This window comes from Myotis daubentonii, chromosome 3 (assembly GCF_963259705.1).
Source record: "Myotis daubentonii chromosome 3, mMyoDau2.1, whole genome shotgun sequence".
Lineage (NCBI taxonomy): Eukaryota > Metazoa > Chordata > Mammalia > Chiroptera > Vespertilionidae > Myotis > Myotis daubentonii.
In genome coordinates this window covers 4,310,183-4,598,540 of record NC_081842.1, presented here as the reverse complement: position 1 = coordinate 4,598,540, position 288,358 = coordinate 4,310,183, and the positions used below count along the sequence as shown (strand labels likewise).

At 47.9% G+C, this 288,358-nt stretch overlaps 1 protein-coding gene across 1 annotated transcript; it reads left to right on the top strand.

Annotated features, from left to right (window-relative positions):
* The first annotated feature begins 121,403 nt into the window (after positions 1–121,403).
* KCNJ6 (potassium inwardly rectifying channel subfamily J member 6) lies at positions 121,404–285,205 on the top strand. Its single transcript, XM_059686468.1, has 4 exons — positions 121,404–121,916; positions 179,722–179,773; positions 251,755–252,675; positions 284,614–285,205. Exons 2-4 carry the CDS (start codon positions 179,749–179,751, stop codon positions 284,937–284,939), a joined length of 1,272 nt encoding a protein of 423 aa, XP_059542451.1. The 5' UTR covers positions 121,404–121,916; positions 179,722–179,748; the 3' UTR covers positions 284,940–285,205.
* The last annotated feature ends 3,153 nt before the right edge of the window (positions 285,206–288,358 follow it).

Sequence of the window (288,358 nt, the reverse complement as noted above, 5' to 3'; positions counted from 1 at the left end):
GAGGCAGGACCTCCAAGAGCTAGTAAATAATAGCATATTTCCACGTTCACGGTTCCCCACTGCCACCGAGGGTGTAATTGCTTCCATATGAAAGCTTCTTGAGATCAGCCCAGGATGCTGAACACTGTCTAGCTGCTCTGATCCTGATGAGCCCAGAGCTCAGGGCTGGGACTATGGGACAAGGGGTATCATGTTATCCCTGAAGCCAGACACAAAAGTTAGGCATGTGATTTTCCTGAGCCACACACTCTCCTCTACGCGGACTATGGTTTGACCCCTCATTTAAGCCCGTGATAAGGAGAAGGAGACACACTGCATTTGCGCTCATCTGAAAGCTGCATTTTAGTTGCTTCTTTTATCTTCTCTCCTGGCTTCTTCCTGAATGATTCTTCCTGTCCCCCCGCCTCGTGCCACACTTCAGACATGGCCAAAGCAGGTGTCAAACTTTGTGCGTGGTGTGTTATTGACAATCAACTCAGGTGCTCAGAAATACATGATTTTGCTCAGGGTTGTTTCATTGATTATTAATGCAAGACACGTGTAGCCATGAACTGGACAGAAATAACCTCAGGGCACAGGTTCTGTCCGTGCAGAGATGATGTCACCAGGCTATCTGTGATAACTGAGAGGCTCAGAAAGGTTACCCAAAGTCAATGTTTTTTCCTAAAATCCTCATCACCACATTACTCATATGTCAATATCTACTAAATGGAACGTTTCTGGGTGCAAAACACTGCTGGGCACTTTCCAAGCATTGATTTCTTTTTCTTACTCATCCCTGTTGTCGGTATGATTGTGCCCAGTTTACAGATGTGGCAACTGAGGTGCAAAGAGGTTAAGTAACTAGCTCATAACTTACCTCACTGGTAAGCACTGGTACCAGAACCTGGACCTCAGGTCACCTAGACGAGGGGTTAGCAAATGTTTTCTGTGAAGGGCCAGAGAGTAAATATTTTGGGCTTTGCAGGCCATACATTTTCTGTTGCAACTGCTCAACTCTGCCGTGGCAGCATGAAAGCAGCCACACAAAGATATGCAAGTGAATGAGCCTGGATGGGTGCCAACAACACTTTTGTGGTCACTCATGGGTCAAGTGAAACCAGCAGCTGGCAGATTTAACCCATGGGCTGTGGATTGCCAATCTCTACTCGAGATCATCACAGGTTCTGGCTGAGAGAATTCCAGAATGAATCTAAGAATCGGAGTGAAGCATGTTATCCTACTAGCCTGTCATAAAACTCTTGTCACCAAGTCAACACTGGAAGGAAAGCCCTCATCTCACCCAGCAGTGGACTTAAGCATCAGTGAACCAGCAGCTCGGATGTTGGGATGTGTACCTGAAGAAAATGATTTGCCTTTGGCCCTAACGTTCTTTTTAAGGATTTTTGTGCTGCGAGTGCGGAGCAGAGAAGTGAGAAAAATGATAGCACCATTCAGAATGGAAGTGTGGAATGATGCCCTGAGAAGAGGAAATGTTCTTTCTGTGTGTTTTCTTCCTTCCTCTTTTCTAGCAAGACTGATACTGGGTGGTCACCTTGCCTTTTATTTTTTTATATAAGTATATTTTATTGATTTTACAGAGAGGAAGGGAGAGGGATAGAGAGTTAGAAACATCGATGAGAGAGAAACATTGATCAGCTGCCTCCTGTACACCCCCTACTGGGGATCAAGCCCACAACCAAGGTACATGCCCTTGACCAGAATTGAACCTGGGACCCTTCAGTCCGCCAGTTGATGCTCTATCCACTGAGCCAAACAGGTTAGGGCTCACCTTGCTTTTTCTATAAGAGTACAGCAACTTTAAGATGCTGAAATAGATTAAGGAGTGTAGGTGCCTGGGACTGAAAGGGGGCAGCTCCACTTTCTGGGGAAAGGGGTCTAATAGGACGGTTGGAATGTAGAGCTTGGGCTCCCCAGCAGCAGTAGGGATTACACCCTTAGAAAGAGGGGGAGAGGGGACATTATCCCAGTGAGCTGAGCACTAAAGGCTGAGAAACTCAGAGTCAAATAATGGCATCCAATTAGCTGCGCTGAGCTCTGAGTGAGTCCCATTGTCCGCCCTGGAAGGAACGCAATGACCTGGGCTGGGACTGAGGTCAGCGGCTGTCCAGCAGCCCTTCAGGTGGGTGGGACCAGAGCTCCGTCTGAGCCATGTGGCTGTGAACACCAACCTCAGCTCAGCTCTGTGTGTAAAGTTTGACGACACGTGGCCTATTGGGACCACATCAACCCTCTAGGTTCCCAGACCATTTGAGGAGGAGAAAACTTCAAGGGGGAGTTATTGGACTTTCAGACAAGATGGCCCTTGAAGGCTGAATCCATTTTTTGGTTGGGAAAGAATGTGAAAGAGATGTGCTGTGTTCCTGCCCAAGGTTTTCGAATACTCCACTGGGTTGTATGAAGACCAGGTAAAATCCTGGGTATGGAGACTTCCTCACGTGGCCCGACACAGTCCAGGGTCTAAACCTGTTTACCCCCTTGGTCCCCACTCTGACATGCCCCTGCCCATAAGGAAGACAGAGGCTCACCAGGATGATGCAGACTCACTCCCTGAGAGCCTCTGGGTTTACAAAAGCTGGCCACTGCTCTTCAGTCCTTCTGCAGCTATAGACCTGACCTGGCCAATTACCAAGTCCACCCACCCCATCCACCTCTTCTCTTTCCACTTCTCAATGTCACACTCAGTGCCCCCTCTCAGAACACGGACTCCTTCTCTCTGGGCCCGGACCTCTTAGGGTCTTAAGTCCATTTCCTCCCTGGACTCACAGATTCCCAGCAGGGATAAGAGGGCATTGGAAGTGCAGGTCAAACTAGTTACCCAAGAGCTGGTGGACTGGGGTGGGGCACCAGTGGACTGAGACCTCTTATGTGGGGCCACAGAACCCAAGCCTGTGAAGTCTCATGGACACTAATTCTGCTATTGATGTTAGGAAATAACAAAGTGAAAAGAGAAAAAAAGTGAATTTGAAATTTTTAAAAATTTCTTATCATCTCTGCCTAATCACCAAGGAGCATTATCATGATTACTTGCAATCATCACGTGTCACATTTGCTTTCTGTTTCCAGTGTCATTTATTCACACGTCTACATCTTTGAGACGTATGGTTGCAGCTCAGATGGATGGGTTCTTGGCAACGGTTTCCCCCTCTCTCTCTGCCTCCTGGCCCACCCTAATGCTTCGCAGGGTGAACCTGCATAGTGTAACTGTGAGCAACAGACTAGCTTTTCAATAGCAGTCATCTCCTGATCTGTGGGCCTCACTATATCTGAATAATAATAATAAATCCTACGTGTAACAGTGGGGAATTGTAACCCAACCCACCATTCTTTTGACATTGTTTCTGTAAGTACTGACTCTAACATGTAACTTGTAGGTAAACAGCATGTTTGTATAAGAATCCTAGGAACTGACTTCAGAAGAAAGACTGGCTTTCAGTCATTCTAGTTCCAGATTTGCTGACCTCCCACCATAGAACCAGGATGATATAGACCAGGATACATACAGCAGACTATCACCTGATCAGTTTCAAGGTCCTTATCAGAATAGACTGTACTGGCCTGCACATAGAGAACTTTTTAACCCCTTCCCCTTGATTTCTTTTTTCTGCTTTCCCTCTCCTCCTTATCAAAACCTCTGCCTGCACTGAGGTGGGAAGATGGGCTTTGGTGACCAGCACTTGAATAAACCTCTTTCCTTGTTCACCAGCACCTGTCTCACAAGTTTGGCTTTCATGGTGGCAGGCAGCCAAACCTTGGTTTCAGTTACATGCCTTTTGAAACAGTCACATCCTCATAAATTCTGCAGATTCTCATGCTCCTATAAAAGCTTACACAAACCTTCATGTGTTAAAGGTTTTCTACCAATGTGTATAAAAAAATGGCATGGGGGGGATACTGGCTTTAGAATCAGAACCTGGGGTTTAGATGTGACTTCAGCTTCTTCTGCTATAGACCTAGGTGGGGACTGAACCTCTCCATTCTGTTTCCCTCATCTGCCAAACAGATGCTCAGCTAGGACCCACATGAAAGGACTGAAAAAATACATCAAAGTTCGTGTCATACAATGAACTCTGAAAACCATTACTAAAGAAGAGCATTATTATTCCTCATTATCTATTTTCCTGGATTTTTTAACCAAATCTTACCTGAATGAAAATTGCCATTTTCCCTTTTCCTCAACTATTCTTTTAGACATTCAACTTAAATGTGCTCATTAGGAAAGGCACGGACATTCTCTTTAATCATTAAATCTGCAAAACCTTTGGGTCAGAACTTGACTCAGATAAGCAGTGTTTCCAAACTTGAAAGCTAGGGCACCCAAGAACACACCTCTGCAGAATCCAGTTAGAGAAACACTGCATTAAAAAGTAGACACTATCAGTACAGGTGATTGCTACATGCCGACAGGATCATAAACCCTAACACAAATGGAGTCCCTGAATATCATGGTAATGCATCGGGCTGTCACCCAAATAATCTACCATATGAATATAAACAGATAAAGGTAGATAGCACCTAATCTAAATAAAACACAAAAGAGAAACCTTCTCATAGAGAGATCCCCATGGATCCCCAAGGACTGTGGTTATAAAGTAATTTGGATCATCTTATAAATTCCAAGAAATCCGAGGTGAAGCCTGTTTACACAGAACAACATTTCTTTTGGATACACAACTTTTATTAAAGTCAGCTTTCAGGCCTGGAAAGTTTATCCAGTCCCCGACTTGTAAACCTCAGGTCTCTGGCAAGACAAATTCTTAATTGATGGTGAGAAAGGCATTGCTGTCCCCTCGCTGGGACCACCAGTATTAGCTTCATGGGCATGTGACCTATGCTGTACCTCAGGGCCCTGTGCTCAGCACGGTCACACACTTGGTTCAATTTCTGCTGTTGCCGTCTTAAAAGCCCCACTACTTCTTGGACAAAGTGCCTGCATTTACGTTTTTCAATGGGCCCCTCAAATTCTGTAGCCATTCCTAGAGACACCCATTTTCTGGCCCCTGGACCAAGGATACAACCCAGGCCCACAGCAGCCCTGATGAAGGCTGCCTGAGACCTGGGCAATGCCAACCGTCTTGTCATCCGACAGGAGGCTGGCCGTTCAGGGAACCAGCCTTTGGTGGAAATATCGTGAGCACATTTAAATCATTAAAAATGTAGCTCATATCAGCTTAGAAAAAACAAAGCATCCTAATTCAATTGACAATACCAGAACAAAAAGAAAATAAAAGGCCTGCATTTTCTTTCAAACCCTCCCAGCTGGCACTTCTCTTGTTTATCTTGGCATCTGATTCTTTATTTGGTAGCAAATTCATCTGGGTAGTGATCCCTATCCTCTGAGAGGTTTAAAGAGTTGATTTTATTATAGGAGGCTAATTCTTTGATGCCCACAGCCTGCTGAAAAATGCCAGAGCTGGCAGGCAGTAATGCTGCCTGGTCTATACAAGGTCAATGGCCCAGAGAGCTAATGTCTTGTATCTAAACAGACAAAAATGAGTCCAACCCCAGTCCTTTTCTCTTTGCCTTTGGCATTGCAAGCGGTGAACTGGATCACCCTGGCAATGGTCAATCAGGCTGCGAACAGATGCAGCGATGATGTTTGTTCTCAGCACCTTCCCCTCCCCCTTTACGGTCCCTGCTTTATGTTGTGAGCTGTCTCTGACCCCCAGGTCTCCATTTCCTCAGATAATCCCGTTGGCTCTTTGATGCTCCCTTCCTAGTCGGACACCTGACTGCCTTTCCAGTTTCCTGCTTGTCAAGTCCTGAATCCAGCACCCTCAGAGCTCCGACCTCAGCCACTTGTCTCTGGAAAACATTAGGCAAATAGTATGGCTGATGACATTGCCATGGCAACCGAGGAATGTTTGCATATTGTAAAAAAGGAGGACTCCTGTCTATGGCACTGGAATCCACAGGGAATGGCCCACATGTGGACATTTGAGGTATACGTCAACAGTGACACAGACATCATGTGGGAGGAAGATGGCCTGGGAGAAAGGCTGTGGCGATTTACTTGAAAAAAATGGAAAATACTGTTTAAATGTTGCTTTGTAAACTTATGTTGTCAGAAAAGAAGATGGAAGATGGTTTGTGTAGCAGCTGAGGCCATCTCTACACACGTCCTCAAAAGCTTTTGTTAGGAATTGAGGTGAACTTGTTGTCACCAGGAGTGGGGTCTGGGTTCCCATAGACTGATCTGACCTCAGCATACCTGCTCCACTGGTTTCTTATTGAAAATTAAAGTTAAAAAATTAAAATTCTTTATTAAGATGGGCAATCAGAAACACCAAAGAATAAAGGTCATTATTTAAAGGAAGTCAACATCAAAAAACAGTTGAGACAGTCAAGAAAAGTTGTGAAAGTCTTTGAAATGGGCAATAAGATGACAGAGTGTGCTGTCCAGGGCACCCATCGGGGCTGCCTCTGTCTTTCATTGTTTTTGAGCTACTTTATAACTCCATAAATTAGAGAAAACTGACTGTTCTGCAATTGGCTCTTGTCCATTGAAACTCAAATGAATTGTATCCTGGGGAGACGCAGTTGACTATTGCACTGGGAATACTAACCAGTTTTGCTTTATTTGGTTTATTCGGATCTTCTATTTCCTCTTAAGTCAATTTTGTTAAATTATAATTGCCAGAAAATTATCTAATCTAAGATTCAAATTTATTGGACTGTGTTTCCTTGTGATGTTAAAATATTTACTATATCCTGTAATTATATACCCCTTTTCACTCTTATTGTTGCTATTTTATGTCCTCTCTATTTTTTCTGGGATAATTTCACTAAGGATTTATCCATCTTATTTATATTTTTAAACAACTAATTTTCAGTTTTCTTGATCATTTCTGTTATTTTTATTTGCTATTTTACACTAACCTGAAGTTGTCTTTGACAACTTGTCCATGACAACTATATACAGTATATAAAAGCCAAGTGACCAGAATAACAGAACGACCGGAATGACCAGTCACTATGACAGGCACTGCAGCAGCCAACTGGCCAAAATGGGGCCCCAATTGCCCTCCCCCACCTCTGATGGCCCCTCCCCCTGGCCGGCACTACCCCCAATCGGTCCCCTTACCCTGATCGAGGGTGGGACTGGCCAGCCAACCTCTCACCTCTCCTCCCCCCTGCTGTCTTAGCCTTGATCAGCCCCCATCAAGGCAGGCCAGGCAGACCCCACCCGTGCACAAATTCGTGCACCAGGCCTCTAGTAGCATATAGGAGAATAGCTCTGTGCTCCTTAGAATGTTTTCTACTTGAAAATTTTTATCATGTAAACAGGATACAAGATCAACTAGTATTTATAAAAGAATTATTTCCATTTTGTTTTCAATATTAGAGTACAGTTCGGTGAAAATTACACATTGAGCAAGTCATGGTTTCAATAGGACATGGACTACATCAGAAATGTCACAAACAACAAGATAAATAGTGCAAGCAGGTGGCTACTGTATGAAACCATGAACATTGTAAAATATCTATCATCTCTCTGTCATCTATGTATCTCCCACTGGGTCTGTTTCTCTGGAGAAGCCTGATGGTCCAGCTCCATGTCTATATATATAAAAGGCTAAGTGACCAGCTGACTGGCTGATAGTTATGATGCACATTGGCCACCAGGGGGCAGATGCTCAATGCAGGAGCTGCTGAGCGACAGCAACTTTGCAGAGTGCCCTCTTGCACTCTGGGACCCCTCAGGGGATGTTGGACTGCGGGTTTCAGCCCGATCCCCGCAGGCCAGGCTGAGGGACCCCACCGGGCCTCTAGTTTCAATATAAACAAGATTGATGGGCATGAGACACAGGTGCCAGCCTGTATGTCTGCTGTGGCTGGATTTTGTGACAATTTCTATGCACACTGTTAGGACCATATGGGGAGTTTGGATGGGCTGACAGGGCTCTGAAACTGGGCAGAGCAGGTAACGTGATTGGGAACAAGCTACGTGCCCAGCCCCTCGGGGGTGCTGTCTGGCCTCCAGTGACCAGAAGGTTTGGCAAATTGACCAATTCCCCCACCTGCCCGAGTTCTCTGCGTGATTCTGTTTATGGAAAAAGAAGAGGCACATCCCCCTTCAGCTCTTTGCACTCCGCTCTTCCCGCTGTAATTAAAGCTTCAGGGCCTTAAACACAGGGAGATTCTCTTAAGGAAAGACAAGAGATGTACAGCATCTCCGTCTTAATTAAAAAGGAGGACCTCATTACCAAAGTGAATACACTATGGGCTGATATCATTAACGATTCAAAAGAGCAAACAGGGTAATTTCTAGTTAGGAAATCAGTGCCAGCGCACCCCCTGTGTAATCCATCACATTTTAATTTCCTTCTTATTTATGTAACTGTGGACAAGCTGCCAATGCTGGGGATGGAGAACTGCATCCTTCTGCTCCAAAGTGGGGGGAGGGTGTTAAGGGGGGCTTTAGCTGTCACATAAGCAATTGAAGCCCCGGAAGGAACTGGGCCCTGGCAGGTAGAGTTTCCACTTCCCGCTCACTCATCCTGCCAGCGCTAAGGGGGCTCGTCCACCTCACGCTGCTGGGAGCGGAGCTCACCTCCAAGCCTGGACCGTGTGCCTTCGCTGCGCCAGGATGAAGGATTGTTTTTCCCGAGGTGAGCACTGCCCCAGAGGCCCACGGAATCAGATGCCACCTGCCTTCTTCCTCATTTTAATCAGCCCCGGAGCCCCAGTTCCCCACCCACCCGGCGGGAGAGAGGCGTAGTGAAGCCACAGGGAGAGCCTCCCACCACTTCCGATGGCGCAGCAGTCGAACGGTGGCAAAGGACGAGCATGACATTTGGGTGCATTTTCTACGGTGTGGTTTTAGAGACCTACGGCTTCACCCAGGAGCAGGGGTGCAGAGGGGAGCGGGTGGGAGGTTTGCTAAGATCCCTCAGTTTCTCAGTCAGAAGTTCAAGGGAATTATCCTGGGAAATCACATGAAGTAGGACAGGTACACTTAGTGCTCATTCAGAGCAGCGTTCTCCAGAACCCTGTGCACCACAGCGCTCATGTGAAAACATCGCCAGAGCCTTCCGGGCACGTGTGGGAAGGCAGATCTTTCCGGCTGGGGTCTGGCATCTCTCAACCTGCATCCCAGACAGAACGTCAGGCGGACACCTGAGTCACGCAGAGATGCTGCCAGCCTCACACCTGGGCTTCCTTTCCTCCCAACACCAAGGTCATGACTTCGGCCCAGCTGCCTGGGGAAGCTGGTGCAGGGGAAGCTTGCTGAGGCCCCAGACGACAGGCATGGGGCCAGAGGAGTCTCACGTCCCATCTTCCTGGCATGTCTCTAAGCCACAGGAGCAGTGTCCTAGTCCAATAGGACTGGAGGAACCTGAAACTTTCCAGGTCAAACTCCTCATGTCAAAAGGAAGGGACCTGAGACTGGGGGCATTCAGGGACTCGTCCAATGTCCCAGAGTTAACAAATCCAGAGCAGATTACTGTGTTGAGAACCAAGACATCTGAGCTTACTGAGCATCTTCTTTTAAAATATATATATGTTTATTGATTTCAGAGAGGAAGGGAGAGGGAGAGGGAGAGAGAGATAGAAACATCAATGACGAGAGAGAATAATTGATCGGCTGCCTCCTGCATGCCCCGCACTGAGGATCAATCCCACAACCCAGGCATGTGCCCTGACCAGAATTGAACTGTGACCTCCTGGTTCATAGTTTGACACCCTACCATTGAGCCACACCAGTCCTTCACTGTGCAAAGCGCTGTTCTGAGACCTGCTAGACATAGAAAGAAATGTATTATGGCCTTTGCCCAAGCAACTTGCAATCATCCTGAAAAAATAACTCTGAAGAAAAGATGCAAAGAGACCCAAACAAAAATTGAAGAGATAACTCAGGAAGCACTCGGTTGTGCCAAATATAATTAGACAAGTGTCACTCCATTTAATTCAGTGGAGCCAGTTCATATCTACTTTAGCTGAGTTGCTTGGGGAAAAAAATTATAATATAAAATTAGACTTAAACTGGACTTTGAAGGATGAGCAGGTATGTACCAGGTACAGAGGGAAAGAGAGGAATCCAGACAAGTACAGAGCAAGGGAGGACCAGGACAAAGAAAGAGCCTACTGCCTGATATAGAGGTACAGGCCTGGTAAGGAAGACTGCCTGCCACAGAGAAGAATGTCTCGGGTTCAAATTCTATGGCTGGACTTGGCCAGCTCAGAGCCCTAGAAGATCAGGTAGTGGCCCTCAGCAGAGAAGATTCAATGCCACCCTGAGAGCAGCAGCGACCTCTCTATGCTTCAAGCCCCCACTCCATGTCCGGGGCAAGTTGTGTGACCACCCCAAGATTTCTGCAAGTATCCAAGGGTTTAAATAATCATCATCACTTTCCAGTCTCAGCATCCCCCTCTCCAAATTCTTGTCTCCCCTCCCATGATTGAGTTCTTTGTGCTCATCTTTTGACTCCTCCCTGAAGCAATGTGCAGGAAGCCACCGTAATCAATGATAGGGGAAGATGGGGTGTATGGAGGCAGGAGACATATTTGCAAGTTATTGCACTGATGGGTGTCTTAGTTTCCTAGGGTTGCCTGAACACATCACCACAAACCAGGTTACCTCAATGACTAGAGGAGTCTCATATTCTCTCATAGTTTTAGAAGCTGTAAGTCCCAAGTGAAGATGTCTGCACAGTTGATTCCTTCTGGAAGCTATGAGGGTAATCTGTTATGTATCTCTCCCTTAGTTTATGGTGCTTGCCAGGAATCATGGGCATTTCTTGGCTTGTAGACACATCATTCCAATCTCTATCTCCATTGTCACATGGCCTTCTCCCTATATGTCTCTGGGTTCAAATTTCTCTGTTCTTATAAAGATACCAGTCACTGGATAAGGGCCCACCCTAATTCAATATGACTTCATTTTAACTTCATTACATCTACAAAGACTATTTCCAAATAAGTTCCCATTCGCAAGTACAGTGGACTAGGACTTGAACACAATTCAACTCACATCTCTGGGGGTGGCCTGATGACAATCTGAAGTGAGGGCTGACAGTGAAAACGCGAAGACGGGAGGAGGAGATGAAAAGGTGTTCTGAGGACAGAACTAATTGCTCCTCTTGATGTGGCTTTGAATTGATGGAAAGGAGAAAATGATGTAGATATTGAGCATTGTGTTTTTAAATAAGAAAATACCTGCATATTACTTGGCAAGGACTCCATCATTTTTACAGCAGCCAGTGTAATGTATGTAAGCTCCATGAGTAGAGGTTCCATATTGTTTTGTATCCATCCTCATGAGGCATTTGATCAAATGTGAGCAGAAGAGAGTGGGAGGGAGGGAGGAAAGGAAGGACCAAGTGAGGTTACAGAGGGGACAGAGGAAGACTGGAAGAAAGATGGGAATTGAGAAGGGAAGCCAATTGTGGAAAAAAGTAAGTTTCAATGTCAATAATGCTTAACACAGATTCTTGATGTCCAGGAATCAACTGGTAATATGGTACCAGGTCTCGGGCAGATGTCGCATATTCACTTGACATTGTGGATTGCAAATAAGTCAAATGGACAACAATAGAGCTCAGAAGCGGAGATAGAAAGGTTTGGGAATGAGTTTGGGAGTCATTGCCTCACACACTAGCCCTCACCTCCCTGGAGAAGGTGAGACTATGGACCCCTGGGAGACTACTTGCTGAACAGGTGCCCTGACTCATGTTTATAGAGAGCATGACAGATCAGTGAAACAAACTTGAGCTATGGGCACATTCAGCCCCCTGAAGACCCTACCTGTCACGTGGAGGCTGTGAAGAGACCTGCTTCATGAACCTGCCTCCCTGAACCTGAGGAACATAAGTAATCAAGTCGCTGTGAGTTATTTAGTTTTTATTGCCTCAGATGAAATTGGACTGCAAATATGCTTAGAGATTTCCAACTTTAATTATGACTCATTACATTCAGGCTCATAAAAGAGCAAAACAATGCCCGAGGCCAAATGAGAGGAGGTGGTAGTGGAGCTCAGAGAAGTCAATTTACTCACCACTTTCACACTCACAGTCCAAGAGCCACGTCTTCCAGTTGAGACGTGTGTCAGGGGGTGTTGGGGTCTTAACCAAGCCTGCTGTGGGAGGATATGTGGGCTTCCCTTCTACTTCCTAAGGCATTCCAGGACAGAGCTCAGCTTGCTCATTTTTTTTCCCTAAAAAAATACAAACTAAAGCAATGGGACCAAGTCTACATAGCGCTCTCCCTAGAGGGCGCCAGAGGGCAGGCCAACAACCCCACCCTCAGGGGCAGCCACCCCAACCTGAGCGGGCAGGAAGGTGACATGAATTACCCATTTAACCCTAAGTCTGGAGGTCTGGAATCACCACTCTCCCTGGCATGGGAGCCGCAACTTTTCAGAAACAAGCAAGGTATCAGGGGGGTCAGGCCTGTTGATTAATATTCAGCAAATGAAAAATAAGCACCGTTTGAACGCTTACATGCAAAACTCTAGGGATAATTGTGGGGAATTGAAAATAGATAACATCTTCTCTCAAGAAGCTCAAAGTCTGGTAAGAAAGCAATATGAACACACATAACAAATGGTAAGGACCACAGATGAGCACAAATTAAGGGCTACAGAGAGCCCATCTGCTAGTGCCTGCCCCTCTTGTCTCTTCTGAGAAGAAGACTCACTGTTTGAGACGTAACAATGAGGTCAGGAGGGAGCCGCTTCCTAGCTAACACAAGGGGTGCTGCGTCCATTTACGGCTAAGGGTTCAGGATCTGAAGAACGGGCTGCACACAAGTGAAAACACTAGACAAGAAATGTGAATTTAGAGGCATGGGGGCCAGGCGGAAACCTCTCGCTAGTGGAGAAGCTCCCTGAAACCCTGGACCTGTCAGCTTTTTTTCTTTTTTAAATATATTTTATTGATTTTACAGAGAGGAAGGGAAAGGGATAGAGAGTCAGAAACATCGATGAGAGAAAAACATCGATCAGCTGCCTCTTGCACACTCACCACTGGGGATGTGCCCACAACCAAGGTACATGCCCTTGACCAGAATCGAACCTGGGACCCTTGAGTCCGCAGGTCAACGCTCAAGGCTCTACCGGCTAAGCCAAACCGATTAGGGCTGGACCTGTCAGCTTTTATTCACTTGAATACACAATTGCCCTTTAGGAATTCATAGATGCATATCAAAGGTAAAGTTTGGTAAACAGTAAAAGGATTATCAGGTTAGGGAATTGCCTTCAGTCATTGAGATAACAGCAGAGCAATATTATGCTGATTTTTAGCCCTGCTGAATATCAAAATCCATTGGCCTTCCAATGGGTCTTTTTGCATTTATGCTATCTACTGTTGGTTTTAGCCTCTGGCAGAGGGGGAAATGTCATCCTTAAAGAAACCACTAGGACTCGGGGTTTCTGAAGGGTTTGTAATTGTTAAAGGTTTTCTTCATTGCTGGGCCCATTTGCCTGGTACACAGTAGGCCTGGTACACAGTGGCCCTCACCCAATATTGGTTGAGATGAATTAAATTCTTCTTTAAAGTGTGAAATGGGAAAGGAGTTTGTCATCTGGAAGTAGAAGAAGCAGTTGTAAAATCCACTTCTCACCCCCTCAAAGTTGAAGATATTGAGCAGAGCTCATTGAATTTGACATTTTACAATTACCTCTGTTCCAGGAAGAATGAGTGATGTGACACTTTTCCTAATTTGATAAAGGCCACCCTGTATAAGAAGGCTCCACATTAAAAAGTAAAACAAACAAACAAAACCAGGCAAGGGTGTGGAGAAATTGGAACCCTGTGCACTGCTGGTAGGAAGGAAAAATGGTGCAGCTGCTATGCAAAACAGGATGGTGGTTCTTCAGAATTTAAACATATAATTATCGTATGAGCTAGGATTCTAATGGAGGATATACACCCCCAAGAACTGAAAGCAGGGTTCTGAAGGGGTATCTATGCACCCATGTTCATGGCAGCATTAGTCACAACAGCCAGCGGGTGGAAATGACCCAACAGGGGTAGGTGGATAAACCATAAGCAACATAATGTTGCTCATCCTCACAAAGGCAGCGCATTCTAGCACACGCTGCAACATAGAGGAACCTTGAAGACATTATACTCAGTGAAATCGGCTGATCAAAAAAGGATAAAGACTGAATGAGTTCACCTATAAGAGGCACCCAGAATATCACATTCACGGAAACAGAAGGTGGAATGGTGGCCGCCAGGGACCAGGGAGGAGAATGGGAGTTGGTGTTGAATGGGGACGGAGCTTCAGTTTAGAAAATGGAGAGGCTCTGGGGCTGGAAGGCAATGGCGGCTGCACAGCAGCCTGAATGTGCTCAGTGACCCTGAGCTGTGCACTTAAAGATGCTTAAAACAGGAAATGTCATGTTTTATACATTTTACCACAATTTGGACAGATTTAAATTTACCTGAGTTCCAGGTACTCAGAAGAGTGATGTTCCAACAAACATTAAAGATAAAAGTGAAATAAGCATTAATTTGGCACCTACCACTGCGTACTCTCACTCAGAGAATTGGGAGAGAAAAGCAAAATTAATGTCAATATTAGAAGTATAAATAAATCTAGATTTTGAGATCAAACCAAGGCAGGTAAAAGTAGCTAGCCTTGGGACGCTCTGAAACAGAAGCCCGGATGCAGAGATGCCAGCAGCTCGGACGGTGAACCGTGAGTCAGCGCATCGCCCTGATCCAGGCTCCAGCTCCAGGAACCGGAAACAGGGTTACACAGGTAGGTGATCAGAAAGTGTGTGTAACTGTGTTTATTTCCCTGGGGCCGGGTGGGGGGAACACATGTGAGAGGGCGTATTTAAAGTCTCCCAATTGTTTATGTAAAGTGTTTTAAGAAAACGGAAACTCATTCCAGTTTTGCCCTCTTTGAGCATTGGGGTGCCTAAGCTTTATTAAGAGCTGTGGCGTGACAGGGAGAAACTCTTATCCATTGTGGGTGGGAATGCAAAATGGCGCAGTGACTTTGAAAGTCAGCTTGATGGCTTTTTAAAAAACTAAACACACTCTTACCATATGGCCCAATAATCACACTCCCTGGTGTTTATCCAAGTGAGTTACAGATGTGCATTCGGTCCAAAAGCTGCACGTGAATGCTTACAGCAGCTTTCATTATCATTGCCGAAACTTGAACGCAATCTAGCTGCCCTTCAGTGGGTGATTGTATAAATAAACTATGGTATATCCAGGTAGTGCAGCATTAATCAGCAATAAAAGGAAATGAGCTATCAGGCCACGAAAAGACGTGGAGGAACCTTAAACATCTTACTAATTAAAAGAAGCCAATCTGCAAACGTTACATGCTGTATGATTCCTACTACAGGGGTGGAAAACTAAGTTCCCTCTACCCTTCTAGTTTTTTAGCTGAGACTCCTATAATAAAGACAGAGAAAAACAAACAGAAATTTATTCATTAACCTGTGTACATAGGCCATGCCCAGAGAAAATTGAGTAGCTATCTGAGGTGGCGTAGAATCCAGATCAAATACCATCTTAGTAGGGGATGTGAGCCTCTTAGTAGGGATGTGAGCCTCTCAGTGGTGAGTGGGTGATTTTCAGGAAAGATGAAGGGCCCCAGTCATGACAGCCTGGGACCAAGTTTGCCCAGCTGTGGTGTGGATCTTTATTAGTCTCCTCTCCATGATTAGAGTCCGTCTTCCCTGGTTGATGGAGAGGGATTTGTGACAATTGAGTGCCTTTAGGAGGATCTGGCTTCAGGGTAAGCCTCTCCCTGCATTTGCTGTTTTTCTAGTGCCTTCAGCTCAGAATAATCAATGTACCAAAGCAGCATATTTTGGGGTAGCACGTCCTAAACTCTTGGTCAGATCTTGGGGTGACATGCTCTGCTGGCCTTCACTGCCATATGGCAGTCCGGAAAATTCAAAACGATGGAAACCACAAAAAAACAGGGGCTTGGGGAGAGGGAGAGCTGAGTGGGTGGAGCACAGGGGACTCTGAGGGCCCTGTATTATTGTTCTGTGTCACACCGTAACAGTGGGTACCTGTCCTGACACATTTGTCAAAGTCCATATAAGGTGCGGCACAAAGAGAGAACTCACATGTAAACTCTAGACTTCAGTTAATGATAATGTATAATATATACATTTAGTTAATAATAATGTCTAATAAAAATAATAATTGGTTCATCTGCTGTAACAAATGTATCAAGTGGATACAACATATTAATAATAGAGGAAGCTGTGGTAGGGGGTGGGAGTATAAGGAATCTTTCCGTATTTTTCATTCAGTTTTTGTATACCTAAAAATGCTCTTAACGTCTATTCTTTTTAAATGTATCCTAGCTTTTAATGCATTTTCAGCATATGCAGAGGTAGTTGCATACTTTTACTCTGAACTGTAGATATGATACATTAAATTCATACATTTCCTAGTGCGGAATGATTTTGTATTCTGGTATAATTCTATCTGTTCATGGTATGTTCCCATTTTTATTTAGCACTGAGATTGATTTCTTAGAATTTCATTTCAAATTTTTGCACCTATATTCCTACGTGAGAGTCTCATGTGCTATTTTTTTAGTTGCGTGGTTTGGGTGCTATCTTTCTCAAGCATTGGTAGCAAGTTAGTCTCACTTTATAAAAATAAATTGAGATTTAAAAATAACTATATATTATCATATGTGCTATATTACATATGACATCGAATGTTTTATGTGAAACCACTTGAACTTGAACATATGGGGAGTAAATTTTCAAATCTCTGAACAATCTTTTCAGTAACAGTGATTGGCTTATTTAGGTTTTTGCTTCTTTTTAAGTAAAGTTTTATCATATATACTTGGCCAGAGAATTGTCCTTTTCATAAAAATATCAAATATATTTATAGGATGTGTATTTTTAAAGTTACCTTTATTTTTGTAGTTTCCTCTGAATTTGTAATCCTTTTTTTTAACTCCCACATTTATGTAATTTTGTTAGAATCTAATTTATTTAACTAAAATGGGAAAAACTAAAAGTGAATGCATGTCTTTTGCTAGGTTTTTTTTATTTAACTAAGTAGCTTTAAGATTTATTAAATAAGCAAACAAAAATTTCCTAGGCACAGACAACAGTATGGTGATTACCAGAGGGCAAGGGGGTGGGAGCAGGTAGGGGGATAAATGGTGATGGAAGGAGGCTTGATGTGGGGTGGTGAATACCTACAATCTACAGATGATGATTAGAGAGCTGTACACCTGAAACATATATAATTTTATTAACCAATATCACCCCAATAAATCCAATAAAAATTTTAAAAATAAAAAAGATAATTTAAATCTTTTTAAAAAGATGTTTAATGTTTTTCAACTTTTTCCCCCTTTCTTGAAGTAGAAGAGAAATATCTCTTCCTCTACTAGTACCTGGCTTAGGTTCTCCCGCTGGGGCCTGGCCATGAGACTGGCCAAGACGGACCAGCGAGAGAAGAGAGACAGACGGTTACTAACACGGGCTTCGTGCACCTGCTCAGGGGAGCCTCCATCACTAAAGGGCTGGGGTTTAATACCAACAACAGGTAAGGGGTGTGGGAGCTTCTGGGCAGGGGAGGCAATCTGTGGGAAGGTGACCAGGGAAAGTGTGGTGAACAAGGGCTGTGTGTAAGGTTCCTTAGGCAGGTGTAGGTCTGTGCCTTCGCTATGGCACAGGGGCGGGCACACTTCGATGACAGCCTGTACCCATGCTCAGAGCTTTGCCCGTGCCTGCCAGTTCTCAATGACCTTTGCTCAAAGCGGTCCTTATCCCAAAGAGGTGTGGTTTGGGGTGCCGTATTCTGCTCCATAACACTGACACTTTTTTAAATGAGCTATAACTGGCATGTAGCATGGTATTAATTGTAGGTGTACAACATAATGATTAGATATGTTTATGTATGTGAGAAATGATCACCAATGTAAGTCTAGTTACTATCCATCACCTCGTAGTTACAATTTTTTTCCTGTTTGTACCTTTTGGCCCCCTCCCCCCATTTCCCCACCTGCCACCTGAGATCATAATAAACATTCTTTGAGCTTCATGAGCCACACACAAAAGTACCTTTTGAGTATTACCCTATTAATCCTCAAAATTAGCCCATGAGTTAGGTTTAGGATAACCCACACTATAGATGAGGAAATAAACTTTAAGGAGTTGGCATTTTATGTCTTTGTTTTCCTGTTTGCCTGCTTTTTTTTCTTCTTGTTTTCTCTTCTTTTGCAACTTGACTATTTTTATTTTTTACTTCAAATAACTAGAAAAAATATATTTTTAAAATTACCTCATAAGTTTCTTTACATCTTAAAACATGCACTGAACCAATATTCATCTAATCCAGCCGTGGGCAAACTATGGCCCGCGGGCCGTATCCGGCCCGTTTGAAATGAATAAAACTAAAAAAAAAAAAGACCGTACCCTTTTATGTAATGATGTTTACTTTGAATTTATATTAGTTCACACAAACACTCCATCCATGCTTTTGTTCCGGCCCTCCGGTCCAGTTTAAGAACCCATTGTGGCCCTCGAGTCAAAAAGTTTGCCCACCCCTGAAATCGCTCTTGCCAAGACAAGACCGCTGCTCTCGATGCTTCTTTATGTAAAATTAGATCATTAGCCACTTTTTGTTCCCTTGCTCTTCTCCTTCTTCTAATTTATAAGTTGGGATTTTAAAGGGATGTGTGTCTGTGTGAGAGGAAGAGGAACTTTCACTCTCAGACATGTTTAAAAGCATATGCACCATGTTTTTAACAATGTTTTCAATAATTATTACAATTTTTAAAAATACAACCATGTTCTCCAATTTATCTGCCATAATTTCCACATTCTCAAGTTTTTTGTATGGAGTTTTTTTACTTTGCTTTGATGCAATACATGTTCAGTTTTGTGTTGTTGTGTTTTTGTGGGGTGTGTGTGTGTGTGTGTGTGTGTGTGTGTGTGTGTGTGTGTGTTTCAGGAATGGCACAGAAACGAATTCCTTTCTACAGCCTTGGCTATTTGCTTTGCTCTTGCAGATGAAGGAACCCTTGTGTAGCCGGGTTCCTGGGTTCCAACCTTTCCCCTTTAAGCCTCTGTAAATGTTCTTGTCTATATCTGCTGGTCACTGTCACGGACAAGTCTGGGACAAAGATTCCTTTGTTTAATTTGTAGGCAAATCACCTTTCCTGCCTGACTGCTTGGAGGGTGAGCTTTTTGCCTTGAGAGGTAGTGATTTCACAAAGTAGATGTTGATCTCTGTTTTTCTTCACTTGGAAATCGGTAAAGCATTTTGATACACAGATTTAGATTCTTCAGGTGAAATGCTTGTTCTTTAATTTTAGCTTTGCTCGTGGCTTCTGTTCTATTTGCTACAATAAAACACACACATGGGCAGCCTTGGATTTCTCAGTCTTTCATTGGGTCTGGGTTTTGAGTTTTTCCCTCCCTCCAAGATTGTTCCACTCGAGTATATGGTTTCGGTGTTACATAGAAACCATTGATAGTTGGGGTTTCTTTCCATATGAAGTGTAGATCCAATTTTATCTTCTTACAATGAATGTATCTGTTCCAACACAAGATTTACGGGAAAGTTCATAATATCCCCATTCATTTGAGATGCATCCTGTATCATATACAAGCATTCCATTGAGTTGGATGGATCTATTTCTGGACTCCCTATTGTGTTCCATTGGTCTGTCTTATGGGACATCTGTTCGTTGCTTTCACTGCAGAAGCTTGATGGCCTATTACATATACCTCACTGGGTTAAGACCCCCTTCCACCTCCTTCTCAGAGTTTCTCTGCTAATCCATACTTTTTAGAGTCCATATGAGTCCAATGTCTGGTCAAGGGAATGAAAGCAAATTTTTTAGTATTTTGATTATGACTGTGCTCACTTTGTTCACTGATTGAGGCAGAATGGGCCGGTGTTTAATGTTGAGTGGTCTATCCCTGACCAAGGAGTACCTTCTTACTGTCCAAGTCTGTTATGTGTCTTTCAGGAGTATTCATGGTCTTCCTCATTTCCCGCGCCCCCCCCCCCATTTCTTATCATATTTAGTTCTAAGTATTTTCCTTTCCCCTGGTACATGGGGGTCTGCTTTTCCATTGACTTCTAATTTGTGGGTGTGGTCAGACCCTCTGATGTATAATATTATGTTTTTCCTGTAATGCCTGCCTTTGGGTCCCTGTCCTCCTTCACCCCCAGGCCTCCACATTGCCTTCCTCTTTCCTGGAAGACTTACCCCTCAGGTCCTGTGAAATTCCGGGCCTCGTCTTGTCAATCCCTCAGCAGCCAGAGCCCCAATCCTGAGGTCTCAGACTGTTCCCAGTTCTGAGAACAGAGGGTCTCAGAACAGAGGGTCCTACTTGGAAGAGAACCCTCTTCTCCTGGGGTGATGTCACATTCTACCACTGTGATGGGGTTCAGGTCATATTACCCCTAAATATGGCATCTTGGCATATTGAATATTTTAAGCTGAAGGAGTTGGAGAAAATGACCAAAACAAGAAGGTCACTCTGACCTCCTCCCCACACCCTTCTCCCCTGAAACAAGTCACAAAACCCTCCTCTGTATACCTGAAAGATACCCAGACAAAAGGAGCATCTTTCTCTTCAAAGGCAAAGGGATGCCAAGAAGAATCTTCACAAATAGGATTGCTCTTTCTCTCCTTTCACCACTTATCTACGCTTCCTAACCTTTCATAATTCTCCACAACTCTTCACCAAGTCGAGCATAAAAATACAGCTCTTACTGTCTCTTCAGGTCTTCACTTCCTAATGAAATCTTCCCTGTCACTTTAAACTTATTTTAAATAAACTTGTGTGCCTTTCCCCTGTTAATCTGTCTTTGTCAGTTTAATTTTCAGACCCAGCCAGGGACCCTAAAAGGGTATAGAAAAACTTTTTTCTCCCCCACAACTGCTCTGTGCCACTCAGTTCTTCCATTCAACCCTGCCCCTCTCTCTGAACTCCTTAAATGACTGCGGCCAGGCATTTTCATTCATCGATTTTGTGATTCATGAAAATGAAAGGAAATATTGTCAAATTTCATGCAAGATTTCCTGTCAACAAAAACTATATCCAATAAGTACAAAGTTTATATGTGACCTCTGGTGAGCAAAGGTCAGCTCGTCCTTGGTGATTCCGAGGATTAACTCACAGCCTGACAATCCAAATAAAAATACCACTTTCTTTTTAAAAATATGTTTTTATTGATTTGAGAGAGAGAGAGAGAGAGAGAGAGAGAGAGAGAGAGAGAGATAGTTACTCAGTCCTATGGCTCAAAACCCAGTTCTTGCAATCTGTCTGCATCTTATTTCAAATGGGAACTGGGCTATAAAGTACATGCCAACTTCTCTCAAATCAGCTACACAAGTGACAGCAGATTTTTTAATTTATAAAATATGTTGACTTTTCAGTTCCAAAATAAGTTAGACAAATCTTATTTGATGTTTTGTTCCTATTGCTCTCTGCACACAGGACTTCCCTCGTGGTTAGCTTTATCACAGCAATGTTGAGACATAATCATGCTGCCATGTTGCAGTTAATTCAACATCATTTAAGCTGCACTGAAAAGTTGGCTGTTACTTCTGACTGCATCGCTTTAAGATGCTGCTGGATTACACTCCATATTCCACCTCTGAGTCATTTATCCATCCATCAACATCGTCGCAAGGGGCATCTACCCAGCCATGAACTAGAAAGACAGCGTCAGCGTGTATTGATAGCACGTCTTAGTGTCTGAGGCATGTTAAGTTTATAAGCTAACTGATAGGCAAAAGGATTAGTGAACTGTAGCATCAAGGGGCATTTTGAATATCACAGATATTTCCTATGGTGGTGGGCAGAATTATAAACATTTACGTGGCATTAAACTGTTGCCAAGTCTCATCTTCAAATGATAACTCAACATTTGTGGAACATTTTAGTGTTTTCAAACTCTCTCTTCCTGTTATTTCCTTTGATTCTCAAGATAATATGTTGATGTAGATACTGAGGAAAGATGGAAGAGGGGGCCCTCAAATGGAGTTGGGAAGTGGTAGTCTGGACTCCAGCTTAAGGGACAAGGAGCTCTCAGTGGTCTGGACCTTCGTCCTCCCCTCTGTCGCTCACTGGGTTCCACGTGCTTCACCCAGATACTCTGTAGACAGACCCTCCTTTAAGACACCGTGTTTGGGTGGCATTCTATAGTCCATTTGCCTGTTTTACAAAGTCTTGGGTTGTGCTCATCATTCATCTCTGGTGGGTCAGGGACCCATTTGAGAACCTGATGAAAGCTATTGATCCATTCCCTAGGAATTGTACATACACATCCTTCATTTTACACACAATTGCAGAAAGCGGGTCATTGGGAAACATCTCAGCCACTTCATTTCACTTCAGTTTCTTATTTTGGGCCATTCTTTCCTCCCACACTTGCCCACTACAGCCACCTCAGGGATAGAAATAAAATAGAAAATGAACTTAAGTCAAGAGTGAATTATTCTCAGTCCTTTCATGAAGTTCTAGTTTCAATACTCTGCACTTCCACGCTTAGGACCTACTTAAACACGTGGGGAAAGGCTAGAAAGAGGAACAATATCCCAAAACACTACTGAAGGAACAAAAGACCTGGTTTGTTGCTTTAAAATGTCCAAACAAGCCTGGTTGACCTACCTGTGTACCCGATGATTACCTTCCGCATCCCTCTGCCTGTGCAGATGTGCCCAGCGTATAAAATGCAATCCCACGAGCATTACAGGCTGCTATAACACAGGAGTAAATACAGTGGACATTAAAGGCTAAAGCATCATTCATTTCCATGGCATTTTCTAGAAGGTCAGCCTCCGTAGCCTTCTAGAAATTATATGCCAACTTAACTACAAATATCATTTCACATCTTGGTCAGTTGTTGAATCTGCAGGAGTGAAAGAGCTGACCCATGGTCGGCAAACTGCAGCTCGCGAGCCACATGCGGCTCTTTGGCCCCTTGAGTGTGGCTCTTCCTAAGTCTTAGGAGTACCCTAATTAAGTTAATAACAATGTACCTACCTATATAGTTTAAGTTTAAAAAATGTGGCTCTCAAAAGAAATTTCAATCATTGTACTGTTGATATTTGGCTCTGTTGACTAATGAGTTTGCCGACCACTGAGCTAACCTGTCCCTCAGGTAAGTCTGGTTTCCTCTTCTAAAGGCTGGAAGTTCAGTTTGCCTTTCCCAAGTGGGAGTATGGGAAAGATACTAATCATGTCACCCGCCAGGAGGTTGGCCTGGCTTACAAAGAGCAGCTCGGCCTAGAAAGAGACCATGAATGCTTGCTCAGAGCACTCCACACTGGATTCACTGGATTGCCACCCACCGCCAGTCCGGCCACCCCTTCTCATACAAGGTCAGATTTTAAAACCTTAAGTTTTCAAGGGAACATGTTTATTAAGACAGTGGATTATTAGATCAATGCTTTCACCCTGACCCCTTCCAGCTCGAATTACCATGTTAACATTAATTTGGAATTTGTTGACAAGCAAGTATGTGGGGAGAGAATAATAGCAGGCAAAAAAAAAAAGAAGAGGAAGAAGAACAAGAGATATAATACCGGTTAACCATCTGAAATTAATGAATTCTAATTTTATAATCTCACCTGTTGGGAGTAATTTAAAGCTCTCAGTGCTCATGAACAGGGATTTAATTTAGTCTCTCTTCCCCCAAAAATCAAAATATGAGCAGGCATCTCTTGCCTTCTTTTGAATACATTTGGAGGCAAAAAAAACATGATGTGACTCAAATAAATATGGGTTTGGAAGCTCCTACACACACACACACACACACACACACACACACACACACACACACACACTTACATTTAGCTGTTCCATGCTGGTTATGCAGAATGACAAGAATAAACGATTGATCCTCTAGGCACTGAATTTAGGTCCCTGCTTTGAAAACTGCCTTAATTTTTCACGTCACATTTAGCAGGTGATCATCTATCACCCAGTCAGATAACACTGGGTGCAGTTTATAATTAGCCAGAAAAGAGATTCTTTTTGCCAAGCCCCGAAATTAAGTTGGTGCTTCAACACTGTACAGACTGTAAGCAGCCAGAATTGGCCTTTCGTTGGCGGTTCACAGTGTGCGTTTTCTGTTGCCTTGACAACTGTCTGGCTGGGGCTTCCTTACTGCGGGAATGAGGCCGCTGTTGCCTGACACAACCCCTTAGAAATGAAAATCAGCGCTAAGCAGGATGATGCCAACCATGGCAAGTTTGGATACATAAATATCAGAATTCTGCCTAAGTTACATATGCAAGGAGAAAGGGAGGGAGGGAGAGAGAGAAGACAGAGACGGGGAAAGGGTTGCAATTTTGACCAATTCTAATTTTAAAAATGGGATAAGGTCAGCACTCAGCACTGCTATGAAACAGGACTGACTGTATGAGGTGTAATAGTTTTGTTAAAATATCATCAGTACACATAACCCTGACATTTCATGAAGAAAACACCAGCGGGGCATACGAGGAAATGAAATCTCTTCTTCTGAGAAAGAAGAACAAGATCGGAGGGATCACAACCAACACCAGGTATCAAACTATACTACAAAGCCACTGTAATCAAAACAGCCTGGTACTGGCACAAGAACAGGCATCTAGATCAATGTAACAGAACAGAGAGCCCAGAAATCGACCCATGCTATTATAGGCGATTAATATTTGACAAAGGAGGCAAGAGCATACAATGGAGTAAAGACAGTCTCTTCAATAAATGGTATTGGGAAAATTGGACATGTACATGCAAAAAAGAAAGAAAGAAAGAAAGAAAGAAAGAAAGAAAGAAAGAAAGAAAGAAAGAAAGAAAGAAAGAAAGAAACTAGACCACCAACTTAAACCATACATAAGAATAAACTCAAAATGGATAAATGACTTAAATGCAAGTCACGAAACCATAAAAATCCTAGAAGAAAACATAGGCAGTAAAATCTCAGACATTTCATGTAGCAGAAATCTAAAAAAACATGTACAGGATCTGTATACTAAAAACTACAAAACTCTGATGAAAAATATCAAAGAAGATCTAAATAAATGAAAAAAATACACTATATTCAAGAAATAGAAGACAATCTTGTTAAGAAGTCAGTTCTCCTTAATCTGATCTATAAATTTAATGAAACTCCAATCAAAATTCAAGAAAGCTGTTTTACTAGCTATGAAAGCTGATTATCAAATGCATATAGAAAAACAAAGGAACCAAAATAGTTAAAACAACTTGGGAAAAAAAGAACAAAGTTGGAGGACTCATACCACCAATTTCAAGACTTACTATAAATCTACAATAACCTAAGACTGTGATGTTAACAAAAGGCCAGACACATAGATCAATTGGACAGAATTGAGAGTCTAAAAATAGTCCAAAAAAATCGAACAGCCAATTGATTTTGAACAAACATGAAAAAGTGTTCAATGTACGAAGGATAAGTTTTTCTGGCAAATGGTGCTGGAGGAAGCTGTGCAAATAAACCAAGAAAAGTGTGTTGAAGTAACCTTATACTTTATCCCAAAACACATCTCAAAGTGGAACACACACTCAGTGAATTATCCTATCTAATAAAAGAGAAACATGGTAATTAGCGTACGACTGCTACCCTTCCCATTGGCTAATCAGGGCAATATGCAAATTAACTGCCAGCCAAGATGGCGGCCAGCAGCCAGGCAGCTTGAAACTAACATGAGGCTTGCTTGCTTCAGTGATGGAGGAAACCAACGTTCCCCGCCTGCCTTGCCGGCCTCTGAGCCTGCAGTTTGAAACATTGTAACAAATATAGAAGCTAAACAAAACCCCAGAAACCTGCTTTCAGCGAGCTGGGATCTCAGCGCTGGAGTTATACATTGTTTCGATTATAGAACCCAAACAAACCAGATACCTGCTTTCAGCAGCAGAAGCCTCAGAGCTGGAGCCAGAGCTAAAGCTGGGCCAGAATTTAAAAAAAAAAGAAAAAAAGGAGCAGTTGGGAGCTTCAGCCCTCAGCCCCTCACCCAGACTGGCCAGGCACCCCAGTGGGGACCCCCACCCTGAAGGGTGTGTAACCAGCTGCAAACAGCCATCATCCCCTCACCCAGGCTGGCCAGGCACCCCAGTGGGGACCCCCACCCTGATCCAGGACACCCTTCAGGGCAAACCAGGCAGCCACACCCATGCACCAGGCCTCTATCCTATATAAGTAAAAGGGTAATATGCCTCCCAGCACTGGGATCAGCGTGACAGGGGATAGCTCCCCAACCCCCTGATCGCCCTGCGGCTCTGTGTGTGATAGGGTAGAGCCATAACCTCCCCATGGACCCTGCCCTGAGTGTGAGAGTGGTGGCGCCCCAACCCCCTGATCGGCCCTGCTCTGTGGGTGATAGAGGGCGGCACCCCAACCCAACCCCCCACAGGCCCTGCTCTGTGTGTGACGCGGTAGAGCCATAACCTCCTCATTGGCCCTGCCCCGAGTGTGACAGGGGGCGGTGCCCCAACTCCCCTATCGGCCCTACTCTGTGAGTGACAGGGGGGAGCTCCTCAACCCCCTGATGGGCTCTGCTCTGTGCGTGACAGGGGGGAGCTCCCCAACCCCCTGATGGGCCCTGCTCTGTGCGTGACAGGGTAAGGAGCCCCAACTCCCCTGATGGGCCCTGCTCTGTGCGTGCCAGGGGGCAGAGCCCCAACCCCCGGATTGCCCCTGCCTTGAGTGTGACAGGGGGCGGTGCCCCAACCCCCCAATCGGCCCTACCCTGAGGGTGACTCTGGGTAGCATCGCAACCTCCCAATCCGCCCTGCTCTGTGCATGACAGGGGGCAGTGCCCCAACTCCCCAATCGGCCCTGCTCTGAGCCCGACCAGGGGCTGCACCTAGGGATTGGGCCTGCCCTCTGCCACCTGGGAGCAGACCTAAGCCAGCAGGGCATTATCTCCTGAGGGGTCCCAGACTGCGATAGGGCACAGGCCAGGCTGAGGGACCCCCCCTTCCCCCTGAGTGCACAAATTTTTGTGCACCAGGCCTCTAGTAAAACTATAAAACTTCTAGAAGAAAACACAGGATCTCCAGAAAGTGTTCCCCTAACATTTCAGCACCCACCTGGCACCACACACAGTTATTACAATATTATTGACTCTATTCCCTAAGCTGTTCTTTGCATCCCCATGACGATTATGTAACTACCAGTCTGTACTTCCTAATCCCCTCTCTTTCCCACCCAGGAGTATATGAATGTCTAGCCACTATGCTGTACACCTAAAATTAATGCAAACTAATATTGACTGTAAACTATAATTAAAAAACAAAATTTGAATTTGAAAATACTAAAATATAAAAAAGAAAGAGAGAAAACATGGGAGCAAATCTGCATGATCTATGTAGTAGCTTTTAATTATAACATCAACCCACATTACATAAAGGGGATAAATGAGAAATTGGACTTTATCAAAATTAAAAACTTTTGCTCTGAAAAGGACATACTTAACGAAATTGAAAAGACAAACCACACATTGAGAGAAAATATTTGGAAATCGCATTTCTGATAAAGGACTTGCATTCAGAATACATAAAGATCTCTCAAAACACAAAAATAAGAAAATAAGCAACACAGTTTTTTTTTAGTGTGCAAATGATCTTAACAGATATGTCTCCAATAATAGCATATAACATATTAAAAATTATGACCATCAATCATCAGGAAAATGTATGTAGTAACACAATAGAACACCACACCTCATCTATTGGAATGGCTAAACCCAAAAAAATGTGACAATACCTCATGCCAGCAAGAGTGCAGAGCAACCGGAGCTGTCACCCACTGGGAGCTGGTGCAGAGCGGCTACAGCGTTTGGACAGGTTCGAGCCTGGGACCAATGAGAGGGCACAATCTTCTCGTGGAAAAGCCACGTGCAAGTCCCAGCACAATTATAACCAAAGGCTATAGCTGTAAGCTTGACCTTATGGTCTGAACCTGTGGTCCCACGTGACTGAGTGACATGGGCTGCGGGAGCTGCAGCAAGTAAACAAAGCTTGATCAGGTGCATGTGATTGAGTAGATTCAAAACCCTCGAGAACATTGAAACCACGCCCTTACTTTGCCTCGTGGAATCTGGTTATAAAATAAAGACTCGGCATGCAGGCTGTGGCGCTGTCTCTCCATCAGAGAGGGCAGCGTCCCACCTAGGCCCAGCTTTATTCTTCTGTCTGTCTTTTCTAAATCCTTCCCGGCCCCCTCTCAGGCTCATTGAACCTGGCTGTGCCGGCTGGGCACAGGAGCTGGCTGGTGAGGACGCGAAATGGTAAAGTGTTTTGGTAAGAAGTTGAGCGTTTTCTTCCAGTCAAACACATACCACCTACATGACTCAGCAATCCCACTCCTATTTATTTACCCAAGAAAAGAAAAACTTACGTTCACATAAAGATCTGGTTGTAAATTTTTATAGGAACCTTATTTCTCATTTCCAAAAGCTGGAAATAACACATGGGAACGCTAAACAAGAACGGATAAACCATGATACACCCACCCAATGGAATAAACAGGAACAGCTGGACTTACACAACAACATGCATGAACCTTGAGTGCACTTGGCTGTGTGAGGAAGTCTAGTCCCAAAGGCTGCACATTATAAAACTATGTATATGACATTCTGGAAAAGACCAAGCTATAGAGATGGAAGGCAGATCAGTGGTTGCCAGGGACTGGGGGGGAGGTTTGACTGTGAAAGGAATCCCGAGGGCATGGGGGGTGGGGAGCAGAAACGTTCCCTAAGGAACGGTGGCAGTCAATGAAAGACTAGCTGTTTGTCAAAAATCCATAAAACTGTACATTGTGAAGCATGAACTTGCTGGCTGTAAATACATGAAAACTTCAGCTCATCAATTCTAGCATCCACTGGAGGACCTTGACTGCAAACTCTTTTACTCTGGCTTCCAATGGTGATTTTCGATTTTCTATCAATGAGCATGTTGGGTGGAGGGCGGGCTGAAGAGGGAACACAGATCGTGAGAACTAACTCCCAGAGCTTAACTGCTGACCGTGGGAGAAGGGAGCTGACCGGGGTACCTTTGGGACCTGTCTGGACTGGGTCGTCCTGAAGGGCTAGAGACAGAAAGAACTGGACATGACACTATACTTTATTTGCCAATTTGTTTTTCTCCGGGGTGTGAGTTAGCAATTTCAGCCATGGCATGTGTGTAGGAGAACTGAACAAGTAAGAAAGGGGCTGTAGACTCCTACCACCAATTTTAAGACTTACTATAAATCTACCATAACTAAGACAGCATAATAGTAACAAAAGGCCAGATGGAACCGAGTGGTGTTGGATTGGATCAAGATGGCCGTATCCTATATAATAAAAGCCTAATATGCAAATTGCCCCCTCCAGTGGTCGTTAGACCCTGTTCAACCACTCGCTATGACGTGTGCTGACCACCAGGGGGTGGCATGGAACATGGCAGATGTTGGTGACTGTGGCACTGGCAGCAGAGGCACTGCCAGCCCTGATGGACCCCAACAAGAGCAGGACCACAAGGGATGGTGGAGTAGGTGAGTGGGTGGCACCAGGTCAATATGGGTGTGAGCGGGGGCCTGATTGCCCCGCCAATCACCCCACAGACAGCAATCAGCTGTGGGAGTGGGGGGCAGGGCTGCTGCCTGGCTCCCAGGCACTGAGGGAGCCCAGTGGGGGGCTGGACCCCGATCGATCACCCTGCAGGCAGAATGGTGGAACAGGTGAGGGGGTGGCACCAGGCTAAGGCAGGGTGCCAGGCGGTGCTGCGGGGATGGGAGTCTAGGAGTGCGAGCTGGGGCCTGATCTCTACAGGCCACCCTGAGGGACCCCACCCGTGCATGAATTTGTGCACCGGGCCTCTAGTGTTTTTATAAAATGTATGTTCCAATAAGTATATGCCGATGTAAACACAGATGTGTGCATGCAGGCTAGGGCCTGGGAGCGAGGATGTCCCAGGAACAGCGAGCATGCCCAGCACACAGATCTTGGTTCCTAAATTCTACTGTGCAATAAAAAAAAAAACACCAGAGTTTATGGAGAAGTGGTTGATAACCTGGCTGCAGCAAAGAGTAGACCAGATGAATAGGGAGACCAGAAAAATAAGGATGCTCTCCAACGAAGGCTGGGCAAGGGGAGCAGGTGCAGGAGTCACCCCGAAGCAGCCCCCGGAGGCCTACGCTGCAGCTGAGGAAGTTGTGCGCTCTCTACAGTTGCTGTGGGAGAAGCATTGCCTTTGCTCTGGCCACTCAGATAAGACTGCCCATCCTGCTGCAGGTGATGGGGACAGAGACTCATCGGGACGAGCCCGCGCCTGTGGAGTGGCTCTGCCAGCAGGAGAAGACCATGCCTCTCCTGGGTCTCAATAGGCTCAGCTCCACATGAGGGAAACACATAAGGTTGTGCAAAGGCTGTTTTGCTCTCCGTTACTGCAGAGGCCACCTCCCCACGGGGATGATGGCGGAGCCTGAGAGTTGAGGAAAGCATGTTAACCCGCGTAAGGTTTAAGTGGAAACACTGAGCTATAAGGGCTAATGGAGCTCCAGTGGGAGACTCATCCCACCTGGAGCAGGCGAAGGGGGCGTCAGGGAAGCAAGGCTGGCGGAGGAGGGAGCATGTGAGGTTGGTTGTGAGCAATGAATAAAATGGCCACAGGTAAAAAGGAGGGGAAGAGCATTCCAGGAGGAGAAAACAGCCATCCGAAGGATTCTCCGTGCCTGACGCACCGGCCGAGGAGTGGTGAGAAACGCAGCTCGCGGGATGCTTGCAGTTGTCCTGAGGGTAGTTAGCTCGCCTCTCCAAAGCCATAGTCCTGGTTTCCTCATATTTAAGGTGCTGCTAAGATTCTCAGGAGATTGTTTAAAACACCCTATTTCTCTGGTACTAATCATGGGGATCCCGCACACCTGTCCTCTGCTCCTTTCCATTCTGGAATCTGCTGCAGGTTGTGTCTCCTCCCACAGCAACTGCCACTGGGTCCCCTACAGCCAGCCTGCAGAGGAGAGAAATAGGAAAGTCAGTCATTGTCACCCATCATCTCTATAAACTATGAGAAGTATTCCTGGCCGCAGGAGCCCTCTCTCCCAACTGTGGGAATTAAATGATCTCAGGGTGATTCCATTTGCACCAGATGCGAATCTTGTAGTGTCCCAAGCTATTAAATGAGAAACAGCGGTCTCTGACTAATTATCCCACTGTTATCAGCCTCACAGTCTCCATAGATAAGAGGTAAATGCCGCTGGGTTCTGAATAAACGTAGGAAGCTCAGATGTGTTGCTGCATCAGCATTTGGCTGGCTTTCTCAGTTTTAGCGGCTGGACCAAAATGATACCTCACCCAGACGTGCTTGTCCTCCCAATGACATTGCTGCACTGAAGATGGAAACCAGGCTGTGCTCCCATCCAGGGGGCGAGGGAGAGGTCTGGAATGCAACGCCTGGGTAGCCAGCAAGCCCCCATTTCATCGGAACAGAATGAGAAAGTCCAGCAACACCACTGAGTTATTCCCATTTTTTGAGATAAGAAAAGCCAATAGACCCAAGCAGAATATATTATTTTTTATCTTTTCCCCCTTAAAGTTCAGTTCTCTTCAAGCGTAAGTGAGTCATAGATACTCAAGACTTGTCAGCATTGAGCCCTTGGGAACATGTCCACAGAATGGGGGTGTTCTGAGTGTCGTGATGTTGAATTCCTAAGGACTTCTGACTGGCCACCTCTCTCCCTGGCTCCGCACTGAGGGCCCAGACTTTCCTGTTCCTTTCTGCTTTATTTCCTGGGACTGTGTCTTGATCATCGTTTGGCTTCTTGGTTTCAACTTGTTCCTCATCCTTACTTGCCCTGAGATGAACACGTGTCACTGAAATTAACAGACACGTGTTGTGAGTTTGAGTCAAAATGAATATGTGCCATTGAGGTCAACCCGTTTAACATCTTAAATAAACTGGGCCATGAGAAAAAATGGCATTTTCATCTGAAAGCATGGTAAGTTTGAGTATTTGGTTTGAAAGCCAGCATATTTGGAAATGGTAAAGAACAAAACCATGATAGCCGGCTCATGGGGAAGAGTCAGTGGAAAATGATTTAACCTTAGGAGGCTGAGTGTCGAACAGGGTTCCTGCCTGGTCTGCTTGGTCGTCTTGATCATGACATCCCACTGCTACTCCTTAATCTGGGACTCTCCAACAGCAGTGGCTGCCTGCACCCCCTCCTCAGCTCCCCTATGTTCCATCCTCAGTTCAGTTAGCCCTACAGATGAAGCCAGGAAAGCCTCGAGAAAACACAAGTCCACCCAAGCCAATCTTCTTCCCATAAAACCATCAGCGGTTGTTCGTTACCAGTGAACCAGGGGCAGATTATTTTATTCAATATAACACCCTCTGAGGGAGCCCCTAGCCTTTCCCTCGGCTTTATCTTCCACTTTTCCCACGTACACCTTCCCTCAGCAAAACGAACATAGCACTTTCTACCTGTCAGGGCTTTACTTTGTTAGAGTATAACCTTCAATAAGAGACTCCTGGGGAAATATAAAATGAACATGTGTTAAAGATTTTATTGAACTCATTAGCTAATGAGGCAACTGGTAAGATGTTATGACCATTTCAGAGAACACCTGGGGAGCTAAGACATTAATGGGCAACTAAGTAAAGTAATGTTAGCCGAAACCGGTTTGGCTCAGTGGATAGAGCATCAGCCTGCGGACTGAAGGGTCCCGGGTTCGATTCTGGTCAAGGGCATGTACCTGGGTTGCAGGCACATCCCCAGTAGGAGATGTGCAGGAGGCAGCTGATCGATGTTTCTCTCTCATCGATGTTTCTAGCTCTCTATCTCTCTCCCTTCCTCTCTGTAAAAAATCAATAAAATATATTTTTTTAAAAAAAGTAAAGTAATGTTAGAAAGAGATTGTTGAGTTGGATATAAAACTTGTAAATGCTGAATAGGCCATAAAACTTTAGAGTCATCTGTTCCACCAGACATGAATGATTTGTATCTCTATCAGGCCAGAGCACTTAACAAGTCACTTTATGTTATTACTCTGAGCAGTAATAAACAATGAGATGAAATAAGTACACTCTCCTAGTCAATCCTTGACTGGCCTCTGCCCCTGTATGATATTAAAAGACGTGCCACCCACCTTTTTGGCTATGTTTCAAAATGTTGGATAATTTTTCCTGAAACATTGACATATTTCAAACTGTTGGTCCCTCTGCACAACAATTATGAAAACTGACTCTGTTGGCCTCTCCTATGCATCCCAGGGATGAAGAATTGGGAGGATGGGTGGCCTTCATGGTAAAGAGCTGAGGAAAGTTGCATCGGTGAGAAGCTGGGTTGCAGTTGAGATGGGGAGGTTGATGAATGATAACAGGAGAGTGAGCAGTTCAGTTTTGTTAACAGAGGTCCCCAGGGTCACAGTGAAAGGAATTCCTAGATTTAGTCTCTGGAGGAGGAGGGCTTCCAACACCAAAAGTGAGAATGGGAAGAGAGTCCAGGTGCGGAAGAATCACTAGGCCAGTGGTCGGCAAACTCATTAGGAAACAGAGCCAAATATCAACAGTACAACGATTGAAATTTCTTTTGAGAGCCACATTTTTTAAACTTAAACTATATAGGTAGGTACATTGTTATTAACTTAATTAGGGTACTCCTAAGGCTTAGGAAGAGCCACATTCAAGGGGCCAAAGAGCCGCATGTGGCTCGCGAGCCGCAGTTTGCCGACCACTGCACTAGAACATTAGAATGGGATGAGGAGTAAGCAGGAGTCTAGAAATTAGGCCGGGGCAACGTGCTAAGTTAGAAATGAACATGAGGATGACATCGGGGCAGGGAGGGAAAGGAACCTATAAGGATTGAAGGTGACAGCCAAAAGAATGCCTGTGAGATGTTGCCCAAAACACATTATCCATCCAGTTCTTCTTACTTATTAAATGGAACTTAGAATTCATTCTCATGGAATGTTTTGCTCTGGGTCCTGAGATGTGTGAATGTCCCAGCCTCAGGCTGTTTTCTACACTCACTCAAGGGCTTTTGTTGTGTTTTGTTCATACTTTTCCCTTTCAGAAGTCTCCTTTTCATCCCCTAAAGTTTAGGTGGACATGCCCCTCACTCAGCTATGCCACGGCCCACCAGTGTGACAGTGGGAAGATTATTATCTCTAAGCCTCATTCCCCTTGTCTGTCAAATGGGAATAATAACAGCATAGGGTTGTCATGATGTTAGATGTGGCAATGTATGTAAAATCCCAACAGAGTGAATAGCACATAACAATAATAAATTCACAGCTGTGTATTTACTCAACAAATGGTGATTTGGCATTTGCTGGGTGCTTCAGAAATGGCAAAGACAAAGCCAGATATAATCCTTGTTTCTGTGAAGTGAACTTTCTGATGGGGAAGGCATCAGAAGTACTATGTCATAAAAACAAGGTATCCCCCAGTCCTCTTGTCTTCTATTGTTTTCCAAATATATGACACCCACCCTCATCTTACATATTGGGGGACATACAGAGTTCTCGCAAATACTCCTAAAGATCCCTGAGGTGTCTTAGGTTCTTTTGGTCACCTCTTTCCCAATCCCTACTCCCATGGTTCCTGACCCCCTCTGAGACCGGCCCGCCTCCCCACACCACTGGATTCCAGGCAAGGACACAGCTCCTACTCCTACTTCTACTCATTCTGACTAAGTGTTGGGGAAGAGAGAAATGGACTGAAGCAAAGTATAGAACAAAAGCCAAGTTCAAAGAGAATAGCACAGATGGCAGATGAAAGACGGCCACCACATTTTGGCATCCTTCCCGTGGAGAAGTGGGGTCGCTGCCCCCTCCCATTGAACCTGAGGGATCATGTGGCTGCTTTGGCTAATGGAATATGGGGGAAGTGGTGATGTGCAGGATTCTAACCCAGAGCTGGCAGCTTCCACTTCCTGTCTCTTGGGGCACTTGCACTTGGAGCCTGAGCTGCCCTGTGAGACGCCCAAGTGCCCTGTAGGAAAGACCATGTAGAGAAGCCACAAAACCCACACAAGGGTTTTGGTGAGGGAGACAGGCTGACCTGACCCAGCATCAGGTGAGTGGTCCCTCCAGACCAGACCAGCTGCCAGCAGAACTCCACCAAATCATCCTAGTCATTCCTCATGGAACAGAGGAATCACTGCAGACTGTGAACATCATGCAATGGTTATTATTTTAGGCTACAAACTTGGATGTTTTGTTACCCAACAAGATGTAATCAGAGCAGCAGACAGCACTGACACCTACTTCCTTGTGGCCAGTCCTCACCTCTGTGTCTAGAACCAACCCTCAATCCTCTTCCTCTCTGAGCCCCAAAAGCTTTTTTTTAACCAGAGAAAACAGGTAAAATCAGAAAATTGGATCTCCTGTTCCAGAGGAGTTAGGTGCCAGGTGCCTACCACCAGCGAGTCTTCTAAACTGAAGTGTCAACCTTGGTCTTTGAAATAATAACCTTTCTGTCATTACCCCACATCAAATTCTCTAGGAGGGACCCTCTCACCTCCAGCAAGACCTAACCCCAAGGGTGTCTCAGATGGGTATTTCTCCAAGCCACCCACAGCAGCATACAATCTACATGAAAACAACGTGTTTGCTATACAAACACAGGCTCAAGGCAGCTTTCCTAATGTGCCTCGACCCAGTCATCTGGTTTAGGCAGGCAGATTTTAGCTGCCATCTTCATCAATAAACCAATATTCGGTCCTACACAGCCTAGAGACATAACCCCCAGAGGAGGCCCAGAGCTTTCTACTTCCAGAGCCTGTGGGGGCACCGGTCAGGGCCCTGCCTCAGCTTGTGCCTTCTATTAAATTTTAGGGGGTACAATAAGAGAAGGATGGAGGGGGAGGGAATGTGTGACATGCGATGAGATTGACTACAGCTGGATCAAGCCAGGTCAAACAGAGGGGCTGAGACATGAATCATAAAACACTATGGACATGAATCATAAGGAAGGCACCATGGACATGAGTCAGATGTGGCCTCAGGCCCAGGCCTGCCCTGGTCCACCATGTGAAATCCACTTTGTAGTTCATCCTTGTCATGAAAAAGGACTTTATTAAGTACTTACCAGAGGGTTGAAAAGCTTATGACCTCAAGCCAACTCCTGCCTAAGAGGTCCCACCCAAGGGCCTACCTAATCTTTGAAAAGTCTGCGTGTCTTTATTTCTGTGTTAGGTCTGGCTTAGTATTTAGTATCACAATTTAATAAAAAAGAGGAGGAAAATCATCAGGGCAACCCACACAGGCAAGGTAGTCAAATAAATACACTTTATTTTGAGCTAAACCAATTGCAAATAAAATTTTTAAAAAAATACCATATTTTAAAATTTAAAGTAAAATAAAAATGGTTTCAGGTGTCTTGTTTGGCTTCCCATGGCTTCATGCAAATGCTTCCCCTGTAAGCATTCCTAGTACAGGTAAGAGAAGAGAGGGCACTCACCATAACTTCCTTCCTTCTTTTTCGAGCAAAAGCAAAGCCATGGCCACTTTTGTTTATAACCTTTAAATATGAGACAGGTTAGTTTAGCTTCTAGAAGTCAACTGAGAACATGTCACACATGCACAATGAAGAGACGGGGGAGGTCGGCCTCAATAATGAAGTCCTGGGGGAGTTCTTCCTGGACGTCGCAGCTCCTTCCATCATCAGGTCAGTGTGCAGGTGCTAACCCACTCCCGGGAGTGAAGAATTGGCCCACGGTCACTACCATCTGGGTTTTATTTAGCCATAAATTGCATGCATATATTATTCTATTCATGTTTTCTATATACCGCAATATACAAGAATTTTAAGAGAATGAGGTAAAAAGTACTACCATAAAAATTCTAGTTATAAAATAAAAAAGTCATGGGGATGTCATGTATGCCACAGGGACACAGTCAATATTACCATAATGACTTTGTACAGTGACAGATGGTTACTAGACTTACGCTGGTGATCACTTCATGTATAAATGTCGAATCCCTATGTTGTACTCCTCAAATAATGTAATATTGTATATCAACTGTACTTTAATAAAAATCTTCTAGTATTTTCTTTCTCCTTGCAAACCGCTGAAGACTAGGCAGGGTACTGATCATTTCAGACAGTACAGTTAACTTGGCCCAAGGAAAAGAAATACCTTTAGCCCAGCTGACGTGGCTCAGTGGTTACGCATCAACCTATGAACCAGGAGGTCACTGTTCGATTCCCGGTCAGGGCACATGCCCAAGTTGTGGGCTGGATCCTCAGTGGGGGCTTGTAGGAAGTAACTAATCAATGATTCTTTCTCATCATTGGAGTTTCTATCTCTCTCCCTTTCTTTTCCTCTCTGAAATTAATAAAAATATATTTTGTAAAAAAGAAATACATCTAGAATCTGAGCCATCACATCAGCTCAATAATGACTGTCTCCGCTTTCAAGGTCACCTGGGGAAATAAGTTGTTTGACTCAAAACAACTGGCACCACACCCCCAAGAGCCTTGTTCCGTGATAAGGCTCGCTTGCCAACCTCACAGGTGCCTGATAATAAAAAGATGAGAAGATTCACAAGGCCCCAGGGAGTGAGTGAGGCAAGCGAGTGAGTAGTTAGTTACTGTTCTCAGCAAAACTGTTCATGTTCTTTCCCAGAGGCATCATTTTGTTCCACCTCCAAGACTTCCTCCTTACCGACGCCATAAACATATTTAGTACAGTCATAAAAATGCCATTTGCATCAAAATGACCCAGTGTCAACTCTCTCCTGACATCTGAATGTTTGGATTATGACTCCCAAGTTGTGATGAAGACAGTACTAATGTAGAAAGGTTGGGCTGGTGGGCTGCCAGGAACTTATTCTTCCTCAGAATCCCACCAATAAATCTACAGACCTACCAGCGTCTCCATCCGTCCTCTCTGCTTTCCTACCTCAGGGAACAGCACTGGTACATTCCTTTGCTTGTGAGCTGGGTCCCATCTCTTATTCCCTTCTCAGATATTCTACTCCTCGCTTAGTCTCTCTCTCTCTCTCCTAGATCAACTTCTCTCCCTACTAGATTATTCATATCAGTACACCAACCACATCCATTTTTAAAGGCACCACTTGACCCTTATCCACCTCCGGACAAGACCTCTCCATTCTTTGTTCTTGTGTCCTGGGAATAAAATTGCAAGACTCATTAACTAAACTTAATCACCTCACCCAGCCACTCCTCGCCTCTTCATCTTGATCCTATTCATTCTCCATTCTCACCACTCTCCTAATGTGATCTTCCCCAAACCCAGGGTCTCCCTCACATTGCCAAGTTCAGTGGCACTCTCCTGTCATCCTCCCACCAGACCCTTAGCAGCATTGGGCAGAATTGGCCACTTCCTCCTTCACTATACACACCCTTCTCGTGACTTACTATGCTGTGCTCTCCTGGTTTTCTCCCTGCCACTCTGGGGCTCCTTCTCTGTTACCTGTGATGTCTCCTGCTCCACCCAACCTCCGACTATTGCAGCATCTTACCAGTGGGCTTAGTCGGCTTCTCCATCGACACTCCCTTTTCAGGTCTGCCCAGCTAGACCCATGTTTGTAAATATCACCTGTCTTCTTTCTCGTCCAAAAGTTTGTCATTAGTTCAAACTTCTCTGTACCCAGACTTACATAACCATTACCTGCTCGGTACCACTAACTTAAATATCTTCACTAACTTAAATATCTTGCAGGCATTTCAAACATTTTTTTCTGATTCTTACTTTTTGTTGGATTTATTGGGGTGATGCTAGTTAATAAAATTAACCAATTATTACATAACTTTATTATGTAGGTTTCAGGTGTAGACTTCTATAATACATCATCTGTATATTGTATTGTGTGTTCACCATCCAAAGTCAAGTCTGCATGGAGGCAGAAGCCTGACTTGAGACTCCCTGAGCTAACAGACAGGTGTCAGCAGGGCCATGCTCCACGCTCCTTTTTGGAGCCTCTGGGGACAGGCCCTTTCCTTGCTCATTCTGGTTGTGCAGCAGTGTCTTCCTCGCAGTGACTGCACTGCACCCCTGTTCCTGGCTGGCAGTCAGATGACAGCCTTAGCCTTTCTAGAGGCACCCACACTCCTTGGCTCACAGACACCTTCCTTCACCTTCAAAGTCAACGGTGGTGGGTCAGGTCCCTCTCAGGCTTTGCATCTCTTTTTCTCCTTCCATTGCACCTCCCTGGGTCAGCTGGGGAAGATCCCCTGCTTTTAAGAATCCACTAGGTTGGCCTCACTTGGAATTTAGGGCGATCTCCCCATCTCACGATCTGTACCCTTAATCATATCTGCAAAGTGCCCTTTGCCGTGTAAGGTAACATATCCACAGGTTCTGGGAATTGGGCTTGAGATCTTCTGGGGCAAGTATTCTGCTTAGCACATCTCATCTGTTCTATACCCAACACACATCTCCTCAGTGCCCAGTTCTCTGTCTACTCCCACCACCCTCCACCTTGCCCTCATCCCCTACCACTGAGCTGATCAATGGCCTCCTCGCTGGTCTTCTGCTTCCACTCTTAATCTTCCCCATGCAGTTTTCATAAAATAGACAAAATAATACTCTAAAAACTTCGATCACACAATCTTTTCTTATCGCCAGCTTAACTCGCCAGTTTTCCTTTTGTTGTTGAGACCAAAATGCAAGTGCAAACAGGTCCTTTGTGAGCTGGCATCTGCCCCCCTGACTAGCGTAGCTCCCACCCCCTGCTCACTAGACTGTTGTCCTTTCTGTCCCTGGAGAGGCTTTACCTTCTCCAGCCCCTCAAGTACTTGGCTGGATCTCATCCTTTAGGCAGCAGAACAATGTTGTCCCTCTGATCTGCCTTCCTGGACCCCTTATCTACATCAGACCTCCCATGTCACCCCTCCGATGGCAATCACATCACTCTAATTTTTACAAAGCAATGACCACAATGTTTATTTATTTTATCTTTTAAATGTATATTTAACTTCTTCATTATCTCTCTCCAGAAGCTGAGAAAATTGTAGGGCAACATCTATAACATCACATCTATAACGTTCCCAGTCTCCCCGGTGGGCAGCACAGGGCCTCACCAGGCAGACACGTGATCATTATTTGTTGACTGACAGAACAAACCAATGAATGATGACCACTCACCAAGACCTAAGCGTAAAACACAGCTGCATAGTCAGTAGGAGAGGAAAATCCTTACTAAGGGGCTAACGCATACCATCATTTTAGTAAAAATCAGCAAGAGAAAATAAGTCTGCTAATAACCATAAGTAACCCCAGATTTTGGAAAGTAGAAAACCAAACCAAGTGACATGGGGGAAAACATTGCTTCTGCCTTAAGAACTAAATTTTCACCTGAATTTTCACTTTGAGGAAAGCAGAGGTGAGGTCAGGAACAAATTACACGACTTTGAGCTGGTATTATAATCAACTACTGAAGATCTGTGAGGACGATTACCAAAGAGCTATGCGGGTCCTGCTCACCAGCCCTACATTAATGGTGAGTGCGACAAGCTCTTGCTTCCCTGTATATATATATGGAATCTTTTTCTATTATTGACTTCTACCATTTTGTACTGTTCTTCTAGAGACAATTTGTTCATTGTTTCAGAAAAAAATAATGTTTTACCCAAACAGTGAAGGTCTGCATGGCTTGGTTATTTGGCTCCCATCAACACACATCTTTTCTGAGATAACTTTATGGCTGTGTCAGTGTTTACCTAAAATCTATTTCTGTGGTCCGTGCTCCCATCCTGATGAAGGATGCAGCCTGGGCTCCCTTGCTACTGGTCCAGAGCAATGGCTCTCAACTGGAACAATTTTACCACCCAGGGCACATTTGATGTTGCCTGGAGAAGTTGCTGGTTGTCACATCTTAGGGAAAAGGGAGTGGGACTGGCATCTGGCAGTTAAAGCCAGGGATGCTGTTAAGCCTCCCTAAGCCTCCCACAATTGAAAATGAGGGTCCTCATAAATTTCTTTGGGCCGATGTGTGCAGGCAGGATAACCAAAGGGAAAACATTGGGGTTCCTGTGACACAGTGAACAGGACATCCCTTCACAACAAAGAAGAATCTGGTCTCAAATGTCAGTGGTGCTGAGGTTGATAAATCCTGTGCTCAGTCATATCCTGGTGGCATCAAATAGAGTTGAGAGGGGATAGGATGTACTCATGCAGCAAAAGCACATGTGGCCACTCAGAGATGGAACCCCAACATTTACTCCTTTTTATAACAACTGACCTAAAGATTAGCATCCTCTGCCTAAATAACTCATAATAAATTACTCAAGTCTCCTTATTCCAAAGCAACAGATAGAGCAATTGAATCCCTCTGCGGCATCTGACACTTCTGATGGCTTTTCTGTCTTGAAGCTCCTCTCCTCTTGGTCTCCATGACAACACTTCCTCCTAGTGACAACCTAGACCACTTCCTCCCATCTCCTTTGTGAGCTTCTTCCTGCCCACCCACAGAGGGTGGCATCTCTTCCTTCCACTTTCTCTCCCTAGACAATCATATTCACTTTATATTTTTAACTCTACCTATGTGTTGGCAACTTCCAGAAGGTACATGTCTAGGCCAGACCCCCTGCTGGGCTTCTGACTTTAATGTCCAGTTGGTTCCTGCTTATTTACATGAAAGTCCCTTGACCATCTCAAATTCAAGGCCTCTAACATTGAGTTTTTATCTTGCTTTCCACCCACAGTCTTGCTCTTTCTCTTCTATATTAATGAATGCATTGGAGACAACTTTATGACTGTGTCTCTACCCAAGACCAGACCCTGGTGGTCAATCTTGCCTCTTCATTTTCTTGCACAATATTTGCAAACTTCAATTCTAATCATGGATTAAGTCAGGTCAGATTTTCTCCTTAACGTGTCTCCTACCTCTCCCCTCTCTCGTCCTCACTGCCATTGCCTTCAGTCAAGTTATCGCCATTTTTAAATCACTGGAGCTATCACTTTAGGATTCCAATTTTTTCTTTTCTCATAAGTTCTCCTCTCACCCATCAAAGTGACCTTTCAAAACCAAAAATCTAGTCATTGCAATCCACCACTTGAAGATTTTAATGGTTGCAGTGCACCAAATCCCTAGCCATGGTCTGCAGGGCCTACCAAGGACTGACCCAACCTGCTCCAGTCTTGATCTTGATTCTCTTTGTATCTCTCCTCAGACTGAGCTTCTTATATTTCTCAACCTTCCCTACCTGTTTCTCACCTCATCACCTTTCTGGTCTCTACCTGGGATTATCATAGCTGCACGCACACGCACACACACACACACACACACACACACACACACACACACACACACTTCCTCTAAAACCCTTCCTGGACACTTTCCCATCTTCCTTCCATTTGCAGAACTGGGCTTCACTGCTCTGGTAGATAACTTTGTTATGTTGCCAATGATTTATTGTTCTTAGTTGGGTACCTTTATGCCTCCTTTTATTTTTAATTTTAATAAAAATTTATGTGCATCAAACAGAGGATACAACGGACTGAGATAAATACTTCTCTTGTGTCATCTTTTAGGCTGTATCTTTTGTGTGGCAAAGGGGCATGTTGTACACTGTATACCTTGCAAACAGCACAGTAGCAGACAGAGCTGGGACAATAATTATCTGTTGAGTTGATTAATTGAATAAACATCGAATTTGCTCTAAAAACATTTACAATTCTTGGCTCAGTTAATCTTTGGGACTGAACCATCAATCACTGTGGCTTGAAATACAAGTAGCCATCATCCTCTTTTGTGTCATGTGAAAGCTTAATTTTCACTAGGGCTTGTAGAAATTAAAAACATAAGGAGTGCATTAATATCCCTTGTCCACAAAAATAAAAGGCCATGATAGACATTTATGTAAATCAATTTTCATCTTAAACCACCTCACTTTTTCCAATTACAGTCTCAGGGAAAGTCAATACCACCAGTCTTTCAGAATTTCCTAACCATAAAGTAATTTGTAGCTTCCTATTCATTTATGCAAGTCATTATTAGTTTTATAATTTATAGCAAAGCTGAAAGCACCCACTGCCTATTAATGCTAGCCTATGCATAAGCTTATGTTCATGTCTTTCATTTCTCCATCCTACCATTCCCCAGACACCTCTCCTCCAAATACAATGAGCAATTTAACTCAAAGAAAGAATGACTCTGATGATTTATTTAAATATTCCTTTATGAATAAAATTTTAGTTAACAGTATCTTTGGGTTCCTCCATCAAAATATAACCAATGACTCAAATGTGTCAAAAATCATCAAATTAACTTTCTCTCAGAAGTCTCTAAAGCAAAGATAATAAGTATAAAAACATAACTATCCTGTCTTATAAAGGGAGAACTGATAGTGTGTAGGCCTTGCCCATGAAATGGCACAGCAGGTAGATATATTAATGAGGACTCTTGGGTTATAAGCAGCAGACCCTAATTCTGTTTCACTTAAACGGGGTAAGGGAGGGTTTATTGGAAGAACATCAAGAGCTCATGGTATCCGTGAGGGAGATTGGGGACTTGGATTTGGAAATAGGCAGGAGTATGGGCAGCTCCAAGAGACAAGAATGTGGATCAGTAGGCATGTCCTGCAGCAGGAGGGGTCGGGCCAGTGTGCTTCTGTCTCAAGTGAATAGACTCCAACTTTTTTGGCTTTTCACTACTCAGATTTGCTTCCGAGGATAATTCGTCTAAGTAGCTTGGGTTGGGTTATACCTGCCCTTATCTAGGGGAGAGCAAGACACTATGTCAGTCTAACTTAATCAGCCTACGTTTCCATAACACAGTACTAGAGTTTGGGTGGCTTAACAGAAATTAACCTTCTCACATTTCTGGAGGCGAGGAGCCTGAGATCAGGGTGCCAGACTTGTCTGGTTGTGGCAAGAACTCTCCTTCTGGTTTGCACATGGCTGCCTTATAAGGCATAGCTGTGTCCTCAGATGGAAGAGAGAGAGAACTCACTTGTATTTATTACATATAAGGGCACTAGTCCCATCATGAAGACCTCACCCTCATTATCTTAATTATCTCCCAAAGGCCCCATCTCCCAATAATATCATGTTTGGGTTTAGGGCTTCAATACATGAGGTTTTGGGGGGAGAGAGGGCAGGAGGAACACAGGCATTCAGTGTATATCACAATCCCTCTAGATTATAACACATAAGAAAGAAGTAATTGTTCACCAAAAGCATCATCTGCCTGGATGGCCAGACAACGAACAATTAAATTAGTGAGTGAACTGACGGGGTGTGTGAGGTCATGATATAATTGTGGGTTATCATAAGACATTGGCAGATGTGATTGAATTAAATGTTCAAGCAGCTCAGTTTGTGAGGCTTTGTTACTGCAGCCTGAGAAAACATGTCTTAGAATTCGATTTGCAGAACTGGAATCCAGCCACACAAGGAATCACACCATCCTCTAAACATGCCCCAAGGTTGAAACCTGGACCCACCAGTTTCTCCCTCAAAAAACCAATGTCTTTCCAATAACCCTATTTCCATGTACAATCAAGTTGGTGTGATTCCTTGAAGGGTAAGCACATAAACAGCTGCTACAAACCCTGATTTGGTCTGAACAAAGTTCAATTTTATGTCTTACCTGTTCTGGAACAACACCAGAAAACATCATTCATCCAACACCTCAAAGATTCCTTACTACCACCAACTATTTTAATATCTGCAAACTTTCTTTCAGACTGAGAGCTTTGTTCACTTGATACCAAACAGTTTAGAGCGTGGGAATGTATCTGTGTGCCAATTTAACTTACAGATTTTTGGAAAGAACAACCAATTTTGTTCTGTTTTTATCTTTGAAGCGTGCTTTAAAAATCACATTGTAGCGACTCTTCATTCTGCAAAGTTTTTCCAATACCTTTTAAGCTAAAAACCAATCAAAGTTCAACCTGAACTGACCCAACTATTCCCCCAAGACAGGAGTCTGTTTCCTCTCAGCCTCTCTTGTTTGATGGATTCATAGAGCCTGTCAGGAGGGTATGAGAGATGAAAAGAGGTGGGAGAAATCAAATCAAGAGGATTTGCAACTTAAAGCCAATTTCCCCTCAAAGAAACCCTTTCAGCCTGACAAGGGGTGTCCTTTTTAAGTACTGCTACCTCATAGAGAACTACCTTTGCATTTCAGATAATGGCACTAAAGCAAGCCTCAGATGTATATTAATTTTCAACCCTTAGTGTGAAGCCAGTAGTAACCACCCTCTGGCTCTCTTTTTCCCATTCTGCAGTAAAATAGACACATTTAGATGAAAATGCGTCCTTTATTCAGAGACGTTACCATAAGACAGTCCTAAGGGTAAGCACACAAACAGTAGCTATCTGATAAGTGAAATCGCTGCCTAGCGATGTTACTACAGGAGCCCAGCCTCAGACTGAGACCAGGGACACATTCTCCTCGCTTCATTTGTCCTGGGTGTATTTATCATCTTTCTGGTGACAGGTCAAAGGGCAAGTCATCTGCGCAGGAACAGGATAATTACGTCCCTGCGTCGGTTCAGGGGTGTGGTATTTGTCCTGGCCTTTGTATATTGGTGGAATGTTGAAGAAACAAAAAGACTGAAGATTGGTTAAAATCTTCAAAGACTGAAATTGTGTGTTTTTTTAAAACATGGAGCAACACTGCACACGATTGATGTAGAGTTGAACTGTTCTCTGAGAGTCCTCTAACATCTCAGCAACGCAAAGGGATGCAAATGGCCGTGAAATCCAGCCACACAAGGAATCTCACACTATCCTCTAAACATGCCCCCCAAGGTTGAAACCTGGACCCACCAGTTTCTCCCTCAAAAAACCAATGTCTTTCCAATAACCCTATTTCCATGTACAATCAAGTTGGTGTGATTCCTTGAAGTGATTCATTAATGTCACAAGTCACTAGGTACCGAGCTGTGCAACGGGGAACTCACAGCCAGGGGAGGAAGTAGAAACCATTCCGACAGAATGTGCTACCATCACAGCAGCAGAGCACGGAAGGGTCTGTGGATCCCCAGACGAGAGAGGCTCCAACCAGCCAGAGAGGTGGACATGGCCTCCTCCAGTAGATCTGATCACTTTCCGAAGAGAAATGGCACTGTACTTCCTTAGAACAACCCGGAGAAGTACATGCACCTCACCTCTCCTGACAAGGAAGCTCCATTAGTGCCCTGTTATCACTTCCTCACAGAGAAAGAGTGAGTTTTATTTTCTCAAAGCCAATAAAAGGCAAAAAAAAAAAAAAAAAAAAAGATTTTTCCCTCCTCCACTGAAATATAAGTGCCATGAAAGCAGAATTATTTTCTACTTTGTTCACACTTGACAGTTACTAAGCGCTCAATAAGCACCTGTCGAGTGAATAAATGAATGAATGTGTAAATAAATGAGTGGATTTTTTTCTCTCTCTTCCCATGGCCAGAGTGAGTCATCAATCCTGAGCTAGTGCATCTGTTTGGGAGACAAACAGAGCCTGGGGTGGGCTGTGCTAAGGATGTGACAACCCAGAGGAGAGGGCTGAAGCCGAAAACACTAACTACCCCTCTGACGGCCTGCCTAAGCCAGGTCCTCCAGCCCAGTGCTTATCACTATAAGCTGAAATTTTCATCCCTACAAGTCTGGCTCTGTATATTTTGCTGGTTCAGAAAGTACGTGAGCAAAAGAGCGGTATTACTTATTGACCCCCCTAACATCTCCCCTATTTGGCATTTAAAATATACAGACATCTGGTGTATAAGCTGGGAATCGTGAATAGTAAATGAGAACTTGTGAGACTGAAAAGATTGTTGGTGGAATCAGGTCAAGTAGCTGCTGGGAAGGGCTGCAGGATCATCACAACTACCTCCATCACTACCATCACCACCATCACTACCCTTATCATCATCACCTCCATCACCTCCATCACCACCATCACCTCCATCACCACCATCACCTCTATCACCTCCATCACCACCATCACAATCATAACCTCCATCACTACTATCACTTCCATCACTTTCATCACCACCATCACCTCCATCATCTCTATTACCTCCATCACCACCATCACCTCCATCACCTCTATCACTACCATCACCTCCATCACCACCATCACCTCCATCACCTCCATCACTTCCATCACCACCATCACCTCCATCACCTATCACTACCATCACCATCATCACCTCTATTGCCTCCACCACCACCAAATATTTAGGTACTGTGGCCCAGCCAAATTGACACATAAATAACCACCCCAGAGACTATGATGTAACTGGTTGGGGTGCATTCTGGACCTTAAGTTTTTAAAGCTCCAATATGTTTTGAAGGTACAGGCAAATGTGAGAACTATGTTCCAGGAGCACAGATTTTTGAAGCATCAACAGCATCTTTGGTTCAGGGATCTCCTATCATTCAACTGAAAACCAGTGTGGGGACCTGAGAGAAATCATCCAAACTCTGGACTCATAGGCAATGAAACCTAAATGGGAAAGAGAGGCTGCCACCACCGCACATGTCTATACTCTGCAGGAAGATAGCCTTGCCTCAAATATGTCTCCAAACGTGTCTCCTCTGAAAAAAGACACAACATGTACAAGTAAACAGTGCCATTGTGGAGCATTGGAAGGGAGATTTCTTGCAATGGACTTGACTTCTTAGGCAAGGAAGACCTGGCCCCATGATATCCTGCAAAGATGAAACCACAGATGATTTTTCTTCTCCGTCCACCAACCTGCCCTCAGAGCCCTTGGAGCTTCCACGTCAAATCTGGCAGCAGTAACGCAGGTCCAGGTTTTACCAGGTATGATGTCCTGAGAAGCAGGTTTGACTTGAGCTAGCTGCCTTGGCCCTGAGGTCAGTTACTGATGTAAGGTCAGCGCCGTGATAAACCCGTGAGTCCCCTGACCTCTTTATATTCTTTAAAGTGGGAATGAGAAACTGACTAATGGACTTGAAAGTCCTAAAGGCATTAAGCCTGTTATGATAGATGGCTGCCCAGTCAACACACAGTTGTTGAAAAAATTAAAAAAGACTCTAGTGGACAAAAAAACAAGTGAAAGAGGATTTTAATTCCATTGAACATTAATTTAAAAATTTATAGACCTTGGACTTGGCTTCAAAACAGCAAGAGTATTTAATTTTGGACTGTCATTGCTTCAGACACAAAATTAGTTGAACTTTAACTTAAAAAGAATATTTAATATTTGTGACCTTTAATTTTTCCCCCTGAAAACGTGTGCTGGTCTTGTCTACACAATTCTGGGCCAGGGGTCACATTACAGACCTCAGTGCTGAGGACAGAGACCAGCTGACCAGCGAAGTCCATGGAAATAACCCTCCCCAGTGCCAGTCCGCTGAGATCTGGGATGACTTGTTATTTCAGCATAACCTAGTCATTCACTCTAAAGGAGAATTTAATAAAAGAAGACCTTTACATTCAATTTGGAGCCATCTCCAGGTTGTTGACATTTTATCCCCAGATCACCCTAGTGTTGACATTTAATCACATTGCAGGATCTTACATAAGCTACATTGAATCATATGGCTGGGGAAAAAATGCAAAGAAATAAAGAAAAGAATAAAGTTTCCACCTAATGCCAGTGGGCTCAAAGTTAATTTGAATATTTCATTATTTTGATCCAATTGTCAGCTTTCCAGTGGTAACCCTAGGAAGGAACCCCAAGGACCGGGTGGGTTGCTGGAGGCGGGAGCAGTGCCAGCCTGATGGGCAGCCCAGAAGAGTAGAACAGCACGTGCCTGGCCGACCAGCGCTAAATGCTTAAATCCAATGGCCAAGCATTAAGAGAACAAAAGCACGGGGCACTCTCATTCCCATTCCTCGTGTTCACGTGGGAGTGGATGACAGTACCCCTCCTGGCCCTTGTTCCAGCCTCACTCACTGCTCGCTGTGGAGGAGCGAGCGGATGGCGGCCGTTGGCTTATGTCCACGATTGCTTGCATGCAGCTGACCCCTCAGAAGACTGTAAGCAGCAGAGATTCTATTTCCTTCCTTCCCTCTCCACGCAGGGAGATTTTCTTACAGACCCTAGGAAACTGGGGGACGTGTAGCAAGAAGAAAAGCAGGGCTGTAAAGATAAGGCGACCTCAAAGTCCAGATGCATCTATTACTCAGAAAGGAAGATACATTTTGAGTGCAGATCAAGGACAGGACCTATCTGAAGGGAGACAGTGTTCCTGGGCTTATCTTTGCAGCATCCCAGGGGGAATTTTGCAGCATTCCAGGGGGGCTTTTGCAGCATTCCAGGGGGAATTTTGCAGCATTCCAGGGGGAATTTTGCAGCATTCCAGGGGGGATTTTGCAGCATTCCAGGAGGGATTTTGCAGCATTCCAGGGGGGATTTTGCAGCATTCCAGGGGGAATTTTGCAGCATTCCAGGTGAAATTTTGCAGCATTCCAGGGGAAATTTTACAGCATTCCAGGGTTAATTTTTGCAAGGACAACTACAGAAAGCAGACCCTAGGAACTTACCAGTCTTAGGTTTTTCCCACCCTCTAAACATATATAAGGGCTGAGCTGAGGTTAAATATCAGGGGTGTTACACCTGCCGCTCTCTCAGGTTGCCGGCCATCTAAACAATGAAACACACCAAAGATTCCACCTCCTCTCTACTTATTGGTCTCTTGTCAAATAAGAGCAACAGGACCCTTTTGTGTATGGTTTCAGGTTGTGTCTATTTCTCCATCCCTTAAACCCGGGCTTAGACATTTGACTTATTCTGGCCAATGGGCTATTACCAGGTGATGTCAGCAGAGACTTGAAAAGTGCTTGTGCATTGAGGCTTGTCCTCCCTGGCTACTCATAGGAACTCTGCGGCCACCACTATGTCAATTAACCCAGATAGCCTGATGGATGACCAATAGCCCATAACCTGTGACCTCTGTCAGCAGGGCCATCAGTAGCCCTGTGAGTGAGGCCGTCCAGCCCTCAGCTAGCCTGTCAAATGGCTTCAGCACCCCCAGCTGACTGCAGGCACCCGTGTGAGCCCAGCTGACACCATATGGAGCAGAGACAAGCTGTCTTGTCTGAACTAAGCCAACTTGCCCACCTACAGAACTGTGTGTAAATACGTGATTGCTGCTTTGGGCCACTTGTTTTGGGGTGGTGTGTTACGCAGCAAACGCTAACTGATACAACAGCAGCTCTCTTCATGGTCCCTCTTGCCTAGGCCTCACTTACCTTCCTGTGCTCCATATTGTTCCATATGGATGTTAAGGAACAATTGTTATTGTCATTTTTATGTAGTATTCTGAATTTTTTTTAAAAAAAGATTTAAGGCCTTTTAAACTGTAGATGGTATGTGTTAGCTTTACTTCTCATTACTAACACAGTTTGCAGAGGGGTGGCAACAGGGTTAGCATCCATACTGTCCCCTGTACTGTGGAAACTGTCTGTGCATGAACCTTTTACATCTGTGACTGCCTCAGAGCCACAGAAATGGACTTGAAGAAACTCCAGATACAACCTCCCTCACTGACAAAGGGAAAAAGGGGTCCTCACAACTTCTCGGGACTTCACTTTTTAACATTTTAAGGTTTATTTTACAAAGTTTAATTTAGACAATGTCAAGAATAAAACAAGATCAGTGCCTGTAATATCGCTAGTGGTCCCTCCCAGAAGATATGCGATGTTATTTATGGTCCTACCATAGGGAGACAAATTACAGGACACGGGTGCCTAAGCCAACCCATCCTCCTCTCTCACAACACCATTGCCTTTTGATCCCGTTACAGTCAGAGCAAGCAAGCCCGGAACTCAAAGCAAGAGCTGAGCCCATCAGTCAGCAGGAGTTTTACCTCGGTGATGTCTGTGGTCCTCCAGCGTGGCTTTTGTGCTCAGACACTGGAGGCGGCATCCTCCCGTGGAGAATACTAATGCTGACATTCTGGTCCCAAGTGGCACTCGGTGTCGTCACCACCAACTGCCAACCGTGCCCCAAAGTTCTTGAAAACCAGCTCGTCAGATGTCAGCAGCGCAGCGATGAGTCTGCGGAGCCATTTAGAACGCCGGCTCCTTCCAATCTGTACTCATCGCGGTCGGGATGAGTGATGGCAGGATGATGCTTCTGTCACTTTAGAGATATGAGCATTGTTAACAATGATGGCTTGATTGCAAAGCAAACACTTGGGGGTGATTTTTCGGAAAAGCGCTCTTCCTGCTAGCCCATCCCTGTGCACAGTGTTTGACAACAGTTAACAATCAAGGCCATGCGAACAAGTCTGAGAAGCACTGATGTTTGATTTCTGGGCCTGAGGCCCCACCCAGGACTTCACCCTTGGACCTTTTGTGCGTGTGTGTGTGTGTGGGGGGGGGGGGGGTGGCGGGGCGTGAAAGATCAAGCTCTTAGGTGTTCTCTGAGCAGATAGAACAAGGGAGCATAGACACAAAGGGATATCCTACACCTGCAGCTGATCAGCAGCAAGTCACCTGGACCTTCTTCAGCAAATCAGCATTGAGGCCCAGAGGCCACGCCCCTTCTCTAGCAGGGAGTGTGCCAACCCTCCCACAGAGAAACAGAGCTAATGGGAGAAGTTGTCCAAACCTGGGGGTGTGGACCTGGTTGGAGGCTGGAGGCCAAGTCACATGTTACTGCAGGGACATTCAGGGGTGCCATGTATAGATGCGTTCACATCACCAAAGGCTGTGACCCAGGAAACTAAATGAAAGGGAAACAGGACACGCTCCTGAGTGAACTTGCCACTGAGGGGCAGGGTCTTCCCTGGAAGATCCCTGAGGCCCACACCGTGGAAGACACCCTCCTTGACCCTTTTTACCAAAGGGTATTGTTCTTATTTTCATGACCTGCTACTTACTCTCAGCTCTGCTGTTTCCCACCCATTCAACCAAGGAAGACCCTGTCTTTTGACTGGGGCTGTCCATAATGGACCCAGGACCCCAGCTAGCCCTGACTTAACACGTACTCAGCAGATGGTTTGGGTTTGTTGTTTTCTGTTTCATTCAGAAGAAGAACGTTTTCAATTCCTCTTCTTTGTCTTTATTAGGCAGAATCGTCCCAAGTGAAATCTACAAGCAGTTATTTCCATCTACAATTTGCAGAATTGATCTTGAAACAGAGCCTAATCGATACATAAACACGGGCACAGCCTTTGCCTTCTTCTTTCGCTGCTGTTATCTCCTCCCTGAGGATGTGTTTGGCTGACGTTACTGACATCGGTAACGAGCAGTGTCTGTGGACATGGCAATAGATCTTGATTACCCAGAAACTCCCTTAAAAGACACCATTAGTAGCAACTAGATATTTTTTTTCTGTTTTGTTTTAGAGCAAAAAAGAAAATAACAGAACCACGATGATATATCATATTTTGGTTAAATATAGGTTTTGTATCATCATCTTAGCTGTGGCCTCCAGAGCATGGCATGTACACACACACACACACACACACACACACACACACACACAATGCAGAGTGTTCTAACACTGAGGAGTTGGAAATAAATCAACCTACACCAAAAGGCAAGGACAGTAGGTACCATGGATTATGAATGTGCTTCGGAGATCTAAACGTAACATAATAGAGAATGTCCCTTCCAACTGCCCCAAACCAGAGTGGCCCCTGGAGGACGCCAGCAAGGACTCCTACTTGCCGGCAGAGCTAAGACCCTTGCTCACCGGGGCTTCTCACTGTGAGGGTCTCAGAAGAAACTGTGGTCTCTTAGCTGCTGTGAGAGTTTTGAGATAAGAAACCTGGGAGGCTTCACATGGCGAACAGATGAAGAGACGTCTCCTGGACAGGAAGACTCACAGTGGCGAGCGCTTCCTTCAGTGTGGCCTGCCATGAAGCCGAAGCTCAGACAGGATGAGACATGCATGGGGTGTGCCGAGGGGGAGATAGGGAGCGTCCTCAAGCCTGTTGCTCCTGCGGAAGGAGAGGGAGGGAGGAGGAGTGGGAAGGATGCGTCTCGGGAAGGATGCCTCTCGGTCTGCAGAAAAGCTCCAAAGCTTTTGGCCAGGCCGATGGGCTTTACCTGCCGCCTAATTGATAAAGTGCCATGAAAAAGATGAGGACAGAATCATCGCCGTTAATATGAAAGATAAAACAACAGGGGCAGCCGAATCTGCTCAGTTCCACTCAATGTATCTTCCAAATCACCAGCATCTTGTCCTCTAAGTGATTTATGAAGCTCATGGCTTAAGCATCACTCCTGCCGCTGGACACAGAATAGCTCCCAGAGCCCGGGGAAGGCACAGTTTGCACAGGGCCCGTTCTTCCTTGTTTTTGAAGAAATATACTATGTTCCTTCCCAGCGTTTGCCTAGAAATACAAAAATTAAACCCAGAGTCCAGGGCTCTGGTTTCTTTCAGCCAGCAGGCAAAATGTGGTATAACTCACAGCAGAAGGAATATGCCATCACAGCTGAAACTTCCTACTACAAATATACTTTCATGTTATTGTCATTTTTATTTGAAACGACACTTTCCCATACTCGGTCGACCAATAGAACCCAAACATACTTTGTGGTTGGAACTGTTAGATGGGTCTGAGGTTTCTTTTGTACACTGAATGATACTTTATACGCCAGGAAAATGGGGCAGAAAGTTAACAGGCTTATTCTCAACTAGCCCCTTCTATTAGGCGAAGCCTTCCCTGTGTTATTTGCGTCCTGTCTCCAGTATCACAGAAAGACTGTTTGACTTTGAAGTGCAGTCATCTGTGAGGATTGGAAGTAATTGGTTGTACACAATCATCACAGGAGACAGAGGCCGGGGTGTTTTTCCATCTCAGACTTTCTCAGGTTTTGAAGCCTGAGCTCATTAACAGGTTTACCCGAGGAGAGAGCCAGGGACGTGACCCCGCAAAGAACTGTTGCTGTCGTCAACACAGAACTCATGACTGCGTTTAATGACCAGGGACCCAAGAACGCCTGGCTCCTACCCTGCTAGTCACTCCTCCTCCAATGGGCCTCCCAAAGTAGCTACTCAGCCAAGAACAATAGCCCATGCAACTCAGAGCATCATGTCAGTAACAGCTGCTGAGCCCCTCCAGAGGTAGGGCGAAGGATGCGTTGGATATTTAGGAGACCCTATATCTGCAAGTCTCTGCATCTGTTCTGACACGACCGGGCCCAGGATGTAAACGTATCACCAGGGCCCTGTCCGTCTCTGCCCTTGGCTTGTCTTTCTCCCAGGCCAGCTTCCTCCTCAGGCAGCATCTCTGCGTGGGAGCCCAGCATGCGCAGGTGGACATTCCACTGCTCAGCCAGCATAATGAGAGCTGTGGTCCAGCAAACGTGTGGGATCCACTCGGATCTGGTCTGACGTGGGCCGCATGCCCAAGCCCCACCTGTCACTGGATAGGAGTTTGGAACCTGCCAACCAGCAGTCCTGGTTCATGCATTCCTACTCAGAAGCCGGTCACATCATGCAGGGAGTCACACGGACCAGCGGTGGAGAGGGGACAGCTCCCTGAAAGAAAACCGTCCTAGTGCCAGCGAGAGAACTGGGGGAGGGAGCATGAGAAACAGCAGATATCCACTACAATACACCTCAAATCCAAATCTTATGCCATCATAGCTGAAAGTTCCTACTGCAAGAGAAAGAGAGTGAGTAAGAGAGATCAACAGACAGAGATAGGGAGGCAGAGCGATCCCTCAATAACAGGTTGGGGAAGCCATGATGCTCTTTCTCAACCCTGGTGCTGGGCCTGCATTGCTGTCATTAGGTGACAGACAGTTCATCGGACCATGGCTGTGTCCTTCACTTAACCTTGGGCATCCTGCCGTAAGGAATGTGCCTTTATCACCTCTAACCACTCCACATGGAAACTGACCTCTGTAGGCACCCAGGAGGCTTGTGGAGTGAGTTTCCAAGGACATGCAAGGGTCACAGGAAACACCCTTGCAGGCATTTGCTTGGAACTGAGAAAACGATGGTGGAGAAGCCCACAGGCCCGGTTCTCTCTCCCAGCAGAAGCCATGAGCATCGCAGCGCAGTGCGACTCTGCGCCTTCTGATAGGCTTGTTTCCCTGATGCTACCACTCAGCCTGAACAAGTTCCTAAGAAGGTACCTCGTGAAGGAGACAGCACGGCTCAGTGGGAAAGCGGGGGGCTGGGGCATCAGATGGCCTCAGATCTCAAACCACCTCTTCTCAGATGCTGGGGAATCACTCAGCCGCTGCTCCTTCTCTCCTCTGCCTGTAAGGCGCAGGGGGCGGCCTGGAAGTGCCTGGAATGTGAGAGCCACGCAACAGCTGTTGACCCCGCCAGGCCTTGGTAGGGTACCTACTATGACCCAGCCACTCAGACTGGGGGTGGGGGTGGGAGGACCCTGGGCACCCAGTGGTGAGACGCTGCTGCTGAGGGAATAGCTGCTGGGAGCAGGACATGAACCATCGGCCCAGCGAGCTGGCTCCTGGAGTCTGCTCTCTCCCTCCCTAGTCCTTTATTTTCTGTTTCTGTGGAATCAGACTTAACAGATAGCCTAACTCTCAGTTTCCCATCGTGGGGGACAGAACACAGAGGGCCCGACATTGGTTCATAAGGTGACACTCAACCCCTGAGCCATACCGGCTGCGCAACAGTTTTATTCTTAAAGTAAATCAGGCAATGCAACAAGGAGAGAGGACTCTGACAACCAGTTGATTTCATGAAACAAACAGCGATTGGTGGATTAAGTCGGCTGGGCATTTCATCTCACGAAGCAACACTTGTTCCATTTATCCGTGACTCGCATGTCTCATCTCCGCTGGCTTTCTTACCCGCTACAGTTGCCTCCGGGAGCCCTGGCCCCGCTCTCTCTGTTCATCCAGCCCTTCCCCACGGCTGCTTTTCCTCCTGTTACCTTTGTGTGACTTCTCTCCCCTGCTTATCCAGCCTAATTTACTTTCTCCCATTCGCTTTGTGCTTCTCTGTGAGTCATCTTTGTGAGAGTAATTAACAGGAAGCCGGGCTTTGCTTAGCAGGTGCTCGCTGGCCAACACTCCAGAGATGTCCGAGCTTGGGGAGGTGAGTCCCCATCATGCTTTGCTGGGTAGAAACACCACCCTAGGTGTTTGTGGGAGGAAGCACTGGAAATAGAAACGGACATCAGGACTTATTAAGAGACTGGGAGAATTGGGGAGAACCAAGATGGCGGCATAGGTTAACGCCGGAGTTTGCTGCTTTGAACAACTACTTCAAAAGTAAAACTAAAAGACGGAACCGACACCACCCAGAACCACAGGAACGCTGGCTGAGTGGAAGTCCTACAACTAGGAGGAAAGAGAAACGCATACGGACACTCAGAGGAGGCGCAGTGCTGAAGTCAAATTCTGAGGTGCGGAGTGCGCGGAGTGGGCTGGGGGCGGAGGGCGCGGTTGTTGTTTTCAATCGGAAGGGAGTCGCAGACTCTGAGCTCCAGATACAGGCAAGTCTTTAGGGACCCAGACTCAAACGGGAGAAGCGGGACTGTCTGGCTTCGGTCAGAGCGAGTGCAGCTTTCTCTCCCAGCTTTGCAGCGGGTGCTGGGACTCAGAGAGGCAGATCCCCTGGGGACAGGACTGAGAGCCGCCATAACTGCTCTCTCCGGCCCACCCTGTTGATCTTGTGTGACCTGCCCTACCCAAGCCCTGCACAGAGGCATTTGCTGGATAGCCTCAGGCAAAGGCTAAATTAGCACCTCCCTAGAGGACAGAAGTTCTCTCACTGCTGACACAGCTGATTCTCATAGCCACTTGGCCTGGAGGTCAAACCATCCCTGGGATTAGCTACAACAATCAAGGTTTAACTATAAGACTGCGAACAAAGACCACTAGGGGGTGCACCAAGGAAGCATAATAAAATGTGGAGACAAAGAAACAGGACAAAATTGTCAAAGGAAGATATAGAGTTCAGAACCACACTTTTAAGGTCTCTCAAGAACTGTTTAGAAGCCGCTGATAAACTTTATGAGATCTACAAGAAAACTAATGAGACCCTCGATGTTATATTGGGGAACCAACTGGAAATTAAGCATACACGGACTGTAATAACGAATATTATACAGACTCCCGACAGCAGACCAGAGGAGCACAAGAATCAAGTCAATGATTTGAAATGCGAGGAAGCAAAAAACACCCAACGGGAAAAGCAAAATGAAAAAAGAATCCAAAAATGCGAGGATAGTGTAAGGAGCCTCTGGGACAGCTTCAAGCGTACCAACATCAGAATTATAGGGGTGCCAGAAGATGAGAGAGAGCAAGATATTGAAAACCTATTTGAAGAAATAATGACAGAAAACTTCCCCCACCTGGTGAAAGAAATGGACTTACAGGTCCAAGAAGCGCGGAGAACCCCAAACAAAAGGAATCCAAAGAGGACCACACCAAGACACATCATAATTAAAATGCCAAGAGCAAAAGATAAAGAGAGAATCTTAAAAGCAGCAAGAGAAAGAAACCCAGTTACCTACAAGGGAATACCCATACGACTGTCAGCTGATTTCTCAACAGAAACTTTGCAGGCCAGAAGGGAATGGCAAGAAATATTCAAAGTGATGAATACCAAGAACCTACAACCAAGATTACTTTATCCAGCAAAGCTATCATTCAGAATTGAAGGTCAGATAAAGAGCTTCACATATAAGGAAAAGCTAAAGGAGTTCACCACCACCAAACCAGGATTATATGAAATGCTGAAAGGTATCCTTTAAGAAGAGGAAGAGGATGAAAAAGGTAAAGATACAAATTATGAACAACAAATATGCATCTATCAACAAGTGAATCTAAGACTCAAGTGAATAAATAATCTGATGAACAGAATGAACTGGTGATTATAATAGAATCAGGGACATAAAAAGGGAATGGACTGACTATTCTTGGGGGGGAAAGGGGTGTGGGAGATTCGGGAAGAGACTGGACAAAAATCGTGCACCTATGGATAAGGACAGTGGGTGGGGAGTGAGGGCGGAGGGTGAGGCGGGAACTGGGAGGAGGGGAGTTATGGGGGGGAAAAAAGAGGAACAAATGTAATAATCTGAACAATAAAGATTTAATTAAAAAAAAAAAAGAAAAGAAACGGACATCAATGGGCCCAGTTGCCACAGGAAGACCCGGTCACAGGAGTGGGATCCAGGCACAGGCGGGGGCGGATCTGCAAGGGATGGAAAACTTTCCAGGAGGCAGTGGCCTCGGCGGCTCACTCTCCCCCGGATGCTGGTCTCGGCTGGATGAAGGATTGTGCTGGGATGGGCAGGCGTGTGGCCTGAGTTCAGTGATTTTCTGCATAAGCAAATCAAATACAATGTGGGAGACTGGGCTGGGCAGGGGGAGGTTGCGCCACTCCTTTAGGCAGCGCGGGTCACTGGGTTTGCTCTAGGGGTGAGGTCACTGCAGGCACTCAGCAAGGGCCACTCGCTGAGGCTGCAGTCCCCACCGCCTTATGAAGGGGTCAGGCGGCCATTTGACTTGTGGCTGGTCACACAGTGTGGCCTCAGCTAGACACATGCTATGACCCCGGTTAATCCTCAGCAGAGGGACCCTTTCCGAGCTTATCCCACTGAAGTTCCGGTGCTTCTCATCACTGTGACCTCCTCTCCTGCACCTACAGAAGGTGCATAAAGTGGTAGGTCCAGCATGAGGTGCAGGGATGACCGAAATCTTGGGTTCTGTTCACTTACACATTAAAATGACCACCATTTTTGCATACAGTATGCATCATGTCCTATATCAATGATGGCGAACCTATGACACCCGTGTCAGAGGTGACACGTGAACTCATTTTTTTGGTTGATTTTTCTTTGTTAAATGGCATTTAAATATATAAAATAAATATCAAAAATATAAGTATTTGTTTTACTATGGTTGCAAATATCAAAAAATTTCTATATGTGACACGGCACCAGAGTTAAGTTAGGGTTTTTCAAAACGCTGACACGCCGAGCTCAAAAGGTCCGCCATCACTGTCCTATATTATCCGCTAACAGGAGCTACTATACCTGTAGGCTGCCCTGACCTGAAGATTCCTGGTGATAAATGCCAGGCAGCCCCCAGCAGGAGAAGCAAGGTGCAGGAGGGCTGTCTTCCATCCTGCAAAAGCTGCTCCAGCTCAGGACGAGAGCCTCGGGTGAAACCAAACTTACTTTCCAGGTAGCACCACTTTGGACCTGGGCTCAGAGCTTGTCCTGAAGCAGAAGTGTGGTTCGTGTGGGTGAGAGGCCAATCGCTCCTCAGGGGACAGACATGGCTTCTGCCCAGTGGCTGGTTGTAGGTGAGCATTTGCATGTGCAGAGATGCAACATGTATGTCTCCTTGGCTGAGCTCAGCATGCTCAGAGCCCTCATTCCTTCCAGTGCTGGGAAAATCAATGTGTAATCTTGACTCTTCCAGACATCTGGGCAAATGCTCAGACAGGGCGAGTGTTGGTACTTAATCATCCACTGCATATCATCACACCTGTTTCGATACAGGGATGCACTATTTTCCAAGCGATCTACTGCATGCAGCAACGTCCTTGTGCACCTCACACACTCCAGTGGGGAAGGAAGCACCAAATGACTGGTGCTGGGGTGGGCCTGGGAGGAGCTCTGCTTTCCCCATAATGTGTGTGTGGGGGGGGTAGGGATGGGGCCATTTTGTAGTCAACCCATTTTACTTCCTGTTCTTTCCCCCCAAAGGGAGCAGGAGTGGAAATATGGAATTTACTGGGTCTGATTTTATAAGTAATTTGCATATGTATTTAAGTTAAGGTTCTTTAAGGCAGGTCCGGGTCACCGTACCTTTAAAGGCAAGTGTCTCCCTTTTCCTCCCCATCTGTTTGCATGTTCTCCCTGCTCTTGTCTCCTGCGGATAGTCACCTGGGGTCATTTACCAGAGGGCCAAGGGTGGGTGCAGGTGGCCGATAGCAGCTGTATTAGCTTCCTGTGGCCGCTGTAGCACATTGCTGTAAACTTATGGCTTAAAACAACTCAAGGTTGTTCTCTCACAGTCCTGGGGACCAGAAGCTTGAAATCAGGGTTATTGGATCAGAATCAAGGTGTCAGGAGAGGCTTTAGGGGTGTCGGGCTTCTTGTCTCCCTAATTCCTTGTGGCAGATGGCAGGCATCCCTTGACTCGTGGCCACATCACTCCAATCTTCAAGGTCAACTTTTCAACTCTCCTTCTGCTTTACCTTCCAGCCACCTTCTCCTCTGTTATCAAGTCTTCCTCTGCCTCCTTATAAAGAATACACGTGATTGTAGTTAGGATCGACCTGGACAATCCAAGACAATCTGCTCATCCCAAGATCCTTGACTTATTTACATCTGCAAAGACTTTCTTTTTTTCTTCTTCTTCTTCCTTTTTTTTCCATACAAGATCACATCCATAGGTTCCAGGGATTATGATTATCTTTTGGGGAGCCGTTTTTTAAGCTTCCCATAGAGGCCCTTCTCTGGACACAGGTCAAAACTGTGTTCCCATCAAAGTGTCCCAGAAGCCATGCATCGGTGTGGGCATTGGGCACTGGCCGGGCAATTAACATAACACTGGCCTTTATTGGGAAGGCAGTCTTTGAGTCTATACTACAGTGACTAGAATCCTAGAGGGAGGGAGAAGCCTTAGGACGGGAATTCTTCATCAAGTTTTCTTGACTGAACCACAGAAGGTTCTATTAGAAATGGCCATTGGTTATGAATAAAATCGGTCCTAGGAACCTTCCTAAGATTTGAATCATAAGAACTGATAACTTAAAGACCTTATCTAGAATTGTTTTCCAACTACAAATGAGTTCCAACTTGTGCTCAACTGACCTAGAAATGAATTTTTCTGGAACAGAGCCTGTCTGTATTGTGAGGACTGCATTTATTCCAGAAATAAGTTTGCCCTAGTTAGGGTAGGAAGGGATTCTGACCACATTTACTATTAAGAACAAGGTAACAGTGACTGAAGAGCCAACTCAATATTATCAACGGTCTTTTTTGAGCTCTCAGAAAGCCAGTTGGCAGACGAAGGCTGCCAGTAGGGAAGTCTTTGTGGTAATATTCTCACTGCCAACTCTTCTCACTTGTTTGTGAGGGCTTTGTTGTATGTCATTGGCTTTCTCACTTCCTTGGCACACATCTGAGTGTCTCTTTTTGCAATGAGCAGGACAGACACTTGTAACATCTCATTCCCTCATGTCCTTCCTTCAAAGGCCCTCCAGTCAACCAGGCAATGTCTCATTTGGTTTTGATTTGCATTTCTCTAATGACAAGTGATATTGAGTATTTTTTCATATGCTTTTTGGACATTTGTGTATCATCTTTTGGAGAAATGTCTATGCAAGTCCTTTGTCCATTTTTTAAACTGGGTTCTTTGCTAGTTTGGGGGGTATTGAGTTATAGGAGTTCTTTATATATTAACCAAAGAACTTATATGCATATATTCATTACCCATGAACACAGACAATAGGGTGGTGAAGGCCTGGGGTGGAGTGGGATCTGGGTGGAAGGGAGCAATGGGGGGCGGGGGAGGAAATGGGGGACATCTGTAATACTCTCAACAATAAAGATAAAAAAAACTACTATATAATATGATTTTTTAACTAATTACATAGCAATATAAACCAAATTATTTATCATGGTTATTGGTGAGTGGCGATACTGGGGCAATTTTTAATATTTTAACATTTTCTAACTTTTCTACAGTGAAAACTTTATTACAAAATGTCTAATATAATAAAGACAACAGGAAAAATGGTTGTGTTCTCAGTGATTGTTTGTTAAAATAACCAGAAGCCTCTGGACATTTAGCCAGCAGAGTGGCCAGCGCTCCCCATCTCAACGTGAGCCACGTCATTCCTGGGCTGGAGCGCTCCATCTGGGGAGCACAGATGGCCGGGACTCCTGCCTTCCGGTGCTTGCGTCTGCGTGCGTCATTTGCATTCACGTGTGTCATGTTCTAAAATGTTACTATAATTTCAACAAAATCTAAATCGGTCCTTGAGTCGCTGCACCAAGTGGCCAGAGTCACACTGAATGCCTCCGTTTTGTGTTTCCAAAGAGGCCGGCTCCCAAGTGCGAGAGGTTATTCCCAAGAGACCCCTCTGCCTTCAGGAAGGTCTGCAGGCCCTGAGCCTCAGTGAAGCTACAGACACAGCAAGGGACGGTGTTGAGAATGAGGGTGAAGATCTGTCCAGTGACACTGGGAATCATGTCGTGGGGGGTGGGGGGGGGAGGGCATTTTTCATTAGAACTGGCAGGTGAGGACTGGAGAATGCAGAACGGGTCTTTCACTTACAACCAATAGTCCATCCTAGTCACACCGTGAGCCCCCAGCCTACCCACCACCTTCATAAACCCTCCCACTGGGACCAACAACACAGGCCACCACTAGCTGAGGCTCTTTCCATATTGTCTTTTTTATGTGGCTATATTAATATCTATTTCTATGTGTTTCTTGCCTTTAAAAAAACTGAATTGATTTAATTGGGCAGCATGTAAACACAAAGCTTAAATTGCTTAACAAGAGATGGAGGAAAGCTGAGAAGCCCTCAACAGGGAGAAGTGTCACAGACTTAATGTGCAGGTCACAGGCGTGCGTGATTTGACCCTCCCTTGCAGACTTGGGAAATCTACCTCTACAATGTATTTTTAAGCCATGGCCTGGTTTCCCTTCCCAGCCTTGTTGCCTGAGACCTGAATGATTCTGGAACTTAACCAAATCATCTTCAGCTTTCCCCCGTATGGATTTCAGTAAACTCTGAATAAATAAAACACTTTCTTTTAAAAATCAAATTATTGCATAAAGTATGCATCATTTCCTATATTATCCGCTAACAGGAGCTGCTATGTCTGTAGGCTACCCCTGACCTGGTGATGGAGGGTGGGAGGGAGTATTAGAGGGATGGAGGGATTGAGCAAAAAAAAGGAGAAAAAGAGAGAACTCATGGACATGGACAAAAGTGTGATGATTTGGGGAGGAGCGTAGGTGGAGGTGGAAAAGGACATAGAAGTGACAAATGGTGATGGAAAAAAAAGATAATATGCATAAAAACTCTTTGCAAATTGAAAGCATTATACAAATGTCATAACTATATTTGAACGAAGTCTTTCTATAACTTTTCCTTCATTCAAAAATAAACATACTGAAGAATTTAAAAAAAAAACTCCATTAAAGATGAAGATTCTGTAATATACGTGATTAAAAACCATTGCTCTTGATGCTTTAAGACCTATATTTTCTATAGACATAATTTCCACTCTCTTGGAACCTGCATTGTGTCTCTGAGAAACCATGAGGATCACCAAAGCCGTGTCACATGGGGGCAGGGCTTCTGAGGAGACGAAGACCAGAGCAGAAAGGTCTCTGACTGTATTTGAAACTGACCGACGGAATATGAAGTTCTACCGTCGACCATCTCAGATCCCTCTGAAAAGTAACTGAAGGACATAAATGTAGCAGGATGTTTAGACATCCCTCCAGGTACAATAGATAGGAAGTTCCTAATGGAAATACCAGAGATGAATCACAGTAGATTTAACCCCAAAACTACAAGCAGAAGCGCTACTCATGAACCTCTCAACACCAGGTGGGGAAAGGTGGGAGGTGACAGTGGAGACAGGTAAGACTCTGAAGAGAAGTCGCTCAGCATGAGCCACACTGCGAGTTTCACCCCAAGGGTGAGGGGAGAGTGCCTGCCTCTCACCCAGAACCGAGTGAGAGAGTCCAGAAAGGTCCTGAGCAAAGCTCACCTTACCTGGGTGGACCAACTTACCTGGGTGGACCACCTTACCTGGGGTGCAGTGGAGGGGGCAGGCACATGCCTGATTCCTCTTGCGACTGCTGAGGTTCCAGAAACTGGCTAGCTAGCTGCTTGCAGAGCATTCTAAAAAGAGATAGCAGTCGTGTTGGGATTGGCTTCCTCCCAAGTTCAAGTTCAAGAGAGAAAGGATGTGCGTGCGCAGGAATCTCATGGACTTGGATTGGAGCCAGCATGTAATGAGGAATCTGACTCCGTGTTGGTGCCTGACTGCCGACTGCTCTCAGCCTCACCCCCTTTCCCTTGTGCCCCACACCTACACAAGCTGCTGAAAATGCCTGGGGACTCCCTCCACTGGGGCTGGAGGGAGGGTCAACTCATGCATGCCCATGATCTGCACATTAAAAGCCCAGGACTGTGCTCACTTCGGCAGCACATATACCAAAAATGGCCCCTGCGCAAGGATGACACGCAAATTCGTAAAGCGTTCCATATTTAAAAAAAAAAAAAAAAAGCCCAGGCCTGTCGCCTTCTCTTTCAAGACATGTGGGACCTGCTCAAGAGGCCTCCCTGCTCTCCCCAGAGACCTCAGTGATGAGACCTTCCTGGTACCCACTCCAGTTTCTCTGAGTAAAGCATGGTGCCACGCCCTAGGTGCTGTGCTCTAGACGCAGGGTGGGGGCTCCAGCCAGGAACAGGGAGAATTGCTCCAAATTCCCTCTCCTCCTAAGAGTCAATATCTATCCCTAGAATGAGCATGTCACCGATGATGTGTAGTGATTTGTGGTTTAGAAAGCAGTTTCCTATAGCTATCTTCAGTTTTTATAGCAGAATCAATACGTACAATGCAACACATACATTCACATAACATTGTAGATTGATTTGTGGTCTAAAAAACACTTTCCAGATGCTATTAGCATTTATGACAGCCACATCAGCACAGTAGAATCACTTCAACATGCTAATAAGTAGAACCTCTCATCTTTCTTGTAGATATTGATACTGGAAAGAATTTGTCCCCTTTCCATATTTGCACAGGGACTTCCAGAGCATGAGTGCAGCTTTGTTAAGAAATTAACCCTGTCACATTTCATTTTGGAAGGTTCTGGATATCCAAGCCTGTCAAGGTTCTCACAGGCCTCCCCTCCTCCAATCCTGCATGAACTTGAATCACTGGGAGACAGCAGGGTCCTATGATTAAGACTCTGGGCAATGGAATCAGACAAACTGAGTCCAAATGTTGGCTCCTACCCTTTGTGATATTGGGTATATTTCAGTTCTTTGCGTCTGCTTGCTTATGTGATCATGGATTCATTATAAGGTCTATCTGCTATGAGAATCAACTGTGGTGATCCTGTACAATGCTTAGCACAGCCTGGAAGACGGTTAGCCCTTATTCACTCACGGTTACTTGTGTTTGTTACTACTGCGGTGATGATCATTTGAATGTGGTTGGCTTCCATTCACTGGTTGACAATACTGAAGACAGGCACTGCAGCACACAGAGAGAAAACTCCCCCAACATGACATCGATTAATTTATCAGTCATTTAACATAGAAACTAACTTCCCTAACTTATCGTGAAGGTGGCCCATATTGTTATATTTCTCCAATCTACAAACCTAGTGATATCTTCATTTCAACCTTTTGAAAATTTCAAAGTACTTTGTTTTCATCATAAGCTCATAACCTACTAATGAAATGCTAAAATAAAGCTGTCCACCAATTGGTTTTTTTATTATGACAATCAAAATGGAGCTTCCGCCAGTTATCAATTCTTGGGTCCACAATGTCAAAGTGCGAATGTGCGAGTGAATTAAAGGAAGAACTCATTCTTGGCTCCCGCCTGCCATTTGCCTGGACGTCTTCCTGGTTGGGATGATGACTTCAAAATCCATGGCCATCAGCCTTTAAAAGTAATAAAAGAGGAAATGCTACCATTTGTGACAGCATGAATGGACCTTGAAAGCATTACACTAAGTGAAAAAAGTCAGACAGAGAAAGACAAATAGTATATGATTTTACTTTTATGTGGAATTAAAAAAAAACAAACAACAACTCACAGGAAAGGAGATAAGACTTGTGGTTGCCTGAGTTGGATGATGGGGGAGGGAGAATTGGAGGAAGAGAGTCAAAAAGTGCAAACTTCCAGTCTTTGGATACATGAGTAGTAGGGATGTAGTGTACAATGAAATGGCTATAGCTAACACTGCTGTGTGATGCATAGGAAAGCAGTTAAGGGAGTAAATCCTAAGATTTCTTATCACAAGGAGAATTCTTTTCCCTTTTTGTCTTCTGCTTATACCTCTACTAGAGGCCCGGTGCACAAAATTTGTGCACTCGGGGGGGAGGGGGGTCCCCAGGCTGGCCTGTGCTCTCTCACAGTGAGGGAGCCCCACAAATGATCACCCCAAAGAGGTAGGCCCTGCCCACCCATCCAGGGCTTCTCAATGGATTGCCCCAAAGAGGTAGGCAGGAGCTGGAGGTCCCGTCTCCACAGCAGGCGGGGGGCCACGGGAAACCCGGCAGAAGCCATACAGAGTAGCCACCGGGCCCTGCCTACACTGTGCATGCAGCCATCTTGTGATGGCATGAGGGCATCACAGTGTGACAGCATGAGGACCACCTAGGCTTTTATTAGTAAGATAAGATGAAATTTAGTTGAACATATTGTGGTCATCATCTCACAATATGTGTAAATGAAACCATCATGCTGTGCGCCTTAAACTGATACAAAGATGCATGTCAATTCTTTCTCACTAAAACTTGGAGGAGGGGAGGAATCCATGTCCTCACACTGCAGACACAAAAAGAAATTTTGAAAATCATGATAGACTGAATGAGGTTAAACACATGCACAACTTGTCTGATAAGGGATGTAACTAGGAATTGTTCCAACCCAAACATGGGGGAATAGATAGAAAGTGAGGATGAGTACCTGCTTACAGGACTCTGAGGCAGGAAACAACTACCAACCCCATGAACAAAGGAAAAGGACACCCGCTGGGGCATGGCAGCACCAGTACGAGGGTTGGGGGCACCCAGCCAGCAGAGTGCATTGCAGTGTAGCTGACACGACACCTCAGCTTATCCTGCAGCCAAGACCCTGACCACCCTCCTTCTAGAAAACCAGCCACACTCCCCCAGTGGCCACGAAGCATGGCATTGACCAGAAACAGCCTGGGCATAATGACACTAAAGCTAAACTATACGTGTCATCCCTTCGTTTATTTTACCAGGAGCCTGACTTTCCTCTCTATTCAGCTCTGCACAGCTGATGTGGACAAAAGCGTCTAGACTGAATGACATGAACAATTCTAGTTAAATTACTTTGCTTAAATTAAATTCACTGGGCTGACATTAGTTAACAAGATGATATAGGTTTTGAGTGTACATTTCTGTGATACATGATCTGTACTTTGCATTGTGTGCCCACCACCCACAGTCAAATCACCTTCCATCGCCATATATTTGACCTCCTTTACCCTTCACTATCCCCCACCCCCCTTCCCTCTGGTAACGACCATACTGTTGTCTGTGTCTATGAGCTTTTGTTTGATTGTTTGTCTCGTTTGTTCCCTTGTTGCTTTCAGTTTTATATCCCACGTGTGAGTGAAATCATACGGTTTAACGTCTGTTTCAGAATACAGACTTCACTGTTGGCTTCTCGTTGCATTTATGTCGCCGTCATGTCTTACAATTGCTCCTCCCGGCCCCTCCAGCCTGGAGGTGACATCAGCTCTTCACTGTTGGTGCTCAGTCTCTCTCTGTCCCCAAGTGTCTTGCTTGCCCATCTGTAAATATAAAACCCTAATATGCAAATAGACCGAACGGCAGAACAACCGAACAACCAGTTGCTATGACGTGCGCTGACCACCAGGTGGCACGTGCGGAACATGGCAGGCATGAGCCGCGGCGGGATGGTGGAGCAGGTGAGCAAGAACACCAGACAAAAGCGGGTTACCTGTTGCTGTCATGGGGCGAGCCTCTGGTGATTACTGAAAATTCTTTGCTCCAGCATGCTGCGGTCCCATTGGGCACTTGCACCTGCTGCCGGCACCTGGCGCCAGTCCCAATCACTTGGCGCTGTCAGGGGATGTGAGTGGTGGCTGCCAGTCCCAATCGCCCTTGAGGGTTTCTCCACCTCCTTGCTGACGCTGGCCCCAATTGCCCCACGCCATCAGCACGTGGGAGCAGCAGGCGGCAGGAGTGGGAGCGGGGCTGCTGGCAGACAGGGGACAGGGGGCAGTGGCGGGAGGGGCTGGGCGGGGGCGTGGAGGGTGGTCCAAGACCTGCTCTTGTGCCCACTGCAGCCTCACAGCCCACAGTTCCTTTCAAGGTGCACAAATATGTGCACTGGGCCCCTAGTAGCTTTATAAATAGCTGTGTTATTAACATGTCCTCAGTTACTCCATCTGAGTGTGTCATCTGTTTCCTTCTAGGACTCTGACTGATGCAGCTTTCCTTTCTATTTCTTTTAATAACATAGAGTTAAAAAGAAAAGAGACATAACAATATAAGTTTATTGCATCTGAGGACTCTGTTTTATTAGGAACCTTATAAGTGGGTTTATTCAATAAAGATGCCTCTAGTCTTTATGAGGAGGGCCTATGGATTATGGCTTAGTTATTGTGTTTGAATTCCCGCATAGGAAAGCTCATATTTGGTAATAATCTGAAGCAATCTTTTGCAGTGAAGGAGAGTTCCAAAAATGTGAAATCATATTGGATCCAAGAATGGGAGGTAGTACCTAAGATTTTTAATAATGCCCCTAGAAGATGGATGCGGAGGGAGGGATAGAGCTATCTAAAAGTAAACTACGTCCCAATGAAGTCTGTTTAGTTCATTAATGGCAATGGACCCATGTTGGTTTCCAAGTCTGACAAATGTACCTGGTGCCTGAAGGTGCTACCACCAGGGGGCGCGGGGAACCTGGTGAGGGCTGTCCAGGGGAGCACTCTACGCTGTCTGCAACTATTCCCAAAGTCGAACCGTACTTCAGACTTTACAAGTTCATTTACCTTTTAAACAAGAACACCTTTGATTATAAATTATTTAACCTGTTCTCACACATTGATGACTAAGAGATTGGAGTCTTCTGAGCAAAATTTAAATTTCTTAAAAGCATGCTTCTTATGAACATCCACCAATCTTGTTGTTCCTGCTTTATTTTTAGGCTATTTTCTAGATTTTATACAATAAACATGTATTACTCTTATAAGAAAATAATTATATTGTATGATAAAATCCGTTTCTGTTTTAGTTTTAAAAAGAAAGAGCTTTGGTGGGTAAATGGGAGGCTGCCCACCTGCTCTGTCATCCTACATAAAGGTCATTGCCTGTTGCCAGAAAGTCCCTTCTCAGGTTCAGACTCTGTTTCCACATCAGGGCCCACTCTACCCCTCTCTTTCCCATCCCAGTCCCACATCCTTTTCCGTGGCCCCTCCTAAAAACATGATGGCTGGCACTCAGGTTGTTCCTGCCAACCCCCCACTCCCACAACAACAGCTTTCCTCACAAAGCTCCCAACAGGGTGCGTCTCCCGGGGTGCAGACATGCCAGAGTGTGAGCCCCTGAGCCCATAGCGAAGCTTGGAGGAGTTCTGGGGTGACTGGATCCTCTGGGTCTGTGGCCAAACTCAATAAGCCTTTTCATATTCATCCCAGTTTGTCATAAGAATATTACCATCTACACTAATAAAAGAGAAAAATGGTAATTGGCGTACAACGATACCCTTTTCATTGGCTAATCAGGGCTATATGCAAATTAACTGCCAACTAAGATTGGCAGTTAACTGCCAACAAGATGGAGGTTAATTTGCATATGTAGGCACAATGCAGGGAGGCAAAAGGGAAAGCAGGAAGAAGCCCCCTGCCACTGACAGTGATCGGAAACCCAGGGGGGAGCTAAGAGCTGGGGGGCAGGGCAAAGGCGGCCCTGGGGCCGCCTTTGCCCTGCCCCCCCCCGCCATGATCGGAGAACCAGGCACCTTTTCCACCCTGGCCAGTGATAGCAGGAAGTAGGGGTGGAGCCAGCGATGGGAGCTGGGCACGGTCGAAGCTGGCAGCCCCAGGAGCTAGGGGCCCCTTGCCTGAGCCTAAAGCGAAGCCCACGATCGCGGGGCCGCTGCAGCTGTGGGTCCCCGCTGCCCGGGCCGAACGCCTCAGCCAGAGGCATCCTGCAGGGGCAGGGGCGGAGCCCGTGTGATCGCGGCGCCCCCCGCTGCCACTGCGGGTCCCCGCTGCCCAGGCCGGACGCCTAGGCCAGAGGCATCAGGCCTGGGCTGGGGGCAGAACCAGTGATGGGGGGAAATGAGGCCTGGGCAAGGGGCCGATCCTGTGATTGGAGGGTGATGGGGGTCAATGCCTGAGGGTTCCCAGTATGTGAGAGGGGGCAGGCTGGGCTGAGGGACACTCACCCCCGCCCCACACCCAGTGCACGAATTTCGTGCACCGGGCCCCTAGTTTTCTATGTGTATTATAATCCAAAACGTATTGGGAAGTCCACCTAAGACAGGCCACATTAGGGTGCATTGTGGTTGAGGGGCTACCTGTCTGTACACTGACTTCCCCCAGGCCACCACCTGCTCATGCAGCCAGGTGAGCCCAGTGAGCTAGGTGAGCCCGGTGAGCCAGGTGAGCCAGGTGAGCCAGGTGAGCCCGGTGAGCCCGGTGAGCCAGGTGAGCCCGGTGAGCCAGGTGAGCCAGGTGAGCCAGGTGGGCCAGGTGAGCCAGGTGAGCCAGGTGAGCCCGGTGAGCCAGGTGAGCCTGGTGAGCCAGGTGAGGCCGGTGAGCCCGGTGAGCCAGGTGAGCCAGGTGACCTAAGTGAGCCAGGTGGGCCAGGTGAGCCAGGTGGGCCAGGTGGGCCAGGTGAGCCAGGTGATCCCAGGTGAGCCAGGTGGGCCAGGTCAGCCAGGAGTGTTACCTGGATACCCACTGCTATTCTCCAGAGCCACTGCCCCCACTCCACTTTGATGTCACAAGAACAATTCCAATCCCCACACCACTGCTCACCAGAAATTTTCAGAACCTGATTAAGCTAAAATGCATTATGAACCACCAAGATGGGCCCATAGTTCCACAGTAAATAGCCTTAAAAATTCTGGGTTAAATATTGCTATTGCATGTCTCAAAAAATTTAAAAATAGATTTACCATATGACCCAATAATCCCACTTCTGGATATATGCCCAAAAGAGTTACAATTGGGGACTTGAACGGGTATTTGCACACCCATGTTCACTGCAGCATTATTCACAGTAGCCAAAGGTGAAACCAACCCAAGTGTCCACTGACAGATGAGTGGATAAACAAAGTGTGTATATTCATATAGTGGAATATTAGTGTCTTAAGAGACATGAGATTCTGACACATGCTACAGCATGGATGAAACTTGGAAACATGCTGAGTGCAATAAGCCAGTCACACAAGGCCAAACACTGTGTACCCCCACTTGTATGAGGAACAGAGAATCAAATCCATCGAGACAGAAAGTAGGTGGTGGGGACTGGGGGCTGGGGGCTGGGAGGAAGGATGGGGAGTTATTGTTCAAAGGGGTCAAATCTCAGTTTGGGAAGATGAGAAGTGTCCTGAAGATGGACGGTGGTGACCGTTACAAAACAGTGTGGACGTCCTTAGTGAATTATATACACTCTAAAGTGATTAAAAGCATAAATTTTATGTTATGTATCTTTACCACAATAAAAATGTATAAGGAAGCAAAAAATATTGCTGTTGCATATTGATATTTCAGGGAATTGCATAGGAAATGTAGTTGTATAGGACTATCAGAAGTCATACTCCACACTCTTCTTTTTTAATATTGTTATCATTTTTAATTAAACTTATTGGGGTGACATTGGTTAATAAACTTATATAGGTTTCAAGTGTACAGTTCTGTAATACGTATTACAGTGGGTGCCCACCACCCAAAGTCAAATCTGCTTCTCTCACCATATGACTAAGAAAACAGATGCCAATCCTTCCTCCTTCACAAAAACAGAAACAAAACAGCACAACCAGTAGAGCAAACAAGGGCCCAGACAGAATGCTTAGGCTGGTGAGAGGAAGCTCAGGCATCGGGCACACACGCCCATTGCCCACTGGCACTGGTCACTGTTGCTTTTCACGAGATCATCCCAGCCCTCTCATTTCCGCACACGTGACTGACTGCACCCTTCTACCTCCTCTTGAAGTTATATGCGGTCATGTGACTTGCAATAAAGCCACCTGCAGAGGGAAGCTTTAAGAATCTGGTGTAATTTGCCACATTTTGTTTCTCTTGCCTAAGCCACCACGGAAGCACAGAGCTGGCCAGGGGGCCCCAAAGAAAACAGTGTCACAGGCCCCGGCCGAACTGACATGGGCATGTGGTGGGAGCATGAAATAAACCTCCGTTGTTTCAGTCTCTGAGAACGTGGAGTTATTTGTTACTGCAGCAGAGCCACACCTAGCCCAACCGACGTGTTACTAAAGCTGGATCCACTCTCCAGCATGTAGCAGAGTGTTTTAAAGAGAAGCAAAACCTTCAGGAGAAGATGATTGTCAAAGGAGAGAGTAGGCTTTTGGCATTTGAGATACCAAGTCTGAAAACTCTGTACCTATTCATAAGGGCCGTGAAGAAAGAAGCAACCAATTCTAAGCCGACAGCCTTAGGCAAGAATGGCGCGTGAGCAGAAGAGGACCACCAGAGCCGGACCCGTGGGCAAGAGGGTTAGATGGACTAGACGACATGCTGGTTCCTCCGTCATGCTCACTGTGGTTAGCCAGGGCCTCCTGCTCCCCAGGGGACACCAGAGGCACAGGAGACAACTAGATCCTCGGAATCTTTTCAGGCTCCCTCTCCTTCCGCACGTATTCAAACCAGACCCCAGAGGTTCCAACGTCAAACCATAGCCAAGATTGGCATCATCTCCATACTTCATATTCCACCTGGAGTCCTTTATGACCTCCCAAAATATTTAGGATTACTTCCTGTTGGCCATTCAGCACGGCTGAGTGTTTCTATATACTAGTAGGACAGATGGTGATGAGGAGGAAGAGGAGGAGGGGGAGGAAAAGGAAGAGGAGGAGGGTGGGAAAGAGCCTTAAGTAAATTCAGACTGTGACTACCTGGTGAGTAAGTACTGTCTCATGCCCAGCGTAAAGAAGCATCTAGTAAATGTTTGTGAATGGATTGCACAAAGTACTTTAATCAAGGTTCTGAGATGGGGTGAAAACCGAAATTGGTTCCCCTTCACCATGGGCTCATGCATAGAGCCTGCTGACACTGGTGGTTCTAGCTAAAAAGTAGTAAATGATATAATCATTTATATCTATCAATCAACTGAAGTAGAAAACCGGACATGTTAGGTGGAATCATATGACATTGCCAATGTTCATTATTTCTGACCACTGTAGGTGACAATTTTTACAATTCAACCCTAACAGTAGTTCAGAATGATTCACCTGATGGACTTGGAAACCAGACCTGGTAGCTCTGGCTCCAACCAGTTGTTGCCACAGCCCGTTCCCAGCAGGGGCCTGCAGGGGCTGCGCCGAGCTGTGGGCCCTGGGATGAGTGGGTGAACCCACGGCCCCATCTCCAGCATCTGTGCGCATCCTGAGGCTACCGTCTGAGGTGTCTCCATCCCTCCCCCAGCCACTGATCGCGCTGCTGGCCATGAGAAGCAGCCCCTCCTCCAAGAAAGACCGGGGCCCTGCAGCGGGAGGCGCAGGAAGATTTGCAGCAAAGAATGAGCACGCTGCCCAGCGACACACACGTGAGCAGAAGCGAGGAGCGGGTAGAGCAGACCGCTGCCTCCCAGCCGGCATCAGGGAGGCCGGCAAACTGCTCCACACCTGGCACCCGCCACGCCTCCTGTGCCCCTGGGAAGTGGGTACCGCGGCTGCCGACATCCCACTCTACAAAGGAAGAAACTGAGGCACAGAGACGTCAAACAGCAGTAGAGTGAGGAGCTGGGATTTGAGCAGAGACAGCCTCCCTCGAAAACACAAGCTCCTCACTTCTGGGCTATAAAGAGGATTGTTTCCAAAACAGGAGGATGGACAATATAACTTTCCCAAGGGGGAAAAATGCAAATCAAAGAAACATGCTCCAGGCCCTAAAAATATCCCATGGCCACCCTACTTATTCATCGGAAAGAGGGGCCGGCAGTCAATTCCCAATGCAGTCGCCTGCACGTAAGTAACCGTTTCGATGTGTTTCTTTGACAGCCTCCTGATGTATGGAGTTCAGACATCTGTGAGGACGCCGAGCTGTCCATTCTGTAGTCCAGCGTTCTCCTTGCAGTTAACAGGCTTCCCCTCCTCCCGAGTCTCCTTCCACAGATTGACTAAGTGTCAGACCCTCATTCCCGCGGCTCATTTCCCAGGCCATCTGTCAGGCGCCTTGCTGGTTGCCCTATCGTGGCTGAAAGCCAGTAGGTCTTCCAAGTCGTTAGTCTTGCACAAGAGGACAACGGGTTTACGATCTGGAATAAAACTGTCTAGCTCATTCTGACGATCAAATGATGACAAAGCATCATCTCCTCTGCATGTTAAAAGGGAGTTGCTCTCGCTCGGCCGGCGTGACTCAGTGGTTGAGTGTTGACCTATGAACCAGGAGGTCACAGGTCGATGCCCAGTCCGGGCACATGCCCGGGTTGTAGGCTCAGTCCCCAGTGTGGGGCATGTAGGAGGCAGCCAATCAATGATTCTCTCTGATCATTAATTTTCTATTAAATTTCTATTTCTCTCTCTCCCTCTCCTTTCCTCTCTGAAATCCATAAAAAATAAAAAGGGAACTACTCTCTGCTTTTTCCAAGTGTATCTCCCTGCACATGTCCCTGTGAGATTGCCTTCAGCCACGTGGTCTACTCGTGCCTCCCAAGTCACAGGCTTTCCTGTGGCTTCCGTCTGTCTCTGGTCCCTCCAAGTCCCACCCGCCTCCTCCAGCCCTGCCTGAGGGTACTGCTGCCCTGACTCATATATTTGAACTCAGTGGCGATTACTAGTTTATGGTCCTGCAATCTCTCCTTCTGGGGTTGTCTGGAGCACTTAAAGTCTCATCCTCGTTTCGAGTTTCTGTGCTTCTGGGCAAAAATCTGCACCTGGATTGTCACCTTTCTGAGGCAGAGACCAGGCTCTAGTGTCTTCGCATGTCCCGGAGTACCGAGTCACTGCCCTCCCCGGAGAGGTGGGCCAGAGGGTCGCTCATTTGTGGATTTGCTCCCCACCCTTTGCTCCTCTGTCTGGGTATCACCCAGTCTTCACAGTGGAGTAATAGTGCAGCCCCATCCAGTCCAGCAAAGCCTCCCACTTGGCCATGAAATGAACCTCCCTACTGTCCTCATCTCCTCCAGACCACCCACATCTCTGCGCCTGGGCTACTGTCACAGTCTCCTCGCTGGGATCTTCACTCTTGGCTTGCGTCCCTGTAGAAGGTTCTCCGCAAATCACCCAGAGCAAGACCTTGTTATATGATTTTATTGATTTCAGAGAGGAAGGGAGAGGGCAAAAGAGATAGGAACATCAATGATCAGAAAGAATCATCGATCAGCTGCCTCCTGCACACCCCCCACTGGGAATGAGCCTGCCACCAGGGCATGTGCCTGACCTAGAATTAAACCATGACCTCCTGGTTCATAGGTCCATGCTCAACCACTGAGCCATGCTGGTCGGGCCAGAGCAAGACATTTTTAGGTGTTTTTAGCAACCTTATGGAGATAGAACTGCACACCATGCAGCTCACTCACTTAAAGAGTTCAATTATGGCTTTCCGTGCATTCACAGAGTTGGGCAACCACCACCACCATCGGTTTTAGAACACTTTATTATCCCGCAAAGAAGCCCTGCATCCTTTAGTCATCAATCACTTTCTCCCTCTCCCTGGGGCCCCGGCAGCCACTCATCTGCTTCCTGCCCCTGGATTTGCTGGGTCTGGACATTTGCCATAAACGGAATCATATGCATCATGGCCTTTTATGTCTGACTCTTGTCACTCAACATAATGTCTTCAAGGGTCATTCAGGTTTTAGCATTTATCAGTTCCTCATTACATTTTATTGCCAATTAATCTTCTATTAGATGGATATAATGCGTTGTGTTTCAATATCTGGATGGCTACTATTTCTGGCTACTCTGAATAATGCTTCTGTGAGCATTTGTGTTCAAGTGCCTGTGGGCATGGCCTCATTGCTCTTGATCATAAACCTACGAGTGCAATTGTTGGGACCTCTGGTAAGTGTATGTTTTACCTTTTGAGGAACCCCAGGCTTTTCTAAAGCAGCTGCACCATTTTACATCCTCACCAGGGACCTATGAGAGTCCCAATTTCTCCACATTCTTGGCAACACTTGTTACTCTCTGTCCTTTTCAGGATAGCTACCCTGGTGGGTGTGAAGTGGTATCTCACTGTGGTTTTGATTTGCATTTCCCTTTGTAGGGTTAGCTGCGTTGAACACCTTCTCATGCTCAACATCATTAGCAATTCAGGAAATGCAATTTGTATTGGCCATTTGTCAATCTTCTTTGGAGAAATGTCCATTCAAATCCCCTGCTCACTTAACTTTTTTATTAGTGAGTGTAAGAGCGCTTTATTGATTGAAGATATAAGTCCCTTGTCAGACATAGGATTTGCAAATGCGTTTGCACATTTTGTCTCTTCACAATGTCTCATTGCTCCTCTGGCATGCCTTTTCTAGAGTAGGCCCTTGCAAGAACTTGGATTTGATAAGCACCTATCTGATCTGCCCCTCCCATTACCAACCTGACCTGGTCTCAGACTACTGAGCCCACTCACTGCTCCAACCACATAGGCCTCCTAGACAGTCCTCCTGCCTTTGCCATTCCCTCCTCCCCCAGACGTCCGCATGGCTCCCTCTCTCCTCAAGTCTTTATTCAAATGACAGCCCCAGAGGAGCCTTCCCTGCCCATTTCATTGGCAACCACCCCTCTACCCTGGAGCCCTCATCTGCATCTTTGCTTTGTTTTTCTCTGTAGAGCTCATCACCACGACATACTACATATTATATTGATTTCTCTGTCCACTTCCTGTCTCCCCGAACTGGGCTCTAACTCCATCAAGTTGGGGTTTTAGCTGTTTTATCTGCTGTATCCTCATTGCCTACAACAGGCTCTGAGGATTTGAAGTAATTATTGTGTTCCTGAAAACCTGCAGGGAAGCCGAAGTTCCAACATTCAGAACATTTTCAATTCAATCAAGGAGCACAATTCTTAAAGTAAATGTGTTCTTTTTATTATGTTTTCTTAGTTTAAAAGGGGGGGGGGCAGTTCTTTCAGACCTGCCCATTTTATATTTTCTCATAGATGTTTATTTGTTTTATTTTTCACAGAGTGCAATTGGACCACCCAAAGAGGCAAATATGACAAGCCAAAAAAGTGGAGGAGGAAGGAAAAGAGCTATAATACCGAGCAGGGATCTAATTTTCCTTCACGCTGCGGAAGAGGACGATGGTGCTATGCTCTTGACCGGTCCAGCAGACCAGCTAGCAAGTAAACAGAAGTGGTTCCGCCTCGAGGTTCAGAAGCACCTCTCTGTGTTTGTCCACTGAACTGATGGGTTTTTCTTTCTGTAATTGGAAAACCAAACCCATAAAGCAATTTTATGCTCTTAATTTACTTGTGTTGCTTTCTGCCATCATTTATAATGAACCAGCGACTGGATTAATTCCGGAATTTTATGTAGATGGACAGCTGCAATCCTTTGACAAGGACACCAGCCATTTCTCTCGCTGTTTGCAAATCAATCTCCAGCAAGCTGCCCGCAGGCCCTCTGCTCTCACCACTCCTTGGTCTATCTTGTTTTTATTTAAATTCTTTATTGTTTAAAGTATTGCATAAGTCTTTTTTTTCCCCCATTGACCTCTCCCCGGCTGCCCCCAGCCCCCAGCACATGCCCTCCCCCATCCCTCCATCTGTGTCCATTAGTTATGCTCATATGCATGCATACAAGTCCTTTGGCTGATCTCTTAACTGCTTACCCCCCAACACTCCGCCTTCCCTCATAGGTTGGAACTGGAGAACATTATGCTAAGTGAAATAAGCCAGTCAGAGAAAGATAAATATCACATGATCTCACTCATTTGTGGCATATAATGATCAACATAAACTGATGAACAGAAATAGAACCAGAGTCATAGATGCATCAAACAGATGGTAGACCTTGGGGAAGGGCCTCCAGTCAGGATGGTGAATGGTCCCAAACAGTGGACAGATCTTCCCACATGTCCCTCATCCTCCTGCCACTTCCCTGCAAGGACAGGAACAGAGGAGGGGAGGGAACTGCAGGAAGGAGAACGAGCGCCATGGGTCTGCTTGACACTGTCCTGGGGGCAGCACAACCTGCTGAGGCCTGTGAGCAGCACCAGTGTGAAGAGGCTCCCAGATCCTCAGCTCTGACCTGCCATCCCCTCCTTTTCCTAAGCATCACACCCGCTGTGTTTTACTTCACTGGGCCTGGGCCGCCGCCTTCTCTCCACAGTGATCGTGGCAACAGTCCAGGGCTTCTGTGTCCTTCAGACATCCTGTCACTGTCTGTTTCTTCCCTCAGAGTGCCCACCAGGCCCAGCGCCAGCTTCCCAGGGGGTGTCCAGCAGGCCTTGGCTGAGGTCAACCCACCAGTGTGCCCACTCCTCAGTCTCCCGTGAGTGACATGTTGGGGATACGAGTGGGGATCAACCCAGAGCTGGGAACAGCATCTTTCCAATGGAGCCTATGAAAACAGTGGGAGTGGAGGCAGCGATTGTTCCATCATGGACGGCCTTGTGCCAGACTTCCACTAAGCCTGGGCCTCGCCTAGCTTCCATGGACTGTTCCCAGACCCCTCTAAGATCCCTCCAATTACAGACAACAACACAAGGGAAGGCCCATCCTCTTGCCTTTAAGGAATCAGAGCTTCACAGAAGCCACATTATTAGGGTAATCTCAAAAGACAACTTGGTTTTGCAGGTGGCATGAAGTTTGAGGCTCCCCTTTCCAGCCTAACTCCTTGAGCCACACTGCGTTTTAATCATTTTTTTTAAAGCCCTATCACCTCTTCCAAAGGTCTAACTTGATACTCAACAACAAAAGCAATCTGATTCAAAAATGAACAAAAGACTTGAGTAGACATTTTTCTAAAGTTGATATGTGAGTGGCTAATAAGCACATGAAAAGATGCTCAACATCACGAATCATTAGAGAAATGCAAATCAAAACCACAGTGAGATACCACCTCACCCATCAGGATGGCTACTGTTTAAAACACCAGAAATGATGCATCCACTTTGGAGAACAGCATGGAGGTTTCTCAAAAGAAGTTAAACATAGAACTACCTGTGGTCCCACCTATGAGCCAGGTATGTGCCCAAAAGACATGAAAGTGGGGTCCGGAAGAGCTATTCCTACACCAATGTTTACAGCAGCAGATTCACAACAATTCAAGTGTGGGAGCAATCCACGTCCATCAGCTGATGAACAGATAAGCAAAAGGTGGTCTATGCATACAATGCAATATTTTGTTGTTGTTAATCCTCATCTAAGGATATTTTTCCAGTAATTTTTTTAATTCTTTATTGTTTAAAGTATTACATATGTCTTCTTTTTCCCCCATTGACCTCTTCCCGGCCACTTCCACCCCCCTACCCAACACATGCCCTCATCCCCCCCCCCACTACTCTCTGTATCCATTGGTTATGCTTATATGCATGCATACAAGTCCTTTGGTTTATCTCTTTCCCACTCCCTCCTCCCTTGCCTTCCCTCTGAGGTTTGACAGTCTGTTCAATGCTTCTGTGTCTCTGGATCTATTTTTGTTCATCAGTTTATGTTGTTCATTATATTCCACAAATGAATGAGATCATGTGATATTAATCTTTCTCTGACTGGCTTATTTCCCTTAGCATAATATTCTCCATGTCCATCCATGCTGTTGCAAATGGTAAGAATTCCTTCTTTTTTACAGCAGCATAGTATTCCATTGTGTAGATGTACCACAGTTTTCTAATCCATTCATCTGCTAATGGGCACTTAGGCTGTTTCCAGATCTTAGCTATTGTAAATTGTGCTGCTATGAACATAGGGGTGCATATATTCTTTCAGATTAGTGTTTCTGATTTCTTGGGATATATTCCTAGAAGTGGGATCACTGAGTCAAATGCGAGTTTCATTTTTATAATTTTTTGAGGAAACTCCATACTGTTTTCCACAGTGGCTGCACCAGTCTGCATTCCCATCAGCAGTGCATGAGGGTTCCTTTTTCTTCACATCCTCACCAGCACTTGTCATTTGTTGATTTGTTGATGATAGCCATTCTGAAGGGCGTGAGATGGTACCTCATTGTTGTTTTGATTTGCATCTTTCGGATGATTAGTGACTTTGAGCATGTTTTCATAAGTCTCTTGGCCTTCTGTATGTCTACTTTCAAAAAGTGTCTATTTCAGTCCTTTGCCCACTTTTTGATTGGATTGTTTATCTTCCTTTTGTTAACGGTATGAGTTCCCTATAAATTTGGGAGATTAAACCCTTAGTTGGACATAACATTGGCAAATACGTTCTCCCATGCAGTGGGATTTCTTGTTATTTTGTTGATGGTTTCTTTTGCTGTGCAGAAGCTTTTTATTTTGATGTAGTCCCATTTGTTTATTTTCTCCTTAGTTTCCATTGTCCTAGGAATCATATCAGTAAAGATATTGCTATGGCATATGTCTGAGATTTTGCTGCCTAAGGATTCTTCTAAGATTTTTCATGGTTTCCCACCTTACATTTAAGTCTTTTATCCATTTTGAGTTTATTTTTGTGTATGGTGTCAGTTGATAGTCTTCTATTGATTTTTAGAGACAGTGGAAGAGAGAGGGAAAGACAGAGAGGAACATTGATGTGAGAAAAGTGAAAAAATGGGCAACTCCATTCTTTTTTGCATTGTCAAACTCTTAAGGGGGTACAGTTCATTGGCTTGAGTCACAGGACCCTGGATTTTCTGTGATGAGATGTGGACTCCATCACATGAACTTCCACCTGGGAAATCACTCCTTCACACAAGGCTGCTGACATCCCTCTAGCTGACTCCCGCTCCTTGGCAGACATGCCCTGCTCTGGACTTGGGGGCCCAGGACAAGTGAGGAGGGGCAGGATTGGCCAAAGGGAAGTGCCTGCAGACTTTCTGCTGGAGGATTTGACTGAATGTAAAACAAAACAGTCCCCTGCCGGCCTCTGGGGTCCACCAGCACAGCCGGCTCCATGGCAACCATCGCCAGCCTCTTGCTTAGACCCTGTGAACATCTGTTAAAACATGTTCGCAGCAATATTACACCTGGACCGGAATTAAAAATGCTTATGACCTGTCAGACGGGCCACTCAAGGGCCCAAGTGCAAGTGAATTCACCATGAAACAAGATCTAGGGAATAAGAGGAAGAATGTCCACCAGGGAGAGTAAATGTGAAGGACACAAAGGGGAAAAGCAAACCACAAGGACGGCTGCTTCCTCTGACCTGCCGAGAGCCCAGCTCCTTGTCCCGGCACACGGGTGCCCTGCGCACCTGCCACAAATAATTAGTGAAGTCACGCAGGATCCTGCTCCAGCCCATCTCCAGCAGCTTCTATGCACTCGCCATATTGATAGAGCTCACCCCACGGGGCTAAGGAACAGGCTGTGGGCCATACGGTAAGGGAATACTGGTGGGAGGAGGAAAGAGGCAGCCTTTGAAGACCAAGCTAGACACAAATCAAATTTTCCTCTGAATAATTTTTAAGTGTATTTCCAGTGGTGTTTAGCACATTTAATTCATCATTGTTGGGGACCATCACCATAAAAGTCTTTATCTTAAAAAACTCTCTCCATCAGAAACTCTCTTCCTATTAAACATTAGCTCCCCTCTCCACTCTTTCCCCCAGACCCTGGAAACCACCATTCTACCTTCTGTCTTTGTCATTCTGACCAAGTCCCTCACTGGCTTTAAGCTGCTTCTGAGGTGAGCCAGCTTCTTACGAAACTGCCGAGAGGCCCCACGCAGCTGTGTGATGGCCTCTCGGGCCACTTGCATCTCGCCCAGCGCATCTTGGCAAGAACGTTTTCTCTGGTCTACAAACTGTAATTCTCGATTTTTCTCTCTCTCTGCTTAGCCTGCCAGTAAATTGCCTGATGTACTCGTCTGCCTTTGATAGCAGCTTGTTCCTGATGTTGGGTTCTCTCCATGAGCATCCACAAGGGCATGTAAGAAGCAGCCATCGAGGCCATGTGGCTTCTCACTGGATGCGATGTTTGAGACCACAGTACCGATGGTTTCACTGCATCTGAATTTGGGCTGTGGGCTCTAGGAAAAGGACAATTCAAAACTTTCAATGAAATGGACCTATGAAACACTTAACCATGAAGTATTAAAAACCTTGCTTTGGGATCAAGAAAACCAGGGTCCCCACTGTCACAATTTCTACTCAGTATCTTACTAGGGGTGTCACCCACTGCTTCAAGGCAGGAGAAAGAAATGAACGTTTAAAGAATTGTTAGTAAGAAACAAATCTCTCATTAATCACAGGTAATAGCGTAAGTTAAAAAAAATCCAAAAATACAACTACAGAAAATCTAAAGGAATTAGCACTACTTTTAAAACTTGCTGGATATTTCTATTACCAAGGAAAAGAGTTTCAAAGTGAAATTTAAAGTTTCTTAATTTAAAAAAAAAAAATCAAATATCTAGAAATCTGCCAGAGGATATGCAAAAGCTCTAAGGGATAGATCAATGGGAAAGGCTGAGAAGCTCAGAAAGACACACACCACCCCTGACTATTGGCTCATATCAGAGGAGGCAGAGGAGGGAGAGGAGGGAACTTGAAATATAGGAACCCAGCCATTAAAAAACAAATGCCACTGGGCCCTGCCGCAAAAGTCTTTCTCTTATCAGGGTTCTCCAAGCCATCCAGATGTCATCGTCCAAACCTCTGGCGAATCTTGGTCTTATTTATTTGCTAGTTTGTTGTTATGGTTACTTGTTTGATTCTCTAGCTATAAAACCTGTCTTCATCGACTGGAAGACAGAAGATAAAGGATGTGCTATCTACCTTCTTATTGGAGTGCGCTGGGAAATACATGTGTTATAGATAGCAGCCAAAGTCTAATAATAAAAGGGTAATATGCTAATTGGACCAGATGTCCTTCCTGACGAAGCTGGGGTCACAGAGAAGCCAGCCTGGCCAAAGGAGGGAAGCAGCCTGGGTCCTGGGTGCCTGCAGGTGGCCGGAGGAGGGAAGCCCGTGTCCCGGGTGCTGGAGGGAAGCTAGTGCCAGCAGTGGGGAGAAGGAAGGCCTACTCTTGCATGAGTTTTAATGCATCGGGCCTCTAGTTGACATATAAGATTAATGTGATGCTCCGTCCATTCAGACCTTAGCAAGCCCAATCATGATGGAGTTCAAGTGCTCCTGTGATGTTCTATCATCCTGAAATCAAAATAGTTCTGGAGGCTACACATCCAAGATCAAGGTATTGGCAGGACTAGTTCCTTAGGAGGCTGTGAGGGAACGTACGCTCCAGGTCTCTCCCCCAGCCTCTGGCAGCTGCTGGCGATCTTTGATGTTCCTTGGCTGCAGACACATCAGCCCAATGTCTGCCTTCATCACCACAGGGCGCTCTCCCGTGTGTCTTTCAAATCATGCTATTATCAAAGGACATTGAATGACCTAGAAGATGTTTCAGAACTTAGTACTGAATTTTAAAACAGGCATGCAAAGCAGTTCTATGATCCCAACTTTATAAAAACCATAATGGGTGTGCATTTCTTAAAGGGTAAAATAAAACAGAACAAAAGACCCAGTGCTTATGCCTGGCTTATTTTAACACTTGTGCTTTCTAATTTTTTCACTGAGAGCAAATATACTTTTACAATATGAATAGGAAACAAATGGAATAAAAGAAATGTGGGTAGAAATCTTTTACATAAGAATGTGTGCATGTGAGGAATATATGTTCCGCATGACAACAACACCCACAACAATAAGCACTGGCCGTATGTTGAGCGATACTCTCACAGCCCTGTGTGTGTAGCTCGTTTTACCTGCACGAAAGCCCATGAGGCCGACACCTCTCTTATGCCCATTTCATAGATGAGGAAAGAGCAGCAGGGTCAGCAGGTCCAGGGTAATGCAAGGGTTGAGGTAGCACCCCTGGTTGAATTCATTGGAAACAACATGCTCCAAGGTGAGGAGCTTTGTTTGCTTTGGGTGGAGATTTATAGACATGGAAGGTAATAGAGGTGGGTGTCTTTTGTCATCTCATAGAAACTAAGACATAGAGTGACTCTAATAATACCGGTGTTCCTTCTAGACACCATGAAGTTTACCTAAACCAGGGGTTGGCAGGCATTTTCTGTAAGGACTCGATAGTAAATATGGTGGGATTGGCAGCCTTAGGATCTCTGCAGCAACAACTCACCTCTGACACTGTAGCAGGAAAGCGCCATAGATGAGCATGGAAAGTGGATTGTAGCACAGGAAAGAATTGGAGCAAAAATCACCAATGCAGGCCTGAGCGGGCTGCAGAGCCAAGTGATATGAGTTCCTACTGAAGTGTAATTAAACACCCAATCAGTGTTTGCTTTCCTTCCCTTTATCCAATGAGGTTATTAATTTATTTAATACAACACAGTGGAAGTTTAGTACTCTATTGGCTGCCTTACAAAGTTTAATCTTCCAGAACACTATTCCTAACCAGTTTTCAGCCATAATGCAGTAGCCCAATGAAGATATTCAAAGACAATCGATAAAAGTCATGGTCTATTTTTCTCATATTTCATCTATCCAATCAATACAGCAAATTCAGTTCTATCATCTTTAATAGACTGGGTAGAAAAAAAGAGAACTTTGTATAGAGAGCTCACAAATAAATCTGATGATGGAACATTGGGTAATGAGCTAATTATTGAGTTTATTTTCTTTTCTTCCTGGGTTTTCCTCAGGTCACAGAGGTGAAAGGATATGACGCAATGATTTGAGAAGACTGGAGATGGTCACCTGTTGCCCACTCATAGGTGACCAAAACCTAATATGATCTCTCACGTGATGGTAATTTAATCCAGAAAATATTACTATAAAACATTTTATCAGTGAATCATAATAGCAACTGAAAGGGGCTAGCGCTTAAGTTCTTGTAACTCATGACCATAAAGACAGCCGATTCTAACAATAATGGAGGAGATCCAAAAAGAAATCATTTACTGCTTAATGTATTTATCCAACTCTTATACCAGAAATGCCTTCAATACCGAGAAGAAAATGTTCTTTGGCTTTAAATATCAACATTAATTCAAAATATTCTGCTAAAAATAAATCACATTATATAACTATTAAAAGACTAGGTAGATATATGATAATTAGCAGTTAGGCTCAATAGAAAGCTCTGTGGTATACTGAATATAGACACACATAAGACTGTTCAAATGATGAGACATGTAATTGCATAACAGGACTCAAACCTTCTGCACCTTCTGGGAAGCAAGGCATCGATGGTCACTTTGGGAGGGAAAGCAGGAGGGTCAGGCACCAGCTCCGAGGAGCCTTGGCCTGGGACTGACTTCCGTTACTTCGTCCTCAGCATGTTGGTGAGGAGCTCTGTCTGTCTAAGTGAGCACAGAGACAGTTGTGAGCAATAATTACAATACGTAATGCAGACACCAATTAGACCTGCAAAGGAAGCTGCTAGCCATTGGTTTAGCAGGTGAACCTGAGTCTGGAGCATAAGAGAGAGATCAAGGAGACATCAGCTAAAGAGGGAAAGGAAAAGAGAGAGAGAGAGAGAGAGAGAGAGAGAGAGAGAGAGAGAGAGAGAGAGAGAGATTCAAAACCCAACTACCTACCTGAATGTCATTTGGGAGACATGGCTTAACAATAGCAATGAGGACTGAGAACCAAAACCTAAAGGTCTTAGGAGATCATGGGCCAAGTATGAAGCATCCAAGAGTAAATTTTAAATTAAGTTATATGAAGAGAATTATGTTTTTAAGGAAAGGGGGATGGTATTCTGTTCTTTTTAAATCTGTCCAAATTGCAGTTGGTAGACTATATTCAGATCTGAATAATGAGGGAAGAAGAATCTGGAAAAAATTAGAATATGGTCAAACTGCATACATCAGGCTGCAGAACTACCCTTCTCTTTGGTGGCTGGGAATATAGATTTAGATTAGATAGATGTAGTATAGATATAGATATAGATATAGATATAGATATAGATATAGATATAGATATAGATATAGATATAGATATAGATATAGATAGATATAGATATAGATATAGGTATAGGTATAGGTATAGGTATAGGTATAGGTATAGGTATAGGTATAGGTATGGGTATAGGTATGGGTATAGGTAGATATAGATATAGATATAGATATAGATATAGATATAGATATAGATATAGATATAGATAGATAGCGAGAGAAAGGGAGACTGTGTAAGTGTGTAAGGGTGTGTGCATGTGAGAGTATGAGTGTATGTGAGAGTGAGTGTGTGTTTCCTAGGTTACCGGTGTCTTTGTGCCTCAGAGAAGATGTGAAACCTTCTCTAGTCTTCCCTGTGACAAGCACAGACATTGCCAAGGACCATACACAGCCACTGATTTGCTTCTACTTCTGATCACAATCAAGGAGCCAGGCAACTCTCGGAGACCCTTACTTCATCACCCCATGCCGAGGTCCCTCTGACATGAAACATATTTTGGGTGAATTGTTTTATTTCTGCTGATGTAGTAACGGTACTGTAATTGCTGGAAGTCACCCTTGGGTTAGGGCAGTGGTCGGCAAACTGCAGCTCACGAGCCACATGCGGCTCTTTGGCCCCTTGAGTGTGGCCACGAAGTTTCAATCGCACTGTACGTGCGTGCCCACACGTGGTATTTTGTGGAAGAGCCACACTCAAGGGGCCACAGTTTGCCGACCACTGGGTTAGGCGACTGACCTTGGCCACCTGCAGAGCTCAGTGGCCATGAGGGCAAGGGCGTCCTCGGCTTGGGTTTGCGAGCTCAGAGCCCAAGGGGACTGCAACCCGCCTGGGTCTTGTTCAGAAGTGTGTGTCGCCATCCCCATCAACAGCACATTCTTCTGTGAGAGTAACTTTTCCTCGTGTAATTTCCAATGTGATACAAATTAAATTGGAACGGGTGATAAAATTTAATATTCTTGAGCCATGATTGAAAAGTAATGAATTTTCCAAAACTGGCTAAACATGTAGACTTCATTGAAAGACCACACCTGTCACTGTCAAGGCCAGCAGCACGTGGCAATGATGTTGACGCTGGCACAGCCGCTCCTCTGCGCCTTCCCCTCCTGGTCCACCCACGTAGAGGCTACCAATGCCGGCTCACCTTCTCAGCAGGATCAGGGCTGCAATCCAATCCCTCTGGCCTGTGGGGGCAAAGGGAAATTCTACAGAAGTTACTAGAAAAGAATTTCCTCCGTGAGGAGAGAGGATAGAATAGAGGAGAGACAGTGCCTAAGGTTGGGTTTTTAATATTCATTGTTGTGTATTTTAACCTAAATGTGCCCACAGGATGGATGTTCTGGGTTGGACTCGGTTTCTTATTAAATACCTTGTAGTAAAAAATGTGTCCAGCCCCTTGCCCGGCGCTTACCCAGGAGGCGGCCTATGGGCCGGTGGGGTTTCTCCTGCACAGGGGCCCTGGTACCCCAAGACGAGGGGCAGAGAGAGATGGTATTGCTTTGCTTTGAAGGACAGGAGACAGTCCCCTCCTTAAAGATTGCCCCTTACCCCAGGCTCTTGGGATATAAAGAAAACCCCCTCCTGGGAGCCAGGGAGCTCGGGGGGCTGAGCTCTGAAGAGCGGCCAGTGCGCACCTGGGCAGGTAGCCTTTCCTGTCCTCCCCGCGGCTCAGGGCTTAACGAGGCTCCTCCTGGGGCCGTCGCCATTTCAACCTTTGGGGGACCAAGAAGCGTCTTAATATCCTTTTGGGTTTTTTCATCTTTGTTTTGTTTTTCCTCAGAAGTGTCACATATACCTACAAGAACAGTCATAGCACTACTTACAGTGGCCGGAAGCTGGAAACAGGTAAGTGCCCATGAACAGCAGGCTGGTAAGGTCGGCTGCGTTTACACCGGGGGGCGCTAGACGGCACAGAACATGAAGGACCCACGTGCAGGGGGACCGTATCACACGGGTGCCGCTGAGGACAGCATGTTAGCCCGAGCAGAGTGCCTCCCGGCAGTTCTGTGCATGGGAAGGGCAGTTCACACAGAGTTCATGTGCGGTTGCAGGGCAGGGGGTACTGACTACGAGGGGCAGGGCGGTGGGCTTCCGGAATGCCAGAAACACTCTATTCCCTGCTTCGTTGTGACTTTGGCATACTCGTCACTTCATTGAATGTGTATCCCGCCCCACAGCTTCTCCAGAAACAATGCACTTGAACAAGAGTGGGGACATACAGTCTATAGTCTGGGCTTAGCAGAGAGAGCCTGAAAGCTATGTGTTCATGGAGCATCCCTCCCGGGAGCGCTGGTCAGACTGGTAAGGGGCTGCTGCCCATGCCGACTATACAAACATTGGAAAGAGGGCCAGCTTACTCTTTTCCCAAGCAGGTAGAGAGTTTTACAGGAAAGAAAAACTGTGAGCTATGACTTCTTCCAGAATACACCGTCAGTGCCTTAGGCAACCCGGAAGGCAGCCATAGGCAAGCCATTCACCCCCAAAACAAGTACATAGTCAGAGACCGCCCCAAGCCCCTGCCTGGGGGGCTGTACCAGAAAGCAGAGAAAGGACTGCGTGGAAATAAAACGCTGATTATGGGGAGAAATGAGCGATCCGCTGTCTAAACGCACGGAACAGGGAGTAATGACTTGTGCAAATATTAGCTAGCAAATGTTCGGCGACCGGGCCTGGAGCTGTTCGCGAGCTCATTTAGGTCATGTTTTATGGTGCCATCCACCTGGAAATGGCTCTGGCGGGCTGTTCTGACGCAGATAATTTGGAAAGTCGCAAGCCTGGAATGGACCCAGCAGTCAGTGTGTAATTAGAGCCTTCCCCTCCCAGGGAGAGGATATTGGTGACATCTGCGAGCTGAGTCAGGAGGCCAGGCGTGCCGCTGCCTGCCACCTGACAGGCCAGGCGAGGAGGCCTCGGACAGCGGGGAAGCCTGGGCGGGGGAGACAGTATTCCTTAGAAAGTGAAACGCACAAGGCTCTGGAACAGTGGCCGATCCATTTGCGAATCATAAGGGCGCTGTTTTAAATACACTGAATAGCCCAGTTGGCGTGGCTCGGTGTGTGAGCGTCGATCTATGAACCAGGAGGTCACAGTTCGATTCCAGGTCAGGGCACATGCCTGGGTTGCGGGCTTGGTCTCCAGTGTGGGGCATGCAGGAAGCAGCAGATAGATGATTCTCTCTCATCATTGATGTTTCTCTCTCTCTCTCTCTCTCTCTCTGAAATCAATAAAAAATATATTTTTAAAAATAAATAAATACACTAAATGCACTAACTGTCCTTGCTCTTAGATCTACATTGCAATTGCTTATTAAATATTGGTTTGAGCACACCCCTCTACCCCTCCACCACCTATCTCCCACCCCCGGAGGCTGGCAGCCAGTGGCCCTGCAGGCTTGCCCCTGGGAGTACAAGCCCCAACAGCCCTGCAGAACCTTGGAGAGACTGCAGCCTGGCAGTCCAGATGCGCCCTCCCAGCCAGCTGCTTCCTTTTCCGTGTTCTCACACAGCAGTTTCCACAATAAAACCACGCACACTTCATCCCACCTGCCGCAGGCAGCTCGGGGACACAGACAATGTAAGACTTGGTTGGTATGCCAGGATCCTCACTTGAATTCCCTTCACGGTTCCACAGCTCCCTCCTCGGTGCTGCACAATCGGTGATGGCCGCCCTTTCCCTCCCTTTGGGAGCTGCTGTCACCAGCAAACTGTGGGCATTGTCCTTAGTGCCCCTGAGTTAGGCGAGTTCCTCTGAGAAGACAGCTGCCACGCTCAGCCACAGGAAAAGCACTAACTGCTCCGATGCCGGATGCCGCCTGAAGATGTGGTTTTTCCTGCTTGCTACCGTGCGTCCCACGGCCCACAGGGCAGTGGAGCCAGCTCGCGGGGAACGTGCAGCTATAGGACCCGTTCCAACACCTCAGGTCAAAGGTAGGTCACAAACAGGATCAGGCCCTGGCCGGTTTGGCTCAGTGGATATAGCATCAGCCTGTGGACCGAAGGGTCCCGGGTTCCATTCCAGTCAAGGGCACATACTTAGGTTACAGGCTTCTCCCTGGCCCAAGCCCTGGTCGGGGTTCATGCAGGAGGCAACCAATGGATGTGTTTCTCTCACATTGATATTTCTCTCTGTCTTTCCCTCTCTCTTCCACTCTCTCTAAAAATCAATGGAAAAATAGCCTCGGGTGAGGATTGAAAAAAACAAAACAGGATCAGGACATCTCCCACTGAAATAGTCACCTACTTGTGGGCTCAACCATCTGCGTCCACCGCCTGGAAACTGTAGAAGGGCCACCCACCTCCGACCAAACACTCGAAAACACACTCCGTCAAGCAGAAGCTGAAATCCGTGCAGCCCCGTCTGAGGGTCGAGTAGTGGGAGTGGGGAACAAAGGTGACGCAGAACCATTCTCATGGTGGCCAGGACTCCTGTGGCCTGCACATTCTACCAAGGTGCCGAAAACCTCCGCTTAACATTCATCAGGTGTGGCCCAAAGAAGCCTGTGGCCCCCAGCCTTGGCTAGCCCCTAATGTGCGAGTCTGAGGTCACCAGGCCACACAGGAGCAGACGCTCTGGAGACAGAGGGCTAATGGGGAGGATGGTCAGACTCCCAGCCAGCTCACCTTGGAGGGCTTTTTCAAACTCCAGGGCCCCAGCAAGATTAAAATGGTGTAAAGTCATTCCTCCCTGACTAGCCCTGTGGGCATGCCAGCAGCTCCTCTGCCACCAGATCAAGAAAACAACCAACGGTCAAGCATCGGTCACTGTCAAATGGGGAAATACAGCCAGCGCCCCAAGTCCCTTATCGGCCGTCAGCACATCCCAAATAAACTGGAGGAATACCTTCACATTCTCGGCAATGAGGTTCTGAGCACAATTATTTGTTTCCAGCCCCAGCTCACAATTCGGATCATTCATTGGAACTGTGTCTGAAGCCTGTGGCACGGGTACCAATGGCCAGGACACAGTCTCGTTCGCTCATCTTCTTGGCCAGACCAGTGATCACAGAGTGTTGGGTTGTGTACAGGCGGCGTCTTGAGGATGTTCAGTTTTTAAAGCTGAGTTCACAAGCAGAGGAAGGTGGCGTCTGTGCCTGTCGTAACAGTGATGGCAGAGGAGGGTGAGTCTAATGACTTCTTGAGGCTTAACTTGATGTTCATAATAATAAAGGAGCCTGGACAATTAGAGCCTCATGGACATTAACTGTTATTATGAACACTAGAGGCCCAGTGCACAAAATTCATGCACGGGGGGGAGGGGTCCCTCAGCCTGACCTGTGCCCTCTTGAAATCTGGTATCCCTCGCTCCTTACCGCCTGCCTGCTTGTTGCTCCTTACCGCTTGGCTCGCTGCTCCTTAGCGCTGCCGCGGAGGTGGGAATGGCTCCCGCCACCACCACTGCGCTCACCAGCTGTGAATCCGGCTTCTCACTGAGTGGTGCTCCCCCTGTGGGAGCGCACTGACCACCAAGAGGAAGCTGCTGCTTTGAGCATCTGCCCCTTGGTGATCAGTGTGCATCATAGCAACCAGTCGGTCTGCTGTTCGGTCGATTTGCATATTAAGTTTTTATTATATAAGATTAACTGGTGACTTTACATTGTTTTGTTTTCTTTTACATTTGCTCACATAACAACACACAACATTTTGAGCAGGAAGGAGAGAAGAACTTTTTCTAAATTCAGATTCAGTCAGCCTCTTGAATTCTTCTTAATCTCACTCATAGCCTCAGTTCCTTCCATCTCTCCTCACCTAAAACAAACCAAAACAGGCTCCTTTGCCCTGAAACAGAACAAAGGAAGCGAGTCTCAGGCATCCGAAGCTGCATGTCTCCTGCCCCCACCTCCGTCACATGAAGCTCACATGTTAGGCCCGCCTCCTGTTCTGGCCGGGCTCTCTGCACGGTTCTAACCCAGCCTTAGGACCAGCCTCCAGACACCTCATTCTCAGGAAGACCAGAGGGGAACAGGCTGCCCTGGCAGAGTGGCCACGTGGATGATAGTGTTACCCAGGCACCTCTCTTAGCACAAGCGCTGAGCTTTCCAAACAAGCTGCATTTAATCATAGAACAAAGCGTAGATGTGGGAGTCAGGTGGTCCCGGGTTCCAGTCCTGCCTCTGCCATTTATTGGGTGGTTCTGGATGAGAACAAGGGCACTGAAGGTAAGAGGTCACACAGCCCAACACAGGAAAAGCCATGAGGTCAAAGCAGGCCAACTCTACACACACCAGCAAAGGCAAAGTGACCATCCCCCACCCTGCACTGCAAACACACACACACAGTGACCATCCCCCACCCTGCACTGCACATACATACATACAAAGTGACCATCCCCCACCCTGCACTGCACACACAGTGACCATGCCCCACCCTGCACTGCACACACAGTGACCATCCCCCACCCTACACTGCACACACATGGACCATCCCCCACCCTGCACTGCACACACAGTGACCATCCCCCACCCTACACTGCACATACACACATACACAGTGACCATCCCCCACCCTACACTGCACATACACACATACACAGTGACCATCCCCCACCCTGCACTGCACACACAGTGACCATCACCCACCCTGCACTGCACACACAGTGACCATCCTCCACCCTACACTGCACACACATGAACCATCCCCCACCCTGCAATGCACATACACACATACACAGTGACCACCCCCACCCTGCACTGCACACACAGTGACCATCCCCCACCCTACACTGCACACACAGTGACCATCCCCCACCCTGCACTGCACACACAGTGACCATCCCCCACCCTGCACTGCACATACACAAACACACAGTGACCATCCCCCGCCCTACACTGCACATGCAGTGACCATCCCCCACCCTGCACTGCACACACAGTAACCATCCCCTGCCCTGCACTACACACACAGTGACCATCCCCCACCCTAAACTGCACACACAGTGACCATCCCCCACCCTGCACTGCACACACAGTGACCATCCCCCACCCTGCACTGCACACACAGTGACCATCCCACACCCTGCACTGCACACACAGTGACCATCCCCCACCCTGCACTGCACACACAATGACCATCCCCCACCCTGCGCTGCACATACACAAACACACAGTGACCATCCTCCACCCTGCACTGCACATATACACACAATGACCATCCTCCACCCTACACTGCACAGACAGTGACCATCCCCCACCCTACACTGCACACGCAGTGACCATCCCCCACCCTGCACTGCACATACACAAACACACAGTGATCATCCCACACCTTACACTGCACATATACACACATGCACACTGACCATCCCTGATCCTACACTGCACACACACACACACAGTGACCATCCCCCACCCTACACTGGACACACACACACACAGTGACCATCCCCCACCCTGCACTGCACATACACACACATGCACAGTGACCATCCCCGATCCTACACTGCACACACACACACACACACACAGTGACCATCCCCCACCTTACACTGGACACACACACGCACACACACACACATGCACAGTGACCACCCATCACCCTGCACTGCACACACACAGTGACCATCCCCCACCCTGCACTGTGCACACAGCCAGCTCATGACTTTCTGTTCATGAGAATGAGGACTGCTGTGGACATGAAGTGTGTTCTGAAAAGGAATACAGTCAGCAGGAACCGCATTTCCAACAAACTGCCCATGTGATGACCCACGTCCCGTGTGGTTCAGGGTTCAGGCTCTGGAGATGGGCAGCACGCGAATGACAGAGACAAGAAATGATAATTTGGAAGTTGGGGGGCCAGGGGGGAGCCCAAAGCAAGAAGAAGGACTCTGCTTGTGCTCAGGCCTTGCCATCCTTTCATTCAGTTTGGGATACATGCATAGCCCTTAGGCAGGCAATTTCCAGTAACAGACAATCTTATGAGTAAGGATTTACATGACTATCTAGTGAGGAAGTTGCTTCAGCTACCATTGTCTCAACTAAACAGTCAGTGCATAGCCCTCACCTTTGCCAGGGCTCAAGGGTCACCAGCCTTCCGGGTTCCTTGTCCACACCTGTCTGCTAGTGAAGACAATGGGCGGCTTCCCACATCAAAGACAACATATCTGCAGACAATCGGTGGGTTACATGCTGTAGTCCAAAAAGCCATCTCAAGCCAACGTTTTTAAAAAGTCAATTCCTTGCCCTGACTGGTTTGGCTCAATGGATAGAGCATCAGCCTGTGGACTGAAAGGTCCCAGGTTCGATTCCAGTCAAGGGCATGTACCTTAGTTGTGGGCACATCCCCAGTAGGGAGTATGCAGGAGGCAACTGATCGATGTTCCTCTCTGATCGATGTTTCTGACTCTCTATCCCTCTCCCTTCCTCTCTGTAAAAAAAATCAATAAAATACATTAAAAAAAAAAAAAGTCAATTCCTTGCCTGGCCTGAGTGATTCAGTGGTTGAGTGTTGACCTATGAACCAGGAGCTCATGGTTCGATTCCCAGTCAGGGCACATGCCTGGGTTGTGTGCTCAAGCCCCAGTGTGGGGCATGCAGGAGGCACCAATCAATGCTTCTCTCTCATCATGGATGTTTCTGTCTCTCTCTCTCCCTTCCTCTCTGAAATCAATAAAAATATTTCTTTTTTCTTAAAGTCGATTTCTGGCTACGTAAATCTCGTCATCACGTTCCTATAAAGCCGCGGCTGACTTTTAACATCAAAGAAAACACAGAGGCATTAGCTCCTGGCAAGGCATGCCCCCGGAGAGGACCAGGTGGTGCAGAGGGCAGGGTCTGCCTGCTCACTGACCCCTCGGGATGGGCGCATGGCCGAGCCGATGAGTCCGCCGCTGGTTGCATGCTGCAATAATGAAAATCATGAACACTCAAGTTATCATTTTGAACTGTTACATTCAGACAACTCCAAAATTAGTTCTTCAGCCACGAATATAAATGGGTAGCAGCAGAATGCATAGGAGGAACAAGAAAATTAGATTTTCATCGTCTGAACTATAGTAAAATCCATCAAATTTACCTCTTTCTCATCAGTGTTTGAGAATAATAAACGAAGAAGAAAAGAAAATAATAAAAATCTGTTCTTTTTTATGTACAAAATATGAGTTACTGGAATGCAAGGTACCACTTCTCCTTTCTTCCTATTTTTCATCTTCATAGCTTTGTGTGTGTGTGTGTTTGTTTCCAATTAGCAAGTGGAATGTTTCCTCCAAATAAATCCACTGGTTTATTTAAATGCATCTCATGTCAAACTTGTGCTGAAGAAAATAGGTAAAAACACACGTGAACCCATCATTCCCCTCGCGGAGCTCATAAAACACTCTGATGGAGATCTGCAAACATTTTCTGCAAAGCAACAAAGTCTCCAATTTTCGGTCACATCAGCTTATAATGGGCTCCATTTCTTATCTCTTTGATGAAGTTCTCCATAAATTTACCACGAGTAGAAATCTTAGTGCTCAGAATTCTCCGCACACGGAGCAGGTCGGGGCAAACTCCTGGGAGCTGGGCGGTGGGACCGAGGGGAGGAGGACATCCCAGCTCAGGGCAGAGGGGACAGAGCCCGCCCCAGGGCCCGCAGGAGGCTGTGGCCTCGGAACAGGCCAGAAATTCGTTGGGGTGGAGAGTAGCGCCCGTGCCTCCCACTGAGACCCCCTCTGCCTCCAGCAGCTGATGGACTGAGTGGCCTGGGCAGCCAGCAGCGGGCTGAGCAGAACACAGTTCCAAGCCCTGCTGTGTCTCCGTGAACCAGGCCTCAGGAGAATTTTTGAAGAACCAGTAAAGAAGAATGTTTAGGTCACACGCTAGCTTTCTCCTTACCTTCATGTAGATTCTGAAACCAGTAAATGTATGCGAAGGTGGTAAGGGGTAAACACGAGAAAAGGGGGAGCAGAAGGGAAAATGAGAGGAACGTAAAGAAGAGGAAGAGAATGGAGGGAAGCAGAGATGCCTGAGGAGGGGAGGCCTTGGGAAGAGTCACGGCCCCAGCCCCACGGCCCAGGATTCCTGTGTGCCCAGGTGTTCCTGTGCCTGTGTGTCTTCATGTGTGTGCAAGCATGTGGGTGCATGTGTGCATGCAATATCAGCAACTTAAACTATGACGACTTTCCATCTCTTACTTGCTGACATCAGGCAAGTGTCCACTTCTAGCTCCACTGTGGGTTAATTTAACTTGATGAGTGTGTCTTCTGAGGAGGGAAACAGTCCATTTCCACGGTTGGCCAGAAGCCACCTTTCAATGTATAATTCCTTTTAAGTGGAATTGGTCTCTACTGTCCAGCAGGCAAAATAGATTCACTCTACTCTGACCACACATACACTTAATATACATAATATATTATACATAATATATACACAAATACACTTAATATACATAATATATTATATATACACATATACATATCTAATATGTTGTATACTATTTACATGCATGTGCAATATATTAGCTATATATGTATTTAAATGTAAATATATTAGATATGCATGTACATGTAAATATATTTGATACATATGTATGTAAATGGAAATATATTAGGTATACATGTATGTAAATGGAAATATCTTAGGTATATATGTATGTAAGTGTAAATATGTTAGATATGCATGTAAGTGTAAATATATTGAGTATATATGTATGTAAATGCATACAGGTTTACAGGTAGGACTCACTGAACACTCAGTGTAGGTCCAGTCTCATGTTTTTATGAACATCATCTCACTCAATCCCCTCAACATCCCTATGACAAAGGTCCTATGAGAGTCACCAAATTTCAGGTGTGGACACTGGGGTGTGGTCTAAGTCCCCGTCCAAGGCTCCGACACATTGGAGCCGTGTTGGGAGCCCCATGTCAACATAGGCCATGTGTGTCTCTGTATTTTGTGTGCCGTCTTTTAATAGTTGCCCAAGGCTGCACTTCCTTCTCTTGAAAGCAATGACTGGGGTGCAGTCTCCTGTGGCTCATGCCCACCCACCACCCTAGTGATGTCCACAATCCACTTCCGCCTCTGCTCTGGGCTGGGCCCTCTGCCCTTTGCTGCCTCGCCTGCTGGAGGGAATTTAAATCATAACTTGAGAACGCGTGGGGAGCCCATCTGCTTCACGGAGCTGTGCTTGTCCCCTCCACCTGCACTGGCCTGGAGATTTAGACCCTCTCGCCGAGAGGCGATTGTTAGGTTGTAAAGAGCCCAGGATCGGATACATGCAGACGTGTAATGAGATAATGGACCCTCCCTGGCATTTCTAACAGATCAGTCTGCCAGACACAGATACCGGCTTCTCCCTGAATCAACAGGACCCCCACACAGATACTGACTCCTTCCTGAATACCCCTGCTGACCCCCTGCAGCGGGAACTTCCTCAGCTGAATACCCCAGCTCATGTCCCCGCCCCTCACCCAACCGCAGTATAAAAAAAGCGCCCCCCCCCCTCCCAGTTGGCGTGAATCCACATGCCCTGTCTTTGGGGTCCGTGGGTCTCCCGGGGATGCAATAAACCTTTCCTTTCCTTTTCATTTATTTTCTGATTCACTCGACTCTTTATTTCTTATGCCGCCTCCTGAGCCACCTAACCTAACAGCGATGAACCCCACCCTGGAGGGGTAAACATCAGCACAGGACAGCCTCGAGGAGCACATGCCCACCCCAGGTGTCATGGAGTGTCCTGGCTCTGTCCCACAGCAGCCAGGAGAGGAGGAGTGAAGCCAGGAGACGCTCACGTAGTCACCAGCATGACAAGTGCCAACAGGGCCCTTGAGACCGTCTGCCACCCTGCCACACGGAGGGCAGCCTGCTTCTAGGGGCTGAGGAATTCTGGACATGAGCATTCCACCCGCGGTCCCCTCCATCCTCACTGGGCTCCTACTCCCTGCAAGCCCAGCCAGCCCCTAGGAGGGAGATAGGCTCCAGCCTTGCCCAGACTTCCTAATGCCCTCCTGTTCTCATAGCGCCCACCTGGGAGGCAGGGATGGGCGTGGCCTGCTTAAAACGCCTCCAGAAGCAAGGTGCCCCTGGTTTTAGTCACATACAAGCACATCCAGGGATTCTTTTAAAAGCATCACCTTCACACCAAACCCTGCCATTCCCAAGCACCTCGTTCCAAAGAGACTGAAGCATGTGCTTAGGGGTTTCCAGCAGCACCTATGTCCTGGCTGCTGAAGGGGTGCTTTAACTCGCCCATTTTTAATGTCACTTCAATGCCGCCGGCACTGTGTCCTTTTCCCGTGCATCTGCTGGGCCCTTCCCTGGCCTCCCTGGAGAGCCTGGCTTATTGTGCTCATAAATAAGAAATGGCGAGCACGCGCTCTTTTTAATAAAACAAAGGCACGTTTCCTTTCATTCAAACACAGTGAGTTCAGCTCATCCACCAGACAACATTACATAAGACAGTTCCAGGGAGGAAGAAAGAAATCGGCACTTAAATCAGAATCCCCATTTGACTGGAAGAAAGAGAACAGAGAAAGGTGAAATTCAAGGTTCCCTTTGTGAATTTTTATTTTTGCCTTAAAGGCTCTGCTCAAATGCTCATTTAGGTCTTTTTTAAGTTTTATTAAATTTACTAGAGGCCCGATGCATGAAGATTTGTGCAAGAATGGGCCTTCCTTCCCCTGGCTGCCAGCACTGCCTTCACTCTGGCCCAGAGCAGCTGAGGCAGTGTGGAATGCCCCACCCCCAGCCACTTGGTGCCTGCATATGCAAATTAGTCCATCATCTTTGTTGGGTTAATTTGCATACTCACTCCTGATGGGCTGGTGGGTGTTGTGAAGGTACAGACAATTTGCATCTTTCTCTTTTATTAATGTAGATTGGGGTGACATTGATGGATAATATTATATAGGTTTCGGGTATACAATTGTGTAACACATCATCTGTATATTGCATTATGTGTTCAACACCCCAAGTCAAATCTTCCGTCCTCATATATCTGACCCCCTTTACCTTTCTCTACCTCCCGCCACCCCCCTTCCTTCCAGTAACCACCATATGTTTATGTGTCTATGAGGGGTTTTTTTTTGCTTTCAGATTTAGATCCCGCATATGAGTGACATCAGATGGTTCCTGATTTTTTTCATCTGACTTATTTCCCTTAACGTGATATTCTCAAGATCCATTTGTGTTGGGGCAAATGGCAGTCTTTCATCTTCTCTTATGGCTGAGTAGCAGTCCATTAAACATAAGCACCACATTTTAAATTTGAAAACATTTATTCATAAAGACACATGTACCTCTATATTGATTGCAGCATTATTTATGTTGGTCATGACATGAAGACAGCCATGTACCTCTTCAGCCCGGCTGATTTCCCCTCTGTGCCCAGAGCAGGGAGCCGAGGACCAGGGCATGGGCACAGCCTAGAGGTGTGAAGGCAGGAGATGGAGAAGGGCCCTCAGGAGAGGGGGCAGAGCTGGTACAGGTCTCTCTCCCCAGGGTACTACAGTTCTGGAAAAGAACTTGCCACAACCCTAGTTCTACTCTGGACATTTCCACCCACCTGCATGAAATGTTTCCCAGCTTCCCGGCAACCCCTCGCCCAGTTTACTGCTTGTCAGAGCACTGCCGACTGCCATCAATCAGTTACAGACTTTGAACATTCCGCTGTGCTGTTCCCAGAACACGGGCGTACCTGGAAGTGCTGAGTTTCAACAGACGCCGTGCCCTCGGGTTAACGAAGTACGACCCATAACTCTGCTCTCCAATTACTGCCATTGAATCCCCACAGCAAGAGCCTGCAATTTTATCATCATTGCAACACAAGTTCCTTGTAATCACAGCTGCATACAGCAGAGCAGATAGCCCCACATTAGGACATTTCCGAGGATTCTGGCTCCATGTGTCTGTGGGCTAGCTTTGGTCGTGGTGGTGTGGTGGTGTTTCTCTTGTTTTGTTTTGTTTTGTTTTGTTTTGTTTTGTTTTTGTTCTCCCATAACAAAGCAGCCTCTTTCTTTGATTTGTTTTTCAGCAGGAGTAAGGTAAATTTGTAGTCACTTTTACCAGGTTCCTTAACCACCCCATTCTTCTTGATCTCTCTCTCTCTCTCTCTCTCTCTCTCTCTCTCTCTCATTTCATAACATGCGGGTGAGTATTGTGAAAAGAGATCAAAGCAGAAAGCCTTGTGCTAATCTCTTTCTAGGCAACAGAAACACATCTGGAACCCTCACCCCCAAAGCAGGCAGGACCTAGAATCAGAGCGAGAGCCCTTCCTCAGCACCCGGAGCCAGTTCTTCCAATGAAACAGTCGCTCTTGCCCAGGTGGCAGAGCTGCTAGACTTACCAAAGAAAATGACAGGATGTCCAGTTAAATTTAATGTTCAGGTATCAATGAAAAATGTGGCATATGTCTGTCTAAAATATTACACGCGATACTAAAAAAATGACTTGTTTATCTAATGGTTAAATTTAACAGGGCATCCTGTATTTTACCTGTCAGGCAGAGATGCCCAAGCCTAAACCAATAATTCCATGGAAAGTCTGCTCTCTGTGCTCAGTTCTTGAAGTGTCTAAATGGACTTCAATAATAATGACCAGAAATACAATTTCATTGAGTCTTTGCTTTAATGGACTAGGTCCTATTCTAACTACTTTCCCTGACTCGATCATTCATCCCTACAGCTCCTTACCAGGTAGGTATTATTGTTACTACCTTTTCACAGAGAAGGAAAAAGAAGGTGTAGGAAGGTTAAGTCCATTGCCCCAGACTCTGAGCCATCCTCCTAAATCTGGTATGCAATCCTGCCCTCTATATATTACTCCTTTCCCCCAAAGTCATTGCCATTGAGAAAAACCAAGAGAGAGAGAGCCAGCGATACACACACACCCAGCCTCTGCAATTATTTATTTCCCAGTCCAGATTTAAAGATACCGAAGCCACCGGCTAGCAGACATTGGACTAGTTCCATCAGCAGCTCTCATTGTTTCAGCAAAGTTTCTGTTGAGAAACCAGCTGACAGTCGTATGGGCGCTCCCTTGTAGGTAACTAACTGCTTTTCTCTTGCTGCTTTTAAGATTCTCTCTGGGTCTTTAACCTTCGGCATTGTAATTATGATGTGCCTTGGTGTGGGCCTCTTTGGGTTCCTCTTTTCATTGATTCCCCCACACAGTGTTCAGTCTCCAGAAGATGCTCGTTAAGTGCCTCCTGCATGAACTGGGAAAGAACTTGAAAATGGAAAGGACTCAAGGTCATCTGAAACAGTGGCCCAGGTTGACTTTTGTTGTCAGAGTAAAAGGGATTTTCCCTTTGAGTATATATAGAATAAGTTCTTTCTAGAACAAAAGATCTAATATCTCCCCAAGAGATTGTCAGCATCTCACTGTGGGAACTGGGCCTCTGTGATCCATTCCCAGCATGGCTGGCTTTTGATGGAAATGGTTGCTGAATTTCCCCAGGGAAAACAGAATGTAGATGTAGGGAGGAGGGAAGAGGATGTAAGAGCAAGAAACTGAGGGTGTGGGCCATCATCATGGTGGAAACCTCCGAGGCACCTACCTCAACTAGACAGGGGGAGGTGGAGACAACTAGAAAAGTCCTCAGCCCAATATTTTAAAATGGCCCAATGGAAGACAGTAAGACCTAGGCGACGTATGAAGAATCAGATGATCCCATAGTACACAGCCAATGAGGAACCGGAGGAGGGACAGAATAAATAGGCTGTGTTCGCTACCCCAGATGTGCCTGCACAACCGGGTGGGCAAACATTCTGGAGGATTTAATAAAAGTCTCGTTTTTGCCATACTTCCGTCTCCAAGTCTGTTATTTGAATTCGGACAGATGAGCATTTCTCACATCACCATGTGAAAGGGAACCGGGAAGCTGGTCCTCAGACCATGAAGCAGGAACAGGTGGTGTCTGTGCTGTAAAGGAGCGGCCCATGCACAGCATTAGGGACCGTGGCTCATTTGAGGGTCTGTGTGTGGTCCTTCCGGTGGCAGCTGCCTGACCTCAGCTGTGCTGAGCGATGGCCCTTGCACCTGCCTCCTCACCCAGGGAAGGCATTTTGGGGACTCTCTGCCTTCTTAACCAAACCCCTGGGGTGGCTCCACCCGCTGTGTGAGCAAGGGCCAGAGGTGACAAGAGAGGGGACTGGCTGTATCAACTGCTAACAACCCCAGCCAGCTCTCTGTGGTCCCCATGCTGGAGGAAGGGGCCCAGCTGCCTCCCAGTGCTGGAGGCAACCCACCACCAGGAACTCAGCGGAGGTGTAGTGCAAGGGGCCCGCAGTAACAAAGAAAACCAAGCCTTGGAGATCAGCATGTCTTTAACTTACAGTCTCACACATTCTGTATACACTGCTGGCTCCCCCTCAACCCCTGCCCATTCCTCCAGCCAGTCTCCACCCCTATTCACCTCCCACTCCTTTGGCTTGAGGCTCTTTCTCATGGTGTTTTTATGAAAGGGGCACAGAGAGCCCATGGTTACCATGGTTACCAAGCCGGAGGCCAGCACCGGTTCACCTATTGGAGACATTGCTCCACAGATGGTCCTAGCTTGTGTCAGTCTGTGGCCTCAGGAAATGTGGCAGATCCCAGGCTTCCTTCCTTCCCTTGTAAGGCCCCACACCCAATAAACCCAAACCTCTGGGGGTGCCCCCTCCCCCTCACAATCTGTGTCTTAACAAGTCTTTCAGGCAATTTTGCTGGCCATTAAAGGTAAAATTCACTGCATTATAAGATAACCAGTCATAATATCCCTATCGCTTGATGACCATCAGAGGCGTATCATGTTGATCAGTGGGAGAACCCTTGAGAAAGAATGACTGCCCTGACGATGACAGGGGAGGCAGGATGAGGTCCTTTGCTCATTCTCTTCAAGGCCAGCCATCCCTCTGCATACTAAGCAGACCAGACAACAACATCCGCCACTATTTCCTTTTTGGGTTAATTAAGATTCATGACCCTTGAGGATAGTGGACTCCAACCTAAGAGGGCTTATATGAAAAGGATAATACATCGCAATGAAGTGATATTTATCCCAAGACTGCAGACTGGTTTAATATTCAAAAAACAATGTAATTCATCATATTAACAAACTAAAAAAATAAAAACCATATGATCATCTCAATAATTGCAGAAAATGCATTTGACAAACTATAACATTCATTCCTGATTTTTAAAAAAATCTTTGCAAATTATGGACAAAGAGAACTTCCTCAATATGACAGGTCATTTGTGCAGAAAAGTTATAAGAACTAATAAGTGAATTTAGTAAGGTTTCAGAATATAAGAATAATATATTAATGGCGATTGCATTTCTGTATACTAGCAATGAACAATAAGGAATACTTAGGAATAAATATTATAAAAAATATGAATAACCTCTACACTAAAAGCTAAAAACAATGATGACTAAAACTAAAGACATAAATAAATGGGAAGATAAGCCTCTTTATTCAAGATTACTAAAATATAAATTTTTCCCAAATTGGTTGATGGAGTCAATGCAATCAAACTCAAAATCCTTTTTTGTAGTAATTGATAAGCAGGTCCTGAAATTCATGCATTAATGCAAAGAACTTAGAATAGTCAAAACAACATGGAAAAAGAATAAAGTTAGAGGACTAACACTACTGATTTCAAGAATTATTATAAAACTATCATAATCAAAGCCAATGTGGTATTTGTGTAAAGACAGACAAATAAAACAATAGAACAGAATAGAGAATCCAGAATCAGACCCACATATAGGGAATATAACAACAACAGTAGAATCCTATATAATAAAAGGCTAATATGCAAATAGACCGAACAGTGGAATAACCAGAACAACCAACCAACCAACCTGTCGCTATGATGTGTGCTGACCACCAGGGGGCGTGTGTGGAACATGGCGGGCGTTGGTTGTGGCGGGATGGCAGAGCAGGTGAGCGGGGGTGCCAGACCAAGGCAAGACCCAGTAGCTGTCATGGGGTGAGCCTCTGATGGTTACTGAAAATTCTTTGCTCCCGAATGCCATGGTCCTGCCCAGCACTCACACCCACTGCCAGCACAGGCCCCACTCACACCCACAGCCGGCGCCAGAGCCACCACTCACACCTGCTGCCAGTGCCTGGCGCCGGTCCTGATCACTTGGTGCTGTCAGTGGGTGCAAGCGGCAGCTGCTGGCCCTGATCGCCCCTGAGGGCTTCTGAGGGGCAATCAGGGCAGCAGCTTCCACTAGCACCCACTGACGGTGCCAGCCCCAATCGCTCCGTGCCATCAGCGGGTGAGAGCGATTCTGGTTCTGTCAGCGCATGGGAGCAGTGGTGGCGGAAACGGGGCTGTCGGCAGACAGGAGACCGGGGGCCGCAGTGGGAGGGGCCAGGTGGGGGTATGGAGGGTAGGCCGAGACCCACCCCCTGGGCCTACCGTAGCCTCATGGCCCACAGTTCCTTTCAAGGTGCACTAATTCATGCACTGGGCCACAAGTCCATCTATACTAATAAGAGCCTAGATGGTACTTGTGCCCTCGTGTGGGACGTCGTCACAAGATGGCCACCACAAGATGGCTGTGTGCACAGCGGTGGCAGGGCCCAGCGGCCGTTCTGTGTGGTGAGGCCTGGGGGTCCCGCGGCTCCATAAGGCATGGAGGAGGCTGGTCCCAGCGTCTTTGCCACCTGGTGCAGAGGAGGCAGGTCCCAGAAGCAGAGGCAGGTTATGGCAGGGGAGGGCAGTTATGGGTAATCAGGCTGGAAGGAGAGGGCAGTTGTAGACAATCAGTCCAGCAGGGGAGGGCAGTTGGGGGTGATCAGGCCAGCAGAGGAGCAGTTAGGCGTCAATCAGGCCAGCAGGGGAGTGGTTAGGGGGCAATCAGGCTGGCAGGCAGTAGAAGTTAGGGGCAATCAGGCAGGCAGGGCAGGTGAGTGGTTAGGAGCCAGTGGTCCCGGATTGCGAGAGGGATGTCCGACTGCCAGTTTAGGCCTGATCACCGGGATCGGGCCTAAACCAGCAGTCAGACCTCCCCTGAGGTATCCCAGATTGGAGAGGGTGCAGGCTGGGCTGAGAGAACCCCCACCCCCACAGTGCACGAATTTCGTGCACTGGGCCTCTAGTATATATATAAAAGCCTAAGCAACCATCTGACTGTCCGACCATCCAACTGGTAGCTATGACACGCAATGACCGCCAGGGGGAAGATGCTCAATGCAGGAGCTGCCAAGCTGCAGTGACTGGGCAGCTATGGTTCTCTGGTGACACACCTGGAACCAGGGAGGAGGGAGCCTAATTCCAGGGTGTGTCACCTGAGAACTGCCCTCTCGCAATCTGGGACCCTTCAGGGGATGTCAGAGAGCCAGTTTCGGCCCGATCCCCACAGGTCAGGCCAAGGGACCCCACCGGTGCACAAATCTGTGCACCTGGCCTCTAATATAGAGAATATAACAACAATAATCTCCTAGAATTTTGTCATTAAAAATGCTTCCCATGCAGTGAAGTAGACATTTCCCACCATGTATTATTTGTTTATTCTGTGCTACAAATTCAGCTAAGGGCTTGAACGTGCTAAAAAATTTCTCTGTTTTAATCTATGAAGCACATTTTACAAATGAGTGTACTGGAATCAGAGATATGAGTGCACTTGTCGGAGTCACCCAACTGCAGTGGTAAAGCTTGGATCTGATTATAAGATCTATGTTTTTACCACCTGTGGAAGGAGGTGAACCACATTTAGGGACCAACTTAATAAGCATGGCATCTACCCTGTCTGATCAGGCCCCTGCCTCATTCTTCAGTGTCACCATGTTGGAATGGTTCATACACGTGCAGGTAGGAGTTCCCCGTTCTCAAAGACTGGACAGGGGTGGGCCAGGTGAGTGCTCACTTCCCACTGGGCCCACATGCAGCCTGGGTGCAGAATTGCATCTAGAAATCCACTCAGCTGGTTTCATGCCCTGGATGTTTATCCTCCTGGCCTCCCATACATTTTAGTGACCCTGTTGCCAGCAGAAATGGAGGCAGCCTAAACCATGAACCTCTCTGCCCTTCTCTACCTTCACCGGGGTATCTGGCCCAAGGCCAGGGTTCTGACCTCTCTGAGCACCACTGAAGCCGATGATCTGGAACAGAAAAGATGTGGTTGGCTGCCTTTCTCAACAAACCAGCACGCCAGCCTGCAGTTTATAACACCCAGTAATGAGGACTAATGACAAATTGTCTCTCACACATGACCTTGGGGGATAAAGTGTCTAATCACATCTAGGCTGATGATGCCAATTGGCATTTCGGAGTCCCCTTCTGTTTCCTGAAAGAAAGCCCATCTCTGGTTTGTAAGCGGGAGCAATGATTAATGTCTTCTATGAACACTTGCATGTCAAAATCCATCTACTGACTGAGGGGGCTCTCTGCAGAAGACACTTGTCATTGTAAAAAAATACTTCCCAGAATCTTGGCTCCAAAGGAAGCTATATGTTGTACAGAGAAATTGAAGAGCATGAATAAAATGTTTACAGAGGAGAAGATAAAAAGAGGGACATGTCCTGTGTTAATATCCTGGTCATTGGGCGCTATCAGCTGCTGTTGCATATGAGCTATCTCCAGATAATCAAAACTTCCTCCTCTAGCATCAGAATTAATTTAAATAATTGAGCTCTTTTAATGGAAATTCTTCTAAAGAGCACAGCATGGCTTCCTTCTTTCTAAAAAGAGAACAATGAACGTGATTTCCCATGTTCTTGATGGGTCATGGTTATTTAATACAATACATTCAATACGTACAATGCTGCTTTGCTATCAGCAGTATTTCTGCTGTCGGTGGGTATTCTCCCCAGACCTCACTGTGCGCACTTGCTCTGGGCTACAAGTTTAAATAATCACATTTATTAGGATTGTGTGTGAAGGAAAGGTCAACGAGGAATACATAGTAAAATGTGTTATTTTAGCACCCAGTGCTTTGGGAATTTTATTTTCCGTAGGAAAGGCCTTTATTTGTGCACTTAGGCTTGGGTTCTAGAAAGCCAGGTGTATGGAAGGAATGTTTCCACCAAATAAATGAAATGTAGGGAATACAACAACAATAACCTAGAAATCTATAATAATAAAAGCGTAATATGCTAATTAGACCGGACGTCCTTCTGGACGACCTTCCAGACGAAGCCAGGGCTGCGAGGGAAGCCCGGGTCCTGGGTGCCTGCTGGTGGCTGGAGGGAAGCCAGGGTCCCAGGTGCCAGAGGGAAGCCGGTGCTGGCAGCCAGGGGAAGGAAGGCCTACTCTTGCACGAATTTCGTGCATTGAGCCTCTAGTTTGTAATAATAACGCTTTGTATGCAGTGGTTTTTCTAATTCTCAAAACTAAGTCTTGAGGCAAGTCAGTAACTCTTTAAAGTGGCCCTTCACTGTGGGGTATGGGAACTCTCACCCAATGCCCGTGTGTTTATAAGAAGCCAACGCCTTGTAAATCATGAAATTCCAGGTTCGTATTGAACAGAACAAGTTTTCAGAGACTGTCCTGAATTTGGTGTCCATTTGGGTCAATCTCTACACCTTTGCATCTGTTGCATCTATATTCATTGTAGTTTGCAATGAGAAATTTATGTAAGGAAAAGGCAAAGCTATTAGCACACCTAGGAACCCTCAGATAAATTATATTTATCATATTCAGTATACTTATGATGATAAGTTTCTCTTATGATACCTCACACCTTGTTTTGTAATAATTTACATGCTGACCAGGTGATTCATTAACACAACACCCCTCCACTGCTCTAAATAAACATAACTGTATGCAAACTGTATCTCTGTTTTTATCAATAAAGTTTTATTAGAACACAGACACACTCATTTGTTTACCTATTAGCTATGATTATATTTGCCCTATGAAGTAACAGAAGTAGACTATAGGGCCCACAATGGCCAAAATATTTACTATCTAGCCCTTTAAGAAAAATGTTCCCAACTCCAGATTTATGTTAAATCATGATAATATTTTCCATGCTGACATTTGAAACATATGGTCTGAAATATCAATGTACTCCCATGATAATACTTCATTTACTCAGCAAATATTTATGGAGTGTGTCCTATAGGTCAGGCACAAGACGGGGAGCAGTGATGGAGAAAGTAAACCAACCCCTTGCCCTTCAAGACAGACACCAGTCACATAATCAAAAATCAACGTAAAATTACAACTCTGGTAAGTGTCACAGAACAAAATAATACACATTTGGAGTTTATCGCCAGGAATTGGTTTAGACCACTGTGCAGGCAGGCTGGATTCTCTCCGAATGGAGGGCAGGAAGGGCAGACAGGAACTGGTCACTGGGGCCTGGTTGCAGCCGAGTTCACAGGCAGAATTTCTTCTTTCAGGTAAGGCTCGGCTCTGCACCTACAGTCTTTCAGTCAGGCCCACCCAGATCATCTAGGAAAATCTCCTTTACTTAAAGTCAGCTGATTATGAACCTTAATCACATGTGTGAAATATCTTCCCAACAACACCTAGATTAGTCTTGATTGAATAAATGGGAACTTAACCTAGTCAGCTGGACACATCAGAAGACTATCACAGTGCTAAATATTGCATTTTGCTTTACTTTTACAGAGATGTTTGTTTTCAACAGCTTTATCAAAGAATAATTTACATACAATAAAATCCACCCATTTTAATTTTTTCCAGTTTTATTGAGATACTAGAGGCCTAGTGCACAAAATTCATGCACTCAGCGGGGTGAGGTGGAAGGGAGTCCCTCAGCCCTGCCTGAACCATCTCGCAGCCCAGGAGCCTTCAGGGGATGTCTGACTGACAGCTTAGGCCCGCTCCTTGTTAGCCCGGCTCAGGGCTTCTTGCTAAGCGGTGCTCCCCCTATGGGAGCACACTGACCACCAGGGGGCACCTCCTGCATTGAGCGTATGCCCCCTAGTGGTCAGTGCACATCATAGCAACCAGTCGTTCTACCATTCAGTCGATTTGCATATTAGCCTTTAATTATATAGGATAATTGAAAGATAACATTGTGTTAATTTAAGGTGTAGAATAATAATTTGATATTTGTATATATTGCAGAATGATTACCTGACTATGTCTAGTTAGCATTCATCCCCTCACATAATTACCAGTACATTTTTTTCCTTGTGATGAGAACTTTTTTAAAAAATATATATTTTATTAATTTTTTACAGAGAGGAAGGGAGAGGGATAGAGAGTTAGAAACATCGATGAGAGAGAAACATCAATCAGCTGCCTCCTGCACACTCCCCACTGGGGATGTGCCCGCAACCAAGGTTGTGCCCTTGACCAGAATCAAATCTGGGACCCTTGAGTCCGCAGGCCAATGCTCTATCCACTGAGCCAAACCGGTTAGGGCAGTGATGAGAACTTTTAAGATATTTTACAAGTTACCTATTTTAAGTGTGCAGGTTGATGAGATTTTATTAATATACTAGAGGACCCATGCATGAAATTCGTGCAAGAATAGGCCTTCCTTCCCTCAGCTTCCCTCTGGCACCTGGGACCAGGCTTCCCTCTGGCCACTGGCAGGCACCCAGGACCTGGGGGTCCCTTGCGGCACCATCTTTGTCTGGAAGGTCATCCAGTCTAATTAGCATATTATGTTTTATTATTATAGATACGTATGTATGTGTATGTGTGCATGTGTGTGCAGATAGCTCCACAGTCAATGGTTAAAACATTTTTATGCCCCAGAAAGTTCTCTTGCGTCATTTTTGGGGGTGGTCATTATTCTGCCAACCACATATAGTGTATTGGATTAAATGATTTTGAGATTTTTAAACCTACCTTGCATTCCTGAGATAAAATCCAGTCAGCCCTGGTGTATCATCATTTTTTATATACTATTGGATTCAACTGGCTAAAATTTTATTTAAAACTTTTACATCTATATTCACGAAGGATATTAATCTCCAGTTTTCTTATGATGTCTTTGTCTGGCTTTGGTATCAGAGCAATGCTGGCCACATAAAATGAGTTCAGAATTAACTCTTTCCTCCTCTCTTTGTTGAAAGAGAACTAGTAACCTTTTTTTCCCCTTAATGTTTGCTCAAACTCACATTGATTATTTTTTGTAGGGATATTTAAAATTACTAATTCAATTATTTTGTTTTATATAGAAATATTTAAATAATCTGTTTTTCCTTGAGATATCAAGATAGTATGTATTTTTAAAGGAATTTATCCATTTCATATAAGTGGTCAAATTTGTTGAGATACAATTGTTCATAATATACTTTTATCATTCTTTTAAAGTCTATGAGGTTTGTATCATCCAGGTACTGATAATATGTGAATTTTCTTTTTCCTTCATCAGTGAGTTAAAGGTTTTTCTATCTGATTAATATTTTAAGAACTAGCCTTGATCCCAACCGGTACGGCCCCGTGGTTGAGTGTCGACCTATGAACCAGGAGGTAATGGTTCAATTCATGGTCAGGGCACATGCCCAAGTTGTGGGCTCCATCCCCAGTGTGGGGCATGCAGGACGCAGCTGATCAATGTTTCTCTCATGATTGATGTTTCTATCTCTCTTCCTCTCCCTTCCTCTCTGAAATCAATAAAAATATTTTTTTTAAAATAACTAGCCCTGATATTATTAATTTTTCTCTACTGTTTATTCATTCTCTATGTCATTGATCCATTCTGTCGTTTTTTCTTTTCTGCTCAGATTTTTTTTTTAATTTGGTCATCCACTTCCAGCTTCTTAAGGTGAAAACTTCAAGCACCCATTTTGTATCTTTTTTTTAAATCCTCACCAGAGGATGTTTCTATTGATTTTGAGAGAGAGAGAAAGAAACATCCATTAGTGTCTCTCACAGGGGATCCAACCTGAAACCTTTCAGTACATGGGACAGCACTCTAACCGACTGAGCCACCTGGCCAGGGCTCAGACCTTCTTTTCTAAAGCTACAGCTTCTCTCTAAGATCTACTTGAGCTGCAGCCCACACATTTTGTTATGTTATGTTTACATATTCACTTATATTATTATTTCCGCATACTTGGGGCTTTCCCAGATCGCTCTGTCTCTCCTTGATTTCTAACTTACATGATGATCAAAGAATATACCCTGTATAACTGAAATATTTTTAAATTGGAGGGAGGGGGGCTTGTATTTCGAGGCCCAGTGCACGAAATTTGTGCGGGGGGGCGGGGGAGCGGTCCCTCATAGAGCACATGGTCTACTCTGGTGAATGTTCTATGTGCTTAAAAGAATGTATATTCTGCTCTTGTTTGGTGAAGCATTCCATAGTTGTCACTAAGATTAAGTAGGTTTATAATGTTGTTAAAGTGGTCAATATCCTACTGATTTTCTGTCTGCATGGCCCATCAGTTACTGATGGAGGAATCGTGAAATTCTCAACAATAACTGTCATTTGCCTATTTCTCCTTTCCATTCTGTCAGTATTTGCTTCATGTTTTTTGTAACTCATTGTCAGATGCATTTATGATAGTTGTATTTTCCCACTATATTGAACCTTTTATCATGATAAATGTCCCTTTTTGTCTCAAGAAATACTTCTTATATTAAAGTCTATTTTGTCTGATACACACACCCAAGCCCTCTCATGTTTCTGTTTGTATAGTCCACTTTTCCTTTTTTTATGTGCAGCCAATTTGTACCTTTGAATTTAAAGTGCATCTTTTATTGGCAGCACATAGTTGGACCTTGATTTTTTTTACTCAGTTTGAAAATATCTACCTTTTGATCATAATGTTTTGTGCATTCATATTTAACTAGAGGCCCAGTGCACGAAATTTGTGCGGGGGGGGCGGGGGAGCGGTCCCTCAGCCAGACCTGCACCATCTCCAATCTGGGAGCCCTCAGGGGATATCCTACTGACGGCTTAGGCTCGTTCCCCATGCTTCTCTGCTCTCTGCGGACCTGCCTGCTTGACGCCACCACAGGCCCTGGTGTCTGCTCTCTGTGAGGGCCTGCTTGCCCCTCAGTGCCGTGGCCAGGGGCAAGCTGGGCCCGGCTCTGTGCTCGCTTCAGGGGACTGCTTGCCCCTTGCCCTCGCGGTGAGGGTTTAAAGGACTAGGGGATTCTGGTGGTGCTGAGGGAACTGGGCACCGCCATCTTGTGGCTATGGGTGCCACCATCTTTTGTCACAAAGTGACAGTCAATTTGCATATTCCATCCTCATTAGATAGGCTGATTATTGTATAGTTAAATTCAGTTCTGCCACTATGCCAATAATTTTTGTTTCTTTTTTTTTATTGCCCTGTTCTTCTTTTACTACTTTCTTTTGTGTTAAACAAATATTTCTTAGTATACAATTTTCCAGTGACATCTTAGTTATATATCTTTGCCTTTTTTATTTTCAGTTGTCAATCTCCAGATTAAAATATTCATCTTTAACATATCACATCTTTTCCAAATTAATATTAACTTACTCCAAGTAGAATATAGAAACTTTGAGCACGTGTATTGGCTTAAACAGTGACCCATGTTATTGTAGTCATGTGTATTACACAATCAGGAAGAAACCTTCTTGCAGTTTGAAAAATCCCCTTATCTGAGGTCACTAGGTTGATTTCCAGGTGGGTTTTGCCAAGGAAAGTGGATCCCCATCCATGGTAAACACCTGTTTCCTTAGTGACAAGAGACCCTTTAAAAGGACCTTCCTAATAATGGCTGATTAAGTTCTTTTCCAAGAACTTTGGTTCTCCATAGTCATAATTAAAGGGAAAGAAATGGTGTGACCTATTATTCAAGTTAAAAATATAATATTATAACAACACCTAAGATTTCTTGATGAATTGCAGTCAATTGCTTGGGAATTTTCTTACGTGTGTGTGTGTGTGTGTGTGTGTGTGTGTGTGTGTGTGTGTGTGTGTGTTTTAACTGTGTTGCTTTTGATAATTACCTGGAAAACAGAACTGCTTAAAAGCACATCCTTCAAGTATGTATTTTCATCCTAAAACCCTATGAATATTTTAGTAGACCAATTAATAATTCTAACCCTTTGCTGTTCTGACAGAATTTATTATTATAGGTAAAGGAACAGTGTATGACTTGTTTCATTTCAAGGAAATACCCCATGTCTGGCAACCCAGTGGTTGATGGCTTGCACTGTTTCAAATCGTAACATGCAGCCTGGCCGTGAAGGGAAAAGTCATCAATCAGAAGAGAAATACAAGTGTGGAGAGATCATTTCATGCTTCCTGGGAGAGTTGAACAGTCAGGATCGGTGGCGCCATGACAGTGACAATCTGGAGCCTGAGTCTTTGACTGTGGTGCCATTGCAGCAAGTCACACCTGTGACCTCGTCCTAGTCTCTGGGCTCTTGCAACTCAGGGATGAGCCCGTCATTTATTGATGTGAGCCCAAGTCCACCAGGCACGTCACTTCCAATTTATTTCACATCCTACTTGGCTCAGAACAGTTACCTACAAGAGTGGAGCTCCTCTTTCCTTTTTGCTTTCCCTCAGTTCAACATGCTCCAAAATTATTTTCTTTTAGTAAGGAATTCTCATTTGTCTGAATTTATGTGTTAATAGTTCTAGTTTGAATACCCTTTGGGGTCCATCCTGCTCTGAGTTAAGCAGCGGGGTCACATAAAAGAACCAGGAGACGTACCCTATTGCTCTCCGTTCTCAGGTGTAAGGGCTGACAAATATATAAACAAACAAATAACAATGCACATTTCTGAAGACTGCCATATTATGAGAAAAGGTCTAGCTGCTTTTGTAGCTGCATGAATTCAATGTTCCCAAACATTCAACATTGCCAATATTGCTCTAATAGAATTCATTACCTAGTGTCTCCTGGTATTTGTAACTCCCTTTGTCTACTGAGTGAGTCATTTCATAATTAAGAATTGATTTGTCCACGATTCCTTCTGTTCCTACTGAAATAATTAGGTTATCTAGGGTTCCCAGAATTCACTAATAATAAAGAATCCAAAATAAAACAAATAAATCATACACACCTACATCGAAATAACAATGCTTTGAAAGCCAGAACCTAAACTTCCATTCTATTATAAGCCTCAGGAATGGAGTGATGATTGATGTTTTGACTTGCAGGGATCTGGCTGGTGATGGCATTTGATGGGAATCAAATAAATGCTTCCTCCTGATGGTGTTGTCCTGCCTATAAAATCAGAAACACTCTGACCTGGAGGCTGGGTCTAATCCTAACTCAACCTCTCTTCATGGCGTTCACAGCCTCTTGTCCAGTTCCCAGACTGAGTCAGCTCTAGACCCAGAGCCCCAGGATGGAGGAGATGGAGGTCAGGTCTTTGAGGAAGAGCTCTGCGGTGTGGCCACAGACATCGAACAGGGAAGCGCATGGAGCTTGGACAGATCCTGTCGGAGAATCACAGAACAGACTCCTAGGCTTGAGATGGGAAGGCAGGCCCTCTTCTGCTCACAGCAATTTTCCGTCTGGAAAGCAACTCCCTGCTTGATTTGGGGTTCCAGTAAAGACGGATGCCCACCATGGGTCACCGAGTAACTGTGCAACTCAAACCATTTTTCATTAACTGGATGTGATCTGACCCAGGGAATCATCCAAATAGAGGGATTCTGCTGGTTTTCCCTGGGCTCACTGGGCAAGCTGGGATTCACTGGGGCTGACTATTGGTGGAACAGTGTAGCATGTATATACCTATGACGGGTCCTGTCAGTTCTGGAAAGGATGAGAAGTCGGCCCAAGCAAATGGCCAAGACTTCGCTGGTCATTGAAACCACTCTTCTTGTCATCAACACATACCTATTTTAGATGGCTTAAAAAGTGAAGTAGTTCGCCCAAGATTGCTTAAATTTCTAAAGGCTATAGTATTGTCTTGTTATCCCCATTAAATATTTGGGGGGGGGGGAATTCATCTTGATATTATTTTATTATCTTGTATCATTTTTCTCTCCTGAATTATATTCATTTGAAAAGCATCATATAACTCTGTGGGAAATAAGTTTGTGCCTTTCATATTTGTAGGACGATAAATAATCTGTCTGATGCATGATGGGACAGACTGAGAAGATAGGAAACAGGACAAGCAGCGAGCCAATGGGGGGTCCAAGTCAAGAACATAGTTTCAAGGAGAGGAAAAATGACTCATGGGGAGAGGAGGCAAAGGTAAGAAATAAGCTAAACATGTAAGAGTTGGGGTCAAGGGCTTTGACCTGGTCAAAAAGTGCTCCCAGCCCACAAGTTGGAACGTGGGAATGAATCAACATGTTTAGGTGATACAGGCCACCTGGGGGTGTTCGCAGGGGTCAGAGAAAGTCTCATGGAAATTGAAAAGGGACAAGCTAAATCCTGAGATGCGTTCCGAGTTCTGTAGCCTGCAGATCTAGCACCTCGACACTGTCTGTTTTACCAGTATTCTCTTTCCTGTCTCTGGGCGGGTCTCGAGTCAGCAGATAAATACAAGTCATGACAACAACAAGGGGACTGCGGCTGCCAGTGCGACCTGTGCTTTGTTCGCCATGAGCTATTGCTTCCGTGAATGCCTGTGTCAGACTGCAGCATCGCTAAACTTTCCAGGCTGACGCTTCTTTCCTTGTGGACTCTGGGGCTGTTACTGACTCTATCTTTCATTTCTTCCACTTTAGTGCTAAACAAAGAGAACATGGGAGGAAAGAGCTACCTAAATAAATCACTGAGTGTTGAAAACCACTATAGCAAATCAAGGTGGACCCATTATCAATGGTTCCTCAAGTCTCCTATGAACGGACGAATAGATATTCACTGAAAACAAAGAGAGAACCAAATTTTCTTGTGTTGCAATTAGAGGGTTAATAATACTTACTGAGCATTCACGGTCTTCTGAACCCCTTTCCTGTCAGCCTGAAGGAGAAACAGTTGATGCAGAACCTTGGGTTCCTGATGTCCCTGTTCCTGAGTCAGAGTACCAGACATGGGTGGAAATAGATGCTGGGCACCAACAGACCATGTCTAGCATAGCATTCTCTCAGCCATAGTGACTGATTCAGGGATGGGGCTTGTTGACCAATCAGAAACAAGAAAAACGCATTTTCTTATGTTATTAGTACTTTAAGAGGAACTTGAACTGGGTTGATAAAAATATGGAGCTTGCCCTAACCGGTTTGGCTCAGTGGATGGAGCGTCGGCCTGCGGACTCAAGGGTCCCTGGTTCGATTCCGGTCAAGGGCATGTACCTTGGTTGGGGGCACATCCCCAGTGGAGAGTGTCCAGGAGGTGGCTGGTTGATGTTTCTCTCTCATCGATGTTTCTGGCTCTCTGTCCCTCTCCCTTCTTCTCTGTAAAACTTCAATAAAATATATTTAAAAAATATATATATGGAGCTGCTTGAAAACACACAATCCTGGGTTTGCTTATTCATAAGAATCACAAGGGTCATCCTATATAATCCTATAGAATAAAAGGCTAATATGCAAATTGTCCCCTTGACCAGGAGTTTGACTGGGAGTTTGACCAGTGGGTGGGGCCAGCCCGCCAACCACCCGCAGCCCCTTCCCCCAAGGCTGGCCTGGCCTGATCGGCCCCAATTGGGGCGGGGTGGCCAGACCCCACCTGTGCACGAATTCGTGCATCAGGCCTCTAGTCCATTAATAAGTAGCTGGCATTTATGAAGCAGTTATTCTCTATCAGACCCTGTGCTCTGCTTTGCACATGAACTATGTCACAGATGTGGTAACAGGAACCCTATGCACAGAGAAGTTATCACCCCCATTTGCAGCAGTCAGGGAGGTGGGTCCCCAAGACCCCTCTTCAGGAAAGGATATGGCCTAGCTGCTGGAATACTAAGTAGACATCCTTTAGCCATCAAATGCAGGCTATTTTGACTCAGTACAGAACTCTAAGGGTTCCTCTTAGCTACAGAGCTCCCCATGGGATCGGCCAAGATTGGTGTCAGTCCTGCGCCCCCCCCTCTACCCACTCACACTTCTCATTCCTCCCCTTCCATAAAGGTGGGTCCGTGGACATAATATCCCTTAGAAATGTCCCCCAAGCACCTCCAGCACAGTGAGCCCCATATCCGTGTCTACTTTCCTACGAACCCTGCAACACCACGTTACAGATAAAATGATAAAGCAGGGGACCCCTGGCTAACCTCACCACCTGGCATGGATCCTGGGGGCTGAGACGGCTGAAGTATCAGAATCTTGCTAGGACCAGCAAGGCTGACCTGGAAGTTGGGACTGGACTCTGCACTGTGACTGTAGGAAAGAAGGCTGGTAAGATCCCAAGGGGAGCCCGGGAAGCCTGGCAATGCTGGGCTGGAGCTCCACCTCGCCTGAAAGCGAACAAGGTCCAGTCCGTTGGCGACTGCTTGGTGTGCAGGTGACGGTAGGACATGGCACACGGACGGTGGCAGTAGCCACAGGAGAAACTTTATCTCAGTCTCTCCAATTCAAAGCCTCTGCTAAGGATGCCAGGGAAAAACAGAGGATCTGGGCATCTTAGCAAATGATGAGCTGCAGAGAGAGTGTCTTCCAAGGGCATCTCCTTCATGTTGGCCTTCTGTTTCTGTTGTGCAGACTCCATGTTAACTAACATCGTTTCCAGTAAGAGGCACAGGAAGAGTAATTCACACGATGGTTTGCAATCATCACCTTCTGTGCAATCTTTTGAAAAATTGCCTTTGGAACGATTATGATTTTTTAATTGCATTTTAAAGGATTCCTTAGGGGTCGCGCTGATTCAACCCGGTGATGCCTACTGAACAATGATCAAACAAAACATTCTCTGAGACCAAATTGTCAAATGAGGCTTCAGATTGCACTCATTTACCAAGTCATGGGCCACAAATAAAAATGTATCATTTCAAAATGTTAATTAGCATATAATTTAAGATTAGTAGGACTAGTGAGCGGAATTCCAAAGGAAGGAAAATGTGTAGGAGCTAAAACTGTATCAAAAAAAGGAAACTGGCCGAAACTGGTTTGGCTCAGTGGATAGAGTGTCGGCCTGCAGGACTGAAAGGTCCCGGGTTCAATTCCAGTCAAGGGCATGTACCTGGGTTGCGGGCACATCCCCAGTGGGAGATGTGCGGGAGGCAGCTGATCGATGTTTCTCTCTCATCGATGTTTCTAACTCTCTATCTCTCTCCCTTCCTCTCTGTACAAAATCAATAAAATATATTTTTAAAAAAATTAAAAAAAAAAAAGGAAACTGGAGAATAACCATGCGGAAGATCAGCACTAAAATGCCCAGTGTGCTAAGAACCTTTCTTAGCAACAGTATTCACTTGTTTACATCTGGAGATATTTATTAAGAGGGTTTCTCCAAATTTGTAATAAAAATCCAAAGAGGAAATACAACAGCTTTTTATAGATAGTCCCTAAACATGAAACACAGATGAGACCCATCCGTCCCGTGGGACATGGAGCCATGGAATAGAATAATTTTTATATTTCTCTTTCTTGATGCTCTTTTTTTTATTATTGATTTCAGAGACAGGAAGGGAGAGGGAGAGAGAGATAGAAACATCAATGATGAGAGAGAATCATTGATTGGCTGCCTCCTGCATGCCCCACACTGGGGATCAAGCCTGAAACCTGGGCATGTGCCCTGACTTGGAATCAAACCGTGACCTCCTGGTTCATAGGTTGATGCTCAACCACTGAGCAACACCAGCTGGGCTCTTTCTTTATATTCTTAAATATGTCCTTTTATCGTTAAAATATTTAAAAATTATACATCCATCTCAGCATTTTAAAGATGTTGTTTCCTGTGTTGGGTTTTTTGGTTTTGATTTTTGGTGGGGAGAGGTGGTTGCAGGCAGTGAAATGGAAGAGGAGCTGGGTCTCCACAGCAGCCGACGGTCTTAACTGTAACATAAGTAGACAGAAGTAAAGACAAGGCAGAGACCAGAGACGGCACCCACCTTAGTTCTGGTGTGGGCCTGCCCACAGCCCGGCCAGAGCTACACGTGGGCAGAGGAGGTAGACTGGATTGTAAATTGCCACAATCAATGCTGGAGAAAAATGAGATGACCCACAACAAATGATACCCAGTTGAGGTAATTCGGTTTGTCAATTGTGCTACTAATAAGCCTCCATTACAGTTTGATGTGTGAGGGGGAATCCAGCTTCATCTATAAGAGGATCAATCAATCCTAAAAGCCACCGTCTGTATCAGCTTTAGAGCACTAACCGACCCAGAGACGGGAGGACTAAAGGCTCGGGAGCCCCCACCCCCACGCCTGGCCTTTACCTGAAGTCAAACAGATACGTAAGTGAGATGCCAGACATGCTGAGCAGAGTTAGCTGAGAGACCGGACTCTAGGGAGCTAAGGGAACTGAATATGTTTGCCCGGCTGGCCTGGCTCTCAGAGGCCTGGCGACTCCTGGTTCCAGCCATGCCCATCACTGTCTGCGCTCCGTGGGGAACAGATGGATTCAGTTAAGCCGGTTGCTCTTGTCTCTGCCGCGTTGACGTGATCCATCTCCTCTAACACAAGCTCCTGCAGAGCCAGGAAGAGCTGCAGCCACAACCCTGGCAGCTGCTTCCAGTTAGGGGGCTTTTCGAAGTGTTCACAGGAGACACGTGCGTTGTTATGCTCTCTCCGCTTACTTACTTAGTCTGATGTGATGTAAGAAAGAAACTCTGTGAAGTCCTTCTGCAGGCAGGAACCTATGTAATCAAATGTTTACTAATCTGCCGGGGTTCATGTCCCAGCATCAAGAAGGGTTCAGGAATCTGGGAAAGGCTGTGCGTAGATGACGTAGGAATCCAGGGACTAATAAAGAGTCCAGAGACGAGATATAATGTTGAAAGGCATTGGAGGTCAGAGGACCTTCAGCTAAAGGAACTGAAGACTCCCTCCTTGCCTAGGACCCTTGCTTTTATTAACACCATTTGTCCTAAGGCAAGGTGGAGATCATACACTTCAAAGGGTAAGGTTTCAAAGGGTACAGAAGCATTGTCAGTTTGGGGAATAGCCTACGGCTGTTCAGGTGTTTGGCCAGTAGGAGGCAATAATGTGATTAAGATGCCCTTTAGCTGTCTGGCAGCCACAGTCCGTTTCCTATTCAGGTTGGGGGAAATGCCTTTAGCCATTCCCAGATGCAGGTGACTACATGTGTGACTCAACCCTGTTGAGTCCCCAAGTCTCATCAACCTTTTGATGAAACTCTTGAAATTATGGCATGCTGGCATTGGTCTCCCGCACTCATCTTCAGTGGAAATGTTTAGCAGCTCACAGAGCAAGCAGGATGCTCTTTAGACAAGCAGCCGGTGTGCGTGGTACCTTTAATGCTCAAGGGGCTGTTTCCCCCCCAAATCCTGCCCCTTGCATCCTTACCCTGGGATCCCACAGTCACGTGGAGCGTAATTGTTCTTGGTTTCTCTTTATCTCCGACACAATCACTACCTCCAGCGAGCACCACGGAGCATAGGAGTCGCAGATTGCACACACTGCCCTCTCCTGCGCCTGTGCTGTGTGAGTCAGACGTAGAAGCAAGTGGGAGCACAGCCACAATACGAGCGCCAGGCTGCGTGTGTGGCTGATTTGTACACAGCTGACGATGGTGATTGAGGGAGACACCTCTCCATACCAAAGCCATCCTTCTAGGGCAGGCAGCTCTCTGGAGGGGCTGGGGGCTGTGTGGGATGCATGGATGTCGGATAAAATCATCTCGGAAATAAGAGGTCTCCATCAGCCCTCCCTATGGAATGGGGCCGCCTTCTTGGAGAGGCAAATTCTGTGTCTTGTGGAGAGAAAGCGCCTTACAAAGTGGAACGGGAACAGCCAGTCGTTGAAAGGGCCACGGCAAGACTACAGGCCAACGGCACTCTGTGCTCAGACCCTGGAATCGGCAACCCGTGTATCCTCTGGGGAAAGACGGCCTAACACAGTGCACTGGCAGAGGAGAAGCCAGCTGTGGAGGGGCTTCGGAAATGTGGGGGTATTGTTTGTGGCGACCCTAAGAAAAAGAAGGGGTGCAGAAGGGAGCTCGGGGAGGTGCTTCCTGGAAACCCACGCCAGGCCAGTTAAAAACCAAAGGCGGGAAGCCCAGTGGGTGTCACTCGGTGGTTGAGAATCGACCTATGAACCAGGAGGTCGCGGTTCGATTCCCAACAATTCTCTCTCATCATTGATGTTTCCATCTCTCTCTCCGTCTCCCTTCCTCACTGAAGTCAATATTTAATTAGAGGGAGTAGTAGGCCTTGTCCACGGCTGGACACAGTCAATTTTTAAGGCAATCTGGATTATTCGTGAAAAAGGCCATAGTGTCTTTGTCTCCAACGCCACCAGAGACATCAGGATGGGGAGGGGGGGTTCGGGGTGGAACACGGGCTGAGTCCTGGGGGGTACCTGAAGCCCTGGGCGTGGCGCTCCCCACCCAGCCAGCCGCTCGCTGCGCCCCCTTCTGGCCACGCGGACAGCGCGCGCTCCAGCTCCGGTTCCCGGGGCTGACTCCATTTCAGCCCAGAGGGAGCTGCGACAGGACCCTCTTTTTCCTGGTGTCACAAAACCTTACAGAAGGAGCCCCTCCGACCAGCGACCAGCGATAAAAGCTGATCCCCGAGCTTCGGCTCTTTCCTGATCTCCGGGCTCTTCTCTGGAAATGACTGACAGTGACATGGGGGTAAAGGTGGGGACCGAGCGGCTAAACCCAAAGGTCCTCCCCCCCATGTTTCCAGTTTCCTGTTGGGGGTGGAGGGGTTGGCTTGGTGGTCCCCGCGCCAGTTCGGGTTTGGAGAGGGGTCGGTGTAGTGCCACCCCCTCCCAACGACCACGAAGGTGAGGATGGGCGGCGGGAGGGCGCCTGGGTCTCGGGCTCCATCCCTTCCGCCCCCGCCCCGCCCCGCCTCTCCGGAGCTCCCGTGCGGCCGCGGTTCTCCAGCAGGTGGCGCTGCGCTCGCTCTCATCCTGCGGCCGCGTCGGTTCCTGCGCCGGCGGCAGCGGGTTGCAGCCGGAGGCTGGAATTGAGTAGCGTCCCCTGGATCTGCGGCTTTCATGACGTCTCGCTGCGTGGTCCAGCACTTTTCCTCCAGCCGCGGGGTTTTTTTCCGCCCCTCTTGCCTTTCCCCTCTTCCCTCCACCCGGGCTCCCTCCCCCGCCTCTGCCCAGGCGCACACCCCCGCCCCGCCCCTGGCCCCCGCGCTCAGCCCCGCTCTCCGCTCGCGGCCGGAGGGAGCCAGCGAGCCGGCCGCACCTGGCCGGAGAGGGCGGGCGGCGGGCGGCGGGCGGGATCCGCGGGACCCGGGAAGCCAGACCCAGAGCCGGATGCACCGCGAGGAGGATGGAGTCTCTTGACAGCCTCCGGGGGCTGCTGTGACCTTTGACCATCTGATTCCAGATTTTTTTCCTGCTCTTCTTTTTATTTCCTCCCTTCGCCATCCATCCATCGTGCAGTCAATGACTGACTCTCGCTCCGTTCCGAGAGAGGAGACCATGATTGAGTGAAACCACCCTGTCTGCAACCAGGTAAGCGGTGCGTGGACTTGCTCGAAGGCGAGGCGCTGGCATCCATGTGGGCAGGACGCTCCGTGCCCCGGGTCCCCTCTCCCCCTCCCCAGGCGCCGCTGCCGCTGCGGGCACCTCCGCGCGAGGAGCAGAAACGAGATGCCCAAGTCAGGGGAAGGGAGAAGCCGTTACATAACTAACAGAAGGGAAATCTGCTTCACAAGGTTTTCATGAGCAACTGAAAACTCCCGGGAGGGGCGGGTGGAGAGGAGGGGTCTGCATGCCCGGGCGCGGAGAAACCCAGTCCGTTACTGCGGGCATTTCACAGCCTCGCACAGCCGGGGCCAAGACCAAGGCGCGATTAACTGGCAGGGGCGCCGGCATGTATCGTTGGGGAAAGCCCATTGTCTTTGTGGAAACCTGAGAGAGAGAGAGAGAGAGAGAGAGAGAGAGAGAGAGAGAGAAGGAATGAGGAGGAGGAAAAGGAAAAGGAAAGGGAAAAGTGAGGGGTTAGGGAAAAACGGGCAGAGAATGGAAACAATAACTCCCAACTGTTCCCCATCAGCATAACCAGAGGTGTGATATGACGGCTACAAGCTCTCTCTAAAAGTCAGTGAATTATGGGGGGGGGGGGGTGCGCCTGCAGATCAAATGAGATGTCATGGCATTAGGGAGTTGGGTGAGTCCGCTGCCTTGCTCTCTCCTGGGTATGTTTTTATTTGCACGGAGACTTGCGGTTGGGTTCGTTTGGACAGACATGGCATTAGGATTCCCAAACCCCAAGAAACCTGGGGGCGAGCCACAGGTGCATCTCTGTGTCAGGCTCAACATGGAGAGACTCGGGGCAGAGGCGTATTTTAATAGGAACAGCCACACAGAAACGGGGTGAGGTTCATGGAGAACCAGAGTACCAGAATTTTCCAAAGAATCCCGCCTCCACTCCTATAAAAGGAAGGGGTGGGGAGAACCTCGTGTTGGGGAGCTGGAGATTTATTGTATGTTTAGAGTGTCTCCTGCCTGTTTTTATCCAAAGTCAGGCGGTCCGAGGGAGCCCCCACAAAACAGGGTGCAATGCCAGCCACATCCCTGCCAGCACCCTTACCCGCCTGCCTTTCCCCTGCTGAAACCCGGAGCACCGGGTGCCCAGGAGCTGCTGAGAGCAGAGGGGGGCTTGCTACAGTCCAGGCTGAGCTAACTAAGCTTCGCCCATTTTGCCTGGAGAGAGAGCTCGAGTCTCCATGGCGACTCAGGTGGGAGGGGAGAAGGCAGCTCCAGTTACCAAAAAAAAAAAAAAGATTGGACAAAACTTTCCCAGCTCCAGGCAAAGAAGTAAACCAGCCGCGTGCCCTGCGGAGGGTCCTAGGGCACCGGCTCTCCCCAGCTTCCTTGCCAGCGACCCTCGAGGGGGCACCTGGAACCCAGCCGGTGCCCAGCGAACCTCCCAACGTGGCCCGGAGGCTGAGATGGTCAGGGCCCCGGTTCCGGTTTCAGCACCAAGGCCAGAGCACAGCGCCCGGTCCCACCTCGCGGGCTGCAGCCCCAGCCAGGGAAGTGTTAGCTCCTTAGGTGGAGCGCAGTCACTTTCTCCAAAGGACTGACTCCCTTGCCCGGGGCAGAATCAGAAGAGCTGATCCTCTAGGGGATTGCGTGGGACAGAGAGGCTGCAAATCATCCATTTCACGCATGGCGGTGCATCCGAGTAGCTATTCAAAACCAAGAACCCTGATTCAGCCAGAGATCCGAGATGAGCTGAGAATGAGAAAGATCCGGTCCTTAAGGGAGAAAAGGGACACACGCACACACACGCTCGCGCACACACACATGCACATGCACACACACGCACACACCAAAGATCAGTCCCTGAGGACAGTTTCCTCGGTTCAACCTTTGGCTTCAAAAGCATCCATTCATCCTTCATTCCCTGGCTCTGCGAATTCTGGGGGATGGGGGGTGCAAAGGGGTGCAGATAATAGAAAGGCGCTTGTGGGAACATTCTGGTCTGTGAGACACCAGCCAAGTCCTGTCTAGGGGTCCTGAGACCCCCTCAGGAGAGTGGAGACATAGTTCACCCTTAGTCGGGACCTGGCAGACTCCCGGGCAGTGCTGGTGAGCCCCAGGAAAGGAAGGTGTGTTAGTGAGATGCGACCAGGTGACTGTCTTCAAGCCAGTGTGTGAGCAGCGTGGCTAAGTGTATGAGGTTGTGGGCCTAGGAAACAGAGGGCAGGACTCCCTTTTCTTAATAGAAACAAGGAAGAAACTGCAAGAGGGGGCAGGTTATTATCACCCAGGGTCCATTTCCACCTCCTCCGGGGGCACAGGTAAGTCCCTCTCGCATGCTGCCCTCACCTTGGGCAAGGCTGGTCTCTGCCCTGCCCTCCACGTCTTTGGTAGTAGTTCCTGGTCCTCCCACCCCCCCCCCAAAGTGATGCTGATGAGGAAATTGGTAGGGAAGGTGACAGCCGCGTTTCGAGTAGGAAGTTGTTGCAAGTGGCATTGAGGTGTCACGGGCACGGTTTGAAGTGCAGAGCCCAGGCAAGGTCTGGCAGCTGGTTGGAGGTGCTAATGAAGCCTCCAGAATATGCTGGCTGCGTTTCTCTTTTGAGGATGCCCTTATGCGGCGTGGTCTTGAGCTGGTTCTGGCTGGTTGCTTTTGAAGGTAAACAAGACAGATCCTGATTTTCCTTGCTGGTCATGCCGCTGCTTTCCGACGACGATGTACGCAGAGCACCGGGGACCTGGTTAAAGCAGCGTGTTTATACCTTCTAGCCCTTGGCAGGGGCGGGAGGGTCTTTTCTTTCATGGTGGCTAGTGAAGGCAGAAGCAAGCTAGCAATCTACTGCACACCTGGGCGAAGGACGAGCTGTCACACTGCTTCTTCCATTTAGTGTCTGATGGGTACAGGCAAGTTTATCTCTGGCTTAATGTATGAAAAGTGCTGCTCGAGAGAAGCGCTGCGGAGTGTTATGACTTAGAGCAGCTGTGCCCTGGCGTTGTTCCATCTGATACTGTCAGCAGCAGGGAAGTAGAGATCACTTAGGAAGATAAAGCCATGCGAGGATATGGGTTATTGAATAAACAAAGCAATGGCGAGTTCTCAAGTTCCGTTTCTCTGATGAATTAAAAAATAAAGACGAGAATGTAAATGATCTAGGATACGACATTGCTCGATCAATAACCCTTCGTTCCGGTAGAGCACAGGCCCATGTGTTCAGTGCTAATATACCAAACTATGACTGCTTTCTTCCTCAGTGGTTAATTGCTGAGCAAAGTGTCGTTATGTCCTTAGGACAGTCAATATACACTCCAAAATCATTGTCTGCCCATTCCAGTCAGATCTGTTACGGAGAGCAACTTAAAATGTATCCCTGTGCGCTCAGAGCCATTTTGTCTTTTTTTTTTTTTTTTAGAAATGTAATACTGCGCCCTGGTATTTCATAAACACCAGTACATAACATATCCTCTTGTATGGCCCAGGTCTTTATTAACTGCATCGGCTGTTTCTGTGAATATACACAAATGCTTGAATTTGCTCTCATGTTCCTCTCTGTCTTCTCACAAACTATCTCTGCTTTTCAGGATAAAAAGAAAGTAAGACATGAGAATAGCTGTTTAATAATCAATAAGAAAAAAAATCATTGGAGATTAAAAATAAGCAAATGTAGCCTCACGGTAGCTTAACCCCATTCACTGGTTTTCACAAGTAGGAAGTATTACTTTCCTCAAGAGTAGAATGTCGATCATGTGAAGCTTAATGAAAACAAGATAAACCTTCTCAACCAACATGAGCAGGTGGGCAGGACGAAGTGCTTCTTTTTTCACTAATTTTTCCTTCATCCAATGATCTGTACATTACATGTAGATTAATAAAGGAAATGTACCAGCAGGAGGCAGGCTAAGGGGAGGGCCGAAATTAGGGGAAAGCAGCTATTTATTTTTACCCAATTTAAATTGAGGATATTTTTCAAAGCAGGCCTTTTTTCTTTTAATTCATTGTATCAGAACTTGAAGGTTGGTAACATTGAGATGTTTAAATTGAACAAATTTGGATTTCTAGCTTGTTAAGGTGGCACTTATTATTTCTTTCCTTTATTTTCAATAATGTTATTTAGGTCCCAAAGAGAATTGGTTCGTCTGGAGTTTTACAAAATTATTAAATTTTATTCATTAATATCAATAAAAGGAGAATTGGTAGTTAAGTTCAAAAATCACTGAGACACTTTTGTTGAATTACGGCTTTATTTTTAGTTGTAGTTCAAGTGTTTAGGGGGATAGAAAAATAAAATGAAGCCATTTGGGATAAAAATATGTTTTAAATGTATCTTAAATAATTAGTTCTAGAAAGAATTAGGGTCATGTGGAAAGAAGTTGTCATCATAATTGCAGTCCATGCTCTACTGGTATTCTGCCCCTCATCTGAGAAAACACTATACACTCCACATATCAGTATCATTTGACTACCTCTAATTAATAACACAAAGTTATTTTCCTCAAACAAAGAAGAACCATGTCATCCTAAAAAGAATGTTCATATCCCTTAACCTGTAGCTTTGATCAGTCTCACATTTCACATTTCCTCTCCATGCCTGTGCTTAGGACCGGGGACCTACAGTACTGTAGTTCTCTTAGTGATTAGATTGTGACTAGTATTCACTGGCCATACTCCCAGTCAAAGGGTTGTGGTTTCTGCTATGAAAACTTTACAAAACGAGCCAGCGAGTGAATCTACGGATAAAAAGACCCACGCCCTCGCCAACAGTTGTTTTGTGGGACTAAATCAGAGCATGTTCTGTGCAACATGAGAGACAGATCCATAAACTCAGTTTGAATCCTGGCGCTATAGCAGTTTCCTCTGTTAACTTACAAGCATCCACTTTTTCCTACCCAGAATGAGAATTGATTTTTTTAAACGATGTTTTATATGTTTCTCATATCATCTAACAGGAATTTGTACAAGTGGAACATGAACTCTGGAGATGTGGCCTGGTGATAAGAGCCCAGGCTCTGGTGTCTATACAAATGCATTAGCACTGAGCTCTAGGTGTATCCATCAGCATTTACTAGGTTAAGGGTGACAACAGCCATTCCAACATCACAGTGGCTTACAAAACAAAGGGTTATTTCTCCTTCACGCCACATGCCTTTGCTGGTCAGCGTTGGCTCTGCCCCCTTGTGCCCTGTCTGATCCGGGACATTGCATTGTAGCGTCAGAGGGAAAGGAGAATGCCAAATTAAGCAATGGCTCTTGCAAGTCCTGCTCAGACATGGCACAAGTTATCCACTCCCATTCCGCTGACCAAAGACAAGACACATGTCACACCAATGCCAATGGTCAGTGAAATGGAGTTGTACATTTCTCCCACAGTGAGGTGCTGCATGTCATATAGCAACAGGTAGAGACATGTAATCTTCTTGCAGAGAGGGAAGTGAATAACTGGGGCAATTATATAATCCACTACACTAATTGTGTGACTTTGACCATCCTTGAGCTCTTGGTTTGCTTGTCTATAAGATAAAAAATAATAGTCTTAACGTCTACCCCAGAAATGTTATGAGGATGCATATGATCATGTAAGATTCCCAGTACAATGCCCAGCACAAAACAGGCACTTTATAGATTATAGATACTATTTAGCACTTGTTACAGTGTGTCATTAGGTTTAGTCCTCGATGAGGCTAGGTGAACTGTATTAATTAGATAGCCGCCGCAATTGAAAGATTCCCATATCTTATCAGGTAAGAGAATGGAAGATTATTTCTCCTTCCTGCAAACCTAACTGGATGATGCCATCAGAGACCCAGGCTTATTGTCTCTAGCACTTGGCTTCCACAGTCTCCTCAGTGTTGACATCCAGATGTGGAAAGAGGGGGAGTAGATGATTATGTAGCAGCTGTTTGATGATCCAGGCCCGAAAGTAATTGTATCACTTCTGCCTGTGTTCTGTGGTCATACCTAACTGCAAGGGTAGCTGGAAATTGTAGTTTAGCTCTGTGTCCAGGAGGAAAGGTAACTGTAGGGTGAATACACGTGAGTCTTTGGCATATATACCCAATGTTAGACATGCCCATTTGACTACTTTAATATAAATGTCTGGCATCAAAGAAATACAGCTAATGTGGGTCAGGAATAGAGTGGGGCAGAGCAGACGATTTGTGCCAACGCTGAAAAGATCGCTGGTGGAAGTAATATATTGTCAAGCCCTAGAATCATACTTCAGTGGTGCATTTTTAAAAAATAATTCGTTGGGATCTTTTGACTTCTAGAGTGGGTGGATTTGATTCTTACAAAAGAGATGCAATTGAATTGTTTGACTTCTGGTAGCTGAACCATTATCTACAAAGAAGAGGTGACTTCACACCCCATGCTCAGGATCCCATGTCTGATCTTGACAGCTACTCCCACACCGAGTCTAAGAATGCTGAAGAATTAGGTGCTGTCTCCCACTATCCAGTCTTTGCTGTTGGCTAGCAACTTGCATTTTTGTTTTGCTTCACGTAAACATTTATAGGTTAGATACATGCGCTAAGTTTACGCTGAATTAATCTAACGTTAGTCTGTGCCTCCTGAAAGTTGACCGTGTCATTTGCAAGTAGTCTTTGAGAACCCCTACCTCTCTCAAGACGAGCAGGTACCCTTGGAAACTTAAATCTATACCTTTTCGTTAGAAGGGAGAGACCAAATTTAATGACAAACTTACAATCTAGGAAAGAGAAATGTCAGAAGGAAATATGAGAAAGCTGTGAGAGAAAGAGCCAGAAGAAGTATGGTGGTGGTTCATAATGCTGCCAGCTCCTTTATGTCATTTCTACTCCTCAAACCTGGGTGCCAGAACCACCCAGAAGTTTTAAATTCCTGTTTCAATGTAATAGTCTCATCTATTATTCTTTAAATAAAAGACTCAATCGGTGCAATAAGAACGGTGCACTCTTGAGAAAAGCCACATTACAAAAATGAAATAGAGGGCTTATCGTGGCAAACCTTCGTGCAGTCAAGTGAAGAAGAATCATAGTTATACAATTGTTCACTTTTACTTAACATATCTCTTGACGCTCTGCATATTTCCAGAATTTGACCTTTAATGGCTACACCCTATATTGTTATGGCTCCTTGGACCAGTCAGTCAACAAATCTTTAAGTGGATTTACTATGTAAAGAAGACAGAAGGGTTGCCCTAACCGGTTTGGCTCAGTGGATAGAGTGTCGGCCTGCGGACTGAAGGGTCCCAGGTTCAATTCCAGTCAAGGGCATGTGCCTTGGTTGTTGGCACATCCCCAGTAGGGGGTGTGCAAGGCACAGTTGATTGATGTTTCTTTCTCATCCATGTTCCTAACTCTCTATCCCTCTCCCTTCCTCTCTGTAAAAAATCAATGAAATATATTTTTAAAAAAGAAGAAGAAGGAGAAGAAGACAGAAGGGGAAACAGAGAAAATGTCCAGATACCAGCCCTCAGAGGCACTAGGCTTTAAGGAAATAAGAGTATCAATAAAATAATAATGTAGAAAAAAAGAAACATAGCATTAAACAAGACAGGACTGGGCTCTAAGGGAGAGGGACGTTAATAAGGGCGGGTGTCGGTAGGAAGCACCTGCAGATATGGTGGAAGGTTAAGGAGTCTCAGAGAAGAGTAGGGTTTCAGTGGGAAAGGTGGCAGGGGGGGCTTTCCAAAGGACAGATGCACCTGCGTCCACGGAGTATTGGCAATGAGGGTGGATCAGCAGAGGGACAGAGAAAACTGCGAGCCAGGCATTGGCATGAAACTTGAGGTCGTAGATCTTTGAGAAGTAACTGCTTTGAGGGGAACAAGAGGAAAGATACACAGAGATTCTGACTTGGCAGCCATGGAAATACTGAGATCCTGAGACAGCTGGATGCTGACAGGAGGCAAGAAGAACAAAGCATGCTCAGAGCAGTAAGCTGGCAACAGAAAAATGGTCCCACTTTAGTGCCTCCAGTGGTGCTGAAATCGAAGATCACTCCTGAGCGGAGAGACCAACTGATGATGGACTCAGCCCAAGAAAGCTCTACCATCGCACCCATGAGCAAGAGGGATTGCACGTGGCCGCCGTCCAGGTGTGGAGGTGAGGCCATTCCAGTGAATAAATAACGCGGAGGGAAGAAGCTGAGTGAGCCCTGCCGCAAAGAGTTAGAGCAGCGACTTGTCATGCTCACTGCAAACCACTAACTGCAGCATTTAAGAGCAAGTCTTTGGGGATTTATCCTTCCCGGGCACTGTAGGTACAGGGATGCCCAGGCTTATGAATGGGATTTTTGTTAATTCTTTTTTTTTCAAATATATTTTTATTGATTTCAGACAGGAAGGAAGAGAGAGAGAGAGATAGAAACATCAATGATGAGAGAGAATCATTGATTGGCTGCCTCCTGCATGCCCCACACTGGGGATCAAGCCCATAACCCGGGCATGTGCCCTGACAGGGAATTGAACCCAGGACCCTTCAGTCCTCAGGCTGGCACTCTATCCACTGAGCCAAACCGGCTAGGGCAGATATTTGTTAATCCTGAAGATAACAAGACCATGTAATTTTGGGATATGAAGCAGAGAGGAGACGGGACTGTTATCTCGTTTGCAAAATCGATGTTGCTTGATATTCATCTCACAGTCATTCAGAGTTATGCATATCAAACAGCAGCATTCTCTCTGCCCATCACTTAAGGCAGTGGTTCTCAACCATCTGGCCCTTTAAATACAGTTCCTCATGTTGTGACCCAACCATAAAATTATTTTCGTTGCTACTTCATAACTGTAATGTTGCTACTGTTATGAATCGTAATGTAAATATCTGATGTGCAGGATGGTCTTAGGCAACCCCTGTGAAAGGGTCATTCGACTGCCAAAGGGGTCGCGACCCACAGGTTGAGAACCGCTGACTTAAGGGTTCATGGGGGTCCCTGGGGTTTTGCCTGGCTCGGAACAGCATGAATGAGGCCACAAGAAACCTGGAGCCCTAGGTGACTCCTCTCAGAGTTCCCACTGAGCTGCCACCAATGAAAAAACATAAAATTACATGCCCCCCCCCCCGACCCCCTTGTCCAGAAATAAACTGCAATGGGCATTCAGCACAACATGAGGGGTAGGTCAGTTCTAGAGCTACCAAATGAATGAAGATCTTTTTTACAAGACCTCAAAATCACAAAAATAATGGGCAAAAATACCTTGCCCTGGATTTTGTTTTTCAGGGAAATTGTTGGGCGTGCATCATTGAGATAAGAATTTTGTTTCTCTCTTCCTGTTGTGCGCGTAAGTGGAGTTTATTTTAACCAGCGTTGCTGAATCCTTTGTGAGTCATGGCTATGGTGGGGAGAACAATGAGGTGATGCTGGGCTCTTGGTCGTAATGGCTATTATGATGTGGGGTTATTGGGTCAGGAAGTATACCTTGCCTGAAAATTCCTTGTTATACATAATCACCAAAACAATCCCAACCTCATCCATAGTAGCCCGCCTGTAAAGTGTGTAAAACCTGGATTTTAGGACAACTGATGAAGAAAACACTATGGTCATAGTGACACACAAAACTAGAGATAGGATAATGTAACTAAAATCCACCAAGTATTTTCAAATAAACCCTCAATTTTTGTCACTGAGTTAACAAGATTTTCTTTAAATAAGCAAGTGTTAAACTATAACTAGATCTTTTATGGTTACCCCCCAACACACACACCAACCGATCCAAAGTAGACTGCCCTTTTATCGCAAAAGTAGCATCAGGAGGTTGTTAGCACTGAGGAGGGACCCTGGGTGTCCTTGTGAGAAATCAGAATCCTCATTCGACTGCCCAAGATCTTACAATAGGCAAGTGTTTTTCTGGTTATTCCTTTATCCACATAAGGAATTTGGGCCCAAGTTCCTTCTTTTCTTGCTAAATTTCCAGATGAGCTGGAATGAAGCAATACTGGCCCAAGGAGAGCCACAGACAGAGCACTAAGGAACAAGCCTGCATACCCATCATGGCTTCTTTCCAGGCCAGTTCCAGACATAGGGAAGCTGGTTGGGTCATCTGTGCATCATATTCTAACCACAAAACAGACCAAACCACTCTGAGCCCGTACAGCACCCCCAAGGTTTCATAAACAACCATTACCCTAAGAAAAAACAAGAGCGTTCCCGTTGAGTTGAATAAGAAAGGAACAACCTTGGGTAGAGCCCTGGAGCCCTTAGCACAAGCAAAGGATCTCAGAGAGTGGGAAGAGGATGGACAGAATTCTGACAAGCAGAGAGAAGGTAGTCCGGAGATACTTGCAAGAGGGCCTCTCTGAAGCCAGAGCTTCTCACATTGGGCTGCGTTTCAAGGGAAGGGAGGGTAACTTTTTGCTGCATCTCAGAGAAATCAAGAGGATAAGCTAGGTGATTCCTTGAGTTAAAAGCCCAGCCCACTAAATATGAGATGTCCATTGGGGTATATTTGAAAACGTCACCAAAATCAAAGGTCGTGTTCTTACGATTGACCTTTCTCCCTCTCACTATGGCCACTGTTCCATAGGCCTCATGGTGCAGCCACCCCACGGGCTTGTGCATGCCTGCATGCTTTACTTCTGTGCCAGGCTTGAACCCCTTGCCAACACAGGGTGGACTTAGACATCGCTGCTCACCTTCTGTGTTTCTCCCCCTGAGTTCCATGAAAGAACCCTTCAACGTATGGTGTTTGAATAATATTTCTATAATGTCTAATGTGTGCTGATCCCCATAAAACTATTAGAAACTATTTACATGATAAAAGCTTTGTTTGGAAAATGAATACAGGCTATATATCCCATGCAATCAAATGATAACCATCTCTAAAAGTTCAGAGAGGACCCACTGAACAAGAAATAAAACACATAAATTCTGTGAATCAGAGGGAGATGTAAGAGGAAAAGAGGTTTTTTTCCCTTACAGACATATCCCAGTGAAAACATCTATTTGAGTGTCACTCAAGCACAGTATCTGAACGGAGGAGGAGAAGGAATCAGTGTGTTTCCGATGGGACGAGGAGGTAGTGCGTGCTTCCCTGAGCCGTGTCAAAGCGGAGCTCGGTCATTCCCGGGTCATTGGTTCCTGACAAGCTTGCATTGCTGTTTTCCTCTGGGTTGCTCTAAAAATCTCCTAAAGCCAAGCCTGTGCCACCAGCTGTAACCACAGTTCCTTTCATGAACCCTGAGAGATTGGAGTTCACGTTGAGTCATGTGATCCTGTGGAGTGGGCGTTGACAGACGCTGAGCCCTGGTAAAGGAGCTCTTTAACTTCTGTCTATGCCAGGTTTTCCAGCCATCAAATACGGATCATTCCAGAAAACAAGTTCAGTGAATCAGTAAGCTATTTTCTCTAGCCTCTGCTTCTAAGAGGACATGGGAAATTATAATCAGCAATTGAATGATCTTACACTGTTTTAAAATGCCAAGTATACATGTTACTTCCAGAAGCAGATGCTCCTTAGAGCTTGACTTGTAGGCCTTGAAGAAAGAAACAATCCCACCTGGTGTGGCTCAGTGGTGGCTCATCAACCTATGAATCAGGAGGTCACGGTTCAATTCCCAGTCAGAGCACATGCCCAGGTTGCAGGCTCCATCCCCAGTGTGGGGTGTGCAGGAGGCAGCCAATCAATGATTCTCTCTCATCATTGATGTTTCTATCTCTCTCCCCCTCTCCCTTCCTCTCTGAAATCAATAAGTAATATTTTTTTTAAAAAAAAAGCAAGAAACAAGTTGAAGAGTAGAATAATGATTCAGGTACATCAAGGACATCCACACCACCAAAGACTGGCCTGTGTCTGGCACGGCACACTCAGCACACAGGGAAGTGAGCTCGTGGTTTAGAAAGACCTTTAACAACTGCACTGGAAATCCTAGGTTGTGATTTTGTTTACTCCCGAGTTGAAGAGATAATCCAAATATCTCAATTAAACCAGAACACCCCATTCCTGAAGCAGTTTCAATCATCCAAGTTTTATAGCAAAGTCAATCCTGAATTGGTACAAATGGCCTTTATCACATGCATGGGCTGGTGAGTATGACTGGGAAAGACCTCCGCATGTACATACACCTGTCTGACCACAGTGTATGTCTGTGGTCTCCATACAAGGTCCATCCCTGTACCCTCCACCCACGGAATGTAAGACAGTGTACATGGGGGCAGCCTGCCTCCTGGAAACCCGTCTTCTCTTTCTCTGAGGTCACACTTGCCTTTAAAGTAAGTTGCCAATCTTAACTCTCCCATCATCTTCACATTTCAACAGAGCCAGGAATGTTCATCGCTAATTCAGAAAAGTTAGTACATTTTGACATTAATGGAGCCTGCAGTCATACAGCTTGACCGAAGACAATAAAATCCAGTCAGTTTGCTTTACCTGGGCATGTCCCATTTATTTGTTACACAAGTAAGCTGTATGCAAGGTAGAAAAAAATTCAAATGAGCTAAAAGAATTTAGGAAGGAAGGGAGGGGGCAGGGAAACAGGACAGACAGTAAATATCTGGGTGTATTTGTATGTTTTCACTAAAGCCAGATCCTCTGGCTTACACTATTCTGTTGCCTGTTGGTTTTTAACCGGCTAATAGGTCATCAACTTCTTTCCAGATCAGTCATGTGATGGTCGTAGGTTTCTTTAGCTCCACTTCCTTCTTCTGTGGCCTCGCTCCCCACACTCCAGCCCCTTGCCAATGGCCTGGGCGGTTCCAGGACCATGAGGGAGACTTGCTTCCTCAAGGCCTCTTCACTCCCTGTTTCTTTTGCCTAAAAAGATCTCCCCCCCCCCCTCAGATTTCCCTTCCTTCCTTCAAACCCTTAGATTTGCCGCCCTGTCAGGGAGGGTTCCATTGCTCCTCTGTAAGCCTGTGGCCTCACCTACCCTCCACCCTCTCCGCCATGCCTGCCTTCCCTGAGTTGATGTCCCCGTGGTGTTTGCTACCAGCTAACGTGCTGCCTAAATTAGATGTTGATTTTCATTCTATCCTGTTATCCTGTCACCTGCAATAGAGAAGGTCAGCTCCTCCGGGGTATAGTATTTGTCTGTTTTGTTCACTGGTTGTATTTGTCAGCGTTCTTTGGAGAAACGGAACCAAAAGGAGATTTATATCTATATCGGTATAGATATAGGCATAGATCTCCCTTTTGTTCTAGGTATCGATAAATGAAATATAGACATAGGTAGATACAGATGAAGAGATTTATTAGAAGGAATGGCCCATGCAGTTATGGAGGCTGAGAAGCCCCAGGATCTGCCGTTTGCAAGCTGGAGACCCAGGGAGACAGCGGTGCCACTCAGCTCAGGTCTGTGGGTCTGGGAGCCAGGGGATCCGATGATGTCAGTGCCAGTGTGAGGACAGGAGAAAGCAGAAGGAGATGCCCCAGCTCAAGCAGTGAGATGGGGATGGGGGCAGGGAGGGGGGCGTAAATACCTCCATTTTTCTCCTGCTGTTCTACGAAGGCCCTCTGTGGATTGGATGAAGCCCACCCATACTGGGGAGGGTGCATCTGCTTTACTGAGTCTACTAATTCAAATGCCGATTTCATCCTAAACGTCCTCACAGACACACCCAGAAATATTCAGTCTGGGTATAGGAAGGGGCATCAACCTGACATAAAATTAACCATTGCCCTGCTGAATCCCTAGCATCACAAACATTGCCCAGCACATGGGAGATACTCAATATGATGAGTAACTATAGGCTATTATTGCGATGGCTGCATTGCAAGCAGTTCTAAAACATGTTTGCTGTGCATCTGTAACATTTTGGACTCTTGGTTGTTTTCCTTCTTTGTTGTTGTCAACACTGCTATTATCAGCATCCTACACACACCATGCACACCGCATTGGAATGTGTCTTTAGTGTGAAGTATTATAAAGGTAATGGCTGGGTAAAAGCTCTTGTTCCATTTCACCAAATTGCCCTCCAGAGAGGCTACACCTATTTCCCTTCCACCAGAGCCCAACAAAAGGACACTCCCTGATCTACTGGTCCATTGACCACATTAGCAACCTAACTGGATGCCAAGATGTTTAAAGAAACCGAACCAGGCCCTAGCCAGTTTGGCTCATGGACTGAAGGGTCCTAGGTCCTATTCTGGTCAAGGGCACATACCTCGGTTGCAGGCTCGATCCCGGGCCCTGGCTGGTACATGTAGAAGGCAACCAATTGATGTTTCTCTCTCTCTCTCTCTCTCTCTCTCTCTCTCTCTCTCTCTCTCTCCCTCTCTCTCTCTGTCTCTTGCCCTCAATTGATGATTAACCAAAAAAAAGAGAAAGAAATTGAACTGGTCCTTCTCAGCTATGAGAATCTGTGTCCACTTGAGCCACTCAGCCACACAGACCAGACCAATTATAAAGAAGAAATTAATATCAGACATTGGGCAGAAACTTTCCTATGGTGGAACTTATATAATGTGAGTTTTCAGAAATAAAGACTCAGTCATTAAGCCAACTGATTCTCACAAGAACCCCATGAAGAAGGGCACAGGGTAGGTACGCAATATGGGGTATTGTCCCATTCAGTAGATTGTGAACCAAAGACAAAGTTCATATAGGTAGGTCGTGACTTGTACTCAGTCACAAGTCCTAACATTTGGCCTTGAACTCTTCCCACCTCTGCTCTTTCAACATTCTCCCAATCTGTGAGTGGCCAAGATGTCTTCTGGAGAAGAGGTTTGAAGAGTTAGTAAAACTGTGGTAGTATATTAACTTCTTAAAATACTATCATGACTTTTAGACTTGAGGGCTAGGGAGTTGAAGAAAGAGAGGAGGAGAGGGGAGAGAGAGAGAGAGAGAGAGAGAGAGAGAGAGAGAGAGAGAGAGAGAGAGAGAGAGAGAGAATAATCCAGTCCAGCTAGGGGCAGTTCCCTAACAATAGCTTTGTAGTCTACTTGGCCATAGTTCAAGGCCAAAACAGTTTTTCCCTCTGAGTTCACAAACTATTATTAGTTCCACATGCGCAAGAATATCATGAAATATCATGCCCTGATTTGTACTGAGATGGCACACAAAAGGTAAAAGTCTCTTCCTCCCACCACCCGCGGTCACCCCTCCCCAGGCGCATCTCAGCAAAACATCTCTCCGAAGACAGAGTCATCTCTCCCTTATTAGCTGCTTTCCCCTTAAAACATAAGAAAAGTACACTCATTTGAGGGTTGAAGGTTTTTACTTCTTAACAAAAGGAAAAAAAATCCTGTTTTTTACGTGTGAGATTTTTACCTGTCTTAGTTAAAACATTGAAAAGTACTTTCTTGTCAAAGCAGGATACTTAAAAGTTTTATCTGCAAACATCAATGGAGAAATAGTAACAAGATGGCAGCCATGATTAGCATCTGTAAACTTAGCATAAACTAACAGGAAAATAAATCTCTTTCTCTGACCATGACTTTCATTTTAAAAGGTCAGTTGCATAGATATTATAATGAGTCAGTTCTCCCAATACCTGTGACACCCAATGCTTGGGTGTCACCCATGTTTGACGACGGAAGGACCGAAGCTTAGGAGGAAATAGCATCCACCCCCAGCAATGCATGAAGTTCATGGATTCCAATCTGTAACTCTCTCCACCAACTCTAGCCTTTCTAGAGCAGAAAACAAAAACAACAGCGCTTATTGGCATTTATTTTTAATTTAAACGAAATGAAATCCACTGGAACAACCTTTGAGAGGCACTTTGCAGTGGCCCATCTGGAGTGGAATTTTCCATGGCCAGCACAGACTCCGGAGCCAAGCAGGTGACCACTCCAATGAAAGACAACAGACTCCCTGGGTGCCAGGCTAGAATCAGCACTGAAGGGGCTTAGGCAAACACTGTCCCAGGGCAACCTTGGCCCACCGGGCTGACAGCTGTCACAGGTCTGTGGTAGGCCATACACACACACACACAGACATGCACTCTCACACACACGTACACTCTCTCACACACACACACTCTCATACACACATTCACACACTCACACACACATACACTCACACACATTCACACACACACACTCTCATACACACACACTCACACACACTCTCTCATACACACACATTCACACACTCATACACACATACACTCACACACGCACACACTCACACACTTACACACACACTCACATACACTCTCACACACACACTCTCATACACACATTCACACACATATACACACACACACTCTCTCATACACACACATTCACACACACATACACTCACACACACACTCACACACACACACTTACACACACACTCACACGCTTACACACACACTCACACACTCGTGCACACACACACACACACACACACTGCTGCTTCCTCAGAGCCTCCCAGGGGATTCGAAAGGGCAGCCAGCATGGACAACCCACAACAGCGAGTGCCCGCAGCCCAGTGTTCAAGCTTCGCTTTAATGATGACATGCAGACCCTTCCCTTAGACTTTCTCAGGAAGTGCATTCTATCTCACCTCCCTGGTCTTCACTCCCTCTGCAAATGGGTTGGGTCCTACTGGGTCCCAGGCACTGTGGGAGCCCAGGAGCCAATAAACAAGGCTTGTCTTCCTGGCGGGTGGAACAGAACGCAGCAGCTGTGTGCTGAAGCTGTCCCCGAGATGGCCACTCCCAATGGGCACAGTGCAGCTGTCCCCGAGATGGCCACTCCCAATGGGCACAGTGCAGCTGTCCCCGAGATGGGCATTCCCAATGGGCACAGTGCAGCTGTCCCCGAGATGGGCATTCCCAATGGGCACAGTGCAGCTGTCCCCGAGATGGGCGTTCCCAATGGGCACTGCACAGATCTTGGGTGGAGCCAAGGGTTACAAGCAGAGGTGCACCCCGGGAACACAGGCATCCGAGGTGGCCCTGGGGAAGGAGGAGGCCGGTGGCTGAGGGAGCAGAGGGCAGTGTGACAGTGAGGTGTGGCCCAGGGAGCGAGTGTGAGGAGCGGCCGGGCGGACCTCAGGCCCGGTGCTCTAGGACCAACACCTGCGGTTTCACCTCAGCGCGGAGCCAGTGCACGACTGCAGACGCGGCAGTGGAATGGGCAACTCTGCTCCTAGAAAAGCAAGCATGTTGATTCACGGGCAAAGTCAGTCGAGGTACTTACTCTGTCCGTGAGATAGGCGGGTGTGGGGAACAGTGAAGTTATCTTTAGAACCACCATTTCCTGGCACCCCAGGCCCAGCCCAGCCCTGGTCCTCCCCTGCCGAGGCCACACCCAGGAGCTGTTTCTCTGGGACCGGCCTCTGAGGGCTTCTCACTGGGCCTGAGTGTATGAGTGAACCGTGCACACAGTGGTTTGAGAGGGAGCACACCAGGTGACGGGTGACAGGACATTCCTCCCGCCATGGGCAGCGCTGGTCAGGCTTCTCCCTTGCCATCCCCACCGCCTCACCTGGTGGCCTGGCCCTCACCCAGTTAGTGTCCCAGGGGTCCTTTTCACCCTCTGTGCTGGGAAGCACCATAGACAGGGCTGAGCCCAGAGGCAGGCTGGGGGCCCACCCCACCCAGACATCTATCTGCAAGGTGGCAGCAGTGTGGGCCTCTTTTTGAGCTGTCTTCCACAGATTTGCGGAGCCAGAGCAGCCTCCCAGTGTGCAGAGAACCTGGTTCCAGGGCTTAGATGTTCTGTTAAATCCCTCAGCAAGATGAGGCCCCCGTGCTGGTTCCTGCGGCAACCTCTGGCTTCTGCACCAGCCCCTGCCTTCCTGGCTCCGACCCAGCCCAGCTGCTGGCCTCCCTGGGCAAGAGCCAGCAGCGGTGCCCGCCTCCCAAGATGAATTCCCAGTGGCCCCGGCAGCAGGCACAGTTCCTTGTTTTCTTTTTTGAAGTTCAAGTGCATTCTCTGAGGCAAACCCCAAGCTCCAGGCACTGTCTGGGCTCGCCTCTGTGTTTGGCAGGGAGGTGGCTGCCGCGTGGTGTCCCCGCAGCCTCCGTGGCCCAGTTCATTCTCTCCAAAGGCTGTCAGCTCACCTGGTCCCCTGAGAGATGCTAGCTCCTGCCAGGGAGGCATCCTGAATGTCTGGTCCGACACGCCTTGAATGAGCATGCTCACCTCCGAGCCCACCTGCTGCCTGCAGGTCTCGGGAGTGTTGGGGCCCCCACCAGCCATGCCGTGGCCTCCAGGTTCACGCTGAGGCCCAGAGAGGTCGCCTCTGCACCTTACAGCCCCCAAGAAAAGGCCTGTCCATCCCCAGACGCCCCAGCACCACCCAGCTGCAGCACAACCGAACCCCACAAACAAGTGCCTGAGAAGCCCCAGGCCCCACACAACCTCACGATGACAAATGGAAACGAGTTATGAGATCGCTGGCCATGGCAAAGGGCTTCGGAAACATCTGCCATTTATGGGCTGAGAGACGCTTCGCAGACTTCTGGGAGAAACAGCCCTGTTTCTAGTGTGACGTCACCCGGGAAGACCTTGGCGACCCCAGGTGCTATAGTGAGGCTTCGCCCGCCTCTCCACCCTTCAGGACGGGGACTGGACCGGACGCCACTGTCAGGCTGGGGGTGGGGTGGTCTCCGCTGCCCTTGTCTCCAGCTCACAGCCCCTCTGTCCCTGACCAGCCCCCCCCCACCACCACCACTGGCCCCCACAGAAGCGCTCAGCAGGTGATGTGCCCCCCCCCCTCTATCCTGGGCGACTCCAGGCCCCTCCCACTTTGCAGAAGCTGAACTGGGTGGGTCTTGATCAGGAGACTTTTGAGGACAAAGCCATTTGGCTCATAAACCCGTAAGAGAAGTCTTTCCCTCGCTCATCCCTAACTGTCGGGACCATTATGGGATTTTAGGAGAAGGCTGACCTGGCATCACATGTAGGCTGGGTGTATTTCTCTTCCTCGCTTGGCCTATGGGTTCTCAGTTAGAACCCATAACTCAGGAAGCGTGACACTGTGTGCACAGTTTTTAAAAAAAGTGATCATCGTGAGGTGCCTTTGGAAAACATGAACTTGGAATCACCACTCCCATGTTAACAAACAAAATTGGAGAAAATGTGTATGTATGGGTGCTTTTTTCCCTAAGTACCTCATATCTAGGGGACCCAAGAGTGGCCCCCAGAGTTGCGAGCCAAGTGTTCTGGCTATATGTGAATATTGCGTGTGGGAGTTGAGGGGTACAAGTGCTGATCTTGTGCTCTAGTTAGTGTTTCTCAAAGTGTGTGCACAGGAACCCTCAGGGGCTCTGATGAAAATGCAGACTCCGATTCAGTACAACTTGGGTGGGGCCTGATTTCTGAGTTTCCTTGGTGATGCGGGGCTTTAAGACCATAAGTCATGGCCACTTATTTGCCAAATGCCTGTTCCCTGGGTGAGTTTAGAGACATCAAGGGAGGAGAAATAAGCCCTTAGATCTGAACTTCCCAGGCATCCCCTCTGTTTGTGTTTTGAATGGTTAAGCAGGAACGATACGGCTTTCTGAAATCAAAAAGTGATAGAGGATGCCGTGGGTTTGATTACGTCACAATTTGACAGGTCGCGTTAGGATGTCGGAGGGCAGGATGCTGGGGGAATCCGAGCGAAGGGGAAGCCACGAGGCCAGCGCTGAGCCCGGCTTGTTTGTGTCTGTTTCTATTTTTGACGCTGCTCTGGGTTATGACTATAGCGTCTCCTGCCAAAGTGAATTACAGGAACTTGGAAGAGGTTATTTATTGAAGTATTTTGGAATTAAATTCCACCTTTTACAATCTTTTTAAAATAAACATCTTTGAGTGGAAGGGCCAGGGGAGTCTCGGCTGCTGTCCTAGGAACAGAGCTCAGGAGCAAGGCTGTGCTTGTTGGACAGAAATGTCAGGAAGCAGCAATTCCAAATGAGGGAGGGCAGTCGCCCCCCGTCCCCCCCCCCCCGCTGCCGTCGCTGCCAGGCGGCACAGTTGGCCATTTAAATGGGGTGTTTGAGGGTCAGTTCTGACAAAAGGCATCAACCTTCTTCTACAAAAAGGAGGGCAGCGTTAAAAGGGATACTCAGACACTTAATGAAAAGCCGCAAGAGGAACAAGATGGGGCTGACATTGTCAGGATTGCTCACTTTCCCAATTAGTAGTTCTTCGTAATAAAATTCTTACACACTCCTTAATAAAATTATTATAACCGCATTGCCTTGCCAGCAGTAGACAAGCAGGAGGTTGCCTCAGCCATCCTAAGCTCACACCCATTCTGCACCCCTTTTCCCAACTTGTCTCCCCAACTTTCCCCAGCCTTTAGTTTCTACCATTGTCTCCACCCAGTTCCCTCACTTATACTAAAGAGTGACTGACCTGGTGTATGTCTAAATAAGCAACATGCCTTCTAAACACGTTTGTCCAAATAAGCTCTAAATTTCCCAACCCATCCATATCTACCATCTATTTTTAAAAAGCCACATTGTCAACATGAATACAGGAGAAATGTGGTGGAATAGTAATGTCCATTAACTCTGGAAGTGGGAGCCCAAGTATGTGAGTATTCCATGGCCCCCCGGAATGTTTGCTATACTTTGTAAGAACTATTAAGAGATGAAGTGAGTGGCTTTATTATCAGCCAGATTGATGACAAGGCTGTCCCTTCCGAGGAGGTGGCACCGCCTGAGTCTCCCTCTCACCATTACCTGCACTTAATTGGGAAGCTCCGTGTGACCTGCAGCGGTTCCGCACCCTGCCTGCCCATTAGCATCTCCCGGGGAGACTCTATAATACACCCCTGTCTGCTTCTCACCAACAAACTAATTAAATCAGAATCACAGCGAGGAGCAGCCTCTGCATTGGTGTGTTTTAAAAGCTCCCCACATGGGTTCAGTGGGCAGCCAGGGCTGAGAGCCACTGGTTTAGAGAACAATCATCAGGAAGCTTTAAAAAGGAGCCTGCAAGTTCTTAGCATTTAAGCTCCCAACATGAACATATTTTATCTCATTGCCAAAGATTATTTGAAAGTCATGTGATGTGTATCCCCATCCCCACCATCCTATATCCCCTCTCCACCCCACATTTACCACCCTCGACCCACACCCCCCCATTTCCTCCACCACCATCACCAACACTATCATCATCACCATCACTGTCATTACCACCACCACTGCCACCATCACCATGGGCACCACTACCACCATGACCATTACCATCATCATTACCACCACCACTACCATCACTATCATTACCTTCACCGATACCATCACTACCTTCACCATCACCACTACCACCACCACCACCATCACCGTCATTACCACCATCACCACCACCATCACCACCACCATCATCACCACCACCACCTCCATCACCACCACCACCACCACCTCCATCACCACCACCACCACCACCTCCATCACCACCACCACCACCATCATCACCATCACTGTCATTACCACCACCACTACCATCACTATCATTACCATCACCACTACCATCACTACCTTCTCCATCACCACTACCACCACCATCACCACTATTATCACCACCACCACCACCACCACCATCAACACCACCACCACCTCCATCACCACCACCACCACCTCCATCACCACCACCACCACCACCTCCATCACCACCACCACCATCATCACCATCACTGTCATTACCGCCACCATTACCATCACTATCATTACCATCACCACTACCATCACTACCTTCTCCATCACCACTACCACCACCATCACCACTATTATCACCACCACCACCACCACCACCACCGCCACCACCATCATCATCACCACCACCACCTCCATCACCACTACCACCACCACCTCCACTATCACCAACACCATTATCAGCACCACCAACACCAACAACAACAAGAATTAAAAGAGGTAAAATACAGAGCTAAGGTGCTTATCTTGAATTATCAACTTTTGTATTGGGGCATTCAAACCTTTAAAATTTATATAGGAAAGGGTCATCCTGGGAGACTTGGAGCTGGAGCTAAAACAGGTGCAACCTGGGCACCTAAGGGTAATACGAGGTTGAACTGGGTATAAGAAACCCTGGAATTAGTCCCTTTTATCCAAACAGCCTACAAGTTGTCTATCTATCAATCTCCCCTTACACAAAATTAAAATATGTATTAAAGTTTATTATTTTGAAGTTTTAGGGACACATTTCTAAGCAATGCTTAATAATCCTTGGTTTTCCAGCTAGTATGAATCCTTGATAGGTGTGAGGCCAACTTTTTTTTTTAATATATTTTATTGATTTTTTACAGAGAGGAAGGGAGAGGGATAGAGAGTTAGAAACATCGATGAGAGAGAAACATCGATCAGCTGCCTCCTGCACACCTCCCACTGGGGATGTGCCTGCAACCAAGGTACATGCCCTTGACTGGAATCGAACCTGGGACCTTCCAGTCTGCAGGCCGATGCTCTATCCATTGAGCCAAACCGGTTAGGGCATGATCAATGTATAAAAGTATTTTTGCTACAACTAAAATGATATATTGTGCAGGGTGGGCAGAGAGAGAGAAAGAGAGTGGGGGGGCGGGGCTAACTTGCCAACTTGCTCTTGTAACCAGGTGTTCACCTTTAATCCATGCAGCATGCACTGCTGAGAGCGCCCGCCATGAACAACTCTGTGAGAACACACAGGAGAAACTCCCCGGCCCGGGCCTTTGTTCCTCTTGTTCCCTCTACAACCACCTTTCTGGGGTGGCTGAGCATTATTTACTTAGACTCGGGAGGTCAGGGTATGCCCTCAGAACTCCTTGTGTTTCATTTCAGGGAGAACTTTCTAGAATCTAACAGACTTTCCATGCACATTATTTTACAGGAAACATTTGTATAGAGTTGCCCCCACATGCCATCTTGCTATATTCGATTTTGAAAGCTTTTGGGGGAAACGCAGTAGGTTGCAGCTTCCCGTGGGCTGGCTGTTTGCTGTCTTGCTTGGATGGGGGCAGGTGGGTAGAGTGACAATCACTTCTCTCCTGGATCGCACTGACTGAGGTCCTTCCCAGGCCTGTGGGCCGTGCAGGGGAACCTTTTGACACACGTTCTGTTCTCCACTCCCCGTTCTACTTCTTTGTGTGTGATTTACATTTCCATGGCTCTTTCTACCCCAGGAGTCAGAAGTCCCGGGGTCTATTTCAGGGTGTGTGGGAGGTCTGAGTCCACTCGCAGGACAGGGTACACTGCCGGCCAGGTGAGGGGCCTGGAGCTGTGTGGCCCAGAGCCGCGGGGGGCCTGGAGGCAGCGGCCTCTGTGTCAGATGCTGTCAGCTAGGTGCTCTCTGGGAGAAATGGGCCCCTCCTGGGAGCCAATGCGCACCCCTACCGGTCTCACCTCACGTCCTGGCCTGAGAAATGTGAACAGACTGCAAAACACTTAGAGGAACGTGGTGAGTGCCACAGCCTGAGTTCCCTGAACCCGCATCCAGACCAGGAAGCAAGGCGAGTGTGTACCGGCCGGCTAGGGCCAGCTCGCCGTTAGGAGTGACCCCCAAAAGATATGCGGAGTCCGTCCTAACCCGGGTACCTGGATGCGGCCTCCTTTGGACACAGAGTTTTTGCAGATGTCATCAAGTCAAGATGCGGTCATTGCATGGCCCTAATCCAATACGCCAGGTGTCCTTACAAGACAAGGGAGGAGACGGGTGATGAGGAGGGAAGAGGCCACGTGCAGGCAGAGGCAGAGGCTGGCGCGATGTGTCTAAAATCCAGGGAACACCCAGAATTGCCGGCAGCGCCAGGAGCGAAGAGGGAGGCACGGAGCAGATCCCCCTCAGGCCCTCAGCTGGTTCAGCCAGCACCTCGGTTTGGGGCTTCTGGCCCCCAGAACTGCCGGAGAATGGATTTCTGTGGTTTTATGCCACTGGTTTGTGGTCCTTTGTGACAGCGCCCCCTCGGAAATGGATGCACTGCCCAGGAACCTCCTCTCGGGGTCAGCCAGCGGGCCCTGAGCAGCATGGGGCGCAGCTGGCATCCCTACAGCCCCTTCCTCTGGCCCCTGCTTCTGCATTAACCCCTTCTCCCAGGACCCCGCACGGACATTCTAGCGAGCTGGGCGCACCCCGAGTCTTGTTTCTCACTGTGAAAGGGACTGCTCTCTGCCCGTGGAACTAATTTGTAAGGAACTGAGAATAGGAATCTCATCATCGCAAACTCACAGCTCAGAGGAGAAACTTCACGTTCCCAGCCTGCACCCCACACAGGCCCCACTTTCTGGGAAGCAACTGAAAAACGCTTGCCAATGTGCGGGCAGCCCAGGGACCGTGGCTCCCATGTGTGCTGGGCTGCTGCCCGCGCAGCCCTCCCTGCTCCCCTGCAGACGCACCTGGGCTTGGGCAAGGCTGGCGCAGTGATGACCTGCTGCCAGGTCCCCACCTCGGGCTCCTCCTCCCCCCTAACCTTGGGTCTCTGCCGGGCCCTCCAACTCCCAATGCCGCTTGGTCTAGTGTTGGGCTCTCTCCCGGGTTTGCAAGTTCGCTGGGCCTGCCTTGAGCAAACTAGATGCCAACCTCCTCCTCGTTGCCATCTCCACATCCACCTCCCGCCCCTCTAGGTTTCAGCTCAAGGAGATGGCTGGGTGAGCCCACACTCGCCTCACCTCACCAGTCTTCACCTTCCTCCCACCCCGAGGGAGGGAACTGATCTCCACTGGCGAGAAACTGCTGCAGTCATCGGATCTTCCCCCCAGATCTGGGACTCACACGCTTTCTGCTTCTCCATCCCCCAGCTCCGAGCCTGCCATCTGCAGCCAGACTCCGGGGAACTTAGACATCAGCCTCGCTCTCACGTTCTGGGGCCCTGGCGCCCGAGCCCGTTGGGGACAGCACAGCCAAGAGCGTTGCCCTCTGTCTCGTGGTATTCTTTTGTGTCACCTTCCCTGGCCGAGGAGCTTCAACCTGTGGCTTGAAGGGGGGCAAGGCTAAGGGTGAGGGCATAAGGAGGGACTGGCAATTTGTGGGAGAGCTAGGAGGAGGGAGCAGGGAGAGAATTGGGGGAGTCACAGTCTATCAGCACCCCAAAATCGCACCCTGTAGAGAGCTGCCTGCAGTACCCTCACTGTCTCTCCCCCAGTCAACCCCACTGAGCCTAGAAGAGCTAACCCTGACTCTGGCGGGCCTGGCAGGGAGGAGACTGGAAACCGCCTACCTCAGTTTACATGGACCCCACCCCATCCCTCCCCCAGGTTTGCTCACAGGACCCCAGACATGCAGCCAGGGCAGCAGCAAGATGAATCCTTGGTCTGGCTGGCCTGGCCAACGGTCTGAGCCCTCTCAGCTTCAGAACGCCCCTGCCCCATGGGGACCACCGGGAATGGCCCAGGAGGTGGAGCGCTGGAACTTTCCTCACTCCCACCCCTCCTTCTCTGCTTTATCCCGGGTCACCCGACTCTCCTTCCACATTTCCGGGGGACAGAAAAGATCTGTATCTAAATCATCAAGGCATCTGTCATGGTGAAGGGTTCGAAGTCAAGCAACCTGCAACCTCAGGGCCTTTGCACTCACTATCCTCTGCCTACATCACTTTTCCTTCCCCTGGAAATGGGCGTCCTATTTCTTCTCAAATGTCATCTTATCGAAGAGGCAATCTCACTGTAAAATAGCCACCACCCCATCACTCTCAATCTTCTTACCTTCCTCTAATTTGTGCAAATGCCATTTCCTGAAGCTTCCATCTATCATATGAAGCACTCATTTCCTGCTTTTATCTCCCACCAAAATGTAAGTCCCCTCACCCCGAGGATAAGGACTTCATCCCATTCGTGGCTGTGTTCCCAGGACCTGGAACAGTTGCTGGCATAGAGTAGGCACTTAGTAAAGATTTGTTGAATGGATGATGACAACAACCACTGAAAATTATAGCCAAACTGGAATGGGGATTGGTTTTGCAAGAAGCCACCCTGTGATTGATTAATAACTGGGCCAAGGAGCTTCAACCTGTGACTTGAATGGGGGCAAGGCTACGGGCGGGAAGAGTGTCTTAGTTAACACGGGCCCCTGCGCTGACTCCGGCGTAAGGTGTGATCATCAGACGGAGAATCCTTCCCTAGTCACACAGAGCTGCCCACAGCCATTTCCCTTTGGGAGCTTCCCACGCACACCCTTCACCAGGGCCTCGGCAGCGGGGCCCGAAACTCCTCGGTTCCAAGTTCACTGGAGGGTGGCCTGACCCATTCCGGGATGTCTAGGGAGGTGAGGGCTGAACCTGACTCGCCACTTGCCTAACTCAGGGCGCTGCTCAATAAGTCACTGCAATCCCACAGAGCTATTTGCTTGGGATTTCAAGTCACAGCTGAAGGAAAAAGGTAGAATATGAGCACATTTATAAGAAATACTAGCTCCGTTCCTTTCTAAAGAAGGCAATTCTTTTTAAAAATAAGAACATAAATGCAGCAATGGTCACGATGGGATGTGACATTACAACTCCACACGAGTTTGAAACGAGCGTTTTTTGCTGAGTTTTCTCCCTGGAGCCTCGACTATGCAGAGCCGAATGCTTTCCTGCTCTCCCTGCAGGTAGACAGAGGACAGGAAACCGCAAAAAGAGATCAGCCCCTCAAGGAAACCAGGTAGCCCTTAAGGCCTATTGAGGACTTTCTAAAACATATATTGTTATTGATTTCAGAGAGTAAGGGAGAGGGATAGAGAAATAGAAACATCAATGATGACAGAGAATCATGGATCAGCTGCCTCCTGCACACCCCCTACTGGGGATCGAGCCCGCAACCCTGGTATGGGCCCTGACTGGGAATGGAACCGTGACCTCCTGGTTCAAGGGCTGATGCTCAACCACTGAGTCACGCCAGCCGGGCTATTGAGGACTTTTTGACTTAAATGCTTTCTTTAAGAAAATCTCATGATCCCTTTTCCTTTATTTTTTCTTCTCCAACTTTTGTTTATCTTGCAAAATGTCAAACTAAGTGTATGGACTTGTGCAGTGCTCTGAAGAAAGGGGTAGACAGTTAGACAATATTGCTCCCACATTGGCTCAGCACCTGGTGCTCTGTTGAGGTCACACCAAAACCAAGCGTCCCAATCCACTGTCCTGGGAACGAAGGCCCCTAGGGAGGGAGCGGGAGGGAGGCAAGCAGCTTCCGGGCACAGCTCTGGACAGCCGGACTGGGGGTGGGTGGGAACACACGGGGTCCAGCCACATTTCTGTTCCATCTCTGCAAGGAAAAGCAGCTTTAAATCACAGCTGCCTACCCAGCGGGGGTGGCTTAATGACTGAGCGTTGACCCATGAACCAATAGGTCACGGTTCCATTCCTGGTCAGGGCACATGCCCAGGTTGGGGGCTCGATCCCCAGTGTGGGACATGCAGAAGGCAGCCGATCGGTGATTCTCTCTCATCATTGATGTCTCTATCTCTCTCCCTCTCCCTTCTTCTCTGAAATCAATAAAAATATATTTTAAAAATAAATAAACTGCAGCAGCCTGTTAGCCTACTCAGAATTTAATGCCACTCATTCCACCTTGGGTGTGATGAGCCAACAGAATATCCCAGCTCTTTCCTTTCATCTGGGAAGCAAATCGTTTATCGGATTTTATACATTGGGGGGGAAAGCACTCACAGACTAGTGATGTTTTTCCCATGTGCGTCCTACCGAGACCCACTTTGATGCCATTATAAAAATCATAGAATGTTCACATGTGGTCAGCTCTCCAATCAGCCATTGATTGATGTCTAATTACAGAAAATGCCAATGGCAGAAAGCAAGGTTAGTCCTGCTTTCGACACTTGGAGCTGTTTGGGGAGGCCTGGGAAGGAGAGGGTGGTGAGGGGACTCATGGTTTAATCATCAGAACTGAATCCGTGGTTGCGGTTTTCAGAGTGGGTGTGGGTCCGTTCGCCTTCTCTGTGCTCCCACCGCCGTGGACTGGCCACTGTAAGGCATAGCTCTTCTGTTGTAAGGACCTTGGCTACACGAGAAGCTAAAAAGGGAAGCTACTGCGTTTACAGGGAGACTGGTCGAGCTCGAGCGCTTGCATTCAGTGTTGGGTAGTTGAGGCATCAAGTCTGGTATGTGGGGCTCTTGTTTGAGCTTTCCAAAATATGCAATTTCAGGCTTAAATGATGCAAAAACGCTGCTCTGAACTTGGACTTAGCCAACTTGCTGGTTTGCCGCTGGGTTGTCCAGATTGCGTTCTTACCCATGAATACTTCCTAGTGTATGTTTGTTCAGTTATCAGCCCACAGGGATGCCAATCCCTGACTGGCGTGTTGAATTTTCATGTATTTACAGAAAGATGTCTCTGAAGGTGGTTGAATCCTGACTCCCGATTATTAGTTGGGTAACTTTAGGCAAGTGATGTCACCTCTGAAAGCCTCAGTTTGCTCATCTGTAAAATGGAAATAAGGAGAGTTCTCATCTCGAAGGATTTGGTGAGAATGAAATGAGACCATGTGTATAAAGTGTGTTCTTCAGAGCCTCACGCGGTCGGTGCCCAGTCCCGGCCACGGTTCTCAGCATCTGCACCGGCCCATGTGTGGGAGGACCCCACCCTGGTCTCACGCTCTGCTGGCATCATCTGGAGATTCCCCAACATTTCTGAGACAGAGACCCTGCATTTTCATTCTGCAGTGGGCCCCGAAAATTATGTAATCTGAGCCCAGAAATGTTAGTTCATATCGATCATTCCCCCTGGTATTTCATTATTGCCAAGCTCAACACACAGTCGAAACTCACGGATCATTATTTGTTACCCTGTAACTGCATCTAGTAATAAAACATAGCTTAGGGGCGGAGAGGCCGCGGGAGGTGCCCCTGCTCAGAAGCACCTGTGAGCAAACATGGGGAGCTCCGTTTTGGGGAAGATGGGGCATGAGCTGCTGACAAGGCGCTGGCCCTGAGCTGGCTGCTATGGGAAAGGTCAAGACTATCCTTCGACCTTTGAACCTGATTCAAAGAGAAAATTACTCAGCTTTAATTTTCACATAAGCACTGAGGTGTCAGACTGGTAGGGAAGAAAATCAAAACAATGAATTATTAGCTGCCACATTTCCAGCCCAACCTCAGGAGCATAGGACCACCAGCAATTCAATAAACCAAGGAAGCCAGAGCAGACTGAGGGTCTGGTGTAGCCTGGCCTACAGGGGGATTAGAGCCTGGTCCCTCCACAACTCCATCCACCCCCACCCTCACCTGGCTCTCCAGGTGGGTGGAAGACAGAAGCACTGGCGGGTGGGGGGGGGGGCAGGATTTGCATGGTGCGGGAGGGCTTGGCATTTGGGATTCATAGGAAAGGTGGGGACTCCCCACTGGGAGCTGGGCTTGGAGACACAGAATGAATGCAGCAGGCTGCAGTCTAGCCCTCGGAGGCAGGCTTCTGCTTTTGGTTCTTTTTCTCTTTACAAAAGTAACACTGTCATTGGCGAGAGTTGTGTTCATGTTGGAGGGGCTGACCATGTCTAGAATCAGTGGTAGAGAGGGAACAGACCCCCTGGCCGGGGCTGGGCTGAGGGCAATGGAAGCACTTGTCTCCCACTGGTAGGTCACTGCTTTGGGGACCTTAGGGTTCATCGGAAGGGGACTGCTGGGCCTCAGGGTGACTGGCATTGTCGGGGAACAGAAGGAGGGTTTGGGTCAGGAGATTGCAGAGTCCCAACATGTTTTTAAGGGACAACCATGGCTGCAGTGTTGAGACGAGATTTTCAGGGACAATGATGCATGCAGAGGGGATCAGGAGGGCGGTGCTGGAGATGGGAGCTGTGGCTGTCTGATGCATGAGTTGGGAGATCAAAGGAGGTCTGGGCCGGAGATATAAGATATAAGTTATAAATTTGACCGCCATCAGCACTTAAACCAGAGTGAGAATGTCTGAGCCCTGGGGCATCACAGATAATGAGGAATGAGCAGAGAGAGAGAAAGAGAAAGGAAGGAAAAGAGAGAGAAGTTGAGAAGCCAAGTAAAGGCAACGTGTCAGGAAGAGGGCGTGATAAAGTGTGTCACCTGCCGCTGACGGTCAGCAAGAGCAGGACTCCTTTACCAGTGGTGACATCTGTCCTGGGAGATACACTCTTTCTTGATGACCCCTGAGGAAGACATGTCAGGGAATGAATTAACCAGCTTAGCTCTCAAAGGGCGGCCTCAGGTCTCTGCCTTGCGCCGTACTGATTGATCAACTGATTGATCAAAGCAGCCTTTAGAGCATTCACGCCTTATATGTATTTATTTTGGCTTGTGTGTAAACATTTGTTTGTTTAATAATTAAACTCCACTCCTCCCCCCCTTCCAAAAAAAGCTAAACTATACTTTCATAGGGAATTGCCTTTTATTTAAAAATACATGCATTTTATTTTTTTTTAAATGAACTCCATATGTTTATAACTTTTTTCACTCTAAATCTATCAAAACATTTTAACAGTTGCCTAATGCCTAGGAATCATTTTGATGGTTCCTAATAGGTTCTTAAAAAGCTTTCCCTTAAAAAATAAAAGACACAGGTGGCTATGCTTTAGGAATGGGAAATATATCCAAACACCAGGCTTCTGTTGCTTTGGCCACATTTCATGCTACAGACTCACCTCTCTCCATCACTGTTTACCCAGCAATCCCCCATCTGTCTGCCCGTTTACTCATCTGTTGACAAAGCACGTTGTTCTTTGAGTGACTTCTTCCTCATTGGAGGAGGGAGCCATGACTCACGTGAGGACCCAAGAGGACAGGTCCTGTCGTTTCTCAGGAAGAAGTCCCAGAGCCCAGGGCGCGCTTGTGCCCAGGCTCCTGTCCTCTTGTCAAGGATAGCGTTGGCCTCGGGCCCTCATCTGGCTCTCCCCTGGCCCTCCACCCAAACACTCTGCTAGGAGATGGGCGGGGTGTGCACAGGGCCCATGTCAGGCTTGCATTTCACATCGCGCTTCCCGTCCACCCAGAACACTCAGCCCAGACGTTGATCTGAGCTCTAGCTCATTGGTCTGAGGTTGTGGTGAGAGGCAGAGTAGAGCAACAGGATCGGAGGAGTGGACGAAACTCACATCCAAAGTCAACTGTGGCCGTGATGCCCCCTCAAGCTCTGTCTTCAGGCCCAAATCCACAACTCGATGAGCTCTGCCTATCCTGTCACTCCCCGTGTTAGGTCTCATCAACGCAAGACTGTCCCTCCACTGCTGTGAAACGCATGTGTCAGTGGCCGTCATTCACTCACAGTCAGCAGGGTCCTCAATCGGGACAGGAGAAGAAACTAGGAAATGGAAACCCATGAAAGAGAAAGAAAATTCGGCAAAGTAGGAAGGAGCCCTAAGTACCACAAAGAAATCTGGGGAGGCAGAGATAATGGTGCATCCCTAAGACTAGAGATTGGTGTCTGAGTCTGTGAGATGGACAGGGAATTCCCTCAGGTCAACTACAGGGCTCTCATGAGTGTCCAGACCCAGCTGCAGGGCCAGAAGCAGAACCCAGCGGAGCATCAGGGGCTGCGGATGTGAGGACAGAAAGACCATGATGGACAGTGGCCTCATTAGAGCCCTCTTGAGGAGTCACCCCAAAATTTACAAACCTCTTCACAATATAAATAGCTGATGATAAAGAAACCTGCACATTCAGGCGTGCATTTCTTGTGTGCACGTTTTCTCTGAAATGATGTCAAATCACTTAAATACCTTCCCAATCTGATGTTGAAAACAAAACAAAACATTGGTGGCTTGTTTCCGCATTTTTAGTACACCATGTGGGATAGCTCAGAAGTGTTCCAATAGCACTCTGAAACCCAGAAGGACAATTTTCCATTCTGGCCGACTGGACTTTTTAGATCGCAAGAGGCAAGCCTGGGGATGGATTTGAGTCCTTGCCAGCGAGGTACTTGGACCTGAGCCAAAGAGATAAATACTGGGCTTTTAGTAAAACAGATGCTTAAAAGGTCTGTTCCGCTCCTGAGATCTCTGTTTAATGGTGGCTATTGCTGACATTATTGCTTTCAAATCTTTAATTTATCTAATCAGACGTACAATGCCGTGCGTCCATCTGTGGTTCAGCAGGCCAGAGAAACGCCATCAATTGCGTGCCCTATTAGCTGCTACAACAAGTATATGAGCCACAGAAAAGAGACAACTAGGCATCTAGCCAAGGCTCCTGCCTCACACTCTTCCAGGATATAAGAAGTTACTACATAAGATGCCCACTTTGGAGAATGGTGGTCTCACTTTTTCCTCCCCACATCTTCCCAGGGGCCTGTGCAATTCCTGGTCTTGGGGTGCATCTGCTTGTGCTCAGATTTTGCTTTTTAACTCCTACTACCCAGAGTACCTCACCCCTCAAGCCTGCCCCTTAGAAGAGCACAGTCCCTCATGTAAACTGATTCGTTTCTACTAAAGGGGCCACAGCCATCTGGTCAACCAACATGCAACTGAAGACAATGAGTAGGCTTTCCCAGGCTCACCCCTTAAAGGGTCCTAAATAGAACTTTGCTGCCTTATTTGCAAGTATGAGTGGCAAGGTAGATTTAAAGCATATGGGAGGATTAAGGTGCCATGTTACCTGAAGGGTGGGAGGAGCTACAAAAAGGTAGATAAAGCCTGTTTACATACTTTCTTCAAATCACTACAGGTCATCAACCACCTACATCAGATGTATAAATTGTTCCAACTCTTGATGGGGTGTGAAATGAGCAGAGTGTGCTAAACCCCAATTACACAAACATGTGAAGGCCTGAGGCAAATGTTCCTATTGGAAACCAGCTTAACCAGATCCAAGAACGACTGAAACTGACAACTCGGAAAAGTGGTCATACAGTTAAAGCACAAGCTAGCTAATTTACCTGATGAGTTTCTCCACTCAAGCCTGTAAAAACACCTCTTGGATTATTTCCATGAATTAATACATGTCTGGCAATGCCTGGCATAGAGTGGGTGCTCAATAAACATCAGCCATTATTAAAATTAGAAAAGGGGCCGCTCCTATGAGGATTGTGCCTTGGAGTCCATGGAAATGTTGGTACCAGACCTGTATCAACAGTAGCTCATCACAGGCAGGAACTCCTATCCCTTCTTCTCTGTATGTGATTCATTATTTACTCCCGAATCCTCCAGGCAATTGACTCAGGCTGGTTTGACAATCCCAAGAAATAATTCCCAGCCCAGCACTCAGCCCCAATCCGCAAAGCCTGGTCTCCGCCTCCCCCATCCAAGGGCCACTGGGAATTCTCGCACAAGGTACACTTTGTCATCGATCCCTCCTCAATTTTTCTGTCTTCTAACATATGAGCCAGACACCAAACACACAGCTTGAGGACCATGTTTTAAAACTGTCACTCATAAACAACTTCCAAGAATTTTCTGTACTGCAAATGCTGAAGAACATTTTTGTCTCGTTTGAAAATTGGCAGCTGGTTATTCTGCTCAGGACTCTGCACTGGTCTTGAGCTCTGAGTCACCCAGCAGTGGCTCTCCCGTGGGTCCCCATGCCCAGGGCTCTGAGGCTGGTCCCCTGGATTCTCTAGTTATGCCCAACACCTTCTCCCCTTTGTCTAACCACAGGGCTGCTCCTGCCTCAGAACTTTTCAAGTTCCTTTGTATTTTCCCCACTCATCCCAGGGGGGTATTCTTACTCCTTTGGAGCTCAGCTTTCTAGATCCTTCTCTTCACAGCAGCCCCAGGATAATAAGAGAGTTGATATTTTATGTTTCCCAAACACTTTGCTTGACAGAAGTGTGATATACTTCCTGTAGGCACACTGTTTCTTATAGAGTATATCCACATTCAACGGAATACTGTGATGTTTTTCTTAAAAGGGGCTTTAAGAAGATCTTTTAGAATTCTGTTCTGGACAGTACAAATCTCAGTCATCACAGATCCATCCAGCTCACCCTGAACTTGGGGCACTCACCTCTCCCGCAGATATTGATAGTAGCATGTGCCTCCCTCAGCTCCATTTCTCGCTTGCTTACAAAGTGACATGGCTATCCCCTCCCTCCCCACGCTCTAGTGACAAGATGGCCAGATAGGAAGGACATGGAAGGAGCAGGAGACCTGCGCTTCCATCCTCCTTCTCCCAGCTGCCTAGAGCACCTCAGGGAAGCGTCCCCATCCCTGCCCCAGTGTTTCCATTCAGACAAGAGAGTTAGCAATGTCACTTCCTTGGCCTGCCCCCACCCCCCTCCAACAGGAAGACCAAGTGGTAATGAAAGCAAACCACCCCGGGATCTCTGGAGACTGTAGCCACATAATCCAAAGTGAAGGTGACCTCAGCATCTCAGAGCTGGAGACCTCTGGTGACCACCCACCCCACGTTTCCTTTCTGTCCATCACTCTCATTAGCTGCCTGTTTGTGGCTGAAGATGTTTACCATGCAGCCTTCTGTTGCTTTTATCCTATGGTTTTTCACCATCTGCTCTGTGGTTCTGCTGATAACATTGCTCTTTGCAAGGTCTGACCTCATACTCTCTTCTGTTACCATTTGGTCCATTTCAAATGTGGGTTTTGAGAGCAGGTCAAATATAAATCACAAATGTTTGTATAAATAGGAGAGACAGAGAAGGCATTGAACTCTTCTTCAAAAAAGCAACTATAAAAGCAACTCGACATTCATCTCAAAGGGCAAGATAAAGGACCTGGATTTTACATTATTTAAAAAATAGATATAAAAAAGTTCCTTTTATTCCTGTCCCTGCTGCAAGCATGCTGTGTGGGCCTCCCTGGGGGTGGCTGCCCCTCACTGTCCTCGCTGGGCAGGTCTGGTCCCTTGCCTCTGAAGACGATGCTGCCCGTGGCATTCCCCTGTGTGTGCCCTCAGGTGTTGTCAGAGGATAATTTTTTAAAAGTAAAATCATGACTGTCACACAAATGCACAATAAACATGTACCAAATTTTTATTTAACTTATTCATTAAATAAGGAAATCATACCGATAATACACAGGTTCCAAGAAGTCAAAGAACCACAAGTTTATATGGAGTAACAACATTGAAATGGTTTTCCTTTGGGAAGGGAGATGGATTTAACCTCCACCTGACAGAAAGGACATGCAGGTCTATCCACAAGAATTATTTTGCATTGCTAATTGTCATTGCATCGCCATCCGTTCTCCACAATTTACAAATTATAAAAACAGCTCCATGGCAATGAACAGCTAGAATCAGAAAACCCACCAGGGTGTGTTCTAAATAATGCATAATTTTCCACTGAAAACATGCAGTAATCTTCATTGGTTACTCTGAAATTTCCACACAAAACTCAGCTTCCCGTTCTGTGCCCTCTGTTCTCCCTCGGGGAGGCATTGGCTAGCTCCAGCTCATCCTGCCACCTCCCATCTTGACCATGACCTTATGGAGGTAAATGTGCTTTCTGCACTGAGTTTCTGACCTACACTTCTCTGGCCCAGTTTTCCCCTTCCACTCAGTGGCTGTTAGGCAGTGAATCAATGTCCAATCAGTCATCACATTAGAATCCAACCGTGGCCTCCGTGGCCAGCAAGAACCAGGTCCACTCTTTCAACAAGAGCTGCACAAAAGTACACAAGAGGTCAGGCTCTGGTTCCATGAAGTAAGAGCCATGGTCCTTGGCCTCCCAGAGCCTTGCTTTCGCTCTCCACCCCCATATTGGGAACCTCAGGACACACTCTCAGCGCGTCAGATCTACTTGTTAATTACAATTGCTCCCTTGGTGTTTCAATCAAGTTCGACCAGAGAAGCAGAACCAGGAGGAGAGATATAATTCAAACTTTATGGAAATCACAGTCACTGGTGACGCCAGCCTTCCTGACACTCCATGGAGTCTTCAGTGCACAGGTTAGGTCTGAGGCTGGACCAGGCTCTGTCCAGGAAGTACCGAGGGTCCAGTCCTAAGCACGGGAGGCAAGAATGCCAGCATCCTGGTAGCTTCGTGAACATGGAGAACATCCGTTTTCCTGCTCACCTTTTCTGTTTGCTTATTTGGGGGGAGACTGGAGGCTGATGGGATCCTAGGGGTATACTCTTTGGTCCCTTTGCTTCAATAAAAGTAAGACAAAGCATTGTCTTCTCCATTCTAGGAGGGGGCGTTGGCCAGGCATATGTTTGCTTGGAACAGGTGTCTTTGGCAAGACCACTCCTGTGACAGTTCAAATTAAGGTGATCTGGTCACGTGACCTCAGCAGGCTGACTTCTGTTAGGAGCTGACTCCCTCACACCCCTCAGCTCCAGTCTTTTTCTCACATCTTTGTCTTGTAAGACACTGACTCCCCAACAGGGCTGCCAAGCGTGGGAAAGCTGTTGTTTACCTCTGTCAGCTTTCATCTCTTCCCTGACTTGCTTTGCAACGCATTGAACAATCGCAAACAAATATTTCATTTGAATGCTGGCATTTTAAAGAAGAAAAGCTATTTGAAAATTGGACATTCATTTACTGCTTCTGTGACAGACTTTCAGGTAAGGACCGATGCATCCACACGGGCTGTTCTCACACCCGCCTCAACCCTCCAACACAGCCCGTGACATTGGCCGTGAGAAGCCACATTTTCCAAGGGTCTCTCCCAGGTGCCACTCAATTCAGACAGTTTAAACTCAACCTCCAAACTGCCCGTATGTGTCAGCTCCCCTCCCCACCACCCTGCCAAAAAAATAACAGCCTCCACGCTTTCAAATTGCTTTAAAAGATAATACAAGGCAATACGACTTTTAAATCATGGAATGATTTGTTTCTTACACAAGTCAGAGCAATGCCTATAAGTAGCAGCTGAACGTGATTTTAGAAGTGAAACTTTTATGTATAATGGGTTTACAAACCCATTAGCTCTGAATTCCTGCTAATTATGCAGTGTGTCACGTGTTGTCAAGTGCCTGTGAAAACCTATTCTAACAATATCTTAATGTTATTTTTCTTATGCACAAAATCAATTTTAGATGTCACCCACACACTGTGAATAAAGGAAAACTGAGTCTAAAACATTAAAAATATGACTGTCTGGCACCAGATGTACTTCCTAAGAAATGAGCTCCCAAGGGCACAATCATGAAGGAGACAGCCTTTTCCAGCTCCGCATCCCCTGCAAACCTGGTACCTGCGAGGTGTCCATTGAGATGAGGAAGGTGGAGGTACAGCACGTGACCAGAGAGCTGGCCCATTTCTCCTCGTTTCGCAGCCACTATCTCAGTTACTTTTGAAGGCACCGTCCAGGCATTAATTCTTGTTCTTACGAAGTCAAACAAAGACAAACGAACACATCAGGCATTGCTCCCTCAAATAATAGTGAATCGAATAAAGCAAAATTTTTTAAGGAAAGGAAGAGGAATATAAAGCATGTTTGCATCACCCCTCAAGTTTCTGGATTGACCTTCGGCAACAGTCTCTTCCCAACTGTTAGTGTCAAGTGTGGCCGTGGCCCGGGGGCCCTCGCTCTGCTCTTGTCCCTGTCTTGAAGTCACCTTGTCAAAATCCCTTTTGCCTTTTTAGGAGTCTCTGGTCGGCCACCTGGAAAGCTGCCAGCTGTGGTTATTCTTGTGTAAATCTGACCCCTGCATCTTCGCTGCAACTCCTTTTTGCTTTTTTAGTGACAACAAATAATGTCACACGTCAGTCAAGATGCCTGCCCTGGCTCTTTCCAATTAAACCTCCGGGCTGTTGAAGGGAATGACTCAGCAGCCTACATTTTTTGGGCATTGGACTCTCACAAAACACTAAAATGGGTTCAACCAAACCAGCCTGCCAGGCAGCCCCAGTGGAAGAGGAAGAACCCGGTTTCCTTTCATTCTCTGACAACCCCTCCCTGTAGCCTCAGTCCCCACAGTGGTGTTCACCCAGTGAGTGCCTGGAGCACAGCAGGCCCCCAGAGCTGCCAGATGATGTGTCGGGGCTTTTCATGGTATTTTAGCTTGAACTAGGATTATAAGTTGCTCTGCAATTGGAGCTACTTCATAAAGCCTTCCCCTTTCAGATCTGAGTTAGGTCCTGGGTCCTCACAGGGGTCAAGGCAAAACTCTATGCGGGTGCGTGTGCGTGTGCGAGTGCATGTGTGTGTGTACGTGTATAAAGGTCACATTTACAAAACAGAGAAGATAAATCCAAATTCCTTGCTTGCCAAAAGTGCACTGACTGTTTACTTTAACTGTGACCTCTCCCTCCTTGTTCATTATGCATTTAAGCTGGACTTGGATTTGAACTTCACTGGCAACCTTTGTGGGATGTCACTGCCGTACAGAGTGAGGTCTGCCTGTTGTAATTAAGTAAAACATGGCCCTCTCCTGCAGCGCTCCCAGGAGATAGCGACCCCAGCCCTTGGAATCCCGACACCTCATGTACAGTTGAAAGCCGGTTCGAGAAGGGCTGTCTTCCAAGCCTCCGTCGAGTTGTCAGGGAGCAACACCATGGACAAGGCACTGGTCCGTTTGGTTAGAACGGAGATCCGTCCTGCTGTGGGGCTTGAACCACCCACTAAACTGAGTGCTGGCCTGCTGCCTGCTCCCGTCTCCTTTCCTTAATTAAATTAAATTAAATTAAAATTAAATCAGAGCCTCCTTTCCTTCCCAGTCCCCAGTCCCAAAAATCCCATCGGCTCCTCAGAGAGGCTGGGGAACCCCTACTTTCCCCTGGCTGTGAAGGGGTCCTTGAAGACCAGCTTGGTGCTTCTCGGGCACTGGTCATGTTCCCCACTCCATGTCCACTGCCCTGTGCTGCTTCGGGGACACGGACAGAGCAAGCGACATGGATAGGAGGTGCGCTCATGCTTTCCTTGGGGAGCTATTGGGAAACGGGAATGTGTTGAACGGGGTTCTCACTGCTGAGTTAGAGTTCAGCAGGTTGTAATGCTCGTCCCCCAGATGTTATGGCTGAATTGTGTCCCCAAATTTCATACGCTGAAGGCCTAGCCACCAGCCTCAGAATGTGACTATAGTTGGAGATAAGGTCTTAAAAGAGGTGGATAACACGGTGCGGACCAGTAGTTTTATTGCTAGCTTTACCCAGTGGCCAGATAAGTTTCTATTGAATGAGTACAAAAAACATTTTACATAAATGTTAAAGGCAAGCTTTAAAATTAAATACCCATTGCATTTTGAAGTTACTTATTGCATGTTCTTAGAAGCTAATATCTTTTTAAAGTATGATACTTTGTAAAACACTGTGTAATATGAAGTGAGAATTCTCGTGATCCGTCCCCAGTGTGTTAGGTTAAAATGAGGTCCTTAGGCTGGGCCCTAACCTTGTATGCATGGTGTCCTTATGAGAAGAGAAAATGAAGACCAGGCGATACAGAGGAAAGACTATATGAGGACTCAGGGAGGAGAGAGCCACCTGCAAGCCACGGAGAGAGGCCTCAGAGGAAACCAACCCTACCGACACCTTGATCTTAGGTTTGTTGCTTCCAGAACTGTGAGAAAGTGAATTTCTGGTTTTTATGACCACTCAGTCCGTGGTGCCTTAGAAAAATGAATCCACCAGTGTTGATAGTCTAAGGTGGGGACTCCAGTAATAATGAGTGAATAAATACCAGTTTTATGATAAAGGCTTATGTAGTCCTCGTCTTCTGCCTGCCATCCTTCTAAGTGCTTTTTATTCCTTGTGGCACTCCCACAAGCTGCATATCATGCTAAACCCATTTTACAGATGAAGAAAATGAGGCAGAGGGAAGCTAATTAAGGACTTGCCCAATGTCACACAGCTTAAGTAATGGCACTGAAATTTAAACCCTTGCAGCCTGGCTCCGGTTAAGGTTTCCATTCTCATACACGGTGAAGATGAACATTGTGAAGATAAATTAAGCAGGGGAAGGGTTAGAAAATGATGAGGGTGTATTGAGGAGCTCTACCCTAGGTAGGATGTCAGGGAAGGCATCGGAGGAGAGGACATTTTAACCATGACCTGAAGGCGGTGACGGACAGAAGCACGCAAGGACATGGAGGAAGTGCAATGGCCCCAGGAGGAATGAGCGCGTGGGAGTGCGTTGCGGGGAGTGTGCTTGGATATCCTGCGAGGACTGGGGAGTCCCCTGCAGCTTAGATTCTGTCACTATAGTGTGGGACATCTCTTGATGGGTAGTAAGCCGGAGAGGGGGATGATGTCACTTAGGCTCAAAGCCAACAATGGCTCCAGCTGCCACTCGGAGAATGAACTACAGGAGACACAGGAGGGACCGCAAGGGGGCCAGCCAGGCACAGACCAGGTGAAAAGTGATGGTGTCTTGAACTTGGGCCATAGCTGTGAAGATGATGGGAAATGATCAGATCCTAGAGCCCCATGTTCTTCCCCCATGAGGAGGCTAAACTGGGGTTGGAGAAAAACGATCACAGATGAGGTAACTTGCGAGATGTTAACTGGGAGTGTAAAAGGACTCTGAGAGAAAGGAGTCAATGTAGGAATGAACACCAGGTAGGTTTGGGGTGATTCCCAACTGGGGCGACAATGGGAACAAAGATGGAAATAGAATCAGGCATGTGGCGAACAGTTCACCAGACAGTGCGGTGGGTAGACTGGGACCGTGTTACCTGGCATCCAGAGCCAGAGAGCAGAGTGTGTCTGATGGAGTGCCTGGAGGGACCTGGTGGGAGGGATCGGTGGGGTAAGACAATGGGGAAGAGTGAGCATTAAAGTACAAAGAGCCCAGAGTCCGGGAGATAAGCTAAGACACAGTCTATTAATTCAGGGAAGTTGAAATGGAGACACTCTAACATGAAGACAAAATAGACACGGTAACACAGAGTCCAAAGCCCCCGTACTTGGTAGCATTGTCATGGAGATTCTGTTTTTACCATTTTTTAGTTGACTATAACCTTCTATTGAAACCAGGAAACTTCAGCTACAGGTAAATCAATAAGACCATCTGCTGGTCTGCCAAACCCCACATGACATAGAGGGACAGCAATCCTCATCTTTATCCTATCGCTGAGGCTCAATAAAATAACCATTAGATTGTCTGGAGCCCTAACATGGAAATCCAGGCTGCTCGGCCAGTGCAGGTCAGAATTACCTGTGGAGCTTTTGAAGTATTCTGTGTATTTTGAAAAAAGTCATAAGAACCCACAGTTAAAATACAAAATACAAAATCGCAGACAGTGAAACTACTCCTGTACTCCAGTTCTCCTTCTGCACCAGAGGCACCTGCTACCAGTTACCAGTTTCCTGCAGATCCTTCCAGAAATGACCGATTCATAGGTTCACATATATGTATGCATGTGTGTGTGTACATGTGCTTAGTTATAGAGCCTATAAAACTTAAAGTACACATGTGTACCTCCTTAAACACAATGGGAAGACTACCCATATACTCCCTTTTATAAACAGCTTTTTTATTTAACTGTATAGCTTAACGATTCATCCATAATAATTACCAAGAGCTACAGTTTGGTCTTTTATTTATTAGAGTTGTTATTTACATTAAGCCTTCAAATCTTAGAAATACGTTTATTGTTCTTTATCTTTCGTTTTCCGTTCTGTGTTTGCTTTGCTTTGATGTGCATGGGTTTTGCGATTTCCAGTTTTGCAAATTTGGCAGCCCAGTAGTGTCATTGGAGTCTTCTGTAACCTACACTACTGGTATACTTCCATCTCTGTTCTTTAAGCAGGATCTATGGCCCCCACTATAAATGCAGGTTCTTTGATCTTCACGCACCTTACCTCTTCCTCCTTTACTTTCTGATTTTGAATGGTGATGCTAGTACTCCTAGTTTATCTGGTGTTGACTTTTATTCCCTTAAATAATGCTCTTATAGTTCTCCACTGGATACTCTTGCTGCAAATATAGCTGATCTTCCTGCTCTGTAAGGAATGTAGCTCTCTTTCACGACCTTCATCCTGTCTTCCTCCCCACCACCTGGATTCTTTAGTTATATGGTTAACATTGCCATAGTTTATGCCTCTCTATTCTGTTCTGTTATCACAATTTCCATGACTGGCTTATCCTTAGATCTCCATGTAAATGGTTTCATCCCTCACTGCAAAGTTTTGTCACTATTTTTCCATTTTTTTTCTTGGCAGCTGAGGTTTGATATCTTCATTATGGCTCCAGAAAAGGTTCATGGTGAACTGTGTTTCTTGAGGTTCCTGGTTTGATTCCCAGTCAGGGCACATGCCCAGGTTGCAAGCTCGATCCCCAGTAGGGGGTGTACAGGAGGCAGCCAATTGATTTTTCACTCTCACATCGATGTTTCTCTCTCTCTCTCTCTCTCTCTCTCTCTCTCTCTCTCTCTCCTTTCTCTCTAAAAATCAATCAAAATTCTTTTTAAAAATTGTGCTTTACCTGAAAATTATCTTAAATGATATATTCAAATATTTTTTTCTGTTAATGTATTCTGTTTTCTTTGCCAAAGACACAAATTCTGTTAAGTCATCTTTGCATGTTTTTCATGTCCATTATATACTGTTCAATCTTTTTAAACTATTTTTTTGTTCATTAGTTTGTTTTCTTTTTATTTTGTTCTATTTTCTCTGGTCTGTCCTCTGCATCCCCGGTTATATTTTCACCTGTGTCTTTTCTCATTTGGCCACTGACTTGAAGTCGCCTGACTCGCTTATCTAGGTAGAGACAGAGGGTCAGGGCCAGAGAGGCTGGCTCCGCCTGAACTGCTTCCCACGTGTGAGCCAAAAGCACGAGGAGGAGAGAGAGAGAGAGCAAGAGAGATGATAGTGGGATCTGCAGAGGAGAGGGTCCAGGCACAGGAAGGAAATGATAGGGTTTAAGCTGCTTGCTGCTTGGGCGCAGTCATTCTCCCCCTCACCCCCCGCCCCCCCCCCCCCCCACACACACACACACGTGGGAGCATGGCCAGTGAATGCCAGAACCTAGAGCACTGCAGAGAGCTGCCTCTGTGGTCTTTAGAAGCTGACTTGTGTGATTTTTAAAATGCAGGGAGCTTGAAGAGCTTCAACAAAAGCCATTGGAACACCCCAACCCCTACGCTTCCGGCCATGGCTCCTGACTGATGGAGAAAGCAGGCACCATCTGCCCAGTGCCCAGTCCCAGGAGGATCAGCCCCGGGAAAGGATGTTTGCCTGGAGCTCCCTGATGCTGCCTCCATCCCTCCCCCTTGCCTTCTGCTGTCCTCCGGGACCGGGAGCCGGAACAGCTGCTGCCCGGCAGAGACCGAGGCTCCCGGCCGTGCTTGGCCGATGGCCCACCTTGTAACTGATGGTCATTTTCCCTTTCCTACTGATAATTAGCAAACAACGGGGGTCGGCTTGTCAGTGAGCACCGCATCATTGGGGGTACACGGTTCCGAGCGATTCGCCACGTGTGAGCGGGACTAGGCTCATGGCTTAGAGGCACCGAGAGAGCAGCGCGCGCTTATGCAACGCCTGGTCCCCGGGGCAGAGGGCCCCCGCGGATGCCCTCACTCTCCACTTCTGCCCTTTGACTTGGACATTTACGGTTGAATTTTTCAGTCTCGTAAAGCATACGGAAAGCTATTTATTCTGCTCCATTTAATTTTTCTGTCACAAAGCTGCTGAAATCACATAAATGATGCAAGTCCATTCTCAGTGACACAGACTCGGATTTCAACCACCCTCCTCTTTCCTCTGGATGTACCTAGGAGGGTCCCAGGGACCGTCAGAGTAGAGCAATGTGTGTGTGGGGGGGGGGGTGCGGGGGGTGTCATCGTAATTCTCCAGGAAGAGAGAGAGGGTTCCGGCAGAAAGGCTGAGGAAAATTTTGGAAAGGTCTATTCCAAAGGCACGCGAACCACATCTCACGCCATAAACTTCCCAGGAACTGCGTTCTCACGGCACTGTGATGGGTCAGCCCAGGCGGGTGGGGCGGAGAGGGTGGCACAAAGCAGAAAAAGAGGGAAAGAAACAAGAAGAGGGGAGAAAATTAACTTGGGTTTTTAGTTTGATTCCATTGTGGTCAGAGAACATAACCTGTGTGATTTCCGTTATTTTAAGTTTGTTGAGGTCTGTTTCACGGCCCGCTATCTTGGTATACATCCTGTGGACACCTGCAGAGAACGTGTATTCTGTTGTGGTTCGGTGGAGTGTTCTACGGTGTTGATTCAATCCAAATGGTTGATGGTATTGCTGAGTCCCTCTATCTGTTAACGGAGAGGAGACAGGCTCATCTCCCCCGGTTGCTGTAGGGGTGGAGTGAGCCAAGAGTGCAAGAATCCCAAGAGAGCAAATTCCTTTTTTTGAGGGGATTGTGTATTCCCAAATGTCTGCACGTTTGTAGTGGCCACGCCCATTCTAGCCAACCCTCTCTGACCCCATCTGTGATTGTACCTTCCCTATGTCATCCCAACTTTACTGGGCATGTGTCTATCTTGTCTTTGTTGGATCCCTTCTCTCCCTGGGGAGTGTGAAATTGCAGCTTCCTTGTGAAGCTGCCAAAATGACATGCCAATGATATCCGGCCTTTTTTTTTTTTTTGCTCCTTTCCTCTTATTAATAACTAGTTAATTATAATGGTGTTATATCCTTGCTGATTTTCTATCCGGTTGTTCTAGCAATTGTTGAGGGAGGCGCCCTGAAGCTTTCAACTATATTGGAATATTTGTGTATTTTTTTCTTTTAAAACAGTTTTTGCTTTATATATTTTACATCTCTGTTGTTTAGTGCATACATATTTAAGATTGCTATGTATTCTTGGTTGGCTGATTCTATAATTATGTAATGTTTCTCTCCATCCTTGATATTTTTTGCTCAGAATTCTATCCTATCTAATAAAGCAGAAATATGCTAATTGACTGTCATGCCCTCACAAGATGGTGGCACCCACAGCCAATAAAGAGGGAATATGCAAATTGACTGCCATGCTCTCACAAGATGGCAGTGCCCACAGGCACAAGATGGCAGCGCCCAGTCCCCTCCACCCCACCTCATCCATCCGGAGTCCCCAAGTCCCCTCAGCCCTGCCTCATCCAGTCTCCACAGAATCCAGCCTCATCCAGCCTCAGTCTCCCAGTCCCCTCAGCCCCACAGGGGAAGGCAGTTGGAGGCAATTGGGCTGGTAGGGGAGTGCAGTTGGGCATGATCATGTGGCAGGGGAGCAGTTAAGCATCAATCAGGCTGGCAGGGGAGCAGTTAGGGGGCTATCAGGCTGGCAGGCAGAGTGGTTAGGGGCAGTCAGGCAGGCAGGCAGGTGAGTGGTTAGGAGTCAGTAGTCCCGGATTGTGAGAGGGATGTCTCACAATCTGATAGGTCCTAAACTGGCAGTCAGACATCCCCCGAGGGGTCCCAGATTGGAGAGGGTGCAGGCTGGGCTGAGGGACACACACTCCCCATGCACAAATTTCATGCACCGGGCCTTTAGTTCTATATAACATAGCCACATCCACTTTCTTTCTTTTTTTTTTTAAATATATTTTATTGATTTTTTACAGAGAGGAAGGGACAGGGATAGAGAGTTAGAAACATCGATGAGAGAGAAACATCGATCAGCTGCCTCCTGCATGCCCCCTACTGGGGATGTGCCCACAACCAAGGTACATGCCCTTGACCGGAATCAAACCTGGGACCCCTCAGTCCGCAGGCCGACGCTCTATCCACTGAGCCAAACCGGTGCTGGCCACTTTCTTTTGATTACTATTTGTGTGGTATATCTTTTTCCATTCTTTTACTTTCAACCTACCTATATAATTACAGAAAATATAAAGTCTACTGTATTTACCTATATATTTGCTCTTTTCATGTCCTTTCCCCTTTATGATGCTCCAAAAATCCTTCTTTTATTATTTTCTTTTTGCTCAATAACTTTCTTTCACCATGTTTTTGGGGTAAGCCTCCTCTGACAAATTCTCTTTCATCTGGCAATGCCTAATTTCCCCTTAGATTATGATGGATATGTTTTGCTGGTATAGAATTCTGGATTGATGGTTCTTTTGTTTCAGTAACTGAAATAAACTGTGCTACTTCCTTCTGGCCTCCATGATTTCTGATGAGAAATCCACTGTCATTTGAATTATTTTTCCCCTGTTGGTAATGTCATTTCTCTGGATTTTTTCAAGATTTTTTTTCTAGTTTTCAGAAGTTTGATTGTGATGTGTCTTTTTGTTGATTTCTTTAGATTTATTCTTTATGGGATTCACTCAGCTTCTTGGATCTGTAGTGGTTTTTTGTTTTGTTTTGTTTGGGGGGGGGGGGTGTTTTGTAAATTTGGGAAGTTTTCAGCCATTATTGTTTTAAACACATTTTCAGTCTCACCCTCCTTCTTCTTTCCTCCTGATGCTCTATGACATGAATGCTAGATCTTTTGTTATAGCTCCATGTGTTCCTAAGATTCTGTTTTAGTCTATTTTCTGTCTATTGTTCAGATTGAATAATGTCTATTATTCTATCTTCAAGTCCACTAATTCTTTCCTCTTATTTACTCTTCTACTGAGCCCACTCATTTTTTTATTTCAATTATTATAAATTTTTGTTCTAAAATTTTCAACTGGATCTCCTCTATACTTCATAATTTTTTGCTAAGGTTTACTATTTATTAGCTGAGATTAAAAAAAATGTTTCAATATGTTTGTAATTGCTTGTTGAAGCATTTTTATGATGGCTGCTTTAAAATCTTCAGATAATTCTAACATCTGTCAATGTCAGTGGTTTGTCTTATTTCATCCCATTCAATGTCTTTTTGGATTCTTTTTGTGACAAGTGAATTTTTTCTTGAAACTTGACATTTTGGGTGTTATTTTTTAAGACTTTGGATCTTATTTAAATGTTATATTACAGCAGGCCTCCTCTGACACCACTCCGGGGAGTGAGTGGAGGTTCCAGCTCATTACTGCCTAGTGCAATGTCCATCTCCATCGATACCAGGGTGGGGAAAGATCCTGCTACTGCTGGGTGGGAAGAGTGTTCAGGCTTTCCACGGGGCCTCCAGGGATAGGACCCGGGCTGGAACAGGAGGGGCACCTCATTAATGTGTCCACAATGGTCTCCACTACTCTTTGGGGAGTTGCTGCTGAGTGGCAGGGGAAGTCCTGACTCCACACTAGGATTCTTCTAATACTGCACAGTGGAGTTGGAGAGGACTATCTAATTATTGCTAAATCTGGAGAGAATCCAGGCTTCCCATGTGGTCTCAGGGGGCCGCATACCCCCTCAGCAAGGATGAAAATCTGGGCTTCCCACTCTGTCTTCTCTGACACACCCTGGCAGGATGTTTGGGGTGCTTTGTTACTTTCCAGAAGAGTGGGAATCTAGGGTCCCCATGCCTCCTCTGCTCCAGGATAGGTTTGCAGTTTTTCCGTGGTATTTGGTTGGAATAGAGTGGTGATTATCTACAAGATTTGTATCTTCCTAGGCTGCCTCTTTCCTGGTCTTTTGGCTAGAGAGGTGTTAAGGTAAAAACCATTGAAACCTGTAAAGAATTTTTGTGAGTTTATTTGAGCCAAACTGTCGACATATGCCGGGAAGCAGAACCTCAAGGAATTGAGATAATGCTCCGGAGAATGGCGGGTTACATTTGTATTTATACATTGCAATCAAAGAAGGGACGTAGGTGGGTTACATGAAATTCACTGGTGATAGATTAAGGAGGAGGGATAAAGCAAAGCAGGGGAAACCCCTGGGATTGGATAAAAAGTAAAATGATGGACACACACTTAGGTGGGTACAGGAACAATTAACATGATAATGAAGGAATTTGTGGTGTCTGTCCTGGTGCCCAGCACATTTGGTTGTGCCCCAGGGGCTCCAGAAAAAGGGAAGTTACAAGTTACCCAGACATTTCACAGGGATGTTATCAGAGATGCAAAAAGACAGATAGGCTCAGTTAAGGTAAAGGTTGACCTTGTCAGTGAAGATACTGGCCTCGGACGTAACTGCCCACCATAACTGTTTTTAGTTAAAGTTTAATTTCAGACCATCCTTTGTGGTGACTTTAGGCCTCTGAGTTTGCAAGACTGCCATGCAGGCCTCCCCTGAGCTTGTCAGGTCAGCGTGTGGCCCCTTTCCTCCGCAGAGGGCAGACTTTTCTTGAGGCATTTTTGTCTGTACCCATGACATTTCCAAGTTGCCAGCTTCTCCAGCATAGTATCCAGTCTGGAATATAAGAAACGTGGAGAGAGAGAGAGAGAGAGAGAGAGAGAGAGAGAGAGAGAGAGAGAGAGAGAGAGAGACTCACTACCATGTTGTTCCTCAGGCTCCAAGGTCTCTGGCTGGTAGGTCTTCTGCTCTCTACTTTATGTATTTGTTTTATATACAATATCTGGGGTGAAGGGGGTAGTTGTACTTAGTGGGAAAAATAGGGAAAAGTACACCTACTCTATCTTCTCAGAAGCTGAAATAAGAAATGAATTATAAATATAGAGAAAGAAGGGACAGAGGAACAAAAAAAAAAAAATGGAGAGTGGAGTGGTGTTTTCTTCTCAGAGATCTGTGCTGCTGAGAATCAGTTGTGAGGTATCTAATGAAGGGGTAACATTTCTCTCCTTTCCCTCCTCTGCCCAAACAGAAGTTCAAGCTTGAAATACGTGGCAGGAAGCACAAGAAAATGATATGATTTATATCAATAAATGTTCCTCATTCTCCAGCCCAGTAAATGTCACATTTGGTTATGAAATTGAATTTTGCAAAGTAATATTTTTCAAATATTCTTTCAGATTAGTATCTTTTATCACTATTGACACAGATGACAGGTTGAAGAATCACAGCTCCTTGTTCCCTACACCATTTCTGGCATGCATAAGTAACAGGCTGACTTCCTGGGTGGCTGCAATAATCGGGGCTCTCAGATGCCCTTTTGGCTCCCCGGTGACCCAGTACAGTAGGGATGGTGTTCTGTTTCGAGGACAAGCACTTCCCTGGACACTGACAGTGCCCAAGAATGGCCTAGTTTGGGATGGAATTGTTATTGTGCTCCACTGGGTTTCCGTCTGATTGGGGGATTTACACATGGGTTATCCAATGTTGGGCAGCTTAGTCTTGAACTTCAGTATTCTATTATTCAACTGTCAAAAAACGTGATCATGGCCCTCCCGGAGGCTGTGCATTGTCAAAGCCTCACAAGGCCAAGCCATGAATTAATTGATTAATTAATTCCTTGCTCTTCATTACAGCCTAGTCAGTTCTTGAAGGAGAACACGACAAGTTGTGTCACACCACAGAGTATAGCACTAGGGTAGGAAACTGGCTCCCATGAAAACTATAGGCACCAGTCAAAAAGCAACTGAACAATTGATTTATCTGGGTAACCAATAACCTGCCACGGTGCCTTTGCATAAGGATCCCTAATACAACATTGCATCAGTAGGCACACATAAGGCATCCTAATGACCATATTAATCTCGCCACTGACCTGAGTGACTCCTTAAAACAGTGATGGCGAACCTTTTGAGCTCGGCGTGTCAGCATTTTGAAAAACCCTAACTTAACTCTGGTGCCGTGTCACATATAGAAATTTTTTGATCTTTGCAACCATAATAAAACAAAGACTTACATTTTTGATATTTATTTTATATATTTAAATGCCATTTAACAAAGAAAAATCAACCAAAAAAATGAGTTCACGTGTCACCTCTGTCACACGTGTCATAGGTTCGCCATCACTGCCTTAAAACAAGGCAGGTCAGGTGATTTTTTTTTCTAAACATCTCTTAACTGTCAAAGTAACTAACTAGTCTGTCCCTATCATCAATCCCATGTCATCTCCACCACTGCCCCACCACTCACCTCTGACTGAATAAAAGAAACAACTCCGTATAAACAAAACTAAAAGGAATCAGGAATTTTTTCCTCGAAGTATGACCACATCCCTAAAACAATTTTAGAAGGCTTCTTACAAGTCATTTCATTTCACCATTTTCTGGAGCAGAAATTCTTCTGAAACCTTCAGTACAAATTATCAGTCAGCATCCCATGTCAGGAAACTCATGACTGCTCCAGGAAACGCTATTCATTCTATTCATTCTTCAGTTTTGTTTGGGGATTTTGTGTTTTCTTCTTTGGAAACAAAGGGATTGATCCTTCTTTAGTTTTCCAATTGTTCCTGAAGTTGTCTTAACTATTGCCTCTGGCTTTCTCTGTTACTTTGAAAGTCACAGCTCTAGGAAGTTACAACAGACATATGCACAGATGCTGAGGCTCAAAGAGAATGGTCACTAGGAAAGGGGTAGCCAGGGACAATGTCAACCAAGAGGTCAAATCTAAACTGAGTCCTCAAAGACAAGTAGGACTTAACTTTGCAGGAGAAGAAAGATGGGATGGTGCATTGCAATGTATTCAGGTACCAAAGGGGCTCATCTGGATGGACCATAGTTTAGACGCCAGGAGTGATAGGGAATGAGCCTGGGGAGGGAGGTGTAAGCCAGATCTTAAAGGGAAGGGTCCTGACTTGCTATAGAATGGGGCAAAGCTGGGAATACAGAGCAACTACTGGAGGACTCAATGTGTCCAGAACTTGAATCACGAGCAAATTAAAAAAGTGAAGGTAAAAGAAAGGAAACAATATGTCACCTGCTCCCTTTCTTCTTATGAACAGAGCCGGGGGTAGCAAAGCTTGTGCCTCACATGAAGATAGGTGGGAGAGGCATCGATCATTGGAAGTTTAGGAGTCCTAGAAAATAGCCCTGGAGGCAAGACAAGAGTCTCAGAGAGCTGCTGGCCCAGAAAAGAAGCAATAGGCTGAGTGAAGTGAGGCCGAGAGGAGAGTCCCTGCTGCCTCTAAGATTCAGCACTTTGCAATGGAATCGTGGGGAGCACATGGCAACCTAGTGCAGATGCCTCCTGGGAAATGGTCCGCTGGTGGTGATGTCAGCAGGAAGGGCTCTGAGTGTTTCAGTTGCCCAGGTCTCCTCAATATCTCCCTGCAGTCTAGCTCAGTGTTTTCTTTAAAGGAAACTTCTTGATGTAAATTTGGTGATCATGCTTGTCCTATATTTTATGATATTTCTAGGATCCAGGAAAGGAGGAATGAGTCATTCATCAGTCTTCCAAGAAACCAACCACCTGGGCATTGAGGAAATGTGCCTCAATATTGATGCAGTCTAGAGTGGCCACAGGGCATCAAGCAGGGCAGGTCACATGCAGCAGAGGGGTTCTGAGAAATTCTGTCCACTGTGTGGTCCAGCAGTTCTCTCTTAGTTCCACAACCTGTTCCTCTTGGCAGGATAAGTTAATGTGCTCAACATGCTTCCAAGAAAACATGAAGGTGATGCTCCCAACCCTTTCCTCCCACCTAAGACTCCCTGTGAAGCAAGATAAATTGAGGTGATGTCAGTACAAGCACAGCCTTAGGTCATGTTTAATTTCTCTTTGTAAGAAGACATCCTCATACCTCAGCATATTGGGACCCTCCTTAGTCTGGTCAACATGGCCAGAGTGATGGCATCACAGGGAACCCAGCAGGGTGACCTGTACCTAAGGGACCTTAGGGAGGGTGTCCAGTTGAGGCAGGGCTCTCAGCCTTTTGCACCAAAGGTTCTATTACCAAGAGCATCCTGCACGGCCTCCTCAGTAAGAATTCTTTAAAAATATTTTTTATTAATTTCAGAGAAAAAGAAGAGGGCGAGAGAGATAGAAACATCAATGATGAGAAAGAAATATTGATCAGCTGCCTCCTGCACGCCCCTTACTGGAGGAATTGAGCCTGCAACATGGACACGTGGCCTGACCAGGAATCAAACCATGACCTCCTAGCTATGGGTGGACGCTCAACCTCTGAGCCACACCGATGGGGCTGCCCAGTTAGAATTTTACATTCTCCTCCCAACACTCCCCTTCAGATATTTTTTTGCCCCAAATCACAAAAACTTTAAGTCACCTTAGAAGCCTCTTACTGAGTAAATCTAGAATAAAATTGTACCACTTTCGCCCTAACCAGCTTGGCTCCGTGGATACTGCGTCGGCCTAAGGACTAAAGGGTCCCAGGTTCGATTCTGGCCAAGGGCACATGCCTGGGTTGCAGGCTTGATCCCCAGTAGGGGGCGTGCAGGAGGCAGCCAATCAATCAATGATCCTCTCTCATCATTGATGTTTCTATCTCTCTCTCTTTCTCCCTTCCTCTCTGAAATCAATAAAGAAGTATATTTTTTAAAAAAATTGTACCACTTTCTGATAGACACGTTCTTAATTCTTCACACCACCATGCCCCGTGGCTTCCAAGAGGGAGTACGCTGTCTGGGTCTCCCCACAGTGCTCTCACAGGTTTCAGACCTTGGCCCCCTTCCTCCTCCCACAGCTTCAAACATCCCCCAGCTCCAGGCCCTGTCTCCTTCCTGAGCAACTCAGCCTGACGCTACGGCCTGCCACAGTTTACTCCCTAATTTGTTAAGCTAGTTCCCTGCTGCTCTTCTCATACTTGGCCTCAGGTCACCTGTCACCTGCTGTTCCTCAGACACCAAGGTTCCCATCTCATGCTGTACTTTCCACTAGCTCCTCTCCTTCCCCCATCATTCTTTTCACTTTCTTCCTACATTGACACTCTTCGTCACTGAAGCCTGCTCTGGTTCCATGAGTTAGAACTTTCATGAGTTTGATACCCCACGTTTCTCCTTACCAGCTGTGTGACCTGGGGAAATTTGCTCAACTTCTCTGAGCCTCAACTTCTCCATCTGCAAAGTGAGAATGACAGTGCCAATTTCATAGGGTCCTTGTGAGAATTAGTAATGCACGTATAGTGCCAGGCCATGATCAATGGGAAATAAATGTTAGGGGGATTACTACTTTTGTTGTTCCAAACCATAGTTGCATGCTGACCACTTATTTCCATTAGTTTTTCATAGATAAAAAGCTAATTCATAGTTTTTAGATATTCTGGCCTATATTTTGCAGCAGCAGCTCCAGGAAACATATATGGTGCCATATTATAAGAACACTTATTTGATTGGCTATATGAGGGTGTGATGTCTTCCTTTTACATAAGTCCTTAGGCAACCTGCTATGGCATCATGTCAGGAGAAAGGAAGTGGGCCACAGTGAGCCACAGTGGGCCATCTGCAGGGAACCCTAAGAACAAGGTGGGAGATTTGTGGGCCCTGTTTGAACCTGGAGGTGAGCTGCAAATGAGGGTACCAGGCCATGAAATAGCATTGTTATTCCCCATTTTATAGAATTGTTTCTTTAAATGGTTGTGACTTGAAAAAAATCACAGTTTTCTGATGAATATAAGCACACATTTTAGAGAGATAAAAATATCCAAGATGCAAGCAAGTCTGACTGGTTTGAAATATATCAACTATGATGACTTTTCCCTTCATCCTTAAAAGCCAACTTCTGGGGAGCAGAAAACAGGGCACCAGCTCTGCCCAACATGCAGCCTCACTCTGGTCACCGACTCCTGCTGTGTGTGTGTGTGTGTATGTGTGTGTGTGTGTGTGTGTGTGTGTGTGTTTGCAAGCCCCGCCCATAGGAAAGCACCCCCTCCACCCTCTGGAAGCTATGACTCATGAGTCTCTCTCTCTCTCTCTCTCTCTCTCTCACACACACACACACACACACACACACACACACACATACACACCAAGCAAACCACTGAGCTTTTATTTCCATTTCCAGGTGTGATGGAGAGAATCCAGTCAGACAAAATGAAAATTACATTCCCACTGAGGATCAGTACTCTTCCGAGGTGTTTCATATGATTTTAACAAGACACTTAGGATTTTTTTTCCACATCTGTGGGCATGTTTTGCTTAAATATGTCATCATGAATCCCCAAAACTTCAAATGTTTCTGCTTTCCATTAAATGTGTGACAGTACAGTTGTAAGTGGACTGCCTCCTAGAGCAAAAGGACCCACCCAGCTCTTCCCAGAGGCTTGTCCAGGTTCTGGAAGGTCCTATTATGATGGAGGAGATTGGAATGGGCATGCAACAGCTAGTGCATGGTCACTAGCTGTTGACACTCATGATAAGTACACCCATGGCAGGCAGGAAGCCTTTCAGTGGTGGAGACTTCTGGTCTACCACGCACTGCCTCCCAGCCATGGCTGTGCTGGTGGGGGCCTCCAAAGGGCTGTTGGGAGGCAAGACTTGGCTTCTCCAAAGGTGCTGGGATCCCCTATCACCAGAACACATTACACAATGTGATACACGGCCACATTGGAGCACGAACATTTTTAGAAATAAAATTCGGAAAGATGGCCAGGAAGAGGAGGGGGAAACTGGAGGTTAATGGTGTCCAGTGGAGTTTGTAGGATGTGTTTGGGGAGCACAGGAGGAAAAGGAAATTGAGGGTTCTAGGCAGAGGAAGCAGGGATTGCCAAGGCAGGATGGTACCTCTAACTGGAGTCTGCGTGCGGAAGACAGAAACATCCAGGCAGCACCCTGGCTGAAAGGCAAGGAGTGCACCTTAGATGCTAGGGAAGAATGGAAAGATTTCAGGCCTGGGTCACATTTGCATTTTAGATAGGCCTTTGGGGGCTGTTTCTGGGCCGTCCCTCAGTGTTGCAAGTGAGGCTAGAGGCAGGTAGAAGCCACAGTCACAGTCCCTTTAAGATACAGCAGTTAAGGAAGGTCAGATATCATATCCTAGAAAGAGAAGTGGGGTGTTCCACATTTCTGGCTTAGGCACAAGGTGGGTGGTGACCCCACTAACCAAAGGCAGAGAATATAGAAAGAAATATCCAGGCAGCATCCTGCCTGAAAGGCAAGGAATGCATCCTTAGATGCTAGAGAAGAACTGAGAGATTTCGAGCAGGGGCCCCTGGGTGACATTTGCCTGGGTGGGAGGCGCTGAAGAGGATGGGGGACAGGGCTGCTGGTGGAGAGTGTTGGGGAATAGACCGTAGCTTTGCCCGTGTTGGTTTGGAGCATCCACTGAGCATCTGGGTGGGGCTGTCCAGTGAGGGAGCCAGAGTTCAATGGGAGGTCAGAGCTGGATAAATGAATGTGAAGTCATCATCCATTGGTGGAAATCAGGGATACTGTTGAGAATGAGATTCCTTGGACAAAGGACACAGAGAAGGCGAACACAGCACCGGGGCTGTTGTAGAAGGAATCGTGTCTGTGTGTGGTGCACCTCGGGGTCTCTGGGGCAGTGGAGGTTGTTGATAAGGGGAAGAGACCAGCCTGGTGTAAATTCTCTTCTCGGCATATACATCAGTTTTTCCAATTGCATCGCCCATGGGTTGGACCTGACAATCTCTAAAACACTCTTTTCCATGTTTAATGTGCTCCCATTCCAAATCTCTTCCTGGCGCTGAAAGCCCAGCACGTGTACTTTGGAGGAAACTCTTGGCTTTAAGAAAGGAGGACAGTCTGCCTGGGATTGAGAATGAAATGTCAATGCCTTATGGGGACACGTGCCAGGCACTTGCGAACCTCAACTTCCCGATAATGAGGGAAGGACATACGGAGTTTGAAGACACCCCATAGAATGACTAAACGACTCACCCAGAAACATATGTCATGATTTCCACCATAAGTTATGATATAGATGAGTCAAAGAGAGAGTGAAATTTAGGATTTTTAAAGGTCCCCTACCCCATCCATGTCAGTGGTTTCTGTTTAACTCCAGGGAAGAGAAATGTGCCGAAATCGGTGGTGTCTGATTTCTCAGGACTAGGCTATCCAACACACCTGACTAGAAATAAATGCAATACCTGGCTGCCATAACTCAGTGGTTGAGAGTTGACCTATGAACCAGGAGGTCATGGTTCAATTCCTGGTCAGGGCACATGCCCGGGGTTTCAAGCTCCATTCCCAGTGGGGGGCCTACAGGAAGCAGCCGATCAATGATTCCCTCTCCCTTCCTCTCTGAAATCAATAAAAATATTTTTTTAAAAATAGCTGCAAGGACCACCCAGCAGGAGACTGGGGTACAAAAGGTGGCAGGGTCCTAGGTCACCAGATGCAAAGTGGTGGCCACAAGAGGACAGGCAGACTGGACAGAGCTTTATAAGGATGAGATGGGGGGGACCTGGGAGCCTGTGGTCTGGGGAGTCTCACCACTGGAGCCATCGAGGAGGGCTGAGCCAAGCCGATCAGTGTCCCAGAGTGAGGACTATGGGGCAAGGTGCCAGAGAAAGGGGGCGGGGGGCAGGGCAGGACACAGGAGAGATGGAACCGCAGCAGGACTGAGAGGGGAAGTGGAGAATCCAGGACGGAGCAGGCAGAGACAGGATGAAGTCCCAAGGTCAAGGATGAAGTCCGCTGAGCTCTCACCATGGAGTTGCTTCTATGCATGAATTCTCACAAACCACTGGGGTCCACCTGTCTTTGAGGAAGTCTGTGTGCTCCTGTGGACCTGCGTGGCTGTGACAGGCTCCTTGCTCCTGCCTTGTTTGTCTCTGCTACACGACACTCTTAGCCTCCCCAACAATGGGGCTACTTCTCTACATGTCGACATAAACCACATGGCAGGCAGGATGGTGGATGATGGGTCCTTAGCTCTTTCTTTTCTCAGTGATTAGTTTAAATAAGAGATGGTGGTGCCCTGATTTCACTGCTATGAATACAGGGCTTGTGAAAATCGAGCATTGACTTGTGATGTTCAACGTTGTTTCTTGACACTCAAAGCAGACTCTTTAGTTTGGGGATAGTAACACCAGACCATGAATAATGGGGTTGTTAGCTGTCCTTCTAAACTCAAGCTGTGACACATCACTCAGGTGCTGGCCAGGCAACTGTGGTGAGCTCAGCACTGCGCTATGGCCGTGGGCAAAGATAGCTGCCTCCTTTGGCTTCTCAGACATTGTTGTTGATGCCACGGGGGCTGGGGCACAGCACCAGGAAGCTAAGCGCCGGGGATGTACCGATTAGCTGGGACAGAATGCCTGGTTGTCCATAAAAAGGGTCAGAGAAAGAAAAGGGACAGAATAAAATAGCAAGATCCCACTTTTTTACTGTCACTTTGGCAAAGAGTGGGGGTGGGGGACGTAGTAATGCCATTCGCAAGTGACAGGAATGTAAGGAATCAAACACTTCTATACATTATCAGACCTGAACTTTGTGGGGACAGTTGTCAAAATTCTTAATAGTCATATCTTTTGGCCAAGCCATACCTAGCCCTAAGATTTATTAGCCCTTAGAAGGCCAAGTGCACAAAGATTTGGGCTCAAGGATGCTGCCTCACAGCCTTGTGTAAAACAGTGAAAAACTATATGCAAATAAACTGGGACTTGGTTAAGGAAATTGTGGGATAAGCCATGACAGATGCTTCGCAGTCATTCAAACGATGATGATGCATTCTAACATTATTGCCATAGAAAGATGGAGGATGGGGTGTTAAGTGAAAGAGCAACTTACAACATTGTATGCAGAGTATACATATTTATATTTATAGAAATGGGATCATAGTGCCCTGTCTGTAAATATTCACAGGTATTGAAATGAAAACAGAAATGTGTTCACCAAATTATAATAGTGGTTTCCTCTACAGATGGTATTATGAGATGACTATAATTTATCATTTTTTCAATATTTTCTGAGTTTTTAAGTAATAGGCATGCATTGTTTAATAATCAGAAAAAGAATAAGGCTTCAAAAAGTAAAATAATAGTGGCCAGAATTTCAGTTACGATCCATGTCAGGAACCCCAGGAAATGAAAGAAGCATGAAGACAGTGAAGGGAGCTGTGTAGTAATGATGACCATCATTCTTAATCTCGCCTACGTAACCTCTTCACTGGGACAGGTTCCATTTCTGCACGCATTCTTGGCCCTCACACTCAGTGGGCCGCCACCTCTACCCAGTTGAAACAAAATGTTTTTAGCCCAAAATAGATAAGGTTATAAACCCATCAAAAGTGACGACCTTTAAAAAAGATTTCAGGAAGTCAAAAAGGCAAGACAAAGAAAAATGTATAAAATCTATTTAGCTCTTAGGGAAAAAAAGAAACCAAATGACTACAAAAATACCAGCTCCAAAAATACCAAAAAGCTTCCACAGGAGAAAATAGAGAGCAAAGGACTGGCATATGGATGTCAGAACTCCCGTGTCAGAGAGGTTCCGGAAGCCGGCCATGCGTCACCAATTATATTTATCCAAGATCACTGCGACAGACGCGCACTTCCAACAGCAGGGCACGTTCTTTAATGGCCCCCAAATCTCTTCTCTGTGACCAACTGATCGTATAGCTATAGTGTGAGATTTTTTTATTCCTTTCATCATTGGCGAGCACATTTTAACGTAGGAAAAGAAGGGAGAGAGAGAGCTGTAACAGACCCATTGTGTTCATGCATATCTGAAACATGTTTCCTACATGGCTGTCTTTTCTTCTCCCCTCCAGGAAAAGCACAAAGAAGTACCTGCAGCAATGGCCAAGCTGACAGAATCCATGAGTGAGTAACTTGGAATTTATTCTTGATTTCTAGTTTTGCAAGGGAAACCGCAAACTCTCACACAAACCACATGCCCTTGTGACGATCTGACTTGCCTTTCACTGTTGCGATAGCCAAGGTCTGTTTGACACAGGTCACCTTGTGTCGATGGTACATGGTGCATGATTCAGAAACCCATCTTGCACGGGGTCAAGTTCTGTGCCAAAGTGGTTACTGAATGTATGAATCAAGACCCAGAGTTATTTCAACCTGACCTTGGGCAAGTTTGGACCAGGTCAGCTGAAGTTTTATGGGCAGATATTGCATAGGCTGGAGAATCGAAAGAGAGGGAAGGATGTCTTATTTATGATCATTAAACCTTCCAGGTGTTGATCCGAAATTTCAAACAGAACTATTAAAAATGGAGTGCTTGAGGTGTAAGTAGCTTGGAATGATTTAGCTTTGGTGTGGATCAGTGCTATAATGCTCTAAGCTCTTAAGCTACATAAATAGAATACATATTTTTTTAAGAAGAAAGAAGAATTAATTAAAATAAATCCTCCCACAAAATGAGAAATGCAATTCTATATGTTGAAGTTTAAATATTAAAGACCATATGGCACCCTAACCAGTTTGACTCAGTGGATAGAGTGTCCGCCTATGGACTGAAGGGTCACGGGTTCGATTCCAGTCAAGGGCATGTACCTTGGTTGCAGGCTCGATCCCTGGCCCCAGTCAGGCTGCGTGCGGGAGGCAACCAATAGATGTATCTCTCACATGGATGTGTCTTTCTATCTCTCCCTCTCCCTTCCACTCTCTCTAAAAATCAATGGAAAAATATCTTTGGGTGAGAATTAAGAACAAAAAAAGACCATGTGGCTATGAAATAAGCAGACAATGCGGACTGTTTTTGTTTGAAAATAAACACTGTCCCTGGTGCTAGATTTCATCTCTAAAGTTTCAAGGGAAGCTTGCAAACACTTCTCCATTCCCATTAGGGCCATGAACACCTTATTCAATTTGACCTGCAAAAGTCACTATTAATCTTGCCACATTTAACTGGGCACCTGCTTCCTCTTCTACCACTCCTCAATTCATGGAGCTATTAAAATACAAGTGTCCTTTTGTAGCTGGCCAATGAGCCCTTATCCCCAAAGGTCTGCCCCTCACCTAGAAAAGATAATGTTAAAAAGTTCTTTACACTGCATTTCTTTCATTCCTCACCCAGAACCCCTGGCCAGTTTCATCCGTCTTGACACACACTAATTCCACCATTTACACAATGACTCAAAGGGATGGGTGAAGACCAACTGCCCACGATATTTACTGCCTCTCTTCCACTCTCTGTTCTGTATCACCCCCTGCCCTCTCTGCTCCACCCTTCTTTCTACATGAAACATGTGCAAAGGCTTTGCCACGGGGTTTAAAGACCCCCAGATGGGTTCTCTGGAGGGGAAAGGATCTTAAAGCTCTTCTCCTGCCTGACTGAAATGCGTAGTGAGGTTACCCGTACCACTGCAAAGCTGATGAGCCTGTGTCATCAAAATACGGAGTGGGACCGCGGACAGCACCAACTAATTCACAGTGTCAGCACTTTAGCAAACTCAGTTCTAATCTCCAAGTCCAAGGACACCAACACAAAAGACCCGCAGAGCCTCTGAGAGCTGGAAAGATGGCTAGCTTGGAGCCTGGCGTCACTGTCAACGAAGGGAGTTTTGAGTGTGTAAGGGAATCATGCTAGTGTAGCACTGGAGTTGTAATGCTGGTTTCGCAATGAGGCTCCTGGTAGAAATTCAGTGAAGGTTACTTTTGACTCGCCTTACTGAGCTGTGGAGCACTGAAGGCACTCTAAGGGGCCTACTGGTTCTTCAATAATGGTATATTAATTTTTATACCTCTGTTGGATCCAAATGCATTTAAATGAGAGCCGCTCGTTGGAGTTCTGGTTGGTTGGTTTTAGATCTCAGGTTTGCCTCTGCAATAACTGTAATGACTGATCTATAAATCCATTGGCTTAAGGGAATTCTATCAAAACTGAATTCCAAACCCTTGGGTAGATGAAAGGGTGCATTCGTTCTTCTAAGTTGCTTTGTCTTTATGAAAAGATCACACGCCCCTGGCCGGTTGGGCTCCGTGGGTAGAGTGTTGGCCCACACGTGGACGAAGGGTCCTAGGCTTGATTTAGGTCAAGGGCATGCGCCTCAGTTGCAGGCTCGATCACCAACACTGGTCGGAGCACGTGTGGGAGGCAACCAATTGGTGTGTCTCTCTCACATCGATGATGTCTCTCTCTCTGTTTCTCCCCCTACCTTCCAGGTCTCTAAAAATCAATGAAAATATATCCTCATGTGAGGATTAACAAAAAAAAAAAGAAAGAAAAATCACACAGATGTGTTCAATACACAAGGAAATTTCAAAATTTGAGACCAGACTTTGGAATTCTACTCACCATTCCAGTTCACTGATCCTTACAAAGATATAGAGCATTATAAAAATGCATAAGACATGCTCTAACTCTTTTAGGCTCTCGCTATGAGAGTTCATCAGGCAATCAATACTGATAAATATTTCATCAAAGTTAAACTCATGAATAATGTTATATACAGCTCCACATTCATTCTACATAGGAAATCTACAAGGAAATAAATACATAATTATGTAGGGAGAACCAACCAGTTAATCAAAGGATTAACACACAAGTGCTACACACTAAATTTGATGGGAGCGTAAAACCCAAGGCCACCAGAGGAAAGGGACATAAACAGAACCACAAATGCCCAGGACACGGTGCACAGAATGGCTTTCTTGAGCCAGGAAATGCTTTGCTTGTTCAACTGCAGAGCAAACGCCATCTGGTTCCTAGAACATCCATGTTTAACTAGAACCGGGGGGAAAGCCCGAGTCTTCCATCACCATAGGGGTCGACTGCTGCGGGTGGCTGGGCAAGACCGGGAATGGCGTGGGTGACCTCTTCATCTTCTAGAACAGGAATGGGGAATGTTCCTTTCTCTCATGTGCCATTAATCAACTTCAGTCATTTTTTTAAAAGGCAAACAAGCCCAGCTGGCGTGACTCAGTGGTTGAGCATCAACCTATGAACCAGAAAGTCACGGTTTGATTCCCAGCCAGAGCACATGCCTGGGTTGCGGGCTCGATCCCCAGTGTGGGGCATGCAGGAGGCAGCCAATCAATGATTCTCTCTCATCACTGATGTTTCTATCTCTCTCTCCCTCTCCTTTCCTCTCTGAAATCAATAAAAGTATATTTTTAAAAAATAAAAGGGCAAACAAGAGACATAGATATTAACAGGCTTTTAAATGTTTCATTGAAATCAAGTTTAATAAATACAGGGTAATACTTCAAAATATTTTTATGTTACATTGTTGACATGAAGAGGGAGCCTGATAAGGAAGAAAAAAACACAGAGAAAAAAGAAAAACAGATGTGGAGGGAGAAATAGAGAGACAGCAAAATTATACATGACAAAAACACACAGAAAAACATATATGTGAAAAGGACCCAGAGAGGAACTTCGAAGGAGGAAAGAGGCAACTCATAGGAGCCAAGAGAAGCCAGGCGGCAAGGGAGGGAGGCAGGAGGGGTGTGACTGGGATTCCCAGTGGGTCCTCACTCACCTGTGCATCGCCCTCACTCGCCACAGCATTCGCTGTGGACTTCCAACCTTCTTATCACTGCCCTTTGACATTTTAACCTCTGTTTGCATCTTGGAAATGGATAATTTCACATGTAGACTTGCTCCAAATAGTGCAGCTGAAACCCCCACATTGGAGGAAATTGCTGTGCGTGTGCCGGTCTGTGACCAGCACTTTCTTGCCCAGCCGCTGACCACAGTGAAGCGACAGCCTGATCTCGTAGAGACCCCAGCCCTGCCTCTAAATAGGCAGACAGGGACCCTGCCAAGAACACCAGTCCTGCTCCGTGCTGTCATCCGCGGTAACATGGAGCAGGCAGGTCTGTCCCGGGCCTGAGAGCTGAGCCAGGCGGTGAGGATTGTAGGTGTCCAGAGGTGTGCACACAGCCTGGAATTGCGGTCCGAAGGGAACCTTGGTAGGCGGGTCTTACATAAACTTTTGTAATAATTCACTGCATGGTCGTGGCCGGCTGATGTATCTCCCCTACACCCCGAGCTCCTGGGAACATGTCAGCTACAGCAAAGGAGGTCTCACCATGTGGGTGCATGGGCAGTGTGGGTTACAATCACATACCTGGTCTTGTGCGTGGCAGCAGGCGAGTGGGACAGGGAGGGAGGCTTGGCCACCATGCCTTCCCCAGGCTGCAGGGCCCTCTGACCCCGTGTTCTGCTGCCCATCCTGGAGCCCCACTCCCACTCCTGTCTGCGCCATTCACGTGTCTGCAGTGTGGTGGCTGCCTGAGCCGCATGAATTTCCTGAGGCCCCCACGGGAGGATGGGGGTTCGTGGAAAGCTTTATTGATGATGAAAAATTCCGAGGGTCCCGTCTCTGCCAGGGACAAAGCCCAGCCGTGTCCTCGGCGGGGCCTGAATGAAGGCCCCTGCCCGCCGTGTCTGCTCCCTGTGAGAGCACAGTCCAGCCCCGCGTCTGGCCGGCTCAGCTTGTGCTCCCAGCCGCAGTCCATTGCCTGTGGGGTCCTCAGGGCCATGGCCATGCAGCTGCTTAAGGCCACAGGGCTGTGGAGGGAGAACAGGTGAGCGCACAGGCGAGTGTGAGTCCTGGAGCAAGAGAGAGCAAGAGAGAGCAAGAGAGAGCAAGAGCACACAAGAGAGTGGGCGCCCGTGGGGATTTTAACTCTGCAAGATTTCACACGTTTCTGAGGGGGCCCACCTCCTGGCCAATCCAGTGTTCCCCAGGCCAGCACCTTCCCTACATCACCCCGACTTCACTGCACGTGTGCCCCTCTCTCCCTTCTCCCCGCAGCAGTCCAGTACGGGATGGGGGAGGGAGGAGCAATCCCCTTGGAGCAGCAACATGTGTGTGAGCTTGCCAGGTGACCACGCCCACAGTGACTGACTCCCCTCTGCTTCTTCCCTTTATAGATATTAATAACTAGCTAATTGCACCGATCACAGGAGTAGCCCTTCCCTTACCCAGATGTTCTGCCGTGTGCTTCCGAAACGGGTTCTGGAAGCCCCACCTGGAGGCAGGTTCTCTCGCCCCCCCATAACCCTGGTGTCCCATCCCTCTGTCACCCACCCACTCACACCACTCACCAGACTGGTTCTGTCCTCTCTACTCTAGCCGACGCAGTCTCCTCTGCATGTTCACTCCTGGGGCCCTGTGCCCAGGATGAGGGCAGGGAGGCTCCAGAGTGGGTGCTGAGAGGGGCCACCTTGCCGGAGCCTCAGGACGCAATCTATGCAGACGACCGTATTTGACCTTGGTCCCCACACAGCCTATCGTTTCAGTCCCACTGTTAGCAGACAAGCACCCTTTGATCCGAAGCAGGAGAGGGCAGTCACTATGAGGCATGTGCTTGTCCTTCCTGGAAAACATCTTTCAAGTTCAAAGACACTTTCTCCTGGTTGAGAGTATGAGTATGTTCAGTTGGAATCAGAGATCCCAGCTCTGAGGTCACAGGGCCTAAAACGGACTGTAATCCTCATGCAATTTAATGTCCTGAGCCACATCTCCATGGATGCGAACATCCCCTCTTCTCCCCTCCATGTCCCTCCAAGTGCTTCTGTCACCTCCCTCTGCTGTCCCCTGCACTCACTGCTGAGTCCCTCACCCTATGGCCCGTTCCGAAGAACTCAATCTCCTCCCCTTCCAACTCCAGAGCCAACATGAGTTTAAGGGATTTTACTGGTAGAAACACACAACCATGTTCAGAGCAGCACCACAGTGAGTAAGGATCAGCCTGGGTGTCTGACATCTGTACAGGTTGTCACTGATCTTCGAGCAAATGGGACTGAGACGAGGTCTGTTTTCTCACACTCATTCCCCTTCCTTCTAAGGCAGTGGTTCTCAACCTTCCTAGTGCCGCGACCCTTTAATACAGTTCCTCATGTTGTGGTGACCCCCAATTTCATTGTTACAAATTGAACATAATTAAAGCATAGTGATTAATCTCAAAAACAATATGTAATTATTTATGTGTTTTCCGATGGTCTTAGGCGACCCCTGTGAAAGGGTCGTTCGACCGCCAAAGGGGTCGCGACCCACAGGTTGAGAACCGCTGTCTAAGGTCTTGGCGATCACCTGGACCCTCACCTCCTGATGACTGTCCCTGACATGCTTGGTGAGAAGCTCATCTCCGACACCCACACCTTCTCCCTGGCACCGGGAAGGGCTGGATCGGGGTTTCTCAGCTCGGGTGCCATTGACATTGGGAGCTGGGCACGTCTTCCTTGTGGACTTCTGCGAGTTGCAGGATTTTTTAATGGGAGCCTTAACCTCGGTTCACTAGATGCCAGTTGTGACACCAAAGGTCTCCAGGCGTTACTAAGTCTGCCCTGTCGGGAGGCTGGGACCACTGCTCTAGGTAACGCCAGGCAGGAGAAGGAAGGCTGAGCAGACACCAATCTTCTTCCTCTGCAGCAGTGGTGGGAGGTGCCAGAGGGTGGCGGCCCTGCCCCAGGCTTCTCGCTCCAGTCTCGGTCCATCTGCCACTCCACCCCCACTAACTCAGTGCAGGAACAGTCAGCCTGAGCCACCCCTGGAGGCCACGCAGAGCGTCCGTCGGCCTCAGCTGCCTGATTTTGGAGACACCCAAGCCATTGGTGTTTCTATTTTACTGATGATGCAATGGAAAGATGAGGCGGTGTTTCCAATGTGATGATGTTGAAGAGGAAACGTGGAAATACCCAGCAGTTCTTGGGACTGGCGGAAATAGGGAGGTGGAGAGTGGGTGGAGAGAGGAGGTGGAGACCCCTTTTCTCCCAGAAGCCAGTAGGAGGGTCATTCTTTCTAAAACAGCAGTTTTTAGGACCTTCAGTTCCCTCAGTAGTAATGTTTCTCGCTCACTTGGCCTTTTCGAGCCACTGGCGGTGTGAATCCCAGGTGTGAGTCAGCCACATCCTCTCGGACCCGATCTCAGGGGCACAGGTGCCATTGACATGTTACTGAAGTGTCTCCCTCTCTCCTTCAGGGTCATGGGCACTTGGGTCCTCCCTCATTCCCCCTTTTATAGGAAGTAATCACACACAACGCAGACATTCAGTGCGGGAGTGACATGATCCAGCCCAGCTTGCCAGGTCAGAGGCAAGGCCTTGAATCAGGCTGCCCCCCACCACTGGGGCTGTGAGCTCCCCAACATCTGTCTGTCTCCAACCCCACACGTCCCCATGCTCCTGGGGCCCTCTGCCACGCCAGTGGGTGCTCAGGTGACACCCAGGACTATGGAGGAGCCACAGCTCCCTCTCAAGACCCCAGTGCAGAGCCGGCTCTCCACACTGGGGCCCAGGCCCATAGGGGACGGGAAGCACTCCCGGCACCACTTGCCTTTGCTCTGGCCCAAAGCAAAGAGGAAAACAAACACATTTTAAAACTCTCTTGCCTCCCACCTCCTCCATGCGCCTTCCCTGTCTCCCTCCAACTGCCACCCAGCTCACTGTCCTCCCCTCCCTCCTCCCACGGGCTCCCAGAGCCTGCTCCACCCTCCACCACCTGCCACCCTGTCAGGATGGTCCCCTCCCACCGCCATGGCTTGGCTCCTCCCCTCCAGGCCCTGGGAACAGCAGGTGTCATGGAGGAAGACAGGGGGTGAGAGGACATGTCCCCAGGGCTGGGGAAGGCCCGGCGCTGGCTAGGGGCTGGCACTTAGAGTCTCAAGCTTTATTCTGCTCCCTCAGCTTGCAGCAAGTAGGGTGCCCTGCCTAGAGGGGTGGCGATGAGAAAGGCCAGAGCGTAGGAGACAGATGGCCAATGGGGCAAGCACGTGTGGCCAGCCCAGAGCAGGGGGACATGTCCGTGTGCGTGAACGTGTGCATGTTTAGGAAGCACTGAGCCTGAGATAACTGGGGATGTGAGGGAACAGATGGTGGAGGGAGAGCAGGGAACACTGGATTCTGAGGCTCCCACTCTGGAGCTCAGCCGCAGGCTGGAGGGCCGCCCATGCCCCACACAGCGAGCTCTAGGCCTGCACCCCTGTGAACCCCAGGGGGAGTGTGCTCCTTGCCCGGTGCAGTGCCCTCTGCCTCAGTTATGTGCCCTGAGAGCTGCTCCCTCCAGGGCATTAGCGTCACCCACAGCTTCCCTGGTACAGGGCGCTGTGCCCTCCTCCTGGAGGCAGGTGTGTGAGCTGTGGCAGAGGCTCCCTGGGCCTCCCTGGGTGCAGGGAGGGGACGCACACAAGGGGGGCCCTGGGGGAGGTTAAAATCGGGCAGAGGTGGGTGTCACCTGGTGGGAGAAAGTCGCCTCCCAGACTTCCCCGAGCTGAGCCGTGGCTTCGCACACGGAGGGGGGCGTTCAGCAGGGAAAACAGCGCGGCCTACATTTCTTGTGTTTTTCTGCTTTGATGTAATCTCCCTCACAAGATATTAAATTTCAGGCTCAAAGGCGTTACAAGGGGGAGGCATCTCGGAGTTTAAATATTGACTCAGAGAACAGTGCTACCGCCCACAAGTGCGTTCACGAAGGTTTCTGCACAGTTAGCACATCAGCCCTGGTGCAGTGAGGGCAGCCTTACCTGCCCCTCAGGGTGAGCTGTGGAGGCACAGAGCCCCTCTGATGCCGCCCAGCCGGCCCCCAGCGGGAGCCTGCATGCCAATGACTTTATCCTCTTGTCTGAGTCTCTGCATCTGAGCACAGCAGCTCCCTGGCAGGGTTTGAATAATGTACACACAGCTCACGCATAGGTACCTACACGCTAACAGGTGTGTTTATGTGCATAAATGTGTGTAAACAATTGCATTTTCATATGGATATGCATGTATAAGCAAATAGGTACATTGAAGGCTAACATATGTGTATTAAATATATATATTCTATATTGAAAGCTAATATATAATCACTAGAGGCCTGGTACATGAAAATTCATGCACTCAGGGGAGGGGGTCCCTCAGCCCGGCCTGCACCCTCTCGCAGTCCACGATCCCTCAGAGGATGTCAGACTGATGGCTTAGGCCCACTCGCAGCCATCAGCCTGGCTTGTGACTGAGTGGAGCTCCCCCTGTGGGAGCACATTGACCACCAGAGGGCAGGTCCTGCATTAAGCATCTGCCCCCTGGTGGTCAGTGCACATCATTGCGACCGGTCATTCCAATGTTAGGGTCAATTTGCATATTACCCTTTTATTATATAAGATGATAACCTAAGACTTTTTGATGTGAGAGGTAGCAAGCAGTTATTTAAGATCAAGGAATAGCTGTGTGGGAGGCACTGATTCAGGCAGAAGCCAAAACTGTTTTGATGAGGAGACAGAAGTGATGGGTGCTTATAGGAAAGGGAAGGAACATTGACATCCACAGAAGGAGGGCACTGCTATCGGTGCAGGTGACGTAACAGAGTGACGCCAACTCTCAGTAATGTTTTTAATTTTCAGTCTGGTGGACCTCATGTCTGCTTTCTTGTTATCCTTGCAAACAGTTCTTTGGGGCACAAGATTGCATGGGCCTAGCACAAAGGTGAGTTTGCCCTGTGCTAACACTCCAGGATGTTAGGCATAAGATGCGCCAGGCCATCTTCCTGACATGGCAGCTCCAGCTCCATTGCAAAGGGCTCCATTTCCTTTTTTTTTCTTTTTCTCAATACTCAGATATAAAACCACATTTCCCGTTGCTCCTAACTTCCCTTGCCTAAGGAAAGTGTTCAAATAATGCAACCGTTTGACCATATACATTCTAATCCTATGACAGTAAAGCTCATCATTCAACATTCCCCGTGTATTAGCTGTGTGTCTGCCTTTTGCTGAATAAAGTGGAGGATAGAGACTCTGTATGGAGTAGACCCTCCTAGTTGACTAACCAGATTCAGCTGGGCAGAATCTTCCTATGACCATATACAACCCATTTAGGAAAAAATAAGAGACAGGAAGAAAGTACTCAACATGCATCCTTAACACAGTAGGCATAAGAGTTGTTAAGTGGAGGACTGAAAACAGAGATTTGGCTTAAAAATAACTACCCTCTGAATTGCTTAATGAGTATGGGTTTCTTTTTGGGGTGATAAACATGTTTTAGAACTACTAGTAGACAGGGGTGGCGGTTAAACAACATATTGGGAACGTATTAAATGTTCACTTTTTATGTTATGTGAATTTAACCTCAATTTTTAAAAATTATTACCTTCATTATGATGTCCTGAGGACAGAACAAATTTAGTCACAAAGCCATGCAACAGTGGTCTGCTACCTGAAAGACTGAAAAATTTATAACCCAGTAAATCACTGTATACCAGGGGCCTTTACTCCAATAAACTATTTGAGAAAACAAAAGTACTTCCAGAAAAGTCCATTGGCCCTTTCGATCCATGACCTTCTACGTTAGCATATTCACTGTGGAGTCTGGGCTGCTCGAAGCCTTTCCCATGAATATGGAGTCCTCAGGACGGAAAGGCTGTGACATCCTTGATTTCCTAGGCACCGTAGCTCCTTTCCTAAGAGAAAAATCTCACTTTGTTGAGAAGACGCTTATGGGAAAGGGAAGGGCCAATAGTTAACCAGGAGTAAACTGCTAGTTAGTTAGTTGGCCCAAGATGGGGGGAAAGAAAGGAAAAGCAAGAAACCAGCTTGAAGTACAAGCCTCCAAATTTCTGTGTTGAGGGAACAATTTTTTACATGAAAGTCAGGGTTGACAGGGGTGTAGAAAAGAATAAAAACAATTAGAACTGCAACTTGGAGGATGGGCAGAGCTCACGTGTCCTATACGTTGATGTAGTTTGGCAGAAATCAGGACACATAGCCGGGGAAAGGCTTGAGCACTTAACAACAGAGCTGGGAGGGACATGAGACGTTTGACAATGATGCGCACTGAGCAACCTGCGCTCGACACGGGGGCAGTAAGAGCAGACGCTGTGCGTGACTTGTCGTTATATGGGCTTTGTGGTAGCATACAGGCTACATCTGTGTCTTGGTTGTGTGTGCCTTTTGCAGAGTAGAGTGGAGGCTAGAGACTCTGTATGGAGTAGGACCTCCTGGCTGGCTCCAATCTTTGTCCTGGGTCCGGGCACAGAGCTTCAAGCCCCATGGAGTTTCCTGAGTGACCAGGGTCTGTGTTCTGTTCTGAGGTGACGCATGTGGCCTCCAGGCAGCTTCAGGATGGGGCTGGTCGCCGGAACTACCACACCTGGCCTCTGTGGGGAGGGTGGGGCTGGAGTCTGAGTCCAGTCCTGTGGCCAGTGATTGAATGAGTCATCTCAGGTAAAGAAACCCCAACGAAACTGGGCATGAAGCTCAATGGGGCTTCCGGTGGATGAGCTGTTGACATCCCTAAAGCCACAGGCAGAGGGCACGAAGCTCTGTGCCCCCTCCCAGCCCTTGCCTATGTGTATCTTTATAACAAAACGACTCACAAGTATGGCACTTTCTTGAATTCTGTGAGTCACTCTAGCAAATTATTCAACTGAAAGGGTCATGAGAACCCCAACTTTATAGGCGGAATTGTGGTCAGAAATAGAGACCATTGGTGCAGGTGGCCTGGGGACCCCAAGGGGCCCCTGGTGTCTGTGGTAAGGGCAGGGTTGTGGAGAACTGCGCCCTTGATCTGTGGGTCTGGAGCCATTGCCAGGTAGTGCCGTCAGCATTGACCTGCAGCACACCCCGTGAGGGTGGAAACAGATGTTATGTATACATTTCCATTTCTCCCTCACCAAGCAGAGTAACACCCTCACCCAGGTGAGATTCTGACAGTTTAACTTTGGGACCCAAAACAGGGAAACCTCCTTCAGAACTTAACTATGCAATTTGTTTTTATTCGTGATGATGATAGCTGATATATGCCAAAGGCAATCCTTGGTGCTTATTTTTTCCAAGCAGGAGAAATATTACTTCTATTCACATGAAATCAGAACTGTAGGCGGGTTTTTTCAATCTGTTTTTCCTCTCAGCAAGCTTTTCAGGTTTTTCTGGTGGGAAAATTACTTGGACTTTAATTAATGACTTCTTGGTACCTTCGCTTTCCTGACAGCCAAATATCAAATATAAATGAACCAATTTTTGGCATTTTGAAAGGCATGCCTGCATTCTTTTAGGAGCCTGTACTTGCATCAGAACCAGCAGCATAATAATATAACAAAAGGCCAAACCTTAAGAAGGAGACTGACAGATTTACTTAAAAAGTATAACCACATAATTTTATAAGTGGTGTGTGATTTGAGAGGGAGTATGGTTCTTTTTCTTTAAATATATAATTTCCTTTCAGATTTGTCAAATGGAGTTTCAATTTGCAAACACTCTCAAACAGTGATCTCTTGCCATGTTCACTAACTAATAATAATAAGGAATGATGAGGTGTTCAGACATCAGGAGTGAAGGAGTCTAAGAAGCAACAGAAGAGCAGCCTTAGGTTTTGAGGCAATGACATTCTGATTTCAATTCTAAAATCGCAGCCAACGGAGCACAATTTGTTCTTATTTTCCTAGCGCTTTCCAGGCAAAATGGTCGATCAAATTGAAAGAGATTTGGCATATTTCCCTATTTGCTGCCCCAAAACTCCAAACAACAACAAAAGAAACTATAAACAAAGAGTAAAACAGTAACCACTGAAGGCGAATGTCCATGTGGTTCAATGTGGGTGAGACCCAATAAATTGGAAAACTGTCCAAAGATCCAGACAGCGACCATGATAGTGAAGTCGCTGTCATAGTAACAGAGGGGCCCAGTATCACCCTGTGGGAAACACCTGTGGCCTCAATGGTTTTTAGCTCATGAAATACCTGCTTTGTCCCATCTGTTAATATTTGTAAGTTTCTAAAAAAAAAAACCCAAACTTAAGTCTAATATCTAACTGTTTATGCCTTTTGCTATAAGTGTTTATAACTATTTACACCCTGTCCAAGCTGCAAAAAGATTTAATATATATTGTTGAGAGCCTTGGTACCCATCCTCTAATGGAGAAAAGGTGGAAGAGAGTGAGGGAAAGATTTTTTTAAAAATCAGACTACTGTCCTGGTCAGTGTGGCTAAGTTGGTTGAGTGTTGCCCCATGCACGAAAAGGTTGCCAGTTCAGTCCTGGTCAGGGCATATGCCTGGGTTTGGGGCTGGATCCCCAATAGGAGGCATGCAGGAGGCAGCTGATTGCTGTTTCACTCTGACATCAATGTTTCTCTCTCTCGCTCCCTTCCTCTCTCTCTAAAAATCTTTAAAAATTAAAAAAATTAAAATCTGACTATTCCTCTTAAAATCACCTCCATTTCTCAGTGGATTGAAAAATACACTGTGATCAAAGAACAAGAGAAAACGCATGCTGAGCACACAAGAGACCTAGAAGCAACTGGGTTGGGAGAGGGGCGTTCTATTGTGATGTATTGTTTTTAAATGGACCATTCAGGTTACTATAGAGACTTACATTTAATGGCAAGAGCAGTGGAAAACCCACTAAAAGCTGCTTGGAAAACGAAACCTGCACCCAGTAAACCTCCCACGGGGTGAAAACATGGGATCCAGCATCATGCAAATGCCACTGGCAGTTAAGGGTCCCCAGGCAGGGACCTGGCGCTCTAAGCTGGTCGGTGCTGTTTGGTTGCCTTATCAGACCTCACCCACCATGCAGATGATGTGTTCCATTCTGCAGAAGCCACAGGGACCCAGAGGCTGGTTTCCATGGAGACGGTTAGCAGCATTGCTGGTATACCCTACAGAAGGGAGAGAAACTCCCACACATGCACACACACACACAGTCATACACACACTCAAACACATACACACTCGTGTGTTCATACACATCCATGAACACTTTTCAGTTAGACAGATTGGTTGTAACTGCTATATATGTATATACTAGAGGCCCGGTGCATGAATTCGTGCACCAGTGGGGCCCTCGGCCTGGCCTGTGGGATTGGGCCGAAACTGGCTCTCTGACATCCCCCGAGGGGTCCTGGATTGTGAGAGGATGCAGGCCAGGCCGAGGGACCCCACCAGTGCAGGATCAGGGCTGTGGAGGGACGTGGGAGGTTGGCCAGCCAGGAAGGGATCGCAGGAGGGCTCCAGAGTGCGTCTGGCCCTTTTCGCTCAGTCCCAATCAGCTGGACCCCAGCAGCAAGCTAACCTACCATTTGGAGTGTCTGCCCCCTGGTGGTCAGTGCACGTCATAGTGACTGGTCGCCCGCTCGACTGTCTGCCCCCTGGTAGTCAGTGCATGTCCTAGTGAGCAGTTGAGCAGCCTTAGCATATCATTAGCATATTACACTTTGATTGGTTGAATGTATGATCAGACAACCAGACACTTAGCATATTAAGCTTTTATTATATAGGATATGTATTTAATCTTAACAGTTCTATGAAGTTGGTGGTCACAGACTTTTAGATGAGGAAACTGAGGCACAGACAGGTAAAATAATTTGCCCAAAGCCGCACAGCTAGAAGTGAGGGGACTGGATTTGAACTCACACTGCAGGCTCCCAAACAGCCAGGATGGAGGACCCGAAAGGATATCAAAAGCAAACAAAGACCCCTGCTCCCCCGTCTGGGCTCTGAGCGCCCTTCAGAGAAGTACCGACCTACTCAGGGCTTCTGGGTGCTCCACCAGAGATGCCCACCTTTACCCAGGCCCACCTAAGCCCTGTCATCGCTCCCTCCCCATCCGCCTGGGACTCAACCTGATGGGGAGCAGAATGGATGCTCAACGGTTGCGTTGGCCAACTTGGGGCTGCTCTGCCCCTGTCCTGGGCAAAACCGATTGGACCAGACCTTTTCCTGGAGCGCCTGCTTCCCACGACCTCCCCTGGAAGACCGTCTTACCAGAGCCCTGCTGTGGACACTCAGCCCGGACAGCTGCTCCCTACGGCTTGTGGAGCTGGCGAAGGCAAGATCCATGGTCACATCGCATGGAGCCAGCCAGCATCGAGGGACTGTCACATTCGATTCTTTAGTGGCTGAGTAAGAGGACCCTCAGCTGAACTCTCAGCTCTGGTGCCAAGTTGAATGGCTTAGCTGGACCCATGGAGATCAGTGGGGCCTGACTGCTCACCACTCCCAGCTCCCAGGGGCGCCCAGGGCAGGGACTCCCCAGCTCAGCCAAAGGGGGTGCCAGGCCACAAGGATCCCTCTGCTGCCAGTGACCAGCCCTGCTAGGATTTCATCAGAAAGTTTTGTACGGCCAAAGCATTTTTATTCATAATTCAGAAGTTGATTCCACATTCTTTCCAATTTCACGGGCCATGTCCCTGCAGTGGCTCAGCTGTCCCCGTGTGTGAGACAGTCCCCGCCTCTCCACCTGGGCCACATCAATAGCCCGGCCACCTCATCGCCTCGCAGAGTTGGCAGTGTTGCCGCTTATCCATCAGGGACCTCTTTCTATTTGCAAAGTGTTTTAGCAATGTTGACTCTTGGCCAGTTTCCCGTCTCCACGGGGTTTCATTGCGTAATTGCCTCTCGGCCCTCCCAGGAGCTGCTGCCGTGTTAACCACAAAGCCGCTCCCTGAGAGCCTGAGGTTGGGAGGACGCTCTCGCGGCATCCACAAGCTGGGGCCCCCCAAACATCACTTCAGTTCAATGCTTAGGTGTGATGTCAGCTTCAAAACACATTTCACTGGTTAAAAAACAAACAAAACAAAAAAAAACACAAATATAGAAAACAAAAGACAAGCTCCTGCAAATGAGTATAAACAAGGCAAACCGCCCCTGCAATAGAAAAAATGTCCAAAGATACAAAGAGATCATTCACAAAAGAGGAACCACAAATGAGCGAGGGTCAATAGACCTCTGAGAAGAAGATCAATATGAAAGGTAATAGAGCAGAGGCAAATGGAATCACCACTATGACCTCCTCTGTTACTATAAGGGCCAAGATTCAAAGTGTGGTGATGCCAGGTGGATGAAAGCGGGAGAGCAGGTGCCCCTCAGTGCCTGCTCCTTGGCAAGTGGATTATCTCAGCTCTTGGAGGCAGCGTGGCAATGTGGCTCACACCTGTCTCCTGCCGACACTTTATCCTGAAGCTATAATTGGACACGTGCACAGAGAGGTAGACATGAGGCTGTTCATCTCAAAGTTGCTTGTGATAATGGAAAATGGAAACAGACCAAATTTGTATCATTGATGATGATTTGTGCCCTGCCAGCGTGACACAGTGGTTGAGCATTGACCTATGAACCAGGAGGTCATGCGGGGCCTATGCCTGAGTTGGGGGCTCAGTCTCTAATGTGGGGCATGTAGGAGACAGCCAATCAATGATTCCCTCTCATCACTGATGTTTCTTTCTCTCCCTCTCCCTTCCCCTCTGAAATCAATAAAAATATACTTTTTTTAAAAAAGATGATTTGTGATGTAGTCATTCCATGGAATGGCATGATGCTTTTCGAATGGTGAGATGTGTGTGGAAATGTCTGCACCTGAAACAGTTGAGTGAAATGGATTGTGTGTAGTCTGATCCTAGGGAAAAATTGTTTGCATTTGCGTGGGTGCATATGCGCCCAACCTCACCTGCACAGGCATCACTCACAAAGAGAGACCTGGAATTATACAAAAGTAGGCTTACAGTGGTGGATACAAAAAACAGTTTATTCTTTTTTTTTTCAATTTATGGTGTATTCATTTTTCTATTCTTTGAGGGCAAGTATTTCAGACTTTACAATACTTTGTTTTTCCTTTCTTGAGTCATTTCTATTTCTTTTTTTTTATTGCTTAAAGTATTACAAAGAGTATTACATATGTCTCCTTTAGTTTATTCTTGTATTATTATATACTAGAGACCCGGCGCATGAAATTTATGCCCTCGGGGGTGGGGGAGAGGGGCCTTCAGCCCGGCCTGTGCCCTCTCGCAGTTTGGGAGCCCTCAGGGGATGTCCAACTGATGGTTTAGGCCTGCTCCCTGTGGGCTCTAAGTCACACAGAGCCTGTGTACCTATGTACCTGGTTTTTCTATCCCAGGGATCATGTGCCCTCTCCGTCTGCATGCTCTCACCTTCCAACATCAGTCAACAAGTGCGTTCAGAGATCTTAGCCCTTGAAAGCTCATCTTTCTGTTCTGACACCTTGGATCTCTAGGGCACAAAGTAGGGCGATATTATTCAATCTGATTTTTAACACAAAGATAAGTCACTGCATTATTTAGGGATTAGCTGCTGTCTATTTAAAAGTGCACACAAGGCCAGGCATAATCTCCTAAAATGAGTGATTTGTGTGTTTCTGGGACAGAGCACTGGGAAAGCTTACTAAGATTGCATTCAAGTATCAACAGTCCATCGTGGAGTTGTTATTCTTGCTCATGATCTCTGCTTCAGACAGACTGTGATCCCTTCGCTCCATGTTCAGAATAACCTGGCACAGCGAACCGGGTAACCCCTGACAGAAACCATCAGCCCAGCTGGGGTCCCGCTCAGAGCTATATCCACGCTCTACACATAAGGCTCCCATGCCCTGCAGTAGCTGAGCTCCTCGGATTCCAGGAGACACAGAGTTAAAATGTATACTGAGGACATCTCACTACCTCATTGCCGTTTATTATTTAATTCATAAGAGAATCCATGCATTTCACACTAATCTTATTACATAGCAAATGTGTGACCAGTTAGAACTCTACAGAGAAAGATTCTGGCAGTAGGGAGAGTCACAAATTTCCCTACCAGCCCGCCAGCATCTCAGGACACGGCCTCTGCTGTGGCCCTTCGCGCCTGGCTAGTTCCCACTCACCATTGCCCGAGGGTGCAGGCTACTGCCCAGGCAGGTGGGGTTCCTCTAACCCAAGGTCTCGAGGCTCTGCAGAGACCTCAGGCCAGCGAACCAGGGCTGCCCCGTGTGCTTCTCAGCCAGAAAAAAAAGGCGCCAAGGCATCCAGTTCCCCACAGGGGCTCTGGGCCTGCAGAACCACAGCATGCTGGGTATACCACTGAATCCCCCACAATTCTTGACCTTCAGAGTCACGTATTTGTGACTTTGGGGCTTGAGAGCCTCCTTCCAGGGCAAGATGGCTGCATTCCTTTCACTAGTTTAATTTAATTATGGCATGTAGATTTCTGTTCATTTTTCTCAAAGCCCCAACAACACTAGCAGTTCTGCTAATGAAAGTAATTTTTCCAAAGATTGTAAAACATTAGTTTTACTGCACTCAAGGCTCCTGGCATCTGAGGAAGTGTAGGTCATTAGAAGTTAAAGGCTGTCCCCAAATGCATGGATAGATTAGCAAGTGCAAAAGAAGCCCATTCTCACAAAGATTTCCTGGGAAAATGGAGACAGAAATGGGAAAACAATCTTCCTAAGTTGTTACAGAATGTTGTTAAAGAAAGTGTGCTGCAAAAGAAAACATCTTTTATATCCTACTAGAGGCCACTGGTGCATGAATTCGTGCACCAGTGGGGTCCCTCAGCCTGGCCTGCAAGATCAGGCTGAAACCGGCTCTCCGACATCCCCCACGGGGTCCTGGATTGCGAGAGGGTGCAGGCCAGGCCAAGGGACCCCACCAGTGCACTATTTGGGCCAGGGAGGGACGCAGGAGTTTGGCCAGCCAGGGAGGGACCGCGGGAGGGCTCCAGGGCATGTCCAGCCCATCTCACTCAGTCATAGCATCTGCCCCCTGGTGGTCAATGCACATCATAGTGAGTGGTTGAGTGGCCTTAGCATATCATTAGCATATTACACTTTGATTGGTTGAACAGACGACCAGACACTTAGCATATTAAGCTTTTATTATATAGGATTAAAATTATTTCCATTTACTACCCCCAAATCATAAAACAGTGTAACCTACAAATATTTTATATACCTTTAAGAAATGTTGGCCAGCTACCTCACTTGCAACAATTGAATGCAAAAACTCCTTAGTTACGTTTAAAGCTTAGTTATCCATGTTTTATTCATTGGTCATCATATTCATCTTGGCAATGTATTACCCTAAAAGAGGCAAGAATATGTTGCATACATTAAAATAGTACTTTTGTTCTACTGATCAGAGAAAATTTTCATATTTGTGAATTTAGATCAAAATTGTTATAGTCAGTGACTAGAAGATGAGGCTATTGAATTTTTCATCGAAAACTTGAGTTTATAAGGTGAGTAGATCCTGATCATTTGTCAAAGCAACTTGAAAGGCCCCTGGAGTTGGGAAAGTGTCTGATTGATAAGCAGAGCCCCTTGATAAGAGGGGGAGTAAGACCTTGAAATCAGAAGTCCCAGGGCAGAATTCTGCCTCTTACTAAGTGACCTGGGACATGTGTTCTAACCTCTGTGTCCATGTCCGTGGCCTAATTTTCGGAAGTGTGGGTGCGAACACTCGTCACCCCGGGCTGTGGCGAGAACTGAATTGAACCGCAACATGTGCCTGACTCAGGCTCTTCATTAGGCTCAGTTCTCTTCCCATCTTCTTTCACTCAAGGTTGAAAGACCCTAATGGAACCCCAGGTCCCCGCTGTGCTCCCTCCTTGGGGTAAACCTCTTCTCTCTCTCTGGACCTCTCACCTGTGAAACCAGGGATCAGCATTTCAACTGTCCGCCAGCCTTTAGCTGGAAGCAGAAGATTGATTCACTCAGCAAACGTGCTTGGGTCTTGCATGCCGGGCACCATGCTGAGGGGAATGTGAGTCGTGTGACTTAGCACAGACTGGGTGGCTTACCACGTGGGACTCTAATCCTCACAGTTCTGGAGGCCAGAGGTTCAAGGCCAGGTGTCCCCGGCTGGGCGGCTCTTCCTGGCCTGTCCAGCGGTGGTGGCTGTGACTCCCTGGCACTTTGTCATGTAGCCAAGTGCCTCCAGGTCGGGTGATCCTCTCTGGGAGTCCTCACGTCATCTTCCCTCTGCATGTCTGTGCAAGTGCCTCTCTCCTCAGGGCACCTTGACTGGATTAGCCCCCACCCGCACCCACTGTGACCTTGTCTCACCTGAATGCTTCTGCGAAGACCCTGTTTTCTAATAGGATCACAGATGCTGGGAAGTAGGGCTTGAATATGTCTTTAGGGGGTCGTCTGTTCTTTTTAATCTGAAGCAAACGGGGACCCGTTTCTTGTGTATCTGCCTCTGGTCTGTCGTCTGACATGAGGAAGCTCAGAAGTCCCAGGGGTGGGTGAGCTCCTCCACAGCCTAAGGGAGCAGTCAGCTCCCCGCGGCAAACTCACCTCGAAAAGCAGAGCCCCACGATGCACTCCTGGGCAGCATGTCCTAGGAAGGGGCGCGAGCCATCCAGAGGCAGGAGTTGTGACAGATGCTGTCGGTCTGACCCAGGCAGACTGGCTACAACCCATGAATCGTTTGGTCACATGGGGCCCCGGCGCCCACAGACTTCCTGCGGTGATGGAGTCTGTCTTGTTCCATGGCGCACATTCGAGATCATTCAGATGCATGTCATGGGAGGCGTGGACTTGAGGTCATAGATGGGCAGCCGGAGCCGGATGAAAACCCTAAAGCGGGAAGTGAAGCTCCGTGGCCCGCTCAGCGCTCGTGGCCACTGCGGCCGAAGGGCAGGCTGATTTTCCTTTTGCTCCCATCACATCCCTAACTGTCAAAGGCTTGATGCTGTACTGGGTCCCTGTGCTGTGGACCGAGAAAATCGCCTGCGTCTTCAAACCTCACCGCCTTCACAGGTTTGCGAAGTTTTTGCCGAGTCTGATAGAATGGAAAGCCCTGCTGAGACCCTGGGTCAAACGAGTCAGGGGTGACGGTCGGAGTGAGGGCGCTTGGGGCACAGGCTCCCGCTGGCCTTAGTTTGGGTGGAAGGTTCTAGTGTCCGCGTGCAGATTAGGCTGTCAGTGCCGAGTTGGTTCTGAAATGGTCGCACACACCCCTCCTCTCCCTGTGCACTTGCTCCTGAGGTCTGTCCTGCCATGTTCTCACAGGAGCCTCCAAGTGATTGCCTAGAACTGCGGTCGCCAATCCGTGGTCCGTGGACCACTGGTGTCCGTGAGGTCTGAAAGGTTGGCGACCGCTGACCTAGGACATCCTTTTCCAGAGGGGGAGCTAGGGAACACCTGCCTGTGTGCGGATTTAGGCCACTAGGTTTGTGGTAACGCGTTACAGCAGCAATGCGAAGCTGATACTCTCTTATAGCTCCTGTGGTTAGGACTCTAAGATGGGTTGGCCTGGCTGAGCTCCTTGTGAAGGCTCAAGGAAGAATCCACTTTCTTGCTTTTTCCAGCTTCCAGAGCCTCCCACACTCCTTGGCTCATAGCCCCACTCTTCGTCTTTAAAACCATCAGGGCACATCTTCCAATATCTCTCTCCCTCTGTCTCTCTGAGCTTCTGTCATCATGTCACCTTTTCCTTTTCTGACCCTCTTGCCTCCCTGTTGTAAGGACCCTTGTGGTTACCTTGGGCCCATCCACATAATCCAGGACAGTCTCCCACCTTCAGATTCCTCACTGAATCCCACCTGGAAGGTTCCTTTTGCCCATAGGGTAGCACAGTCACATGTTCTGGGGATCAGGGCGTGGACGTGTATTGGAGGGGCCATAGTCAGCCTGCCACAGGCACAGTGATGTCAGAGCCGCAAAGGCTCTCTGTCTGTGAAAGGAACCCTCCCTCCCTTTACTCCAGCCTCTCTCTCCCCCACCCCCAGACCCCTGCCCAGGCATTCACTCCTCTGGGGGTCAGTCTCTCTCTGAGCCACAGATGCTGCCTCATCATCCATCGCAGGGGGATTGCAGGGTGAACCCTGGAACCTTGCAGTAGATCAGGTTTCATGGAGATCGGGTTGGGTCCCCTCCATCTCCATCTCGGGGGAAGTTGTTGATCGATGATGACCTAGCAGAGATGGACCTGTGCCAACCAAAGACCAGGAAGTGATGGGGAAGATGGCACGCAGGACGTGCCTTCAAAGAGAGTGATGTAAGCCTCGCCACTCAAAGCGGCCTCATTCTGCAAGCAAGATGCTCGGCAAAATGGAATGGACTTTTCTTTGAGGCAAATCACACCTTCTCTGAGCACAGTCACTGTAGCTACTATTCCATTAACTCCGTTAGGGGACAAGCTCTTTCATACCCACCACAAAAGGTGACAATAAGAATCATTTCAAAGTAATTTACGTTGAAGGAGCTTTTAGAAATAAAATGCCAAATACATGTAGGGTGTCAGACCTTATCTCCTTTGTCCTGATCACAACCCTGTGAGTTAGGGTGAGTATAGAGGCTCCACTTCAGGGGTGGACGGAATCACAAGAGTTAGAGAGCCAGGGTGGAGATGAGCCTTCCCCAAGCTGGAGGGACGTTTACACATAAAAACGCTGCAGCCACAAGAAATCAGTGAGCCCTGTGAAAAGTGCCCCGTTTACAAAGCAGGCCAAGCGGCCAACAGCCTAGCGACCCAAAGTGCTGCTTTGAATCTCAGTAGATAGATTTTTCTAGAAGGTGTCCAGGAGGATGCATGCGGGCGGGGCCTTTGTAGAACCCTAATTGTCTTAGATTTTTGAGCCATGGGTGCTCAAAAAAATGTTCATTGGGTATCAAACTTCAGACACTACATGAAGCACAGAATTAGAACTGTTTGCGAGATTACTCAAGCAAAAGGGGGTGTGCTTTGATCCAATATATCCAGGAGATTGGGGCCAAGTGGGCGAGGTTCAAATATTCCGATTATGCAGGCGGATCCGGGTTATCTGAGTCTGAGAAGTTGGAAGGTGGAGTGGGAAGTAGGGGTTGTCGTAAACCAGAGTCCTCCCGGAAAGAACTAGCTGCTTATAACACTTGGTCCTCCCGTAAGCATAGCCCTCCCTCCCTTTACTCCAGCCTCTCTCTCCCCCACCCCCAGACCCCTGCCCAGGCATTCACTCCTCTGGGGGTCAGTCTCTCTCTGAGTCACAGATGCTGCCTCATCATCCATCACAGAGGGATTGTAGAGTGAAGCCTGGAACCTTGCAGTAGATCAGGTTTCATGGAGATCGGGTTGGGTCCCCTCCATCTCCATCTCGGGGGAAGTTGTTGATGGATGATGACCTAGCAGAGATGGACTCGTGCGAACCAAAGACCAGGAAGTGATGGGGAAGATGGCACGCAGGACGTGCCTTCAAAGAGCATGACGTGAGCATGGGAGGCTGTCGAAGGCCTTGGGAAAACAAAGCCTGCGTGTTTCTGGAGAGCTGGCCCTCTTGTGACCTTCCTGATAAGCTCAGTGCGCAAGTTAAAAGCTCTCCGCTTGTACTGACATTCAGTGTTGCCAGAAAAATCTCCCGGATGGAAAGAAGCCCTGAATTCCTGCGTTTTCTCTCGGAACTCATGCCTATCTATAATTATAACCGAAAGCACGTTCGATGGATGATACATTTATTTCATAGTTATTGTTCCAGTTTTCAAGATAAAGTTCCAACAGTGATACTTTCTCTCCTGTTCAGCATGAAGCTTTAGTTCCCATGTTACTGAAGTGGATTCCTTCCTGGCCTCTCGCCAGCCTCCTGAGGGCTTCCCACACCTGCCCTCCCTGCCCACCATCCAGTGGGGAATGAGTGGGCACCTTGGCTGCTGCCAGCTCACTCTCTGCCCAGGTAGCCCTGCCCTTGTTGCCCTTCCCAGGAAGCCCTGCCCTGGTTGCCCTTCCCAGAAAGCCCTGAGGAAGTCTCTACTCCAACAAAACTGGATACACTGTGTTCTAGCCATGTCTTCGTTCTGCCCTTGGTAAAGGCTCCATTCTGAGTTCTTCTAAGACTTTAGCTGAGAATTAAACCAGGAGAGATCTCAGAGACCATCTCATCAAGCACTTCACTTTGTATAGGAAAGAGCTAAATCTGGAAGTGAAATAGACCCAATTCTTCCCAATGAAATGAAGCTCGTCTATCCATGACTGCTCGAGTCAGGCTATGGGCCTTGAGCTGGCCGCCTTGAACTTCCAAAGTAGCTAGCGCTTTGCCCCTTAACATTGAGGCCAATCATTCCTGGAGTTCACAGGCTTAGTCCATTTAAGTGGATTAATTCATTTTAATATCACTTTAATTTTGCTTAGTTTCCAACACACCAACCTCCTCAAAAAGGGTAAAGGAAACCATTGATCCAGCTAAAAGCAAATGACATCGCTTTTGCTCATTTGTCTTGGCAGCACTTTAGCCTTTTCACCTCCAAGGGGAGGCCATTAAAAAAAGTGAAGAAAATCTAGATGCAGCCCTGGGTGAAGGCAACATGAACCCTACTGTCTGCCCTAAAGCAGTTCTGGCTGTCATAGCAGATTCCCGCTCTTCCCCATGTTAGTCCTAACAGGCAGTCCCTCCACCTCAGTCTCTCCTAGCACCTAGAATTGTCCTACATCTTAAATGCAAGGGGCATTTTCTCATATTACATCATATGGCTTCAAAACAGAAAAAATCCCAGACATTTGATACCTGAGATGTAACTAAATGCTTCAGGAAAATTCCTTAACGCCTCATGCCTCAGTTTCCTCATCTATAAAATGGACAGAATGAAAGCATACTCACTCCAAGAGATTATTTAAGACCCAAAGAAATGATATCATTTCCTTCCTTTTCTTTTTTTAATCCCCAGGAAACTGTGGCTGACTTTCATGTGGGGATCTCACCTTCTCAGGGACCTAACCCAAGGAAATCCCCTTTTCCTGAACAAGGGAGACCTGCCCTGAGGGTTAACATGGCCTCTTCTCCTGCTAGCTTCCTTCTCCCCAGCACCTCAGGCTGTGCAGACTGTGACTCGGGAAAATCCCATAAATCGACCTTTCGTCTTCCCACAGCATCATGGGAAAGGTCTCCCCGTGACAGTCTCCCCAATAACACGGTGCCGACCTGCACGGTGCCGACCTGGGGTTGCATGTTAAGATCTTGATGGAAATTTTCTAAAAGCTTTGCCATGTTTCTACATCTTTTTGAGCAGAGTTTAGACCACGTATAATCTAACCTTCTCTCTATGAGTTCCTGTCTGTGTTATGAACATACTTTAAGACAGAGAGTTGTTTGCATTTTAGTTTTGCTGTTTCCTGCTTCATCTCAGCCATGGCTGCCTCTGAACCCTAGAAAGGGAGTGTTTATGCCATCCCTGCCCCAACCCACCTCACCCGCAGGCAGAATCCCATCCGTCTAGTCCAGGGGTGGGCAAACTTTTTGACTCGAGGGCCACAATGGGTTCTTAAACTGGACCCGAGGGCCGGAACAAAAGCATGAATGGAGTGTTTGTGTGAACTAATATAAATTCAAAGTAAACATCATTACATAAAAGGGCACGGTCTTTTTTTTTTAGTTTTATTCATTTCAAACGGGCCTGATCCGGCCCACGGGCCATAGTTTGCCCACCGCTGGTCTTGTGGATGCCCACGGCCTTCGTTGTTTAAAGGTTATTAAACAGCAGATGTGGGTGCCTCACTTAGGAAAATAAATACATTGTCCAAAAGTCACTGGTAGTAATTGGGAAATGACAACAACATTATTGAGGTCTTTAGGTTAACACTTCATCAGTATAATTTCACCCAGTTGCTAAAGCAATTCTTTGAGGTGCATATTATTTCGCTATGTTCACTTCATAGACTTCAGAGGAAACTGAGGCGTGAGGGGTTAAGGAATGTTCTCAAAACCAATCGGCCAAGGAGAAGATCTGACCAACTCAGAGGTCACCCCAGAGACACAGCCCCATTAACCAGGGTCTGTGACTAGGGTCACAGCCTGCAAATTGAGAAGCACAGCGAACTTAACTCGCCCTGAGGAAAATGACAAAGAGTCAAAAGGAACAGAAAATCTCTCAGCGCAGGGCATGCGGTAGAACAGGACACTTTTGGGGCAGGTCTATACACCCACACACAGACTTTACACACCCATGCACACGTTTCCGTGAGTGTGTCCACGGAGTTGCAATGAAAAATAAATTTCTTACTGTGAAGTATCGTCCAAAGAAGTTTGAAAACAATGCATTCAACTTCAACTACTCAACTATAAAACATTTTTCTCTAATGGAGGATTGCCCTTTTTTTACAACATGCATGTATGACTTCCTGCCTTCCATTGATGATAAGGGGGGTGGTATTTCTTTATTTTAACAAATGTCCACGTCAAATGGCAAATTAGGCACCAGCCCTTGCCTGAGCTGAGTGGTGACATGCTTAAGGCCTGAGGCTCTGGAATCAGATTAACCTCAGCTTAAACCCCAGCGCTTGGCTCCCCCACTTACCCATACCTGGCCTCCCTGGGCATTGGGTCCCCCCAGGAACTTCCCTGGCATGGTTCTGGCCAGGACTGAATGAGACAATGCACTTTGCAAGTTCAGTAGCCAGCCCGATACCCGGGAGCCTTCCAGACTCGGCAGCTCTTGCCTCGTGAATCCGCACATGTGCCCGGGGGGTGGTGGCTTTATTCTGGGGCGTTTGTCTGTGAAGCCTGAGGCAGCTCAGCCCACAGCTGGGGAACATGGGAGAGGGAGGGGCCTCATGATGTCACAGATGTGGTCGCCTTCATGGGGTGGCCCCTCTGGTTGGGTGGTTACCCACTCATAGCCAACACCGTTTCCTTGTGCATAAATGAAATAACTTTGCTTGACAACCCGTGATGAACCAGCCTCTCAAAAAGAAGGAGCTGTTCGTTAAAGGGTTGGGAACATTCTAGAAATAACTCTTAAACCACGAAAATTTCTAACCCTAAGTCACTTCCCACTTCCTCGGGAGGAAGCCCTCTCATCCTGGTAAATGGAAAGAGTGACTTTCCCCAGATTCTGATGGGGGACCAACATGGAGCTGACAAGCCTTCCACAACAAGGCTCCTGGCGGCCCAGAAAGGAGCAAGCCACGTTCCCCACCAACACCCTTCTCTTGTGCGACAGAGAAGCGGCTCGTGGCCTCATGACCTTGTGTCTGGCCAGGCCTCACCCATCACAGGACCCCGGTGGGCCTGCTTTGTTGAAGTGGCCGGACCACCAGGAACCAAGAGAACTTCCGTGGAGAAAGCAGCCAGCTTCTGTAGAGCGCATCAGAGGGCACAGACACGCGCATGTGCATCTTGTCTCATGTAACCTCAACTGGAAGACGGCCCCTGATTAAAGTGGGCAGATTCTCGTGGCCAACAAGATGGCAAGGGCGCAGGAGGAGTCGTGCGAGCAGGGCTGTGGGAGGCCCTGTGTAACTTGCAGGAAATTACTTGCCCTGGTGGGACCCACATTCCTTCTCTGCAAAATGTAGTGATAGCTAACCCGATTGTGAGGATTAAATGAGAAACAAGCATGAAACCCTTAGCACACAGGAGATGCTCGATAAATCATGGGCGCTTACTCCCTCTGGTTTTCTCTCCCCACACGGCTGGGCTCAGAACCTGCTCTCTTCCCATGATGTTGCATCAAAGTTTGCTTTGCTGCTTGCAAATGTTTAACACTGTGCTCCTCAAAGAGATGGGCACAGCCAGGCCAGTGTGGCTCAGTAGTGGAGCATCGACCCATGAACCAACAGGTCACCGGTTTCATTCCCAGTCAGGACACATGCCCGGGTTATGGGCTCGATCCCCAGTAGGGGGTGTGCAGGAGGCAGCAAGTTGACGTTTCTCGCTCATCAATGTTTCCCTCTCTCCCTCTCCCTTCCACTCTCTCTCTAGAAAGCAGCAAAAACATTTTTTAACCCTTTGCGGTCCAATGTTATTTTTGGAATTCAAACAGTCTGGTCCAAATAAATGGACGGGATTGAATGTTGAACTTTTTAATGTTCTTATTGCTCGAGGTTGGACCTGCTCCTAGCGCCTGGTCTGTCGAGTCAGCCTCGAGGCTGGACCAAAAATAAAAGAGAGAGGGGCAAACACAGCCATTGTTGTGCATTTCACAGTAGGCACCAAGGATAGACGCAGAGAGGGGGCTTGAACTCCAAGGAAACAAACATAATTAACTTGGCAGTGGCTCCGGGCAGCTGGTGGCTCAGCCAGGGTGTGAGCTGAGGCTACCGAGCCGTAGCACCACCTGGAGTGGGCGGGCTGGAGTGGCTGGAGACCCGTTCTGTGCCAGGGACCACCAACCACGGAGCAGCAAGTTCGGTGGCAGCAGATGCCCCGGCATCGCAGATCATGGGCTGGAGTGTTGCTCACTTGCTCTCTTTTATTTCGCCTTCGGAGCAGCCCATTGGCCCAGCAGGATGCACACCGTGGAGTCACAGGCAGTTAGACCACAAGAGGACTCAGCCACTGAGGGAGAAAGACACATCTCTCTGCTGTCAATAAAAAGCCCTGCCTGATTCCTATGCCGAAAATCAGGTGGGAGGAAACAGGGACATTTTTTAAGCAGACTAAAAATAAAAACTTTAGTCTTTGCCAACAGATTAGAAAAGCAATGCTGATCGGCCTATTTACTGGCCTGTCACCTTGGAGAACAAAAAAGAAAAGAAAAAACAAAGAACGGTGAGGGATAAGACCTCCCATCAAGGAAAAATCTCTTCAAATGTTACACAGCTGCATCAAAAGTTCTAGACTTATGCATTCTTCTGTGTACCCTGGTTCTTTCTTTTATTAGAATTAAATTATGCCAAGAAAAATACTGCTGGCTCAGGCTGCCTGCCCAGCTCAGAAGGTATTCTCGAAACCTGTCTTCCTTCTTGTCCAATTACAATGTGATTGTTCCCCGCCCCCCACCCAGAGCCCTAGCAAGCCTGGCCTGCAGCTCCGTGCCCTGGTCACTCCGGTGTGGACACGAGAGCGGCCTGGAGGACAGTCAGCTGGCCGTGCCCGAGTCTGGGTTCAGAGCCCAGATCGGAGGCACACTGTCTGGGAGTGACACCATCATCTCTCTTCATTTTGGGATGCACAAGGGAATGTTCCATTGTGTCTTGTTTTTAATGTAAGGTTCATCGGCTCTGCCCTGGAGGCGTGGAGAGGACTAGGCCTTCGTTCAAGGACAGAGTCCTCCTGCGCCCTCGCGGCTGGTCCCCAGGACGCGAGTGGCCGAGGACACGGCCCCCTCAGATGCTCCAGCAGCACTGTGAAGCCAACACTGCGATGAGGCGCCCGATTGGATTGAGAGACAAATCTAAAAATAGACAGCAGAGACCCAGCGGAGGAGAAATCACCACGTAAATTGGCTTTTGCAATCCAACGGCGATGAACAGTGGGACGTAATGGAAATGTAATTGTGCGGCCTTGGATGAGGTATTAAGCTTTGAACAGAAAGGATCCGCATCTGCAAGCACCGTGGTGAACCTTCGAGGGGGAGGGGGTGACTTTGACTTGATTAGCCTTCCCCTTTCCGTCCGTTTACAAGGTTTCCTCCAAATGCTTGCAAAAGGGAGGAGGGGGAGAAGTTCTCCAGCAAAATATGACTCTTGAGTTTTGAAGACACTAGAACCATGATCCCCTCAGTCACAGGTAGGTCACCTCCAGTTAGTGGCAATCCCCATTGGTTCTAAATCACTTGGTGATGTCATACCAACCTGTGAGGCGAGAAGCAGCCAGGCGTGTTGATCCTGACTCTCCTGGCGTGGTCTGCACAACCTGGGGCAAGATGCTTCCTCTCTCTAACCTCAGGCTCCTCATCTATGAAATGGGGTAACACCTGTGCCTGGAGCAGAAGGCCCCTTTGAGAACTAAATAAGAGAATTTGTGTAAAATATTCAGTGGTGCTGCCAAAAATAAAACACCAATGCTAGTTATTAGTTTTCCAGTTCCTGGGCATTAAAGGGCAAACAGGGCCAGTGGTGTGGCTCACTGGTTGAGCGTCGACCTATGAACCAGGAGGTCATGGTTCAATTCCCGGTCAGGGCACATGGCTGGGTTGCAGGCTTGATCCCCAGTGTGGGGCATGCAGGAGGCAGCCGATCAATGATTCTCTCTCATCATTAATGTTTCTATCTCTGTGTCCTTCTCCCTTCCTCTCTGAAATCGATAAACATATATTTTTATAAAGAAAGAAAGGGAAGGAAGGAAGGAAGGAAGGAAGGAAGGAAGGAAGGAAGGAAGGAAAGAAGGAAGAAAGGAAGGAAAGAAGGTTGGTTGAAAGGGCAGACAGGAACCACTCCACCACTCCCTCCCTGCTGCTTCCCCATTGCCCTCCATCTCCCTTTGATGAGAACATCTCAGGAACCGGTATCTTCTCCGAGGCAAAGCTGAAGGAGCCATTCCTGCCGGTCACAAGTCAAGAAGGACTGTCTAGGGCGGGGGGATAAAATGGATACATATGTAATACCCTTTGTAATACTTTAAGCAATAAAAAAAAATAAAATAAAAAATAAAAAAAAAGAAGTCACAACCCTGTGCCCCAAGAAGCCACAAGAGGGACACTATTTCAATGTAGTGATCAGCAGTGGAAAGACTAGGCTGGTCACTGTTGAGACTACACTATAGTCCGTGAAAAGCTCACCAGAACCTCAAGATGGTCCTTCCCCACCCTGCATTGACCCCCTGCCCTTCCCCGACCCGTCACTCACACACCTGGACTTGTGTGGCCTTGGAGATCACCAGTGCTGTGCAAGTTTCAGAGCCAGTGATCTTCCACTCAGACCACAAACCAACGGGTATGTGTCCCAAGGGCCTCCAGATCCCACGGATCTGAGCCAGAGGAAAGCTGCGTCTACCGGCATCACTCAGGGGTGCTTTGGCCTGCAAATAACAGAGAAGCTTCTGGACAGTGGACTAAACCACGGGGAGCGGCATGTTTTTCTCACATCATATAAAATTGGTGGCAGGAGTGATTAGCATTGAGTCTATCTAAAGTAGAGACTCTTTCTTCTCTGTCAGTCTCAGCAAGTTAATCTTTCATTCTCAAGCTTGTCCTCGCTGGGGGTGCCTTAGTCAGCTCCAGCTGCCATAGCATCATTACCAGGGGCTGAGGGCTTAAACAGAAGTGCATTTTCTCACGTTTCTGGAAGCTGGAAGTCTGAGGTTGGGGTGCCAGCGCGGTTGGGTTCTGGCAAGGACTCTCTTCCTAGCTTACAGACAGCCGCCTTCTGGCCATGTGTTCCCATGGCCTTTCTTCGGTGAGTGCTCAGGGAGAGAGAGTGGCCTTTCTTCTCATTCTTGTAAGGCCACTAATCCTATGAAATTAGGAGCCCACCCTGTGAGTCATGTAAACTTAACTACCTCCGGAAAGCCCTCTCTCCAAATGCAGTCACATACGGGGCTTGAAGTTTGACATATGAATCATGGGGGCGGGAGGGGACAATTCAATCCATAGCAGGGTAGGAAAGTGGCTACCATAATGCAGGCATTGCATTTGTGGCAGGAAGAAGGAAAAGAGAAGTGCAAAACATAGATGTCCCTTTTTCAGGAAATAACGCCTTGACTTTCCCGTATGTCCCATGGTCATTCCCAGCTGTAAGGCAGACAGGAAAGTGAGGGGGAGGTGACTGGGGAGGAAGGAGCTGTGTCCGCAGTGTGCCCAGGTTGATGTAGCTGTTTGCCATGATTTTTCTGAGAGCAGTGAAGTGATAAAGCTTCCAGAAGAAGCTCTGATCATTTTGATGGGGGTCATTTTTTCTTTAAGGGGTTCTTGGTAGATGGGCAGCACCCCTCTTAGGCACTTCTGCTGCCTAACAAACCACCCAGTGATGGTAGTCCAGTGGGCGGGCAGTCTGGGCTGGGCTACTCCTTTCGTCTTGGGGGGGCTCACACGTGCACCGAGGTCTGCTGTCGGTTGGCTGAGGCTGTTGAGGGCTTGTCTCTGCTCCACATGGTCTCTCCTCCTCCGGGACCAGCCTGGGCGTGGGCACATGGTGCCTGGCTAGGTTCCCAGCGAGGAGGAGCACAGGCACCTGGTCCTCTGCCCATGGCATTGGCCACAGGGAACCACAGGTCAGTCCAGGTTCAAGGGCTTGGGAAGCAGACACCACCTTTCACTGGACAGAGATGCCACGTCACATGGCAGAAGTCTTGTCTGTGGATCTGGGGCCATGTTTGCCAGCTACAGGCACGCTGGTCACGTTACGGGAAGCATGCTGAGCAAATGCGGAGGCAGGAGGAAGAGGGATGTTCCAAATCGGGGTTTTGTCGAGCGGCATTCATGAAAGTTGTGCGAGTTGAAGTGAGCCTTCTGCACTCTAACGAAAGGGCAAGAAGAAGCTCCATCTTGCACGACTGGCTCCTGGAACCAGCCCCAGCTCTGTTGACTCTCCATGTATTCACCTTTCATCAGAGCGAAACGGCAAGCACTTTGATGAACAGTATTTGTCTAAATTCATGCAGGACTCGGGAGGGAAACTGGGAAGCCGTGAGCAGCTCATTAAGTGATTGGTCAGCAGGCACTGGCCGGGCTAAGTCACAGGAGGCGGTGCCTGGAGCATACGGCTCTTTCCTCTCGTCTTCTCGTGTCTGCACACGATCCGTGCTTGAGAAATGGGAGGGCCAGGCCGTAATCATGTCAGCTTTCTGTCCCTGACCCGAAAGAAGAGGTCTTTCCACGTGGGATGGCAATGAGACCGGGAGGGCAGAGGTCACCCAGCCCCGCGATTCTTAATTAAAGGCACTGCTGAGAGACTCGTGACCTCAAGGAAGACAGCCCTGCCCTTTCGGTGCCTGGGCCCACGTGTCACTGTGCGGAATATTCCCCCCAGCTCTCCTGCCCGTGCTTTCTAATTCCATCCCAGACACCCTGCTGATTGTTTCTGAAGGCCAGTCCCCTGACGCTTTCAAAAATCATCAGTATCAGATGCCCACGGGCGACAGCACCACCTTTTCTGTTTTATTCCCAGCATGACCGTATCCATTGAAATTCACGGCACGCTCCCAAAATATGTTCACGTGTTGGCGGGGGGAGGCCGACCAGCCCACATGTCCTTCCTCTTGCCCGTGTCTCGTGGGATTCCCAGGGCTGCCAGACCCCCGCTCCTCTCAGGAGAAGACGCCGCTGCTTGACATCCTGCGGCGTCCGCCTTCCTGCTGTCTGTGGGAGCTCCGGCTGTGATGGGTCCTGTTCTGACCGGTTAGCAGTGCGTCCTGACAAATGCACGGTCTCCTGTGTTAACAGCATGTAAGCTATATGTGACGACGGCGAAAGCCCAGGGCACTGAGATGCGCCGTGTGCCGGAACCGTCCTGCTGGTGGCTGACGCGGATGCCTGTTACTGATGGGAGGACAGCGGTTTCCATAGGAACCGGGTGGTTTCCTTGGGCCTGCACCGTGCGGGTCTAAAACCTCCTGTTAAGGGAGTTTTGAGCATGTCTATGCCTGCGTTTTCCTGGTCCTCTTTCTCTCGGTTGTTAACAGTGAGAACCTGACTTTGCAGGTTCTCGGAACAGGCTCTCGCCCTCAGGCTCTCCCAGAGACCATCGATAACTCAGGAAATTGCTCCCCCTGGGCGGGCTCCGGGGTCTCAGGAGGCGCCTCCTTTGCGCCTCTGGTTTCACTAAGACACCTGCTCTAAAAGGGGGAGATAGGAGTGTGGGGGCTCTTCGGCGACATGGCCCTACACAGCCCCAAACTGTGCTCAGAATCAGGCATCCCCTCCATGGCTGAGGCTGAGACGAGCTAAGAAACACAGAGGAGTTTCTGGAGGAAAATATTGAAGTTGCCTAGAAGAACCATTTGATGAGAATCCTGAGAGCATTTCTAAGACACGAGTCCTAACAAGCAGATGGAGGAACTGGGGTGCTGGTTGGGAATTTTAACAACCGGGTCTGCCAGAAATCCGCACGTCCCGGGGCCTGGCAGGCACACACTCCAGGCTGAGAAACACAGACCCCAGCCCCTGACCTCTGGGCAGCAGAGTGAGTGACAGGCAGCAGCCTGGGACATCCCGGACTCGCACAGTAATGTCTGCAAGCTGCTGGGTGTGGAGATGCTGGGGAGGCGCCCTGCTAACGAGGAGGAGTCCTTTAGGGCAAGTGTGAAATCCAGTGCCTGTTCCGCCTGGGGGTCTGGGGGCCTGGGCTGCCATAATAAACCACACAGACGAGGCGGCCAAAAACAAGAGAAATTCACTCCCTCCCAGTTCTGGAAGCCAGAACTTTAACCTGAAGTTGCCAACAGGGCCGCACTCCCTCCTAAATCTCTGGGGCAGGATTCCTCCCGCCTCCCCAGTCTCTGGTGGCTCCTGCTGCTCCGTGGCTGTGGCCACATCCATCATCCGATCTCCGCCTCTGTCTTCGCCAGGCTTCTCCCTCGCCCTGTCCTTCCTCTTCTTAGAAGGAGAACTTAGGAGCCACCCTAAGTCCAGGATGAGCTCATCTCTAGGTCCTTAAATGATTATCTCCGCAAAGACCCTACCCCGATGGGGTCACATTCTGAAGTTCTGGGTGGACATGGATGTGGGGGCACCATTCATTCCCCTGCACGTCAAGCCCAGACTCCTGGGCATCAGAGGCCGAGGGGTGGGTCAGGCCGAGGGGTGGGTCTAGCCGAGGGGTGGGTCAGGCCGAGGGCGGGAAGTCTGCAGACAGGAAGTCCTCTGGCCCGTGCCCGGCTCCCAGGGAGCTGGCAGATGCTCACGCTCCTCCTCGTTTTTGCTAGAGCGCCGTGCGCCCCTCTGTGAGCGTCCGTCTCCTCTTTCTCTCAGCGGTGCATTCGGGTCGGACCGTGGCAGGGAGGCCGCGCTCCAGGGCTGCTGTGTCCAGGATGTGAGCGCACCGTTTCTGTCTGGACCCGACACCGGGGGCTCTGGGAGCACCTCCCCGCCTGGCTCCTCTCCCCAGCCGCTGCCACGGTTTGGATCACGCTCATGTGTGAAGATTTTTGTCACACAATCAAGGCAGCTCAGATTCTCTACAAACGAGAGAGATCACACCTGACAGCCCAGGGGAACATTTGCCACGTCTAGAAGCTTCCGTCACGACCCACAGTATCGAAAACTCTGTCTGACTAAGAGCAAGATGGGTGGCGGGTTGGAAAAGGGAAGCGGGCTGTTCCCAGCCTGGTTGACGGGAACAGACGTGTGACGTGCACCAGGTGACAGACCTCACACGTGATGGAGCCGTGCCTCAGCCCTCCCCACCACACTTCCCTCCCTAACGATTTCTAGAGCGAAGGCCCTTTGTTAGAAGGTGAGACAGGCTTCTCTCCTCCTTCCTCCCTTTTTAATTGTAGACTTTACCTTTTAGAATACTTTCAGATCTGCATGGAGCATAAAGTCCAGGTCACCCCCTCCTGCCCCTCCCCATCACAGTCTCCCTGTTATTAACATCTTGTCTTAGAGCCGTGTATTTGTTACAGTTGGAACAATATTGATGAACCAATATTGATACATTATTATCAACTGAAGTGCACACTTGGTGTTGTACCTTCGGTGGCTTTGACGAATGTGTACAGACGTGTCCACCACGTGTAAAATACGCTCGACCCTACGGGTAACTTCACGCCCTAAATTCCTCTGTGCTCCGCCTACGCGTCTCCCCTCACAGCCCTGGCAACCACTGATCTCTCTCCTGTCTCCATCATTTTGCCTTTTCCAGAAAGTCACCTATTTGGAGTTACAGCGTGTAGCCTTTCAGATTGGCTTCTTTCACTGAGCAGCAGGCGTTTCAGTCTCCCCTGTGTCTTTCTGTGGCTTGCGAGCTCATTCATTGCCCAGGGACATTCACATTCTTTCTCTATCCCGTTCTCTCTCGGTAATAATTCTGATCCGTCTCCAACCTTCAACAGGCTGAATGACCCCAGACCAACAGAGGGCTAGCAGGCAGGGACCCTTCCCCCATTCCTCCCTAGCCCAACCCCCTGCACATGCACACACACACACACACACACACACACACACACACACACACACACCCCTGTGCAGGGAGGTGGCACCAGAGGTCTCCACAACCTGGCAGGTGAAGAATCCAGCTGTGAGCCAACCTGAATCACAGAGCCCAACAGCACCACATTCAAAGGCTTGCACATTACACACTGCACTTTTATTTCAAGAGAAGATTCTACACATGCGCAGTTTTATTTGTGACTCCAACGTGTTCATCTCAGCTCCGCATGCAAACCTTCAGATTCCTGTCATCGGAGAATCAGTAGCTCGTGTTCCTTTATAGAAACACCAGCTCTTGTCGGAGCGCCTTCCTGCCTGAGACAGACGCTCCAGGGACCCCACCCCTCTGTGACCTTCCTCCGGCCCCTGAGTGGGTGTTTTTTCTCACCAATTCTTCTCCCACACAGCCTCCAGGATTCCCCCGTCACAGAAGCCCTAAACTTATGAAGCAGAGAAATTCACTCCCATGTGCCGTGGGGCCTATAGGCAGACAGGTCAGGGGCAATAACAGGGCTTTTCACAAGTTCATGGTCTCCTCGTGGCTGAATAACCAACTTCTGCCCATCACATTGCTGCACCTGGAAGTAAACTCATCAACAGGCACCTCAGTGTGGTACCTGGGAAGGCGAGGAGAGTATTCGCTACAGACAGAGGTGACCTACACAGCTCAGAACTGTGGGAGACGGGACAGGGATGGGGAGCTCTAGTGAGCAATAGAGCAGGTGTGGCCCTGGCAGAAGGAAGCCCGCCTACAGGGACCGCTTCTGGCTGGAGCTACAGAGAAGGTGCTCAGAGCCCCAAGGCCAGCATAGGGAACGTGGGAGGGATGGAGCACAGTAGCCCAGGATGATGAGGGGGCAATAGTCCAGGCTATGCGCCCTGATGCAGGCATTGGTGCCACATGCAGAGGAGCGGAGACCATGACTGCAGTGTGCGGCCTGTGAAATGCCAGCTTCCACGTAAAGAATGCAATTTCAAAGAAAAGTCAGCAATCCACCCTTCTCTCCAAAGAACCTGCCTCCATTGTGTGTACATCTACCATATCCTTTCCAGTCATCCGTGGAGGGACACTCAGGTTGTTTCCAGATCTTAGCTATTGTAGACAGTGCTCCAATGAACATAGGAGTTACTCAGCCATAAAATAAAGGTGACATATTGCCATTCGGACAACACAGGTGGGCTTGAGGGACTAGGGTAAGTGAAATAAGTCAGATGGAAAAGGATAAAACCTGCATGATTTCACTCATATGTGACATAGAAAACAAAAAAAAAAGAGACAAATGAACAGATATCCTATATAGTAAAAGGCTAATATGCAAATTTTCCTCTCTACTGGGAGTTCAACCAGAAGTTTGACCAGGGGGTGGGGCCTGCCCACCAACTGCCCATGGCCCCTCACCCTGGCCATGCACAAATTCGTGCACTGGGCCTCTAGTAACAAAATAAAAACAAACTTATAGATGCAGATAGCAGCTTGGTGGTTACCACAGGGGAAGAGGAGTGGACGAAGGGAAAAAGGGAGTCAGACTATACGAGAGTGTTGGTGGTCATCATGCAATAGAGAATCCAGATATTGAATTATAATGTTGTATGCCTGAAACTTATATAATGTTATTAACCAATGTTACCTCAGTTAAAAATAATAATAATAATTGGAGGGGGGGAAAGAACCCACTCCATGTGGATGCACCATCCTGTGTCGTCAGGAGAGGGAGGGGCATGGTGAAGGGGGTGGGATGAAGGACAGGGATCGTCATCCACAAATAGTTACTGAACGCCTACTGTATACAATCCATTGTGTAACAGCAGCCCTGGGACTCAGAAACCCATAGGCCCTGAGACCGCCTGGAGGGGCTATTAGCTTTGTAGAGCAACAGATGGGAAGGTGATGCAGGCGATCCATGTGGCACCAATGCCTGCATCAGGGCACAGAAAAAGATAGGCTTCCTCACTAATTATGATTTTCTTTGTGGATGAAAAAGATCTTTCAAATGAACTTGCATTATTTTTCCTGAGAAGATGCAATCATTTCACAGTATTCTTGTTGAGTTAATGCAGTAGCCTAGCATATATACAGCATATATAGTATAACATTAAGAAATGAAGGCAGATGTCTTTATACTACCGAAATATGTAAATTATCCATTTATATTGTTTTAAATGTACTTTATCAGATTTAGTAAAGAATACAAATTTTTATGATGTAAAGTAAGAGATGTAAAAAACACCATAAAAGTAAAAGATGATAAGAAAGCCAAATAAACTCCCCGAAAGTTTTGGCTGGAAGATAGTAAAGAGCAAGAGAAACATATGCTATACAGATGAAAATTGAAAAATACTAAGGTGGCAGCATAATCACAGACATTCCACCCAAATCTCTGGAGCTTTATAATTTAGTCTATTAAAATTAAACCCATTTAGAATATTTAATTTTGCAACATTGCTTGTTTCTTTTTGCACTGCTGGAAAGATCGGAGAATAGAATTTAAGGATATGATGATTTAAAAATAAGTACTAAGTGCCTGAATTTAAAAATAAAAACAGGTAATTTCCATCTTCCGTAACCTGTAAATTGGTTGGATTTCTACTGTAAAATGTGTTGTGCAAGCATGCACAGGTTTGTGTGTGTGTGTGTGTGTGTGTGTGTGTGTGTGTGTGTGTGTTTCTACCAAGGAATCCTGAATGTATAAACTAGAAGGTTTCTGCTTCACCAAATGGCTGTAAATACAATAATATCTGCAACCAATAAATTCTTAGCCTGCTCTGTCTCCACTGAGCATCCCTTGGAGATGAGGCTATGAAAGTTATTTTTTCAAATATGATTTTGGATCGTGTTTTAGTTTTTTATTATTTGTCTTTATTATAAAATATCTTTAGGAGTAGGATCATTGTCTAATTATAACTTCCCATGGGTGAAATGATAAGCAAACTAATGGGATAAGATACTTCCCATTCAGAATTTTATTTATGGGCTGGAGCTGTGTGGATAGAGTTTCCTAACTATTTCTCATGCAATTTAGTGTTGCAATACCCACAGGTGGGGGGGGGAGGAAATAATTGTTACATATTCAAATACATCTCATATTATGTTCACTTTTAGACCTCTTGGGTCCAGTAGCATTGTAAAGGCTATGAGAACTCCCAAAATACAAATCACTTTAGCATAATTTCTCAAATGTATTTAGCCAGAGAATACAAAATAGCATACTTGTATATAAAGCTATATCTATGTCAACCAGAAAAACATTAATTATAATAAAGGTGGTCATTACAACATTATTTACTCTAAATCAAAACTGACCATCTGAGACTGGCCGGCATGGCTCAGTGGTTGAGCATCGAGCTATGAACTAAGAGGTCACATTTCGATTCCTGGTCAGGGCACATGCTTGGGTTGCAGGCTCAATCCCCAGTGTGGGTCGTGTAGGAGGCAGCCAATCAATGATTCTCTCTCATCATTGATGTTTCTCTCTCTCTCTCTCTCTCTCTCTCTCTCTCTCTCTCTCTCTCTCTCTCTCTTTTTCTCTCTCTCTCCCTCTCTGAAATCAATAAAAATAGTTTTTACATTGACCATCTGAAAAGTCTCCTGGGCCCTGAGCCCCACTTCTGGAATTGATGAGAAGATACCCATTTCACACCCACCAGAAGTTTAGACCAAGTGCATCAGTCAAGGTTTTCCAGAGAAGCAGATGTTTCCTGCAAGGAATTGGTGAACGTCATTGCAGAGGCAAGTCTGAAATGCACAGGGTGTTTGAGGAACAACAAGCCAGAACTCTCGGGCTCGAGCTGCAGCCTCTGTCCACACACAGAACACAGTTTCAGCTCTGCCTTTAAAGACTTACAACTGATTGGATCAGGCCCATCCAGATTATCTAGGTGAATCTTTTTTACTTAAAGCCAACTGATTATGAAGTGTAATCACATCTACAAAACACTTTCATGGTAACTTTGAGATTAATATTTGAGTAGGTAACTGGGGGCTGTAGCTTAGCCATGTTGATAGATGTCAAAGATCACCATCTTTGCCAAATCTTCATTCTTAAAGCCCCTGGACTGTTACCAGTCCTTCGAGTATTAGGTTTTGCAACTTTCCATTGACTTTAGTCACCGGGCACCGTAGTACTAGGAGATGCTTGAGAAGATCTCCTGTATTCCAGACATACTCTTTATTACTTCCATTGTGTAGGAGCAATCCAATTTCCCCTTGATAATCAGGATCAACCTCCCCGCATCAGTACATTAACCCCTTCCTTTACCTGTTGATTCAGAGGCATGCGGCACTCCAAGTGGCCAGTGGCCGTCACAACTTCCAGTGCAATGGATCTATTGTGTCTCCTGGTGGAAGCATTACTGCCTCTGGGAGTGAGGCCTCTAGACCAGCAGAACCTCAGGTTGAGAGATGGGAGGCAAACATTTTTCTAGTGGTTCTCTAGGGGTCATAGTGAGTGGATCTGTGAGTCCTGGCTATGGGGGAATCCGCACCATATACCGCATCCCAGACCTCACTACCCTGGCCCTGCAAGGTATTTCCACCTGGTGCACTCTTTAAAAGGCCAGCCCACCACCTTATCAGGCCACCATCTGCTACAGAATTAGGTGGGGAAATGGTAAGACTAGTGAATTCCGTGAGCATGGCCCATTACCATGCTTCATTTGTTATGAAGTAAATTCCTTGATCAGAAGCAATGCCATAGATCATGACAGCAGATGAGAGATTCTCTAAATTCCATGGATTGCCACTTGGGCAGAAGCATTGCTTGCAGGGAAGGCAAATCCAGACTATGCAGCTATTCATATAAGAACACAGTCCTGCCCTTCATGGTGGAAGTGGTCCAATGTAATCAATCTGCCTATAAGTAGTGGACTGGTCACCTCCATGCAATGGTGCCGTATTGGGAAATCTGCATTGACCCAATCTGCTTCTCACAGACTGGACATTCAGTCGTGGCTGTAGGCAGGTTGGTCTTCTGAGTTTCTGATTGGTGCGCAACCTCCATCCCTGCCACCAGGAGCACTTTGTTCTTGAGCCCATTGGACAATGACAGGAGTGGCTGGGGAAAGAGGCTGACTGGTATCTACAGGATAGATCCTCCTGTCCATCTGATTATTAAAGTCTTCCTCTGCTGAGGTCACCTGTTGATGAGCATTTACATGGGACATAAATCATTTCACATTTTTATCCATTCAGAGAGATCTAGCCACATGCCTTTTCCCAGACCTCCTTGTCACCAATTTTCTAATCACTTTCCTTCCAAGTTTCCATCACTATTGCCACAGTCCATGAATCTATATAGCCTCATACCCATGGCCATTTCTCCTTCCAAACAAAATGAACAAGCAGGCATGCTGATTGAAGTATATGCGATTCATAGACAACCATCTCATATATAGCACCTCAATTTGTTAATGAAGTTCTGCTGTGTGTGCCCAACTCTATGGCTTAGGGGATCAGACAATAACCAATTCATCATGGCCTCTAAGTACACATGGTAACTCAGCATCCCATGGTTATGTGTTTGGTCTCTCCCAACTTGGAGGCCAAAAGATTTTTTTTTTTCAAAAGGAGAGTAGTTATCCACAGAGGATGGCAGGGTTTTGCTACCAAGCGGTAAGGATCTGCACTGTGATTCAACTATAGAAATATGCCAACAGCTTCAAATGGCATCTCTATCTGCCACTGACACTTCAAGCATGTGGCTTCGGATATGCCAGATCATATGGTCCAAGTGGCAGAACAGCTTGTCTGGCAGCCTGGACCTGTTGCCGAGCCTTCTCTTGTTCTAGGATCCACTTAACACTAACAGCTTTCAGGTCACTCAGCAAACAAGCCAGAGTTGCACACCCAACTGAGGAATGCATTGCATTGCCTCTAAAATCGAATGAGCACCCTAGGCATTGTGCTTTATTTCTTGTTGTAAGTGGAGCCACATTCAACAATGTATCCTTCACCTTAGAAAGGATATCTCCACATGTCTATCCCACTGGACCCAAGACATTTCATTAGGGTATAAGTTCCCTAAACTTTTGTGTGATTTATTCCCCAACCTCTGGCATGCAAATGGCTCACCAAAATACTAGAATAGGTGCTACTTCTTGCCCAATCAGCATGTCATCAATTTAATGAACCAGTGTGATGTCCTATAGCAGGGTCCCTGAAGACTATATTAGAGTCGATATGCCCCTGAGGTAGGACAGTGCGTGTTTTGCTGGCCTTGCTAATTGAAAGCAAACTTTCCCTGGTGGTCTTGATTAATAAGTCTAGAGAAAAAAGCATTTTCCAACTCAGTAGCTGCACACTAGGTACCGAGAAATGTGTTAATTTGCTCAAGCAGCAAAGCCACATCTGGAACAGTAGCTGCTACTGGAACCACCTTCTGACTGAGCTCCTGGTAATCCACTGCCATTCTCCCACACACCTCTGTCTTCTGTGCAAAGGCAAGTTGAGTGGGGTGTCTTGGGAATCATGACCCCTGCATCCTTCAAGACCTTAATGGTGGTACTAATCTCTGCAATCCCTCCAAGAATCCGATATTACTTAGATTTACTATTTTTGTAGGTAGAGGCAATTCTAGTGGCTTCCATGTGACCGTGCCTACTATAATAGCCCTACTATAGTAGCCCAAGAGTCAGTGTAGGGATTCTGCCAGTTTGTAGGTATATCTATTCTAACTATGCATTCCAGACTGGGGAAATAACAACAGGCTAGGTTCCTGGACTCACTGAGCCCACTGTGAGATGCACCTGACATTGATCACCTGACCTCCGTGAGCTCCTACTCTGACTGGTGAACCGCAGTGATGTTTGGGGTCTCCTGGAATTGGGTCAGTTCAGACCCAGTGTCCAATAAACTCTGATATGTCCAGGTATTTCCTTTCCCCGATGCATGACAACCCTGGCAAAAGGCTGTAGGTCCCTGTGGAAAAGGACTAACAGTATAAAAGTTGGGGAATGTGCTGGGGTCCTTCCTCAAGGGGACCTGGGCTACCCTTCATTAAAGAGGTTCTGAGTCTGTAAACTGGCCCAACGCTGGGAATTGTTTGAGGATCCATAACTCTGCTTTGGACTAGATCTAGAACTCCTCCATGTAGATGGATCAAATAGAAATTCAGCAGACTGTTCATCTGTTTCTTTTCTAAAGACACCATGATCACTGGTCAATGCTGTGGTCCTCTGTGAGTCAGACTATAATGGCTACTGCTTTGACTCCTCTGTCCATTAGAGTAATCTCGACCACCTTATATTTTGCAATTATGTGCCAACACTTGGCTCCTATCCCCTGGGATCCAATTATTCTCATTGCACTTGGGGATTTAAGTTCAAAAGTAGCAGCTAGCACTGTCATTTCTGCCCCACAGAAAAGAGAGAGCACTGAACTCTTCAAGGATGTTGGAGTTCCTCGCACCAATTTATTTCTCACATTCATGGTGGAAGACATGTCCTGTGGACCCCCGCACCACCCCCCCTGAGTGAGTGAGCAGGTCAGAGACACATTAGCACCTTTTTTCCTGTGACCCTCCATTTTCAGGAGGATTAGAGAGTTCAGTTTTCATCTCTTAAAACCTCGCACGAGCTCTTAGGGGAAATGACTTTGACATGCAGGGCTGTGCAAACTGACAGCATCAGTGCAGCTTAACCTCAGCCTAATAGCTGGACTTCCCCAAAATATGTTTCCACATCAACTCAAATATAAGTGCCCTTTCCATTCGACTGTGCTGTGCCCTGTCCCTGTGTCACACACCTTGTACTAAGAAGCAGAGAACTAAATAGCACAGAGAAAAGTCCTGAGTGTGAATTCCAGGCCAGCTTCACACCAGAAACACAGGGACAACCCCACCCTGTGCCTGTCACCTCAAGGTTTTATTGGAGATAATAACACCTACATCCAAGAGTATATACAAATTATGGCCAGCCAGCAAGGCTCACTGGTTGAGAATTGACCTATGCACCAGAAGGTTACAGTTCAATTTCCAGTCAGGGCACATGCCCAGGTTTCAGCTTCGATCCCCAGTAGGGGTCATGCAGGAGGCAGCTGATCAATGATTCTCTCTCATCATTGATATTTCTGTCTCTCTCTCCCTCTCCCTTCTTCTCTGAAATCAATAAAAATGTTTTTTAAAAAAGTATATACACATTAAATAAATAATGTGTGGCAAATTCATAACACAGTGTCCATGGCACATCACAATTGTTCCCTTCTTTTCCAAACAGCAGGAAAATTGAGAGGGCTCATGGTGCTATGTATTATGTAACTCCAGCACCACCTTCCATCTTGTAGATTCAGCTGTTTTATCTTGAATTGCTCATTTTTCATTTGTCTTTCTTCCTTACTTTTTTCTTTAGCTTGACAACTTGGTAAGAATAAGAGACTGCCATGCTGAGTTTATTCTTGTGTATGGTGTAAGTTGGTGATCTAGTTTCATTTTTTTTCATGTCTGTCCAATTTTCCCAACACTATATATTGAAGAGACTTTCTTGACTCCATTGAATGCTCTTGCCTCCATTGTCAAATATTAATTGAGCATAATGGCTTGGGTCGATTTCTGGGTTCTCTATTCTGTTCCATTGCTCTCTATGCCTGTTCTTGTGCTAGTACCAGGCTCTTTTGATTGCAGTGGCTTTGTGTATAGCTTGATATCTGGTATTTTGATTCCTTCAACTTTGTTCTTCTTTCTCAAGATTACTGTGGCTATTTGGGGTCTTTTTTGGTTCCATATAAATTTTTGGAGTGTTTGTTCTAGGTCTATGACATATGCCATTGGTATTTTGATAGGGATTGCATTGAATCTGTAGATTGCTTTGGATAGTATGGACATTTTAATGATGTTGATTCTACCAATCCATGAGCATGGTATATTCTTCCATTTGTGTATGTCTTCCTCTATCTCTTTTTCATGTCCTGTAGTTTTCCAGGTATAGGTCTTTTACCTCCTTGGTCAAGTTTATTCCTAAGTATCTTAAATTTTTTGTTGCAATGGTAAATGGGGTTGGATTTTTTTCCATTTCTTTTTCTGAGAATTCATTATTGGTGTATAAAAATGCCATCGATTTCTGGGTGTTAATTTTGTATCCTGCTATGTTGCTGAATTCATTTATTAAATATAGTAGTTCTAGACCACCAACTTATACCATACACAAGAATAAACTCAAAATTGATAAAAGACTTAAATGTAAATTGTGAAACCCTAAAAATCTTAGAAGAAGCTATAGGCAGCTAAATCTCAGAAATCTCTCATAGCACTATGTTTACCAATACATCTCCTAGGCCAAAGGAAGCTAAGGAGAATATAAACAAATGGGACTACATCAAAATAAAAAGCTTCTGCACAGCTAAAGAAACCATCAACCAAAAATGAAAAGAGACCCCACTGCATTGGCGAACATATTTGCCAATGATACATCCGATAAGGGGTTAATTTCCAAAATATATAAGGAACTCATAAAACTTAACAAAAAGAAGACAAACAACCCAATTTAAAAATGAGCAAAGGACCTAAATAAACACTTCTCCAAAGTGGACATACAGAAGGCCAAGAGACATATGAAAAAATGCTCAAAATCACTAATCACCCGAGAGATGCAAATTAAAATGACAATGAGGTATCACCTCACACCTGTCAGAATGGCTATCATCAACAAATCAACAAACGACAAGTGTTGGCAAGGATGCGGAGAAAAGGGAACCCTAGTACACTGCTGGTGGGAATGCAGACTGGTGTAACCATCATGGAAAACAGTATGGAGTTTCCTCAAAAAATTGCTCTATTTGACCCAGTGATCCCACTTCTAGGAATATATCCTAAGAAGCCAGAAACACCAATCAGAAAGAATGTATGCACCCCTATGTTCATGGCAGCGCAATTTATAATGGCTAAATTTCGGAAACAGCCCAAGTGCTCATCAGCAGATGGGTGGATAAAAAAGCTGTGGTACATTTACACACTGGAATACTATGAATCTGTAAAAAAGAAAAAACCTCTTACCATTTGCCAGAGCATGGATGGACCTGGAGAGTATAATGCTAAGCGAAACAAGCCAGTCAGAGAAACACAAGTATCGCATGATCTCTCTCATATGTGGAATCCAATGAACAAAATAAACTGATGAACAAAATAGGACCAGAGACATAGAACCATGAACAGACTGGTGGATTTCAGGAGGAAGGCAGAGGTGTGGGGCATGTTGAGGCGTGATTAACAGGGAAACTTAGATGCATGTCTGGACACAGACAATGGAGTGGTGAAGGCCTGGGAGGGACAGGTGCGGGGTGGAGGGGGTCACTGGGTGGGGGGGACAGCAAACAAACAAAGGGGACACCTGTAATACAACAATAAAGGAAAAAATAAATTTAAATTTTTGAATTTTTTAAAAGGAGACTGCCAGAAATTTGAGATACAAGTGCAGTAACTCCTAAACTACTTAGAAGCCTTCCCGTTGTGTTGTTATTAATGTGTGAATTCAGAAGCCATAATAGAAGCACATGGTCCCTCAGAGGTTCCCCGAATCTCCCAGATGCCCCCGGCTGCCCTGCCACCTGGAGATGTCCCTGTTTGACACATCGCACAGTAGTTGTTTCCGGCGGCCGTGTCACCGTGACCTGCATGGGGGGTGGGGGGGCGCCTCCAAGAATTAACCCTACTAACCAGGCAGCTCAGGCAGGACACATAGGCTGACATATGGCTGAGAAGAAAAAGTCAGACAACTCGTGATGACTCATACAGACACTTGAAAATAAAAAATCCACACACAGCCACCTACGGTATTTTAATTTAAAAATTCTACCCTAGTCCCTTGCAAATATAATTGTCATGCAAGCCCACATATCTAAAAAGGTTTTCAGTTCTCACATACGATTCCGCAGTCCTCCAGACTTCTGCGCCTCCCTCTAAGTTCAGATCCTTTTCCAAGTTCGGTGCATAAAATACAAACACCAATGTAAGCTGAAATCGAACCACTTCACTTTTAGTGGAAACATGAAAATTAAACTTAAAATCTCATCTCAGAGTTTTTTTAAAAGGCAACTTCAGGATTTGGGAGGGAGAGGAAGAACAAACCTTTGGCCACCATCTCTTTCCTGCCCTCTCCCCACCCTTCTCCTCTTGGCTGGGAAGTGGGGGCAGGGGAGGGGGAGCAGCCTTTCCCCTGGGGAGGTCACTAATCGTCTCTGTTTGCTTCCTTCTCTGAGAAAAGTGGGATTTGAACTAGAAGGTTCCATGGTCCCTTGCAGATTTTACAGACCAGAATTCTACTCTCTTTGGCCCTCCTACCCCATCCTGTGTTGTCATTTGTAGATTTGAAAGCCAATCTGGCAACACAGATGATGATACACACCTGGCATTTCTCTGGGGTGAGGACAAATTAATGTGAGCCCTGCTACGCCCTTTGTTTCTCACCAGGACGGAGATGCGGGTCCCACATTCTTGAAGCATCGGGTAGTGAGTCTCAGCAGTAAGATGTGATGCATTGGGGGCGGCCTCAGAAGAGTTGCATCCATGTGTCTAGATTCAGGCTTCCCTTCCTTTGGGCATCGGAAAGGCAGGTGAAGTTGCCTCTCCCTTCCTTGGGGGCCTCCTCGGTTCTCCTCGGGCCACGCACCATGGGTAACTTCCGCTGCCCCGGTCTCAGCAGAGTGCCCCATATTCACTTCTCGCCCAGGGCTCTCCCAGATGGACCACAGCGGGGTCTCATGGATTACATGCAAGATCGAAATCTTGCCCAAATTCCAGGCGGTGACTATGTCCTGCACTCATCCCGGTCTAGCCTAGGGATGGCCCACCTGTCTCCCAAAGGACCGGTCTCAAGCCCTGGAGACAGGCACCCAGGGCGGGTGTTTAAGGAGCAGGAGGTAGACGTTCAGTGAGCCCCACAGCATCGCAGGAGAGGACCCCACTCCCCCCAGCCCTGAAACCAGCGCCACACGCATGTGCATGCAGACCTGCGTAGCCCTCCCCGGAACAGGCTGCCCAGGAAGCACAGGTCCCACAGCTGGGAACCCTGGGCCGTCAGGCCCCTGTCCTTCACCTGCCACCAGGGACAATGTGCGCACAGGTCTGTGCTATAAAGCCACTGTGTTTGTTTGCAAGAGAACCTGACAACCTGGTGTCTCTTGCTTTCCTTTTCTGGTTTTGCTGAAAAACATTTAAAAACCACACACACAACTTTCCCCCTCCGATGAAAGGCTCAGGCAGCATTTGAAGGTTTGCAAGACTTAGATAACAAAGGGGAAGTCTCGGGAAAGCGCCTTCTCCCCAGGCACACTTCTTGCCTCCTGTGAGGACCTCCACATGTGTCATTGTATTTCTTCTTTTCGCTACGCCCCTGAGCATATATATCCCAGAAACAGAGAGCCAGGGGCAGTGGGAGTCAGCCGCCCCTTTGATCTACTCCGCTTGCATGTCATTCTGTTCCTTCCTTGGCGGGAGGAAATTCCATTTCTCTTGATGTTCAATCAGCTACTCCAGTTATGAACTTTTTTCCTTAGATTTATTAGTGGGCCTCCTGTGAGTCTTCAGGGACCTCAGGCTTGTTTCTCAGGCAGACTTTCCATCTGTGGGTCTCACTGCTGAGCATACCATAGAACTGCTAGCAAAGGTCCCTTAGAGCTGGTGGACAAGGTCCCTTAGAGCTGGTGGACAAGGTCCCTTAGGGCTGGTGGGGAAGGTCCCTTAGAGCTGGTGGGGAAGGTCCCTTAGAGCTAGTAGAGAAGGTCCCTTAGGGCTGGTGGGGAAGGTCCCTTAGGGCTGGTGGGGAAGGTCCCTTAGGGCTGGTGGGGAAGGTCCCTTAGGGCTGGTGGGGAAGGTCCCTTAGGGCTGGTGGGGAAGGTCCCTTAGGGCTGGTGGAGAACGTCCCTTAGGGCTGGTGGAGAACGTCCCTTAGGGCTGGTGGAGAACGTCCCTTAGGGCTGGTGGGGAAGATCCCTTAGGGCTGGTGGGGAAGGTCCCTTAGGGCTGCTGGAGAACGTCCCTTAGGGCTGGTGGGGAAGGTCTCTTAGGGCTGGTGGGGAAGGTCCCTTAGGGCTGGTGGAGAACGTCCCTTAGGGCTGGTGGGGAAGGTCCCTTAGGGCTGGTGGGGAAGGTCCCTCAGGGCTGGTGGGGAAGGTCCCTCAGGGCTGGTGGACAAGGTCCCTCAGGGCTGGTGGGGAAGGTCCCTCAGGGCTGGTGGGGAAGGTCCCTTAGGGCTGGTGGGGAAGGTCCCTTAGGGCTGGTGGAGAAGGTCCCTTGGAGCTGGTGGGGAAGGTCCCTTAGGGCTGGTGGGGAAGGTCCCTTAGGGCTGGTGGGGAAGGTCCCTTAGGGCTGGTGGGGAAGGTCCCTTAGGGCTGGTGGAGAAGGTCCCTTAGGGCTGGTGGGGAAGGTCCCTTAGGGCTGGTGGGGAAGGTCCCTTAGGGCTGGTGGGGAAGGTCCCTTAGGGCTGGTGGGGAAGGTCCCTTAGAGCTAGTAGAGAAGGTCCCTTAGGGCTGGTGGGGAAGGTCCCTTAGGGCTGGTGGGGAAGGTCCCTTAGGGCTGGTGGGGAAGGTCCCTTAGGGCTGGTGGGGAAGGTCCCTTAGGGCTGGTGGGGAAGGTCCCTTAGGGCTGGTGGAGAACGTCCCTTAGGGCTGGTGGAGAAGGTCCCTTAGGGCTGGTGGAGAACGTCCCTTAGGGCTGGTGGGGAAGGTCCCTTAGGGCTGGTGGGGAAGGTCCCTTAGGGCTGCTGGAGAACGTCCCTTAGGGCTGGTGGGGAAGGTCCCTTAGGGCTGGTGGGGAAGGTCCCTTAGGGCTGGTGGGGAAGGTCCCTCAGGGCTGGTGGGGAAGGTCCCTCAGGGCTGGTGGACAAGGTCCCTCAGGGCTGGTGGGGAAGGTCCCTCAGGGCTGGTGGGGAAGGTCCCTTAGGGCTGGTGGGGAAGGTCCCTTAGGGCTGGTGGAGAAGGTCCCTTGGAGCTGGTGGGGAAGGTCCCTTAGGGCTGGTGGAGAAGGTCCCTTAGGGCTGGTGGGGAAGGTCCCTTAGGGCTGGTGGGGAAGGTCCCTTAGGGCTGGTGAGGAAGGTCCCTTAGGGCTGGTGGGGAAGGCCCCTTAGGGCTGGTGGGGAAGGTCCCTTAGGGCTGGTGGGGAAGATCCCTTAGAGCTGGTGGGGAAGATCCCTTAGAGCTGGTGGGGAAGGTCCCTTAGGGCTGGTGGGGAAGGTCCCTTGGAGCTGCTTTGCTGCGTGTGGAGAGGCTCAGTCCTTCGGGAACTTTTGGAAGCCCTGAGAGGCCTCCCCTGCTCCCATCCCAGCTCCGCTGTTGCTCAGATGCCAGCCACATGGCCAGCGACCCTGTAGCCCTCGACTAGATTAAACTGGCTATGATGTGTGGTGTCTAGTCGCCCGTACCCATTGCTATTAAAGGGCACCACCTCTCCATGTGTTGTACAAGTGGCCCAGGAGGCTTGCGCAGTCCACCCAATGTGTGTGGGGGCGAAGAGAGGTGCTTCCGGTCTTGGTCTGAGCAGCTTTATGAACAGTGCACGATCCACCCAAAGGCACAGGACTGTGAGCACAGAAATTCACTCCTCTTGCTCTGGCTGAGTCTCCAGGATCCCCCTGTCACCCTGTGTCCGTTTCCTGTTGCTGTTCTAACAAACGGCCACACACTTAGTGGCTTACACAGCACACGTTTCCTTTCTGATGGCCCTGCAGGCTAGAAGTCTGGGATGGGCCTCAAGCAGGTCTGTGTCACCTCTGTAGGTCCTAGATTACATGGCCTTGGCTGTTCCATCCTGCAGATGCCCTCAGCGGAACAACAGCCAGGGGCCAGTCCTTCCTCCACTTTCCTGCCCTCGCCCGCCTCCCTCCTCTGCGTACACGGGCCACCTGGATGGTACAGGACCATCACTATCTGAAGGTGCCTTTGCCACGTGGAATGAATGGTCACAGGTTCCAGGGATTGCAATGGGAACATCACAGAGCCATTATTTTGCCCACTATTTGCCATACAGAGAAGTTGGGGGGGAGGGGGGACACTATATTCTAATTTGTGATGCCAACAACCCAGCCAGATCCTTACACTCTCTCCTGCTGTCATGGCTGTGGCAGCGCCCCCTCTGCCTTCCCCCACCCTTCCCCCACCCCAGGCCTGCTCTCTGATCTTGGACCCCTCAGGAGCTGGTACTGGAGAGGCGGCACAGGAGGTAAAGGGCCGGGCTTCTGACTCTGCGTTACTTTTTGCTGGCCCTCAGCTCGGCAACCACCTAATTCTCTCACTTAAGTTATCGCTGGGCGCGCAGGGCAGTCCTTCGGGGTGGGCTCTGGGATGGTGCTCCTGCCACTTTCATCGCCTTTTCCCTTCTCAAGAGGACGTGGCTCGGCTAGTCGACGGGCTCAGAGCCTGAAGAGACTTTTTAGCTGCTTGGACCTCTAATCCTTTCTCTTTCTAGTGAGTCGCAGTTCATCTGCATTGCTTCCTAGTCACGTCCCCGAGGTTCTTTCTGCTGGGAAAATCGGCACCCGTGCCGTCCATTACTTATAGGGCTGTGTACGTGCTTATCGATTTGGGAGAAAGTGAATTTTCCTCCACAAAGTTCAAAGCATCTTCATGAATATATAACATCTTACTGCCCACAGAATCTTTGTAGGATTAATGTCACCCATGGAAGGGGGAATCAGAATGGAGGTAAAGGATATAGCAGTAGTACTGACCACACTTGAAGGGAATCGAGTAGTTTTTTAATGGCTGCCCCCTGGGAAGTAGGTGTTGCACTTTTTGTTCAGGCCACAAAATCAACCTGGCATGTGACCAGTCCATCTGCAGACATGTGTGTGGAAACAGACGCATTCATAGGATTTCATCCATCCACCAGCTTACGCCTTCAGGCACCGTCTACCGAGCCCCAGCTGTGTCTCTGACACTGTCACAGACACTGAGCTGTGGGGAAATGAGCGAGACAGGGCTTCTGATCCTTGAGAGTTCAAGGTCTCCCAGGGCAGATTGGCATGGAAGCCAGCCACGGCCATAGGACATGCTGGGCACTGTCCTTGGGGCAGGCCCTGGGTGGTGGGGACAGGAGCCAACCAGGTTGGGAGTTCTCTGGGTGGGGGATGTGAGCTGAGTCCTGAGGACTCAGGTGAGTTGTATGGGGGTGAGGAAGAGCACGGAGGTGTCATGTGAAAAGACACACGCATGAAGGGCCGGTGCCTTAGAGAACCCTGAGCTCTGCACCATGTGAAGAGGAGATGGATGCTTCTAGCAGAGGGAAGCCACGGTCACAGGACCAGCAGCATGGGGAGCCCTGATAAAGCACTTGGACATCACTGGGACCACTGAATGATTTGAAGCAGGATGGGGACATGATTGAAGCAACAGGAGACAGCCTACTCTGAAACTCTGAAAAAAGGAGGTGGGGTAGGAAAGACTTGGAGACCAAGGCAGGAATTCAGATAAAAACTGGTGTGCGGGATGAGAAGAGAAGCAGGCTGTGGACAGATTCAGGGGGATCCCAGCACTACAGTGGGAAAGCAGGAGAGGAGGTCAGGGAAGGTCACCAAGAAGGAGAATTGGAAAACTAAGATGGCGGCATAGGGAAACACCGAAATTGCTGCCTCCTACAACAACTTCAAAACGCAATAAACAGACAAAACGGACATCATCCAGAACTTACAGGAGGGCTGGCAGAGTGGACCTTCTACAACTAGAAGGAAGTAGAAAAGCACATTGAGGGTCAGGAGCTGCGGAAGTAAAGTGCAGAGGTACCAAGGCTCGAGCGCGCATGTGGAAAGGGGCTAGTACCTGAGGACGTGGCTGTCTTTTTGAATCAGGAGGGTGTCACAAGCTCCCGACTGCTCTGAACTCCAGTTCTGGTAAGTCCCTGGGGACCCAGGACTCATACGGGGAGAAACTGGACTGTCTGGCAGCAGGCAGAACTCGGAACTCAGGGCGGCTTTCCCTCAGAGGTGCTTGCAGCAAGTGGATTGTTGGGACACTGAGACGCGTGCAGCCCCTTAGGGCAGGGCTGAGAATCCGCCATAGTTCCTTGCTCTGCCCTTTGATTCCCTGAGACCCCGCCCCACCCAGGCTGCAGCAGAGGCTTTTGCATATGAATGCCCTGGCCCTTTGCAACCTGAAAAAGGAAGGGGAATCTGCAGTTCTCTTCATAGCTCCTGCTGGGTAACCTCCAAGAGCCAGTGTACCCAGTGGTCAGAGGGGGACCATCCGGATTACAACTCCTCAGATCCATAAGGGACACACCCAGGGGGCAGACTCAGTGAGCACCAAAGCCCCACTGAAGCAAGTCTTGCCCCAGAAGGGTGTCTTCAGCACAGAAGTTCTCCCACTGCAGACACAGCCGATTCTCACTGCCAATTGGCCTGGAGGTCAATTCCTCCCAGTGATCCTACAACAATCAAGGCTTAACTACAACAAGACTGTGCACAAAGCCCACAAGGGGGGTGCACCAAGAGTGTCCACCTCAGGTAACTGGGGAGGCTGAGCCACTAGGCCCTACAGGACACCTAGCACACAAAACCACTCTACCAACACAGGGAAGCATAAAAAATGTGGAGACAAAGAAACAGGTCACAAATGACAGAAATGGAGGAAAGCAAACGACTGGATATAGAGTTCAAAACCATGTTTATAAGGTTTTTCAAGAATTTTATGGAAACCGCTGATAAATTTAGTGAGACCCTCAAGAAATCTAGTGAGACCCTCGAGGATATGAAAAAGGACCAACTAGAAATTAAGCATACACTGACTGAAATAAAGAATAATATACAGAGATCCAACAGCAAACAAGAGAATCCCAAGAATCAAGTCAAAGATTTGAAATACAAAGAAACAAAAAATACCCAACCGAAAAAGAAAAAAGATTCCAAATATATGAAGATAGTGTAAGGAGCCTCTGGGACAACTTCAAGCGTACCAACATCAGAATTATAGGGATACCAGAAGAAGAGAGAGGGCAAGATATTGAAAACCAATTTGAAGAAATAATGACAGAAAACTTCCCCTACCTGGTGAAAGAAATAGACTTACAAGTCCAGGAAGCGCAGAGAACCCCAAACAAAAGGAACCCAAAGAGGACCACACCAAGACACATCATAATTAAAATGCCAAGAGCAAAAGACAAAGAGAGAATCTTAAAAGCAGCAAGAGAAAGAAAGTCAGTTACCTACAAGGGAGTACCCATACGACTGTCAGCTGATTTCTCAACAGAAACCATGCAGGCCAGAAGAGAGTGGCAAGAAATATTCAAAGTGATGAATAGCAAGAACCTACAACCAAGATTACTTTATCCAGCAAAGCTATCATTCAGAATAGAAGGTCAGATAAAGAGCTTCACAGATAAGAAAAAGCTAAAGGAGTTCATTACCACCAAACCAGCATTATATGAAATGCTGAAAGGTATTCTTTAAGAAGAGGAAGAAGAAAAAGGAACTCTTACCATTTGCCACAGCATGGATGGAACTGGAGAGCAGATAAATACCACATGATCTCACTCATTTGTGGAATATAATGAACAACATAAACTGATGAACAAGGACTGATCCAGAGACGGAGAGGCATTGATTGGACTGTCGGGCCTTGGAGGGAAGGTAGGGGAGGGTGGGGGTAAGGGGGAAAGATCAACCAAAGGACTTATATGCAAGCATATAGGCCTAACCAATGGACACAGACAACGGGGGGGGGGGGGGGGGGGAGGCGGTGAGGGCATGAGCGGGGGGGGGTAGGGGGGTAGGGGGTAACATGGGGATAAGGACACATATGTAATATCTTAATCAATAAAAAAAATATATTTAAAAAAAAAGAAGGAGAATTGATCACAGACCTTGAGGCAAGAGCCAGAGTGCTCATCAGATGTTCAGTCACATGCTGAGGTCTACCAGCAGATCAGGCAAAGGTCGAGACCAAAGCTACAGCCCCAACCAAACATCAATAGCGCTTGAAGGTCCTGGTCTTTGTGGGCACCTAGGGAGGGGCTACGGGAGAAGAGTCATTCGTGGTCACAGCCTTGTACTTACTTGAACACACTCTTCAAAGTGGTCCCAGCAAGCACCCTTGACAAGTCGCTCTAGAGCAGTGATGGCGAACCTATGACACGCGTGTCAGAGGTGACACGTGAACTCATTTTTGGTTGATTTTTCTTTGTTAAATGGCATTTAAATATATAAAATAAATATCAAAAATAAAAATCTTTGTTTTACTGTGGTTGCAAATATCAAAAAATTTCTATATGTGACACGGCACCAGAGTTAAGTTAGGGTTTTTCAAAATGCTGACACGCCAAGCTCAAAAGGTTCGCCATCACTGCTCTAGAGGAATTGACTTGGCGGGATGGAGCAGGGTGACAGACTGTGTGAGTGTCAGCACAGGCAATGTCACCAGAAGCTGGAACCATGACTCGTTCCTTCAGCACTAGATGCCACGGCCTGGTTATTTCTTTTCATCCTGGGGAATTTTTAAAGGGAAAAAAAAATTCAAAGTAAATAGATGGGACAAACAGTGCCTGAATCAGAGGACACACTACCTTCTTTCCACGCCCTGCTGTGCACAGCACCAACATAAGATGCTTCTGATGTCTAGTTTCTCCAGCCAGGCAGGGGTCAGGTCCTTGTTGGTTAGAACGTGTTTGAATGATCTGGCTAAATGGCCCCAGCTCCCAAACCAAGATGGAAACTTGTCTACACACATATGTCAACAATCTCCCAACCTTTTCAATTAGCTGTGCTCAATTCCAAACCCTTATTAATGTTTTCCCCCAATTACAGGGCCCTTAACTTAGATGCTTCCACAGGCAACCCTTTTCATCTGCCTGAGGCCAGCTAGTAGGCTGCTCCTCGACACCGAGTCCACTTGCAGCCACTGGGAGGGGTGGGCGTGGCTGAGTTCTGAATGTTCTGTAGCCTCCCTGTCCAGTGGAAATACAACACCAGTTACTCGTATTACCTTAAATCTTCTAGTGTTCACATTTAAGTAAAAAGAAACGATATTAACATAATGATGTATTTGATTTCACCCAAATAAACAGAATGTGTTCATTCAATATAAGCAGTATGACAACCACTGGTGGGATGTTTTGCATTGTTACTTTTCACATTACGTCTTCAGAACCCCCTGTTTGCTGCAGACTTGCAGTGTATCTCCATTCAGATCAGGCTCATGTCAAGCGTTCAATGGCCACACATGGCCAGCGACCGCCGTATTAGACAGCACAGATCACAGACACCAGGGAGCTTCCTGTCCCTCCCCTGGTGATGATGGCAGAATTCTCTCCAGAAAAAGTCACTCATTTTTCCCAGACACAATGAGCCCATCGGCCCTGTCCTTGCTGGGACCGGGAGTCTCTGGGTGGGGCTGGGGAGGTGGCTGACACAGCGCCCATCGCCTGTGTGTCCACAGCAGCGTTGCCCACGTCAGCGCAGGCCACATCACCGGCAGACGCTGGGCGCCGACACCAAGGCCTCGTCGAGAGAAGAGCCCAGATTTCTAGTTTTCCTTTTTAAAACAACAGAGCCCATGTAATTACTTCAGTGTGTGTACTTGTGTTGAGAATTCAATCAAGTGCCTTTAAAGAAATCGAATCAGCCTTTGCCGGAGAACCAAGAGGCTAGAATGATCAGTGGGAGTCTGAGCGCAGCACACAGCCGTGCCAACGGGCCCCAGGGGAGGAGCACAGAAGCAGCAGAAAATGTAATTTTAAAAGGACCACATCCCAAGCGCCCGGATCCCAAACAGCATTGCAGCAGACAGACCGCAGGGGCCGGGAAGCACAGGCCACGTGTCCTCTCGGGGCTGTTAATAAGTCAGCCCCAGGGGACACAGAGCGCCACGTGGAGACTCCCGGGGGCCCCCGGCCACCTGTCACCAGGGCCTGGCCAGTTGTCCTATGAGCGGAGAATCAGAAAGAGCTCACAGTCTCATTGTCAAAAAAGGGAGCGTGATGTGAACAGTGAACGAATACACTCAGAAAGCCCTGGAAGCCCCGCCTGGGACCATCTTTCTACCCAGGCTTTCCCGAGAGCTAAGCCCAGACAGCAGTTCCTCGTGCTGAGGGGGGTTTCTCCCTTTCTGCCAAAGGCATCGTCCACGAGATCAGCTCAGCCGCTGATCCCTGCATCGGCCCCAGAAACATCTTCAAACAGAGACTTGAAAGATCAGGACCAGAAAGGCCTGGGTCTCCACCAGGGCCAGCATAGGGCTACACGGGTCCGTCGTGCAGTCATTTGCCCCTCTCTGTACAGAAATGGTCTAGGGCACATGGCCTGGTGGACAGAGAACCAGCCCAGAGCCTTTGCTAGGGCTCGGACCCTGTCCCCAGAGCCCACTCAGGCCTCACCCTCACTGAGCTGCGAATGGACAGGAGGGAGCCAACAGTCCCTTTTCCAGACCTGTCCCCTCCCACACAGAAGACTCAGTTGGAGATCAGTTATGGTCGGGGGCTGCCCAAAGTTCCTCCCACAGCCAAGGTGACTGCTGGGAACACCATTTCTTCCCTTGAGCAAGATGACACCAGAACAGCACAAACAAACCAGAAAACACTGGCGGAGACTCAGAGAAACCGCCCTCTTCTCTTCCTTCTGCTCCACTTGACAAATGCACTTGATTTTGCACAAGAAGCGGCCGCCTGAGCAGGGAGAAGACTGAGCCAGGAGAAGACGGAGAGGCAGGTATTTCGGATGCCTGTGAGCATCCCTGAGTCCCTCAGGTGGAAGTAGGGACTCGCCTCTAGGAGCCAATGAATGATCTGCACACATCCAGCTGGCTTCTGGCCATGGTGACCCCAAGTGAGACTTTCCCCTTCAGCAAACCCACCCAGAGCGAGGCCAAGGGAACTGGGTCTTGTCTTGACTTCAGGCCCTGACCTGGAGGGAGGCCCCCTGGGAGAGAACTGGCTGTGCTTTCTAAGGAAGCTGCAATCCCCACCCCATGACGTGCCAACACGGCAAGAGAACGTTGAGGACTAAGAGGGAAAGTCGGACAGCAGAAAGCAAAGCTGTGGTGCACCCCACGCAATTTGTTGGGAAGGTGATTGCAGAAGAAAAGCTCTGTGGTGGCAGCAGCCCAGGACAGCAACTGGGGCCTAATTTGCATAAGAATATTGTGAAGCATGGCACCACCAGACCAGTGGCCATGAAATGTTCCAGTCGGCTGATGCCCGTAGCCATTCATCACAGTCCGGGGTTATTAATGACTCACCAGACGTGGGAGCCTGGCTTCAGGGCCACTGTTGGCCCCGCAGACTGTGGAGGTGGGTGTCCCCCTGCCTGGTGCCCTCGCCTCTCTCCATCTCCCCATGGGGGCAGTAGCCCTGGTCAGGCATCCCAACATGTATGTCACCAGCTGCTGGGGGCACAGCCCTGGCTCTCAGGCTAGGCAGATGGGGAGCACAACCATCCAGGTGTTGGATTTCTGCATTTTTCCATCCTGAGCTCCTTATTTTGCATAACATAAAAACTGATGGTGCGAGTTTGCCTCACGCTACAGAATGGCATGCTATTTAAAACTTATGAATTGTGTGTTTCTGGAACTTTCTGTTTATTTTCAGACCACAGTTGACTGTGGGTAACTAAAACTTCAGAAAGCAGAACCATGGACAAGGGGGTACTCTGTGTATGTCAAATGCATGTTCTACAGATCCTCACTGTGCATAGGTTGGCTTGAGCTTCAATGAGCTTGAGAAATTCTGAGGAAAATAAATTTAAGCATATTATCTATATATATAAAAGGCTAAGTGATTGACCATACATCTGTCCAACTGACTGACCAGCCGGTACATATGATGCACACTGGAAATTTAAGAGTAAATGTTGACTCGTGCGTGCGTGATACATATAAAGCTCTCACAGGCACCAATCGCATGCATGTTTTAATTTTATAATACTATATTATATATATATATACTATTTTAACATGTAAGTTTTTGCAGTAACATAATTACCACATGAATCTTTCTCCTAATTAATTTCCTTTCGATGTGCACAAATCCATGCACCGGGCCACTAGTATATATATAAATCAGAATCCTTAGTATGCTAACTTGCTCTAGAACTCACAAAGAAGCTGACAGAGTAGACTGCATTTCCTAAACTTATCAGTCCTTTATTTCCCTCCCACTCCACTGTCACTCCCCATCACCTCCCAGAAAAAAAGGGTTCTTTCACCCCCATGTCAAGAATGTAGGACTTGACCCAGGGGGGTACTGAAGTTAATATCAGCTCATGAGAGGTGATTGTTAAATATTTGGGCTTTGGGGAGCTGATCAACTGTTGATAGTTTGAAATCAGCCATAGTGGAAGTTTTTACACCACAGAAATTGGCAAACGCTCAAAACAGGGCTTTTGTTTGTGTGTTTATTTGTTTGAATTTTTCTGTAGAGCAGCTTCAACAGCAGGCCACTGGACTTAGCCCAATTATAGTCTCCTAGCCTTAGAGGGGGCTCGGGGGGTCTGAGATTCTCACATCTTGCTCTCTCCTCCATAGAATCCTTGGCCTGGGCTCCCCTCTGTAGAGAACATGGAGGCCTCAGCAATGTCTCACTCCCACTGGAAAAGGGGAGATACATGCATGGGCCCACGTGCTACTTAACTCCTCCCCAAGGGACACCCCGAGATCATCCCCGCACTCTCAGCCCATCTTGGGTGTTTATCAGGTATCCTCAGCCAGTGAAATAATTTTGAGAAGAAACATGATATTCCTGGACCCTGGAAAAATAGAGAACCAGAAACTCACGTCTCAGAATCCTGAAGATTCAGACTCTGCTTGCCAGCACTCCAGCCTTGGGTGGGTAGCGCACCGTGACTCAAGCAAACGAGACAAACACTTAACGCGCAAGAGACTGCTGCAAACGAAGCCCACGAGGTTGGCCACTCTCACTCGGAAGAGAACCCAGAAGGGGGTGCAGGCTCATAGGAAACCGAGGTACCCAGAAAACAGACAGAGCGAGGGAAGGGCCCCCCTGCACGTCTGATGGGGGGGGGGGGGTAACTTCTCCTCTGGTACCTGGGAAATGTTTGCCTCTCGGAATATAATTCTCCATGTCAGGGGACGGGAGACTCTCACACCCGCCGAAACCTGCCAGAGCCTTTTCAGAGTGTCAGGCTAAGAGATAGTTCATTTGCTTTCCAGAGAAAATCAGCATTCACTCATTGGACACAGACCATTCTAAAGCAAATTGTTGGTAGTGACTATTTATCAGGGGGAAAGCCCACAGGGTGTCGTCCAATAGTCCTAGGAGAGACACGAGATGTGGGGAAGGTAGGCCAAGTGGTTATCTATCTGAAGACTTGGGTCTTCCGCCCCAAATCCAATGCCTGTCCCTCCACAAAACCCCAGACAGGGAAATGCCCATTTTTGAGAGGAAGGCAATGACTGCGGGGGGGGGGGGGGGGGGGGCTGATTTCTCTCCAAAAGACCCTGAAATGCCAACTGCAGATTCTTCCAGAACAACTCAGACTTAATGAAGTGCACCTTGTAAGCCTTTTGTATTCTGATCAGGTTTCACCAGGAATTTAAAGCACATCTCAGTAGAAGTAATTCTGTTTTATTGATGCGGGAATTAGCGTGTCTGCTGGACCACATTCGGAGGATGCGAGTTTTCGTGGGGAGCGGGGGGCCGCACTGGTCTGTTTAAAATGCCAGCTCAGCTGCAAGTGCAGGATTAAACAGCACGAGGCCCGCAGCATGTGCATTAAAGGCGGAGATGAGGTGGGAAATGAGGCGGGGAAATCGCTGTTTTCTTGTGAAATTAAACATACCTCATACCTCATTAGAGCAGAGAAAAGCCCTGACCTCCTGCTCTCCAACCTCCCACCCCCTTTTGTGCTGGTATCCAGTGATGCCGCCCAACAGGTGTTTGGTTGTGGGGTGCAGTTATCCTGAACCCTCAATTACCTGGTCGCTGCTCAAGCAAATTAGCCAGGACGCTTCTCCTTCTCAAACCCAGTTACTGGCGCCCCAGGAGGGGGACAGCAGAGGAAGTGACATGCAATTTCCCACTTGCTAGAATTCTTCACAGAAGAGGGTTCGTGGGAAGTGCGCTGAAACCTCTGTCTAAAATTGGAGCTCTGGCTCCTGGGAGGCGCGGATTGACTGCTCTCTCCTCCGCCTGAAATCCCACCATGTGTGTGGTCTGAGAGGGTCCCAACCGGTCTTGCCCTAGAAAATACAAGGAAATGTCCTGCCCACCAGGCAGGGAGGGACCGGTTGCTCTGAAAGGGCTTCTCTGCCCTCACTCCAGAGGTGAGCCACCCCTCTCGGGAGGCTTGGCGGTCCAGGTTCTAGAACCTGCACGTGGGGGCTGGGGGCTGTCTCAGTTCTGCTAGGAGCTAAGAGCCCACTTTCTAACCTCTCCCTGCGCCCCTTACCCCTCCTCTGGGAATCCGCTCCATCCTGTGGGCTCTGCAGGGTGGATGACCACAGCTCACAGGCAGGAAGAAGAAAGGAGGGAGTGGCTCTCTCTTCTGAGCTGGGCAGGGTCTTGTCACCCCTGCTGTTCCTTGCATGGTGCCATCACAGACAGGCAGGGGCTGGTCTTCTTTCTGAGGTCAATGCATAGCCTTGCATTTCATTCCTTCCCCACCCCTGAGGGAGACCATGCTCACTTCCTTCCAGAATTTTCTATTGCTCTTTTTTCACACCCTCCTCTCCTCCCTCATGTGGAAGGACCACCTGCACCTCCCTCCTCACCTACAGATAAAATGTCCCTTCAGCCCATGGTCACCCCCTTCCCCTACAGCCTGACTTTCATCCTGACCACTCTCTTCAGAGTGGCCACTGGTCTCCTGGCTGCCAGACCCAACAGCCCCTCTTCTGCTGAATGCACCCCCTTGGCCTCCGGGACCTGGACCCAACCTGTCGCTGTGCCTCCTCACAGCCACTTCCTACCCCTCCCTCTCACTTCCTGCCCCTCCCTCTCACTTCCTGCCCCTCCCTCTCAGTTCCTGCTCCTCCTCACCCATCTCTGTGCTTGTCCCTGGGATACGTGTGCTCTCCATTCTTCAGTAACACAAGAAGAATGAAGAGCACACTCCACACCCCCATTCTCTGGGATGGTTCCTGCATTCGCTCAGCTCTACTGGGCTGGGGTGTTTGCATGTCCATCCTGTTTGGTTCCTGGAAAGAGCTGCCCACTCGGAGTGCAACACCCTGGACCGGCTCTACTGTGTGGCCTTGGTCAGGGTGTCCCGCCTGTCTCACACCAGTGATGCAACCGCCACAGAATCTGGAAGGATGGGAATCAACTGAAATGGCTGAGAAGCCACGCAGCTCAGTGCAGGCACGTGGTAGGGTTCAACAAAGGTTTATCCCGCCCTCCAACTGCCATTCCCTCCCCAATGTAAGATTTTATAAAAGGCACCAGAATTCTCCCTCTTACCAGACTTCTTTCTGACACATTAAATCCTTTTTTTGACCCTACCCCTGGTCCTCTGTCTCCACCATCCCCACTCTGATGTTGACCTTTGCCCCAGGCATGACCCTCAAGACCATTGCTCCTTTATTTTCATTTCTTCCACTCCACGGGGTAATTCATGGAACAAGAGTGGGGCAAGATCCTTCTCGTTTCCACTCTTCTCCTCACATTGTGTATACACAGACACACACACACACAAACACACACACACACACACACATGCACACGCTTCCTCTCATCTGTTGGCAATGGCAGAAGAGAAAGAACATGAACTTCAGAACATGACGGAGAGTCCTAGTTCCACCACATGTCAGACGTGTAAGCTTCAGCAAGCGACTCAGCCCTATGGGCCTCCATCACCTCATCTGTAAGATGGGCCAACACTTCCCCTGTGGCTGTGGTGCCGGCCCAGTACTTGACACATAGCTGTTCAGTAAGAGTTGGCTTTCTTCCTTTCCCACTTCGGGGCCACAGTCATTCCCCAGCTCCTTCCCTTGGCTAATCCATCCAGCCACCGCTGACCTCTGCCTCTGACATGCTGGAAGTTCTTAGTCTCGTGTCCACAGTGTTGCAGGCAACTGCACATTGCTATGGGACACTGCAGGTCTGGTTAGCAAGCAGGCTCTGAGCTTCCAGATGGGCCTGCCCATCTGTGTCTTAGATTGCTTCTGAATTTCCCACCGTTTCCAGGACAATGTTGGGCTTATACAAACAGGGATTATTATAGCTACAAATCGTGTGCCTTCTCCGACCCAGACGCTATCATAATTGCTGCCATTTGTTCAATGTCTGCTCTGTAGCAGGTGCGACGCTCGCATAATTTATTTCTTTCTCACAGTAACCCTTCAAGGTAGGTCTTATTATTCTCATTTAACAATTGAGGAAACTGAGACTCATATGTGATGTGGCCGGAACAAATGCACACAGATTGCAGATGGAACAGCAGAGTTCCAACCCAGACCCGCCCGCCACCAAAGCACATGGCCCTGTCACCGGGCTACCTGCCAACAAGAATTATGTCCCTAATCCTCCCCTGAGCCCAATAGGGTAGCATTCACCCAGTTTGCCAGTGAAGGGCCTGTGGGTCGTGGTCGCACTGAGTGGGCAGCAGAGCAGGGACCCCATCTGGCTGACTACGGGCCCACTCTGCAGTAACCAGGAGCAGAAGGGATTCTTGCTCCAGAGGGAGACCATCAAGTCCAAGTTTCCTGAGGGACAGAAGCACTCTAGCTCTGCCTCCTGCCACGTAAGTTGGCTTCTTTGGGCATCACTTTCTTTGTGCGCAATAAAAAGTGGAGGACAAGGAACTGGAGGTGCCCGAGGTCACGGGACTGCTCTAGCCAGGCAGCGCCTTGAGCAAATTGCAGCCAGTGGCCTGTCCTCTGAGCAGACACAGGCCTGGGAAGGGGGCCTGGTGTGGCCGGCAGAGCACAGCCCCCTCGCTGCCCTCGTCTGAACGCCACTGTGCAGTAGACAACCCACCCGGCTGTGGCAGTCAGTGGCCCCGAAAGGTTCTGATGGTTCTAACTGTCGATGGTTCTAATTCTTGAAATCACTTTTAAAAGAGAAATCGGGATATAGAATGTCAGTCTCTTTCCTCCAGCCCACAGGGACCTGGCACCTCTCTCCTTTAAGCAATGAAATGGCACATTTTACGAAGCCATCTCCCATGCCTGGAGCAGCCAGCGTTAATCCTCTGGCCTCACAGTGGGTCCTAGACATTCTAAGTTCAGGGTCACAGTGTGAGCCCCTGGCTAATTTTAATAGGACCCTGGGCCCTTTCGTAGCTGTCAGGAGTTCCCAGCGGGCAGGGGCACTGTTCTCCACACGTCTGTGATATTCACTTCCCGTCTGCCTGGATTTCTGATTGTGGTCGTCTCCCACAGTCCCAGTAGCTCGCACAGCACAAACCAGCTCACCTCCCCAGGGCATATGGGACACAGATGACAAGCGTCCCCACCTGTCTCCAGGGAGGGGAAATCCTCAGGTAAGGACTCACACAAGAAGACAAGCATCGGGCAAAGGGCCAAAAGGAAACTTCCAATCTCACACGTCAGGCATCATTGGCAGCGACCGCTCTGAGCTGTCCTTCAATGTCTCGGGGGTAACGTGGGAGCCCGTATCACAACAAGACAATCTCGGAGAACCCCGCCCTGACCTCAGTCTGCAGCAGCGTAGCCCGAAGCCACTGCCACTGTGCACCTTCCCTCATTTAGAAAATATTCATGCTTTTCTTTTCCTAAGACAGTTTCTTCTTAGTGTGGTGAAATATACATAACTTAACATTTGCCGTTTTAACCATTCTTTTTTTAATTTTGTTTTATTGCTTAAGATATTACGAAGAGTAGTACATATGTCTCCTTTTTATTTTCCCCCTTGACCTTCCCCCAGCCTCCCCTACCCCCCAGTGTCTTGTGTCCATTGGTTATGCTTATATGCATGCATACAAGTCCTTTGGTTGATCTCTTACCCTCCCCACTTCGCCTGCAACCCACCCCGTCCTTCCTGCTGTAGTTTGACAGTCTGTTCGATGCTGCTCTGCCTCTGTATCTATTTTTGTTCATCAGTTTATAATGGTCTTTATTATCCATGAATGAGTGAGATTATGTGGTATTTTTCCTTCATTGACTGGCTTATTTCACTTAGCATAATGCTCTCCAGGTCTATCCATGCTGTTGCAAATGGTAAGAATCCCTTCTTTTTTACAGCAGCATAGTATTCCATTGGGTAGCTGTACCACAGTTTTCTAATCCATTCATCTGCTGATGGGCACTTAGGCTGTTTCCAACTCTTCACTATGGTAAATTGTGCTGCTATGAACATAGGGATGCATATATCCTTTCTGATTGGTGATTCTGGCTTCTTGGGATATATTCCTAGGAGTGGGATCACTGGGTCAAATGGGAGTTCCATTTTTAACGTTTTGAGGAAACTCCATACTGTCTTCCATAGTGGCTGCACCAGTCTGCATTCCCACCAGCAGTGCAGGAGGTTTCCTCTTTCTCCGCATCCTCGCCAGCACTTGTCGTTTGTTGATTTGTTGATGATAGCCAGTCTGACAGGTGTGAGATGGTACCTCATTGTTGTTTTGATTTGCATTTCTTGGATGACTAGTGACTTTGAGCATGTTTTCATATGTCTCTTGGCTTTCTGAATGTCCTCTTTCGAAAAGTGTCTATTTAGGTCCTTTGCCCATTGTTTTAACCATTCTTTAAGTGTTTGGTTCTGTAGCATTAAACAGATTTTCACGGTTGTGCAGCCATCACCGCATTCATCCCCAGATCTCCCTCCTCTCCCCCGAACCACATGCCACACCCACGAACACAAGCCCTCCCTCCTCCCCGGCCCATGACCACGGCCACTCCACTTTCCATCTCCATGAATGTGACTCCTTAGATGCCTCAGATCAGTGGAGTCAGACAGTGTTTGTCCCCTTGTGACTGGCTTATGTCATAGCACAACATCCGTCCGTGCTGCAGCAGGTGTCAGCCTCCCTGCTTAGGCGGAACCCTATTCCGCTGTGCGGATGGACCACATTGCGCTTATCCGCACGTCAGTTCATAGACACTTGGTTGCACCCACCTGTTGGCTACTGTGAATGATGCTGCTGTGAACATGGGTGTACAGATATCTGCTCACATGTCTTCTCCTGAGCAGTAGCGACGGGAAAGCGTCGCCTGGGTTGTGGTTAAGCCACGTTCTGCTGTTTGCATTGCTCGATACAGATTTGATTCAAGGAGTCTGCTGAAATAGTTTTCCTAAAACTCATGCTGGAAAGTGAGCCAACGTGCAGCGCCTCCATGACACAAAGCCTGAGAAAGATGTCTGAACATTCTTCCCAGCTTCCTCCTCCCTCCCCAGCTCAGCCTACCTTTCCTACCTTTCAGGGAGCAAGTTTCATCCCTGCGTCTGCATGTCCTGTCCCTCCACCTCTGCTCCCTGTTGACTGCCACTCCCTCCAACACCTCACTCCGCCACCGCCCCTTCCTTATAACGCCAACCTCTCCCCTTTGGCTTCCTCTCTGCGTGTAAAGGTGCTCTATAAACACCCATCACGCACGAGAGAGAGAGAGAGAGAGAGAGAGAGAGAGAGAGAGAGAGAGAGAGGAAAGAGAGAGAAAGAGCTCCTTCTAGCTCTCTGTCTTTAAGCACAGCCTCTCCACATTCTCTCTCTCACCCCCTCCCAGACCAACCATTCCTCCCCACCTGCAACCTGGGTCTACAACCCACCACTCAGCCATCACCCCTCTCACCAGAGTCACCAGTTATAGTAGTCTCCTGTGGCTGCCACAGTTAACTCAAAGTGGAGGCCTAAGACAACAGAAGTGTATTCTCTCACAGACCTGGAGAGAATCAAGGTGAAGGAAGGCTCATGCTCCCTCCAACAGCTCTGGGGAGGGTCCTTCCTGCCTCTCTCAGCTTCTTGGTTTGGAGAACATCACCCCAACCCCTGCTTCTGTGCTCAGGTGGCCTCCCTGTGTCTCTGGATGTTCTTCTCTGTCTCTTATGTGAATGCTCAATTGGGCTTGGGGTGCAGTATGACCTCATTCATTACATCTGAAAAGATCTTATTTCCAAATAAGGTTACAATCTGAGGTTCAGGGTGGACATGGCTGTGACAGAGACACTACTCAACCAGAGTCCCAATTTCTAAGCCCAAAGACATCGCTCGGTCTCTGCAGCATCTGTTCCGGTTATTCAACACAGAAATGGTCTCATGTTTCCTACTTATTTTTTAGATGATAGAAGTATGTTAAGGGAAAAGCTAAATATAGAAAAATCAAAGAGAAAGCAAAAACACCCACAAACTTACAACTCAGAGATGGATCAAAATGAACATCTTGGAAAACATTCTTCTACACACACACACACACACACACACACACACACACACACACACACACATTTGCAAGAAGGTAATATATGCAGAGTGGATTCTATGTTCCTTATTCTGCCTTTTCGCTTAGCGCTATGGCTGGGCAACCAGCCAAGTCAATGAACACATCCCCATTCATTCAGTAAGAGGTGCTGTCTGCTGGGCACTTGTTCCAGGGCCTGAGACCCATCTGTGAATAAGACACACACCGATCCCTGCCCTTGGGGAACTTCCCTTGCCACAGGGGCCAACAGGCAGCAGAAAATTAAAAGAGTAAATAACCTCTCAGGCTGAAAGGTGGAAAGTGCGACAAAGAATTGCACAGCAGTACCAGAAGGGGCACCTGAGAACCGGGCAGCTGTGTTTACCATTTCCAAAGGGGGGTAAACAGAGGCCTCATTAAGAAGGTGGTCTTTGCACAAAGAGGTGAAGGCCCCAAAGCACTGGACAATCATTTTTCACGGCCGCATAGCATGCCATTGATGATATGTGCAGAAATGTGTTTAACCAGTGTTCTGCGGATAGATACTTCGCTCGTTTCTACTTTTTCACTGCTATACGAGAGGCTGCAATATAGCCCTGTGTACAACTGGTGAACGTTTGTGGAATTATTCCCTTGGGAGGAATGCCTAGCCCCTAATCCAAGACCTCTAACCATTTCTAAATCAGAAGACTTCCTGTCACCTGCCCTCCAGAAAGACTGCCAGTCAACACCTACAATAACACATCTGAGTTCTCAATCCCACTGCCTTCCCAACACACACTCCCCATCTGTCGTTTATTTTTAATTTTGCTAACTTTGGGGGGAGAGTGTTCTGATATTTGCGCTGCTTTTACTTTGCCGTAGTTGGACAGACTTTCCGTTTGCTTGACATCTTTATGTGCTTTTTCTCCTCTAAGCCCCTTATCCATTTCCCGTGACCATGTTTTCTATGGGACGTTTGCTGCTTTTGTAAGTTGGGAATGTGTATGTGATGTGTTGCCAATATGTTTGCTGGTTTGTCTTCCCACTTTCCTTACAAACATTTAAAATTTTTATATTGACAAAAATAACAGTGCTTTAAAATACTTTCTGGATTCCTATCATGGTTAGAACAGCTTTCCCAACTTTTAGAATTATAAAAATACATCTCCACTCCCTCGGTAGTTTTAATTTTTTCTTTGCATTTAAATCCTTAATTGACTTGGAATTCATTTTGGTATAAGAAATAAGGAAGGGCCCAGCCAGCGTGGCTCAGTGGTTGAGCATCGACTTATGAACCACCAAGCGCCTCACGGCCGCCCCTCAGGACCTCTCACGTATCCTCTTGTGCGCTGTACACACTTCACTGTCAGCAGTTCTTCTGCGTTATCCCAGTCAACCTATGTGCATGATGCTGGAGCGTGTGCAGCCAGGCGGGGGCTGAGGCTGGGGGAGGAGGGGTCTACATGGACAGCCAGCGGGCCCTGGGGCCGTGGAGGGCTGCGGCTGAGGTGGTGAGAGGTCGTTCGCACCCAGGTCTGCGCAGGCACGCAGGGAGGATGTCTGCTCTCCAAGCCGCAGCTGCAGTTCGCTGTGCCGAGCAGCTCCAAACGCTCTTGCAAATGCAATTCAGATCACCCCTCCATTCACACCTGGGTTCCGGGGAAGAAAGAAAGGTTGAGAGCCCTCGTGAGCATTCCCTTCTGGGTCCCCCGGACGCCTCTGCACCCCGGAGCTAAAGCAGCTTCTCTCCCCTGCTCAGGGCCCCTGCCATTGCCCTGGACACAGCCGCCAGCTGGGCCCCCGCTCCACACCCCACACCCCTCACTGGCCTGGCCCCCTGCCCCTTGGACTCCGGCTTCAGTCTCTCCTAGTCCCCAGGTATTCCCGCCTCGCTAGAATTTTGGTTTCTCTGGCCTCTGAGCCTGTTTTCCCACCAGCCACTATAGAGGCCCGGCCTCCCCTCCCCATCGCAAGGCAAGAAAAATTCCCCTCTGCCCGCAGGTCTCTCGGGGGCCTAAGAACTAAACGGAACGTAAGTCAGATTAGCAGGAGGAAAGCAGACGTGTTTTATTGAATTTTCCCATGTGCCTGGGAAGCTTCACAGGAGGCCCCAACGATGGGACCGAAGCAGGAAGCCTTGAGGCCTGTAGACAAAGAATAAACTGGGGAGAGCTGGCAAGACAGGGAGGCTGGGGCTCTGGGTGGTGCACGGGGAAGGAGCGACCAGGTCGGCCTGGTTTGTTTAACGCGGTTTGTTGATGCGGACTTCTCGGCCCTGCATTCCCTGTCTCTCCTGAAGCAGGGAGCGCTCCTCTGACACAGGACTTAGCTCCTGATTTCAGGAGGACAAGGCGGGTCAGCGTGTGCTTCTTGCACCGGCTGCTTCTTGCACCGGCTGCTTCTTGGGCACCTTTAACTCAAAACAGTCAGCATGCCAGTGGCAGGTTTGGGGTGGCACCTTCTGAACCCCTTCCCCATCTTCCCAGGGACACGCCTGGCCCGCACCCCGGCCTCAGCCACAGGGCACCCCGGGGGCCGCCTTCCCACCACGCTCCCAAGATCATCTGGCTTTCTCAGTTTGCTTTTAAAAGGCATTTGAGTCACCAGGACTTACCTGTTCCACCTGCTGGTTCATTGCAGGTGCCAAACGCAAACCCTCCGTCTCCCCTCCGGTCCCCTCTCCCCGCTCTTTCCCACGCAGCGCCCTCATCACAGTGCCCTCGGCCTGTGCGTGTCAGTGCTGCTGCCCATAAAGTGAAAGATGAGGCTCGATTTCATTCCAGATGCAAACTGCATAATGGCTCAGACACAGTCACTTCTTTTCTTGTTTCTAGTTGGAGGGCAGCTCTGCCACGAGCACAGGCCCCAGGCCCCTCCACTCCCCATGGAAGGGCACGGGCACAGGGGGGCACATACACTCTTTAAGGGCAGAAGGGGCCTCGGCCCGTGGCCACTCCTCAATGCGGAGGAGGCCAGGAACTGTGCTCAGTCCCGAGCTAGCAGAGGGGGAACAGGTTTGGAGGCTCACTGGCAGCTCCCGGGACTGTCCAGAGCACTCACCCCACTCACTCTAACTGTGCACACAGGCCCCCCAGCTCAGAAGGCCCGCTGAGCCCGCTGAAGTGACAGCTGAGCCAGGAAGGGGGGAAAGCAGCTTCACCGTGGGTGGCGGGGGCGGGCGTGGACTTCCTCCCTGACATTTAAAGTATGAATCTCGCTGAAGACTTAAAAAGCAGCTAATCTGACAAGCGGTCTTCTCCACGGAAGGGCTCCGGGAGACAAGGGTGCGGGTGGCTTTGCACCGTCAGGAGCTTAGCAGCTGGGTCAAAGCAAGGCACTCGCCAGGTCTGCAGCAAAGGCCTCCCGCCTGCCGGGGCGTGAGACCAGAGCTGGTCCCACTCGGGGCAAAACCAACAGTGAGATTTCAGCTGGGACCACTCGGGGCCACAATCATCGTGCCTTGTAGGGGGTGTCGTCAGTGAGAGGGACGTCACCCGCACATCCATCTAGATCTCCACTCACCTCCACCCCGTCCCAGCCTCAGCTGCTACCCTCTCACTCCTGTCCTGATATCTGTTCCAAGAAGGAGGAAGAGGAGGAGGGGGAGAGGAGGAGGAGGAGGAGAAGAGTGAGAAGGATGAGGAGGAGGAGTGGGAGGAGGAGGAAGAAGAGGAGAAGGAGGGCCGGGATCTAAAAGTCAAAGTTGCCAAACCGAACGGTCTGCTCTACAGACCAGATGGGCCTCTTCTGGGGGCTGAAATATAAGAGCAGACCTAGGCCACCGATGTCACGTTGGCACCACCTGAGTCCCACCCCCGGCTGTTTCCTTAACCAGATGAGGGTTTTCTCGACAGACTGCCTTTCTCTGTGGTTAACCAAGGGGACAAACTGTAGGTGCCGTGGACAAAACGCATGACAGGAGAGCCTGGGGGAAGAAACGGCTCATAAGCCCCTTAGGGAGCTTGGAAGGTATTGGCTGAGCAAGTAGCTTCGCATGGTGGCTTCTATGTGTGTGGTAAGCGGCCGTGCCAGACTTCCCCTTGCACTCAGATTCTAGAAGAATTTTCCTAATGCATGAGTAACTGCCGATTCTACCAATGCTTTCATCACAGGGCCTTCGGCAAAACATAGCCACACGCCAGGACTGCAGATAGTCAATGTGGAGGCAGCAACCAAATCGAATGTGTAAACACTCAAAAAAAGAGATTCCCCTACACTGTTTTAACCTTGGTATGAAATCAACCAACAAAAACCAGACCTTTTTTTTTAAATCTGAGAGATAATGTAAAGATCTTGCCCTAAACATGAGGAAAGTAGCAAAGGAACAATTTAGTTGAAAGGAAAATGTATTACGTGTCAGTTCCAGGCAGGTATGTGGTTTCATCCAACTACAACCCCATGAATTGGGCATCTTGATCACCACTTGGTAAATGCGGAAACTGAGGCTCAGTGAATTCAGATAGTGTGTTCGTCTACCTGGGCTGCCATAACAGGGACCACAAACCGGGAGGCTTAAAGAACAGAAATGTATTTTCTCACAATTCTGAGGGCTGGCAATTGAAGATCGAGGAACCAGCAGGGTTGGTTTCTGGGGACTCTGGTTGGTCTGGGAGACCTCGGCTCCTGGCTTACAGACGGCCGCCTTCCCACGGCCCTCACATGTCCTTTCCTCCAGGTACACATCCTGGTGTCTCCTCCTCTTCTTATGAAGACACCAGCCCTGTAGAATTAGGGACCCACCATATGACCTCATTCAACCTTACTTAACTCCCGAAAGGCCCCCTCTCCACATTTGTGGGGCAGGGAGAGGCGGGTGGGGAAGTGATATAAAAAGTAGCAAGTCCAAGAGCCCACATTTGCTAAGTGGAAGAGCGGAGACTGTCCGAACCCTAACATCTCTTTATCCGCAGTGTGCAGCTCCCTGCCGTGGCGTCTCAGGTGAAGCGGGAGACCCCTGGCTGAGAGCTGACTCTCAGAACTTGCTGGCCTGGAGACCCTTTCACAGCCGGGAGCTCTGTCTGCTGGGAAGGGGGTTGAAGTCCCTACACAAAGGTAGACGGCAGAGCACAGAGTCCAAGTCAACTCGGGGCCTGTCCAGACGATGCCACATAAAACTCGCTCTGTCTACTTTGTGAATAGCTACACACATGGTGTTTGGTTTGACGTTCATATCCCGCACACGGTGTGGTTTCCATGATCCCCTAAGAGCCAGCATTTCATTCGGTCTTTCTTTTCTTTTCTCCAAACCACCAGCTAACGTCCTGGAGGGCGACTCCATGGATCAGGACGTGGAGAGCCCCGTGGCCATTCACCAGCCAAAGTTGCCTAAGCAGGCCAGGGACGACCTGCCGAGACACATCTGCCGAGACCGGACCAAAAGGAAAATCCAGAGGTACGTGCGGAAGGACGGGAAGTGCAACGTGCACCATGGCAACGTGAGGGAGACCTACCGCTACCTGACCGACATCTTCACCACCTTAGTCGACCTCAAGTGGAGGTTCAACCTGCTGATCTTCGTCATGGTTTACACAGTCACGTGGCTCTTTTTTGGGATGATCTGGTGGCTAATAGCCTATATCCGAGGAGATATGGACCACATAGAGGACCCGTCGTGGACTCCCTGCGTCACCAACCTCAACGGGTTCGTCTCTGCTTTTTTATTCTCAATAGAGACAGAAACCACCATCGGTTATGGCTACCGGGTCATCACGGACAAGTGCCCGGAGGGGATCATTCTCCTCTTAGTCCAGTCGGTGTTGGGGTCCATTGTCAATGCATTCATGGTGGGGTGCATGTTTGTCAAAATATCGCAACCCAAGAAGAGGGCAGAGACCCTGGTGTTTTCCACCCACGCGGTGATCTCCATGCGGGATGGGAAGCTGTGCCTGATGTTTCGCGTCGGGGACCTCAGGAATTCCCACATCGTGGAGGCCTCCATCCGAGCCAAGCTGATCAAATCCAAACAGACCTCAGAGGGGGAGTTCATCCCCTTGAACCAGACGGACATCAACGTCGGGTATTACACCGGGGACGACCGGCTGTTCCTGGTGTCGCCTCTCATCATCAGTCACGAAATCAACCAACAGAGTCCTTTCTGGGAAATCTCCAAAGCCCAGCTGCCCAAAGAGGAGCTGGAGATCGTGGTCATCCTGGAAGGGATGGTGGAAGCCACAGGTAAGGCCTGCTCCATCCTGGGGAGTCTGTAGGACCCAGGCTCCTTTCAACCGGGTCTCACATTCTTATTTATGGGGAAGCTGCACCGCACTCACTGTTGACACCGCCCCTCACTTCATGACGTAGTATGCTCATGTAGCTTATCCCCTCAAGTCTATCCACTGAGAAGGATAGACTTTTTAAAAGGCCTTTAGAAACAAATTGATAAACAAGTGTTTTAAAAACACTGCTATATGTTAAATTTCCAAGTATTTATGTAAGTTAAAATTTCTCGCTAAAGCACCTTTTAAATGGCACTGAAACATGGTCAATTTAAATACTTGGGGTTATTTATTGCCTCACCAGGGAAGGCTTTCAGAGGAAGCCTGACAAATCGCTTTAATAAAAATGCAATTTCCCCTCTTCTTTGGGAGCTATTTGCAAGGCCCATAGCATTGTTTTATGTCGAGTGCGTGCTTGGCGTCTATCTCCATAGTCTACCTGCTGAACCCCCGGCAGACACAATCCTGCAGCCCCAGTAAATAGCTCCAGCAGGAAAGCAAAAAGCCGAAGATCCATTCGTCGCAACCCCATTGACCTCTCATTGGTGTGCTTTAGGGAAGATCATCTGCTCTCAGAATAGAGAGCTGGTCTGCTTTTATTGAAGTCTTCACTCATATCTGAACTTTACACGTGTTATTCATCCCACCAGCAAAACAGGTTCTGCCCGTGTTTATCTGTAACTGTCCACAAAACAGAGCCGTAAACTCTGACCTAAGCTAGCAATGGTTTCGTCCAGAAATCATATAAACTAGAACCGTAACTCATCAATTTCTTTACTGTTCTTCTGAGCATCGATAGTAGCCTTGGCATCCTGTCTAGTTATGCAATCGGCCCTTCTGTGCTTGGAAATCTTTAACTGGAGGCTCAAGGTTGGTTTATCTCGTCTGAAAATACATGGCCCACAGACAGGCCCCAGATTCCTCATCAACCCCTAAGCTGACCTCCGTCATCCCTTCAAAAGAAAGTCGTTGGTCCCGTGTCTCCGCCTGCCTGTGCCCAGCAGGCAAGGTCATCCCTCTAGCCAGTTTCTCTCCTGGTGGAAACTTTGCCATCAGTCTGTAAATGCAATCAGCAATGAAAATGTGAGTGGCTTTGCATGGAGCTCGGTGGTTTGCGTGGGCTCCTTTCCATAGAACTAAAGGAACAGGGACCTAATCCGAAAACAGCTGTCAAGAATAGCAAAAGAATGATTGTGGAATACTAAAAGATTGCTACAGATGTGAACAGGGCTATCTGTTACTTTAGCCTGACTTCGGATGTATTCCTGAAGCCATGGTTGTATGTTTGGGGGAATGGAGAGGTAGGAGAGAGGGAGGGAGCAATTTAAACCGGGAGCCCTGTCATTTCCCACAGACCAGAAACTTCTCCCACGGGGCTGAGCACAGGGACTCTGGATCCCCCTAGTGGTGGCCCCTGCGACACAGCCTCTGGCAGCATAAACCAACCACTCATGATGCAATTTGAATATTAGATTTCTCACTATCAACTCTCCCAATAGGACCTGAGGGAGGGCAGTGGACAAGCCTTGTTATCGTTGCATCTCTGAGCTCAAGAAGCAAAAGCCACTGGAAATATGTACTTTCTGGTTAGTGGTGTTCATCTGAGCTTCAAACTGTAGGAGCTGAGCTTCATGCTCGCTCCACCCAAAACTCAATCTCAAAAAAATACATGACCCTGGAATAAGCAAATTATCCTGTGATGTGCCTGAGCTGGCATTCTCCCTGGGGCAGGCCCTGTCTTTCTGAGGACCGTTTGTAATGCCTGAACCTTTCTAAAGAGAGGGGCGTCGTCTTCTTGATAATTCATAGTGATGCTTGCCACGGCCTTTCTACTACTTTCTTGGAGGAAAGGGGGAAGGTGCCAGAAAAAAAGAAAAGATTCAAAACACCTGCCTTTGTTCTTGGAAAAAGGAAACCCCTATTAACTTTCTATTTAAACAAAAAAAAAGTTTTCTAACTTCTGGAAAGTGAAGGGAAGAATGTTCTAGAAAGTCCTGGGCTTGTCTGGAAGCTGGACATGTCTTGTTCCTTTCCTGGTGGGATTCATACAATTCAGTGCTTATAGCACATCTGATCTCTTAAGCTTCAGGGGAATGCTTTTCTTTGTGAATGAAAAACACTGTTGGTATTTGTGGGCATTAAACAGATCCTTAGGGGGAAGAAATGCTTCAATGAGTCAAAGTCACAGGAAAAAATTAATGTGGATCAAATGCGCACTGAGAAAAACAAATTCGCAAGGGCCTAATTATTCATTGGAGGGCTGGATGGGACACCAAGAGCCTTGACTACAGTGAGCTGGCACAAAATGGCTTCCGCTCTACTCATTTCTCCTTTCAAAAATGTCTTAGTTGACCTTAAACTACTATCCGTGATCTCAGTTAGCGGGCCTATTTCAAGGACGAGCCCCACATTGCAACCCTGATGCAGTGCCCTCTCCCTGTCACCCACGTGTGGGCATACGTGGATCAGAACATGGTATTTCTGGAGAGCTGAGCTGCCCTGGGGAAGGCTGGCCACCCGGTCCTTCAGTCAGCTGGGTCCCAGGCTCAGCACAGAACATCTGGCAGATGATTCCAACGCCAGTGGCACTGCAGCAAGCCTTTGCCCAGCACTCAGAGTCAGGCTCATTTTTAGAAAATGAAAGTAAGAACCTTGAGGGTAGGGTGTGCATCTTGCCCAACCCCGGTGCCCTGCAGGTCATGACCCCAGGCCTTCACTCGATGAGTTCTCTGGCCTCATAAAAGGCAGACTCTGAGTTCTCTGGCCTCATAAAAGGCAGACTCGCATCCACAAAAGACAGACCCACATCCTCAGGGGATGGCTTCAGTCTGAGTCTGCCCAGACTCGGAGAAATGTGTACAGTGACCTCTAAGAACCTTCCAGTCATGTGATTCTATTTTTGAAAATGAATCAAACCCTGCAAAATTCTGACACCCACCACCCAGACATCTGGGAACTGGCCGTGTCTCATCCCACAAATATATTTTTTAAGGGAGCCCTTTATGTTCCTGACACATGGGTGATTTTGAGATAGTGATGTTTACAGAAGGGTTCATAGCTACATAAACAAACACGCTCAGCAGCTGTGGAGAATGTGCATTTAAATAGTAAAGCATTCACATGGACGGTTATTTATGGTGGGTAAATTGGCCTAGAGGCTAGATGACAGCCACACAGAGCTGGGCCCGTTGCCAGCCAGCTCCTCACCATAGCCTTTCTGATTGATGAACTTCCATATTTACACCCAGTGATTATGCAACTATGACAAGCAGCCCTTTCCAACACCTCCGCCAATGTGCTCCATAGATAAACCCCATCAAGCTGGGGTTTTTACACTTTTTATTATGTAAACTATAAAATGTATACAAGAATTGGCCAAATAGTATAACCCACTCCCATGTACCCATCATTTAATTACTATAATTGTCAATTTATGCCCAAAACTTGTCCCATCTATATCACCACTCACTAACTGCTCCCAGCATCATATTTTATCTGCAAAATTTTCAGTATGTATCGTAAAAGATAAGGACCCTTTTAAAAACATAACTATAACACCATTAGGACCCCAAAAATAATTAATGATCATCTCTTCAGATCTAATATCTAAGTGTTCCAATTTCCAATTGTCTCATAAATGTCTTTTTAAAAAAATTTTTTAATCTGCTGGTTTGACTCGGGATGCAAATGAAGTTAACACACTGGTTGGTTGCAATCTCTTTTTAGCCTCTTAATCTATGACTTCCCCTTCCATCCCTGTTTTCTTATTCCTTGAATTTTTTTCTCAAAGAAGAAAACTTCTGAAAGATTTAAGTATGGCATGAAAAATTGGGGAAAGTGGAAGTGGGTGGGGCAAACCGGAAGTGTGTGGTGAGAAACCGGAAGTGTGTGGTGGCAAAGGGGAAGTGGGTGGTAGTGAACCGGAAGTTGGTGGTAGTGAACCGGAAGATGGTGGTGGCAAACAGGAAGTGGGTGTCAGCAAGCAGTTCTTCACCACTGGGAAGCTCAGTTCCATCGCTAGAATAATATTATCCACACGAAGAAAGTCAGCTCGCAGGTCATAGCATTTTTAATTGGGAGGAGTCCTTGGTGGATTCTTAGCTGAGGAAATGGAGGCCTGGCTAAGGCCCATTGGCCTCTGGCAGAGCCGGAAGTGGACATCCAAGGCCCCTGACGGTGGCTCAGCCCCGGGTTTAGTGCCTTTTGCAACGCGAGAGCTGCTGGTCCATGAAGAATCGGTAGAGAGACGCGCCCGAAAGAGACAGCTGGTGTTTCGTGGGCAGACGGGCTTTCTTCTCTTCGCCGCCACCGTTAGCTCCTCTTTTGCTGTAAGGTTCCTCTGTTGGTCTCCCATGTTACCGACTCATTTTAAAATTCTTTATGCGTTCCCATGAGTTTTTAAGAGCCGTCTATTAAAAAGAGGTAACGCCGCCAAGAAAGTTCTGGAATTGAAATTAGGTAAGCAATGTCTACAAAGATACGCCTGGGAGAGCAGGCTGCTCTATCTGCTCTGATTTCCAAGCGCCAGCTTCCCTTTCTGCCATCAGGAAGCCACTCGGCTGTCACGGGGGAGAACCTGAGCCCAGGCAGCTGGACAGTGGCTGCTCGGATCAGGCGGCTGGGGCTTGGCGTCTCAGGACCTTAAGCTGTTTCTGATAGCGATGTTTCATAGCCATTGCCTTCCACAGCCCTTACTTCCTCCTTTTGATAAGATACTGCTAATCCCTCAAGTGGCAAGCCATTTTCTCCAGATTTACTGCTTTCCTCTTAAGAGTTTCTAACCCCAGCTACCTGCCTACCTTGGGAAAACAGTTGGTTGATGAGACCTGAATGTTAAGCACTTGGGTAAAAATCACCTCTGTGAGGAGTAATGTTTTTAAAAACTCAAAGACGTGAATGCATTTTTCCTAAGTAGAAATCTACTGTCAACATCAAGAAATCCAACAGTCCCTTCTTTGAGCATTAGGTTTAAGTGACCTACTTGGGGCCTCCTTTCAAATGTCCACCGCGGTGTAATACACCGGGAGTGTCATTAGCTGGATGAAAAGTGATAACACCTGCCCCCAGGTATGCTGAACTTTTTGTGATCCTCCTCAGTTTGAGGACACTGTGTTCTGGTTCATCAGATGTCCTAACAATCTGAGGTCGGATGCTGTAGGGCACACATGGAGTTTTAAAGTTTTCCATCATCCCTCCAAAAGGAAGAACACTGCAACTGTGCTAAGCATTATGACTCTGTGAGACATTTCCTATCATTTAAAAGGCATTGAATGGCCCATAAGAGGTAGTGCATCAAGGTTACCCAATATTATTGTGGTTGAAAAGGCCAAAATACTGGATAATCATGAAAGTTTTTCATTATTAGAACACCAGTTCCAGAAAATTCATTGTCCTTCATTCTCCCAATAGGCCATGAGGAGCTGCTAACATGGAAGCTCAGTAGAAATCAGTGATGATCACATGATATAAACAATTTAGAATTCAAACCCAAGGGAGCGGGGCGGGGGGGGAGGCGCTGCGGAGGGCGGGCGGGAATGAACTAGCACCTCAACATTAGCTCTGAATCAAACTCTAAAGTCGACACTCATGTTAGAAAGAAACGCACATTCAAATTAAGAGAGGAGAGTCGAATAGTGGGAAGTCCCTAATTAGTGTCTCCTTAAATAAATAGAGTTTTGTTATTCCCTAGGGCATTCAGTAATATGAGTATTGACAGCATGTGCCAGTGAAGCAGTGTTACCCAGAAATTTCTAATGACCAGAAGAGAATTATTGGAGGAAAACACATAAATTACACACACACACACACACACACACACACACACACACACACCTAAACAGCCAGGGGTACTTCTTCCCCAGTTGAGTATGCCCTTGTTCCTCATCCTACACCAACCTACACACAAATCTTGTTTGTTCTATTAATTATTTAGTACACCTCTTTGTTTAAAGTAATCTCAGCTATAGCTCAGTCTAATCTGTACTTCTTTGTATTATTTAATGTGTTGGGTTTGAATCATCTTGGGTTCAAATCATGGTTGCTACACTCACTGGCTTATTCAACCTCTCTTGTGCCCCAGTTTTGCCATTCTAAAATGGGAACAAACGTGGTACCTACCTCACCGGTGACCTTTCAGCATCCCAAATTCTATCAGATCATTTCTTCCCCCACACACTGCACAGGCAGGAGAGGGCAAAGCTTGAGGAGGACAGGAAGCCAGGCAGTCAGAAGGGCCAATCCCAAGGAGTGGCCCCACTGTTTGCAGGAACCTTGCAGCTAGTGCCTCCACAGAATGGCCAGCACCTCCCCTCTGAAGGCCCTCTGAATGGTCAAATGGCAAGTGTTAACCTGTGGTGATAGCCAGCACAAGAATGCACACTCACCACGTGAAGAGTAGATGCCAGCCTGGCCTCTGCCCCAGTTACCTGATATGAATTACAAATCAGCGGATCTGAATTAATGAGAATCACTGGGCTCAGAAGAGACTCCGCATTCCTATAAATAGTAACATTTCATCGTTATCATTTCTGCCTAACGTGGACATGAATATAGATATTCTCAGGTCTTCTAAGGCAACTGCTCAGTGAGAACAGGACCAATAGTCTGCATCTGAAAACAACATTTCTATGATCCCAATTCCCCTCCCAGATTTTTCATAAAGTACTCTGAGATATCAGTTGAAACCTCAATTTAGAAAATGTATTTTTGTGCTGCTAGCTCAACTAAGTAATATTTACTTCCATAAGAAGCCCTTATAGATACTCCCCTTAAAAGTATACACATACTTCAGCAAAGCAGACTGTACTAGTAGAAGTTAATTTCTACATGGCCAACTTCACTGTTCTCTATTTACGAAGGATGATAAATATACTGTAGCAATCTGCTTCAGCTGAGTCATGCTGCAGTAACAAACAACTCCAAGGGCTTAAAACACAAAGGGTTATCTCTCATTCACAGCACATGTTAGCTGGCGCTCTGTTCACATCCTGCTTACTCCAGGTTGCAGACCGAAAAAAAAACATGCCGTTCTCATGGCAAGAAGGGAAATGGCAAAACACCTCACTTCTACTCACCATCTATTAGTCACAGCAAGTCATATGGCAGTGCCTGATGTCCATGGGCAAATATTCTTTCACAGGGACTTGAAATCAATAATTGAGAAAAATAATATAATCACAGATACCCACGTGCTTTCGAAAACCAATACACTGAGTTGAAAGCGTTGTGCAAGTTAGGGTTTAAAACATGGGGTGTCCGTTAGTGTTGTCCACCAGATATGCCCGGCTTTCATCCTTCCAGACACACATCAGGGTCACATTTTCCTGTTCCTTTTGACCATGGTCTTGTGATTCACATTTGCCCCAACATTATAAGCATAGCCATGATTATCACCCTCATGGAAATGTTACAAGATAACATATAACATGCCCTCCCCCCCACGTTTATGGTTCTCACAAAAACACAGGTCTCTGTTATCCCAGACCCTTGGCTGGCTTTGAAGAGTAGATCCCCCACCAAGTCACCTGGTCATGTAACATGACTGAGAACTAACCTTGTGTTAGGTTAAGCCACTGAAGTGTGGATTGTTTGTTACCACAGTAAAATCTAGCATAAGTTGCCTGATACGAAATGTCATGCTAACATTTTGACAAGTTGCACACTGCTATTAGCTCCCGAATGGCTGTGAAATGAATTTGTGGCCAGCTATTTTGCAGAATTCCTCCCTCCTTTAAATTCCATCTTCGCTCACTAAGACTTTGAGGTCAGACGAGCTGAATTCAATTTTTGTCTCCAGCTTTGATAATCCGTGTGATTGGACATATCATATTCCTATCACCAAACCTCTTCTTCCATTCCGAAAAATGGGAATGACACATACAGAGAACGAACTGATGGTTGCCAGATGGGAAGGAGGCTGGGGGTCTGGGATAAAATGGTAAAGGGATTAAGAAGTACAAATTGGTAGTTACAAAACAGACACAGGGATGGAAAGTACAGCGTAGGGAATCCAGTCAATAATATTGTAATAATATGTATGGTGCCAGGTGGGCACTAGACTTATCCGGGGGAGCACTCAGTAAGCTATAGAAATGTCTAACCACTATGTTTTAACCCTGAAACTAATATAATATTGAATGTCAACTGTGATTTAAAAAATTAAATTTAAAAAATAGGAATGATACCAGAGAATTCCATGAGATAATACATGCAAATCATACATCCTCGGACCCGGAACAGAGTGAGTGTTCAGTAAATTTAGAGAGTGAGTCAAAGATCCTGTAAGCCATACTATTCTCACCCACCACTCATTAGGTGCCTACTAGATACCTGGTACTTTTTTAGATGCTTTCTATAGATTATTGTCAATACTCGAAATCTTGAAAGGTAGGGATCATCCGCATTTAACAAGCAAAGAGGTTGACTCTCAGTGGGGCGTTGGGGAGAGAGTGCCTTGCCCAAGCTCCCCCAGCTGGTGAGGTGGTACAGCCAGGATTCCATCTGAGGGCTGCCCACCTTCCCAATCCACCAGCCCAGAGGACAGTACACAAAGGCACACTTAGAGTAGTAGTTGTTGATTAAAGTTTATTAATGCACTGATGATTAGGACTCCATCATATACTCTCTTTCTATTCCCGGCCTTGGCTTCCCCATCAGGCTCACCTCACCAGACCGCAGGAGGCAGACGGGGTAAACCCGCTCTCGCATCACAGTTGGCGTTGAGTCTCTTGAAAGGGCACCTACTGGCTCATGCTCTGAGACTCTGCCCAAGTCACTGTGATAAGGTGTCTGTGCCAGTTGATGCTCTGGGCCATCCCAAACAGCATGGTGCCATGCCAAGAATAACCCCAAGTACAACCAAGCAGCCAGCTCACAGGTCCATAGGGGAGAGAAAGATAAAGTTCAGCATTTGGGGGAAGAATCCATTTTGGCTCTGCTAGGAAGCACCATAATACAAATATTCAGGCTTTGAGCAGCCCCGTCTGCAATACGTTCAACAAGGCATTCTGGGGGCTTTTGATGATCATCATCACTTTTCTCTAGTCACTGAGACCATCCTTAGAAGACTTTACTTAAACATTTGCTAAGTAAATATATTTTCTTTTCAATTTTCTCAAGCATATTTTGTACAGGGTGAGTATCAGTAGAAACCTGTGGAATTAATGGGTCAGGGAGGGACTGGTGGATAATGACATAAGACAGTGGTTCTCAACCTCCTGGCCCTTTAAATACAGTTTCTCATGTTGTGACCCAACCATAAGATTATTTTCATTGCTACTTCATAACTGTCATGTTGCTACTGTTATATATCGTAATGTAAATATCTGATATACAGGATGGTCTTAGGCGACCCCTGTGAAAGGGTCGTTTGACCGCCAAAGGGGTCGCGACCCACAGGTTGAGAAACGCTGACATAAGAGAAGAACACAGTAGATAGGACCAAGGAGACAAGACCAAAGGTTGAATCGAAAATGGATTAATGCTATGTTCTCAATGGACCAAACTGAATTCTGTTTTTACAACTCAGAGAGCTAACGCAGGAATAACGTATTGTCATGTATTTGCTTTAGATGCTTGGTTATATATATCGTCTGTCTCTCCAAACAACGTTGGAAAGGTGTACAACCTGAGGGGAACAAAAATGATGCTGGTCCATGATTCTTGCAGAAACTCTTAAGAATCCACAAGGTCCAACTTGAGACAAGAAAGATTCCAAACTCTGGGTCTTTCCAGCACGATTCCTCTGTGTTCACCCAGAGGGGCCTCCACATGATCAGCCTGGCCTGCAGACCCCTTGTCACAGCCCCCAGGGTGAAGGGAAGAAAGAGAGTCCGTTCATTAAACCAACACAGATGGGTCCTGACTACATGAGGAGGCAGGCAGCTTGACAGGCCATCAACAAACCAGGCCAAGAGCAACGAAGGGCAGGGACGTGTCCCATACAATGCCACAGCCTCTGCCGGGAAGGCATCTGAGTCACTCCCTGTGCTTGGGGCCTCACCTGGGGCTGGAAATGCATATCCCTGACATTGCAGAGGCTAGTGGCGGGCACTCTGAGTTCCCAGGCCGGCAAAGCAAAGTGTCCTCCATTGTCACACTGAAGGGTAGAATGACACAGTCACATTTCTTGCCTAGAGTTCAGTCTGATACCTGCCCAACCAGGGGAAGGGGGCATCTCATGAACAATGAGCATCCATAACATGGGAAGGAAGGCGGTGGCCCGGTGGGCAGGACACAGAGAAGGTGTTAGACAAAAATGTGCAGCTGTCTTCAGTTCTTCTCACACGGCCTGCCCTAGGGTCTCTTCTTGTGATGAAACGAAATCCATAGGTGAATCCAAGAAGCATGCATTTAAATTTAAATACTTAGTCTGGGATTTTTTTCCATCCACCAAAATCATGATTTTCACTTTCTCATCTCTCTTCACTCTTCCAAAACCACTTCCTCTTAGATAACAGCCTGGCTTCACTCTTAGTTGAGAAAATAGAGAAAATCAGACTGGAACACTGGCATCCTCACAGGACGTTACCCGCTGCCTAGGCCCTTAAGCACTGTCGGTCTTCCCTCCTGTGGCTGCACAGCCCGTGCCACCCAAGGCCCCTCTGGATCCTATCCCTTCGCCTGACCCAAAGACTTTTAGACAGCACTCTCTTCTTCTTTCCTCCATCATCAGTTCCTTTCTTTTTTTTTTTTAATATATTTTATTGATTTTTTACAGAGAGGAAGGGAGAGGGATAGAGAGCTAGAAACATCGATGAGAGAGAAACATCGATCAGCTGCCTCCTGCACACCCCCCACTGGGGATGTGCCAGCAACCAAGGTACATGCCCTTGACTGGAACCGAACCTGGGACCCTTCAGTCCGCAGGCCGACGCTCTATCCACTGAGCCAAACCGGCCAGGGCAGGTCCTTTCTTAATAGTTTATTTCCATGAACACAAAAACATTCCCTAAGATCTGTCATCTTGAAGAACAAACAAAAATAGAACTATACTTGTCTTGGGATCATGGAATGTCCCATTTCTCAACTCTCCTTTCCACGTCACTTCTAGAAAGAATTGTCTGTCATCTCCATTGCCACTTTTCTACTTCCCACCCCAAACGGGCTTCTTACCCGCAACCATTGCCCAAGCGCTGGACTGCTGCCTGCCATAGTGCTCCTTTGTCAGATGAGGAAAGGGCATCCCTGCTCAGGGCACTGGACCGACATCTGCTGGGAGCCCGTGTAATAAAGATACCCCCTTAGATGGAGCGAGTTGTGCAGTGTCGGCCTGCACAGCTGTGTGTGGCAGCCCTGGCTAAGTCTGTCCACTCCAACTCATGCCTGTCTCCAGTACCCAAACATCCTCTCCGCTCCAGCGTCTTGGCCACAGCACTGGCTCCCCACCAGTGCTTGCCCCGGAACCCCCGGCTTCCACACCAGCTTCCCTACTGCAGGCTCTCGTTTCTCAATTTCCCCTCCTCGCAGTTGTCAACGTAAACCGTGTAACCTACACAGCCCATCCCCTCACGCAGACATTCTCCGTGGCTTCTGAGTAGCTGAAGGACAAAGACCAATCTGCTTCGCATGTGACAGTCATGCCACTGCCGGGTGTCCTTGTCACGTTCTCCACGTGTGTGTGTGGCTGCAGTTCCCGAGCATACCTGGCGACTTTGCCGCTGGCCTGCACATGGGCTATATGATGTTGTCTCCACCAGGAATATCCTCCCCCATCCACCCTCCCCACAACTCCTACTCGCCCACGGGGTCTCCTGGCAAATGCTGCCCCTGTGAAAGCTTCCTGGCCGCCTGGCAAAGTCAGGGGTCCTCCCTCTCTGCTTCCCCTGCATTTCTACAGATCTCCATGGTGTCTCGCTGCGTTGTGGGTGATTGGCCACATGGCTGGATGTCCCCAACAGACTCTCCAGTTTTGAGGATAAAGATTATGCCTTTGATTTTTTTTAATTATTATTATTATTCCCAACAACTAGCACAATCTGGCACTTGGTAGGTGCTCAACAAAAAGGATGAATACATAAATGACTATTTAAAATGAAGGATCTGGCCTTTCTAAGTGTGTCGCAGGCTCCGAAGCGTTCATGTTACCTCAACTCCACCAAGACCCCAGGCTACATCTGCCTTCCCTGGGAGGCTGTTCCATCATTAAATTTAAAAATTAAAGACACATTTTATTGAAAAAGCCTGTTTATGCTTGGGGATGCTTTCCCATCCAATATTCACCATGTTTCTTATAAACACCATCCCAGAGAAGTACAGATGGTGCAAAGCAGGGATCCTAAAGGAAAACTTGTCCCAGAACTTGGTCTCCAATCACACAAGAGGCTGTGCCAAGGAGAAGGGTCCCTGTGCCTTTTTTTAAGGTGGCTCTGGTCCCCTGCATGCCCTTGGGGCCAGGAGACTGGACTCCGGAGCGAGTGTTCCTCGTGGCTTCCATTCCGCCTCATTCCGTGCATGGGTGATGGTGTCGGTTCCACTCACAAATTTCCTCCCTCGGCCACGGCTCACAGAAGCTCAGAGTTGAAGGGTGATCCCTTGATCCAAGTTTCTACCCCAAAAAGAAGGGCTCTCACTGTACCTCGCCTGCTGCTGTAACAAAGGATGAGGGCAAACAGCCTGCTCCAGGCCTTTCTGCAGGTAAAACAACAGGCAAGGCGTCTTAGACTGAAGTGTATTCCATCTGCAGGCAAGGATTTGCCAGAACCTTCCATGTGCCTGGCATTGGGCAAAGTCAGAAAAACAGTCCTGCCCTTAAGGATCTCACATGTTAGAGCAGGGGGTTGGCAAAATGTTTTCTGTAAGGGACCAGGTAATAAATATTTCAGACTTGGTGACGTCCCTGTCACAACTGTTCAACTCTGCCAGCATCGCGCTCAAGCGGCCAGAGGCAAACGTTTAAAAATGAGCGTGCTGTGTCCCAATAAAATTTTACTTCTGGACACATATCACTTTCACGTGTCATAAAATATTATTCTTCTTTGGTGTGTTTTCCCCCAGCCATTTTTAAATGTCAAAAGCGCTTTAGCTCTCCCCAGCGCTAGTGGATGGATGACATGAAACAAATTACTACCCAATGCAAAGTGGACAGAAAGGGAACGTGTTAAATGGGGAGGTGGGCCAGTGGTATGCGAGCTCTCCTCTCTACTGCGGGCCAGATGCCCCCACATCATCATTGCCCACTGCAGCAAGGGAGAGGCAGCCTATCCACCCAGAGCTGAAATCATTTGCATACACTTTGCATTTGCATGCACTTTGCATTTGCAATTCCCCAGTGAGAATATAATAGGGAGCAGAGGTTTCCTGACCTTTGAGAAGAGCTAAAATTGAACTTCTGTTCAAAGCAAAGATTCATCAGTAAACAGTACTATTATTAACTTCGTGTTTTAAGGGAAAAGAATACAAGGCGGAACATTTTTGTTTCACAAGTGCTGGCACCGACTCTCCCGTGTCCTTCTCTGCTTGCTCTGTTGTTCTTGGGGTGAAAAGCACTCCCACTACTTAAAGGGTCCCAGCCCTTCTCCCAGCAATATTTATTCTTAGGTCAATCCATTTGGAGATTGAGGATCCCAATCCCTGTTCCAACCCCAAATAGCCTTTCTTTGTCCTAGGGCAGCACCCACACCCCCTGTCCTTAGTAGGCGGGGCGGAGCATACAGTAATTAGCATAAATGAGACCGCTCCAGGTTGGCTATAAATCACACAGGCACACAACACAGCCCTGCCTCTCACTCTGGCAGTTACGGGATTCAGTCTACCCAGAAAGGTGTCCTTACAAATTCCTCAGGCAGCTTGCTGTCCACAGTTCCCGAAGGGACACTGCTCGACCCTTCCAGTCACCGCCCCAACCCGATGTGCTCAGTGGGAAGACCTCCCAAAGGCCCACCACGTGCTTTGACTGTACCCCTTCCCAGCCCAGGGCTTGGCTCAGAGGTATTGTCACAAACTCTGCCATCACCGTGGCACATCGCACTTTCCGTAATGAGCATCACTTTCCCTAGGATGGGTTTGCACTGGGAACTCCCCCTCAGCAGGTAAGCAGAGCAGCCAGTCATTAGTGAGCCAGCTTTTCCAAAGCCAGGTACATGCTGGAGAGTGGGAAGCCTTGATGTATAAAAAAAAATTAATGAAAAATTATAAACCTGTGGACATGGAATAGTTCATAATGATGACAAAAAATCAGTCATTGGTAATTTTTTCATATACATGGATATTTTAAAGCAATTGATAACATGTTGGCTAAACTCAATTTTGATTGCATAATACTATACTGCCAAGGAAAGGGTTTTTATAAGGGCAACCTCAAGTTGATTGCAGTGAATGTCTTTCATCTTTCCAAGGCATCCATCCAAAATTAAGTTCCCTAAGGATACAGTAGCATATGTGTACATATACATGCATATATGGACACTATATGCATGCATACATGCAAATAGACACATTTATGTATGTCCTTGACACATATTTAATGATATCTTCACTACAGTTGAATTCTATTAGTTCAATATATATGCAAAGACTTCTCCACACAACCTCTATGGTGCTCTCTTTGATACTTTAGCCAACACTTCCATCCCTAATGTCACTGTGTTGATTAAATACCTTTTCTAAAACACTAGAAGAGAAAATACTTACTAGGCAGCCAAGTGCCTGGTTTTCTAGCCAAGTATCTTCACAAACAGGTCTTCTTCATGAATAATGTCAGGGATCTCATCTGACACCGCATTCCTCTACCGCATTCAGTCTTCCCCACCTTGTTGGCCATTAGAATTCAACATCGCAGAGCAAACCCTGCCAGTGTTAAGGGGAAAATGGAGCCCGACAGTAGTCAAAGCAGTAAGAGCAGATTTTAATCAGGAACTATTGCAATAGCTCAGTACAGAGCTGGGCTCAATTCCAAATACGGCGCAGGCGAGCGGGGACTTATAACCCACTTGTCAGTGGAGGGTGCCAGTGAATGAAAAAATACTAAGAGAAAACATCAGGGTTTGGGGGGATTCTGGCTAAACTGACCTAATAGGATCCTTGCAGAAGGTGGGCTGGGGTGACCTGCCATCATCTGGGGGACGGAGGAGGATGAGAAACCCAATCGGGAGTTGATGGTGATCAGATATTGAGGGTAGGGGATTCTGGCTGCACCAACTTAGCAGGACTTTTGATAAAATTGGGTGATGCAAAGGCATGGAAGGTCAAGAACTAGTTGGGAAGAGGGCTCATAGGGGGCTGACTAAAGTTGGGTCGGGGAGAGTGTTTGCCACCAGCACTGGGTAACGTTACCAGCTCCATTGCGCTGAGAAATGACTGTGAGGTTCACCAGGGAAACCTCTGGCGCGTTCACAAGACGCGTTCACACCTTGACCCTGCTGCTCTTGTCCTTGACCAAGATGTCTGGTTTACCTAGACCCCCGATCCTTTACCAGAGGAGAAGGGATAGTACCTGCCCAGCTTGGTTTGGGTGATTATTCAATGAAGGATATAAAAGAACGTAGCATAGGCCTGGCCATTGTGGCTCAATGGTTGAGCGTGAAACTATAAACCAAGAGGTCATTGTTTGATTCCCTGTCAGGGCACATGCCTAGGTTGTGGGCTTGGTCCCCAGTAGGGGGTGTGCAGGAGGCAACCAATCAATAATTTTCTCTCATCACTGATGTTTCTATCTTTCTCTCCATCTTCCTTCCTCTCTAAAAAATATAATTAAAATATATATATATATATATATATGGCTAATATGCTAGGTGTCCAACTGTCTTGGTAATGGCATCATGTAGCAACACGTGGCTTCCTCTCCCTAGCAACTAGCCTCCTTGCAGTTTCTTCAGCCCAGGAACACGACTTGCTTTATAGCCAGGTGGAGACATTTCACACTTTAACCAAAGGTCTGTGAAGCATTTTCCCATGCCTCAACTCATTTGATCTTCACAGAAGTTCTGGAGTAGGTAGATAGGAGACTTGTTGGAATCTTATTTTCTTTTCATTAGCCAGAAAACAGAGATTTTGAAAGCTTAGAAACTTGACCCGACTGAAAAGAAGTAAGAAATGGTGGACCTTGAAAATGACTTCAGGTTTTCTCACTGCACAGAATATAGTCAAACACTGCTGCAGTTAAATATTTCACCCCTTGTTCTCCCTGCATGAGCTATAATAATAATCTGCTTCATGTTGATATTTACTGCTGTGTTGCTGACAATTACCTGAAAGAGAAGTTGGGGTGCTTCACTGGGCTGGAAAAAAATTAGCTAAATCAGAAAGCAGGCCTAATTAAGCAAGTTTATTCTATATCTGTAAAAGGCTAAGTTGACTCGCGCATGTATGATATATATAAAGTTCTCACTGGCGCCCATCGCATGCATGTGTTTCAATCTGTCATTGTTGATCGTGAATTTGACACTTCTGTTATAGAGAAAGGATGACTAGTGATATTAAAATATTTCTTCTAATTAATTTCCTTTCAATGTGCATGAATTCGTGCACCGGGCCACTAGTAAATAATAAAAAAAAAAATGTAGCTTAGATCCTGAAATGTAGTAAATGACTGAAAAACAAAGGCTGCTTTTAAAATACTGGTATATCCCCAGTGCTCGGAAGTTCTGCTCACCTGTGCAGTGACAGATGGTTCGAACTTCTAAGAATGTCAAGTTAGAAACGGTGCTCCTCCTCCCGTCAGCTGGCAGCTCTGCCTCGGGTTGAATCTCAACACGATGAGCTGGGAATCCCATCGCATGTAATTCAACTGGGAACATTTTGGCTCTAAAATTAGCTTCACAAGGGAAGAAGCACCTGTCTCCAAGCCTTTACAAGAGTCAGGTATACGAAAGCGTGAAGAAGTCTCACTTCCCACTCAGGTGTTCTGTTTGTTTGTTTGTTTGTTTTTTGTTTTGTTTTGTTTTTTAAACATATTTTATGTATTTTTTGCAGAGAGGAAGGGAGCGGGATAGAGAGTTAGAAACATCGATGAGAGAGAAACATCGATCAGCTGCCTCCTGCACACTCCCCACTGGGGATGTGCCCGCAACCAAGGTACATGCCCTTGACCGGAATCGAACCCGGGACCCTTGAGTCCGCAGGCCAATGCTCTATCCACTGAGCCAAACCGGTTAGGGCGCCACTCAGGTGTTTTATACCTGAAACAGGTCAGACAGGAAGGACGCCTTCCGTCTTGGTTGGTAGGACTCAGTGAACAAAAATATTTTAAATCATCCAGAATCGTTGAAGATGCTGTAAGTAGAACAAAACATCCTTTGGCTCATCTGGCACTTGTGTATCTGGCAACGTGCTCCATCCAGATTCCAGAATGTGGCTGAGGACCCAACAGTGACGAGAGAAATGCAACCACGAGAGACCTCACATGTCCATTCATCCAGCATGGAGCACCCCAGCCGGTAACTGAGACTCCCGTGCGGGCCCGGAGCCTGCTCCTTTCTCTTCTAATAAGAAATCCTGGTGCCCAGTTGATGGGTGCCCAGCCCAGAGAAGACTGGAAGCAGCCCACGGGCAGAGGAGATGGGTTTGCTGGAAGCTGGCGTGGAGGCCGCGACAGCGGGGTCTGGCGCTGCGTGGAGAAGCCGGAGCTGTAACTTCAAGGCCACAACGCCCAGCCGCGCAGCCGTCTGGAACCACATCTGAGAGAGGGCAGCCGTCCCAGGTCCCGTGCCATCTCCGGAGGCTGCTCTGCGCAGCAGGACAGATGGCCCTGAGGGCTTCGGAGGTGCAGGGAGACACACAGGCCCCTGCAGGGCCTCCCTCGGTGTGCTCCCCGCGAAGGAAGGAAGCGCCCCGCAGTTAAGCAAGATGCCTGGCCTCACTGAGAAGCCGTTTGTGTACATAGACGTTTAAGGGGGAGCCTTGGTCGCCTGGAAAACCCGTCCTGTGGCCTAGGACCCCACGATGCTGAGCTGTTGGCTGGGCCCACTCAGCCTTCCCGGCTCCCGGCAGCTGTTTTCCCAGCCCGGCGTCCCAGGCCAGGCACACCTGCCACACTGACCAAACCAAACCAGCACCGCTCAGGGCCTGGGCCGTGGCTCTAACTGGTGTGGGCGATGGACCCCTCAGCCCTCAGGGCCTCCCTGTCCTAGAAGGGCACCCGGAGTGAGTGGGAAGTGACCGCCCCACTGGCCGCCAGCACTCCCGGCTCCTGGGCTCAGTGAGGGGACCGTGCGGCCTGGAGGATGGAGCTCCTGGCCGGCCAGCATGGCTCCCCCATGAGTCCCCGGACCCCTTCCCTCAGAAGGGACCTTTCTGTGGCAGCGCCTTTCTGAGGCGCTCAGACCCGCACGCCTTCAGCGATGGCCTTGCCCCCCCCCCCACCCCGCCAGCTCTCACTTCACTCTCCCCTCCCACCTGTCCAGTCTGTGGCCAGGCACCTGGGGCGCAGGAGCTGAGGCCTTTGTCAAGTGCAAAGGTCCATGTCTGCACGTGTGTCCTGATGAGTAGCGAACGAGAGGGGGAACGTGTGCAGGTGCCAAACTGGGAACAGCAGATCCGAGGCACACTTGCCCTCCCGCATGAGCGCCCCTCACTGCCGACGGCTAGCCGGTGTGACTTGGGTGATGGGCCCCCTTTCTCCGCTTCCGTCTAAAGCGGTTAACTGTGCCGGCCGCCGAGCTCAACTGTGTGTTAATGGAGAGCTCCTCAGAGCCGCACAGAGCAGACCCCGTTTATGGCCGGGAGGAGTCAGCTTCCCGTTCCCCATTTCTTTAATTGTAACTTTAATGCCTTTACATTAAAGTAACGCTTGTACACGGTATAAAAGAACAGAGTGAAAAACATCCCCTCCCACCCTCTGCTCCCCGTCCCTCCCCCGAGAGGACCGCCAGGCACGGTCGCGTGTCTGCCTTCCAGAAATGCCCGAGACCCAGGCGAGCATGTCCGCACGCACGGACACGCACTCCCATTTCATTACACACACGGGGGCGTGCATTTTGCCCATGGCTAACGCTTTTTGAAAGATGTAACGTATACTATAAATCTTTATTAGCACATTAACATAGTTAAACTGCAAATAATGTTCTATTTTATGGATGTATGTTATTCTATTGATGGATATTTAGAGAGCTTCCTACATTCTCTCTATAACCAAAAGCACTACAAGGACTTTGACTTCCATAGGCTAGATCCTCCTAGGAAGTGAGATTTGTGGGATACAAATGGACCTGCATATTATGGGGTGACAGTTATTGCCAGCTGCCCGCACAGGTTGTGTTGGTGTGTCATCCTCCCTGAGGGGGGGGTGGGGGGGGGGCCTGCGGAAACACGCCTGCATCCCCCGGAGCACGGACAACCCAGAGTGCGGAGCACCTTGTGACACCTTTCCTGGTGTTTCTTTCCCGGCCCTCATCTTCCTGGGCCCGTTTTTGCTCCTGGGTTTTAGTTCCTCCATATTGACTTGGAAAGGTTTGTCTTACATGAAGGAAATGAGCCCTCTGTCCGCTGTAAGTTTTACAAATACGTTTCACAGTCTGTCCTTTGCCTCGTGGCTTCCTCTGTTCGTTGTACTTGTCATTTTGTTAAGCTTTTGCCTGCGGAATATTTTTATTTTTGTAGTGAAACTCATCATTATTCTCCTTTATGGGAGCTCAGTTTTATGTCATAGGAATGCTTATGTTTTAGGGATATAGGAATCGTTTATGTTGTAGGAATAGGCCTTCGCTATCCCTAAATTATTTAACATAAAATAATCCTGCTATGTTTTCTTGTAGTCCTTTAACAGTTGAACTTCTCATATTGAATCTCTTGGGGTGACATGGTTAATAAGATCACGTAGGTTCCACGTGTGCATTTCTAGGATACATGATCGGTGCATTGCATTGTGTGCTATCACCCGCAGTCACAGCATCTTCCGTCACCATACACTTGGCCCCCTACCGCCTCCCACCCCAGCAGGAGAACTCCCAGCACGAGGTCTGTGTCCAGCGGGGCTCGGCCGGAGCCCACGCTGTGCTCTGAATGGCGGGCTGATGGTCCGACACTGGTCACTCATTACCCACTTCTCTCCTCTGACTTGCATGGTCTTCAGCTTTGCACCCCACCCTCTTCTGCAAAAGAAAACAAAAGTCCATAAACACCCCTGACCTGGGCGATGGAGGCTACTGCACCCTCTGGCAGCCCACGCCCCCCTCAGCGCCTGTGCCACGCGGTGGTCACGCTTGTGATGGTTGAATTGTGTCCCCCGGGTTTTTACGGTGAAGTCCTAACACCCCCCCACCACCCACCCAGGAATGTGGCCTTGTTTGGCAAAGGGGTCCCTCGGATGTGATTAGCTGAGTCACCCTGTAGGGGGCGGACCCCAACCAACGGGATGCTGTCCTCATTGAGGGGAAATGGGCACAGACATGAGAATCTTGGAAATGGAGGCTTCTCCACCCCCCCGCCCGCCCGTCGCATGGGTGTCCACGGGCATTTCTGTGCCGGGGAAGCCACATGTGCAGCCGGCTCCATCTTTCCTGCACACCTGGTTTTTCTGTGGGGCTCGCCAGGCGCTTCGGTGTGCAGTTTTGGTGATGTTCTGGGCTGCCGTCCTCCCTCTGCGAATGCACAGCTGAAGAGATTATGATGTCACTCAGGGTGGTGGTGTGAGTCAGGACGTGCTTCCTGGAGAAGCTTCCCCAGCGAAGGGAGCTGGGGGGCTCGAGCGAGAGCTGGTGAATGCAAACACCAGAGCCCTGCGTCCCCACCCGCACCCCCAGCCCTGGAAACGCATCACCTTCCCGGCAGGCTGGCCTTCGCTCTGGAACCAGCCCATCTGTAGGCGGTGGATGGGTGATCCCCAAAATATGCAGTACCTCTGAGTGCGACCTTATTGGGAAAAGGGTCGTTGCAGATATAATTAATAGCTTCAAGATGAGATCGCTGGAGAGGCCCCTACATCCTATGACAAGTGTTCTCATAAGAGACAGAAGAGGAGACAGGAAAAGGCCCCGTGACGATGGGCGCAGAGATGGAGCGATGCAGCCACAAGCCAAGGAATGTCGGGAGCCACCAGAAGCTGGAAGAGGCAGGAAGGACCCTCCCTGGAGCCCTCAGACACCTTGGCTCACACTTCTGACTCTCCGATGTCTGAGAGTAACTTCCCGTTGCTTGAAGCCACGAGGTCTGTGGCAATTCAGAGACCGTCTAAACAATATTTGTGGAGTTAAGGACCCAACAGGACAGTGGATGAGAATTCCTGAGATGCACAGGGTGCTGGGCGAGGGCACTCCCAGGGCACGGGTCCTCCCTCCCCCCCTCCACCCCCCACCCCATGCACCCCTTTCCTCGTTGGCGTGGACATCCCACTCCTTGGCTGAGTTTGCAGAGTTGGTTTCCGTCTCCTTTCACTCAGCAAGAGCTCCTCTTCCCCACTCTTCTCCCTCTGCCCGAATTCAGGCACGTCCCACTAGCAACCGTTAAAGCTGACATTCACCGAGCACTTCCTGCGCCAGGCACCCAGTGCTTTCTGTGAACTAACTCACACAATGCTTCGGATCCTCCATGATGTAGAGAACGTCGTACCTCAGTTCTATACAATGTAGATAACATTGTTCCCCCCGCCCCCCCAGTTATGTGGGTGACAGGAGGACAGGTCCAAGGGCACACCTTGTGTTAAATTATCAATCATTGCACAAAGTTGGTGGCTGTAAACAGCAAGCGTGTCTTCTCGTAGGTGGAGAACGAGGTGCTGCTGGCTGGGTGGTCCCGGCTCAGGGCCTCTGACCAGGTTGCAGATACAGCCAGGCCTGCGGGCAGCTGGGGCTGGAGGGTCCCCTCCAACGTGGGGGCTCCCTCACTGTTGGCTGGAGGCCTCGGTCCTTGTCACATGGGCCTCTCTCTCAGCTGCTTCAGTGTCCTCACAGCATGGCAGATCATTCTCCCCAAAGCCAGTGATCGGAGAAATAGAGCGAGAGCCACGGGGCCTCTAACGACCTCACCTCTGAAGCCACACAAGCGTCTGCTTCTGCTTCTTCAGTACAATAAGTCACTAAGCCAGTCCATACAGGGGGCGGGGGGCGGGGGGAGGTTGTGGTTAGGCCCCACCTCTGGAAGGGAAGATGTCCCAGCATGCAAATGGAGGAGCTGGGGTTTGGACCCCTCGGTCTGGCTCCGAAGGCACGTGCTTCATCATGAAGAGTTTGCTGGGTAACAGGGGTCTCTCAACCACGTGTGTGAAAGTCTGGGGCTAGTGGGGGACCAGCCCTTTCCGGGCCAAGCGCCCAGCCCCTGCTCACATGGGGCTTCCTGAGTGTTGCTGGGAATTGAGCAACAAGCGCGTGACCCCAGACAGAGGTTTCTAAACCCTCACGGAGAATTTCAACACTCAGGAGAGCGTCGCCCGTGTCTGTGGTTTTGCTGTTGGAGAAGCCACAGCTCTCAGCCTCCTCTTCCTGCTCCCAGAGGAGTTTCTCTCCAATAAACTCAGTGCTGACCACGTCGTTCACCCCTCAGCTCCTCAGCAGCTCCCCATTGTTGACAGAGTCAATGCACATTCCCGGGCTGTCATTGGGGGCCCTTCACAAGGCAGACCCACACACCTGTGCCCCCACTTCGCTTCAGTAACCCAGGTCTCAGTCCCAACAAACCCCTCACCAGCTGCTCCCTCTGGGTAAATGCTGGTCCCGCTGCCCAGCACTTACCCCAAGGCTCTCCTGATGAGCCCCCTCCACTCTGAGATCTTCCTGATGACCCCCAAGTTAGCCCACAGCTTCTCTCTGGTCCCACAGGGCTTTGTACAGACCATTCGACCTGCACTTAACACTTCGTATCGTGCTGTCTGGTCCCCATGAGAAGGAGGTCTCTGTGAGAGTAAGACCTGCGGGCCGGGCAGGCGGCAGGCACTCCAGGTGTTTGCTGATGAGTAGATGGATGGACAGATACATGGATGGATTGTTGGCTGGATGGGTGAATGAATGGATGGGTGGGTGAGTAAGTGAATAGGTTGATGAACAGGTGGGTGGGTGAGTATATGAGCAAGTAGATGGATGGATGGATGGATGGATGGATGGATGGATGGATGGATGGATGGATGGATAATGGTTGGGTGGATGGGTAGTTGGGTGGGTTGGTATATAGGTAGGTGGATGGATACATGGAGAGACAGCTTCTGATCTCATGGAGCTTACAACAGTCAAATAAAAACAAGATTATATATTCTGGAGAAATTTACAAAGGAAAAATGTTATGGAAAAAGTCTAGTCAGGATAAAGCTAGATGAAAACCAGAGCATACATGTTTAATACAACAGCAACAAGAGGGGAGCAGGAAGGAGGGAGAGACCAGAGGAGAAAGGAAAAGGCGCCGCTATTTTGCAGACCCAGGGCGTTGCTTTGCTTGAGGAAAGTCGGGCTGTTAGGATTGCTTTCAGGGATTTTCCCCGGGAGGATTGGAAACGAACTCTCCTGGCCAACTTGCTCTCTGGGTGGGACTCGAAGGCTGCACATGCCCAGTGGCAGCCGGATGGGGGGCAGGAGCTGCTCTCCCAGCTCGAGCTGTTGCCATGGAAAAGCCATTGTCTCTGAGCTGTGTTTACCAGAGCCCTCTCCCTCCCCGCCCCCAGGCTGCCTCGCTGCAGCCAGTGGGAGCCTGCCTCCCGCCACAGGAGGGACAGGGACGGTCCTGTAGGCAGAGGCCACAGGCCGAGGCCAGCAAGGCAGTGGGCACCGGCATCTGGAAAGAGGGGCTTGAACCAGTTATGGGAGTCTCCCCTGGACAGTGAGGGCTCCCCGCACAGGCCGGTGCCCTGTCCCCACAGCCAGCCAAGGTCTCAGGTGCCAGCACGGGGCACAGCAGAGCCACTGAGAGACCAGAAGTCCGCAGGCAGTTTCCCAGGCGTGGACCCCGTCAGCACCGCTGCTCCCTCAGACCAGACCCTCCCACCCCTCCTGCCAAGCCTTCAGGTGCCCACACTCCCCTGGGGATGCAGGTTTGGGAATCTGGGTTCTGCATTTCCCGCCAGCTCCAGGGGGCTGCCCCTGCTGGCCTGGGGACTACACTGGGGTGCAGGGTTAGGGATTGGGTTAGTGGGAGGGATAGGGTTGGGGGAGGGATAGGGTTAGGATTAGGGTTAGAGATAGGGTTAGGGTTAGGGTTAGGGCTAGGATTAGGGAGACCATCACACAGATGCACCACTCCCACAGGCATGGGTACTTGGCACATGCGCCCTAAGGATGACTAGCAGTAGGAATTTGGGGTTTAAGGGCTTAGTGACAAACTGTTGAAGGGCAAACCTCCAAACCCTCTTCCCAAACGCATGGATGTCCGCTTGCTGGCTTGAACTGCTTCCAGGAGAAGCAAAGGCTGCGCTCCCGGTGGCAGCCGCAGAGGTGGCCGGGGAGGGGGAGGGGGAGCTGTCCACTCTCGCCCCCGACCCTCTCCCGGGGTCTCAGGCTAAGGCAGAGCGGAGCACCGGGACCCAGGCAGCCTCCCCTCCCAACCCGGGTCCCAGGGAAAAAATGAGGAGCGGCCCCTCCCCGAGGTGCCGGGACCGAGGACCCGCGAGGCAGCTGAGCGCCATCGAGGCCCCTTCCCTCCAGGCGCCCGCGAGGACATCCCGGTGACAGCGGAGCTCCTCCCAGCGGGTGCGCAGCGACCAGGAGGCAGCTGGGCGGTCGGGTCCCTGAAACCAGGCGAGCGCGGGCGCCACCTGCTGGTGCCGCGGCCACACAGCAGCCCGAGCCGGCCGCGCGCCGTGCCTGGCCGGGCAGTTTCTAAACCCAGTGCGGTGGCCGGCGGCTGAACACCCGCCAAGTTTATTCCGTCCTCCCGGCCTCCCCCGGGTCTCACCTGGGTGGCACGCGTGTCTCCCAGGCGTGGCCAGCATCTCGGAAAGTCAGAGAGAGGAAACGGACTTTGGGGATTTCACTGACCGTTCGTTCAAAGGTGCCGGAGCCCCTGCTATTGAGACACGGATCATGGTCCGCAGCTCAAGAGCTCGGTCCACGGGGGGCGCTCAGAACGCGGTGGGAGGTGCGGCTGCGCTAGGGCCCGGGACCCCCCCACCCCACCCCCGGCAGCTCCCAGCTGAGCCCGCTGGGGGGCTGGCCTGAGGCTCCGGGCGGGTTTTGCTCTGAGCTGGGGGCGGGAGGCGGGGGGGCGGGGCGTGGAGGGTGAAGCAGGGGGTGATGAGATGCAATGTGCAGTTTTACAGGATCGTCTGGCTGGCACATGGGCGAGGAGGACCTAGGTCCAGGTTTGCCTGGGACGGAGGAGCTCCCCGTGTGGTGGGACATCTGTCCCCAACCTGGGCCGGAGCCCGCGCAGCTTGGAAGAGTGGGTCCGCCTGGGGCCCGCAGGCCGCAGGGCTGCGGGGGGGGGGGGGGTTAGGCGGGAAGAGGGGGGCGTAGGCTGGGCCGGAGCTGGGAACCCCACAGCCGCTCCTGGGCAGGTACCGGGCTGGTGGGCCCCCCTCGGCCACACTCCAGAACAGCCGGTTTCTTCGCTGTCTCCGTGGCCCCTGGCGAGGAGGGAGGGAGCCCCGTGGGTGGAATATGTTCTCATCACCAGAGGGGAACCGCAGGCTGAAAGTCACACCCGGAGAGCGATGGGAAACCCTGCTCTCCAGCCACCGTCTCTCCCGAGGCTCCTCCTCCCCCCTCCCCGCCCCCCCATGTCTCTCCTGCAGCCGGGACAGGTCCCAGCAGAGCCTCTTCTGCCTCCGCTAACCCACCTGGCAAACTCCTGTTCATCCTTCTAAGCCCAGCCCCTCTTTCCTGAAGTCCTTCCTGCCTCACTCCCAGCCAGCGAACCCCTCCTGCTCTCTGCCCGCTCTAACCCCCAACAACCTCTAAACCCAAACACGCCGTCTCTCTGGCTGCCATGCGCACCCGTGTCTGGTCCTCCCAACGGCCCGCGCCCAGAGCAGCATCCAGTCCACACGTGTGTGTGATGAGTGAGTGGGTCCGACCACACAGACACACAGACACACAGACACACAGGCACACAGGCACAGACACACTGACACACAGGCACACAGGCACACAGACACACAGACACACAGACACACAGGCACAGACACACAGACACACAGGCACACAGGCACAGGCACACAGGCACACAGACACACAGACACACAGACACACAGGCACAGACACACAGACACACAGGCACACAGGCACAGGCACACAGGCACACAGGCACACAGGCACACAGACACACAGACACACAGGCACACAGACGCTCAGGCACACAGGCACACAGGCACACAGACACACAGGCACACAGGCACACAGACACACAGGCACACAGGCACACAGGCACAGACACACAGGCACACAGGCACACAGGCACACAGGCACACAGACACACAGGCACACAGGCACACAGGCACAGGCACACAGGCACACAGGCACACAGGCACACAGACACATAGACATACACACGGACACACAGGCACACAGACACACAGGCACACAGGCACACAGGCACACAGACACACAGGCACACAGACACACAGGCACACAGGCACACAGGCACACAGGCACACAGACGCACAGGCACACAGACACACAGGCACACAGGCACAGACACACAGGCACACAGGCACACAGGCACACAGGCACACAGACACACAGGCACACAGACGCACAGGCACACAGACACACAGGCACACAGACACACAGACACACACACGGACACACAGACACACAGATACAGACACACAGACACACAGGCACACAGGCACAGACACACAGGCACACAGGCACACAGGCACACAGACACACAGGCACACAGGCACACAGGCACACAGGCACACAGGCACAGGCACACAGGCACACAGGCACACAGACACATAGACATACACACGGACACACAGGCACACAGGCACACAGGCACACAGGCACAGACACACAGGCACACAGGCACACAGACACACAGACACACAGACATACACACGGACACACAGGCACACAGGCACAGACACACAGACACACAGACACACAGGCACACAGGCACACAGACACACAGACACACAGACATACACACGGACACACAGGCACACAGACACACAGACACACAGGCACACAGGCACATAGGCACAGACACGCAGACACACATACACACAGACACACAGACACGCAGACACACAGGCACACAGGCACAGGCACACAGGCACACAGGCACACAGGCACACAGGCACACAGACACACAGACACACAGGCACACAGACACACAGACACACAGACATACACACGGACACACAGGCACACAGACACACAGGCACACAGGCACAGACACACAGACACAGAGGCACACAGACACACAGACACACAGACATACACACGGACACACAGGCACACAGACACACAGGCACACAGGCACAGACACACAGGCACACAGGCACACAGGCACAGACAGACACACAGACACGGACACACAGACACACAGGCCCTGGCCCTGCCCCCGAGGGGACGGCTGGTGGGGAGAGGGACTTGGGCGCGTTCGGGCTCCTCCTGTGCGGAGGGAGGGAGGAGTGTGTGTCTGGAGCGGGAGCAGCATTCCGTGGCGGGAACGCAATGCTTGGGGAGCGGCGCGGAGAGAGGCCTGGGGGCCGGAGGGGCCGGGTGGGCGGTCTGGGCTGGTGACGCTGCCTCTGTTTCCCCACCTGCACCCGGAGGGGGCGGCCCCCGAGGTCCCTGCGGCCCCGAGGAGGGGGGTCCTGCGCCAGCGAGAATGTTTCGGGCTCAGCATCTCGGGTTCGCGTCCCGGGGCGCCCCGTGAACGAGCACAGTATTCGGGTGCGTTTTTTCCTTTCCATCCATTCTGCGGGCAAAGCAAGAAGTCTCTCCCCGCCGCCCCTCCCAGGGCCTCCAGGCCGCCTAGCACCCTCCTCCTCGCCGCACATTCTGGCAGATGGAGAGCTTTCCACAGACCGTCGGTCGGCGCCCATGTCGGGCTGCGCGCGAAGGCATTCGCAGGAGACCTCGGTGTTCTGGGTTTTCTGGGTTTTCTCGGTTTTTCGGGTTTTCTCGGTTTCCCCTCCGAACTAACTGCAGTCCCGCTTGTCTCCAGGGACCCGCCGCTGCCTCCTCCTCCACTCGCCCTGCGCTCCTGCCATGCGCGCTGCTCTGGCCTCACTTGTATTTTCCACTTCATCCCTGACACGCGGGTCTCGGTCACGCGTGGCCGCTGGGACATGAGCTAGGGGGTCTGCAGTGTAGACTCTAAGCCCCGGTCCCCACAGCAGTGTGTCCGGGATCCTAGAGGAGCGAGCAGCGCGGTGATGGCCACAGAGGAGGGCAGGGGGGGAGTGAGGATTTTCTCAATGCATCTGGTTATGCTGCCTTCATTGCTGAACCATTTAAACCCTCCAGTGAAATACAGATAGGGACCTGAACCTGGCTGGGTCTGAAGTGGATACCGTGGCCACCTGCAAGAACCACAAAGGAAGTAACTCGGACACGGGGCTCTGGGGATCCCACCTCCGGGGGATGCGCTAAGATTAGGAAGAGCTGCCCAGGCGTTTGGAATTTGACCTCATCGGCCTGCGGTTGATCACGTCAAAAGGACAGAGAGCAGCCGCGTCATCAGCAAAGGCGGTTCCAGATCAGACGAGGGGGCGGCTGCTGCCGCTCTCCTTCTGGGAGAGCCTCGAGGACTTTCAAAGGAAAGTGGGTTTTATGGACCAAAAGGAAGAAATCTGAAGGCAGTCTTTGACGGATGGGTGTTCTGTCAGAATAGAGTTTTCGGAAGCGGGAAGCTTCCTGATTGGCCGTCAGGTGCATCTGACAGTCCTGGTTGGCCCGCTCTCGCCTGGCCCGTTCGGGGGCTTTCCGGGCTGGGGGAGTCACATGGGTTTCCCTGTGCCAACCTAACCAGCATCTGCTCCTTCCTGTGAGACCCAAGTCCGGCGTAGCAAGTCCCCAGTAGGGTGCTGGACGTGGCCATCCCCACACTGCCGTGTGTGCCTCTGGGGTAGAGCCAGTGAGACATCTTCGGAGTGTGGGGAGCCGGGAGCTCACCGCTGGGGAAGCGCGACACAGGCACCGCACGGGAGAGCTGGGAAGAACCCTGGGGTTTGCGGTTGGACTGGAGACTCTCCCTGATTTTGCTAAAAAGGGATGGAGGTGGCTTGGTGTCTCCAAGCAACTTCCTAGAGAGCAGTGCCCCAGATTTGGTCAAGAATAAACACACTTGTGCAGAAGACAAGAAAAAAAATGCACAGGCTTAGAAGGAGAGCTGGTAGAACACAAGGGCGGGGGGGGGGACCGGGGATCGGCAATGGTGGGCAGGCGTGGTGGGCAGCCAAGGTCCGACCCCAGGGCAGCTGCTTGGCCCCGCTGCTTCGTCCGCGCCCCATTTTATCTTGTAGAATGTAAGTGGGGGCACTTCCCGGAGCTATAAAGATCCTCATGAACACATGGTCCCTGTCTTCGAAAACAAAGCTAATCGTGTGCTGATGGGGGGCCCGGCTGTGGAGCCCGACTCACTAAACCAGAGCCTTGGGTCCGCTCTCACTGGGGTTAGTCGGCTGCGTTGGCATCACAGCCCACAGCCTGGGTGGCTTCACCAACAGAGATGTATTTTCTCACCGTTCTTGAAGCCAGAGGCCCCAAGATCAAGGTGCCGGCAGGGGTGGTGTCTGGGGGAGCCTCTCTGCTTGGCTTGCAGACAGCCGCCCTCTCGCTGCGTCCTCACCTAGCCTCACCTGTGCACACAGGACAGAGCTCTCAGGGTCGCTCCTCTTACAAGGACACCAGTCCTGTTGGATTAGGGCTCCGCCTTCTGACCTCATTTGACCTTAGATTCCTCCCCCAAGTTCCTGTTTCCACGTACAGCCACGTCAGGGGGTTGGGGCTTAGACATACGAATGTTGAAGGCACACAGTTCAGTCCATAACGCTGTGTGACCCAGGATAGTTAACTAACCTCCCTGGGCGTTAGTTTGCTCCTGTGCAAAATAGATGTATCGGCACCACCAGAGAGGGCTGTGGTAAGGATGTGATGGCCCAGGCACGGAGAGCATTTGGCACCTGGCATACAATGCACACTGGTCAAGGGTGCTTGTGACTTAATTCAATACCTGATTTGTGAATTCATCAACGACTTGGCGAGAGTAGAATTAGGAGCACGCATGTAGATGCCTTTTTAGAATTTCAACTTGTTCTTTCGAAGCTAGTGGTGAGTCCCACTGGCCCGCCAATGTGTGGGCCCCAGAAGGAGCAGCAGCGCTCCCTGGCGGCGGCGTGCACCTGGGCCAAGGAGGCTCTCGGGGGTGAGTGAGGAGCGGGCTGCACTGACCTGCTGGAGGGGAGCGTTCTTCCAGGACCGCAGAGATGGCAGCACCGCCCCTCCCTGTCACCGGCCACCCGGGTTCTCCCACACGGACCCTCCGAGGCACAGTGTGCGGCACTTTCTTACCGCACTAACCCAGGGCTGCTCTTCCTGAGCGTGAGGACCAAGAGTGAAGGAGGGGCGCGTCCTGCAGCCTGGCGCTTGCAGTGAAAACTCTCGCCCTGGCCGGTGTGGCTCGGGGGACAGAGCATCGGCCTGTGGACCAAAGGATCCCGGGTCAAGGGCTCCTCATCAGCCCGGGCCCTGGTCAGGGCTGGTGCAGGAGGCAGCCAATCGATGTGTTTCTCTCACACTGATGTTTCTCTCCGTCTTTCCCTCTCTCTTCTACTCTCCCTAAAAAAAAAATCTATAGTAATAAAAGTGTAATATGCTAATTAGACTGGACAAGCTTACAGATGACCTTCTGGACGAAGCCAGGGCTGCGAGGGAAGCCTGGATTCCAGGTGCCAGAGGGAAGCCAGTGCCCGCACCTGGGGGAAGGAAGGCCTACTCTTGCACGAATTTCGTGCATCGGGCCTCTAGTAAATAAATAAAAATTAAAAACATTAAAAAAAAAAAATAAGCCCAGGGCATCTTCAGTGCAGTCCTGGGGTCTGAATACTGGCAACAGATAAATGTCACAGGACGCTAGGGGGGAGGGGCCCACCCCTTTCATTTTGCTGGTTCAGATTCTCGGAAATGTTGATCCTTTGTCTACCTGCTGAGCAACTCCTCCGGCCTTCGCAAGGGGGACGGAGGCTCTCTCTGAGGAGGCTTCGTGGCACCGGCATTCGGCATAATGTCTCCCACCTGATGTGCTGCTGTGAATCTAAACATGGGCTCGGCCTGCTGAGTCCCTGGCGTGTGGGCCTGGCCCGAGGCTGCTCGGTGCCTGTTCCAGATCCCTTCGCTGCCTCCATGGCTTTCCCGGCTCCGCGGTGGGGCCGTGGGAGCGGGGCCTACGCAGCTAATGGAGAAGTCGGCCCTGAAGGAACGACCGAATGGACGCCGCCGTGTCCCAAGTAGTTTTGCAGAGATGGCGGGGAAAGCGCGCCAACGGCATTCCCTGTATTTTACACCAAGCCTCGGGAGACGGGTGGCGTTGCCCTCAGTCTGTCATTTCGCACTTAAAAAGCAGCTGCTCCTGGCTCAGGTCCCGGTAGGACTTAGGCACAGTTGGGGTGGGGGAGGTCAGAGTCATGACCCCAGGGCTCTCCCAGAGCACATGAGTGTGCACCTGTGTGCACGGGCCCCTGTGTGCATGAACACCTGTGTGCACGGGCTGCTGTGTGCATGAACACCTGTGTGTACGGGCCCCTGTGTGCACGGGCCCCTGTGTGCATGGACACCTGTGTGCATGGGCCCCTTGTGCACGGGCCCCTGGGCCTGTGTGTTTGTGTGTGACCTGGTGGGCAAGTGTAGCTTGATGAGAGCCAGACTCTCACATTGCTCCCCTGAGCGCCTCCAGGAGGCTTGGACTCCCCAGCACACACACGCTCTTGTGCATGCTAGCGTGTGTCTACAACATGGACAGCACCTCCATCGTTGTGACACCCTGTGCAGGTCACAGTCGGAACAGCCGCAGGCAGCAGCCCCGCCCAGCTCCCCGAGGGCCCCTGGGGACAGAGCCCGCACTCACACTAAAGCCCCCGCTCTTCCCTCTGCAGGGATGACGTGCCAAGCTCGGAGCTCCTACGTCACCAGCGAGATCCTGTGGGGCTACCGGTTCACCCCGGTCCTGACACTGGAGGACGGGTTCTACGAAGTCGACTACAACAGCTTCCACGAGACCTATGAGACCAGCACCCCCTCCCTCAGTGCCAAAGAGCTGGCTGAGCTGGCCAGCAGGGCAGAGCTGCCCCTCAGCTGGTCTGTGTCCAGCAAACTCAACCAACATGCGGAACTGGAGACCGAAGAGGAAGAAAAGAACCTCGAGGAGCAAACAGAAAGGAATGGTGATGTGGCCAACCTCGAGAACGAGTCCAAAGTGTAGTCCCCCGGCCGGGCCTCTCCTCCCCAACCTTTCCCCAGGCCAGCCGCCCCTTCTCCTGTCCCCACAACCTGTCCCCTGGCCAGGCCACCCCTTCCCCTGTCCCCCCAACCTCTCCTTGTCTCTCATCCTCCTGCTTTCTGCCTCTCTTACTTTGTTCTTTCTTTATTTGTATTTAATGTTGGCATTACCAGAAAACAAATCTTCAAGGTGTAAAATCTCTGCCTGCCCTCCCTCAGTTACTCCGATTGCAGAGGTAGACACAGATCTGGTTATGGTGTAAGGTGCCCTCATTGATGGCCCAAGCCTGTCTCCTCCCTAAATTCCACACATCGGACTCCTAGAGATTTAAGCTACTTCCCTGCATGTGCTGTACAAGACCAGATCAGTCACAGGAGTGTGGGGAACACGTGACCTGGGATACACATTAGGCCCAGTGCCTGTTCATTCCTGCAGCGAGACACGGAGGGTAGCCCTCACTTTCCTAGATCCCCACACATTTCATCTCCAGGGCAGGTGCTTGCCCCCCAAGGGCATCACAGGTGTAGGACCCAGGTGAGGCAAAGACAAAACACTGTACATATATATGCCTTATGTAAGTATTTCCTTTGGCAGTTAACAAAACCCAGCATGTACAAAAGTACTGTAGAACACAACTTCTAAATAATGTATATAGATATATAATTAGTGCAGGTTTCGATATATAACTTTAGAAATAAGACGAAAGAAACAAGATTCTCACTGTACAGTAGGCATTTCCGTTCCCATGTCTTTTTCTGAATTGCTTTGGTCCCACTGACTGCTGGCCCTTTAGTGCATGGCCTTTGTTCTGTGTCCCAGATTGGCAGCCCGTTCAGGTCCCTCACTGTTCCCTCACTGATCCTTTCGTTGAATCTAATAAGCCATAGGTCTGGGGGGAGTTGGGAGGTCCAGCAGATGGCAAAACGCACCACCAATACACTGATATACTGTGAAATGTTTACAAACTGAGGCCTCTCGTTTAAGACAACCAGGGCCTCACTGACCAGCCTGGGGAAGAATTCCCCGAGGACATTCTCGGGCTTGTCACCAATGGCATGTTCGTGCTTTTCACACGAGCGCTCACCCTTCGTAGTTTGGGACACTCTTCTGCAAAACCACTGATTCTCCAGCGGTTCCATTCCGTAGTCACGAGAAACTACAGACTTCTACAGGGAGACATGGCAGGTGAGCAGAAGATGGTTGGGTCTGGAGTCACAAACTTCATAAAGGCTCGTAGTGTCACTGACCTCACACACTGACTTTATCCTGCACTCGTTCCTGACCCGGGGGCTTATCCATCGGCTTCTGGCATTGTTATTTATTCTATTCTTTTATTGTTATGAAATGACCAGAGTTCAACATTCAAAGATTACACCAACAATCTTGGTGACTACGAAATCTCTCAAAAGTATGCCACAGGTTAGAAATCAAATCCAAAGTGTCTCCCAAGCAAAAGAAAACAAAAAACTGCAGCCTTAATTCATTTCAATCTGCAAAGATAAATGTAGACATAGGAAGAAAAAGAGGAGAGAAGGAAGGAAAGAATGGAGGGAGAGCTAAAAGGGAGGGTGGTATTTTGTACTGAAAACCTAAATTTCAATATAAAAATTTTTTTTCAAGTAAAAAAAAGAGAATCTTACATGAAAACGTCAAGGGCAGGTGGAAATCTTGCACTGTGAAGATCTTTCACATTAATTTTACTCTTTTAAACTGTTTGTCCCCTAACGCAGTCGCCCATCATCAATATCCACTGACTGGATGCGAGCTCATTGTCAGCTCCCACAGCTGTGCTCAGTTTGAGGCTCTGCACCGTGGAAGTCCAAGACCTCACACTAGCCGTCCCTCCCGTTGACCTGCTCTCCCGCACCAGATCACCCAGCCTTCCCATAGGGGAGGGACCTTGTCTACTAACACGCGTGTGTGGGAGATGAGGAAAGCGGCTCCTCCGTCTGTCACGGGCCTCTCTGCTCCCATTTCCAAGACTTTGCATCAGGACAACTGCTTCTTGGCACTGACTTCCTGGAGAACAAACCTGTTGGCCATAGCCCCTTCCTGTTTGCCAACATCTCACTCTGCGTTGAATATCTGTTGAGTCGTTTATTCTTTCCACACCCTGAGGAGGAGGTTGCAGGCAAAGAGGAGGAGGGAGCCCCACACGCTTCCTGCCAGGCTGTGGGAGGAACTGTGGCCTTTCCTCCACGTACGTACATACGTACGTAGCCTTATACAGGGCGCTCTTGACTCGTGGGCGCTCACCCTGCAGCACCCCCAGAGCTGCAGGGCGTGGCCTGGTAGCACAAAGCGAAATCGAGCAGGGGTTGCAAAAAGTCTGCTAATTTAGCTCTTGAAGACTCACTGGGCCTTTTTAAAAACAGTTACTAAGGCTTAAAGGACCACACACGCCCTGTTGTCTGGTGGGAACAGCAGCTCGGGGCCCGTTAGCACAACTGAACAAAGAGCCTGACAGCCCTTGGTCACGCACATGGCGGTCGGTTCTGTAGCGGTGACAGGGCCCCTGGGGTGAGGCCCTCCCTATTCCCACTGTCTTTGGTGTCCATGTAGTTGGAGACAGAACATGAACCAAATCTCGTTTTTGTAACGTGAGCCTCTGAGTCTCTCAATGAGGATGTTCCAGGAGACCCTTTTACTAGAATGTCCCGCGCAAACATGTCTATTTTTCTACAATTATTGATAACAGTTTAACGGTGTATTTTGTGTCAACTGTTATAACTTGGAACGGAAAGAAGCTCATTAAGACTGAATTTTCTAAGCAGCAAGTACTGAATGGTGTTTTTCCATTAAGACAGTTCCACAAAGATGCCCCCACGATTTCCAGTCTCCACACTCCGTATCCAGACCCCCTTCCCTCAGCCACTTTGTTAGCAAACCAAGTGCGATGAAAATAAATAAGCCTATTTTAATGCAACAGCACCCAGAAGGAATAAGAATCACTCTCGATTGGTATTGTGGTGTCTGGTTGGTGTATTGGAGTCTCTTTTCCATAAAACCATGGGGGGTCCATTCGCTGGAGAAGCACTTTGAGCCGAAGGTGGCGCTTTGCTCCAGTTGACCCCGATCTGGAGAAAAGCGCGGATTCACCCCAGGACGCTGAGACCCTCAGACTCTCACTCCCGCCCGCCCCAGCGGCGTTCCCACTGACAGAGCCCTCTTCACCTGTGTCCACTTCGTGTAGCTGCAGTTGTTTGTGTCTCGGGTGTCCCCTGGCAATGAGCACATCTGGGTAATGCCGGGTCATCGCTTTGCTGTTCCTTGGAAACCGGGCATCCCAGCCACTGGTCCAGGAGAAGGTGCCCTGTGCCCACCCCTCCTCCATCCGTCCCTCTCCTGTGCTCTTTCCTCCAGTCCCAGATCCGTTCCCGTAGTTCAGTCACTCGTGTTTC

Excerpts from the sequence above, each read along its gene's own strand:
- KCNJ6 (XM_059686468.1), top strand. The coding sequence starts at position 179,749 with ATGGCCAAGCTGACAGAATCCATGA. Across the intron at positions 179,774-251,754 it reads CAAGCTGACAGAATCCATGA|CTAACGTCCTGGAGGGCGAC; the intron begins GTGAGTAACTTG and ends CCAAACCACCAG. Across the intron at positions 252,676-284,613 it reads AGGGATGGTGGAAGCCACAG|GGATGACGTGCCAAGCTCGG; the intron begins GTAAGGCCTGCT and ends TTCCCTCTGCAG.